The 285,900-nt window shown below is 48.3% G+C and overlaps 2 protein-coding genes, 2 long non-coding RNA genes, 1 other non-coding gene and 1 pseudogene across 15 annotated transcripts in view; 4 read left to right on the forward strand and 2 right to left on the reverse strand.

Moving 5' to 3' along the window:
• The first annotated feature begins 19,262 nt into the window (after positions 1–19,262).
• PCSK6 (proprotein convertase subtilisin/kexin type 6) lies at positions 19,263–189,160 on the forward strand. Of its 2 annotated transcripts, XM_070775279.1 has the most exons (22): positions 19,263–19,562; positions 69,466–69,570; positions 83,443–83,553; positions 84,010–84,153; positions 86,377–86,453; positions 88,251–88,339; positions 123,845–124,017; positions 129,224–129,436; positions 132,833–132,933; positions 137,318–137,421; positions 139,483–139,600; positions 146,997–147,185; positions 149,980–150,116; positions 169,495–169,674; positions 169,795–169,833; positions 174,735–174,837; positions 175,615–175,811; positions 177,943–178,030; positions 179,901–180,004; positions 183,620–183,749; positions 186,486–186,598; positions 187,836–189,160. In XM_070775279.1, exons 1-22 carry the CDS (start codon positions 19,278–19,280, stop codon positions 187,931–187,933), a joined length of 2,898 nt encoding a protein of 965 aa, XP_070631380.1. In that variant the 5' UTR covers positions 19,263–19,277; the 3' UTR covers positions 187,934–189,160. The 2 variants fall into 2 exon arrangements, with proteins under 2 accessions (XP_070631380.1, XP_070631381.1); XM_070775280.1 differs by lacking the exon at positions 169,795–169,833.
• On the reverse strand, positions 38,617–41,288 carry LOC139178202 (uncharacterized). Its single transcript, XR_011562608.1, has 3 exons — positions 41,196–41,288; positions 40,915–41,063; positions 38,617–39,988 (listed from the first exon to the last, which is right to left on the reverse strand). It is a non-coding gene; the product is annotated as an uncharacterized lncRNA (long non-coding RNA).
• On the forward strand, positions 42,508–42,579 carry TRNAC-GCA (transfer RNA cysteine (anticodon GCA)). The gene has a single exon. It is a non-coding gene; the product is annotated as a tRNA-Cys (tRNA).
• A 9,643-nt stretch (positions 189,161–198,803) lies between the features above and the next one.
• Positions 198,804–211,722, forward strand: SNRPA1 (small nuclear ribonucleoprotein polypeptide A'). The gene is made up of 9 exons (XM_019983836.2): positions 198,804–198,960; positions 200,412–200,559; positions 201,773–201,851; positions 205,389–205,435; positions 205,720–205,822; positions 206,411–206,490; positions 206,893–206,968; positions 208,833–208,926; positions 211,472–211,722. Exons 1-9 carry the CDS (start codon positions 198,879–198,881, stop codon positions 211,528–211,530), a joined length of 768 nt encoding a protein of 255 aa, XP_019839395.1. The 5' UTR covers positions 198,804–198,878; the 3' UTR covers positions 211,531–211,722.
• An 8,232-nt stretch (positions 211,723–219,954) lies between these two features.
• The window catches only part of LOC109575668 (uncharacterized), a 142,309-nt gene continuing 76,363 nt past the window's right edge, over positions 219,955–285,900 (forward strand). For 4 of the 10 annotated variants that reach the window (XR_011562609.1, XR_011562615.1, XR_011562618.1 and 1 more), the window contains exons 1-5: positions 219,955–220,452; positions 268,851–269,526; positions 269,884–270,325; positions 272,581–272,720; positions 279,111–285,900. The exon at positions 279,111–285,900 is cut by the window's right edge and continues 3,590 nt beyond it. This is a non-coding gene — a long non-coding RNA (uncharacterized lncRNA). Of the gene's footprint in view, positions 220,453–224,812; positions 225,364–268,850; positions 269,527–269,883; positions 270,326–272,580; positions 272,721–279,110 lie in introns of those variants that run through there. The other 6 variants (XR_011562614.1, XR_011562612.1, XR_011562611.1 and 3 more) reach the window with 6 other exon arrangements.
• Positions 276,508–277,313, reverse strand: LOC139178366 (histone-lysine N-methyltransferase PRDM9 pseudogene; annotated as a pseudogene).

Consider the following 285,900-nt stretch of genomic DNA (forward strand, 5'->3'; position numbering starts at 1 on the left):
CTAGAATGTCAACGTTCACTCTTGCCGTCTCTTGTTTGACCACTTCGAATTTGCCTTGATTCATGGACCTAACATTCCAGGTTCCTATGCAATATTGCTCTTTACAGCATCAGATCTTGCTTCTATCACCAGTCACATCCACAACTAGGTATTGTTTTTGCTTTGGCTCCATCCCTTCATTCTTTCTGGAGTTATTTCTCCACTGATCTCCAGTAGCATATTGGGCACCTACCGACCTGGGGAGTTCCTCTTTCAGTATCCTATCATTTTGTCTTTCATACTGTTCATGGGGTTCTCAAGGCAAGAATACTGAAGTGGTTTAGTGCACCGGCTGCGACGGACCGTGCGGCAGAAGCAGCTCATATCTATGCCTAAATGTGAAAGAAACAAGGTAACATGAATGTAACGATTGACCATCTGTGATTCTTGGAGTTAATGACACTGAACCCACAGAGAGGGAAAAAAGTCCTACCTGATTGACTTGAATAATATTTTCAAAGCCATCAGTTCAGTTCAGTTCAGTTCAGTCGCTCAGTCATGTCCGACTCTTTGCGACCCCATGAATTGCAGCACGCGAGGCCTCCCTGTCTATCACCAACTCCCGGAGTTCACCCAGACTCATGTCCATCGAGTCAGTGATGCCATCCAGCCATCTCATCCTCTGTCGTCCCCTTCTCCTCCTGCCCCCAATCCCTCCCAGCATCAGAGTCTTTTCCAATGAGTCAACTCTTCACATGAGGTGGCCAAAGTACTGGAGTTTCAGCTTCAGCATCATTCCTTCCAAAGAAATCCCAGGGCTGATCTCCTTCAGAATGGACTGGATGGATCTCCTTGCAGTCCAAGGGACTCTCAAGAGTCTTCTCCAACACCACAGTTCAAAAGCATCAATTTTTCGGCTCTCAGCTTTCTTCACAGTCCAGCTCTCACATCCATACATGACCACTGGAGCATACAAACAGTATTTGTTGTTTTTTTTAAGAATCAGCCTATGGACAGAACATGAAAGAATTATGTTCGTAAAATAGTATATAAAATTATCAACTCTGGCAAAGTAAAAATTGTTAGGGTATAATTTGTTGTTGTTGTTTAATCGCTAAGTTGTGTCCAACTGTTTGTGATCCCATGGACTGTAGCCAGCCAGGCTGTTCTGTCTGTGGGATTCTCCAGGCAAGAATACTAGGGTGGGTTGCCATTTCCTTCTCCAGGGGTCTTCCTGACCCAGGGATCGAACCCACATCTCCTGCTTGGAGGCGGATACTTTACTGCTGAGCCATCAGGGAAGCCCCTGTCAAAGTATCATTGAGAGAAATTAATAGATTAAAAACAATAGAACAAGAAGTAAGATTTAGGTGTGAGACTGAATGATTCAAAGGTAGCCAACAGAAAAATTTAAATAGTAACTGTCAAAATTTAGGAGAGGATGTAGTTTAAGTTAGCTAAAGCCTGTGTTTCATAGTAAGGGGTCAAGTTGAGTATCAAGATAGAGCCAGAGTATGCTAGAATTAGGATGCTAAGCACCAGAAGAGCCAAATGCAGAAATGGTTAAAGATGACAGCTTGTGGGCCTCTGGGTTGGGAAAGGAAAGGAAAGGGCGGTCTTTGCTTTTCATTACATGCCCTCTTCTGCTACACATATTCAGAAAAGCATTTTGAAATGCTTAAATGAATAAAATAAAATATTGATGTAGTACAAGCCCAAACAACTTTTTGTTGTTATTTTGTAATGCAAGTGCCTGACTGATGGCCTGATTGCTTAAGCATCCACCTCAGAAATGGCTGCCTGGTAAATACACCACTATCCATGGGACTAGAGAAAGACCCAGGCTGCCTCTCCCACTGGTGCTCCTCATTTTAGAGATCTTGTTTGATTTCAGTAACTGGCTGCTTGGGCTACTTGTTTTTTTCTCTTCCTGCTCTTACATTTTAAATTCACCAATAAAAAGTGAGCCTGTGAAACCCTAGACCCCCATACTCAGCCTCAGTAGAAACAGAAACCCTGGCCCAAGACCTCCCTGTGACTGTGTGGATTCTGGGTCCTGTAAGTAGTAAACCTTCATTTTCTCCAGGCTTCCTGATGGCTACTGCTGAAGGGTGTCTTGCAGTCATAATAAGAGCCACAAGGGCCTGTCCAACCACGTCACTGGTTATTGAGAGGAGGAGTCGGGTGCAGAATAGCTATACTGTGAATACACCCTTGTTCTGAGGTCTGGATGCGAAGGCTTGTTGATAGGGAAAAGCACTTTTTTTAACCATCAGGATACTAGGGTCTTTAGTGTTTATCGTCCATTTGTCATCAGGCTCCAGGATGCTGACTTTGCTGGGAATGAGAGAACAGTCCATTTTTAGTTAGGACTTGGTGACTCAGATGGTAAAGAAACTGCCTGCAATGCGGGAGACCTGGGTTCAGTCCCTGGCTTGGGAAGATCTCCTGGAGAAGGGAATGGCTACCCACTTGACTATTCTGGCCTGGAGAGTTCCATGGACAGAGGAGCCTGGCAGACAGTCCATGTGGTTGCAAAGAGTCGGACCAAGTGACTTTCACTTTCCTAAACCAAGAATAAGGATAAGCTTACAGCTTATTGAACATGGGGTATTGTTTTGAGGCCATATGTCCGTGTGTGTGTGTGCACGCCTAGTGAATGATAAGAAGAGTGAAATGTCTGAGTTATGAATCAAAACAGACAAGCAATTTTTGTAGAATGTGATTTAGAAGACCTAAAAATAAAACACTACTAAGTATAAGAGAAAGTCCATTATTATGATCTTTAGTGATAGAGCCAACTGCTGGTTGGGATCCTCCTCTGTGACAGATTTCCCCAGTGGCTTCTGCTCAGAGAGAGCCCCTTGTGTGCTTGTGTGGTTCAGCAGTCTTGGAGATTTTTGCATCCTGTCTGGGTCCTGGCAGACAGACCCTGGGGAGCTGGTAGTGACTTGCCGCCTGGCAGACACACAGGGCCTCCGTCCTCCCAACTCCCCTCCCATCTCATTGTGGGAGGCAGTTCCTGTTTGCCTGACCTCTTACCTGCCGAGCCAGGCCTCCCATGGACCATGTCTGACCATCCGGGTCACAGGCCTGGTGTCCCCAGGCCTCTCAGATGGCAGACCTATGGACACAGCCCCCGCGGGATTTCCTCCCTGGCTCATTCCCACCACCCCGAGGTGCATAAGGATGGCGTGGACTGCCTGGGGATGCTGAGTTTCAGCACCAGCGGATGCTCTGACCTTGAAATCCAATCTGGCATTCACGACACTGGTGGAAACTGTACATCACGTATTTCACAAGGAAAAAGTCTCACCTGGCCAAAAATGCAGGCTGTCTTGCCAACACCTTCAGGCCATTTCCAGTGCATTGCCTTTTCCACCAGCCCTTAGATGCTTACCGTGATTGCACTTGTTTGGTTTTAATGACCACTTGGTTATCTTTGCCTTTGGGGCTGTGTGTCTGACCCTTTGCCTGGCACCTGTGGGAAAAGCTTTGCATTATGTGTGTCTGCACGGAGGTAGTGTGCATCGCAGCCTCACTTAGAAGGGAAGGCTGAGAAGAGCAGAATCAGGGCTGTGGGAGAGGGTCTGGGGCCAAGGTGGGCTGTTAACGCTTGTTCAGAAAGGCACTGGGACACCCACTGAGAAGGCCCCTCCTGACTGCTCTGCTGACACGAGTGATGACCCCCCTCATCAGGGTTTGGTTCAGGTTCCCAGTGACTGTCAGCAAATAGCACCCCCCCGCACCCACCTTGCCTGACAGAGCTCTGGGAGGGGATGATGCCACTGTAGACGCGCTCAGCTGGAAAGTGTTCAGATGATGGGCTGGTGGCCAAAGTTTGACATTTCCGTAGCTTTTGCCTTTTAATGTGCTCACTTGAGGACAGCCTGTACCTGCTTTTCTTCTTCAATCCATCACATTTTTTCTGGGAAAAGCACAAAATAATACAGAATAAGGTTTCTGGGTCCAGCGATGGCAGGTACATCCAGGGCTCTCTGATCCTAAAGAAGTGTGTATTAGTCAGAGCTCATGGTTGGCACCCCGTTTCCATGTGTGGCAGACAAGGATGACCATTTTCAAATAACTAGGAAACAGTTCAGTAAATTACTGTATCATGGCTTCTCTTTAACCTGAGACTCAAACAACCCTAGGACTGCTTACAACCTTGATGCTCACTATTCTGCAGGCCTCCAGAAGGGCTGGTTATTGTAGAACTGAAGTCACCAACCCTTAACCCTGCCCCTGGCTTTGGACTAGAAGACAGAGCTGTAGACACTGCTGGACCCCTCCTTGCAGGGGGTGTTGTGTGTCCCCACGGCCTCCCACCTGGTGTCCAAGCCGCCCCATGTGCTGTCTCTCACCGTGGCTGCTCCAGCCAAGCAGAGTTCATGAAAAGGTTCCTGGGTATCTGGTCTTACGGGGCAGAAAAGACAACAGATGGAATTCACGTCGCATTGTAAAATGTGACAAGAGTCTTGCTCACGATCAGAAAAACATTTGGGGGAAGGGGGAAATAAGTAACAAAAAAATGGAGGAAAACAGAATTTAAAACTCAAGGAAGACAGGTAAGAGGTGAAAGGAAATGAAAGAAGAAACAGGAGTTGTTTGGGATGGAGCCTCTGATTTGGACAGTGGTCCATTTTGCTGGGGTGCTTGGTGAGTGGTGGGAGCCAGGAGGGATGCTCCAGGGGGATGTGCACAGGAAACCTTCACCTGCTCTGGCCTTGGTGTCTCACTCCACTCCTCACACCATAGAGCCCTCTGGGGCCAGGGATGGGCAGGTAACAGGATGCTTCTTGGGTCACCCAAACCCTTCCTGATACACCAGCTTGCAAAAGCTCCCTGACTTGAGCCAATTCCAAGCCCTGGATGCTGCTGCCAGAGGCTCCAAGCTTTATTGTGATGGCCTTCCTGTCTGTGTCTGTCTTTGTTTTTGTGTTATTTTAACCTGTCTAGATTCCTGATGGGCTGTAATTGAGCTCAGCAAGACACTGTTAATGGTTTTCATTGCCTTGATTCCTGGTCCCATCAGAAAGTGTTCGGAATTTTTAAGCTAAAACCTTCGCCTGGTACTTTTTTTTGGCTCTCCTGGGTCTTAGTTGTAGCATATGGGGTATTTAGTTGTGGCATGCAGAGTCTTTGGTTTCCCTGAATGCTCAGTGGGTAAAGAAATCTGCCTGAAATACAGGAGACCCAGGAAACGTGGTTTCAATCCCTACGTTGGGAAGATCCCCTGGAGGAAGAAAATGGCGACCCATTCCAGTATTCTTGCCTGAAGAATTTCATGGACAGAAGAGTCTAATGTGCTACAGTCCTTGGGGTCACACAGACTTGGATATGACTGAGTGACTAAGCAAACACATGTGGAATATTGAGCTGTGGCATGTGGGATCTAGCTCTCTGACCAGGGATGGAACTTGGGCCTCCTGCATTGTGAGCTCACCATCTTAGCCACTGGACCACCAAGGAAGTTCCTCTCCTGGCACTTCTTCTTAAAGTATTAGTGATACTCTGCCCTTCCCAATTCAGCTGAAGCATTTTTTACCCATCTAAGGCTGCCAGATTTAGCAAAGAAAAGTACAGGAGAGCCAGGTAAGTTGGGATTTCAGATAAATAACAAATTAATTTATTAGTATATCCTAACTATTATGTGGGATATACTTAAAAGTTTTCCCATTGTTTATCTGAAATTTAAATTAAACTCAGTATCCAGTTTTCAAACTGTGATGCTGGAGAAGACTCTTGAAAGTCCCTTGGACTGCAGGGAGATCAAACCAGTCAATCCTAAAGGAAATCAACCCTGAATATTCATTGGAAGGACTGATGCTGAAGCTGAAGCTCCAATCCTTTGCCCACCTGATGCGAAGAACTGACTCATTGGAAAAGACCCTGATATTGGGAAGGATTGAAGGCAAGAGGAGAAGGGGACAACAGAGGATGAGATGGTTGGATGGCATCACCAACTCAATGGACATGAGCTTGAGAAAACTCCAGGAGATAGTGGAGGACAGGGGAGCCTGGTGTGCTTCAGTCCATGAGGTTGCAAAGAATTGGGCACGACTTAGCAATTGAAAAACAACCCAGTTTTTGTCTGGCAACCCTGCCAACTAATCTTTTAGCCATTCTATGAAAGCATGTAAGCCCAGGCTCACTCACACTAGAGATATGTGGTTGTATTTGCTGCCTAGCGATCACCCGCGTTGCTTGCAGTGTGCACGTCTCTGGCTGGATGTGTCCAGGCACGCCTCAGCAGTGGGCTCCTGAGGAAGGGCTGACTGCACAGCTCACCTTTGGATGGTGTAAGGCCATCGGAGGGGATATGTGGGGTGCTCCCGAGCTCTGCCAGGGGTAGGCAGATGGGCTTTGAGGCTGTTTACACTGAATTCTAGACTCAGGGAGCAGGCTCTGGGAGTCTCCTTGAGCTCAGCTTCATGGAGGGTGAAGGAGGCCCCACCTCAGCATCTCCAGCAGGTGCTGCCCGGCTCTTCCTGAACCCCTCCCCTCTCAGGAGGCTCTTCACCTCACCTATGGTAACAGCGGTCCCTGTGGGTCTGCCCTTCAGCCCAGCTCCTTCATCTTCTGGCCAAGGGAAGCCTGGCTTAGGAGGGACAGGAGCACTCTCAGAGCAGGGTGTCTGTGAGGTCTTTTGAGCATGGGCCCTGCTCCTCCACAGTGAATTCTGCTTTCTACCCTCTTCATTCCTTCTCCCTTCCTTCCTTTCTTTCTCTTTTATTTGCCTATTAGAAGACCATAACTAGTCGCTATTTTTTCATCTCAAAAAGGACACATTTCCCAAAATTGTGACCAGAGATGGCGCAATGTTCTCATGAACAAGTCGGGGGCCCAAAGAGTGGAGGTGCTCTTCCCGGGCGGTGGGCATGTCGTTCCTGCCGCTCCACAGCCTGCCGGCCATCACAGGCAGCACAGTGACTGACGGGAGGATTTATTTCCGCCAACGAGAGAATGGCTCATAATTTACAGCCCACTGAGCCAGCTTCCACCATGTCATTAGAGCCTTCTTTTTGTAGACAGTAATAAATTGTCTTATCACCACTGCTGACATAACATGCTCCTTTTTAAGTGCACCATAATTTTTATTTTTAAGAGAATATTCATCCTTGATGGCCTAGCTCAGGGGCATGTGGCTGCTGCCCTGGAGAGAAGACCTTTTCTGTTCTTTTCTGTTTTGAAAAAGAAGGTATAATTCAGTTCCCACAAGCCACTGGCAGGGTAGGCTTGCAGACATTGGAGGGCAGAAAGATGTTTCTAGACATCGATAGAGGGCCTTGTCTTTCAGGAGGAACGCATCAGAAGGAGGAAGGCACCAGAAAGGTGAAGGCAAGACTTTGCTGCTGGTTTGTGTTGCCTCGATTCCTGGCCCCATCAGAAAGTGTTCTGAATTTCTACTCCAAAGCCTTTGCCTGACACTTCTCAAAGTATCAGTGATACCTGCCCTCCCCAGCTCTAGCTGAAACGTATGATACCATGTAAGGCTGCCAGATGTAGCAAAGAAAAATACATGGTAGCCAGGTTAAGTGGGAATTTCAGATAGACAGTATAAGTATATCCCAGTGATTGTGTGGGATACATTTATACTGAGATTTTTTCATTGTTTATCTGAAATTCAGATTTAACTGGGCGGCTAGTATTCATCCGCAACCCTCCCAGCTAGTCCTGCGTCTGCTCTAGGGACACATGCATTCCAGGCTGGTGTTCGGTGCCCACCCTTGGATGTGGCCTTGCTACCGCCCCTGGAGGAGGGCCATGGGCTATGGGTGTGTCCTTGGGCTTTCCATCCCAAAGGGCCAGTTTTCCACCACCCAGGGGCAGTGACTGACTGAGGGTGTCCCAGACCGGGAGTGGAGGCAGCTCTTGGGATGGTGGGCCCCCCAGCCAGGGGGTCCCCAGCTTGGAAAACCTGGTCTTCCTCCCCGCTTCACTAGGCTTGCAGTGTGGAGTGGCTTCCTCTCCTCTGTTTCCTTCAGGGGCAGCAGTATGGCCTGCTGACCCCAGGGGCAGTTCTGTAGGGACCCCAAGAGCCCAGGAGCACAGCCAGATGGGGATGCCAAAGACACCACGTCACTGATGGCAGGGACTTCCTGGGCCTGTCGCCCGTTCCTGCTGAGACACAGGTGGACCAGTCAGGGCTCTGCTTCCCTGCCCTTGCGGCCTGGTCTGGGACCCAGGGAGCTCCCTCACTGTGTGCAGGGAGGGACAAGCACCTCTGGGTGTGACTTGGCCTCCTCGTCCACCTTTCATCCTGTGCCCTCAGAGCTACCACCTCCATCCTGCCTAAAACACTCGTTCATTCACTCAACCTCAGGGGGGTCTGAGGCCTTAAGCAAGGCCCTTCTTCCCTCTGAGCCTCGACTCTCCTATCTGTGAAATGGGAGAAAAGATAGGTACTATTCAGGGCAGTTTCCAAAACCAACGAGACACAGACACGCAGGAGAGCCTGGCAGAGGCCTCAGGAGGGCTGGGTGTGTTTCTCTTCTTGGCCACCTTCCTCCCCCCTCCCTTGCCTGGCTCCCAGCTGCACGTGGTATGCTCTTTCTGGGTCTAGGATGTGGAGCATCTGTCTTCAAGGAGTGGCACCTCGGGGCCGGCCGGCCTGGAGCATGTTTGTGTTCACACAGTACACATACACTTCTACAGCGTCTGTGTTCACAGGTAGCGGTCAGATGCCTCCCAGCCTGTGGTGTCATAGTCACAGATCTTATATGCTGCTGTCTAGGCAAGGACACAAGTCTATACCTACCCTGTCTCATAGTCACAGCTCTTTTGTGATGCTGTCTAGACGAGGACACAAGTCTACATCTACCCTACCTCATAGTCACAGCTCTTATGTGATGCTGCCTAGGCAAGGGCACAAGTCTATATCTACCCTGATTCATTACTGGTGAACACACATATTATGCCCATTTTATCCTCAGTTGGGAAAACCCAGGCCCAGAGAAGTTAACTGACTTGCCTGAGGTCACACAGCTAGGAAGGGCAGGGCTGGGTACATGGTCAGTTCAGGTATCTGTGCTCTAAGCCCAGTGATACACTGCCTCTCGTCCTCCTGCCTGGGCATCTGCTCAGTCTGGACCCTCTCTTCCTGTTCTGGGGGCAGGACCTGAGCTCACTTCCTGCCATGCTGTCTTGTTTGTGCCCCAAGTCCCACATGAACTTTGACCTGAGAGGCAAAGCATCTTGGCCTAAGGGCGGAGACTGAGTGAACAACAGTGACATCTGTGACCCGTGATGGAGCACACTGCTCACTGTTGGTTTTATGAAGGATCAGCTCACAAGATGGAGGGAGAAGGAGCTCAGGAGAAAGACAAAGAATAAGGGATTGGCCCTGATCCAGATGAAGAGAGCAGGACACAAAATCGTATGGGCCACAGAAATATTATATGGTTACCAAAGTTTCCAAAATCACTGTGGATGGTGACTGCAGCCATGAGTTAAAAGACACTTTTTGGAAGGAAAGCTATGATAATGATAGACAACATATTAAAAAGCAAAGACATCACTTTGCTGACAAAGGTCTGTATAGTCAAGGCTATGGTTTTTCCGGTAGTCGTGTACAGATGTGAGTGTTGGACCATAAAGAAGGCTGAATGCTGAAGAATTGATGCTTTCGAACTGTGGTGTTGGAGAAGACTCTTGAGAGTCCTTTGGACAGCAAGGAGATCAAACCAGCCAATCCTAAAGGAAATCAGTCCTGAATACTCATTGGAAGAACTGATGCTGAACCTGAAGCTCCAATCCTTTGCCCACCTGATGTGAAGAACTGACTCATTGGAAAAGACCCTGATGCTGGGAAAGATTGAAGGCAAGAGGAGAAGGGGGATGACAGAGGATGAGATGGTTGGATGGCATCACTGATTCAATGGACATGAGTTTGAGCAAGCTCTGGAAGGTGGTGAAGGACACAGAAGCCTGGCGTGCTGCAGTCCATGGGGTCACAAAGAGTCGGACACAACTGAGCGACTGAATTACAGCAACCAGATTTTCCACCTTTTGGGAATGACCGTATGGAATGCCAGGAATGGATAGAGTTTCTGGAGTTCCTACGAGGGAGAGGGGATGGACGTGGTGACCAGCAACTCTCCAAGGAGCAGAGGAGTCCCTGGTTTCATCCCCAGGAGAAAGCGTGCTGGGCTGGCCAGGGCTGCAGATCCCGTAGCTCTGTTCTCCCAGGCTGGAGTGTCTGGGCGGAGGGAAAGAATAGCAGGGATGTGCTGGCTGGGCTGGGGATTTGGAAGAGTTTAGACTATAAATAGTGAGTATATAAAAAGCCTCAAGTGGATTTTTGGAAGCCCTAAATCCACCACATAGATCCAAGCAAGATAACAGAAACCATTTAGGTTTTAGTAACATCCAAATGTAACTCGGCACAGTGCCCACCGCTCCACGCTTCTGCTGTCACCACAACCCCTGCCAGCGTCTGCCAAACCAGACACGCGCCTCAGGAGCTCGGCTGTGGGCTACGGCGCGGTGCTGGTCCACTCTCCAGGGAGCGCCCGTTTCAAGTCCCATTCTGGAGGCTGAGTAGGCCAGGTGACCAGTCCAGAGTGACACAGCCGGCAGGTGCCGGGCTGGATTCCACCCTCCTCCCAGAGCCATACCCTGCCTGCTGCCTGCCCCGCCCAAGACCAGGCTCTGGTCGCGCCAGGGCAAGCCTGCCCGAAGCTGTGCTCATGTCAGCAGAAAATCAAAGCAGCGAGCACGTGGACAGGAAAGGGGATGTCCTTGTGTCTTGCTTCTCATGGCCTGCGGTCGCCAGGCTCCTTTCGTCTCTGCAGCCCTTGTTTCATGTGACCCATTGACGTCATGAAGCCCCACATGCCCTGGCTCGAGAAGCCCGACGCCCACCCTGGTCACTGGGCGGCTCGGCATGGATGGGACCTGGCTTTCCTGCCCTTGGCCCTTGACCCTTGACCGGTTGCTGCTCCTGGACATCTGTGGTTGGGTGTTCTGGTCTTAACTTTTTCAGCAAAGTCATTGTCACCTGTCACCAAAGGATAGCGAACCTTTGCAGAGTGACATTTAGGATGATCACTGTCACATTTACAGGGAAAACCCAAGGCTCCAATGAATCGTTCTTTAAACTTGGAGAATTCCCTTCACAGTCCTTCCCGCCCATGTCAGAGTAGCTCATCCTCCCCAGGGTTCTGGAAGACACTGCTGTAGGAAGCCCCAGAAGGAGGTTCCAGCTGGTTTGTGCAGGGGAGGGCCATCGGGCCTGAGAATTCATCTCGCAGGGACAAATGGGGGGCCCAGGGAGCCCCATGAGATGAAAAGTGCTTCTGAGACTCAGTCCCTTGCTGGCACCAAGCTGGGTGTGAGAGGTTCCAGGGCAGAAAAGAGCACCGAAGCAGTTCCTCCTGGGGACAGGAGGGAGGGACACTCTCAGTGAAGGAAGACTTCTTGGAGGAGGTGCGCCAAGGCAGGAGGAATCTGTGTGTGGGGGCGGAGAGGGGAGAAAGGCACGCCCAGGGAAGAGATGTCCAAAGCCAGGCAGCCTGGGCCTGAAGGGCTGGTCTATCTGGGAACGTGGCTCCCCATGACAGGGCAGGACGAACAAGAAAGACAGTGCCTGCCTGCTAAACGCACAAGGGCTGTGCCTTGTGGAGTCTGGGCTCCACCCTGGTGGCCACAGAGACTCATGGTGGTCTGAGAGGGCTCCCAGGAGCGTGTCAGGTGTAGTAGGGGTGGGTTTGAGGGGCAGTGAGCTAGAGCTGGAGACCACATGGGGAGTTACCCCTGGAGCCTGTGTTAGTGGTGAGGGCTCTTCCAGGATGGGGCTGGGAAGGAGGGGCTGGGGAGAGAGGCAGGGGAATGTCACAGGGAACCTTCCAGGCCAGGGTCTGGGTGGGGTTGAAGAGGCCAGAGGCAGTGAGGGTGTTAAGTAAAGGGCTGAAGGTGTGGATAGGGGGTGTGGCTTTCTGAAGATGAGGGTGGCTCAGATACTGGCTGGAGCAGGGCAGTGTCTCTCCTCCAGGGATCTAGTCCAGATTCTTGCCAGAGCTGATGAGGCTGCCCCAGCCTGGCCCCTGCCTCCTCTCAGGCTGCCCTCCTCTCACTGTCAGGACTCCTTCCCCTCTGCCTTCTTCTGCATCAGGCCCTTTGCATGTGCTGGTCCTACTGCAGGTGCAATGCCTAGAGCCGGTGACACCAGGCAGGGGTGGATGGGAGAGTTGGTGCAGATCTAGGGCTGCCCCTGTCTCCTCACTTCAGCTCCTCCCTCGCCCAGGCCACCAGTTCTTCCAATGTAAACACTTGGTGCAGTTTGTGTTTTCCTACTTAGACCTGACAGATGTCCACTCATCTGGGTATTTCCTGTTTATTTCTTTGAGCTCAGCTTAAAAGTCACTTCCTCCAGGAAGCTCAAACCATCCAGTTCAATATGCTTCCAATATCTGACCGGTCCACTGTGCATGGTGGGGGTGGAGGAGGGTGGGTCACACAGGACATCTGGGCTGCTCCGACTTCAGTTTTGCTCTATGTGAGCCTGGAAGCCAGGGGGACTCTGCACCAGGGAGTGGCCTGAGTGACTGTTGCACATGGTCCCCCATGCTGTGGGCTGATTCAAGGGGCATGGTCAGAGTAGGGGGGCATTTGGGAGACTGCCAAGTTACACCAGGGGGCACGTGTGAGTGGTAGCAGTGAGAGTGGTGAGAAGAACTCAAACTCAACGCATTTCCAAGGTAGAAAGGATCAGATCCCTGAGAGCCTAGAATGGGGAGGGGTCGAAGGGGCTGCCCTCTACTGTGATGGGAAGTCTGGGGCAGGATGGGGGCTAGGCAGACCAGAGCTGTTTGTGTGGGGGGCCTTGGGTGCAGAGGGGAAACACCCTCAGTGTTCACAGCTCAGCTGTCGGGCCACACGGGGTTAGGAGCCATTGGCTTGTAATGGGCGCCCACAGTGTGAGGATGGCAGACCTGTACCAGGGGCAGGGAAGAGGGAAGGAGCCCAAGAATGGAGGCCTGGGGCCCTTGATACCAAGAAGGACCAGGCTGTGGAGGCTGAGGAGCAGCTGTGCGGTAGGGAACCAGCAGGGTGAGGGGGGTGTCCCAGAGACCACGTTGGAGAGGCTTCAGGGCCAAGTGGTCACGAGCTGCAGGAAGGGCCTGAGGACCAGGGCTGAGAACCGGCCCCTGGACTTAGTGACGTGGGCAGTGGTGACAGAGCTGCTCTAAAAGGAGGGAGAGAGACGGAGGGCTGCCGGAGAGTTTGTTGTCATCTCTGTCTTAGAGACGATGGACCGCAGCAGCTTGTTTATGCACAAAGATCACTTGGCAGCTGGAGCAGGGAAGCCCCTGCATGACCATGGGGCGGGACGGGGGTCCTCAGGCCGCAGGGGTGGGGCAGCAGAGCCCTTGGGTGTGGTAGGAGAGGAGGGTCTCCCCTGAAAACGTGGTAGGAAAGGGTGAGGGCCTGGGAGAGAGAGGGTGGGGCTGGGGTGGGAGTGGAGAGGAGTATGGGGACTTGCATGACCCTGGAAGTGTGGATAGCAAGTGTCAGAGAGACCTGGTGGCTGGTTCTTCAACTGTGGTCGACTGTGGGCCCAGAGTGACCATCAGGCGAAGAGCCAGGAGCTCACAGGGTGGGGTGGGGCCACAAGTAGGAGTTCCCTGGGGACCGGGGCAACCGGGGACGGGTGGCTTGGAAAGCGGAGGAGGGCAGAGAGGGACTGCATTGCTGCCTTCTGGCCCTAGTAGCCAATTTATCCACCCACCCAGCTCGGCCACTCTGCTTGCATCCCCTGAGATGCATGTCCCCACTATCTCTGTGTACACTCCAGCCCCCGAGACCGTAATTGTCTAGAAAGGGCTCATTTGGAACGCTTCTCTACAGCTTGTGCCTACAGCCCCACTGCCACCCCATCCACTGCCTTGCTCCATTTGCAGAGACTGCGAAGGGGCCCAAGTTCCTAATTTACTCTCACTTGGAAAGAGTGCTCGGGCAGTGAAGCCGAAACTCGTCCTGGCATCAGAGTGATGGTGTCTTCACCCAGGACCCAGATGCAGGTCCCACTGCTCATCTGTTGAGCCTCCTAGAAGCCAAGGCAAGAAGGGAAACTGGAGAAACTGCAAGGCTTTTATTCTTAGTTGGGACAAGCTTCTGAGGGATTTTGTTTTGCTCACAAATTCCTCGCTTGACACTAAATTTCCACGTGGGAGTTTATGAAAGGAGCACTGAGATAGACAACTGCTAGATCCAGGATAACTGTTTTGTAGGAGAAGCAGTTTTCACAAGATTCTTCAGACATGGAAGATCTAGATATAAAAGGAGAGTCTAACCAGAAAGATAAGGAGGCGGGGAGTGGGAGCTGTTTATGGCCCCCCCATCCCAGATGGTCAGACATACCCTTAGAAAGGAGTAAAGTAGGAATTGGAGCCCACACTAAGGAGGTGATGAGATAAACAGGCAGCAACACAGAACGGAAGGGAGAGCACGGAACATGGGAAGGGCAAGCCCTCTGACCCGCCACAGCTAGAGGCAATGGCTCCAGGTGGGATTTGGGCTGAAAAGATTTGGGGTTGGTTGAGGGATCCCTGGTTTGTAGATTCCCTGGGCCTGGGTGAAGCTTTCTCTGGGACTGCGGGTGGGGTGAAGATGGAGGTGCATGAAGGGAGGCAGAGGTCTGCTCTTTCCCACCCCTCCCTCATCTCAGGTTCTCTCACTGGGTGCTGTATGCGGTGTCTGTGTCAGCATCTCCTGTCCCCCAGGCTGGGTACCGGTGTGCCATCCAGGCTGGGTGGCGAGGCTGTCAGCTCCATAGGATGCATTTGTGCGTCTCATCAGGCGTCACACCTCTGAAGGCTGCATAGCCTAAAGCATCCAGGGGTTCTCCCAACAGAAGGATAGGATTTGAAAATTCATGCTAACCAGGTAATGGAAGAGCCCTTGCTTTGCCAAAGGAATCACAGCAGATTTTCATTAAAAACACCGCACTCTCTACCTCTGCTGTAGGATGTCAATAGATGCTACAAGAAAAAAGGTCAGATAACATGTGAGAGGGTTAAACAGGTTATCTTTACTGCAGTATGCCTCAGAGGCACTAGTGCCACAGTCATCAAATCCAAGACATGCCCTTGAGTAGAAGATGATCAGCGTTTGACATGTTACTAAGAAAGGAAATGTGTCCAAGTTGGGGAGTGTCACGGGGACCCTTCCATGAAGCTGTGCCAGTAAAGGCTGCAGTCGGTGCAGAAGATGAGAAGTAAACCACCACCAGAGAGGGACCGCACAGTCCTGTGGCCTCTGTCCTGGCCATTGTGGAGTCAGGGAGGAATCCCGACCCTTTGAACGGCCAGCCGGTTCTCAACTGGGGCCACACCACCCACGTGGTCCCCAAGGGGTTTCAGGAGCTGTGCCCCAGATCACTGGTGGGAGCAAACAGAAACCTACTTGGGAAGATCTCAATTTCAGTCCAGGCCAGTGGTGATCACAAAACACCATCTGTGAGATTTCCGGGATGTTAAAATGCAAGGAAGTGTGCAACGAGGCCTGGTGGAGGATAGGACATTTCCATGCCCCCCTGGAGGCTCCTGGTGCCCGGCAGCAGTGGTCACCATTTGTTCAGTGCAAACTTGGTGCCAGATTGGGTGAGGGACTTGGCCTGCTTCAGCTTTGACTGGCCTTGCGGCTCTTGCGTGGAGACAGCATCACCACTGCCATTTCTGGCAGAGGGTACTGGAGAAACTCTGCCTGGAGCTGCACAGAGCAGGGGCGAAGGTCTGCTGAGGGCTTGCTCTTCCCTCACATCAGACACTCTGGGGGCCATCCTGACCTGCCAAATGGAGCACATGTCCAGAAATGCAATTTTTCAATCAAGTGCCTGTTGCCTAAATGGAGGCAGTTTCTGGATCAAATTCTGCTCCAGCACACCCCAGTAGCTATGTGAAGTCGTCTTCTGTTCAGTGGTCTGGGCAGTACTGGGCATCTCGTGGCCCCAGCTGTATAAGCCTGCACTTGGGTAAAGGGGTCAGCCTTTGTGTAAAGTAATATCCACCAGCAATGCTGCCGTCTCTGGTCTGATTTGAGAAGATGCTGGCATAAATATCATGTTGTCATATTAGCATTTGCTAAAACTTCTGAAGGGACTTCCCTGGTAGTCCACCACTGGTTATCCCAGTGCCACTGCAAGGGGTGCGTGTTCAGTCCCTGATGGGGGAACTAAGACACCCACATGCTGCATGGTGCAGTCAAAAAGTAATTAATAAAAAAAAAAAAAACAACTTCTGAAAAATGTCCTGGTTCCAGTCACCTTTCTGGTCCATGTCCTATCCACCTGTAGGTCTGTTGACCTCCCCCTCCCCGCAGAGCTGTGCGACCCCCAAGGGCAGTCTGGAGAGCTGAAGCTAGAGTGAGTGGGAAACCCCCTTCCTGCAGGAGGATGAGCCAAGTTGCATTCCAGGTCCCATTACAGAGCAGAGGGCTAGACTTCTGTTACTGAGCTGTCCTGTCACCATGAAATCAACAGGAAGCCACAGGAGGCACTATGATTTGGGATGTTCATTTTGGGAAGCTGGTCTGCTTACCACATTGAAGCCAAGATATTGTCCGGGCACATCCACAATAAATGGGAAGTTTAGCCCCAAATGAGCAGATGTTAATAAATTCGGATCCCTCCAAATAAAAATTCAGATGCATTTTAGTCTACTCTCAGCTCAGTGGGCTGAATCCCTTAATCTACTAAATTGTTATGGAAAAACCCTTATCTCTGTCTGTCAAAATCACTGCTGTCATGGGGTGCACTCTTGGGAGGCATGAGCTGCCTCATAATAACTTAGATTTTGTGCAGTGTAGCCTTAGCGTGAAGAGAGTCACACTTTTTTTTTTTTCATGTTTTCTTTTTTACTGTGGTAAATCACATAATATAAAACATACTGTTTTAACCATATATATGGTGAATGAACTCAGTGGTACTAATGACATACACATAGTTGTGCAACTCTCACCATCATCAATCTCCCAAATTTTCCACCTTCCTGAACTGAAACTCTGTCCCCATTAAACACTAATTCCCCCTCCCCCTCCCCACACCCACACCCCCACAACCCCCGATCCCTGGCATCTACCAGTGTACTTTCTGCCTCTATGAAATTGACTATTCTAAATACTTCATATAAATGGAATCAAATAGTATTTGTCTGCACCCAATGTATATTGGAATGCATTTTAAAGGTTAACTTAATAATGTCCTGCAAACAGATGGTGCCTTTTTTTCCCCTGTGCTGAACAGTAGCTTCTCATTAGTTACCTATTTTATATATGGAGGATTGTATATGTCAATTCTTATCTTCCAGTTCATCCCACTGCCTCCTGTCCCCCCTTGGTATCCATACATTGGTTCTCTACCCGTGTCTCTATTTCTGCTCTGGAAATAGGTTCACCGGTATTATTTTCTAGATTCCACATATATGTATTAACATATATTTGTTTTTCTCTTTCTGACTTACTTCACTCTGTTTGACAGCTTTTAGGTCCACCCTGAGGGTCACAGACTTGAAGGAGAACAACACAGGGTTCAGGCCAGGGCCTGGGGACAGTCTGGACAACAGGGGCCAGAAGGGGACAGGTAAATATTGCTGGTAAGTGACAGTGACCCTCCTCTGTGGGCAGCCAGGGTGGCATTGGGAGGAGGTGGGCTGCAGGTTCTGGCTTTGCCTGTGCCCCATTGGGCAGTATGATCTCCCATAGGGCAATCCCACCTGCCTTCAGGCCTCCTGCCTCATGGGTGGGCAGGGCGAGGCTGTCTGCAGGTGGGGAAGGAGGGGTCTGCATTCTGCCTGGTGGGGCAGGCCCAGGGACCTGAGCCCGCTTGGCAGGGGAGAAAAGGGAGGACAGACTGCATTTAGTGCAGAGAAGAGGAGAAGGTGTGGGGAATCAATTCCAGTTCCATAAGGGGCCTCTGGCAGGAGATCGTGTGTGCAGGAGTTCGGCTGGTCCCTGTTGGGCCTCCCATGCTCCCACCTCCACTGGGGTGACTCATGCCTGCATAAAGGGTGAATCATGTGGGTTACGAAACCAAAGGGCTCCTGAGAGGGAGGCTGGAGAGGCCCCAGGGAGGCCATCATCCTTGGGTCCTGCTCTGTCCCCACTGGCTCCTGCCCCTCATCACCTGCCTTCTACGTGCCAAGCCACAGAAGCACACCCTGAGCTCTCTACAGCCATCCAGAGGCAGATGGTCAGGTCACTGGTCCTCTTCCCACTTAAAGGCCTTCCTGGCCTAGTTTCTGCTTTGCTGCCAGTGTTAATCAGGGTAAAGCCTTGCTTCCCACGTGTTGCCAGTTGGGACCAACAGCCCTTGGGAGGAATGGCAGAAGAGACCCTGGCCAGTCACCTGTCCCATGTGTGACACTCCTGGAGCTCTCCAGGTGCACCAAGTGTGTCTCTACTGGACTCTAGGTTGCTGGAGGCAGCAGAGCCAGGAAGACCCCACTGACTGTCTCCCTGACTGGTCCCAGGGTCGGGCGGTGGGGGTCGGGTGGCGTTTAAGTCTGCACAACTAGTGATCTCCTACTGCGAGGCAGGCCAGAGCTCATACAAACACTCAACAAAAGCTGGTGCATGGCCAGCGCTCCTGTCATCCTCTGAACAGCGCCACCGGGGAGATGACTGTTGTCACTGCACTCACAGATAAAGGGGTGGCAGTTTGCCCACGGTCGCGCTGCTGGGAAATGGACAGTTGGGGACCCACAGCGCCGTCCTCCCTCAGGAAGGCTGTCCCCGAGGTTCTTCCCAAAGCCAAACGTCTCTGGCCCCCTTGCTGTGTCCCACTGTCAGGCCTGGTTTTCAGCGGGGCCGACCCGTCTTTCCTTGTGGTTTCTTCGCCCAATATTCAGGCGAGCCGCGCTCTCACGCGGGGACGAGTAAGGCTTTGCGCGCAGGAGGTCAAACACTGTTAGGCAAATGACGGAGGCCCCCAGGCACCCCGACGAGAGGGAGATGCGGGCAACCAGGCTGGGAGTGGGACTCACCTGAAATGCCCTGGCCCTTCCGGCCGCTGGGGGAACGCGTGTCCCGAGCGCCCCCTTAGTCTGCGGGAAGTTACGGGGTGAGGGGGGAGCTCTTTGCTCGGGGCGCGCGAGGGACGGGTGCCGGTCACCGAGCGCGGGCCAGGGCACTGCCGGGCCGCGCGGGCGGGAACGCGCGGCGGCCGCCGCCTCCTCCCCTCGCTCCCGCCCGCAGCGGCGGCGGCGGCGGCGCTTCCCCGGCGCGGAGCGGCTTTAAAAGGCGGCACCCCACCCCCCGGCGCACTCGCCGCTCCGGCGCCGCGCGAGCCTGCCACTGCCATGCCTCCGCGCGCGCCGCCCGCGCCCGGGCCCCGGCCGCCGCCCCGCGCCCCCGCCCGCGCCGGGGACGCGGGCCCCGACTCGAGGGCCGCCGGCGGGCCCGGGCTCCGGCCGCTCGCGCCGCGCCCTTGGCGCTGGCTGCTGCTACTCGCGCTGCCCGCCGCCTGCTCCGCGCCGCCGCCGCCGCGCCCCGTCTACACCAACCACTGGGCGGTGCAAGTGCTGGGCGGCCCGGCCGTGGCGGACCGCGTGGCCGCGGCGCACGGCTACCTCAACTTGGGCCAGGTGAGTGCGGATGGCCCCGCGCGCCCAAAACTTTGGCTGTCGCCGGCGGGCGCGGCGCGAGGGGGCGCCCTGTGAGGAATCTCCCGGAGCGCGGCGCGGGGTCCTCGGCGGCCAACGGGGCAGCACCCAGACGCGGACACCTGCCCAGCCGCGCGGGTGGGGAGCCCGTGAGAGCGCCGTCCTCCCGTGTTCCTCAGGTCCTCCCGCCGCCGACCCGGCCTATCGGCGCCGGCCCTCCAACTAGACGGGCGGCGCGGGGCTCCGGACCCTGTACGCGCGCAGGTGGGGACTGAGGTGCTCTCCCTCGGCGTCCGAGTCTCTCGGAGGGAGGGCGGCCGGAGTCAAGGGGGCTTTCCGGGCGGCCTGGACCCCGCAGCCAGAGGCGAGGGTCCAGCCTTTAATCCCCTCCAGGCCCCCGGCAGGGGTGGGGGGAATTGGCTTCGTCTCTGGGCCTCTGGTCGGCGGGTCTGATAGCAGTTCTCTGCGGACCGGTCGTGTAACCTTAGGCTGGTCTCTTCCTTCTTTTCCATCCGCCCGCGTGTCGGGACGTTGACCTTGTGTACTTAGGTGCGCGATGTTTGGGACGGGACGGTCCAGTGTTTCGGGCCGCAGAGCACCTGCCGGGGCCTGACCACTCCCGCGCCTGGTTCGCAGGAGGGCTGTCAGCGAGCAAGAGGGGACAAGCCTGGGGCAGGACCGCGGGTGGGGTAGCTCCATAGGACCTCAGAGGCAGGCTCCCTTTTCCTGTGCCAACCCAGCCCGGCGGGTTGATCCTGATCTATGGCGGGTGGGGGCCCACCGGGGGACCTCTCTGTGCGTTGAGCAAACCTCCAACAAACACTTAGAGGATCAAGTGGAGTGACAGGGACGCGCCTGCTCATAACTGAGACCCTGCCACCAGCCAGCGTTAAATTTAGTTTCATCATTATCCGTGGCAGAAGTGGGCCACCTCTGGTGTGGCTCTGATGTGAGTGACATTTCTTTGCATCCTAAGTCCGGTGCGAACGCTGCTAACGTGAGTTGTGCGGCCTTCTGGAAACGTAGATCCTGCTGTCTGAACTGTACTTCACACCGTGTGGGTCAGAGAGTGTCTGAAATAACCCATCATGTCCTTGGTGTGTCTTTTTGTTGTATATTGAACACTCAGGTCTCTGCAAACATCCTGTGATTTAAGATTTGCCTTTGGGCAGCACTGGCTTCAGTTCCTAAATCTGAGGTTCCTAAATCTCCTGGTCCACGGTCCAGATGAAGGAAGTACTTCTTGGTGCTCTTCTGGCGCCTGCTTCCCCTGTTGGCTCAGGCCCGGCTTCTGCCACAGTTCATTGCTCCGCCCAGGTGGCCCGGCAGTTTGTCTTCAACTAAAAGTGACTCTTTAATGGCACAGTAAATTACAAAGTGCCTGGGTTCCTGGCTTTTATAATTAAGTGAACAGAGGGGAACTGAAGTAGAGCAGGGAGCTCCGGGACATTGCAGTAGAGGCCTGGTGAGGCCCCTTACCACTCCTGCCCTCAGGCATCAGAACCGCCAGCCCCCTGACCACACCCCATCTTCAAACAACTTGCATCCCACTACTGAGGGGCTTGTGCTGTGAAGCCTGCTGTCTTTGCTTTGCCTGTGGGAGAGGTTTCGTTGGGGTGTGCACCCTTCCCCCCGGATCTCCTGGGGAGTGTCCAGAGCAGCCGAGGTGGGCTGCACACAGCCTGGCACTCAGCCTGGGAATGGGATGCTGCTGGGACTGATACAGGAGGCCGTCACACACCCAGGGCATAAGAGCTGTCTTGGAGGTGAGTGTGTGTGTGTTTGTGTACACGTGTGTGATTTCTCAAGGAGGGCCTGTTACCCTGTATTCCCAGTGCAGCTTTCCTCCCCACCTCCCCCAAGTGCACTGCTAATGTGGAAAAGGCCCGGAGCAGTCCGGCCTCTACCTACTCAATAAGAACTCTTTAAAAACCTTATTTGCCTTCTTCAGCCAGGAGAATTTGTGACTCATAAATAAGATGTATATATTATTAGCTTTGATTTATGGGTGAGTGAGCCATGGTGAAGCGAGGGCTGGGAGCGCTTTGTGTCCACACGGCAGAGTGTGTCACTTCTGATGGTTGTACTATGCTTTGTCTCCTTCCACGTTCCTGGCTCCCAGTTTTTCTGTGAGTGACCTTCCCTAGACCCTTAGTGGGCAGCTGGTGTTGTGCCCGGTGCCTGCCCTGACTCTTCATCCTGGTCTTTGCTGCACTCAAGCCCTGACTTTACCTTCATACAACCATGGACCTGATCCCATTTATCTTGTGTGGTGCAGGTCAAATGATACCAGTGGTTATTCACCTGTCTTGAATCATGGATCCCTTTCAGAGTCTGAGAGAGTCTCTGGATCCTCTCCATTTAAAAATATACATCATTGGGAACAGGACAAACATGTTTCTTTTTGCCCCTCAACTCATTATATTATAATGGGAATCCCAGATAATGCAACACAATTTCCAAAAAAATAAAGATTGGGAAGAGCCAAATGTCAGTCTTGACAGAGGACAAAATTAACCATATGGATAATCCAAGAGAACCCAGAGGCCAACTATTAGAACTAAGGAGAGAGAGAAGTGGGGGCTTGATTGACAAGAGACCCCTGACGATGGCCACAGCTGCGAGGACAGCATAAGAGCTGTTAGATACTTAGGAATCAATCCTAGAGACGTGTCAGACTCCCGTGAAGAGGATTATAAAACATTGTAAAAAAAGTGTTGGGAAAAAGAAGGCAAGAATGATGGAGAGAGAGATTACATTCATGATGGGAGAGGTGACTGTCACAGGTCCCCTCAACTAATGTGTAAATTCAGTATAAGCTAGTTTTAGTGCGTGTAGATTTTTATATTGAATATGAAATCACACAAATACCATAGATGACTCTGAGAAGGAAGATGGGGAGGACAGTGTCTGTCACCATGAGTTTCAGTGGTCATGGCAGTTCTGCCATGGCCTGGTGATGGTTGTGTCCGTCGGTGACATTGACTCCAGCCCAGGCATATGTGGGAGCTTGTGTGTGAGCCAAAGAGGTTCTTGTGGATGGGAGGGCTGGGCAGTCCAGGACATGGTGCTGAGAGACCCAGGTCTCCACAGGGAAGGGCAGCAGACCCTCACCCCCACTCTGTATGGGAACTCCAGATAGGATGAGAGCCTGAGTGTGTATCATTGGGGAAGACCTTCATCACATCAGCAAAGGAGAGGATTTCTGTTTATAACTTATTTTACTGAAGTATAGTTGAATTACATATTGGGTCAATTTCAGAGTGATTCAGTTGTACATACATAAATATTGTTTTTTATGTTCTTCATTTGCAGGATACTGAATGTAGTTCCTTGTGCTATATAGTAGGACCTTGTTGTTTATCCATCCTATAGATAACAATTGGCATCTGCTAACCCCAAACTCCCAGTCCATCCTTCCCCCACCATGCCTCCCCTTGGTAACCCCAAGTCTGTTCTCTGTGTCTGTGAGTCTGTTTTATTTCATAGATAAGTTGATTTGTGTCATATTTTAGATTGCCACTTCATTCTTTTTTGTGGCTGAGCAGTATTCCATTGTATGCTATTTCACTGCTAAGTCATATCCAACTCTTTGCGACCCTGTGGACAGTAGTGTGCCAAGCTCCTCTGTCCATGGGATTTCTCAGGTAAGAAGTTTGGAGTGGGGTGCCATTTCCTTCTCTATTGTATATATGTGCCACATTTTCTTTATTCAGTTGTTGATGGACATTTAGTTTGCTTCCATGACTTGGCTATTGTGAATAGTGCTGCCATGAACATAGGGCTGCATGTATATTTTTGAATTATAGTTTTGTTCAGATATATGCTCAGGAGTGGAATTGCAGGGTCATATGGTAGTTCTGTTTTTAGTTTTTTGAACACTCTCCATACTTTGCTCCATAGTGGCTACACCTATTTTCATTCTAACCAACAGTGTAGGAGAGTTGAGAAAGGAAAGGATTTCTTAAACAAGACACAAGAAGATCAAATAGAGAAGGGAAGAGATTGATCCATTAAATGTTCTATATAACAAAGGTGTCATGAAGGCAATGGCACCCCACTCCAGTACTCTTGCCTGGAAAATCCCATGGACGGAGGAGCCTGGTAGGCTGCAGTCCATGGGGCTGCTAAGAGTCGGACACGACTAAGCGACTTCACTTTCACTTTTCACTTTCATGCACTGGAGAAGGAAATGGCAACCCACTCCAGTGTTCTTGCCTGGAGAATCCCAGGGACGGCGCAGCCTGGTGGGCTGCCGTCTATGGGGTCACACAGAGTCGGACACGACTGAGGTGACTTAGCAGCAGCAGCAACATTAAAAAAGCAAATAAGAGAGTAGGAAGTATTTATAACATATAACAGTATTTTATAACATAACAGATTCATGTGTAGATTATTTAAAAGGCTATAAATGAATAATGGAGAGGGAAATAGCAACCCAGTCCAGTATTCTTGCTGGAGGATCCCATGGACAGAGGAGCCTGGTGGGCTACAGTCCATGGGGTTGCAAAGAGTCGGACACGACTGAGCAACTAACATACGTAAATGAATAAGAAAAAGGATAAGCTCCAGGTAGACAAGTGGGGAAGTATATATGAATAGGAAATTGAATGAAAGGGAAACCCAGGTAAGAAAAAGTGCCCAGCCTCCCCGGGAACTGATGGGCCTTAAGGTGGCCGTCCCACTTCACGCCTGTGGGGTTGGCAGACCGAGATGGTGTTAGCATCAAGGGCTGCCTGGGCTGCGGAGGAGCCAGGAATTGGCAGTGGGTACAGCTGCTTGGAGAGCGATAGGAGGTCGGTTATGTCAGCATGTCCGCATCCTGGCTTCAGCCTGGGAGACCCTCACTGCTGCCCCAGGAGACGTGTACAGGAGTGTCCACGGGGTCATCTCTAGATGAAGGGAGACACCACCTAAATACCACCAGGAGAAGAATGGAGGAGAAAAGTTGTCACACCACAGGGTACTCAACAGTACTTAGAAAAGAGGGAACTAGGTGTGTATCTACATAAATACATCCCAGAATTAATGTTGAGTGAAAACGGCAGGTTGCAGATGCACAGTGTAATAGTATTTATGTAAATTTTTAAAAAACACTAAGCCATTTTGTAGAACTTAGGAACGCTTACACAGGTAGTGAAAGTATAGAAGCTTGGGCTGGAAGGATCCACATCAAATTCTAGTTAGTAGAATTTCAAACTTAATCTGCAATGTTCTAATTCCTAATCTACTTTAGGAGCATATAGGTATTTGTTGTTGTTCAGTTGCTGAGTCATGTCCGACTCTTATGACTCCTTGGACTATAGCCCGTCAGGCTCCTCAGTCCATGGGATTCTCCAAGCAAGAATGCTGGATTTGGGTTGCCATTCCCTTCTCCAAGGGATCTTCCTGACCCAGGGATTGGACCTGCCTCTCCTGCAGTGGCAGGCAGATTCTTTACCACTGAGCCACCTGGAAAGGCCAGGCATATATATATATGTGTAATATATGTAAGTTATATACAAAATTATGTTTAAGCATTTTGCACTTTTTTGTGTGTCAGAACATATTATATACACCCACTTGCATACAGACATGCATATGTACATGGATATACACATGCACATTCATATGCATATACATGTATCCACATACACCTACATACATGCACACACAGATATACACGTGCAGTGTTAAAGGAGGGGGAGAAAAATGTACATCATACCCATGTATGACTGTTCTTGGGCCACCCTTGGGCCCAGGTGAGAAGGCCCTGCCTAAAGTCTCAGGCTGGTCACCCGTGGGCTCAGGTGAGAATGCCCTACCTAGACTAAAGTCCAGGCTGGGTTGGTCCACTTGTGTAGGAAGCGGTGACCTGGAGAAACAGAAGTCCTGGCTGCAGTCACAAGGTTCTTGGGACGGAGCTGTATCTGGAGCCCATGCACCCCTCTGCCAGTCATCTTTCTCCGTCAGGTCAGCTCTCAGCAGAGAGAGCCTCAGCCCAGCCTACATCATCACCTCTGACGTTGCTCACTCAGAGAAAAGACAGGTTGTTCATTCACATGAGAAGTATGGCAGCAAGCCATTGGCCCCCACTGGATACAGCAGCACGGCGTCGGCAGCTCTTAGAAGTGATGTTTATCTTAAGGGTGGCACTGAGGCGCTGTGCTTGCCCTTGCATTTCTGCTTTGCCTGGAGTATTGAGCTAATTTGTTGGTTCTGAGTCTGAGCATAAAACAGCAGGCTGGCTGCCAGGGCCCTGAAAGATCTAAGAGCCATAAATGGTTTTGAACTTTCCTTAAATAGTTTTACTTAAAATAGCTACTGAGCTGAGTGTACCTGGCCCAGAATTTCAGGTGGGCCTTTGTCATTCACTTGTCAACAGAGGAAAATTGTCTTGCTGCACACAGCTTGTTCTTACAACCAGGAGCAAGCTGAAGCTTTAGCCAGGTGTTAGAAGTGATGGGCCGGAACTTGTTCCAGTGAGTGTTGGGGACTTGGGAGGGACGAGGGGAGCCCAGAACAGCAGTCACTAGGTACTGGTTTTCACCTGGAGGCTATCTTGCTTTTATGTTCTCAACTGGGAGCCATATTCCTGGATGGTCTGTGAACAGCAAGGGCAAGTTTCTGGTGTGAGCTGGGGCGGGGGGCGCGGTTGGGGGGTGGGGATAGACAGAACTGGGACTGCGAAAGTCATGCAGTAAGTATTACATGTTCCTGTCTGCCCTCTTCATTCAGATGGTAATGGATTGAAGTGGACAGGGCTTTATTTGATGGGCAATATGGTGAGTCACTGGGGCTACAGTCGGGGGAGGTGAGAAAAGCTTGAGTTGCAATGCATGGCGCTGGGAGAGCCCCCAAGGCCAGGGTCCGAGGACTGAGAACCCGGCCAGGGGGCTAGCCAGCTCTATGGCCCATTGGGGAAGTTGTTTTAAACTTCTCCAAGCAGAGGCCAAGGGTGTTGGTCCTGGTGGAGCGGAAGAGCCTGTGGGTCGTCTGGACCCCTCCCTGGTCTTGAACTACACAGGACTGTCTACACTTTGGGGAACACTCCAGGCTCCTCAGGATCTCTGGGCTCCTGCACAGATCTGGCCTCTAGAAAGCAGTTCCTCTGGTCTTTTCTGGCACCTCTGGCACTGGTGCCCCTCTCTCCAGCCAGCACCCTGCCCATGGAGGCCTTCACGATCACGAGTTGTCCATGTCCTTTCAAGCTGGGACTGCAGCACGGCCTTGGCACTGACTGGAGACCCTGGTGTGTGCTTGGGCTTGGCCGGTGGTTCCCTGGGACTGCTGTCACCATGGAGCCTGGTACTGACCTGCAGGTGCTGCTGGGCCTGTTCACCATGAGGAGACCTCGGTCCAGTTAAGTGTGACTTGCTACACATTACAAACCAGCAGGCCAGGGCCCAAAGCCCTCCCTTCTGACTGTCCTGCCTGCTCACTCGCCTGGCAGAGGGCCGTCACCCTGCATCTCAGACTCGGGTAAGCCATTGGGCGAGGAGCCTTTCAGCTGGGTGCTGCCACTGACACATGGGCCCGTGTGGACCCACCAGCCTCGAGTGTGCATACAGTGCCGGCGCTGGTGTGATCCATGCTGCATGGTCTTTGCTGGCTCCTTCTGCTTCACACTGAGGCTTACTCCTGAGTCTCCATGGTGGAGGGAAAAACCCATCCCTCCCCAGGGGCCGCACACAGTCCTTCATAGTCTGAGGCTTTCCCCTAGATGGGCCCTCCTCCCCCTCCCCGTGGGTCCCGGTTCACCCAGAGCTGGAGGCCTGGAGGGTGCCGCCACCTTCTTGCTCCCGTGCCTCCTATGCTGTCTGTAACCACGCTTCTGTCTTTGGCCTCCTGTTCCCCCACTTCTCCCCGTCCAGGGCATGTAGACCCTCCTGCCCCTTCTACTGCCTTCTGCTCTGGCCAGACCCCTCACTCTGCACTTGCTTCCTCGTGGCATCCTTGGTGCTGTTCTTTCAAGCGAGAAAGGCTCTCTCCTACAGCCCTCCCGGTCAGTGCCTTGTCCTTCCTGGCTGGCTGCTGCTCTGCAGCCATGCCCCTGGGCTCCCAGGCCTCTGCAGTACTGTCTGCCGGCCACTGGGCTCTGTGCTTCGTGGGCACCTCAGTTCACACCCATGGTCTGGCTGCTCCTGGAGATGAGGTCCGATGGAGCTGTCTCTCTGGTGCAGAGCCGTCGGCCCAGGGCAACCTGTGCCTGGCAGACATGCCCACATTGATTCAGACTGTGTTTGTTAAGTGCTCCCCTGGGTGCTGGGCCCTCAGAGTCAAGGGGAAGGCGCCCCTGGAAGAGCCTCTCGTGGGGGGCAGGGTGCAGGCATTGTGACTGAGCACAATCAGGCTCCTCTCAGCATCTGGACAGAACCATCTCCCCTCCACCGCTTATCTGGATCCCTGCTTCTGGGAATCTCTCGGCGGGCCCTTCCCAGCTCCATGGTACGGGGGGAGGAGCTGCCCTGTGATGCTGTAGCTGCCCCCCAGTCTGGTCGGCTATATACCCCGGCCCCGCACCACCCTATAGGGTCCCGTCATCCTGCCGAGTCCTGGTCTCTGTGCGCTCCAGTGTCTCTGCTTGTGGAGTGTTGCAGACCTGGCGGCAGGCATGAGGCCCTGTCCAGCACCGCACAGAATGGGATGAGCAGCCATCAACTCTCGGGAGGGAGCCTTGTACTCATGGGATGGGACCGGATCTGCAGCTTGAGTTCCCATGGTAACCGGCCCATCAATGCCCTCAGTGTCAAGACGGTGGGACCGTGGAGAAGAAGAAACAGGCTCATTGTCTCTGCCTTGGCCGCTTGGGCCCAAACCAGACACACTCTGCAGGGCTGGACAGTCCTGGCCACTGTGGGGCACAACCTGGCCAGAGAGGGGCTGTGGGCTTCAGCTTCCTGACCTCCCTGGAGCCTCATGACTTCCTGCCCCTGGCGCCGTCTTCCTTGTTGGTCTGCTCAATGGGAGAAAGGGCCTGTCTGCCACAGGGGTGAATAAACCGTGTCCAGTGTCGTGGTTGGGTGCTTCCCATTTTGTTTGTGCTCTGGTTCTCAGAGATGACCTCCTGTATTCATTACACCAGAACCATCATTGCCTGTGAAAGGACCTGGCCCACCCTGTGATCCTTGTCAGATGCCCCAAGGTGGACAGTTGGGGCAGGAGGGAGCAAGGGGCAGGGTTGGGGAGCCCTCTCGTCAGATAAAGGCCTAAGGTCCCCTGGTCCGGAGAAGAGGCTGTTCTTCCACTCACCCATCATAATCCTCCAAGTCGGAAACCAGGGCATCACTGGGTTCCCCTTCCTCCCTGGTGCCCGTCTGCGACTCCTCTCTGCCTCCTGGTCGTGCCTGCAGCCTCCTCTCTGCGCCTGGGTTTCTGCCTCCCTGCGCCGTTCCCCACCCCAAGCTGTTCGTTCCCTGCTTTGAAATCACAGAGGCTCTTCTGTAGCGGAGCCTAACTGTGTGGCCCTTGGGAGTGAGCTGTCCCCCCTGCCCCCTGCCTCTCCATCCCCACCCAGAGCCCTCACAGTTGCCAGACACCCCAGCTGGTCCAGACCTTCACTGAGCTGGAAGTGTGCCACATGCCTTTTGTTTCTCTGCATCTGCTGTTTTGGGGCTGCTGCTTTAACCTGGGCACCCGTTCCCGTGGAGCCCACCTGGAGAGCCTGCCCCTCTTCAGGACTAACTGAAGTGCTGTTTCCTGCCCTGTCTGCTGCCTGGTGGGGCAGTGCTCTGGTCTTCAAGTTCCAGGGCCCCGGCCTGATAGGGAGCCTGTCTCCCTGCCACCCCGCAGCCTCTTGTGGTCTGGCCCCAGGCCCGCTGTCCACTCCCACACCACCTCCAGAAGCACCGGGGGACTGGGTCACTTGGCCACTGGGTCCCAGGACCTCTGTCACGACTGCCACCAGTTGGCTTTGAGCTGCCCTTCTTGTTCACCAGGCACTGCTCTGATCATCACCCCTGAGCCCTATTAACCCTGTTACACAGATGAGCAAGCTTAGGCACGGAGCAGTTGAGTAACTCATTGAGGCTCAGGCCCCTTAGAGCAAGGCTTTCCACGGAGGCAGCTTTCATTCCAGCATCCACTTTGGGAAAGGGTGCAGAGAGCAGGTGGCCATGGGGCTGCAGTTGGGGTTTCCTAACTGGTGAGGCAGAGGGTGCAGTCCAGGCAAAGGAAAGACTGAGATATAGCAGTGCCTCATGTCCAGAAGATGCTGGCACCCTCCCAATGAGGGGCAGGGCTGAGCTGCACGTTCAGACCCTCCCTTCTTACCAGCTCCCTGGGCTAGGGCCTCCCTTCAGAGGCTTAGGAGTGCTAGCGGTAAATAATCTGCCAGTGCAGGTTAGACCAAGAGACATGGGCTCAATCCCTGTGTCGGGAAGATCCCCAGGAGGAGGACATGGCAACCCACTCCAGGATTCTTGCCTGGAGAATCCCATAGATGGAGGAGCCTGGTGGGCTACAGTCCATGGGGTCACAGAGAGTCGGACATAACTGAAGTGACTAGGCCCACATTCATGTGCAGGAATGAAGGTGGCCCATAGCACTCCTGACCTCTAGAGTCTGAGAGTCTCAGGGCAGGGAGCTTCCCCTGGACGCCTCCCATGGCCCATTGAAGCCCCCGTGTTTTCCACCTTGGATGAGAGTAGAGAACTGTCCAGCAGACACCTAGCCAGAAACCAGAACCGCAGAGAGGGGCCTTTGTGACCCAGGGTGGCACCCAGAGTGGCCTGGCCTGGACATGAAACTGTATGGTTACTTGATTTTCTTTGTGCAATACCAAAGAATACAGTATGTAGAAAAGTTGGAAAATATGGAAAAGAGCAAAAAACTCTGAGAAAAGATCATTGATAATTCTACGCCTATCCCAGATAAACACTGTTAACATTTTGGGCTGTGCCCTCTTATCATTAAGCTTTTTAGACTGTGTGGGTATGTGCATGTGTGCATGCATGTTCGTTTGTATATCTGGGTATATGGGTGTACACACACATGTACAGACAGTTCTAGGCCGATGGTGTTGCACAGTTGTTGCAGCTATACCTCCTGGGTCTGTAACTGTTTTGTGGTGAAATTTTTAATAAATGTTCAGTGCCCTGGTGGTTCCTTACCTAATCTTGCCTGACATTTAGGTCAGAGGATTCTTTGTGAGGTCATATTGCTGCTGATGGAGAATGCCAGCACTGGGTGGGGTGATGCACAGGTTCCCCGCCCTCTCTTCCCCCGCACCTGCTGCCAAGCCTCTCCCACCTGGTTCCCATGCTGGTTACACCCCAGCCCCATCCTGCATCACCCACCTTGCACAGGGTCCCATACTTGATGGCATGTGTCAGTCTAGCTCACAAGGATTCTATGAAGCACTTTTTCCTTATTTGATAAAGCTACTGGTATGCTGTGTAAATATCCTCCCTTCAAAGAGAATTCAAACAGTGAAAGATAGATGAGGAGAAGGACCCCAGATCCCCTGCCTCTCCTCATCCATTCTCAACTGACCCCTCCCCCAACACCACCCGCCCACATGTTACTGTCCGTGTGTCCTGTTTTCACGGAGGGTGAATGGGCCATGCCAGATGTACCCAGCAGTACATTTTGGAAAGCTCTCTACTGAAGTACGTAGAGGTCTACCTCCCTCTTTTGAAGTAGTTTTAAGCTGTTGTATTGAAGCCACATATTTGGTTACGGCATTGCCTTGTTCATTCATGTTATTTTATTTTTCTCCAGGTTTTTTTTTTCCTGTATCATAAACAACATTGCAGTGATCATTCTTGTTCCTCTTCTCTGTATGAGAATTTCTGTAGGCTACATAATAGCAAAAACAAATACGAGTAGTGAATATGTAAGTCCCCTACATACAAACCTTCAAGTTGTTTTTTTCAAAGATGTGAATGTGCATTCACACGTCCACTTACGTGACTTAGTTCGTGCGTCTGGTGTATGCTGTCACGTGCATGCCTCCTCTACACGTGGTTGTGCTCTTGTGCGCTTGAGTGTACAGTCCTGTACAGAGGACAGCAGTGCAGCGTCTTTATTTCAAGCCCAGGATGTCCAGAAGCAAGTGTTAACGCAGTGGTGATACTGCTGGTACTACCGTACTTTCAAGGTACTGTAAGATTAAAATTGTTTTCTCTACTTTTGTGTTTGTTATCTGATATTTGTATGAAAAGTATTACAAACCTATTACAGTGCACTACTATATAGCCAAGTGTGTTAGTTGGGCACCTGGGCTTACTTTGTTGGACTCAGGAACAAATTGGACTTAATGATGGTCCTCTCAGAGTGGAACTCGTCTATATGTTGGGGACTTACTGTAATAATCACAGATACCTCTTGAGCCTTATTATGTGCTTTCCCTGAACTGACTCATTCAATCTTCTTAAGAACCCTGCAAGTAGGTATTGTCATTATCCCCTGTTTACAGAGAGGAAGCTGAGGCACAGGAAGGTTAAGTAACTTGTCTGTGATTGCAGCGCTTGCCCATACCAGAGCCAAAATCTGAGCTGAGGTGGTCTGGCTCCAGAGGCCAGGGAGCTGCTGAGGCAAAGCTGAGTCCGTGGGGTGGGGGTGAAGCGGGGCAGGGCTGGGAGGAGGGAGTAAGGGGTGGTCCAGGCAGGTGGGGCCGGGTGACACTGCCCACCCCTAGAAAGTAGGTGGGAGACCAGGCCCTCAGTGGTCCTCTGGGGGAGATTGTCAGTACTATTCTCACAGGTAAAAATCAGCTCTCATGGTTGTTTTAATATGCTTTTTTTTTTTTTCCTGATTACTGTTAAAATTAAATGCTTCTTCATAAACTTATCAATCATTTCAATTCCTCTCTGAAGGATTTGTTTATATTCTTTGCCCATTTTTCCAGTGGTTTATTTTTCTTTTCTCCTGATAATCTGTAGGTGCCGTCACTCTCTTGTGGTTATGAATCTTTTGTCTGTAAATAGATTCTCCTGTGTCACTTTTCTCTGAATGTTGTTCAGAGGGTGTGTTGGCTGCTTGTTTTTGGAGGTAAAATGCACAGTTGCCATTGTTTGCAGGGCTTTGGGCTTGTCACTCATGTGACTGAGTGAACAAGGCAGGGTCCCTGTCGACAACAGAAGAGAACTAAGTAACCATTGCCAGAGGAATAGTACAAGGAACACACAGGTGGGACCCGCCTGCTTTAGGATGACAGGAGAGTGGGGCTGGTTTTCCCTGGGAGGATCAGGGGTGGCTTTGTGACTAGTGGCTTTGGAGCCAGACCTTGAAGGTCCATGGTTGTCAAAAGCAAAGCAGGGAGAAGCAGGGAGCAGGCTGGCCTGAGGGGGAGTGTCATCCTGCATCCCATGGGGGAGAACCCAGCTGGCTGGCTCGGACAGAGGCATGGTCACGGCGGGGCTGCTTCCAGGCGTGTGTGCAGGGTAAGGAGAACCACTAGGGCTGTGGGCCAGCAGCGTGGGAGCCTCTGCCCATGCTGGGATGAGGGGATAGAGGGAGGGGGAGCAGGGTCAACAGAGCCTTGTGGGCGCCAAGGCAGCGAGGACGCGGCACCCTCCTGGCGCCTCCCACTGGCTGAGCCCTGAGAGGTGTGCTGTCAGGAGGGGTGCAGGGCTGGGCGAGGAGAGGGGGATAACCAGGGGAGCCTGGCGGGAAGGGGAGCATAACTTGAGGAGTAAGGGACGTCCTGGGTGTGGTGTCACCAGAGGTACAGCAGGCATTTGTCGGGTGCTAGTGTGAAGCCTGACACTGTGCAGGGGACTGGGTGGGAAGGTGCATCGGGCTGGCATCGCCCCTGGGACACTGCCTCGGTGCCATTGATAACTGTCCACGTGTCCTTTCGCATGCCTGCAGCCCTGTCAGACCCCATGTACCTGGATCTGTGCCTCCTTGCCCCAGTCAGAGTTTCTTTCGGTCTGTCCGACTGAGGACAGAGTTCACAATGGGAAACTAAGTCCGTTTCTGGCCACTTGGCACTTCGTCTAACACACAACTTGGTCTTTGGTTGTTTTCCTAAACACAAGCAAGTTTATATAAGAATCCCTCCTTGGGTTCTTCTTGGTTAAGCCTAATTTCTATAAAAAGGAAAGAAACCTTACTTCTGTCCTGCCCTCAAAGTAGCCATTCATGCCTGAGTTTGTTCACAGTCTTATGCACGTCTCCTAGTTTCTCTCTTGCAGGAATGTGATGCTGTCAGCCACAGGCCAGCAGCAGGACTTGCTTCCATGGCTTAAGCAAGTTTCTGTGCCACAACTTTCCCATCCCAGAGCCTCACACCCTGCATTTAAGCACGAGAGGCAGAAGCCCATTTATGGGAATGAACGCTCTTTTCCTGGAGTTTCATGTCCTTACACAACATGATCTCTCTGCTACTTTCTAGGTTTTTTTGTTTGTTTGTTTTGTTTTTAGTTTTCTTTTTCAAGGAATGTGGTTTTCTACCTTCCTCTGATACATGGACACACCAGGAAGATCAGAAAACCAAATTGTTCCTTTTCACACCAAATAGACCTGAAATCCAAAGGATTTCAGAGGTAGAATGGGTTCGCTGCCCCTAGAAGTTCATCTCTGAGACTCTTTTCCAGGCCCAGGACTAACCACCTTGCATGATGACAAGCTGTGTCACTCTTGTTCCAGCCAAGGAAGTGCATTTCCAAAACCTAACCAGGAGCATCTTTCCACTTCCCACCTTTACTTTTACTCTCAAAGGGTCTTGCATGTGTTGGTGTTTTCTTCTCATGTCAGAATTTCAATTATTCCATAGAAACGCCTGTCTTCAAGCCAACTGGTTTTAAAACCAGCTGTCACTTCAGTCGTGTCTGACTCTTTGTGACTCCATGGCCTGTAGCCTGCCAGGCTCCTCTGTCCATGGGATTCTCCAGGCAGGAATACTGGACTGGGTTGCTGTTTCCTTCTCCAGGGGATCTTCCTAATGCAGGGATTGAACCCGTGTCATTTCCATCTCCTGCATTGGCTGCTGCTGCTAAGTCATGTCAATCATGTCCGACTCTGTGCGACCCCATAGACAGCAGCCCACCAGGCTCCCATCCCTGGGATTCTCCAGGCAAGAATACTGGAGTGGGTTGCCATGTCCTTCCCCAGTGCATGAAAGTGAAAAGTGAAAGTGAAGTTGCTCAGTCATGTCCGACTCTTCGCGACCCCATGGACTGTAGCCCACCAGGCTCCTCCGTCCATGGGATTTCCCAGGCAAGAGTACTGGAGTGGGGTGCCATTGCCTTCTCCTCCTGCATCGGCAGGTGGATTCTTTACTGCTGACACCACCTGAGAAGCCTGAAAGTTGGTTTTACTTTCTAGCAATTGGTTCCTTTCCTGAAGTTCATCACTAATAGTCTTTGAGCATGGTCTGAGCTGATGGCTGTGCCAGCCTGGGCTTGTCTTGGGGCCAGGCAGTCGCTCAGCCTCCTCCTGGGGTTGCCCCTGCGCAATGAGAGTTCTTTTCTCCTGGCAAAGCCGAGGAAGTTGTTTGTGTGTTTGCCACTGCTTCCCTCCTGTCTGTGTCTGTGTTTCACTTGAACCGTGTGGTTGGGATGTGTGAGTTAGGCTCCAAGTCTCCAGACAGGGCTGCATTCCTGCATGCACCCTGGGCTTGGAAGAGATGCTCAAAGATTGTTACAGACAGTGCACGCAGGCCCCAGGGAATAGCCATCTCACCAGAACTGCCCAGTCCCTTCTAAATGATGCACCTTTCTTCCCAGGTCTTCTGGGGGAGGTTTGTGAACATTGAGCTCAGTTTGATTTCTGTATCCTAACAGAAATCTTCATAACAGAAGATGACATATTGGCTGCTGTGACCAGCCTTCCTGTGGCCAGCAGGAGCTGGTGCCGTGGTTTCCCTGGCAGGTCGTGGAGCTTTGCTGAGGGAACCAGACTAGTATGTGTAGCTGTCTGTCAGAGCAAGTCACCAGCTGCCTGACCCCTAGCTGGTTTCTCAGAAATCAGGAGTGGGGGAGCACTTCTGTTTTCTCCCCTAGAGGATTATGGAGTTCCCTGGGTTGTTCAGCTTGTTTATCCCAATTCTTTGAGTGTCTACTACGGTCCACCAGTAGAATGGATAAACAATGTGTCACGTTCCTACAGTGGGCATCTGTCCTCAGCAGTAAAGAGAAGACAGTTGGTATGTAACAGCAGGGTGGGCCCCACAGACTCTGCAGAATGTAAGAGAAGGCTTACACCAAAGAGTCATCTGATTTCATTTCTTGTTGTTCAGCCACTCAGTTGTGTCCAACTGTATGTGAGCCCGAGGACTGCAGCATGCCAGGCTTTCCTGTCCTTCACCATCTCCTGGAGTTTGCTCAAACTCATGTCCATTGAGTCAGTGATGCCATCCAACCATCTCATCCTCTGTCATCCTCTTCTCCTCCTACCCTCAATCTTTCCCAGCATCAGGATCTTTTCCACTGAGTTGGCTCTGCATCAGGTGGCCAAAGTATTGGAGATTCAGCTTCAACATCAGTCCTTCCAGTGAATATTCAGGGATTATTTCCTTTAGGTTTGACTGGTTTGATCTCCTTGCCGTCCAAGGGACTCTCAAGAGTCTTCTTTAGCACTGCAGTTCAAAAGCATCAATTTTTCAGCTCTTGGCTTTCTTTGTAGTCCAACTCTCACATCCATACGTGACTACTGGAAAAAACATAGCTTTGACTGTACGGACCTTTGCTGGCAAGTGATGTCTTTGCTTTGTCATACACTGTCTAGGTTTGTCATAGTTTTTCTTCCAAAGAGCAATCGCCTTTTCATTTCATGGCTGCAATCACCGTCTGCAGTGATTTAAAAATCAAGTTTGTCACTGTTTCCATTGTTTTCCCATCTATTTGCCATGAAGTGATGGGACTGGATGCTATGATCATAGTTCTTTGAATGTTTAGTTTTAAGCCAGGTTTTTCACTCTCCTCTTTCACTTTCATCAAGAGGCTCTTTAGTTCCTCTTCACTTTCTGCCATAAGGGTGGTGTCATCTATATATCTGAAGTTGTTGATATTTTTCCTGGCAATCTTGATTCCAGCCTGGGCTTCATCTAGCCCAACATTTCACATGATGTACTGTGCATATAACTTAAATAAGCAGAGTTCATTTCTAGAACAGGCAAAACCCACCTGTGGGAGTGGAATAGCAAGTAACATGTGGACTGCCTGGAGAGGGGCATGGGGAGGTATTCTGTGCTGATGGCGATGTTCTCTGTCATGAAGGGGATTTGGGGTCATACAGGTGCAAACATTTATCAAAACTAAACAAATTTATTTATCTCACCGTATGTAAATTTTACTTCAGAGGAGAAAAGTCTGTGAGCAAACGCTGAACTCTCCTGATGGTGTGGATGTTGAGATGTTTAGGGGAAGTGTACTGTTACTGTATTTTACTTTGGATGCACCAGAAGTAAGAGCGATTGACAGATAGACAGAGGCCTGGATACACAGAAACGTGAGTCACTTCCGTGATTATGTCAGTGGGGCAGTCAGAGTGGTGGGTGTGTGGGTGTTTGCAGTTCTTTCAGCTTTCTGTATGTTTGTAAATTTCCACAGTAAATGTTGGGGAGGAAAAGACTCTTAGGGGTGTGGTGGGCATAGGGCAGATTCAGGAGAAATCCCCTACTGTCCTGATAGGCTCGTCAGTTTGTGTTCAGAGATAAGGAGGAGAAGCCTAGTGGTTTAGTGGGGCAAAGAGGTCATCAGAGAAATCCCGTGGAATCTGTGCTTGGGGGACGGATGCTTTGGTAAGGTGAGCTCTAGGGTCATGCTCACATCTGGCAGGATTACTGTGGCTCTCTGAGCCCAGGGACAGAGAGATTCGGCCAGGAGAGAAGCACCCAGGGCACAGCGCTGTGCGGAGGCCTGCCGTCTGAGGGCCTTCCTGCAGAGGGGAGATAAGCCTTCCACAGACAGCCTGGCACCGTGGTGCGGGTCTGGGTTGCTGGCCTGCTGCTTATCTTCTCAGGCCTGTTCTGCGGTGCTTCTATAATTACAGGATTTGAATTATCGTACAGACTTTTTAGCCCCCTTTTTTAAATCATAGAAGTTATTATTTTTTTAATCACCTGCAATTTGAAAACAATCAGCAATTGCTAAAAAGCTTTCTGGAAAAGAAGGCAAAATGATACATTGATCTCAAAGATGTAGTGTGACCTTCAGGTAACAATGAACATTTGATGTTAATACGAACAGCCATTGAAATCGTTGTGAATGGGAAAGTTTGTTGTCATCAGCAGTAGTAGCTGTGAGAATGGAGTAACCATTGGTGCCATTGGTGGAAGCTCTTGCAGACCCAGGCAGTGTTGGATTGAACCAGACTAGTGGTGTTCTGGTGGGGGGCTGCCCTATGCTGGGGCCGTGCCCCTCCTTAGTGAGGGGCTGCCCTAGACCAGATGCGCCAGAGACCACCAACGTCAGGCTTCTCCCAGAGCCTCTGCCTAGGGAGGAAGCTCCCGGTCTGCTGGTAAGTAATTTAGGGCATGTGTGAGAAGCGGGGGTAGGGAGAGCAGAGAAGAATGAAAGCATTATTCTAAGAAGCTGATCTTATTTATAGATTCTCCTAATTCTATTAAAATGAAGGCCGGAGGGTTATAAAACTTGGAACACATAACACAGAATAGCCATGAAAGGACGTTAAGTGAAAATAGGGAACAATAGTAAAATGAGAAGACAGTGTCGACAGGAAGAGGTGACGGTTTTCTGAAATAAAATTGTCCTAGGGCACACTGTATGGGTAGAGTGAATTAAAATGAGGAGAGAACTTGGAAGGAAACAGAAAACATTTCATAATGAAAAGGGGAAAGTGTTAGCCGACTCAAGAGGAAAACAAAGATTACACTAATTACATTAAGCGACAAATAAATAAAATGCCATCGTTGTAAAGAGAAATAAAACTAATTAAATACTTAATGTGCTTTAAGAGGGCTTAGCAAAATAAAATGTATCAACTGTGATAAAATATGTAGACAGCCGTGATTTTCCTGCTTTGGCCCAGCAGCTAGGATAGTGCCCGACCTCCTGCATGTAAAACAAGGGATTTTTTATTCCTGACATAGCACATTAATGTTTGTATGTCATGAAACAAAATAATGAGCCCCTCGTATTATTAATAGAAAAGCTGGAATCAAACAAATGCTTTTAAATGAATGAGTTTATGAATGAATAAGGAGTTAAAAAATACACGCTCAAAATGGAAAGCAACAGAACCACCTTCTAAGATAAAAATCTGACAAATGAAGATGTGAAGGAGGTGTTTCTCTTTAGTGCCAGTAACTTAAGCTCTCTCTGCGTTTTCTGCTGGAAAGCAGAGTTACTGGTACCCCCGACAGTCAGATGCTTGGAAAATGCCAGGTCTGAAGTGAACATGGATGCGTGTTAATGCTGATAATCTTATCATCACCACCTTGATGTCTGTTAATACCAGAAGAGAGGGAAGTGGCATGTCTTTTCAGTGTTAGGCCCTGGAGTAGGAGAACACCGTCTGTAGGGCTTCAAAGCTAGCCAAAGGTGTCATGGAGAAGATTTCAGACATACTGCTCCTTTTACCTTTTGTCTTTTTTGAGGGGAAAAGATGAGCTGATGTGAAAAGTTTAGGATGGGAAAGGTAGAAAAAAGCCAGACCAAGAAAGAGCTGATGAGCCATTGGGTAGCCCGGACATCCGGGCCACAGAGCCTGCCCACCAGTTCCCAGGGAGACACCTGGTCAGTGGCCACTCCAGCCAGCCCACGTGGTATTCGCCCTCCTCAGCCATCCCCCTGCCAGACTCTTGTCCACCATCATGATGCTAAAGAGGACACTCCTGCTTGGAACTAATTGGTTAATGATCCTCTTTGGAGGATGAAAGAAGAGTTTAGATTCAGTAAAACTTATTGTCAATTAGCCAGTGTGGGCACCTGGGAGCCAGTGGACAAGCTCACGAAGGAATAGTTGTTGCCTGGACATGGCAGTTGGGGCGTGGAGTGGCTCTGTGACTTGGCACGGCTCTGTGATGCCCATTTGCCTGTTGACTATAACCAACAGGTCCACTTTCACCCCCATGGAGAACGGTGTGCCTGGAAGTGCTGAATTTTATCCTTTTCTCAAGCCATTCTCAGTCTGGGCATCACTCAGCAGGGCCTGCACAGAACCCGGACTCTCCTGATTCAGAGAACAAGAGTCAGACTGGGGCTCTGGGACAGGAGACACGAGGTGGGTGGTTTTCTCTTCTGCTGCTCCTCCCCACTACACCTGTTTTCCACTTTATTGAAATGTTGATCAATTTTGATCTATTTTGATCTGGTAGCTCTTGCCATCAGAGCCAGTGGCCAAAACAGGCTGCAGGATTGTTCTAATCCCAACACTTTGTCTGCAGTTGGTCAGCGGTCGATATCTCTGGGTCTCAGGTCACACACCGATCTGTAAAGTGTGGTTGTAATCATCACTTTCCAAACAGCATTCTCATCTGGCTGTTGTGAACATCGTAGCATGGACTTCTTCCTGTGTGACTGAGAGGGCAGACATTATCAGTGCAGCCGTTCGTGGGCTCGCTGGACTGACAGATGCTCTGCACAGGCCTCTCTTGTGGACACTGACCCTCCAGCCCAGGGCCCACCCCCATTTACCATTACCTGCTGTGGCCCCTCAGCTACATCTTGCCTGGGTGGGTTCCATACTGATTCTGGAGGAGCCACGGAACACTGGGTGTTTGTGGCATCCTGGGATCACCGTCTACCTTGGGCTGTGAGGGCTGAGCTATCAAAGGACCAGATTGCTTTAAGCAGTGGTCTGAAAGCTCCCCTGCTGATACTGGAGGGTTTTCATTCTGCCAGGGAATAGGACAGTGTGCCAGCAATTTCAGAGCATCACAAAACAGTAGCTAGGGATCATTGAGATACTAAATGAGAGGATGGTGCCTGAAACAAAGGGGGCTCTGACCTACCTTCTGTGGGAACTCAGAGGGGACCATGGAGGCAAACTGGTCTCAGGACTTGGTCTCTAGCCAACAAGACACCTGCATCAATAACTAACCAGTGGAATGTGCGAGGTTGTCTGAGAGGTGTGGAAGTGATACTGGAGGACTGGGCACTGGGGATCACTTCTACCTTATGAAGGAAAATAGTGAGGAGGATGAAGACAGGATGGGGAGAAGGATGAGGATGATGGTTAGGTTGATGTTGATGGAGAGGAGGAGGAGGAGCATGTGGAGGGTGATGGTGAGGATAATGGTAGGATGAGGATGTGGACGATGGTAAGAATGATGAGAATGGTGATGGGGAGGATGGAGAGGATGATGGTGATAGTGACGGTAAGGGGAATGAGAGGAGGAGGAGGATATGAGGAAGAGGATGATGATGGTGATTATAAGGGTGATGGTGACAATTATAAGAGTGGTTAACTCTTACCGGGCCAGAACCTACTCTAAGTGCTTTACCTCCGTGACTCCTTACAGCCGCCTCCTCACAACGGATGCCCCTCCGGCTCCCATGTGACGGATGAGGACACAGCACAGAGAGGTTCAGTGATGCATACAGTTCAGATGCGGCAGAACCAGAGCTGACTGCACACTCACTTCTTTGTTACCTTTGAAACATGTTATTCAGTGCATATAAAATATTTCCCACAACATATATGTTCATTATTAAAAAGCATAAAAATAGAACTATTGACACCACCACCCAGCCCAGAAAGTAGACGATTATCAACATTACTTACGTATTCCTTTTTCATCTTTCCACTGTTAAAAGGTAAACCAAGGCATATTAAAAATTTTAAGAATTTATGAGAGCAAAAATCGATTTGAATCAGGCAGCACCAAAGGGGAAGTGAATATTAGTGCCGTGTGAACACAGGAGCGAGACTTTTATAAAGGAGAAGCAGAAATAAAGTGAGGAAGTGATCTGATTGGCTGTTGCTTCGGCGGCTGCCTTATTTGGGAAAGCTTAGTTAGCTAATCCTGATTGGCTGCCCTTAGGTTTTGATTTCTTAACCTTGAAGCATTTACAGGCTTGGGTTTGGTTTGCTTACCTGGGCTGCTAAGGCAGTAGAGTCACCTCAGCCTAATGGCCTCCTTGTTTAACTAATTTAACCCCACCCTGCCCACACCTCTCCAGCCCCACAGGGTAACCACAGTCCAAACAGTACGTGTGTCACAGGTGTAGGTATGCTTAGACTGTACCTTGCTTAGTTTGGCTTTTGAGCTCTGTGAAAGTGAAGTTCTGTAAAAGCTGAAGCTCCAGTACTTTAGGCCAGCTGATGTGAAGAGCTGACTCATTGGAAAAGATGCTGATGCTGGGAAAGATTGAAGGCAGGAGGAGAAAGGGGAGACAGGATGAGATGGTTGGATGGCATCAGTGACACAATGGACATGAATTTGAGTAAATTCTGTGAGATGATGACGGATAGGAAAGCCAGGCATGCTGCAGTCCATGAGTTCACAGGACACTACTGAGCGACTAAACAATAACAGCAACAAAAAATGATATACTGTATGTGTGTGGTGTTCTGGGACTTTCTTTTTTTTTCACTTAACATCAAGTTTCTAAGGCTCAGCTACATTGTAGCCATAGCCCCAGCATAGCTGTGGTTCATTTCACTTCTCTACAATATTCTTCAGCCAGCAAATCATCATGCGCATGTCCTTCTCCCAGCAATAAATGAATGTGATTTCTACTAAGAACAGGGTTGCTACAACAGCTCTGTGCAGGCCCTCTGGTTTGCGTATGTCAGAGTTTCTCTGAAGCACGTGCCTAGAATTGGGATGACTGGATTTTTGTATACTGAATACCAGTGCTTTTTCAGTTACAAGTGTAGGAAATGACATTTCCAAGTTTGTGAATTTTTAAAAAAATCTTGTGTAGGTGTCTTCTGATTAAATAGGAAAATTAACTGTTACATAATTGTATGCATCAGTCTTTTCTCTTTTTTATAGCAGTTTTATGAAGGTATAATTTGTGAGCCATATGACCTGTTTAAAATGTACAGTTCATTTTGTTTTTGTTAGTGTATTCATATATTAGAGAGGGCTTCCCTGGTGGCTCAGAGGTTAAAGCATCTGCCTGCAATGCTGGAGACCCAGGTTCGATCCCTGGGTGGGGAAGATCCCCTGGAGAAGGAAATGGCAACCCACTCCAGTACTCTTGCCTGGAGAATCCCATGGAGGGAGGAGCCTGGTAGGTTACAGTCCACGGGGTTGCAAAGAGTTGGACACGACTGAGCAACTTCACTTCACTTCGTAGAGTTGTGCTACCATCACTACAATCAGGTCTAGAGCATTTCATCACCCCAGAAAGAAACCCCACACCCACTGGCTGCCACGCCCCATCGTGCCCTGGCTGCCCCAGCCCTAAGCATCAACTAATCTACTTTCTGTCTCTACAGAGTTGCTTACTCTGGACATTTCACATGATGGAATGATAGAGTGTGTGGTCTTTTTTGTGACTGACTTCTTTCCCTTAACACAATGGTCCCCAACCTTTTTGGCAGCAGGGACAGATTTCATGGAAGAGGAGGGGAGGGTGGTTTGGGGATGATTCCAGCACATCACATTTATTGTGCACTTTGTTTCTATTATTACTACATTATGATATATAATGAAATGATTATACCACTCACCATAGTGCAGAATCAGTGGGAGCCCTGAGCTTGTTCTCCTGCACCTGGATGGTCCCATCTGGGAGTGACAGGAAACAGTGACACCCCAAGTGTGTTGCTTATGTCTTCTCTGGAATCTTGTGTTGGTTGCTGTCATTGCAGAAAACCCTGATTCACAAAGATGGGATACTGGAAATGGAAGCAGGCTTTTCAGTGCTTTTGTGCAATCTCAGGATATTCTGCCTTGACTTTAATTCAGAATGTATGGAGATTTGAAGTTGTCTCAAACATACTCTTTAGGCCACCATCATTTGTGATCTCAAGCAGCTGATCTTCTAGCACAGATAAAGTCAGTTCATCTGGCTTATTCACAGGTGGGTGGCAGATCCATGCATTCTCAGTCTGGGGGTCTTTCATGGTTGGAAAATAAGGCTCAAACTCTTAGTCTCTTTAAAAATCTCTGCTACTGTTTGAAACATCAAAATCCCAATGTTCATTCATCGCCCCCATAATTCCAGTTTGACTTTGAATGCAGTCACTTCATCTGCCAGCTTGAGCACAGCTGTCATTCTTCCCTGGAGTGATAGATTGAGTTAGCTGAGCAGGTTGAATATGTCACAGAAGTAAGCAAGTTTTGTGACCCATTCTGTGTCACTGAAATGTGCTGCCATTGGGGGCTGCTTTTCTAAAAGAAATGTTTTCACAGTGTGGAGACCCACATTCAGAAGCAACCTCTTTGACGTGAGTAGTGAAACCCAGAAGCCATTCAGTCATGGCAGCTGCTCCATCCGAGCATATACAGACACAAAATGACCAGTTCAGTGTTCTGATATGTGATCATTTAGAGGCTTAAATAGTTCTGCAGCTGTGGTGTTGATTGGCAACAAAAGTGCACATAACACAGTCTCCTGCACATCCTCCTGAAAAACATCTCCCACAGAAACAGGCATTGTCTTGTCAACACAGGTGGACTCATCAGATCTCTCTGCTAATGATAATCTGTATTTGTAACTGCTCCCCAGCACTAGCCTCACTGCTTCAGCTCCATCTCAGATCATCAGGTGTTAAGATTCTCATAAGAAGCAAGCAACCTAGATGCTTCACACGTGCAGTTCATAGCAGGCTTCATACTCCTGTAAGAATCTACTGCCACCACCTCTGACAGGAGGCGGAGCTCAGGTGGTCATGCAAGTGTTGGGGAGTGGCTGTAAATACAGATGAGGCTTCACTCGCTTGCTCGCTGCTCACCTCCTCCTGTGCAGCCTGCTTCCTAACAGGCCACAGATGGGTACTAGTCCATGCCCTGAGAGTTGGAGACCCCTGCCATAGCATGCTTTTAAGATTCATTCATTTGAGTATGTTCCAGTACTTTATTCTTTTTATTTCCAAATAATATCCCAAATATTCCTCTGTTTGGATATACCAGTATCTGGATATTTTATTTGTTTGTCAGTTGATGGAAATTGAGGTTCTTTTTGCTCTGCTCTTTTGGCTCTTGCAAGTAATGCTGCTGTGGACATTGGTAAGTTTTGTGTGGAGCTATGCTTTTACTCCTTTAGGGTTATATGGAAGAGTGGAATTGCTGGGTCGTGTGGTAGCTCTCTTTGACCTGTTGAGAAGGCACTGGATTGCTTTCTAAAGTAGCTCCATCACTTTACAACCTCTCCAGCAGTGTATGAGTTTTCCAGTTTCTCCACATTCTCATCAACAACACTTGCTATCATCCATCTTTTGTGTTGTACCCATTCTAGTGCTGTTATAGTTGTGGTTTGCATTTTCCTGATGGCCGATACTGTTGAGCATCTTCCAGTGGGCTTTTGGCCTCTTGCATGTCTTCTCCAGAGAAATATCTGTTGAGATCCTTTGTCCATTTATAATTGTTTTGTCTTTTTATTATTGCATATTTTAGACACAAGTCCCTTACCAGGTATGTTATTTGCAAATACTTCCTCCCATTCTGTGGATTGTCTTTACATTTTCTTGGTGGTGCCCTTTGAAGTACAAAGATTTTTTTTTTAATCCGTTCTTTCATTCTCTGTCTTTTAATTGGTATATTTAGTCCATTCACATTTAAAATCATTGCTGATATCATTGGCTTAATATCATTTGTTCTTCTTCCTGCTTTTTATACTTCCTCTAATTATAATGGAGCGTCTTAATAATTCTGTTTTATTTACTGACATAACACATCAATTATACTTCTGTAAAATACTTTTTTTTAGAGATTTCCTTAGAGTTCACTGTATATATTGTAAACTAGTTTATGTCCACCATCAAATAGCCCTGTGCCACTTGAAAGGTAGTGTAGGCACCTTGTGATAGAGTCTTCCTGGTTTCTCCCTCTTGCCCTGGTGATGCCAGACTTCAGGGGGACTTCAAGAGCACTTCCTGTGCTCTTGTTGAAGAAGCCCCTCCGTACCTGAGGTCAACAGTCTCTCCCATGCTATCCATCAGTGTCGCAGAGGGCAGCAGACGGCACTGTGGCCTTTCCTTTAGAATAGCCCCATCCTAGCACCCCAGAGCAGGTCAGGGTGTGTCATCATTCCCTGGCACGTGTGCTAGGCTCTGTGTTCTGGAGCTGGGAAGTGAGCCAGGAGGTCCCTCGGGGGCACTGGACACACTGTCAGGCAGACCCAGTCCATAAACAGAATATAACAGAATGTTGCCATCCCATCACCCCAGAGAGGTCCCTCGGGGGCACTGGACACACTTTCAGGTGGACCCAGTCCTTGGACAGAATATAACAGAACACATGGAAGGTTGTGTCAGTTCAAGGCAGATCCTGTGGGCCAGGGTGGTATTTCAGGGATGTGGGACCAGTGTGGATGCAGAGCTTGAGTCTGATGTCCACCGGGAGGTCTGGGTGTCCCCAGTGTACCCCAACCTGAGAGGGGTCTGAGGGCGTGGGGGAAGGCCCTCACTCACGCCAGCTGCTCTTGCCCAGTCCTCCCCTGAAGGCAGCTTGTGTTCCTGTGGTCACCGAGGGGCTCTGGGTCTGGGCACTGAGATCCTGGGGACTCTATTGCACGGTGCACAGTGGCTCAGTGGGCTTCAGCTTCCACATGGCAAGGGGCTGCCCCTCTTTTCCTGGGTTCACGCCACCTCTGTCATCACCTCACCCCCTCCTGGCCTCCGTCAGCTGTGCCTGCCACTGGCCTTGACTTCAGAATCCTTGGTTCCCACTGAGAGGTGGTGGGGTGGAGCAGCCCTGTCACCTGCCAGACAGAGAAGACAGCTACCTGGAGCCTGTAAGGGACGCCACCTGGCTCCCAAGCATGCTCTTACCCCTTGGTGAGCAGTTTCCAGGAGACTGATCCCTTCACTTTTACCCACTGACACCAACCGCAGCAGGGACGACCCTTTTAGAGATGGAGATGAAAACCTCTGACACAGGCCTGGCTGTTGGATGTGTGAGCCCCTCCCCCACTCCCTGGGGACCCAGTGTCTGTGCGTCTTGAGAGCCACTGCCCCATGGGTGTCCTTAGTTCCAGCACCCTGACCTCCCCAGCCATCAGCTTTGGTTCTCTCTTGATGCTGATTGGCTGGTCTCGGCGACTGTAAACACGCCCTGCATGTCTGAGTTATGTGTTACAGGTCCTGGTGTGGGGAAAGCATTGGGTCAGTTTGTCTGGCCCTGTCTGCGTGGTTTACATCCCCTCAGCCTGCTCTCTCTGTGCAGGCTCTCCTGGTGCACAGTGACTCCCCCAGGGCAGCTCCATGACCTCTGGGGCCCATCTCATGGATGGGTGTGGAGCGGGGGTGTGGGCTGGGTCCAGAGGAGGAAAGGCCCTACTGTGAGGGACACAGGGACACACCTTTTGCTCACACTGGTGGGAGGGCTGCTTCAGTAGATAAATGAAGTCAGGTCTAATTGTGACCAGTGTGTCTGACGGGCCCACTTCTTCCCACCACCTTTCCCAGTTGTTATTTCAAAGTGCTGTGCATTGTGATTTTTTTTTTTTCTTTTTGACTCTGGAACCTTAAAGTTGCACTCTGGGGTGCAACAGTGGCCTGCTGGTTCCCCACATGTGTTCTTAGTTACTGATTTATGGATTTTAATTCCCCTCCTCCCTCCCTCCCCCACCGTGTGCTCTCTAAAGCCATAAGCAGAATCCACCCGACTTTACAGGCTTTGCAGTCACAGTTGTCAGGTTGCCAGGCACCTGTTCTCCCCAGGCCCCATGCACCTCCTGCACTTCATCTCATGTATCAGTATGTGTAATCACGGATGCTCTGGATTTGCGTGTCACCCAGTGCCGTGGATTACCCTGAGTCCTACACGTGCACACACCCAGTCCCAGCAAGGTGGTTGTCTCAGTACTCCAAGAATGTGTACATAGCCCAATCTCAGGATCCCCTTTTGAGGGACTATTTTAGGATCGCTTGCAGTAAGGATTGCTTTATGAGTCAGGATCTCAGCAGGAGAAATTAGGGTACTGGGAGGAGGGTAAATTGATGGACTCACTTTTCCCCAGGTGTGGATGGAGTTCAGAGAAACCACCCGAGACTGTTAACAACAGAATTGCTTTTATCCCACAGCCCCAAAGGGATAGAGTGAGAAGTAATGGAGCCTAGGAGGAGAGATGGCCTTGACCAGGTGCCTTGAGAAGAGCCACAACTTCCAGGGAGACACAGCAAGCTTAGGAGACCCTACAGGGAGAGCCAGGGGAGTAGCTCGGCCGTGTTTACTCTCCTCCATCCCCGCTCTGCTCCCTTCCCAGGGTTTTCCAGGACCAAACCGCACCCTCAGCCAGAGGGTGCAGAGCTTGCTGACACAGTCCTTGTTCCTGGAGCAGAGAGCCAGGTGGAAGAGGTTGGAAAGGAGATGTAGGGAGCTAAACAGAAGATATCTGGCCCATTCCTGTAAGTTCTAAAAGCTTTGGTTTGATGTCTCACACTTAAATACTTACTCTGGCTTGAACTTGTTTTTGATGTGAAGAAGGGATTTAACTCCCTCCACCCAGTCCTGTATAAATTTCCAAGCACCATCAGTTTCTAAGTCCCTCATTTTAATTGATGTTTCTGATAAATCAAGTTCAGTATTTGCGTGGGTCTGTCTCTTTTCTGTTCCCTGGGTTAATTTGTCCCTGACCCAGTGCCTCATCACCTTTCTTGCTGAAGCCTTATAATAAAACTTGATGTCTTGTCCTTTTCCAGGAATATCTAGGCTATTTTTGGGCTGTTGGGTCTAACATGTTGGCTTTGAATCAATTTGACAGGTTCCACAAAACAAATAAATCCTGTTTGAAATTTGCCAGAACTTTTATATAAATATATAAATCTGTTAGATGTGGTTGTTATATCTTTCTGATATGGGGTCTTCCTGTCTGTGAACATGGTATGTCTGTTTATTTAAGTCTCCTTTAATGTCTATTAGCAAAGTTTTGTAACTTTCTATATATAAGACTTACATTCTTTTGTTCAGTTCCTCAGTTGTGTCCGACTCTTTGCAACCCCATGGACTGCAGTACACCAGGCTTTGCTGTCCTTCAGCATCTCTTGGAGCTTGCTCAAACTCATGCGCATTGAGTCAGTGATGCCATCCAACCATCTCATTCTCTGTCATCCCTTTCTCCTCTTGTCTTCAGTCTTTCCCAGCATCATGGTCTTTTCTAATGAGTTGACTCTTCAGATCAGTTGGCCAAAGTATTGGAGCTTCAGCTTCAGCATCAGTCCTTCAGTGAATATTCAGGGTTGATTTCTTTTTGGATTGACTGGTTGGATCTCCTTCCAGTCCAAGGGACTCTCAAGAGTCTTCTCCAATACCACAGTTCAAAAGCATCAATTCTTTGGTGTTCAACCTTCTTTATGGTCCAACTTTCACATCCATATATGACTACTGGAAAAAAATGTAGCTTTAACTATATGGACCTTTGTTGGCAAAGTAACATCTCTGCTTTTTAAATACACTGTCTAGGTCTGTCATTGCTTTTCTTCCAAGGAGCAAGTGTCTTTTTAAATTTCATGGCTGCAGTCACTGTCTACAATGATTTTGGAGCCCGAGAAAATAAAGTCTGTTATTGTTTCCATTGTTTCTCATCTGTTTGCCATGAAGTGATGGAACTGGATGCCATGATCTTAGTTTTGTGAATGTTGAGTTTTAAGCCAGCTTTTTCACTCTCTTTCACCCTCATCAAGAGGCTCTTTGTTCCTCTTCACTTTCTGTCATAAGGGTGGTGTCATCTGCATATTTGAGATTATTGGTCTTTCTCCTGGCAATGTTGATTCCAGCTTGTGCTTCCTCCAGCCCAGCATTTCACATCATGTACTCTGCATGTACGTTAAATAAGCAGACAATATACAGCCTTGACGTACTCCTTTCCAATTTGGAACCAGTCTTTTGTTCCACGTCTGGTTCTAACTGTTGCTTCTTGACCTGCATACAGTTTTCTTAGGAGGCAGGTAAGGTGGTCTGGTATTCCCATCTCTTGAATAATTTTCCACAGTTTGTTGTGATCCACAGAGTCAAAAGCTTTAGCATACTCAATGAAGCAGAAGTAGATATTTTTTCTGGGATTCTCTTGCTTTTTCTATGATCCAACTGATGTTGGCAAATTGATCTCTGCTTCCTCTCCCTTTCCTAAATCCAGCTTGAACATCTGGAAGTTCTTGGTTCACATACTGTTGAAGCCTGGCTTGGAGAATTTTGAGCATTACTTTGCTAGCATGTGAGGTGAGTGTAGTTATGTGATAGTTTGAACATTCTTTGGCATTGCCCTTTTTGGGATTGAAATGAAAACTGAGCTTTTCCAGTCCTGTAGTCACTGCTCAGTTTTCTAAATTTGGTGGCATATTGAGTGCAGCAGTTAAACAGCATCGTCTTTTAGGATTTGAACAAGCTCAACTGGAATTCCATCACCTCCACGTACTTTGTTTGTAGTGTTGCTTCCTAAGGCCTACTTGACTTTGCACTCCAAGATGTCTGGCTCTAGGTAAGTGATCACACCATTGTTCAGTATATGGATACCTTAAATTTTTTATATATAGGAATTGCACATTTTTTGTAAATCACTGCAGATGGTGACTGCAGCCATGAAATTAAAAGACTCTTACTCCTTGGAAGGAAAGTTATGACCAACCTAGATAGCATATTCAAAAGCAGAGACATTACTTTGCCAACTAAGGTCCGTCTAGTCAAGACTATGGTTTTTCCTGTGGTAACGTATGGATGTGAGAATTGGACTGTGAAGAAGGCTGAGCGCCGAAGAATTGATGCTTTTGAACTGTGGTGTTGGAGAAGACTCTTGAGCGTCACTTGGACTGCAAGGAGATCCAACCAGTCCATTCTGAAGGAGATTAGTCCTGGGATTTCTTTGGAAGGAATGATGCTAAGGCTGAAACTCCAGTACTTTGGCCACCTCATGAGAAGAGTTGACTCATTGGAAAAGACTGATGCTGGGAGGGATTGGGGGCAGGAGGAGAAGGGGACGACAGAGGATGAGATGGCTTGATGGCATCACTGACTGGATGGATGTGAGTCTGAGTGAACTCTGGGAGTTGGTGATGGACAGGGAGGCCTGGCATGCTGCGATTCATGGGGTCGCAAAGTGTCGGACACGACTGAGCGACTAAACTGAACTGAACTGATGGTACCTTAAGTTTTCTAGCAGTTGTTGCTAAAAAAAATCACCCAGTTGACTTTTTAAAAATATTGTTCTTATATCCAACCACCTTGCTGTAAACTCCCTTATTCTTTCTAGTAATTGGGAATGCTTTCAATATTTCCCTGTTAAGATGGATACTTGCTGTTTGTTTTTATAGATAGCTTTTTACCAGGTTAAGGAATTTCCTTTCTCTTTATAACTTGCTAAGAGCTTCTTATCATATGGGTGTTGAATTTTAGCAAAAGTTCTCCTGCTTCTCCTTTAATCTTGTTCATGTAATGATTACGTTTATTGATTTTCTAATGTTAAAATACCCTTGCATTTCTCAGATAATCTAAACATGGTCACAGTGGATTATTTTGTTTTTGCTTTGCTCAATTTGGCTTTCTAATATTCTAGTTAAAAGTTTTCTTCTGTATTCATAAAAAAAATGAACCCATGATATATTCCTTTCTTGTACTGTCCTTGTTTGGTTTTAATATTAAAGATTTTCTGGGCTTAGAAAATTTTACTCTTTTTCTATTCTCTGGAAAAGTTTATGGCAGACTGAGATGATTCTCACCTTGATTTTGGTAGAACTTACCCATAAAACTGTGTAGGCCTGTTTGTGTAATAGAAAACATTTTTTTAACTACTGCTTCTGTTTCTTTAATGGAAAGTCTGACATCCAAGGACTTGCTTATATTATTTACATTTTCAAATTTGTTAGCTTAACATCATTCATAGTGCTTCTTTATTATTTTTAAATTCTCTGCTTTATTTGTAGTTGTATGTCTCCTTTCATTTACAACATAACTTCTTTGTGTCTTCTCTCAGTTTTTTTTGGTGATATTGCTGTGAGTTTGCCCTTCTTCCTAGATTTTGGCCTTGTTTATTCTCTATATTATAAATTTATTTTCTCTTTTTGCAGAATTCTGCTCCTAACTTTATTATTTTCTCCCATGGTTTATTTATTTAGTTAAACAATGGTTTTAGTTAGACTCTTAATCTCATGAATTTTCAGTGTGTCTACTTCTAATATGAGCACCTAAGGTAATACATTTCCCTCCCACTGCCTTATTCACTAGTGCTTATAAAGTTGTTGTATGTATACACATGTTCCCCATCCTGAACCCTCCTCCCTCCCCACTCCCCATACCATCCCCCTGGGCCGTCCCAGCGCACCAGCCCCAAGCATCCAGCATCGTGCACTGAACCTATATCTGAAATTAAAAAAAGAAAAAAAGAAAAATACTGAAAAAAAAAAAAAAAAACAAAAAAAACAAAGAACACCCAGGACCGATCAATAGGCAAATAAAATTCCCAAGTCAAATATGTCCAAAAAAAAAAAAAAAAAGAAAGTTGTTGTATGTAGTATATTCACTCATCCAGTTCTATGCATTTTTAAATCCCCATTATGATGTTTTCTTTGACCCATGAGTCATATGAACATGTTTGTTAATTTCTGAGTGTGTGCAGTTTTTGACTCCCTCTTCACCTTACTGATGTTGCTTTTAATTCCACTGCCATCAGACACTGTTGTCTTGGAGATCAGTTTTTGGATGCTGTGGGGGACCTGCTTCTAGCCCTGGTCCTGGATCAGGTTTTGATAAGGTCCTATGTGTCTGGAAAGAGTGCTGTCCTCTGTTGTTGGGGTGGAGTTCTGGGTCCTCTGGACCCTATGTCTCTGTTGCCTTTTTGTCCTATTCTCTGGGGATTTTGCTGTGCCTCACGGCCTCTGCAGTCTGGGGCATGTCCAGGAGGAACAGGTTTGGGCTGGCCCCAGAGGATGAGAAGGATCCTATCCGACGGAGGAGAAGGGCCTGGATGAGGGAGCAGCATGGATAGTGGTGGGACAAGGCTCCAGGGTGGTGTAGCCTCTGAGGGAGGGCAGAGGGGAGGGGCCAGCACCAGAGAGTTTGGGCAAGGGCCTTCACAGAAGAGGGCAGGGGAGAGTTGTCTGAGGGGTCAGAGGGGCCCACAGAAGGGAGGCAGCCGAGGGCTGAGTTGGGGGGGTCTGGCTCTGGGGCGTGTGCTCTGGTTACTGGGACGCCTGGTAGTGCTCAGGGTCTCCTTAGGTGACAGCCTGACCACTTGGTCAGGGGACTGGAAAGGCAGGAGTCGCTAGAGGTAGGGTTCTGAGGGCAGTGATTGAAACAGCAGGCCCAGAGGACCAGGTGGGGCAGGTGGGCCAGTGACCAGGAGCATCCAGGTTGTGGTGGATGGGTTGGGAGAGCTGTGGTGAAGGAGGGATTTGGGTGTGGGGGCCTGGCAGGGGCATGCCCACTGTGGCTGGAATTGCAGGGTGTCTGGGAGAGATGAGGGGACTTCTGAGGTCAGGGTGTCAGGAGGGTTGTTTATCAGGTCATCAAAGTCCTCTGTCAGTGGCACAGTGGTAAGGAAAGAGGAGGGGGAACCCTGTGACGGTGGCCACCCCTGGAGCACAGGGGTGGCGGGTGGGTGGACCTGGGTGGGGGGAAAGCTCCCAGGAGCGTCCTTTCCTGGGAGGCTGCCCATGATCACCCTGCTGACTGTCCAGCCTCAGTGTTTCTGAGGTCAGAAGGAGAGCCGTGAACACTTAGGCTAGACACCAGGACTGAGAAAACCAGGACACACTGCTGACTGGGGGCTCCCAGGCAAGTGGGAGCTTTCAGCTGAGACTAAGACATGGTATACAGATACACCACATGGATGGAGGAGTGTTTTGTTTGTTTGAGGCTTTTTTAAAAAGTGATCACTTATGGTAAAATACATGCAACATAAAACGCACCATTTTCACCATTTTCCAGTGGACATTTCAGTGGCATTGGGTATACTGACAGAGCTCCTCCTGTTGCAAAACTGAAAATCTGTGTCTGTTAAAACTAATGGACCACCAGGAAATTCCCTCGTTTAAAAACAATAATAGGGATTCCCAAGGGTTCAGTGAGAGGACTTAGTAGGGGCTGCATGAGACACTGTCCTTGTCACTGGGGACAAACACAGTAGAGCCTACGGGGGCTCACTCTAGGCTGCCGGGTCTGTTGCTCATGGGGAGATGCCCTGAGAGGAGTAGCACTGTGAGAACAGAACAGGGCAGGCCCTGGAAGTGGGAGATGGTCTCTAAGAGGGGCCCAGGGGTACATGCAGCCCCCTAGCTATATTTTATTTGATCTAGAATGGTTTCAGAAAATTGGAATAATTACTAACTAGTTCAGTTCAGTTCAGTCGCTCAGTCATGTCTGACTCTTTACCACCCCATGAACCGCAGCACGCCAGGCCTCCCTGTCCATCACCAACTCCCGGAGTTCACCCAAACCCATGTCCATTGAGTTGGTGATGCCATCCAGCCATCTCATCCTCTGTTGTCCCCTTCTCCTCCTGCCCCCAATCCCTCCAGCATCAGGGTCTTTTCAAATGAGTCAGCTTTTCGCATCAGGTGGCCAAAATATTGGAGTTTCAGCTTCAACATCAGTCCTTCCAATGAACACCCAGGACTGATCTCCTTTAGGATGGACTGGTTGGATCTCCTTGCAGTCCAAGGGACTCTCAAGAGTCTTCTCCAACACCACAGTTCAAAAACATCAATTCTTCGCACTCAGCTTTCTTTATAGTCCAACTCTCACATCCATACATGACCACCAGAAAAACCATAGCCTTGACTAGACAGACCTTTGTTGGCAAAATAATGTCTCTGCTTTTTAATATGCTGTCTAGGTTGGTTATTTAAACATTGGGAGGAACTCTGCTCAATATTCTGTAGTAACCTAAATGGGAAAAGAATTTGAAAAAGAATAGATATGTGTGTGTGTGTGTGTGTATGTGTGTGTGTGTGTGTGTGTATGGTTATATCTGAATCGCTTTGCAGTATACCTCAAACTAATTAATACAGCATATAAATCAACTGTACACCAATATAAAATAAAAATGTAAAAAAATTAAGTTTTGGGATATTTCAGATAGAAATTTGTTTCCAGCATCTCTTTTTTAATGAGTTTTATTATTACAAAGTTTATTATAAAATTAAAAAATTATTAAATAATTTTTAAAATTAGAAAGTTATTATAAAGTATTGTAAGAGTTGCATTTTAAAGTTGAACATTATACTTCAGCTTATTGATAGGAACGATAAATTCAGTGCTACCTACTTTTTTATAATTTTTAATTTTTTAGTTGAAGTATACGAGGTATAGTCCACGGGATCACAATGAGTCGGACATGACTGAATGACTAAAAGACAAGAACAATAGTTAATTTAAAATATTGTATTAGTTTCAGCTATACAGCAAGGTGATTCACTTTTAATGTTTATATTATATATGTATTACTTATAGCATATATAATAAATATATATATATATATTAGATTCTTTTCCTTTATAGTTTATTACAAGATATTGATATAGTTCCCTGTGCAATGGTGCAGGTCCTTGTTATTTATCTATTTTATATATAGTCGTTTGTATGTGTTGATCCCAAGGCCCTCCACCAGCTTCTCTTGAAAAATAGGAGAGCTGGTCCCTTCCCCACAGGGAGGCAAAGAGGGAGTGTGACCCAAAGGGTCATGTTAGATCCTTTCGGGTCTCAGGACAGATGTAGTCTGTGCCTCAACTTGGCTCTCTCTTCCCCCGTGGGGCTTGGCATCACCCTCCCAGAGGATTTGCCCATCATCCTCTGGGAAGGGCAGGTCCTCGCTGCTGATCTGGCTCTGGAAGAAAAGCTGCTGGGCCTGGGGGCACAAGGATTCAGTCTCTGGGTACCCTGTTCCCACTCAGGGGATGTGCCATCTGTCTGCCAATGAGAGTGTGGAGGTGCCAGTTTTCGGCTCCAGTGAGGAACCATAAATCAGACAGAACCGCACAGAACTAATGAGCGCACCTCACTCAGAGCTTGTCTTACAGATTTGGTCACATGAGTGATGACAGAGGCATGAATTCACCTCACAGAGCTGAAAAAAGTGACTCAGCCTAGAACCAATTGTATATTGCAACCTCATTCTCTACACATGGATGAAAAAGGAACAAGAAGGAAGTCTCTCTCAGGGACTTGAAACACCCTGAGGATGGCCAGATGGGGTGGGCAGTGTGGCCCTGGGGCAGGCCTGGCCAGTAGGCGGTGCACTGTTCACTCCGGCTTTGTTGGCTCTGTCGAGGTGGGAGTGTTTTTCCCACGGGGACCGCTGATAAAGAACTATGTGTGTGTTTTTAATTGAAATTAAAGAGCAAATGGGATTTGTTATCTGGCTTTGTGACTGACTTTGTTGCAATCCATTTTCCCTCCAAAGTGAGATACATATTACTTCCTATAGAAATGATAGGGAAAAAGCTACCTGAACAACAGCCTGCCCTGTGTCAGGCCCTGGGCAGGCATCTCACATGTGTCCTGCTTCATTTATCCTCCCAGCAACCATGGGGTGGGGTGGGGGGATTAGAGAGGGGTGCTGTCATCCCCGCTGCCTAGTAAGGGAAATGACAGCAAAGAGAAATTAAGGAACTTGCCTGCAGTCTCTTCAGTGAAATGGAGGACCTGGCACTTAGATCCAGGCAGTCTGGCTCCAAGGCTTCAGTCAGTGTGTGGAGTCTCCTCTGCCCTAAGTTCCATGCTAGGCAGTGACCAGAGTCCCTTTGCCATCACTTCCCTGCCCTGGCCCCATCTTGCCCTGTTTTTCCTCGGAATCCTGGTAAAGAAGTTCTCCCCACTAGCAGGATACCAGCTTCTCAAAGCATGGGCCCCCTTTCTCTGTAGGAGCAACGGGTCACCTGTTGCTCAGAGTCTGTGATCTGAGTGCCGGCCTTGCAGAAGAGCCTTCACCAGGCCTCCCTCACCTGTCCTGGGCTGCTCACTTCTGTGGATCTCCTCCCAGAGGCAGGTCCCAGACACTGTGACCCAGCTTGGGACCTGCCTGGAGCCTTGTGGAGAGAGTAGAGCTGTGAGCGGACAGGTACCGGCAGCTGCATGGTTGTCCCGGGCATAGTGAACACGGGGTGCTGTGTTGGGGGGCATCCTCGGCCCTGCTCACGAGTCTCTGGCAGACAGTCGTGTGTGTTGACTTTGTGAATCGTGGGCGGAGAGAGGGCAGACAGAACAGGGTGATCTGTTTCCTCTCTCTTTCCTTTTACACACTGACTTCTTGCCTATAAATGAGTACTTTTGAAGTTTTACTTTGAATATGAAAGTTCTGTTGGGATTTTTTTATGGCCACACACTCCATAAACCATCATGTTAGCATGAAAGGGACGGAGAGATGCTGGTTCAGCGTCTCCTCAGAGAGTAGAGTCCGACTAGGGCGGAGACGGGCAGCCCCCGCAGACCCCGACCTGAGATGCCGCAGCTGTGTGGACAGTCACAGCACCACAGCAAAAGGCCCGATGGGGAGAGCCGCACGAGGCCCTGCTCTAGTTTATAAACCAGGACATGCTGTGTGGCTGGGAAAGGGCCCTCCAGGTGAGTGTTGGTGGAGCTGGGCAGCTGCTGTCCCCCAGGGGACTCTTCACTGTGAGTCACAGGTGTGGGGTTGAGTCCTGAAGCCAAACAACAGTGCATGGCTCTCTTCCTGTGTGCTTGTAGTGCACACTGTGGAGTTTGGGCACTCATGTGCTTTTGCTGAAGGCTTCCCTGGTGATTCAGAGGTAAAGAACCCACCTGCAGTGCAGGAGACACAGGAGACACAGGTTTGATCCCTGGGTTGGGAAGATCCCCTGGAGGACGGCATGGCAACCCCCTCCAGTATTCTTACCTGGAGAATCGCATGGACAGAGGAGCCTGGCAGACTACACTACATGAGGTTGCAGAGTCAGACACGACTGAAGTGATTGAGCATGCACTCATGTGCTTGTACTGAAGGTTTCTTAGCTCTGTGAAATATAAGCCTCATGTCTGAGCAGGGTCAGCCCACATACCCCCCCACCTGCCAAGAGGCCAGCTTCCAGGATGGGCCTGGGCTGCATGGTCAGCAGACCCTCAAGGACAGGCATCAGGAGTTAAGGGATATTGGATCAGGTGAACGTGGGCTGTCTCCATGGGCATGGCTGTCCCCTCCCAGGTGTCTCTTTTCCCTTTAGGGGAAGCTACGTAACAGAGAGGGATGCAGGACTGGGATGAGCGGCCTGGAGCCCAGAGTAGTTGGTAATCACAGCCGGGCAGTGTTGCTGGGCTCTGTCCTGTCCTGGGCGGGCTGCACCTCCCCTCCTCGGGCCTCCAGTGCTGCTGTCAGTGGGGCTAGGGGTGCCCAGCACCCAGAGTGACCTCGGAGAGAAGTCAGTTTTAGGAAGAGTGGGACAGGAACGTAGAGACATTTTTTCTGTAATTGCAGTAAAATAGTGGGCTTCCCTAGTGGCTTAGACGGTAAAGCATCTGTCTGCGATGCAGGAGACCCGGGTTTGATCCCTGGGTTGGGGAGATCCCCTGGAGAAGGAAATGGCAGCCCACTCCAGTATTCTTGCCTGGAAAATCCCATGGGCCATGGAGCCTGGTAGGCTACTGTCCATGGGGTCGCAGAGTCGGACACGACTGAGCAACTTCACATACATAATAAAATTTACCATATTAACCATTTTTAAGTGAACTGTTCAGTGACATCAAGTACACTCACATTGTGGTGCACCCATCACCCCCATCATTTCCAGAACATTCTCACCTTCCAGAAATGAAACTCTGTCCCTCCCCGGCCCCTGACTCCCACTGTTGCTGTCTCTGTGACTGTGACTCGTCTCCTGCCTCCGTGGGGTCACACAGGATTGTCCTGTGTGTGTCTTGTCTCATTGAGTGTGAAGTCCTCAAGGTTCACCCATGCTGTCGCAGATGTCAGAGCTGCCTTCCTTTTTGAGACTGAGTGATAGTCCCTGTGGGCATGGACTGCACATTATAATCGCTCCATCCATCCATGGGCACTGGAGTTGCCGCCTTCTCTTGGCTACTGTGAACGTTAGTGTTCACATGTCTGTTGGAATCCCTGCTTTCTCTTCTTCAGGGTATTGAAGTGATGTATTTTTAAAGTGAGTATTTTAAAGATTAATTTCTTCAAAACACTTTTTAATTTCCCTTAGGATAATTCCTCTCAAGTGAGAGTTTCAGATATTAAACTTTGAGTCTTAAACATTTCTCTCACAAGGACAGAAATCTTCTTTATCAAATCTTGTAGCCTTCTCACCCGCCTCTGTCAGGTAACCCTAGGCTGCAGCTTGGTGCTGGCCCTTCTTTCTGGGGAGCCCGGGAGGGGGCCAGTAGGACCAGGTGGGCCTTCCCCTGTTTCTTTGCTCAGGGCATCCCAGCATTGACCATCTCCCAACCCCACACCACCCCGAGTGCTGTGTGGCCATTGTGCTAAAGGTCGCTGATAGCATCTTCTCCACTCACACGCCGCCGAGGTGCTCTCTGCTGAGAGCAGTGTGGGCGTGTCTGTCCCAGGCTCTCTTACCTGGAGATGGGACCCTCTGGGGTGAGGCTGTCCCCATATGTCTTCCATGCTCAGCAAAAAAAAAAAAGGCATGTGCTAGCGTGAGGAGAGCCCAGTCCCTGTCACGAGGACCGTGGGCTACCTGCAGCAGCAAGTAGGTTGCAGCAGGCCGCATGACGGGGCTCCTATTCAACAGTAGTTGCCAGTGAGGTGCTGGAAACTTACAGGAGCTGAGGTAGGATCGGGATGCTGGCCTCCTTGTAAGAGTTCCAGGTCCCTATTCTTGACCTGCCCACTGCTTCTCAGTCAGGGATCCCTCTGCCCTCTGGAGACCACGCACTGCAGAGCAGTTAGCAGGCAGCAGGGACATGGTGTGAACCCAGCCTCACCCTCACCATCAAGTCCGCTTCATGGAATTGAGGGGTGGTCAAGCTTAGAAATGGGATAAATGACTAATTCTGGAAGTCATAAAGATACCTTTAAAGAGTAAAGGATTTAAGATGAAAATCTTCAGAAAGGCCGTGCAGTTTTTCAGATGTCTCTCTGTGGATGTAAAAGGTGTAGCTTGATCTGTACATTAACCATCCTCATCTGAAACGGGACCATTCGGCTTGGTGACTTCAGGGAAGAGAAAATGAAGTCTGTTAAGTAAAAATTAATGGTTTTTCAGGAATTTGTAGGAAGTCGAGCAGCTTAATGACATGCTTTGGGTGGATGCGTTTTGAAGAAAGCAATTTGAGCAGACTAGGAAATTGTGCAATAACCTTAACTTGGGTCAGAATTTAATTACTGCAGTAACAGAGTGTCGCTGTGTGTCTCTGTGACCAAAATGGGAAGCAGGGTTTTTTAAAAAGGCTTTTAAAAGTAACAACAACTTGTCCATTCTCTCTCTCTGGACTTCCTTCATTATAAATACCAGGTAACCCAATGCTGGCTAAATATAGGTTCAGTGGCCATCTCTGTTTATGACTTTCTTTAGGCGGAAGTTACCAGCACAAGGCCAGATTAATTTGGTGTGTAGGTTTTTATAGGCTCTAATTAGTTATGTTTTTCTTGAGCAGACCAACTGGGATCAGTAACATTATATAACTGAACTCTGACGCCCAAGACTTTGAAACACAGACGCCTCTCTCAGAGCTGGGGCCCCTGGGAGATGCCGACCCGGCGGCCCGGCGGCCAGCCCACTGCAGCTGTGAGCAGCCGGGCTCAGAACATCTGTTTCCAGCCAGGAGCAGCTCCAGGAGTGATAAACTGAATACCTTCTTGCAAAGTCAGAAGCCTCATCTGCAGCCCATTGGTTTCTGCATCCTTGAGGTTTGACATGGCACGACTACTTATCAGCTGTCCCCGGAGGCAGATTCCACTGTGCTGGCCCAGGAGGAGGTGGGGCAGCCAGGGACAGAGCAGAGTGTGCACTTGACCAGCCTCCCTACCTCACTGCTTGACAGCCCTGCACCTGCGTCTGAGTGTCTGAGGTCACAGCCATTGGAGGCCTGAGTGGGTGGTGGACCTTTGGAGCCATGGAATGTCATCTGGGGTGGACCTAGCACGCTCATCAATGACTTTGCTGCACAGCAGACTTGACAAATGACTCGGGGCCCTCCTCTTCTGTTCTTGAAGCTCTGCAGAAACTGCCAAGTCATCTCCTTTTCCTCCAGGAGGGCAGGATGCGCCCCACTGGCAGCACCCCGGATCCCTCCCACCTCACACCTGCCCTGCATAAACAGGGAGGTGACATGAAGCTAGCTATGCTTACACTGATGGGAAAAGCAGGACAGGAGGGGCTCTTCCTGTAAACACCCCGGCCCAGGCCTCTCTCCCCATCACACTTGGCCCCTGCCCCTTCTTCACTGGACTTTACAAGCTGTTGCTGCCCCCCACCCCCTCAACCCGTGGTCCCCTGGATGCTTCCTCTCCATGGAGCACCACCACCTGCCTCCGAGCCCTGCAACCCTTGGAATGGACATTAGAGGGGCCAACATGGGCCTCACCCAGCCACTCAGCTGGTGGGTTGTCTTCCTGTATCCACAGCCTCAGGACTGTCCTGGGAAGGGGGCTAGAGAGCCCAAAGGCCAGACGACTGGGAGGCCCAAGGTCTTGGTCACCGCTACACTGGACAGCTCTGTGTGTGTGGACAAGAAGATGTGTGTCCTTCCAGTGTGACTCAAGGTCTGTTCACTTCACCAAACATTTCTTGGCCTCCTGCTGTGTACCAGATGCTGCCAGTGCCTGTGGGTTATTACAGATGACAGTTCATGCCTTCGAGGAGCTTATCTTGGAGGAAGGGACAGAAGATGGGCTATAATGGGCACATGTAGGCACACTAGGCTCTGGGAGGTCCAAGAGGGCTTCCTGGGGGCCATGACAGCTGAGGTGATGGTTAAAATCAGAGCAGGAGGTAGACTTGTTGTGAGATGGCTGGCGTTAGCAGGCTTGGGGGTGTGAAAGCAAGCAAGGGTCCCTCACACACAGCAACATCACTAGAGTACAGGGTGATGCTGGCGATGCCAGGCCTGTGCCAGAAGGAGAGCTGACCTGGCTTGGTCATGGAGACATGCATATGCCCTGTGAGGGGCCCATGGGCTTCTGCTCCTCCAGGAGGCAGGGATGGTGGTGTGGTGGAGACTGTAATGGAGGCTAGGAGGCAGTAGGGCCCTGCCCCATGATGGGGGCAACAGGGAGCCACCAGACTTGAGAACCCTTCAGGCTGTCTCTCTTGGAGGGCTTGGTGATGGATGCCTGGGAGGACAGTGGTACCTTCACCCAGAGGAGGGACTCCTCAGGAGGAGGGGGTCTGGTAAGGGTGAGGACAGCAAGATGGTGCTGAGTTCAGGGTGATGCTCTGATTGTGGGGGTCGGCACAGCCTTCCCAGCTCAGCATGCTGGGTGGGGGCTGGGGGTCTGGTAGGCCAGTGGGGAAGGGCCAGGCAAGAAGTGGAAGGGCCTTCTCCTAGGAAGAGCTGTCCTCGGGTTGGGGCACGACCCTCAGCTGTAGCTTGGTGCCTCTCGGAGGTGGTCCAGACCTCGACGACCAGGACCTCCATGTGGGGGCAGGCCCAGCCACAGCGAGTTCGCTCCTGTTTGCACACCAGGCCTCCCTGTCATTCACCATCTCCCAGAGTTTGCTCAAATTCATGTTCATTGAGTCGTTGATGCTATCTAACCATCTCATCCTCTCTTGTCCCCTTCTCCTGCCTTCAATCTTTCGCAACATCAGGGTCTTTCCCATTGAGTTGGCCCTTGCATCGGGTGGCCAAAGTATTGGAGCTTCAGCATCAGTCGTTCCAGTGAGTACTCAAGGTTGATTTCCTATAGGATTGACTGGTTTGCTCTCCCTGAAGTCCAAGGGACACTCAGAAATCTTCTCCTGTACCACAGTTGGAAAGCATCAATTTTTTGGCTCTCAGCCTTCTTTATGGTCCAACTTTCACATCCATACATGACTACTGGAAAAACCATAGCTTTGACTATATAGACCTTTGTTAGCAAAGTGATGTGATGACTTTGCTTTTTAGTATGCTGTCCAGGTTTGTCATAGCTTTCCTTGCAAGGAGCAAGCGTCTTCTGATTTCATGGCTGCAGTCACCAAATGTCGGTACACACAAATCTGAATGTACAACATGCGTGTATATATGCACATTCTCACATCTGTGCACACATGCAGTCATACATCTACATATGTATGTACATAAATACACAGGAACCCATTTCTATGCCTGTCCATCCACAGACACACCCATCAGAGGTGTGCATGGGCCACAATGGTCTCTCTCCAGGTTCCTGCACTGGTAGGAAGGAGAGAGAGCCCCACAAGGCCCTGGGCTGCTGTGAACAGTGTGTTGCGGGGGACCAGGTAGGGTGAGTGGGGTCACCATGACAACAGTGCTGGAGATATGTCCAGAGGCAGAAGGGTGATGGTTAGGGATGTGAACTCGGATTCACCTCCTGACTGTGCTGCGTGCAGTGAGGGGGCGGTTCTGAACCACTCAGAACCTCTGTCTCCCCATCTACACCATGAAAGTGAAGATGGCCCCTGCCTTGTAAGGCTGCTGTGAGGCTCAGGTTGTGTTGTCTCAGCTGGAGGCCTGGGACAGGGGGCTGCCGTGTTCTGAACCAGGAGCCCCAACAAAAATCAGGGGCCTTGGGAGCTGCACAGAGAAGGAGAAGACAGGACTTGCTGTTCCCTGCTCTTTTTGTGCCTGTTTTCCATCTGTATTTTGCACCAAGGGCATGTGGAACTAGGTTTCTAAAGTGCCTCATGGAGGGTCCCAGTTGGGAACCACATCCGGCTCTTCACTGTGGGTTCTTTGATCCCGTTTCTTCCAGTGTTCTGGCTTAGAATACTTAGCCAGGGTTTTGATGTTACCAATTTTATCAACTAATGTGTATAATTACATACCAGTGTTGAGTGAAGAGATGTGGACCTCGCACACTCAGCAGATTGTTCATTTTCTGGCGAGTGCAGTAGGCTAAGAGAACAGCTCTGATTAACCCATTGTGGAAATAACACAGATGAGAAAGAGAAAAGCATTTACAAAAATTTTATGTTGTGACCAACACCTACCCACCCCTGCCAGAATAAAAAAAACTTAAAAAACACCTCATAGACTGGAGATTGGATTCACTGAGGCAGAGTGGATTGAGGTTCTGGGGGCTCAGTGCCAGCAAGGGCTGGTCAGCAGCTGGAGAGAATGGGAGGAGAGGAAGAAGAGAAGACTGCCTGGGCACTTGGGCAGCAGGGTTCTGCAGCAGCCACTGCCCCCGGGTCAGTCGAGCAGGTGGCTCAGCCACCAGCCAGGGAGGTGGTGTGCAGAGCATGGGCAGGCATGGCGGCTGGGGCACAGTGTCCGGGACAGCGGGACTGTGGAGCTGGGACAAGTGCCCACGTTAATGTCAGTGCAGAAATCAAGTGAAAATAAGGGCCTCTTCTTACCCATGGGGTTGCCCTGCACTTATGATGTCTTTTGTGCCCCCTGCCCCCGCCACTTCTCTGTCTGCTCTTCTGACTCCACCTCTTGTTGGTCTGACCCTGAGGCTGTACCAGTAGTGCTGCAGTGATCCTGAGCCCTAACCCGTGTGCCTCTGTGTCATTCAGTGTGAGGTTGTCGCCTGTCTGGGCACAGTGGGGAGAGTCTGAACGTAATGCTGTGCTTAGCCCCCTTGGCTTCAATTTTCCCATCTGTGAAGTGGGGCCATCTCTGTGGCTCTTCCCTGACCCCTGCCTGTGAGGCCAGGGGCAGTCAAGTGTCCATATGTTTACCCCAGCCAGTGGCCACATCCCCAGTGTCTTGCTCTCCTGTCCTCCTATTTCATGAAGGCCCTGGTGAGCTTGAGGGACAGTGCCCTGAGCGGGAGGGCGTAATCTGGGTGGGGAAGGTCACTGAGTGGGGGGGGTGGGGTGCGAGTCAAGGGGCAGGAAACAGCCACGTGGTAAATGCCACATCATCCATGCTGGGCCACGTCCCACTTCAGGCAGGGACATGAAGGGAAGCAGAGCTTCCCGCTCTGCTAGCTCTTGATCCTTTCTGACCTTCTTCCCATCTTGGAAACCTCATACTCCCAACCAGTCCTGATGCTGGGGAGGGTGAGTCAGATGGGAGTGACCGGGTCACTGGACAAGGATGGTGCCTGGAGAGGAGGCAGCTCCTTGACTAGATAAGATGCTGAAGGCGCTGACCTCCTAAGCAGAACCTCTCGGTATGGGGACTGGTGGTCTGGCCTCAGACTGGTGGACCCCAACCCCAGACACGCCCTGCAGCAAATGCTAGAGTTGCAGGTTGGCAGGCCTTCTCTGTAAGGTCTGCACATGGCCTGTTTTAGGCGAGGGGGCAAAGGGTCCCTGTGGCAGCCACTGGGCTTGGCATCACAGTGTGGGGGCAGCTGTGGACAGGATCCCCAGGGAAGCTTTACTTACAGAAACAAGAGCTGTGTGTACATCCTAGGATGGAAAGCAGGGTCACCAACAGACACGGCACACTTCACTCAGCGCAGTCAGGAGGTGGAAGCAGCTCAAGTGCCCATCAGTGGGCTAATAGACAAGCGATGATGGCATATGCCCACCATAGAGTGTGGTTCAGCCTGAAAGACAGAGGGAGTTCTGACACCTGTGGCAACAGGGGTGAACGTGGACATCATGGTAGGGCAGCAAACCCGTCACAGAAGAGCCAGTGGCTCCCCTGAGACAGCCAGAGTTGTCAGGTTCACAGAGACAGAGCAGATATTCTGTGCCCTGTCTACTCTCTATTTGCCTGTTCGCAAACCTTTCATCTCGAGGAAGGACGGTTTCTGCTCCCCATGCCCGCACACTGCTCCAGGAGGGCCCAGAGGGTGGGAGTTCACATGTAATGGAGGCAGGGTTTCAGTTTGGGAAGATGAGAAGGTTCCCAAGATGATGATGGTGATGATTGCATGACAGTGTGAATGTGCCTGGTGTCCTGAACTATAGATACTTAAACACTGTGACAGTGGTAAACATTATGTCTGTTCTGTGTGCTGAGTCACTCAGTCATGTCCAACTCTTTGCAACCCCATGGACTGTGGCCCACCAGGCTCCTCTGTCCATGGGATTCTTCACACGAGAATACTGGAGTGGGTTGCCATTTCCTCCTCCAGGGGATCTTCCCGACCCAGGGATCGAACCTGTGTTTCTTACGTCTCCCGCATTGGCAGGTGGATTCTTTACCAGTAGCACCACCTGGAAAGCCCTCTGTCTGTTTTACCATAATTTAAAAAGCTAACACAATAAGCAGGAGATAGATCATTTGCCTGTTCTCCGTCCTCTGCCCGCTGCCGCCCTTGAGTGGGTCAAGACGTGGTTGACCACATGGCGCGTCCTTGGGCTTCAGGATGTCACGTCCATCCAGGTGAGGGTGGTGCCAGGGCCTCTCCCAGTGTCAGGACTCCCTCCTCAGCATCTGGCCCTGCCTCCTCCCTCTTCCCTCTTCCTGCCCTCACAGTCTCTCCAGGGTCAGACAGCCTTCTGTCCCATGCCCTGTCTGCCCTCTGTTTGCCTGTTCACAAATCTTTCATCTCAAGGAAGGACAGGTTCTGCTCCATTCACAAATCTTTCATCTCAAGGAAGGACAAGTTCTGCTCCCCATGCCTGCATCCTGCCCCAGGAGGGCCCAGAGGGTATACAGATGCACACAGAACCCTGGGAGGATCTGGGTGGCAACTGTCAGAGTTCCCAATAGCCAGTGACCTGACTCACTCCCCTTTTTCCTGAATCAGATTCCAGCTTCTGCACCTGGTGTTGTCAGGATGGGAGGGTGTCCTTGACTGGTGTCCCCTTCTCCCCTGCACCTTACCCAGACCTTTATCGTCCATACTGGGCTGCACATAAGTGCCCAAAATAGATGTGGCATTGCCCGTTGCTGCCCCCGGGGCAGTTTGTCTGGTCAGCATCATGGGAGCCATCTGTTCTTCCCTGGAATTGCTCAATGGAAATGACTCTCCTCAGTGCAGACCCTCTGAGCCCTGCTCAGGGTGGAGCTGGACAGGGGCAGCATCACGGGCCTGCACGGCCTGGGGACTGGCCTTTGCAGAGAGGCTGGGCTGCTCTAGGGCCAGATGCTGCCCTGAGTGGCGTCCAGGGCTACCCTGATGCGGGCCTACTTAGGATCTATGAGTGCATGCTCAGTCGTGTCTGCCTCTTTGTGACCCTGTGAACTTTGCGACCCCATGGACTATAGCTCACAAGGCTCCTCTGTCAATGGAATTTTCCAGGCAAGAATCCTGGAGTGGTTGCCATTTCCTCCTCCAGGGGATCTTCCCAAACCAGGGATTGAACCTGCGTCTCTTGTGTGTCCTACATTGACAGATGGATTCTTAACCACCTTTCTACCTAAGAAGCCCAGTGCTTATAGTTGGCAGCTCTGAAATTAATCCCTCCCCTTGTCAGCACATTGGATTCAGCTCTTAGTTTCTCCATGTCCTGAGTGGAAATTGATTTGAACACCTGGAGTTAAAAGACCCAAAGTTGTGATATATCTCCCAGGGATGGTGGCCACTTGTGGATTAAACATGGCTGTAAGTTAAAGCTGCATTGTTGTTAAATAACAGCTTGGCTTGCTCTAGGAGGAGCCCTTTGACAGACATAACAATTAACTTCAGTGAAAAAGTGAGCAGTTAACTGTAGGAGGAGAAATAAGAGTGCTTCTGTGCAAAACAGGGCAGAAATAATGAGGTTTATGATGGTTGAAAAGATGCTTGAAGTCGAAAATGAACCAAGAGTCATAATTGCAGAAAACCACGTATAGAGCACTTCCTGCCTGCCAGGTACTTTGCTGGCTCTTTGTATATGAAGAGCTGTGCCCGACTCTGTATATGTGTACGTGTGCGTGTATTGTTGTTGTTTAGTCGCTCAGTGGTGTCCAACTCTTTGTGACCCTACAGACTGTAGCCCGCCGGGCTCCTCTGTCCATGGGATTCTCCAGGCAAGAATGCTGAAGTAAGTTGCCATTTCCTTCTCCAGGGGATCTTTCTGACCCAGGGATTGAACCCAGATCTCCCGCACTGGCAGGCGGATGCTTCACCACTGAGCCTCCAGGGAAGTTCGCGTGTGGTGTGTGTGTGTGTATGTGTGGTATATGTGTGATGCGTGTGTATGTACAGTGTATGTGTGGTATGTGCATGCAGTGTATGTGTAGTGTGTGTGTGGTGTATGTGAGGTATGCATGTTTGGTGTGTGTGTATGTGTGTGAGTGTGTGTATAAGTGGTATGTGTATGTGTGTGTGGTGTGTGTATAGTGAGGGGAGAGGGGAGAGGGACTGTCTTGGAACAAACCTTGAAGATAGTAGTTACTGTTCTCAGAAGGAGACTAAGAGAGGGTCTGAAGCCCAGATTCCGCAGCAGGTAAAGCTGAGTCAGGGTGTATCCCAGGCCCAGGGAGGGTTTGGAGGAGCCAGGGTGAGAATTCCAGCTCCTAATACAGCCAGGATTTCCTGAACAGCAACTGTGTTCAAGGCACTAAATTAGGCAGACACCATATAGACTCTTAACTGGCTAACCTTTATAGCTGTCATGGTGTTCGCTGTTCTGTGCTTGAAAACAACTGAAACACCCTGGAGCAAGCTTGAGCAAACAAGGAGGTTCTTCATTTCAAGGACAAGCGGTGTCTCTGGAAACTGAAAAGCAGGATGCAGCCGGACTGCTGGGTTTTCTGGATATGAGGGTAAAGGGTACAGTCAAGCAGGCTCTCTCTGTAGACACCTGCGCAGTCTTCTTGTGGAAAGACGTGGAAATGGCTGCTCAGCATCTCCATGTCCTTTTAGGTCTCTGCCTGGTCCCGTCCACTGCACTGGACAGATGCAGTGTCTGTGAGCAGGAAGAGGGGCAGCGGAAGGTCATGGTGAATTGGGTGGACATTAGTCCTGCTTAAACAAGTTCTTGGGGTATGTAGTTTTATCCCCACTGTACATGTAAGGAGCTGAGGTTTGCAGGAGGGGAATCTTGCTCAGGATCACAGGATCATGCATGGTGAAGGGAGAGGACAAGGTTTGGATGAGGCCTGTCTGGCTGAAACCAGGCTTGTCACCATGACATCTGACTGCTGCAGAGGACAGTCTGTCTTAAATCCATCCTCTCCTCAGGAGCTGGAAGAGAAACTAGGATGGTTCCGCCTGAGGAGGGCAGCCTGAGAGTTTGTGTAGCATTTGCTCCATCTTCAGTGACAAGGCTCTGCTCAGGGCTCGTGCCCAGCCAGCTGTTTCCAGCAGCCAGTGGAATTTAGGAGAGGCAGGCCTCCTGAGCACAGTGTCCTGATGCTCCAGGGTTGTGAGACACGAGGCAGGTCGGGGCTGGGATGGCGGGAGGAGGTGCAGGAGCAGCCTACCACGTCCCCTCCAGCCCTCCAGCTGAAATCCACCCTGATAGACCGCTGCTGGCCGAGAGCCGGGACACCCTGGGACTCGGGTGTTCTCAGCTGACCTTTCCGCAGTCCCCAAGCAGATGGGGCTGCGTGTTTGCCTTGGCTCCTTGCTGCACTTGGGAACGGACATTCATTCTTAGATGTCTCAGTGTACCCTGGGGGGCAGAGAGCATGGAGTTTGTTTATAAATGAGTGTTTGGTGTAGACTTAGACCTGACTTGACACGAACTGAGCTGCTTCAGGGATGCTTAACCCAAAATGAACAGGAATTCTTGTCTAAAATAACTTGGCCATGGTAATACAAACTTTAAATGATACAAACTCACTGCAAGATCTGGGGAGCATGTACTTCATCGGAAATACCACCTAGTGTTTATCCAGAAAGGGGTCTCCGAGTTGACATTCACAGACCTAGAATCTGTGGCAGGGATGTGAGTGGGGGAGTGTCATGGAGGGTGATCTCACTCTGGGGGCAGAATGGGTCTCTCAGAGGAGGGGGAGGTGTTCTGAGAGGCAGGGTTTGGTGAGACCATACTGATTGGTGGTATCCTGCTTCTTGTTTTGCAGATTGGAAACCTGGACGATTACTACCACTTTTATCACAGCAAAACCTTTAAGAGGTCCACCTTGAGCAGCAGAGGCCCTCACACCTTCCTCAGGATGGACCCCCAGGTACAGCTCCGCTCCCTGGGCAGATGCTGTCTGAGGACCTAGAGTGTCGTGTGTGGGTTGTTTGTGTCTCTGGTTCTGAAAATGCCCAAGTCTGAATTTTAATGAGCTTCTCCATGACCCTAAGTTTTCCTCTCTGAACAAAACAAAACAGATGTGCAGCTACATATCAGAGCATTTCAAAACTCCAAATATTTGGGTCCTTAGTAAGACTTGAGAATTTAAATTCTTGACTTCTGTTTGAAACAACAATCAAATGACTATAGGGCTATCATTTTAAATCTTTAAAATTCAACAAAACACATAGTAATTAGCGGAGATAAATGTGTGCATCTTACCCATAAAGGCTATGGAATTCAAACTGTCGTTTTAATAATGAAATTAGAGTTTGGATAGGCAGGTGTTTTTGTGGTTGTCATAACACATATCTTAATGGTTACCATGAACTTGAAAACTTGGGCAGTGAACGTAGCTTTTTCTTTAAAAATCCCTGTGATCTTTGAGATGAAAACAGATGTAATTTGAAAAGAGGCTAATAACGTTTTTAGTATAATTCTTATTTATCAGTGGTTAATCATGCTTTCTACATAGATTTGAGATTAATATTTGACTCATGGGTCAGCAGATACTTGGTAAGATTAAAGATGTAAGATGGCCAAGTGAGCCTTTGATGGCCTCATTCATTCACCAGGTGATTTTGGAATACCTGCTGTGTGTCCCTGTATGTCCATATCAGGGCCATTGGAGTGGACGGTGGGGCTGACAGTCTATAGAAATGCACATGATATGTCACAGGGCATTGAGAGCTACAAGGGATGGTGAAGTGCAAGTGACAAGAAGTTACGGCCACAACAAACAAATGAGGCCATTGGTAAACTGTAGTTTTAGAACATGGAAATCACCCTCTCCTAAAAGCAGTGTGCAGAGTGTTCATTTAGACTCCCAAGCAGGTATGGGGTGTTCCTGCAGGGATCCCCAGAGAACGTGGATAGTAAAGTTTCTGCAGAGAAGCTGGCCGTGGTGGTGTCCCAAGCACCACCCCCCACCTCACCCCACCCCCACCACCCCGCCACCATCGTGGCTCCTCTTGTGTTGATGGGAGAGATGGTTTGTCCTGGGAATGCTTCTCTGGTTACAACTTTGTGATTTCTGGTTTCAAGAGCATGGGGAAGTCATCCTAGTGCATGAGCCAGCCCATCCACAAGCTGGGCTCTGATAAGGTGGACACACAGTGCATGGTTCTGAGTTCACTTTATGGGTGGGTACGAGGATGGTCGGATGCATGGTGGGTGGGTGGACAAACAGAAGGAGATAGAATCAAACACTGTGCTAATCCCATTCTTCCCTCACAGCTAAGAGGAAGTTTGTGTTTATGAAGGGCACCTTATGTGCCTCCTCCCACCCGGTGTGTGTGTTCACACCACAGAGCTGGAAGGACACTTTTCACAGGGGCTGGTGCATTTTTTTCCGTCTCAGAAGCGAAGCCAGGTGGTAGTGGCTAAGTCGCACAGGACGGGCCATTGGAGAAGAGTGAGCAGACCCCATGTCACCATAGGGCTGAGTGCAGAGTGCATGGCCACCACAAAGACACATGGGGGTCCTTGCAGCTGGTGGTGGGGGCGGTGCTGAGGTTCGCAGGGGCTCCTCACCTGTCTAAGCTCAGAAGGGAGTTGCTGCCGTGCCCTCCACAGTTTTTCTTAAGCACGCAGAGGTCTGCCTTGTGAGAACAGCATGCTTGTTTGGAGTTACTGTTCCCACAGGGAGAGTCAAAGCGAAGGGATGCTGTTTGCATGGGGGACATCCCCCCCCATAGAGATGTGCATGAGAACAGGATGGGATGGTAGGATTCTTTGTCATTTATTTATTTGGCTACATGTCTTTTATTTATTTTAAATAATTTATTTGGCTGCATCTGGTGTTAGTTGCAGCATGCAGACTCTCTAGTTGTGGTGAGTGGGCTCAGTAGTTGCAGCGTCTGGGCTCTCCAGTTACAGCACTTGGGCTCTGGAGCATGTGGAATCTTAGATCCCCAACATGGGATGGAAACCTTGTCTCTGGCATTGCAAGGCAGATTCTTGCAGGGCTGTCCCTGGTTGGGAAGTTTCTTGATTCCCTTTCTCCTGCCCAACAGGATGCTTGGCCTCCCCACCACCAATAGCAATGGATCAGAGGCCAGACAAGAGATTTAGGCGAGACTTTATTGGGGCCCCTGCTGCAGCAGAGAGAGCAGGAACAAACAACAGGCTCCCTTGCTTGCTTGCTTCCCGATGTGGGTGGGGTGGGGGGAGGTGGTTCCTTATATGGGGTGAGGGTCAGGGTGTGTTCAGGGTCAGGCTGGAGGGGTGGCTTAGGTGGTCCTCCCGCCCCTTTGGTGGTGTTGAGTGCGGGGGGCATGTGCAGTCCCCTGCTTCTGTTCCAGGCTCTTCAGAAGTGGCAGCTGGGTTTTTAGTCTTTTTGTATCTTGTCTGGAATTTCCCCCAACTGTGCATGCATGCAGTTACTTTTAGTCCCATACACTTTCTCTGTATCTTATTGCTGGAGGAGAGGTTTGTGCAGGTACAAGCACCTCAGTGAAGGGCCCCAGGCCTCTGCCTGTCTCATTTCCGAGGAATTTTGGAGAACTAAGTGGCTTCTCAATTGTTAAAACTATGGCAGAAGTGAAATAGGAGATGTAACCTGTGTTTTGGCATGGGGGTGGGTGGGTAGGGGGATTCACTCTTTTCTAGTGTCTAAATTGTAAACCTTTTAAAGGTATTCAACTCAACTGTTCCACCCTTCCTTTCAGAATTACTAACTGTGCACCTGCTGAGAGTGACCCTGTGTCCAGGAACGCAGAGATGCCCACCTGGTGGTCCTCTTGCCTGTGGCCCCAGCAGGGCCAGACATGGGGCCTGGCTGTGAGGCTGCAGGAGACAGCTGGGCAGGACTTGGGGCGGGCCCCAGCTGGCTCCTCTTTGGCATCTGTGGTGATGGGCTTGTGCCGTGTGGGTGGGTTCCAGGCACTGCATTCACTCTGGGTCTGCGGGCAGGGGCTCCCGGTGATCAGTTGTGGCCTCGAAGAAGAGGGGAGGAACTCCCACAGGCAGTGCCAGTTAACTTTTTTCAAATTAAAAATCCTTTTTATGCAGAGCTTCTTAATCAGCTCCTGGCAGAGCTGCTGTGGGAGCATCCTGCCAACAGAGGAGAGAAAAGGTAAACAGCCGCGCATTCCAGTGCCCGCAAGGCCCACGTGATTGCGATTGTTTCCCACAGTTCTCATTAAATATTTAGCCCCAGGGAGAGCATATAGACAATGGAACCAATGACAAATTCAGAATTGCAACTGAAACGCCTCCGTTGAAATCAGTCTAGTTTTAATGCAAACCAAATCAATTAGCTGTCAGTCTGACTAATATTTACTCTACCAAGTCATTGTAATGAAATATCAGGTAAAATTAGCTATTTACAGAGATGTTTAGTGTTATCTTTTCCTGCAGTGCACTAGGATGCTTTCCCAAATTAGCGAAGTGTTTTGTGACACCTTCGCGATCAGAGAGTTGTGTAATTAATATTAAAAAAAGGAAAAGATGATTTAATACTATCCAGCGTCATTGGAATGCAGTTGCCATCGTGTTTGAATGACCAAACTGGAGATGAATGTTATAGGGCTTAGAATAAAGTTCAATCGAATGCAGACGGTATTTTATTTTAATTAGCTCCAGTCCCTATTGTATACAATTGCTTTGATAAGTGATGGAATTTAAAGCTCACCCCTACTTCGCCTAAAAGCTGATACAGCGTACATTTGTTAAACAGAACCGAACAGAACACCAGCGGGAGGGAAGATTGAAGACTTCAGTCACATGCACGCACATTCTTTAGGCATCTCTGCCCTGACCCTGTACCAGCGTCGTGCAGTTGTTGTCCCTAATCACCTTTACTTGGTGTTTTAAACCGCCTTTGAAAAGGGTCATTTTGCTCGAAGAGCCTGGTGGGCCAGCCCTCTCTCTTCTTGGGAGAACAGCCAGCCTGCTCTCCGGGTGCGGTATCAGTCGCTGGGTTTCTCCAAAGGGCTGTCATTTAAGCCAACTGAAAGCATTTGTTTTTAACTTGTTCTTTCGCCAAGAGTCTGGAGCAGGGTGGATGTTACAGAAGCACCAGCCAATAGCTGTAAGGGCTCCCAAATGTTTTAAAAATTACTTGCTCTGACTAGGTTCCAAGCTGGCTGATAGTTGGATGTTGAGTCTTCCAAGCCTTACATTTTAGAGTGGTGACTCTGGCTCAGCCCTCCCACTGTGTGCTCAGCCAGATCAATGACGGAAATGGAAGGATAAAGATGTCAGGGGCCCTCAGTGGCTCCTCATGGAGTGGTGGGAGGCTTCGGGTTGACTCTCTGCTCCAGCCCTTCAGCGCCTGGGAGCTGGGAAGTGATTTCCAGGGCCAGGGTGGGCATGCTGTTTGTGGGACAGGACTTTGCCCCAGAGCTTCATCAGCTTCAGGTTCTCCTCCAGCAGTGATGCAACACTGAAGCTGATCTTTCCATTAACCACAGAGGGACTTTTATCTGAGTTTTGTGTGCTAGAGCCACTGGGTGTGCAAACAAACAGAAAGTTCCTGGCAAATACCAGCATGTGGACAGGAAGTGGCTGCATTGATTTGGGGGTTGATGAACTGTGGGATGGGATGGGTTGGACTGGGGAGTGGGGTGGACTGCCACACACAGCCCGATGGGTCCGCCCATGTGGGGTGGGGAGGCCTTCAGCTGTCTGCACACTTCAGCACAACCCCGCTGGGTCTAGTGGACTCTGGCTGCTATGAACTGGCAAACAGAATTTTCAAATAGGCTTTAAAAGATGGTGCTCTATGATTTCACCAGCAGGCTCACACTTCCACTTATATGCCTCAAAAAGTCCCACAGTCCCTCCAAGAGTCCTACAGTCACCGTGTCCCAAAGCTGAGTAATGTTCCAACCACAGCTCTGTCTCAGAGAGAAGCTGCGCCTCCCCCACTCTCGTTCCTCCACCTGGGCAGCCCCGTCCTGGCCTTGTCCTGCGTCCCCACCTGCACCCCTACCCCAGCCCTGTCCTCTGTTGCCTGGATGCCGCACAGCCCCTTTCACTGGCCAGCTGTGGGCATCCTTGCCCAGCCCTTGTTGTGGTGCTGCCGCCCCGGGACATCCTGCCCAGGCCCCCTGGTCTGGCCTCCCTGTAGCCAGGCTGGGCTTTGTAATCCTCATCGGATGACATCTTCACTTCCTCCACCAGCCTGTGCACACACTGCCTCCCCTGGTGTCTCCTCAGTCTTAGCCTGTGCGCCCTCCCACTGGGAGCTGGCTCAGGGCGCTGCTCTAAGTGGTGGGAGGTCCGCACTCTGGGTCTGTGAGGTCCCTGGGACTCCTGGAGCGGAGGGGTCCAGGCTGTCTAGATATTGTCCCAGCACGAAAGCCACAGGGCCAGAGCTCATCCGGCCACGTTTGGAGCTGCCCACTGCTGCAGGGCACGCGCTGTCTTACTGGGCTTGGGAACCCACGGGCATCCTCCTCCCTGGGGTTCCCAGCACTGCGAGCCCATCCAGAGCAGCAGACAGACCCTCAGCCCTAGGTCCTGCTCTTGTTCCTGTAAATCTGTTTCCAGCCACCCCAGAAACTGCCAGGACCAAGGGCCCAAGCTTGGCAGAGTTTGTGGGAGTGAAGAGGGAATCTTCGTTTGCTGGGAATCTGTTAGTGACCAGGACTGGCACAGGGCTGCTGGGAACTGCAGGTCATTCCCAGGAGGCCTGGGATTCCAGGCCCAGGAGCTGCAGAGAGGTGCGGGGAGAGATGGCTGGGTTCAGATGCAAGTAGCCCATCCTGTGCCTGGGCGGTTGGGGTTTGGGGAGGGTGAGTCACGTTCTCAGGGCCTGGCCACCCTCACTTGCTTTCACTCCCAAGTCCGATAGGCCACCCGGTGAATAGCAGATGGACCCTCAGTGTTTACTGAAGCAGATGTCAATTTTCACGGGGTAGGTTCACATAGCAAGTTGTATCTGTTACTGTTTTCTCATAGACTTCTTTTTATGTGATGACTTTTTTTTTTAACAAGAGTAACTTTACATATTATCCTATTTTTGTCTAATTTATGTTCCCTTGTGGTGGTGGCAATGAGGGAAAAAGGGAACCTTCTTCATGCTGCACAGAGGTTGTGATACTGACCCTGAGGTGAGGGTGGAAATTTCTTGATGTGCTTATGTCAGCTGAGATTGGCCTGCGGTCAGCCCTGGATGTGAGTTCTGGTGCCCAGACTGGCCCAGCACGGGGAGTGAGGACTCCAGACCCCCCCCATAGTCCATCACCCAGGGATGTTCGAGAAAGGTGTTTCTGGGTCCCCAGGCCTGTGGCTCTGAGGGAGAAATACCCACCAGGATGCTTGGGTCTGGCAGCGTCCCCACTGCCCAGTGATCCTGAGTCCCTGTCATTCGGCTGCCGAATGCCCAACTTCAGAAGTACCTTGTGGTCTTGGTTAAATTGTGACAAAAGCCCTAAAGAGGGCTTTAATTGACCAGACGGCAGAAGCACTGACGTGGGCCAGCTGGGCACCCCTGTCTGGCTGGTGATTCTGGAGTCAGCGCTCCAGCCCCCTGTCCATTTTGTGATCCTCTTTCCTTTCAGGAAAGGGAGAACTCATATAATCAAGGACTCTGACCTCCTGAGTCCGGTCTTGTCTCCTGCATTTGCAGGTGGGTGGTGCTGGCTCATACCAGCGATGAGCGGACACCTCTGGGCCCCTGTCCTTCAACTTTGACAGGGAGGATTTGAGAGGTGGCCTGTGCTCTGGCCAGCTGAAGGAGTAGAGATGTGCCTGGGTCCCCAGTGGCCTCTGTCCTGTGGGGGGATTGGGGGGGCGGGGAGTTGCGTCAAGGCTGCATTAGATCAGCTTTGAATTTTCTGGTTTGACTTCCTTCTCTTCTGTCTCTTCTACTGCCCAGGCTCTTGGGTTCGCATAGCAGCCTGGCATCTCCTCCCCACCCCACATGGTACCTCAGAGGGCTCAGGTGTCTCCCTGAGACTCTCTCTAAGGAGGCTGGTGCCCTCTGCCCCAGGAGGTCAGCTGGCGGGGGGGTGTCAGTCCTCTGTCTCCGATCACTCTCCACCTCTGCAAGCTGGCCTCTGTGCTTCTTCTTAACTGTGCCAGAATCACAGGCCTCTTGGAAAGGCTGATGAAGGCTGTGGACACCGTTTCTCTCAGAGGAGGAAAGACACCCTAAGCTCACATCTACACGGCTCTACACACAGCTTCTGGGGCTCCTGGGACTTGAGCCTGCCCCTCCACCCTCCAGGGACCCTGGATGCTGGGCAGGAAGCCCCCACTTGGCAACTGCTCATTTCCTACACATGCAATCCATGGCCTGTCCTCAGAAAAGGAGCACGTCACACACTAAGGTGATGTGCTCTGGTCAGGGAGCGTGGTTTCCTTTCTGTGGGTCCTCACGCCATGAGTTCACATCTCACTGCTTCTCAGCTGGTAGAAAGCTGGCCCAGCACGTGCTGCAACAGGTGTGTGGAGCACTCAGGATTGATGGGACTCGGGATGTGAGCATCCAGGCCTTCACACGCAGGGGCCCCAGACAGGCTGATCTGACCCTCACTACACAGGCTGGAGGCTGAGGCGCAGACGACAGGGTCACAGGTTTACTTTCCCAGCGTGCCTGCCGCTCGCCTCTCTCCTGGAAGAGGCCTTCGGATCTGGGCCCCAGACACTTGGAGTCTGGCCTCTCGTGACTTCCAGAGACTTGCCCTGGTCTGCAGGCATGGCTGGCTCTGTCACAACACACAGGAGAGGGAGTCTCCATCCTTCCCCGGTGACAGAAGGATGCATCCCTCACTTCGAGGACACCAAGGTGGGGAGAGAGGGGAAGGCGGACCAGAACTGTCTCTCTTGCTGTGCATGAACACGGGACCTGAATAGAACTCCATGTCACAGGCTGAGCGTGGGGGCTGTGAGGAGGCAGGCAGCTTGATTCAGTTCCTGCTCTTCCCCTTGAGTTGGTGGAGGTCTGGGAGAGTGGTCACAAGGGTCTCAGAGAAGGGCTATTGTCCTTCATTCTTTCTCCGAGCAGAGCCCCCAGGGCCCCTTCTGGGCCCCACCAGCTCCTGGTGATGGCTCAGAGCTTCCCTAGCAGGCAGGGCCTGTGGGTGGTGGAGGGCGGTAAGCAGAGCACAGGTGTGCAGTGGCTTTGGGTGGAGTGCAAGGGCTATTCTTGCTCTGGTGGCATTCTTTCATGGGACAAAGTTTCAGAACAGCCCCTTGTCACTTGTTGCACCCGGGACGACCTGCTGGCTGCCTTCTGGCCCAGCAGCCCAAGGGAAGAGGGTGTGGGCCTCCTGCCCACACAACACTTGGGCACTGCATGGCCTGATAACTCACAGTTTTCAAGGCCGTTCTAGGGTCCTGCTCATTTACATGACCTCTTTCTCAGCATCTTTTAAGTTTACCTCCTCTCAAGTGCAGAGTGACATTTAGCGGATGCCAGATTTTAACTTGACTTCTTAAGAAGAGAGCTGGAGGAGGTGTTGTCTCCCGAAGTACGCACTGCTCTTCACCTCATCTTGAGAAGATGGTAAAGTCTCATGATGAAAATGTTTAACAGGAAACATGCAGAAAATGGATAAAAGAAAAAGTCAGAGTGATGTTTCAGCTTCAAAATATGACTGAAGAAATGAAAATGCTTTACACGGGTTATGAAGGCTTGCCCAGACAAGATAACCTGTGCTGAGCTGGGCTCAAATGCGGCAAACCCAAAGCACCAGTCTTCCGCACAGAGTCCACACTGCTCCCCTGGTGGTCATGGAGACCCAGTCGCGCGCTCTGCTCCACAGTGATTTCGAAAGTCTGTCTATGGCTATATTTGAATCTAAAGCTTATTCATTTAATGTCATTCCTTCATTCAGAGAGCATTTAGTGAACTCCTACTGTATGCCTCACATCGCCTGGCACACACAAGTACAGTGGTGAGCGAAATGCCGCCCTGGCTTCACATAGGCCAGTGAGGAGCAGAGGGTGGTCATAAAGACCTGGACATGTCCAGCCAGAGCTGTGGGCGGTGCTGGACAAGCCAGATCAGGGGAGCCCCAGCCCCAGAAGACATGCTTCCCTTTTCAGCATCAGGGGTTGTTTTGCCATTTAAGGAAGACAGAGGACAAGGACCCTGTTACAGGCTGAGAGCTGGAGAGACTCGCATGACCAAGGCACATCCTTCCCTCCTGGGAAGCAGGGTGGTGGCTCCTGAAGAGTCCGTGTCCACATCCTCCATGTCAGCAGTGTCACTGCACAGACACGCTCAGGGCACAGGAGCCTGGTGGCCCACCCCGGCTGGCCCAGGTATCAGGGCACGGTTCCCTGGTGAGGACGGTAGAGAGGAACACAGTGAAGAGGCACCCACCATGCAACCAGGCCTGCGGGCTGGAGGCCAGGCCAGAGGGGCCCTGGGCAGGGGTCAGACTGTGCCAGGTGTCAGTCATGGAGCAGGGACCCTCCCAGAGTCATGTGACCTCCAGATGCTGGGGGCATGGCAGCCACGATGAGCTGTGGGTGATGGGGTCCTGACGCCTTTAGGAGACTCTTGTGTTGGAGAGGATCCCTGCTTTGTCCTGACTTGGGGGGTTGAGGGGAGACAGTGGGTTTTAGTGCCACTGACTTAGGAGAATCAGGCAGTGAGAGGGCCCTGGGTGAGCGGGCAGGACCCACTTTTGGGGCAGCTTTAGTTTGAGAGGACAGCAGGGGCAGGTGTCCAGGGCCCAGTGATGTGCAGGGAAGGGCGGTTAGGGTGGGGGCTCCAGCCAGAGCTGGTAGCAGTGGGCACCCTGGGATGGCCCCTCTGTTTTGGTGAAGTCCCCACGCCAGCGCCCCTGCTACAGCCCTCAGCCCCTCCTCTGGGGGCTCCAGGTCTGATGTTAGGTAGGACAGCCTCATGAATTCTCAGACATGTAACACCTCAGCCCTGATCAAGGCTGTGATCCCAGGATGGCCATAGCAAGTGACCACCAACTGGGGGCTTCAGACACCAGAAGCACATTGTCTCAGAGCTCCAGAGCTATGGTACTGGCAGATGTGGTCCCGCTGGGGGGTCCTGCCTTGCCACCTGCAGCTCCTGGCAGGTCAAGGTGCTCCTGGAGCTGTTTTCTTCCCAAGGCCTCACTTTCCTTGGTCTTAGTCTCCCCTTGCCTGTCCCTTGTCAGGATGCTTGTCGTGGGATTCAGGGCACAACCAGATAATCCAGCATGACCTCGTCTTCAGAGCCTTAGCTGATTACAGTTGCAGAGACCCTCTTCCTGAATCAGGCCACGTTCCCCCCATTCTGGGTGAGTGAAAGCACCTTTGGGAGGCCGCAATCAACTCCCTGTGAAACCTAATGAGAGTTATGGAGAGCCAACAGGGACTTTCTTGTCTCTTCCTTCCTTCACGGACCTGAAGGTTTTTCAGAGCGATCAGTTCTCTTCCTAAGAAGGCTGGGGCCCCACCCAACAGCTCAGCTCTCACCCTGCACACAATTGCCACATGTGTATCTTAATGTGACCCAGGCCGCGGATCTGCAGTCTTCCCTGAGTATATACCCTTGGCCTTGACAGGTAGCCAGAGTGCACCACAGTCTCTCTTGCCATCTTCACCAAAAGGTCTGAGCACCTAGAAGTTCTGAGGGCCCTAGTGAGCCAACCAGAAGTGAAACTGCCATGTAAAATGGGCAGGCTGCCAGCAGAACAGGACAACGTTCCCTGTGCTCCGGCCTCTCGGGGCAGGAAGAGCTCACGATCAGCCCCGACCCAGCCCGACTCGCCATCATCACCAGCTCACCGCCTGTGTTCCTTCCTCTTCAGTGGTTTGGGAAAGGTTTCAGAAGGCTCCCCTTATAGTTGGTAAAGAATCCGCCTGCAATGCAGGAGACCCTGGTTCGATTTCTGGATCAGGAAGATCCACTGGAGAAGGGATAGGTTACCCACTCCAGTATTCTTGGGCTTCCCTTGTGGCTCAGCTGGTAAAGAATCCACCCAAAATGCAGGAGACCTGGGTTCAATCCCTTGGTTGGGAAGATCCCCTGGAGAAGAGAAAGGCTACCCACTCCAGCATTCTGGCCTGGAGAATTCCAGGGACTGTATAGGAGAATTCCTATACAGTCCATGGGGTCACAAAGAGTCGGACATGACTGAGGGACTTTCACTTCAGAAGGATGTGTGTTATCTCTTAAGTGTTTGCTAGAACTCATCTGTGAAGCCATCTGGTCCTGGACCTTCAGATGTTGGCAGTTTTTTCATCATGGTTTCAGTCTCAGCAACTGTGGCTGGTCTGCTCTGGCTCACTTGTTTCCGAGCTCTGCGCAGGAATTGGTTCCACAGACAACATGTCCTTAGGGTCCTGAACTGTGTGTTCTTTTGTCATGAACAGCCTTACTGTTCACGATGAGGTGCCCCTTGGGAAAGCCACAGTTTCAGGCACTTGGCTGGGGATCACCGGCACCCCTGACCCTCCTGGAAAGGTTCACTGGTTCTGGGTTCCAGCCTGAGGGGCTCCTGAAGCAGAGCTCTGTGTCTGAGTGGAGGTGTATGTATGTGTGTGTGTGTGGGGGGGTGGGGTTGGTCCTGGGTGGGAATCAGTGGTGTTTACACTCATGCTCATGACCAGAACCAGCAGTGGACACACTGGAGACAGTGCAGCGTTATTGAGCAGGCCACTGAGTAAGGGGCCATGGGGCCATGCTCCCCAGAGACACAAGGGCCAATCTGGAAAATGGCAGGAGGATGGAATGCAGGAACCCTCTGCCCTTTCCTGGAGCCGGGTGAGAAGCAGGGCTGTGGCTGGGGCCTGGAGAAGGGAGATGCGGATTGGCCCTGACCAGGTGACCATGGGCTGAGTCAGCCTCTGTGCCTGGCATCTGGGAGTTCGTGTGTGCAGGCCTGGCGAGTGATTTGTTGTATCCAGGTCCATTGGCCTGACAGTGCCTGACAGCTGTCAGTGTCCTGCAGTGACCTGTCCCGGGGGAGAAAGCTGCCCCAGACCATGCCATAGGGACAGCCCCCAGCTGTCACCTCCACCCAAATTATGTGTCAACTGGGTTCTTAGCCAGAGTGCAGCAGCCACTGAGACCAGGAGCCCTTACTGTCTTATCCCACAGGGGGATTGTTCTGTGACTGGTGGCACTGTGCCCTCCATCACCTGCCTGATTTTCAGGAGCCACCCAGTTGGCCTTGGGAGAGGAAGGTCCCCCTCCTCTGTGATGGGAAGTGCAGCCTGGTGGGTAGTGAGTTGGCCGAGCTGGTGGGCCCAGAGCATCCCATCCCAGGAGCTTGAGCTGTCTGTGGGGTACGACCACTGTACTTACAGCACGCAGCCCAGCCAATTAGGTCATAGGGTCTTAGGCATTTTATACCGAGTTAAAGCTTCCTGGTTCAGGTAGTAATACTTTGGGAAGTCTCACAATGCCTTAAGAGGGTGTTATGAGCAGAATATTTCACTGTGCAATTTTACTTGCCATGCCCATGTCTCCTGCATCTCCTGAATTGGAATGCAGGTTCTTTACCGCTAAACCTTCCCTGGTGACATTTGCTTCTGAGCATGTTGTCCTTGGAGATCAGGGTCACCCTTAACTGTGGGGCTGTTGCACTCTCCTCGCTCAGGTGCCTGTGGGGAGGTCAAAGCTGAGGTCTGAGGGGAGCTGCTTGGCCCTTGACCTTTGTGCCTCCATCCCCCTGGGGTCACCAGCCTTGGCCTAACCTCCAAGTCACCCAGCCCCCCATGCCCAAGGCTCCATCCTTGTCTTCCTCCCCTACTTTCCCTGCCCTTGGCCACCTGTCTGCCTCACTCTGGGCTGCCTAGTGGGAGTCCTCGACTGGAACACCAACTTCTGAGAGCAGGGCTGGGTGTCCCCATTCTGCCCACTGCAGCCCCTGTGCAGAAGTGAGTCCCAGTGGCAGGAGAATGGGATTGGGAACCCATAGCAGCTGGACCGAGAAAACGTTTAGGTTCAGGGCATGGGAGTTCCAGCTCCCTTATCTTTTAAAAGTGAAAAAAAAAAACACCTCTTCCACTTTGAAACACACACACACAAACACACACGTGATGACGATACATCCTTGTGCCAGTCACTGATGGCACACTTTATATGCCATCCTTCCTTGTGGTGCCACAGTGATGCCCATTGCACAGGTGATATGAGCAAATTGAGGCCAGGGAGGCTCCCTGCTCGAAGTCACTCCACTGGTGAGTTTGGGCCCAGATTTGAATCCAAGCAGCCAGGCTCCAAGATTCCTGCTCTTAAGTAACATTTATCCTGCCTCTGAAGCTTTTTTCCCTTGGTTGTGACAGCAGGTCATGCCGATTGAAAGAAGTTTATAAAACCCTGAAAATAATTTTAAAATCTTGAACAAACAATAAAATCTTAAATGAATGCCATCCAGAAATTGCTATCAGTATTTTGCTGTGTGCCTCCCTAGGTTTTCTCTGCATGTCTGGTACCAGGTCTGCAGTAGTTGCTGTGCTTCCATTATAGGGATCATCATAATTAACCGTGTCCTCCCGATAAACCATTTGACACCTTTTATGCCTCTGCACTCTCCATTCCTGACGTGTATTTCCTTTTAACTAGGGACAAGGGTCACCAGAATACTGGCCATTTCACAAGGTCTCCTTTAGCAGGATGATTTTCCTACTGTTGCATAAGAGCGGTCCTCTTCCCTTCCATGTAGACTGGTTTTCATCTTTCAAATATGGTTGCTCTGAAGTGAAAATGTCTCCTTGGAATTAACCATCCGAGGCATCTGATAGACCTAGATGTTCATGGAGAAGGATGCCTGGAACACCTGCAAAGCGGCCTTGTGGAACCAGGACATGGCTGCTGAAACAGAGAGTAACTGCATTTCTCCCCTGCTAGGTGAAATGGATCCAGCAACAGGAAGTTAAACGGCGGGTGAAGAGACAGGTGCGAAACGACCCGCAGGCACTTTATTTCAACGATCCCATCTGGTCCAACATGTGGTACATGGTAAGTAGGCCATGGGCCTCTGTCCCCGCCCTGTGTTTCTGAGATGGGTCAGCTCCAGACAGACGGACTTCTTTTGCATGTAGAACCCCTATTTCAGTGCTGTCAGGCACATGCTCTCTTGTGAATCTGTCATTATGTGAGGGTCAGGGTGAAGGGCCCCCGGAGCAGGGGAGGGTAGGTGGCACCTTGAGCCGTGGATGGAGCCCCTGAAGGGCGGGAACACCAGGGAGAGCCGTGGGGACATGGCCTGGCTGGGGCAGGAGGGCCTTCCGTGTACACGTGGCCAGGTCAGGGCGGGAGAGCGATGCAGCCCTCCTCGATGACTCTTGCTAGGACCAGGAGGAGGAATGGAGGTCCTACCCTGTCCTCCCACTAGCACCACAGCACCTCTGTTGGGCTGGCAGGTCTGTGTCAGGCGTGTCTGTGCTGGGGGCTTTGTGTCTCGTGTGCCTGCAGCACTGTGGTGACAAGAACAGCCGCTGCCGGTCAGAAATGAACGTCCAGGCGGCATGGAAGCGGGGCTACACGGGAAAGAACGTGGTGGTCACCATCCTGGATGACGGCATAGAGAGAAACCACCCAGACCTGGCCCCGAACTACGTAAGTGGAGTCTTGGCGCTGGCTCCCTGAGACGCTCACCTGCGCTGGTCATTACCTGAGACGACGTACAGCATAACCTGCTTAAGCCCCCCCGCCCTGCCCCATTATGTTACAGTACGGAAACCGAGCTGGCAGTGCTGGTGAGCCCAGCTGCCCAGAGCCAGGGGTGTTTGAGAGGGTTCCCGGGCGCTGCTGGGGCCCTGAGGGGCTCAAATGTGTGTGCTTGGGTGTGTGTGTGGGGTGTCCCCTCTGCACACATGTCTGTGTGCCTGTTTACCTTCAGATCGGCGTGTGTGGGGGTTGTGTGTGTGTGTGTGATGGTTGTGTGTAGGGACCCTCTGCCTGTTACTCCTCCAATGGTGCAGAGAAAAGAACCTGGCACGTGGTAACTTTTGAGAACTGCCTTCGAGATTCTAAGGCACTTGGGTGCCTCGGTTACATCAGTCATCTCATGTTGGTTGGGTAGATGGTTATGCACCCTTAATGATGTCAGTTTTTTAATTTTATCTTCTTAAAACATTTATTAAAGTAAAGTTGATTTATAATGTATTAATTTTTGCTGTCTGGCAAAGTGACTCAGCTATATATGTGTAAAACATTTTTTCTGTTACAGTTTATCACAGGATATTCAATATAGTTCCCTGTGCTGTGTAGTAGGACCTTGTTATTTATCTACCCTATATATACTAGTTTGCGAAGGATGACAGTTTTGAAGTCAACAATCAGGAGAGCTTTTACAACATGTCTTAAAGGAAGATAGGAGATTATACAGATAATATATAAAGCAAAAACATACATATTAAAAATATAAGATGAAGGGAATTATGAGGCATAGCTAACGCATGGATGAACCGTGAAGACAGTACCTGGGTCACGAAACGACACACACTGATTGTTACTGAAATCGCAAGTCTGTGTGCCCAACACACAGTGAGGCCCATCATATACTAAACATTAGACTTTGGCGCAGAGAAAAGTTTATTATAGGTTCATACAAGCAGATGGGTGGCTCATGCCCTAAGAACCCCAAAGTTACTGAAAGCTTTCAGTGAGGCCCTTTAAAAGCAAAAGGTGAGGGAGGGCCAAGGTTGGTTGTTGCAGACTTCTGTGTGTCAGATCCTTTGTTCCTGAGGTCAGGTGGTCAGGTAATGGTGTTCCTGTAAATCTCTACCAGATGAATGTTATTCTCTGTCCTGTCAAGAAAGCAAGGTCCCAAGGCACAGCTTTCACCCTTCAAGGTCCCAGTCCTGGCTCAGAGGAGACAGGTCTCAGTTGGCAACTCCCTCAGGGCCATGAGGGAGCCAGGCATCCAACCCACTGATCCTCAGGCTGCTTAGGCCGCCCAAATGGGGAGACCAGGTCCCACAGACTGTGACCCAAACAGATGGGCACTGCTAGTTAGGTCGCAGAGACAGGGATGGGGGAGAGGTTCACGGCTGCTTCAAGGCCTGGGGTAAAGTTAGTGGGTGGCCTTGGCAAGGGCTCTGAGGGCCATAGTCTCCAGTCTGCTTCCTGGGCCTCCAGCTCACTGAAGGCTGGGTAAGCTGCAGGGCCTCCAGGAGAAGGCCTGAATCTGCCTCTTACCTCACTCTCCACCTGATGACCACCACGCCACTGACCCTTGACTCAGTCACTGCCACAGTGGTTCCTTGGTGTCAGGTGCTAGTGGTCAGGGCCCACTGTAGCACTGACCAATAGCTGAGCAGCACAAATAATGGTCACTCATTGACAGTCGGCTGCTTGTGGGGCCGGGCCCATTGAGGCACCAGAGTAGTGGCTGAGGAGCCCTGTTGCCTAGTAACAGGGAGCAGAGTAATGGCTGCCTGCTAATCCTTCTCTGTTACATGATCTCATGTAGGTGAGGTCCCTGGAGTAGTTGCATTCATAGAGATGGAAAGCAGACGGTGGCTGCCAGGGGCTCAGGAGGGAGGATTAGGAGTTAGTGTTTAAGAGGTGCAGAGTTTTGCAAGATGAATCCTGTGGATGGATGGTGCTGGCAGCCACACAGCTTGTGGATGTACTTAGCACCATTGAGCTGTAAAAATGGTTAGGGTGGTAAATTTTATGTGTATTCACCACATAATTATATATATGTATAATTGTTGTTACAGTAAGAGAGTGCCCGGCTTGTTTCTGTTTGCAGTCGAGGCCTAAAACCAGTTATAAACAGAGTTGTGATACACTGAGCCACTTCTCTTTGGTCACCAAGGTTTCATTTTTTAGGATTCGTACGCGAGCTATGACGTCAATGGCAATGATTACGATCCGTCTCCGCGGTACGATGCCAGCAACGAGAATAAGTACGTCCTGGGTCACCTGCCTGACCCCTACCTGCTTCCTTCTCTGTTGCTGTCCCCACAGATGGTGGAGCCAGCTCACATGGGGACCCTAGGCTGGAGATGGGCCGGGGGCAGCTCTCTGCCTCCTGGTGGGGTCTGGGGCTGACCACCAGGAGCAAACCCCACACCGCCTTCCAGGCTCGCAGGCTCAGTGGGTTTGGCCCCTTCCTGTGGGCTGTCACTCTGCTGGTCAGCTGCAGTGGGTGTTGGGCCAGCATTATTCCTGTTTGCAACATTGTCGGAATATCTCATGGTCTGCACAGCCAGCTTTGTCCAGATCACAATGTGTTCTCTCGGACCACTCAGTCAGCATCCAAGCCTTCTTGACCCTGTCTTTGACCTCACAAGGGCAGTGGTGGAGGCCCAAGTGATGCTGGGGCTGGCTGTGTGGCTCTGTGCAAGTGGGGTGACCTTGCTGAGTCTCGGTGTCTTAGAGATGCCTTGTGTCCTGATGCTTCCTCCTCCGAGGGCTGGGCGCAGGGGTGAGATGATGGGTGAGGGACACACCGTTACTGTTCGGTCATTGAGACTTGTGATAGGGGGAGTGGGGGTGGTCTGGAGAGACTGGGGGACTTGGCACCATTGGTAGCAGCCCTGGGGGTGATGTCTAGTTTCCCAAACCTGCCTGGGTGCTCCTGTCCAGTGTCCGGCCAGACCTTCCTCCATCAGCTGGCCCTGTGCATTGGCTCTTCCCCTTCTTCCAAACGTGTTTAGAGGATGGTGGAAGCCCTTTCTTTCTTTCCCCTGCCGACACGAGGCCTTCAAGGTGTGTCCTCCTCAGCGTTCCCTGTTTCAGTCCATTTGATGCTGAGGTTGGAGTCCCGGTGCCCCAGCGGAGCCCCGCAGGAAGGCTCAGCCAGTGGAGGCAGTTAGTGGGCTGGCCGCAGTGCTCCCAGCACCTGTGAAGGCCTGGCCTCACCTCCCAGGTGCCCTACCCACTCCATGGCCACCACGCTGGGGCTGCAGGGGTGCAGCGGGCAGGGAGGGACCACCCAGATGTGGCGTGGTGAGTCCCGAGTGGGACCCTGGGCCCATGACTCAGGGACAGCCCCAGCTGCAGGCACACATGGTCCAGAGTGTGGACGGAGGGAGGGCTGCCCCGGGGGCTGACCCTTGGGCTCAGGACTGGCTTTAAAGGTGGTTTTGATTCCAAATCAGTGATTCTCACCTCTGAAGGGCCTTCTCAGAGATGTGCCTGCTGTAGGTGGCAGAGTGGGGTCATTACTGAGGAGAGTGCTGACCTCAGGTCACCTCTTCCTATTCCACCTACTGCTGTTGAGTGTTCCGTGTCCAGCCGTCCTCCTTGCCCTCTGCTGGAATGGCTGTGGAGAGGTGTGTGGGGGGAGGGGTCTGCCCAGGGTGAGCACAGGGTAGGGAGAGGGCTCAGGGGACAGAACCTAAGCCTTTGTTTGTTCTTATTTCATCTTGCAGCCAGGCCAGCATCTGTACTGTGCTGTTAGTCAGGGGGACGCAGAGCCTGGGGGTGGGATGAGGAGGCTGTGGGTGCCCAGCACAGCCCAAATCTGATACAGGTGCATCACATCTGCAGGGCAGCCTGTGGGGCACATGGATGGCCCAGCAGTGATGGGGAGAAATGGGGGACGGCCTCAGTGTCCCCCAGCTTAGGGACAATGGCTCTTCTCACAGGAGGGTCCTGCCACGGGGGCGCACGGATGGCCCAGCAGTTATGGGGAGGATTGAGGGAGGACCTCGGCGTCCCCAGCTTAGGGTCCTGATTGCCTTCTCTCCTTCCCGCAGACATGGCACTCGCTGTGCAGGAGAAGTCGCCGCCTCCGCCAACAACTCCTACTGCATAGTAGGGGTTGCATACAATGCCAAGATTGGAGGTGAGGCCCAAGTGCACTGCCGAGGGGCTCAGGCTGTCCTGGGTGCAGGGTGCAGTCCCCTGAAGGTCTGGGCAGCTGCACTCCCCATGGCATTAGACCGAGTCGGATCCTGGGCCTCACCTCACACTGCCGGGGGCCTGTAAAGCCTCCGTGGGTGCTAGTGTCTGGCCCCTGAGTCACCGCTGTCAAGCTGACTGCTCCGTGAAGCCGCTGGGTCCTGCTGCTGGCCTTCCCAGGCTTGCCAATCACTCTCCCAGCAGAATTTATGGTTTTCACCTGAGAGGAAGCCTAACCTTGGCCCCAACTCTTGCTGTAGCCTCCTGGCCCACTGTACCTGCCCCTCAGCTTTAGCCAGAGAACATTTGTCACAGTGACCCACAGACTTGCCTGGTCTCCCCTGTTTGTCTTGGTGGACTTGTAGCATTCACATCACCCCAAAAGCCTCCCTGCCTCCCTTTTGGGTCAGTCCACCCATGACTTACAGTTGCCCATGCCCAAATGTGCTTCCGTGGAGGCTCTCGAAGCTGGATGCTCCCGCCTTGTTCTCCAGGGGGTCAGCCTTCCAGGGCCCTGTAGGGAACACTACCTGACCCAGGATATCTCTGGCTCTGTTGTTTATTTTCTCCATTGGAGAGTCAGGCTTCTCTTGTCAGCATGGGGCTTTAAGAGCAGAGAGTCACGCAACTTCCTCTTGCCTCCCCCGCCCAAGCCTGGCAGTTGGTCATTTCAGAATGGCAGAGGGTCATTCAGCATGTCCTCTGCAGTGTCTTGTAGGTGCATGAGGCTGAACTGGCACTGAGCAGGTGTGTGCCAGGCCTGAACGGTCCCCAACCATCCACTTGGCCTCGGGGCACTGCATGCTCACCTGTGGCTCTGGCCCTCAATTTGAAAATGCTCATGTGCACGCCAATGGCTGTGCTGGGTGCCTCCTTCCCATGGCATGGCCTTCTCGGCTGCTTTTCCTTTATGAAGGGGCCGTAGCTCCTTCAGCTCTGTGATGAGCAGTGAAGGGTGGGGAGGTTGGGCCAGGGGTTCTATGGGTCACTCAGTCCTTGGGGAGTTTCTTGAGTTTTGAGAAAAGGCTCCCCAGTTTTCAGTTACTGAGGACTCTCCACCTGCCCTGTCCCTGGAAACCTTTGAAGTGGCTGGGACTTGTCAGTCTGTGACATCATTAGCCACCAAGAGCATGTCCTGCAGAGAACAGATCAGAGGACTGTCACCTGATCTCACTCCATCATGGACAGTTCTTTTATGTTGAGATGTGTAAGGTCTCCCTGGAGCCTTTGGTGAGTGAAGACCCATGAAAATTCTCCCTGACTGATCTGGGTACCAGTTGAATTCCCACCACCCACTGCCTCTGTGTCCTGGGACAATGGGTGTAAACTCTCTGTGAACATGGGTGGGGTTGCCATGGAGAATGGGTGGGGGTATTGGCATTGACCCAGGGAACCTATGACAGCCGCGTCTCCAGAGCTGCTGCACACAGCATCAGCCTCTCCACCCTCTTCCTGACCCTCCCTCCAAGCCCACCTGGACAGGCAGCCTTCAGGCACCCTAACACAACCTCCCTCTCCACGTGCTGGCACAAAGCAGGGAACTTCTCTGAGACATTCTGATGTTTCCATGAGCTCTACCTTTTTATATCTTTTCTGTTTCTAAAGTTGTTCAAGAGATTAAAGTGTATATCCTAACTTAATTCCAATCTACATGGAGTTAATATTATACAACTTCATGTATAATATATGAACCTAAAACATTACTTGAGTTCACACTTAGTTTCACCTTTTATGCTGTTGTTTTTATGTTTTCATATTTTATAAACCCACTGTTTATTCTTGCTGTAAACAGTTGGCTTGTGAAAAGAAGTATACTTACCTACATGTTTACCCTTCCATATTTTCTAGCTTCAGATTCCTTCTGTCTGGTTTCAGTTTATCTCCAGCCTGAGAATTTCTTTTACTGCTTTAGTATTTCTTGAAGTGTAGGTATGCTGGTGAGAAATCATCTCAGCTTTTATCTGAATTTCATCTTCTTTGAAAGAAGTTTTGGTGAATCCTGGGGTGACATGGTTCTCTCTCAGCCCTTTAAAGATGCTCTTCCATTGTCACTGGCATTCATTGTTTCTGATGATGAGTTGGTTGTCATCCTTATTGTTGTTCCTCTGTATGTAATGTGAGTTGTTTCTTTGGCTACTTTTATTTAGCCACCTCATGCGAAGAGTTGACTCATTGGAAAAGACTCTGATGCTGGGAGGGATTGGGGGCAGGAGGAGAAGGGGACGACAGACGATGAGATGGCTGGATGGCATCACTGACTCAATGGACGTGAGTCTGAGTGAACTCCTGGAGTTGGTGATGGACAGGGAGACCTGGCGTGCTGTGATTCATGGGGTCGCAAAGAGTCGAACACAACTGAGCGACTGAACTGAACTGAACTGAACTGAAATATTTAGTAAATATTTCATTATTTACTTTTATTTATTTAGTATTTTTTCCTCTCTATGCTTTGTCTATGATGACTCTGATGGCCCTTGGTGTAATTTCTTTCATAGTTATCCACCTTGGGATTTGCTATGCTTCTTAGTGGGTTGTTTGTTTATTCTTTCTTTTTCTAAATGAAGTTTGGAAAAATTTCTGTCAATGTTTCTTTAAATATTTTTTGCAGTCCTGTTTTCTCTCTCTTCTCTTTGGGCACCAGTTATAGCTGTTATATTGCTTGATATATCTCACAGGTTAAAGCTGTATTCATTTTTTAAATCTTTTTTTGTGTGTGTGTGCTTCAGATTTGATAATTTCTTTCGCACTATTTTCTTCAAGTTCACCAATCCTCTCTTTTGTTGTGTTCAATCCATTGTTATTTCCACCCAATGATTTTTTTCCTTTTTCTTTCCTATTCAAATATTGTGCTTTTCTGTTCTTTGATGTCCATGTGGCTATTTTTTCACTATTTCCAAATCTTTTCTGACATTCTCTTTCTCATCATCCATTATACTTATATTTTATTTTGGATTCTTTAAAATATTTATGAGTTTTTTTTTTACAGTCTTTTGTACTGATTCCAATAGCTTGGTCATATATGATATGTTTCTATTTTTTAAATTGAAGTGTAGTTGATTTACAGTGTTTCAGGTGGACATCAAAGTGGTTCATATATATAATATATATACATATATCTTCAGATTTTTTCCATTATAGATTATTACAAAATATTGAAGATAGTGTTGTATAGTAGGTCCTTGTTATTTATCTGTTTCATATATAATATGTATCTGTTATTCCCAAATTTAGGTCAAACAAAAACAAGTATATGATATCACTTTATGTGGAGTTTATAAAACAGTGATACGCTTGAACTTACTTGCAAAACAGAAACAGACTCACAGACAGCCACAGACAAGCTTCTGGTTACCAAAGGGAAATGAGGGATAAACTGGGAATGTGGGTATGTTTCTAATCATTGATTTTTCTTTTTATAGTGTGCAACATACTCCTGTTTCTTTGCACATGTCTAGTAATTTTTTATTGTACACTGGACATTGTTCCATTATATTGTAGGGACTCTTGATTCTGTTATCCCTGAATACAATTGAGTGTTGTTCTTGCTGTCAGTTCAATTTTTCATTTTGTAATGACTCATCTGTTCTGATTTGCCCTTCGCCTTAGAGGAAATCCTTTAGCTCAAGAACAGTCTTTACTCTTAGATGTTGTTCAGTCGCTAAGGATAGTGTGACTCTTTTAGTATTTCAGTGGAAACACTGAAGCATTTAACCAGCATGTCTAAGTTGGCAAGGTTCAAGCTCCAAGTTGACCGCAGTGCCCCTGCAGTGGCAGCCCGCTGGAGTATCTGCTCACTCATTCAGCCTCCCCCTATTCCTCTCTACCTGGGCTTCTTAGAGACTTGCCCAGATGTGCTCCATGCAGGGCTTAGCTGAATATCTGAGGGAAGTTTATGTATGTCTTCTTCTCTAGCTCTCTGCTTTCTAGGATTTCTCTCAATTTCCAGCTTCTCTAACAGTTCCAGACTCAATCCCACAGCTCCCCAGCAGAATAAGATTGCATTTTCCTGATTGAGTTCTAGCTTCTCTGTATTAAAAGACATGAGGAGTGCCCTCAGAGGAAAAATGTTATGAACCTGCATCATACCTGGTATGGTTGCTCTTTTAAGAACTGAATCACCTGCTTCTGCCTTCTGGTTGCTTTCCAATGCCCTTAAAAAGTTTTTGTTTTCTTAAGTCTTTAGTCCAGAGTTTATAATTATTATTTTTAAAAGAGTTAGTGTAATAGAAGCTACTCTGCCTTTATTGGAACTAACACTTGTAGTTTCTATTTCTTTACCAAATAGATGGTGTATGTTCTGGTGGCTCAGATGGTAAAGAATCCACCTGCAATGCAGGAGACCTGGGTTCAATCCCTGGGTTGGGAAGATTCCTGGAGGAGGGCATGGCAACACATTCCAGTATTATTGCCTGGAGAATCCCCATGAACAGAGGAGCTTGGCAGGCTCCATGGGGTCACAAAGAGTCAGACACGACTGAGTGACTAAGCACAACACAGCACATTGCTGCATGGTAGTTACTCCAGCAAACATTTGTGATCTAGCACAGACAGTGGATTAACTAAGTGATTCCAGCTGAGGGTCATTCATGAGGTTGGCTGTGATTGTCATCTGAGGGCTTGCTGGTGGCTGGAGTATCCACTTTCAGGACAGGTCACTTATTTGGTTGTTGGCTAGAGTCCTCCATCCCCTCCTGACCGTTGGCAGGAGGCCTAGCTTCCTCTTCATGTGTACTCTCCGTGGGGTTACCAGAGTGCCTGTGGCATGGTACCTAGCTTCTCTCACTGCAGGTGATTCAGAGAACCAGCAGGAAGCAGCAGTGCTTTTTATGATATGGTCTTAGACGTCACACACAGTCAGTTCAGTCACACTCTGTTCTTTAGAAATGATCCCAACATATACTCAAGAGGAGAGACATTAGGCTGCATCTGTTGAATGAAAAAGTGTCAAAGAATTGTGGATATGGTTTAAAATCACTACAGATGGGCTCCTAAAAGTGTACTATATATTTATACAAATGGAGTAGTTCTTTTCTACCAACTTTCTTTGTAGAATTGCATGTTTCTTACATGTTTTATCACAGGAAAATAAATGGAATAAAAAGTGGCACTGTCCAAATTATGTCTTTAAAATAATATGCTTGCTTGTTAACAAGTCGAAATAACTCCACAATGTATGTAATGCTTTATCAAATTGCAGAGGAGGACAAGGAAGGTAAAATATCATCTGGAACCTGGTGAAAACAGAAATAACCAGTACTTACAGAGTTCTGTCTACATCGTAGGCACTGATGAGGTGTCTGTCTGTGTGATGAGGTGTCTGAAGTGTCTTATGTGTCTTACATAATCTCTACAGAGCACTCTGTCATTGATGCTGCTTTTGTCCTCATTTCACAGATGAGGGCCAGCCAGCTCTTAGCCTCTACTCTTTTACAAAATGCAATGCAGGAGACCTGGGTTTGATCCCTGGGTCAGGAAGATCCCCTGAGAAGGAAATGACAATCCACTCCAGTATTCTTGCCTGGAGAATCCCATGAGCAGAGAAGCATGGCGGGTTAGAGTGCATGGCATCACAAAGAGTCAGACACAACTTAGCGGCTGACACTAACCCTTTAAACCATATTTACTAAGTGTGGATAGATGGATGAATGGATGGATGGATGGACAATATAGTTTTTGTTTTTGTTTTTTTAACTTTTGATTGTACCATGCAGATGGTTCCTTAGACATGATGGTGTGACTTAAGATTTTTCAACTTAACCATGATGTGAAAGTGATACATCAAAGTAGAAACCCTAGTTTGAGTTTTGAATTTTGCTCTTTTTTGGAGCTAGCAATATTCCATATGGAATTCTCTCATGGTGCTGGGCAGTGGGAGCCTCGGCTTCTAGTCAGTCACAGAGCCACAAGGGTAAACAGCTGACTCGTGTACAACAGTTGTGTCTTCACTTTCGGTACAGTATTCAGTAAATTACAGAAGATATTCGATGCTTTATTATAAAGTAAGCTTTGCCGTAGGTGATTTTCCCGTAGGTGATTTGTAGGCTAATGTGAGTGTTCTGAAAATGTTCAGGGGAGGCTGGGTAAGCTATGATGTTTGTTGGGTAGGTATATTAAATGCATTTTTTACTTAAATCTGTCCTAAGTTGAGAATATTTTACGAGAATGTAACCCTATCATAAGTCAAGAAAGATCTGTACTTGTATTTAGTAAAATATACTAAGTTTAATTTTATGCAAACTTAATACGAGAGAAACTAAGTAAAACTTAATATTCCTGAACTTTAGATTTAATTTTATGTTTAATTGTGTTTGTTTAGTGTTTAACTTTATGCTTGCTTTATTTGATTTATGTGCATTGAATAGAAGAAAAAGAAATCAGCTTAAGGGAGAGAAATTGCTGAACTTCACATAAATATTTCCTTATGTGAAGAAATGACATATTTTCTCAAATATCTCTCTTTTATTAAAAAAAAAAAAAAGTCCCAAGATTGTGACAGCCTTTAAAGATGCCAGAGTTAATTTTTTGTTGTTACATATATTTCCCATACTGAGTAATTAACATTCATTTCAGCTTGTTCTCACTTCACCCCACACTTCAATTTTAGTTCTTTTTTTAAATATTGTTTTTACATTGTCAAGGTTCAGTATTAGTCACCTGTCATTATGATTCTCATAGTTTTTTAGTCTTGGGTCCCCACCATCATTTTCAGTACACCTTTTCACTCCTGAGTAATCTAATTTGATTCATCTCTTAATTCACTGGAGTTTGCCACCCATTAACTTTTTCGAGCTGGAGGAGGGCATAGCAGCCCCCTCCCGTAGTCTTGCCTGGAGAATCCCATGGACAGAGGAGCCTGGTGGGCTACAGTCCATAGGGTCACAAAGGGTTGGACATGACCAAAACAACTTAGCACACACGCAACTTTTTCAAGAAAGGCTAACAGGTGCTGTTTTCTTTCATCTTTGGGAAGTTCTGAAGGTGGCCTTTGCACCTGAGTTATACCTTTAATGTATACAGCCTTATGGAACTTGATAAACATCACCTGCTTGTCTTCTGGATCCACTGTTGCTTGGGAAAGTTTGAAGTCAGCCTAAATCCTTCTCCTTGTAGGTGACTTGACTTTGGGGCTTGGATTACTGTTGCTCTTCAGTCGCTAAGTCATGTCGAACTCCTTGTGACCCCATGGACTGCAGCACGCCAGGCTTCTCTGTCCTTCTCCTAGAGTTTGCTCAAACTCATGTCCACTGAGTCAATGATGCCATCCAACCATCTCATCCTCTGTCGTCCCCTTCTCCTTCTGTCCTCAATCTTTCCAGCATCAGGGTCTTTTCCAGTGAGTCAGCTCTTTGCATGAGGTTGCCAAAGTATTGGAGTCCCAGCCTCAGCACAGTCCCTCCAGTGAGTGCTCAGGGTGGGTGAGCCTTCTTTACTCTGGAAGTCCAGCCCCTGTGGCTACCTCTGGCTGAGGCTTCTGCAGCAGCTGTTCCAGGGATGCAGCATCCTCAAAAAGATCTGAGTGTTTTCAATTTTAGGCAAATTTTCTTCTGTTATGATTTTTGAATATTTTTAGCTATATATGTTCAGTTTTATGCTTCTTGTGAACCACTTACATGTGTATCAGATCTCTATTTCCTAGTTTCTATATCTCTTTCTGTTCATATTTAACTTAATTCTTTTCTGTTTTATTTTCCTCAGTTTTTATCCAGCTCTTCTATGTCTGACTGTTTAACTAGTGCCTTCTTTTCCCACACTTTTTCTAGTGTGGCTTTCATTTCTGAAGGTGTTGAGCTGTCTCCATCTGTGTCTTTCCTCAGGGTAACACACTTTGGTCTTCTTTCTTTTGTCTTGTTTTCTCTTCATTGAATTCTTGTGTCTCTTTGATCCCTTGCTTCATGGAGAAATCATGTTTTCTTTAAATTTTGGATATGATGGAACAATGCTTGCTTATACTTTTCATCATCTTCTTCCCTTGTCATGTTCCCTTTTCCCTTGTGTTTTTACAGCATTGTTGCAGAGGTGTCAGGCTAGTCACTTTCTGGTTTTAATTAGTGACTGGCTGGAGAAGATCGAGGTCTTTCTTCCTAGGCTGCTAAGATGCTAAAACAGAAAGGAAGAGAAGTGGGGCATTAGCTGGGCTGGAGGCACTGTGGACCTGCCAGTCCAGTGCCTCTTAGTGGCCCCTCCGCTCACCAGGGAAGTAACATCCATTCATCACATGCTGACTCAGCAGGAATGCGGCAGTGCTGATGATCACTTAGGCCACAGAAACTGCCTGTTCTTGGAAAGCTGCTGTGTCTGTCTGATTCCTGGTCAAACATCACTGTTTTCTGAAATAATGGACATTTAGATGGATTTTCATCTTGGCTGTAAAAGCAGTGCAGTGGCAAAGAAACAGACTCCCCCAGCCACATGTACCAGTCTTATGGCCCCCGAGAGCATCAGTACTTTGTGAGGAATTACGTACCCTTGGGAATCATGGAGGCAGGTGTCATCTTTTTTGTTTTCAGAGAGGAGAGTGGATCACTTCTGCTTGTTTAACTGAAAGTCCCAAACTTTCATTTTAGACACTTTTTAATTTTTTTAAAGTTGTGGAGCTATACATTGATGACTTTTACCGTTTTTTGTATGTAATGTTTCAGTTAAAATCTGTTTAAAAATTTTATGATGTATTTGTAATCTTCCCTTTCAACTCTTGGGTTTTGGACTTTGCTTAGAAAACCCAAGATAATAAATTTGTTTTATATTTTGTCTAGAAATTTCACTTCAGAATAGTTCATCTTGAAACCTTCATGGTTTTGTCTTTTCTGTTAAGCTTTTTAATCCATGTACAGTATATTTTTGTGAATGTTGTGGAGAACTCTGACTTGACTTTTCTCCAGTATTAATGTTTAGTGATCTCTGCATGCCACCCTTATCATATACTAAATTTCCAATGTATATTGGATCCTTCATCATGTTTCATTAGTCTGTTTGTTTTTAATCCCTAAATAATATTTCATTTTAAATTATAGTTTGAGAGGATTTTTTTTAGGATATATTTTTTATTAAAGTTTTTTTTAAAATCTCTTGGCTATTCTTACACATTTTCTCTTTCAGATGAACTTGAGAATCCACTTACCAAGTGTCATAAAAAATCCTGTTGGGATTTTGATTGGAATTACATGGAAATTATAGATTTATTGGGGGAGAATTGGCATCTTTACAATAATGAGTCTTCCCACCCAGAAACATGGTGTGTTTTTATTTATTCAGGTCTTCTTTGACATCATTTAAAATAGTTTTATCATAGTCCTCATTTTGATTCTATGCATTTCTTGTTAGGTTCATATCTAGGTTGATTTTTTTTAATTGCATTGCTAATTGGTTATTATTGAAATGGATATAGAAAAGCTATTGATTTTTGTGTGTCAATTTGTTAAATCTTGCCACCTTAATGAACTATATTGGTGCTATTATTTTTTATTCTCTTGGCTTTTCTAGACAGGTATAAATAAAAGCTGTCTATAAATGATGGTTTTTCTCTCTGTAATAGTTAACACTTTATCTCCTTAATAACTGTCATTTCTTTCCTATGTCTTATTTCAGTGTATCAGAACTTCCGATGAATAATAATTGTTTATAGGTTTTGTTGTTTGTTTCTGATGCATACAGGAATGTTCCTAGTGTTAACACCATTTGTGGGCGCCTTCTATAGCTTTCCTCCTGTTAACTCTTGATTAAATTAAGTAAATTTTCATATTTCTAGACTTCTAAGAGTATTGATCAGGACAGATGTTGAATTTTATTACATGTTTTTTAAGAAAGCATTTAGTAAGGTGATTTTATTGTTTTTCAACTTTACTGTTTAATCTGTTTAATGCAGTAATTGCAGTAATACATTTCTTAACACTGGAAATTTCATCCTTTCATTCTTGTGATGCGTTTTATTTGATTATGACTATTAGTCTTTTGGGCTTCCCTGGTGGCCCAGACAGTGAATAATCTCGCAGTGTGCGAGACCCAGGTTCTGTGCTGCATTCAATTGTTAATATTTTATGCATGGATTTTGCATCTTTATTTATAAGATAGATTGAGCTGAGTCATGCTGATTTCATAGAACGAGTTAGGAAGCTTTCTGCCTTTTACTGTACTCTGAAATATTTCATATACTGTGGATATTGCCTGTTCTCTGAAACGTTGGTGGACCTTGTTAATCAGTCTGAGCATTTATGGTGACTCTTTAAAGGGCTGGGTCTGTTCAGGCTTTCTGTTTGTCCTCGAGGGAATTTGGTAGTTATGCTTCCCTAGAAAATCATCAATCTCCAGATTTTCAAATATATGAGATAAATTTTATGTCGTATTTTCATAATTAACAAACATATTCTCCATATTTATAGTTAAAATTGTTCCTAATCTTATTTGTGGCATCTTGCCCTTTCCTTTGGTCAGACTGGTAAAAATTTGCTATTTCCTACAGAACAGGTTTTTTAGAGAACTAGATTTTTTAAATTGAAATTCAGCTGACATATAACATTATACTAGTTTCAGATGTACAACTTAATGGTTTGATATTTGTATACAGTGCAAAATGATCATAAGTCTAGTTACCATCTGTCACCCCACATGGTTATGAAATGATTTGATTTTTCTTGTCATGAGAACTTCTGAGATTCATTTTTTTTAGTAGTTTCATATTTGCAGTATAGTATTACTGACTGTATTCACCATGCTGTATGTTATATCCCAATAACTTATCTACTTTATACCCAGAAATTTGTATCTCTTAGTCCCCTTCACCCATTTACCCCCCATCAGACACCCTTCCCTCTGGGAACCACCAGTCTCTTTTCTGAGCAGTAGTGGCCCCGTTGTCCATGGTTTCGCTTTCTGTGGTTTCATTTACCCACAGTCAGCTATGGCCTGAAATACTAAGTGGAAAATTCCAGAAATAAACAATTCCTAAGTTTTAAATTACATCCATCTCAGTAGTGTGATGAAATCTTGAGCCAACCCGTTCTGCCTTGCCTGGGACATGAATCATTTCTTTGTGTAGTATGTCCCTGTGTTAGGCACTTAGTGGTCATCTCAGTTATCAAATGGACTGTCGCAGTAACACAGTGCTTGTGTTACTTAATAGTGGCCCAAGCCCGAGAATAGTAATGCTGGCAATTTGGATACGCCAAAGAGAGTCCATAAATTGGTTCCAGTAAGTGAAAAGGTGAAAGTTCTTTGCTTAGTAAGGGAAGAAAAAAACTCATATGCTGAAGTTATTGAAATCTATGGTAAGAACAAATCTATCCATGAAACTGTCACGAGGGAAAAATTTGTACTTTTGCTGTTGCATCTCATAGTGCAAAGGTTATGACCACAGTGTATGATGAGTGCTTATTTAAGGTGGAAAAGGCATTCAGTTTGTATAATAAGATATTTTGAGAGAGAGAACGAGCAAGAGAGACAGACCACCTTAACAAAAGTTTTATACTGTGCATTGTTATAATTGTTCTCTTTTATTCTTATTGTTGTTAATCTTGTTAAAATTGTTAATATTGTCGTAGGTAAGAATACGTATATAAAAGAAAAAGTGTAGGATACAGGTTTCATATTATCCATGGTATCAGGTTCACTTCAAGTCTTGAAATGTATTCCCCACAGATCCAGGGAGATTGTAGTATCTGTGAGGTTTTTTTTTTTAGATTCAGCATACAGGGTTTGTCTTTTCTCTACCTGGCTCATTTCACTTAGCACAGTACCTTCAAGGTCCATCCATATTGTTGCAAATGGCAAGATTTCTTTCTTTTTAATGGGTAATCATATGTGTCATATATATATATATACCTCACATCTTATTTATCCATTTATTCATCAATGGACTCCTAAGTTATTTCCATGTCTTGGTTATTGTAAGTTACACCACAATGAACATCATGGTTAATGTATCTTTTTGAATTAGGGTTTTCATTTTTGGATGTTATCCAGAAGTGGGATAGCTGGACCATATGATATATGTGTGCTAAGTCACTTCAGTTGTGTCCGACTCTTTGCAACCTCATGGACTGTAGCCTGCCAGGCTCCTTTGTGGAATTCTCCAGGCGAGAATTCTGGAGTGGGTTGCATGCTCTCCTCAGGGGATCATATGGTAGTTCTTTTTTCTTTTTTTTTAATTTTATTTTATTTTTAAACTTTACATAATTGTATTAGTTTTGCCAAATATCAAAATGAATCCATCACAGGTATACATGTGTTTGAGAAACTGCCATGCTGTTTCTCATAGTGACTGCACCAATTTACAGTCCCACAACAGTGCCCGAGGAATCCCTTTGCTCCACATCCTCACTAGCACTCGTCATTTCTTGTCCTTTGCATAATAGCCATTCTGACAGGTGTGAGGTGATAGCTCACTGTGACCTTAGTTTGCATTTCCCTGCTGTTTAGTGATGTTAAACATCTTTTCATATGCCTGTTGGCCATCTGTGTGTTTTTTTGGAAAAATGTCAGTTTATATCCTCCCCCCATTTTTCAAACAGATAGATGATTTTAAATGTTTTCTCCAATTCAGGAAGTTGCCCTTTTATTTTGTTGATGATTTGATTCACTGCACAGAGTTGGATGTGGTTCCATTTGTTTATTTTTACTTTTGTTGCTATTGCCTTTGGAGTCAGATTAAAAAAAAATACTACCGGGGGTGATGGCAAGGAGCTTGCCAGCTACGTTTCTTCTAGGAGTTTTGTAGTCTTAGGTCTTTACATTCATGTTTTTAATCCACTTTGAGTTATTTTTTGTGTATGGTGTGAGATATTTGCCCAGTTTTGTTCTTCAGCATGTGGCTGTCCAGTTTTCCCAGTTCCATTTATTGAAGAGATTGTCCTGTCTCTGTTGTATATTCTTGCCTCCTTTGTTGTGAATTAATTGACCATATATGTTTGGGCTTGCTATTTCTGGGCAAGCTATTTCTGGGCTTGCTGTTCCACTCTGTTGATATATTAATTTTTTTTTTTTTTTTTAGCAATTCCATACTATTTTGATTGCTAGAGCTTTGTAATATAGTTTCAAGTCAGGGCACATGATACCTCCAGCTTTATTCTTTCTTGTCATGATGGCTTTGGTTTTTACAGTTTCATACAAATTTTAGGATTATTTGTCCTAGTTCTGTGAAAAAAATGGCATTGGAATTTTGATAGGGATTGCAGTAAAACTGTAGATTGCTATAGATTGCTTTGGGTAGTATGGATATTTTTACAATATTAATTATTCTAGTCCATGAACATGAAATATCTTTCCTTTATTTCATTTTCAGTTTCTTTCATTATGTCTTATAAGTTTTCAGTGTACAGGTCTTTCACCCCCTTAGTTAAATTTATTCCTAGATATTTTATTCTTTTTGATGCAGTTATAAATGGTATTCTTAGTTTCTCTTCTGATAGTTGCTTGTTAGTGTATATAATACAACAGATATTTGTATATTAATTTTGTGTTCTGAAACTTTACTGAATTTATTAGTTCTACCAGTTTTTTATGAACTCTTTATGGTTTTCTATATATAAAATTACATCATCCAGAACTAGTGATAGTTTTACTTCTTCCTTTCAAATTTATATGCCTTTTATTTCTATTTCCTGCCCAGCTGCTGTGACTGGGACTTCTAGTACTATGTTGAATAAAAGTTGCAAGAGTGGACATCCTTGTCCTCTTCCTGATCTTAAGCAAAAGCTTTCAGCTTGTTACTGTTGAGTGTGGGTGGCTGTGGGCCTGTCGTATGTGGCCTTTTTTATGTTGAGTCATGGACCCTCTGTATCCACTTTGTTGAGAGTTTTTATTGTAAATGAATGTGGAATTTTGTCAAATGCTTTTTCTGGTATGTCAAGATCATCATATGATTTTTATCCTTCATGTTTTGTATCATGTTGACTGATTTGCAGATGTTGAGCCATCCTTGTGTATCTGGAATAAATCCCATTCAGTCAAGATGCATGATCCTTTTAATGTATTATTGAATTTGGTTTCCTAATATTTTACTGAGGAGTTTTATATCCAGGTTTGTCAGGAATATCGAACAGTATAATTTTCTTTTTTTGATGTCCTTGTCTAGATTTGGTATTAGAGTAGTGCTGGCCTCATAACGTGAGATTAGGAACATTCCTTCCTCTTCAGTTTTTTTGGAAGAGTTTTGAGAAGAGTGCGTATCAAATCTTCAACTGTTTGTTAGAATTAAACAGTGAAGCCATCTGGTCCTGGGCTTTTGTTTCTTGGGAGTTTTTTGATTACAGATTCAATCTTCCTAATAGTGATTGGTCTATTAGGGTTTTCTAGTTCTTCATGATTCAGTCTTAGAAAAGTTTATGTTTCTAGAAGTTATCCATTTCCTCTCGATTGGCCAATTTGTTTATGTATAATTATTCATGGTAGTCTCTTCTGTTATTTTCTGTTTCTTTGTTTGATATCAGTTGTAATGCCTCCTTTTTCATTTATGATTTCATTTAAGGCTTTTCTTTTTTTTCTTAGTGAGTCCAGGTAAACTTCAGTCAATTTTGTTTATGTTTTTAAAGAACCAGTTTTATAGATCTTTTCTGTTATTTTTCTATTTCATTTATTTCCACCCTGATCTTTGTTATTTCTCCCTTTTTACTAACTTTGAGCTTCATTTCTTGCTTTTGTAGTTTCTTCAAATATAAAGTTAGATTGTTATTTGAATGTTTTCTTGTTTCTTGAGGTAGCCTGTATTGCTATAAGTTTCTCTCTTAGAACTGCCTATGCTGCATCCCATAGATTTTGTTGTGCTGTATTTCCATTTATATTTGTTTCAAGTGATTTAAAAATTTCCCCTTTGATTTCTTCATCGATCCATTGGTTGTTCAGTACCATGTTTAATGTCTATATATTTGTGATTTTTTCAGTTTTCTTCTTGTGATTGATTTCTAGTTTCATACCATTACTTGATATGACTTCAGTTTTAACTTTATTTAGATTTGTTTTGTGGCCTAACATATATCCTGGAGAATGCTCCAAGTGCACTTGATAAGCATGTATATTCTGCTGTTTTTAGATGGACTGTCCTATATTTGTCTATTAGGTCCCTCATTTAAGCATCATTTAAGTCTGATATTACCTTATTAATTTTCTATCTGGATGATCTAACCATTGATGTAAGTGGGGTATTAAAGTCCCCTACTAGAATTGTATTGCTGTCAATTTCTCACTTGAGGTCTGTTAATATTTGCTTTATATAAGTAGGTGCTCCTATGTTGGATACATTCATACTTACAAATGTTACATCTTATTGTCAGTTTGCCCCCTTTGTCATTGCTTGATGCTCATCTTTATCTTTTATTAAAGACTTTATTTTAAAGTCTGTTTTCTCTGGTATCAATAGAGCTGCTAAGTTGCTTCAGTTGTGTCCGACTCTGTGCGACCCCGTAGACGGCAGCCTACCAGGCTCCCCCGTCCCTGGGATTCTCCAGGCAAGAACACTGGAGTGGGTTGCCATTTCCTTCTCCAATGCATGTAAGTGAAATCAATAGAGCTACCCCAGGTTTATTTTGATTTCCCTTTGTGTGAAGCACCCTTTTCTGTCTCTTCACTTTCAGTCAGTGTTTGTCCTTAGATCTGAGGTGAGATCTTACAGGGAGCATATAGTTGATTCTTGGTTGTTGTTGTGTATCCATCCAACTACTATGTCTTTTGATTGCAAAATTTAGTGTATTTAAAGTATTTACTGATAGGTATGTACTTACTGCCATTTTGTTCATTGTTTCCTGTTTTGGAGTTCTTCTTCTTATCTTGCTCTCTTCCCTGTTTTGATGACTTTCTGTGTTGTTATGCTTAGATTACTTTCTCATTACCTTTGTATATCTACTACAGGTTTTTTCTTTGTGATTACCAGGGGACTCATAACAGCCTATCTATATAATAGTCTGTTTTATGTTGATAGCAAGTTAAGTTCAGGTGCATCCTAAAACTGCATTTTCACTCCCCACTCCCCACACTGCCACAATGTATGCGTTTGCTGTCACTTTTTATATCCTTTTATTTTGTGTATCCCTTATCATAGCTATAGCTATTTTTTACTACTTTTGTATTTTCATCTTTATACTAGCTTTATAAGTGATTAATCTACTTCCTTTACGTTACCAGTGAGAATTTGACTTTCAGATGTTTTCTTATTATCAAATAGTTCCATTTCTTTTCAGCTTAAAGAAATCCCTTTAACATTTCTTGGCCTTCCCTAGTGGCTCAGATGGTAAAGAAATTGCCTGCAATGCAGGAGACCCGGGTTTGATCCTGGGTCGGGATGATGCCCTGGAGGAGGAAATGGGAACCCACTCCAGTATTCTTGCCTGGAGAATTCCATGGACAGAACAGCCTGGCGGGCTACAGTCCATGGGATCAGTTGGACATGACATAACATTTCTTATCAGGCCAATTTAGTGGTGATTAACTCCTTTAGCTTTTGCTTGTCTGGAGAATTCTTTTATCTCTCCTTCACTTTTGAATGATAAACTTACCCAGTAGAGTATTCTTGGTTGGAAACTTTTTTTTCTAGCACTTTAAATATATCATGTCACTCCCTTCTGGCCTGCAAAATTTCTGTTGATAGTCTCATGGGGGTCTCCTTGTATACAACACATTGTTTTTCTCTTGGTGTTTTTAAGATTCTATCTTTAACTTGACATTTTTAATTATACTGTGTCTTGGGGTGGGTCTCTTTGGGTGCATCTTGTTTAGAGTTCTCTGGGATTCCTGAAGGGATGTCTGCTTCCTCCTCAGGGTAAAGAAGTTTTCAAACATTATTTCTTCAGATAAATTTTCTTCCCCCTTTTTTCTCTTTTCTCCTTCTACGTATCCTTTAATTTGAATGTTATTCTGCTTGATGTTGCCCCATAGGTCCCTTAAGCTATCTTTCCTTTGTAAAAATATTCTTTTTTCTTTTGTTTCTCTGTTTGGATTCCACTGCCCTGTCTCCATACTCACAGATCCTTTCTCTGCTTCATCTAGTCTGCTATTGAATCCCTCAAGGGTATTTTTCAGTTAAGTTATTGTGTTCTTTGGCTTTGTGACTTGTTTGGTACTTTCTTATATATTCACTGTCTTTGTTGAAAGTCTCATTGTGTTTATCCATTCTTCTCCAAGTTTGGGGAGCACTTTTATGACCATAATTTTGAACTTTTAATTAGGTAAATTACTTTGTTTCATTACAGCTTTTTCTGGACTTTTGATCTTGTCCTTTCATTTGGAATTAATTCTTCTGTTGCCTCATTTTTCGTGACTCTCTGTGTTTGTGTCTATGTGTTAGGAGAAACAGCTATGTCTCCCAGTCTTGACAGGGTGGCCCTGTGTAGGTGATGAATTTTATAATTTAAACTTGTCCTCATTCTTAGTTGTCTTTTGAGCTATCTGTTTGATTGTTCTGGATGTGTTAGCCCCAGAAACACAATCCTCTCTGGCCAGCAGAGCCTACTCTCAAGCCCCCATGTGGGGGCTGCATGCGCACACTGGCTTTGGGGGACTGTGGGATGAGGGGTGCTTGTCTGCTGCCTCTGGTACAGCCATGGCAGCAGTGCAGGAGGACTGACACTTACCTGCCTTCTCTTTTGGGCCATAGCAGCAGCACAGGGGGGCAGGAGGACGGGTGCTAACAGGTGAAAGTCAGAGGGCAGAAATGGCACCTGCCAGCGTCAATCCCTGAGAGACTCCCAATAGGCTTTAGCTCCTTTGGCAGATTGTTTAAGATTTGCAGTTGAATCTTTTCACATGTGATCAAGGTTCTTTACATGCACCTGGGTCCTAGGGTGAATGAGTTTGCATGGGAGCCTTTAAGAGCTGACCCTCCATTCCCTCCAGCCCTGGGGGTCTCCTGGGGCATGAACCCCATTGGTTTTCAAAGCCAGACATTTGGGAAGCTTGTCTCTCTAGTGCAGATCCCCGAGGTGGGGCCTGACAAGGGGCAGCAAACCTCTGGCTTCTCAGAAGGAAGTTATGTGTTTGTGAGCTCCCTCCAGGCTGTGGGTCTCCAGGCCTGGAGTTGGGATGGGGAGAGGGTGTTGGCGAGACCGTGTCTCCACGTCTCCTACCTGCCTTGAGGTGGCCTTTTTAGCCATTGTTGAGTAGCTGCAGCTAGGTCTTGGGTCTCTCTCCAGAGGGCAGTTTTTCATATTAATATGTAGTTTAGATTATTAAGTCGGAGAAGGCAATGGCACCGCACTCCAGTACTCTTGCCTGGAAAATCCCATGGATGGAGGAGCCTGGTAGGCTGCAGTCCATGGGATCGCTAAGAGTCGGACATGACTGAGCGACTTCCCTTTCACTTTTCACTTTCATGCGTTGGAGAAGGCAATGGCAACCCACTCCAGTGTTCTTGCCTGGAGAATCCCAGGGACGGGGGAGCCTGGTGGGCTGCCGTCTATGGGGTCGCACAGAGTCGGACACAACTGAAGCGACTTAGCAGCAGTAGCAGCAGCAACATATAACCCAGGGACAGGGGAGCCTGGTGGGCTGCCATCTATGGGGTCGCGCAGAGTCGGACACGACTGAAGCGACTTAGCAGCAGCAGCAGCAGCAGATTATTAACTATCAACGAGAGGAGGTGAGCTCAGGGTCTTCCTGTGCCAGTGTCTGGAAGCATTCTCTTGTCTCCTCCTGGCAGGGTCCTTGCCTGAGTCAGCAACCCCCCTGTCGTCCCCCCATTCTTGATGCCTACCTGGTCCCCATGCCTCGCCCTACCAGTGTCCATGCCTGAGTCAGCATCCCATGTGCTCCCCCTTCCCTGGCTTCCCGGTGTCTAACTGGTCCTGTACCTCCTTCTAAACAACTCCGGCTCACTTGCCTTGCCCCTCTGGAGAGCCAGTGGAGGCAGCACAGCACACAACTCCTGGTGATCCAAGGCCGACTGCTCTTCCTTGGCTCTCGCCTCTTCCTCCCAGGATTGGCTGGTTTCAGGTTTCACCCGGGACCTGGACTGAGGCAGCTCCACCTTCCCAAGCTCCTTGATGCGGCCTCATCTCCCTCCCACAGCTGAGACTGATTTTTTTTATTGAGTTCTTTTATTTTCAACTCATGAATTTCTACTTTTGTTTGTTTATTAATTCCTCCAGCTTTTAAATTTTTATTATTTTTTCCTACCTCCTTGAATAGAATGTTTTGTTCTTTACTTTCAGGCTTTGATGTGCTTTAATAAGTAATAAACATTTTACTTGTTTTCCTCTCATTACCTATCTCTGGCTTAATTACACAGTGCTCTTATTATTCATTTCTGAACAATCTTTAATTTCAGCTTTGATTTTTTTCCCCTGTAGCTCAAAAATTATTTATAAGGGATTTAAATGTTTTTTTCCAACTTCATATAGAATTTTTTGGATGCTCCTTTTGTTGCTAATTTTTAACTTTATTGGAATCAGGGACTGTTCTCTGTATAATTTCTGCCTTTCTGAATTTGTAAAGTTCTCTGTGTGGTCTAGGACATGCTCGGTTTCTTATGAGCATTCCAGTGGGTATGTGACGAGTACTTGAGGAGTACTTTTCCTCCGGGCTTATGTGAACAAGTTTCTACAAATTAGACCAGAGGTGCACCCGTGCCCCCAGGCTCCCTTGGTTTGCAGATGTGTTTTGTGTGGCCCACACCAGTGTTGGTTTTTCTTAACTAGAGGCAACATTTATGGATCAAGAGATTTTATGTAGAAAATAGGAATTTGCCACTTCTTTTGAAAAAAATCAGAAGCTCTGGCTCCTCTGGCCCTCGTTCCTTTATGGCAACGCTCAGCTGGGGCTACACAGTGGCCACCCTGAGAGGGCAGTTTCCGAACCCCACTCAACACCTGGTCTTGTAGGGCTGTCCATGTCAGCCATCTGTCCTGCCTGCCTGGTGCCTGGAGAGGCCACATTTGTCACCTGGCTGCATTGAGCTCCTTCAGGTGTGTGGGCATCTTATATTTTGTCTGCCTAATCTCTTTCTGAGAAGGGATGTTAGTCTGCATATCAGTTGTGGATTTGTCGATTTCTCTGATTTTGGTGTATACATTTCATAGTTATGTTACAAGATGCATAAAAGTTATCATCTCTCTTTGTTGTAATGGCTCTTTCTTTAATCAGTATAATACATTACATAGTTACATTACAAGATGCATAAAAATTATCATCTTTTTTGTAATGGCTCTTTCATTAATCACTATAAAAATCCTCTGTCTTATTCTCTTTTTGCCTTTAATTGTTCTTTAGGTGATATTAATATTGCCACGCCTGGTAAATTATTTTATCATCACTTTCCTCATATATTTTTCATTTCTTTATTTTTAACCTTTTGTAAGTAGCATGTGGGCTGCCCTGGTGGCTCAGTGATTAAAAAAAAAAAATCACTTGCTAATGCAGGAGATGCAGGTTCGATCCCTGGGTTGGGAAGATCCCCTAGAGGAGGAAATGTCAACCTGCTTCAATATTCTTGCCTGAGAAATCCCATGGACAGAGGACCCTGGGAGGATACAGTCCACAAGATCTCAGAGTTGGACATGACTGAGCAACTAAACAACAAAGCAGCATGTATCTACTTTTTTTTAAAATTTTTGATACCATTTAAGAACCTAGAGCCAGACATCCTGTAATGTGAAGTCAAGTGGGTCTTAGGAAGCGTCACTACGAACAAAGCTAGTGGAGGTGATAGAATTCCAGTTGAGCTATTTCAATTCCTGAAAGATGATTCTGTGAAAATGCTGCACTCAATATGCCAGCAAATTTGGAAAACTCAGCAGTGGCCGCAGGACTGGAAAAGGTCAGTTTTCATTCTAATCCCAAAGAAAGGCAATGCCAAAAAATACTCAAACTACTGCACAATCGCACTCATCTCACACGCAAGTAGCTCAGCGGTTAAAGCGTCTGCCTGGAATGCGGGAGACCTGAGTTCGATCCCTGGGTCAGGAAGATCCCCTGGAGAAGAAAATGGCAACCCACTCCAGTACTCTTACCTGGAGAATCCCGTGGACAGAGAAGCCTGGTAGGCTACAGTCCATGGGGTCGCAAAGAGTCGGACATGACTGAGCGATTTCGCTTTCACTTTCACTTCACACGCAAGTAAAGTAATGCTCAAAATTCTCCAAGCCAGGCTTCAGCAATATGTGAACCGTCAACTTCCTGATGTTCAAGCTGGTTTTAGAAAAGGCAGAGGAACCAGAGATCAAATTGCCAGCATCCGCTGGATCATGGAAAAAGCAAGAGAGTTCCAGAAAAACATCTATTTCTGCTTTATTGACTATGCCAAAGCCTTTGACTGTGTGGATCATAATAAACTGGAAAATTCTGAAAGAGATGGGAATACCAGACCACCTGACCTGCTTCTTGAGAAATTTGTATGCAGGTCAGGAAGCAACAGTTAGAACTGGACATGGAACAACAGACTGGTTCCAAATAGGAAAAGGAGTATGTCAAGGCTGTATATTGTCACCCTGCTTATTTAATTTATATGCAGAGTACATCATGAGAAACGCTGGACTGGAAGAAGCACAAGCTGGAATCAAGATTGCCGGGAGAAATATCAATCACCTCAGATATGCAGATGACACCACCCTTATGGCAGAAAGTGAAAAGGAACTAAAAAGCCTCTTGATGAAAGTGAAAGAGGAGAGTGAAAAATTTGGCTTAAAGCTCAACATTCAGAAAACGAAGATCATGGCATCTGGTCCCATCACTTCATGGGAAATAGATGGGGAAACAATGTCAAACATTATTTTTGGGGGCTCCAAAATCACTGTAGATGGTGATTGCAGCCATGAAGTTATAAGACGCTTACTCCATGGAAGGAAAGTTATGTCCAACCTAGATAGCATATTCAAAAGCAGAGACATCACTTTGCCAACAAAGGTCCATCTAGTCAAGGCTGTTGTTTTTCCAGTAGTCATGTATGGATGTGAGAGTTGGACTGTGAAGAAAGCTGAGCGCCAAAGAATTGATGCTTTTGAACTGTGGTGTTGGAGAAGACTCTTGAGAGTCCCTTGGACTGCAAGGAGATCCAACCAGTCCATTCTAAAGGAGATCAGCCCTGGGATTTCTTTGAAAGGAATGATGCTAAAGCTGAAACTCCAGTACTTTGGCCACCTCATGCGAAGAGTTGACTCATTGTAAAAGACCCTGATACTGGGAGGGATTGGGGGCAGGAGGAGAAGGGGACGGCAGAGGATGAGATGGCTGGATGACATCACTGACTCGATGGTTTGAGTAAACTCATGAGTTTGAGTCAAACATGAGTTTGAGTAAACTCTGGGAGTTGGTGATGGACATGGAGGCCTGGTGTGCTGCGATTCATGGGGTTGCAAAGAGTCGGACACAACTGAGCGACTGAACTGAAGAGTCTCTTTTAAAGGGAATTTGATGTAGTCACCTTCCGATACCAGATATATTTGTTATTGTATTTTGATTTTTATTTTATTATTTACTAATGTATTAAATTATTTACTTATATTTTTTTACTGTTTTTCATTGTTTCTTTTACTTACTCCCTTTTGCTAGATTGATGTAAATTGTTGCTTCTTCTTTATTTTTTTTCATTGTAATGGCTTGAAATTTTTGCATTCCAGTTCTGTTTTTCTAACACCTTGAAACACACCTATCTGAATTTATCTTTCTGCAGTGTTGCACTTTGATCTGCACCTGCCCACTTCTCCCGAGCTAAGCAAGAACCCTCTGCCTTCTTCCTCTCTCCTGCGTTGCCCCCTACATTGGCGTTGCTTCCCACATTGGCATCATCCAGGATTTTCAGTCCATGTTGTTACTACATTTCTACATTACGTGGCAACAGTTATGAGGGCTTCACTGCAAAGATGGGCCAGTTTCTTTGGTTACCTTTTTTTCTTTGATCCTATGTCTGTCTTTTATGGTAATGTCATTCATTCTTTCAAAAGATATTTTTGAGTGCTTTGCTGTATATATGGGTAGCTATCTAGGTAGTAAATTTTCTGAGTTTTTGAAGTCTCTATTTTCTTCCAGCAGATTTGGCTGAGTTTAGATTTTAAGTTCAAAATAATTTTCACTGGGAATTTTAAAACCCATGTCCCCTGGTTTTTTTGGTATGAGGGGTCCGGTGCCAATGTTAAATTTTGTTCCTTTTCAGATACTTCCTTCTTCTTCCAGAATCTTTCAGAATTGTTTTTTCTTTTCCTCATTTTGGGATTCAACCTGTGTGTCGATATGAGTTTGTTTTCCTTTTCCTGTCTGGCCCTCCTGAGTTATTAATCATCTTACACTCCAGAAATCATGTGAGCTTAACTGCTAAGGGGGAGCCAGTTTCTTTGGTCATCACTGTTTAGATTTGAGATTGAAATTTAAAGACTTCTGTGCTTGGCTTCAGGGGATCCTTCTGTTATTTATTTGACTCTCTTGCTTGACTTTTCCTCATTCCATCCTCCCAGAACTCTTATTAATAAGACAGTGACTAAAACTCGGCCTCTTAACTTTCAAACTTTTAATCCCTTTGACCTTTTGTCTTGGGTCTTGGGAGAATCCCTAAGCTCAGTTGTTTAATTCTCTGATACTCTATCTTTGCAGTTTTGACATTTTGAAAATAATTTACCTTCTGGGATGTTTTCAATCAAGTGTCCAAATGAAATAATTATAGATTCACATGCAGTTGTAAGAAACAGTACATAAAGATCCAGTGTATCCTTTACCCAGTTCTCCATCATGGTGATCTTTGTGAAACTACAGCAACAGCATCACAATCAGGATACTAGCACTGATACAGTCAAGACAGAGAACAGGGTCACAGAGAGATCCTTCATGTAGCCCCTTTATTGACACAACCACTGCTGTCTAGCTCCTTCCTTAACCTCTGGCAACCATTGTTGTCTCATTTTAAAAATGATGTATAAATGGAGCCATAATTTGGGACTAGGAATATTTTGGGAATGTCTTCCTCTTGCAAAAGTGAATTAACTCTAGGGACCAATCTGTGTGTGTGTGTGTGTTTGTGTGTGTGTGCACATGCTTAGGTGCTCAGTCGTGTTGTACCCCGTATTAAGAAGTCACTCTACTTCCTATCCCAGAGTCAGTACCCGATCACATTGGCCAACAGAGATTGTCGAGTACTCTGTGGTGGGATTGAATCATGGTAATGATAAATATAAATATCCCAGTTACAATGTATACATGAAGATGTTCCATTAATATGTGTTATAGATTCTAAGAGGGCTAAATGTAAACTTTGCCCTCATTGTCCAAAAGAATTGATTTAAATAAAATTCTTTTTCTTTCATTTTTAAACATGTGAAGAAATGAAGTTCAAGAGTCTTCCTTCCCAGCTTTCTTACTTTTAACTAGAGGTTATAATCAATGTCTGGGTAGAGTATGGGACCACATTGATTTTTAAGTCATAGAAATATTAGCTTCTCCATTTTCAAACATTTTCTCTCCAACTTGTTAATAACTTATTTAATATTAATGTTAAAAAATTTATTTTTATCTGGTCAGAATAATTTTTATCTTCTAGTTTCTGACGTTAGTTTTATGATTATGATTATCTAATTGGTTTGTAATAAAGGTTGATAAAACTTGAAAAAAAGGAACCATATACTATGTAACTGTTGGGATTAATGTCTTGCACTCATTATGGTTCTTCCAAAATTCTTCCACGTTGTTGTGTACATCTGCAGTTTGATCCTCTTCATTGAGAAACAGTGTTCCATGGTATGGATGTAATGCAGTTTGTGTCACTGCTCTCCCACTGAAGGATATCTGTGTTGTTTCTAGTTTGAGGGGTATTACTAGTAAAGCTCCTGGAAACATTCTTGTATGAATGTGGGGGCATTCTTCCATTCTTGTGGGAGCAGTGTCTTCATTTCTTTGGGATAGACGTCCAGGAGTGCAGCTTGCTGGGTTCTATGGAAAGTTACATGTTCTTTTTTTTTTTTTTTTTAAGAAACTGGCAGTGTTTTTCTGAGACGCTGTGCCATTTGACATTCCCACTGACACTGTGCGAGTGATCCTGTTTCTCTGCTGCTTGCCAGTATTTGGTATTGTCACTGATTCTACATTAGCCATTCTGATGGGTATGTAGTGATATCTCATTAATTTGCATTTCTCTAAGGCTAGTGATGTGGGACATCCTTTCATGTCCTTATTTGCCATCTGTGTGTCCTCTCTGGTGGTATATCTCCTCATGTCTTTTTTCTCATTTTCTAATTTTTAACTATTAAGTGTTGAGAGATCTTTGTATGTTCTAGCTATTTGTGCTATGATGATGATGTTGTTCGTGAACGTTTTCTCCCATTTTGTGACTTGTCATTTCATCCTTCTCAACTATATCTTTTCCGGTGTAAAATTTTAAAATTTTGGTGAAATCCAGTTGATCAACTTTAGCTTTTATAGGTCATTTTCTTGGTATCAGTCTTATAGCTCTGCTTTATCTTACATTCTAAAGATAGTGTCTGTTTTTCTTTCTGAAAGCTTTATAGTTTCATAAAAGTTGTCCGTTCCACTTTGAGAGGCCCACTCTGAGCTGGTTCTGTACAATGTGTCAGACCTGTGCCTAGGTCTCTTGCTTTTGGTTCTGTCTGCCTGTGGACATTTAGTTGCTGTGGCGCTGTGTGTCGCAGTGCCTTGCTTCCATTGAGTTGCTTTTGCACTTTTGTCAAGAGTCATTTGAGTTGTTTGTATGAGTTTATATTTGAGCTTTCAGTCTGTTCCACTGATCTATGTGCCCGTGTCACTCTGCCAGTGCAGCAGAGTCTTGACTGTCGTAGCTACAGAAAGTTATGAAATAAGGTAGACTGATTGTTCCCACTTTATTTTTCCTAATTCTTTCGCCGTTCTGTACAAGTTTTACCAGTATTTTGTCAGTATCTAGCAAAAAATCTTGCTGGGGTTTTGGTAGGAATTGTGTTAAACCTGTATGTTAATTGGGAGAATTGACCTCTTTACTATGTTTATGAACACAATATGTCTCTTCATTTATTTATATCTTTGATTTCTTTCGTCAGCACCATGAAGCTTTCGCCATGCAAGTTCTATACATGTTTGGTTAGGTTTATATCTATTTCATTTTATTTAAATGATGATAAAAGTCATTGTTTTTCTTTGACATTCGTGTGTTCATTGTTAACATACAGAAATACAAATGTTTGTTGCATGTTAATCTTGTATCCTGCAACCTTTCTAAACTTTATTATTAGTTCTAGGTATAGATTATTTTTATACTTGATACTTTTATCTGCAAATTGGGGCAATTTTATTTCTTCTTTTTAATCCATGTGCCTTTTATTTCCTTCTCTTGGTTTATCACCATGGTTACAACTTCCGGCCAAGAGCAGACATCCTTGCCTTGTTCCTGACCTTAGGAACAAGGTCTGGACCTTTACATTAAGAATAATTTTTCTGTAAATGTTTTTTTAGGAAGTTCATTATGCTCCCTTCTATTCACAGTTTTTGAATTTTTTAAAGAATGCATGGGTGTAAAATTTTGTCACCACCTTTTCCTCATCGAGTGACATGTTTTATGTGATTTTTCTTTAGCTTGTTAGTATGGTGGGTTATCGGAGAAGGCAATGGCACCTCACTCCAGTACTCTTGCCTGGAAAATCCCATGGACGGAGGAGCCTGTTAGGCTGCAATCCATGGGGTCGCTAAGAGTCGGACATGACTGAGCGACTTCACTTTCACTTTTCACTTTCATGCATTGGAGAAGGCAATGGCAACCCACTCCAGTGCTCTTGCCTGGAGAATCCCAGGGATGGGGGAGCCTGGTGGGCTGCCGTCTATGGGGTCGCACAGAGTCGGACACGACTGAAGTGACTTAACATAGCATGGTGGGTTATATTGGTTTCTGAATATTGATCCAGTATTGTCTGTAGAGTAAGCCCCACTTGGCCATGATGTTTTCTTTTCCTTTTTGATACATTACTGAAACCCATTTGCTAATATTTTGTAAAGGGTTTTTATGTTCATGAGGAGTCTTGGTTTGTAATTTTTCTCTCTCTCTCTCTTTACACTGTGTTTGATCTTAGTATCAGGGCAGTCCTAGCTTCAGTAAGTGAATTGAGAATTGTTCCCTCCCTTTTATGTTCTGAAAGTGATTGTGTAGAATTGGTGTTAATTCTTTAACTACTAATAGATTCTTCTGACCTAAAAAATCTCTTTTGGGGGGAGATTTTTTTTTTTTAATTACAAACTAAATTTCTTGAAAAGTTACAGAGCTGTTCAAATTGTCTGTTTCATACTGAGTGCAGTGCACATATGCTCTATTGTGTCCGAGTTTTTGTGGACTGTAGCCCTCCAGGCTCCTCTGTCCATGCGATTTCCCGGGCAAGAATTGTGGTAATTTGTATGTTGTGAGGAGGTGGCCCGTTTCATCTCACTTGTCACATTTATTTGTGTAGAGTTGTTTGTAGTATTCTCTTATTGCACTTTTGGTGCAGTAGAGTCTGTGGTTATATTTTGTTTAATTCCTAATGTTGGTAATTTGTGTCTTCCCACCCCCCCTTTTTTTTAAGTCATTCATACTTGAAGTTTACCAAGTTTTAGTAATCTTTTTAGAAAACCGGCTCTTTGTTATGCTTATTTTCTCTAGTGTTTTTCTGTTTTCAACCTCATCATTTTCTGCTCCCGTCTTTATGCTTCCTCTCTTCCTCTTGCTTTGGGCTTCGCGAAGTCTTTTTCTAGGATCTTGAAGTGGATGCTTCCGTTATTGATTTGAGATGTTTTCCTCTTCTCTGATGTAAACAGTGGTGCCATAAATCCCTCTCATAGCAGAAAGTTTAGCCATGTCTCACAGATTTTGATATGTTGTATTTGCCTTTTCATTCAGTTCAATGTTTGGTTTTACCGTTGATACTTCCTTTTGGGCTCATAGATTATTTAAGAGCGTGTTGTTTTGTTTCCAGCTGTTTGGAGATGCTCTGTTCTCTTTCTGCCATTGGTTACTAGTTAGAGTCCAAGTTAGAGACCCTCGTGGTTGTGGAACACACTTGGATAGGAGTTCAGTTCTCCTAGATTCATTGAGGTCAGGGGTGAATCTATCTTGATAGTCTTATGCACACACTTGACAAGGATGTGTATTCTCTTGTTGGGTAGAATGTTCTAGAAGTGAGACCCTATTGATTGTTAGTAGTGATGAGTTCTTCCACATCCTTGCCAACTTTCTGTCTGGCTGTTCTGTTGACTATTGAGAGAAGATGCTGGAGTCTGGCAAGGTGGTACTGGCCCCCCGAATTGCCCACTTTGTTCTCCCCGTCCAGCCTTGGTGCCCTCGTCCTTGGTGTCAGACTCTGAATGAAGCCTGCTGCTGCCCACTGGCAGCCCAGAGGGGAGGTGGCTATCCCACCCACCTAACCCTAACCCCAACCCTAACCCTCTGACATGGCAGGACCTAACCCTAACCACCCCACCCCCTCGCCCACCCCGCTCCACCCCATCCCCTCACCACCACCACTGCCACTACACCCCCCGCCGCAGCCTCCCACCCCACCTCCTCCTCCTGTCCCTTGTTTTCCAGGGCTGTTACTGTTTTATTCGTTTCTTTTCTTGCTTCTGTTATTTCTAGGGCCCTGAGTAGAGGTGGACCAGGGGCTCAATTTCCCTTCGTCATCCGGCCAATCGGTATTTTTATTGTGATGGCGCTCAGTGCTGTCACTGGTTGCCATTAGTTACCAGATGCTGCACCAACACACATAGTCATCTGTGCATCTGGTCCTCAGAATGACGCTTGGAGCTGGGTGTTAGTACAGTTGCTTCACACCAGGCGAGACTGACAGTCAGAGAGGAGGCTTGCCTGCTACGTCTGGGTCCACACCACTGCTGCTGGCAGAGCCGACATGTGAGCTCAGGCCCCTGGTGTTAAGCCAAGGTCGGCCCTTTGCAGCTGTGGCTCCTGGTGCTGCAGTGGTGACCGGTGAGGACTGTTGCCACCATGCCCGTGAGGCGGCGCAGAGCAGATAGAAAGGGTCCGTGGTCCACAGTGGGCATGTGAATCCTTCTCCTTGGCTGCATTCACATTTCTTCCAAAGGTAACTGGGCCTTGCTTCTCTCTTCCAGCCTCATATGTTCTAAGCCGCGCTCTCCATCCTTCCTGGGATAACTGGGTCAACCTGGGAAGTCACAGAGAGAGGATGGCGAGCCCTCCACACCCCTTTCTCCTCGCTGTCTTTATTCTCTCACTGTCTTAACCTTTTTTTTTTTTTTTTAATTTTAGCCCTGTGCTCAGTGTTCCCCATCGCTCTGTCCCTGTCTGCTTCTGGTTGGCAGTGGTGGTGGGTGGGCTCAGACTTGCACCCACCAGCCTTCAGCTCATCGTAATCAGTGTCTCACCTGCCAGGTGAGTTCCGGACAGAGCCCTCCTGGCTGGTTCCTTGAGAGCCCCTCCCAGACATGGAGGGTGAGCCAGGCCACTGCATTGGGTCCTCCGGCCTCAGGGCCCCTCCCAATGTCCTGTAGGATGCCCACCCCACCCTGGCCTAAGGAGAACTTGCTGGGTGAGGTCACCTGTAGGGTGCGTGATGAAGCCCTTGCCTTTTTTACTTTCAGTTCAGTTCAGTCACTCAGTTGTGTCCGACTCTTTGCGACCCCATGAATCCCAGCACGCCAGGCCTCCCTGTCCATCACCAACTCCAGGAGTTCACTCAGACTCACGTCCATCGTAACTTTAGGGGGCATCTGGCTTTTGGTGAGTTGCTCCCCTGAGCTGATGCTTAGCAGGACTCAGACACTTCCCTGAGGCAGGATGGGGTCACCTGAAGCACAGCCTGCCCCTGGAGCTCAGCTCCAGCTCCAGCTCAGCAAAGCCCACCAGCCCGAGGGACAGATCCCCAGGCTGCTGGGGGGCAGGCGGTGCCCTGGAACTGAAAGGTGTCCTGCTCAGGCCTCGTGAAGGACAAAGGGCAGGAGCCTTTTCAGCCTGTTGACTGTTTCTGGGAAGTTCAAGTGCAGCAGCAGCAGCCACATTCCTGCTGGTGTTTTTGTTCCCTGTTTTGATGGGGGAACTGAATCATGCTTTTCCTTTCATAAACAGGAGAATGCTAAGTACATAACAGCTAAATTAATCCTTGCCCATAAATTAGTTCATTATGTTAATTCAGACTCACAGAACTCAGTCCCATTAGCATTTCCATTAAGCTGTTTAGGCTTACGAGTATTTTAAGAGTACAATTTAAGCTGCAGATTAATCTTCAAAGGCTCCAAGTGTGTTTTTAACTGCAGGAAAATTTAAAATCCATTGGGAGGTTTGGGGGGATTTAATGACTGTGGGTAGCACAGCCCCCACATTCTCATCAAAGGCCCCCACCTGCTGGGTATGGTACTCCGAGGCTGAGAGGAGCCTTAGGAAGGAGGAGATGGGCAGGTATGGACACCATCCTCCCCAGATGACAGGTGAGCCGATTCTAGGCTGCATGTGCGATTCTGAGGTTGTCTGCACAGACACTGAGTGGAAGCAGTTCCACTCCTGAGGGCTTGTGAGAAAGATAGGCAGGGAGAGAACACAGAGCCTGTCCGAGCTGCGTGACAAGCCCAATGGCCTTCTTGCTGGGTGGTGTGACTGTCTTCTTGTCACTGCCGTCTGGTCTTCATCAGAGGCCCGCTCAGGGCATCTTGTCATAGGACATACATCCTTCAGGGCTCCTCACATCCCTGCCTATGGGGCTAAGTCCCTGTCCTGCCTGCTGTCCCCTGTCCCATCCTGCCAGCCCTCATTGAACTACTTTGCTCTCTGGACCCTGCTCCCTGGTGCAGAAACCATGAAACTCAGTCAGGATTTCAAATCTCCAGCGCACTGCTGAGGTTCTTCCACTTTTTACTGTTCTCTGACAAATCAGCAGAACCTCATTATGAAAGAGTGACCTGTTTTGAAATAGAGTTTTCATTATTATTCAGATATGACAGGCCCACAGGTCAGGAGACAGTGGTCCCTGAGCAGAGTCTGTCACTCACAGTTCCCAAGAGGATGGGTCATGCTGCCATGGGGGACACATGGCAGGCTCCAGGGTCTCTCTGGAGGCAGAAGGAGCAAGGGAAGCAGTGATCTGCAGCCCTTATTGTGGTTTCTGCATAAAAGACAAGTGAGGAGGGGTGAGCAGGCTTAAGATGGACTAGTTTGAATCATTTCAGGGCTTGGGGCTTAGGGGCTGCCCCTGGTGGTCTGATTCCTGGCCCTGGGGTGACTGGGGCAGGTGGAGAGTAACCTGAAGGTAAGACCCCCACTCCCAATGAAAGACATGCTTGTGGGGTGGACTCTGGATTGTCTGGTTTGCCGAAGGAAGACATCCTAGGGGCCTCCTGTACCATCTCCAAGAACTGGCCAGCCTGGGAGTGTGGGGGTTCAGTCCCTGCAGGGTCAGCAAGGCCTGAAGCATCAGAATACAGAAAATAAGAGACAGGGTTCATGCAAGACCTACTGGGAGAGGCCTCCTCTCAGGGGCCCAAGACGGTGCAGGACCCCAAGAGTTTACTGGACACCACTGGCTCCTGCCTCATTTCCACCATGAGGGATATCGGACTGAACAGGAGCCCAGGGAGACCTGGTGTGGTGGTCAGCTGTGGTGTCTGGACACTTCCTGTAACCCTGTGGCAAGTTAACATGTGCCTCCCAGTCCCGCAGACACGCCCCAGGTCTTAGAAGGAGGCTGTTCAGTGCAGGCATGTTTACAGATCTGAGAATCTTATTTGTCTTGGGCCATAATGAGAGCAGAAGCCTTTCAGGTTTGCAGCATTTCTAAACAACTGTTGCAACCTCCCTCAGTCCAGAATGGCTGTTGGTAGGACAGAATATACTGTAGTTTTAGTGGAAAAAGAGAGAAAGATGAAATCAATTCTCTGTGGAAATTGCTAAAATAAACTCAGGATTAATGAACAAAATTTGTTGGGGAGGCCCATTTGTCACACTCAGGAAGCCACAATCTAATTTTACTTGCCGCTGTTCATTGCTCTTGCATTGCCATTCATTTGCTGAAGGCAAACACATTACTTCTCAATAGACAGGAGTGGGCCCACGTCAGGCTCCCCTTCCCTCCTCCAGACGGCCTGATGGCTGACTTCCTGTTGGGGAGAGGGAGGAGGGCAGGGGGTGTTCTTCCAATTGTCTTTTCCTTGGCTCACCAACAGAAACATTTTCTCTCGGCTCTAGAGGCTGAACGTCCAAGGTGAAGGTGTCGGCAGGCCTGGTTTCTTCCAAGGCCTGTCTCTAGACCAGCAGATAGCTGCTCATCTCTGTCTCCCCGTGGTCATCCCTTGGTCTGTGTTGTCTGTATTGGAATTTCCTCTTAGAAGGACACCAGGCCTGTCGGATGGGGGGTACACCCATGTGACCTCACTTCAGCTTAATTACTCCTTTAAGACCCTATCTGCAAGTCCAGCACCGCCTGCCTCCCACTGGCCTGTGAAAGTGGATGGATGCAGGGCACTTGTAGGGGCGATGCAGTGGCCCTGGGTGGGTTTGCCCATCACACACAAGCCTGTGATTTGCATGTGCTGTGTGCTCAGTTGCTTCATTTGAGTCCGACTCTGTGTAGCCCACCAGGCTCCTCTGTCCATGGGATTCTCCAGGCAAGAGTACTGGAGTGGGTTGTCATTCCCTTTTGTAAATTAGGAGCAGGGGAAGGGAGGAAGGATGGGTCACTATGAGAAAATTGTGGTGGTTTTTTTAACTTCCTCAGGAAACTTATAAAATCAGTGCTTTCGTCGGGTTCTTCAGGACAGTGAGGCTGCTGTGGGTGCAGGTCAGTCTGTGGAAAGGTGACTGCGGCAAGCCCAGCTGTGCAATCTTCCCAGATGTGACTCTGCCAGGGGCTGAGCTGCCCAGCAGGCCCTGCAAAGCCCCCTCCCCATCCTCCTCGTCACACTTCTCCCACCTCATTCGCTAAATGGGACCTCAGAGTGGACAGGTCAGCCCCGTGTGTCCCGTTTCCGGGAGCCCTGGACCCAGCCTGCTGCCCAGGTGTGGGCACACCAACAACCAGGACAAACCAAATCCAGATGGTTTGTCCACATTATTTTTGTACCTGACAGTTTATGAGTCTTTTTTTTTTTCATTAAAGAAATGATGACTGTTTTCTTCAGTTGGGCATTTCCAGAGAGCCATTAGCATTTAATGCTAATATCAGAACAGCAGGTCTCCACTGGAAATATTTACCTTTTCCTTGTTGGCAGCTTGTCAGTGTTGGGAAAACAGATGCTTAATTAAAATCTCAGTATGTCATGCTTTCTTCCTCACACATCAGTCACTCTTCTTCCAGGTTGGAGGAGGCATGTGAGAGGTGTCGGGAAGCATTCCGGTCTTCTGTTTTTATGTACTTGGGGGATGTCTCCTGGCATCTTGTTCCTGTTCAGACATTGGCATTCCACCACCCATCCCTGGCCTGGAGAGGCCTGAGGGTGGCAGGCTACTGTCACCACCTAGATGACAGAACTGGTTTGGTTTTGGCTGTGTGTATGGTCAGCGGGGTCTCTTGCCAGGAGAATCCATTGCCAAAGATAAGGACATGAAGAAAGCAGCTGCTTTTTTTCAGAAAGAAGAGGGCATCAGGGCCCCAATGTTATATTATCCTCCTGACTGCCCCAGCAGGTTTTGTGGAAAATATGGGCTCAGAGAGTGTGAGACCCTGGCCCAAGGCCAGATGCAGCTGGGATGTGATTCCACCCCTGGACTGTCGAGCCCCTGCTCTCTTCCCCCTGAAGCACTCTGCGCTTCATCTTGCCCCGGGGCTGCATCTTTGCCCCACGAAGCAGCCAGCATCCTGTACTGGTTGTGGCCCCTCCTCAGTGTTCATGGCTCCAAGAGCCCCAAGGTCCCATCTGTGACACAGCCATGGAGACACGGGCCCTGGACACACAGACCGGAGACCGGGAGGCATGGTTTTAGGGGCCATGCTGACTGCTGTCAACCCCCAGAAATCAGAAAGGAGAAAGTACAGCACGGAGGGTCCATCCTCCACAGATGCTGACAAGCCCAAAGAAGATTCGGCTCTTACTCTATTCAAACCGAGAACCTCTATTTATCAAAAGACATCGTAAACAAAGTGAGCAGACAAGGCACTAACTGGGAGAAGGTATTTATAACATAAGTAACTGACAAAGGATGAATTCCCAGTGCACGCTGTGTTATTTAAGCCTGCTTCCACTCATATTAAAGCGCCCACTGTTAAGGCAGTGGATAAACTAATGCACATTTCTGGGTCAAGGCCTGGGTCAAGGCCTCAAGTGTTCAAGTTCATATTTTCCCAAGATGGAGGTTCATGTGTGTCTGTTATTTATTTAGTAGGCTTTGTAACTAACATGTGTACCAGGCTTTATTTAATAGGCTTGTAACATGTGTACCAGGCAATCCTTCATGTGTCAAATAGTAAATGTTTTAAAAATAAAGGTAAAAAGTAGTTATTGTTAACAGCCCCTGGAGGTAGGTCTACTGCCCCGGTTTTTACTGATAGGGTCAGAACTAGCTGCTGACACAGTGGCCACTTACCATGTGCCAGGCACGTTATATGAACCATCTTTTTAGATGTTTTGGCGCCTCAGCAGATTTGACAGCTTTCATCACTGCACATTGCAGACGTCAGAAGCTTAGGGAGATGAGGTAGCCCTGTGGTCACTAACTGGTTACAACAGGTGGTTGGGCAGGGTCTCCCTGGTGGCCTGCACCATGTTCCCCCTACCTTCCATGGGTGAGGGGCCTCCTCCCCAGGCCTCCTCTCCGGAGCTGGTGACAAGGTGTCCACCCCGCCCCCACCCCCCGTCCTGTGCCGTCACATCCAGGCTTGAACAATGGTGGCAGCTCTGCATCTTGCTACCAGACACCTGAGGGTCCAAACCGCTCAGGCAGCCATGACAAAATCTCACAGACCAGGCGGCCCAGACCACAGGCCCTTGTGGCTCACAGCTCTGGAGGGCTGAAACCCAAGTTCAAGGTGCCAGCCCACTGCTTTCTCGTGAGGGCCCCATAGCGTGGCAGCTGGCAGATGACCGCCATCCGTGTTCTCACGTGGCAGAGAAGATGAGAGGCACGCTCTCACCATCAGTTCTCCTGAGTCTGCTAGTCCTGTCCTGGCCCCTCATGACCGCATCTGAACCTCCTGAAAGTCCTGCCTCCAGATATGCTGGCATGGGGTTAGGGGGTCAACCCTGAGCCTGGGAACACAAGCCTGTGGTCCATGGAGGGTGAAGGAGTGGGGAGCAGGTGGAGCCAGCAGGTAAAGCAGTTTGCGTTGGTGTCTGCTCACTCTTGAGGCCATCCAGCCACAAGGAGCCGGACGTCTGGTGACCTCAGCCTTCCCTCAGGCCTTAGCCAGGGCCCACGTGGCTGTGGGCGCCATCATTGAACCTGTGATGGTGCTCAGGTCTGAGTCCCTCTTGTTCTGCTGTGAATTTCTCTGACATTGTGTTCAAGCAGGGTTTCCAGGCTGTCAGGGCGGGAGTTGCTAGTGGCTGGGGTCCCAGCTGAGTGTGGGGCCCGATGTTGTACATGGGAACCCTGCCCACGAGGGGCCAGCATCCACACAGCTCTCACATCCGCCTGTGCTTTCAGGCATCCGAATGCTGGATGGAGATGTGACCGATGTGGTGGAGGCCAAGTCTCTGGGCACCAGACCCAATTACATCGACATCTACAGCGCCAGCTGGGGGCCGGACGATGATGGCAAGACGGTGGACGGGCCTGGCCGGCTGGCCAGACAGGCCTTCGAGCACGGCATCAGAAAGGTGTGGTGACCCAGAGCCGCGGTGGGAGGGCAGGGTGAGGGGCAAAGTGAGGGCTCTCAACAATTAAAAACCAGAAAGAATAAAGAAGCCAAAAACATAATATTAAAAGCAATTCTACAAACCCAAGACGATCTTCTCTGTGCATTGAAGGGCTCTACTTCTCACCCTTTAAGAGACGAGTAAGGGATCAGCTTCATGCTGGTTTGCAGTCTGTCATATTAAGTAACCAACATAGAAGTAAGGAGAAATCTTGTCATGTAGGTAGAAGTGAATAAATTTGAGGGACGTCACCGGAGGTCCAGTGGTTAAGACTTCACACTTGCAGTGTGAGGGCAGGGGTTCTGTCCCTGATCAGGGAAGCAAGACCCTACATACCGCTCCCCCCAGTTAAATAAATATATAAATAAATTTGAGGATCACACACACACAGTCGGAGTGACTCAGGGAGAGCCCCGACACAGGATGAGGTGGGACCAGGGCTAGAGTGAGGGAGAAGTCAAGTGGGGGCTCAGGGTAGCAGCTACCCACGAAACCAGAGCAGAGGGACGTCATTTCATTACAGAGTTGCTGCTCCCAAGGTGCCCGCAGCTTACCTGCCAGCCCCAGGACTCTGCCTCGCAGCCTGACAGCCCCCATCTTGGGGTGTGCAGCTGGGTGGTGGGGGTCCTAGACTGACCGCCTGGCCTGTTAATGGGGCTCTGCAGGTGGAAGGGTGTCTGGGACTCAGCCCACCTGCCCACAGGACCCCCATCCTGGAGCTCTGTGCGTCCATCACAGGCTGTGTGCTCACCTGGCAACCCCAAGGCATCAGGTCTCCATGGTGCTCCCTCCCCGCCAGTGTGCCACCCAGACATTTAGGACATCTTGGGTGGAGCCCACCAGGGGCTGTCAGAGCAAACACCTGAGCATGGGCCTTCAACCCATCAGCCAAGGGGGGCAGAGGAGGACACCCCAGTCACTCCATGGTTGTCAGTTCTGGGTCCTTGTGAGTTAGGAAAGCTGGGGCAGAGGGTCCTAGGTCTCACAAGGAGGGGGCACAGTGGATTTCTGGGCGAGGACAGCTTCCTGGAGTAGACACTGGCCTGTGGTCAGTGTCCCGGTGGCCCTGGGTGGCCAGGCAATGCCGGCGAGGTTAGAGCTGGAAGTCTAGGCCTCCCGAGGCAGGGTTTATGCCTCTGACTTCTCCTGTGGGAGATAGGACAGCGGGGCTGGGTCAACCACATCTTATTATTTATATACTTTTACCATATTATTAAAGTTATTATTTTATCATAAACTGTGCACCATGACTAAAGTGTGGTCAATACATAGTTAACAAGTCAGATGGTACCAGTGGTTGTCCTGAAAGCAAGGCTTTCCACCCTCTGCACCCCACCCCGCCCCCCTCCACAGGCCCTTGTTGATGATTTCCTTTGTCTGAATAATACAATCTGGTCACTTTTCTGGATGTGCTGAGTTTGGTCACTTTCTATCTATTAATTCCCTTCTATGGGGCTGGGGTGTTTGTCTCCTGAAACACCCCCAGCCCCAGACCCCATGGTCTGGTGGCTCCGGGCCACGTGATACTGTACACAAGTGTGAGGCTTCTTATTCTGCCCTCTCTCCTCCCCGGCCACTCAGGGCTTGAATGTCTGACAAGTGAGTGACCAGAGTGGGGCTCCGTTCTCACGTCCCTCACAGCTCTGTGCTTACCCTGACACTCATGAGACAAAAGAAGAGGGGAACAGGTAGACATCAGCACGTCCATAGCTACACAAAGGACACAGACGTCTTCCTCTATCCTCATGATCCCGAGGAGATGTGCAGGCTCTTCAGTCAGCTCGGCGAGTGGCCGAGCTCACAGGGTGCTGGGAGGTCAGGCGCGGGCACGTTAGCCGCTGCCAGATGCGCAGATCTCATTGCCCCAATTTCCAGCATCCCTCGTGTGCTGGGTCATGTGGCTCTCTTGACACCAAGGGGAACCTCCTAAAATTAGGTGTAAGTTAGAGACCACTTTTATTGAATGGAAGATGCTGCTTTTTAAAGATATTTTCTTTATTCACATACTTGGTCACACCGGGGCTAAGTTGTGGCACATGGGCAGTTTAGTTGCAGGTGTGAGCTCTTAGCTGTAGCATGTAGGATGTAGTTCCCCAACCAGGGGTCGAACCCGGGCCCCCTACATTGGGAGCGCGGAGTCAGAGCCACAGGACCTCCAGGGTCGTCCCTGAAGATGCTTTTTGAGAGATGTGAATCCTGAGTGTCGGCCATTTCTATGAGATGATTTCTAAAGATTCTGAGAGCTGAGGACGAGCTGTTTCCAGGAGACAGGCTGGTTGTCTGGGCCTGACCTCTCTCGGGTGTATAGGTGAGCTGTAGAGAGTGGAGTGTCGGGAGCTGTGAGGGCTCCGCATGCTGAGTTCTGAGCCACGCTGGCCTCATTCAGCCATCAGGAGTGCAGAAGCTGCAGAGGGACCGCGTGGTTCCTGCCACTCGTGTCAGTTTCCTGAGATACTGAGGTCACTGCATTGTTTTTTTTTTAGTCTTTCTGAATAAAATATGTCACATAGGAACCTTAAATTGCAACTGTCAGAAGCTGTCACTGAAAATCCTCCTAGAAATTTGATGGTCTCAAACCAAACCACATTCTTCCGTCTGTTTTCCTCCTTGATGCCCCACTTGTCACCTGCAGCCTCCCCTGTAAAACCCGACTGCATCTTTGGTAGATGGTGCAGGTTCTGGTAGGCACCATCAGATGCTGTACTTTAGCATAAAGAGGTGTTGGATATTGGTCCTCATGTGGCTGGTCACCCAGAATGGGAGAGTCTACCACACTGTGGCTGAAGGCACTGGCTGGGTCCAGTGCCTAGCATTCACTAGCATTCCATACCCACAGACGAGCCATCTGCTTCCCTGGCAAGATGCCGAAACACATTCTGAGGAGCGGAGGTGGTGTCTTCCTGAACAGAAGTGCAAGTTCACGGCTGGGGTTGACACGTCCTCACCCTAGAGCAGGGTCCCCATCTCCAGGATCTGATGCCTGATGATCTGAGGTGGAGCTGATGTAATGATAATAGAAATAAAGTGCACAATAAGTGTAAGGTGCTTGAACCATACCAAAACCACCCCCACCCCAATCTCTGGAAAAATCATCTTCCACAAAACTTGTCCCTAGTGCCAAAAATGTTGGGGACCACTGCCCTAGAGCCTCCACCCCGTGGCTTCCAGGTGAACAGAAGATGTGGAATGTGAACACACAGTCCTCAGAGACAGCTTGGACGTTCCTTACACCTCCGCCCTGGGTGTTTCCTCTGCCCCGTTCCTATGCTCTTTTCCAGGAGACTGTTCTCAGAAGGGAGAGAGGCTCTGGATGCTCTGACGCCTGTGAGAACTCAGGGGTCAGGGGTCCCTGCAAAGTACAGGGTGAGGAGAGGCAAGTTTTTGGTATTTAGGCCTCTGTTGTTCGCCAGCATCACTGGGGAGCTCATTAGAAACACAGACTCGGGCTTACCTGGACCAGCCAAGCACATACCTGCAACGTAGTGAGACCCAGGCATTGTCCTCTCACATGTGAGCTGTGTAGGTAGTGTGAGCAGTGTGGGCCATGTGAGTAGTGTGGGCGCTCATGAGTGTGAGCGGTGTGGACACTCACGAGTGTGAGCTGTGTGAGTGGAATGGGCGCTCACAAGTGTGAGTGGTGTGAACAGCATGGGCGCTCACGAGTGCAGGCCATGTGAGTGGTGTGGGCACTCACGAGTATGGGTGGTCATGAGTGTGGGCACTGTGGGCACTCATGAGTGTGGGCGGTGTGAGTAGTGTGGGTGCTTACAAATGTAAGCAGCACTCTACAAAGCAGGAGTAGGAATGTAGCTCCCACTGCCTTTGATCAGTAACCTGCAGTGTGGTGAGGACTGAAGGTGAAGGTGTCCAGAGATGATTCGCGTGAGAGAATCAGAGACAGGCTCTGATTGAATTTCATTCGGATTCTTCCTGCTTTGTATGACCTTTGTGTGTGTTACTTGCACAGACAAACCCGTGTCCTCAGTCCTTCTAGCAACTGCCCTTTGTGCTGGCCACCGGGATAGGACTCCCCAGAGATGTGTGAACAAGAGTGGATGAGGCAGCTTTGTGCGGGGGGCTGGGCTGTCTTTCAAGCCCCAGGTTAGAGCTGGCGGGAATGTTGGAGTGAAGACAAACCGGCACAAGAGGGCAGGCCCTGGGGTCCACTTGGTCCACATGTGGGGTGTCCTGGCGCCTCCGGGGAAGGTGGGTACCTTAACCCAGGTGGCCTTGGGTGCCAGGGTCACGTGTCTGCATCCCATCAGAAGCAGGGCTTCAAACAGCTACCAGGGTTGCAGGATTCCTTTGAAAGCTTCCTTTAAATTGGCCAGTAGTTGGGGAAAGCCTGGGTTTCCTCCTGCATATTTGGATGAGGGGGTAGGGGGTGAGGAGCCTGGGGCGCCTGCCCATCTGGAGACGGGTGTTGGCTCCACCCTCTGAGGCCAACTGCACCCACTAGCAGGTCCTGCCTTTGGACCAACGGGTCAGCTCCATCTGGCACTGGTGTGCTTGTTCAGCCGGTGTCTGTGGCTGGAGGAGCCTGGTTGGGCCCGTGGGTGAGGATGGAGCTTGGCCAAGCTGGCAGTCTGAGCGCTTCAGTGTTGGCCCTGTGGAGGCCCTGGGGCACTCTCCTAGGATGGCCCTGGGCATTCTGGCACCTGGCCCTTGACCCATAGGTCCTGGGCCACCTGCTTTTCGAGGATCTTGCTCCCCAGGAAGGGTGCATCTGCAGCTGGTTTTGCAGAACCTTCATCCCCTCCCTCCCAGGACTAGCTCTTGCAATTCAGAAAAGTTAGATTCATCCATCAGCTCCCATGTCAGCATACGTGGGGTGCAGTGTGGTGTTTATGACCATGGGTTGCCACAGAGGAAAGCACTGGCATGGCCCTGGGACAGGACAGGTCAGGTCACGGGAGGGCCTGCATCTTCCCCTGAAGAGCAGGGAGCGCTCCTCAGTACCGTCCAGTCATTCTGATAGATCCAGAGTTTTGCCAAGGACTCTGTTAACATCAAGAGGAAGCCCAGAAACTACACACTCGGGGCCCCCATCTGGTCCAAGTGGCATCCTTCTGAGTTTCCTCCTGGGGGAGGTGTGCTGGGCCAGGCTGAGACCAGCCAGCAGGGGCGTCCAGTGAGGGCTGACACCTGTCCCCACCCTCCCATCCAGGGCCGGCAAGGCCTGGGCTCCATTTTTGTCTGGGCATCGGGGAACGGCGGCCGTGAGGGGGACCACTGCTCCTGCGATGGCTACACCAATAGCGTCTACACCATCTCCGTGAGCAGCACAACCGAGAACGGCCACAGGCCCTGGTACCTGGAGGAGTGTGCGTCCACCCTGGCCACCACCTACAGCAGCGGGGCCTTCTACGAGCGCAGAATTGTGAGTCCGGAGAAGGGTCTCGGGGGTGGGAGGGGGATGCTCCTGCCCCTGGTCTCATGAGTCCTCAGGGGCCCCAGGGAGCGGTGACTCCTGCTCTTGTCCCACGAGGCCTCAGGGGGCCCTGCGGAGTGGGGTCTCCTGGTCATGGTCCCATGAGTCCAGAGGGGGTTCCCAGGGGGAACGGCTCCTTCTCCTGGTCCCATGAGTCCTCCCGGGGCTCGAGGAGGGCAGGGTTCCCGGCCAGGAGGCCGTTAGGGCAGTTCAGACTCAGCCGCATTCAGCCTCGCCATCAAGGAACTGGTTGTGCCTGGAGGTAAACCCCAGGCCCTTGGCAGCCTCCCTCGGACCCTGCCTTTCTAATTTTGGCACAGAATATCAATTAAAACCCTCTCTGGCTCGGGGGGTCTAAAAATACCCTGTAAGAATGGGGTGCATTCTCACCACAGTGTCTTTTTTTAGCTTTCTAAATTCTGCGGTCACATTGCTTGGGGTCCAACTGGCCCGTTCAATTTCCACGTGTAAAACAGAAGGAGAGAAAGTCTTGGCTCTACGCTGAAACATTTTAGAAATCCAAGAGTCTTGGGTGTTCCCTTCCTCACAAAAGGACTTTTCTACACCCTTTAGGTTGAGAGTGGTTTTGTCTGCTGCAGTGGCTTCAACGAACATAAATCAGTGTAGTTTATCTTTTAGAAATAGCTTTTAATTTAGTGTATGGGTAAAGTTCATGCTTGTTCCTTCCCCAGGTGCTTTCATACTTTAAAAAAGGTAGGAGGGGAGGGTTTCAAGTTGAAGTCAATGCAGAATTGAAGTGCACAGTCCTTAGGATGGTTTTTAGATGTCTAAAAAATGAGACCTTGGAGCTGGCCAGGCGTGGTTTAACCTGAAAACTCCCTGGCTTCTTTTCATTTCTCCTGCTGCCTGGCCACATCTGTAAATGTTATTTGCAGGCACATTTTTATACTTTCTTGTGGGAGCCTGAGGCTTCCCATTGCCCACTGTCCTCTGCAGTACCGGGAGGATCAACGGTCCTTCTGCTGCCAGCCTGGCATTGGCCTTGGCCAGCTCATGAAAGTACTCATTAAGTTGTTAACTTTCCTTTCTGCTGGAACAGGCACCCCTCGGATGGGGCTGAGATGCTGAATGGTGTCCTGTTGCTTTAAATATCTAGCTGGTTTGAGCTTGGACTTAGGACCTGTCAGAGGCCTGGGCTGGAGTAGAGGGATGGTGCAAGCAGGGCTTGCAGCTTTGTGTGCTTAATGAATCACATAGCCGGTGCATGCGTGTGTGTATGTGTGTGCGTGTGTGTGTGTGTGTACATGCATGAACACACACCTTAGCTACAGAATGCCTGTATTCCTCCGTCTCTTCATGAAGAATTCTCTGAGCCCTGACGTTCAGTAACTGTGTGTCACTGGGCAGAGGGCGGAGGAGAAAACAGTGGGCAGCTGCTGTCCAGGGCCCTTCCCTGGTAGCACGGGTGGCAGGTGATTTTGTTTCAACTCATCCAAGGCAAGGTGTTTGCTCTGAGTCCCTTAGAGACCCAGCCAGGGGGCGCGCCCTGTGCTGGATGCTCGGCAGCCCTTGTCTGTGTTCGGGCAGGCGTCCGATGGCAAGCATAGCTGGGGCCCCTGTCGCTCTCGTGCACTGAGTGCCGACGGCAATGACTGCCTGGTGCTGAGACGGCACCTGTCCCTCCTTCACACTCTCATTACCCCGGCCACGCCATGCCCCAGCAGCACAGAGGGTCTCAGGAAGGGGCAGCCCACCCTGGCTCCACTATCCCCTTCTGCCAGCCAGGGGAGGCTCCTCTGCTCACACCCTTTTCTCTGAGGCTGCAGAGCCAGCCCCAGGCCTGCCCTGCTCTTGGAAGCTCGGTCTTCTGCCCAGACACCCCCATTTCCCTCCTGCCAGTTTGGACTGAGCACAGGCATGTGCCAGGCACCGGTGTTGCTTCCCCAGCAGCCCTGGGAAGGGTGTGTCAGTAGCCCATTGGGAGGAGGATCCTGGAGTCACAGGGGGTGCATCCTCCTCGCGGTGCCCTGACCTCTCCAGGTTCGAAGAGGGGGAGTAGGCTGGTCCCTGCCAGCACCCCATGAGTCTTCCTATGTGTGTGACCCGCGCGGGCTCCCTCTCTCCGGGTGATGGTCGACCTCGCTGAGCCCTGACAAAGGAAAGACACTGTTTGTAAGAGGCTCTGGACTCTCCCCACAGGGGAAATTCTTTCTCAGGGATTTGCAGATGGGTGGCTGGAGCCTGGCAGTTACAGGTATGTTAGTCTCCTGTTGGCACCATAACAAATGATCCCAAGATTCCCAGCTGGAAACAGCACAGCTGGGCCATCTCACAGCTCTGGGGGCACAAGTGCAGCAGCCTCCATGGGCCTATTTTCTGGGCCTTACGAGGCTGAGTCCAGGTGTCAGCTGGGCTGCGTGTTTTCCATAGGCTCAACAGGAGGGCCTGTCCAGTACGCATCCTGCATGTTGGCAGACCTCAGTTGCTTGTGGTTTTAGGACTGAGCTCCCGTCTCCTCATGGGCTGGCTGCCGAGGCCAGTTCCTGGCTGCTGTGGGCCACCCACCTTCCTGGCTTGCATCCCCAGCATCCTCTCTAAAGCTAGCAGCACAGATCGAGTCCTTCTTGAGCCGCATCTCTCTGACAGATGTAAGGGCCTGTGATTACATCGGGCCTGCTGGATCATCCAGGATAAACCCCTGACTTAACAGCTGGCTGGGTGGCAGCCTTCGCTCCATCTGCACTAGCATGAGGGTCACTGCAGGGCCAGCCCCCCTCCTAGCATAGTAGATGTCTCCTGCCTGTGCCTCCATGAGGTCACCACCTCAGTTCAGGGGGGTGCAGTCGGGCCGTGCCATGGTGAGACTCAGAGTCCGTGCCCTGCCCAAGGGTGCTCTGCGTGTAGCTCTTGCAGCAGACAGGGTGGGGGCTTTGGGACACTGCCAGCTACGAGGAGGACATCCTGGTAGGGGTGGTCTGTGACCTCTGACCCATCCTCGGCCTCTGGCTCACAGCAGAGATGCTCTCTGGGCCACCTGGCGCCTGCGTGTCTTTTACACTGCTCTGAAGTTGGGGTGACTTTGGGGTCATTGATGGGGGCCCTGGCAAGCAGTCTTGCTGTGGAGGCCCCTCTGTTTCATTCTGTCTCTCCGTGGAGTCTCAGGGTACATCTGCAGAGGTGTGGGTGTGTGGCTGCGACCCCATCTCCCCACCCGACTGTCAGCCTGTTGCTCTGGGGGGTGCCAGACCCGTGGAAACCTCTGTCCCTGAGATGTGTCTGCGTAGCACCTCTTCCGTCCCTAGGTCAAAGTCAGCCTGCCTGGGGCAGTGTCCTGGGCAGCCTCTGACCTGGCTGCTTGCTTTCCCCACCTCCCCTCCCCGCCAGGTGACCACAGACCTGCGTCAGCGCTGCACAGACGGCCATACTGGAACCTCGGTCTCGGCCCCCATGGTTGCCGGTATCATTGCCTTGGCCTTGGAAGCAAAGTAAGTTCTTACCTGCCTTCCCTTCTTTACCTTTCTTCTTTTTTAAAAAGTGTTTAATGTATCAAAATACACATAATGTAAAATTTACCATTTAAGCCATTTTAAGTGTGTAGTTGATGAAGCATATTCACTGTTGTATGATTGTCTCCACCACCTCCTGCAGGACGTCCCTCTTTGTCCAAACAGCTCCTGTCCCCAAAAGACAGCTCTGCTGCAAAAAATCACACAGACAGAGCTTAGACAGGAGATGCTCCGTCTCACAGTCCCAGGGCCCGAGGTCTAACTGAGTGTCTCAGGGCTGGTTTCCTCTGAGGCTTCTCTCCTTGGTGCGTCATCTTCTCCCCATGTCCTCACGTGGCCTTCTTTGAATGTGTGTGTTTGTTGTTCAGTCACTTAGTTGTGTCTGACTCTTTATGACCCCATGGACTGTAGCACACCAGGCTTCCTTGTCATGTATGTGTTTAGATCCTTTCATAAGGACACCAGTTACCCTGGATCACGGCCTACCGTATGGACCCCATTTCACCTTAACAACCTCTTTATGATCCCATCTCCATAGGCAGTTACATCTGAGGTCCTGGGGGTCTGGTTTCCACGTGTGACTTTGGGGAAGGGACACAGCTGGCGACCACAGCTGTGTTCTCTGTCTTTGAGTCTGACTCTTCCGGGCTTTCAAATGAGTGGAGTCACAGAGTGTTTGTCCGTCACTCAGCACAGTGTCTTCCAGGTTTGCCCATGTCACAGCAGATGTCCAGATGTCTTCCTTTTTCAGGCCGTCCTTAATAGGAGTCAAGAGGCTCCTTCCTGTCTCTCCCTTTTTCAAGCTCACAGCCTCCTGCCTTCATAGGGGCACAGGGAGCTGGTGGGCGCAAACCTCAAGCCTGCACTACACCCCAGATCACACTTTAGGTCAATACAGCTGCCCTCTGTCAAGGGGGTTCGTGAGTGGTGATGCTTTATCTGCTTCAAGCCACATAAAAACCCCAAAATTGCCATGTGTTGGATGGGTCCACTTTACATACGGTCATAGAATCAAACAGGTTTTAGTTTAAACATCAACAGTGGCTCCCAGCAACAACCTGTGGCTTTGAAAGAGTCATTTGCTGCAGATGAGATTGTAAGAAGTTGTGTTTGGGTTGCTGAGTCCATCTAATTATGTGTGTTTTGTTTGTTGATTCACATCAGGAGAAAAAGCATAAAACTCAAATGCTACCCATTTTACAAAGAAACAGGTATGTTTGATTTTCAAGCCAAAATTTTAACTTCTGTGTCCTGGGGCTCATTTTAAAATACTAAATAGTTACTTGTGTGGAAAGTTGCATTCACATACTTAGTGATTCATTGTTTTATATTTTCTTTCCTCCCTTTTTGGAAACATGCAAGGAATTTTGTTAGCTGAGGATATATAGAAAACAAACCCTGTTTTGTGCCACTCGTTCCATTAAACCTGGCCTGTGGACTCACGAACTCCCTGATCGCTATCTCCTCATCATTGTAGCCCTCAGAATTTTACAGATGGCAGGCATCACTGGACACAGCGTCCACTTAGAGCGTGTAAGTGCAAGGGTTGGTCAAGGGAGGAAGGAGCTGTAACGGGCATGCTGCCAGCCTCAGCTGAGGGGCTTTGGAGGCTCCAGGGCCAAGACCGCTGCTCATGTGTGCAGTGTCTTCCTGGCAAAGCCAGGTCGCCCAGGAGAGGAGAGAAGCTCTCCAGCAGGAGGCTAGCAGGCAGCACATGACAAGATGAAGGAAGAGCCTAGTGTGCGAGAACAGCCCCGAGGGTCAGCCGGGAGTTCAGGGCCATTTTGGAATGTCACATCAGTCCCTTCTTCATGAGAAACCATGTCCAACACCATTTCTTAGATATGTTTCCATACAACTGTGAGTGCGACTTTATTTCTATCATCAGAAACGAGGTGGGTTTCCCCCTAGGAAAATAGTTTCTCACAGCCTCCCTTTCTGGACCCTCTGTCGTCAGCACTGAAGCCCAGGCTTCCTGGTGCCTTATGCTGAGCTTCCAGGGCGAGGGGAGGCATTCTGCATCTTTGTGGGCCCCACGGTCATGAGCAGCTGCTGCTGCTGCTGTGAAGTCACTTCAGTAGTGTCCAATTCTGTGCGATCCCATAGATGGCAGCCCACCAGGCTCCGCCATCCCTGGGATTCTCCAGGCAAGAACACCGGAGTGGGTTGCCATTTCCTTCTCCAGTGCTTGAAAGTGAAAAGTGAAAGGGAAATCGCTTAGTCATGTCCGACTCGTAGTGACCCCATGGACTGCAGCCTACCAGGCTCCTCCGTCCATGGGATTTTCCAGGCAAGAATACTGGAGTGGGTTGACATTGCCTTCTCCAGTCATGAGCAGGGACCAGCCCAAACAAGCAAGGATGAGCTGTGGCCACATCTGCCATCTGGACTGCAGAGCCTGTGCCAGGTCTTTCTGTCAGGGGGAGGAGTCTGCGCCCAACCTCACTGCCAGAGGGTGTGGTCTGTGCCCCCTCTCCACCAGAGGGCGTGGTCTGCCCCCTCTCCACCAGAGGATGTGGTCTATGCCTGGCCTCTCCACCAGGAGGTGCGGACTATGCCCCCTCTCCACCAGAGGGCATGGTCCGTGCCTGGCCTCTACGCCAGAGAGTGCGGCCTGTGGCCCCCTCTCTGCCAGAGGGCATGACCTTTGTCCCCTCTCCACCAGAGGGCATGGTCTGTGCCTGACCTCTCCTCCAGGGGGCGTGACCTGTCCCTAAACTCTCCAGCAGGGGTCATGTCCTGCACCTGGCCTCTCTGTCAGAGGTGTGGTCTATACCCACCTGTCTGCCAGAGGACGTGGCCCTGGGCATCTGGGGCCGCAGGTCCTCCTCTGACAGTGAGGCTGGCTGTGGTCCTCAGGTGGGGCTGTGGATGAGGGGATGGCAGGTCAGTTTGTGCCAAGGAAAATCTGGAAACTGGACCAATGGAAGCAGTTGCGATGAGGCAGCCAGGAGGCCAATATCTGGCCAGGGACAAGCACAGTGGAGAGAATGTGGTGAAGTCAGAGGAGGCCAGGGCTAGGACCGGGGAGTGAGAGCCCCCAGGGAGGAGGACACACCCCCCCAGGACCCAAGCTACAGATGAATGTCTCGCAGGTAAAGAGGGGACATTTGTTGGGAAAGTAAAACAGTGCAGCTACTGTTAAAAAACTGTAATGGCTCTTCAAAAAAATTAAAGAATTACCATGTGATCCAACAATTACACTTGTGGGTGTGCACCCACAGGGATCAAAGCAGGGGCTCAAATAAATGGTTTTATGGTCATGTTGTAGCATCGTTACTCAATAGCAAAAGGTGGAAGTGCCTCAGGCATCCATCAATAGGTTAGTGTGGTCTGTGCAGCCACAGAGAAGGAAGGAGACCTGACCCCTGCAGCAGCAAGGGCATCACACTGCATGAACTGAGTCAGTCACAGAGGGTCAAATCCCACATGCCTCCACTCATGTAAGGCACCTGGAGTCCTCGGATTCACAGATGGAAGGTGGTGGGAGTGGGGGCCAGGGATGGGAGGAGGAAGGGGGGTTAGTGCTTGATGGGTGTAGAGGTTCGGTGGCTTAAGATGATCAAGCTCTGGAGGTGAACGGTGGTGATGACTGCACAGCACAGGGAATGTATTTAATGGCACTGACTGTATGTCTAAGAACCATTAAGATGGTGCATTTCACGTTATATATGTTTTCAAACACACAAAGAGCAGGCAGTTGGAAGGATGTTTGTGAGGACTGGTCAGGCAGGTGCTGTTGAGGAGGAGACGTCGAAGACTGGGTCTGCTCTTGTCGGTGACGCAGTCCTAGCACTGTGGACAGAGGGGTCTTGAGAGCTTGTGTTGAGAAGTGTTGAAAAGGCAGGCAAGGATATCTTATCTGCATTTTTTGTAGTAGGCAAGTGTTCTTTAACAAAGTGCCTGTATTCCACACCAGAATGCATATATCGTAAAGGTAGAGTATCTAGAATCTCAAATTCTAATGTGTGGCCAGTAGTCCTGGGAGTGGGGTATGGACAGGAAATGGCTGGCGTGCCCCAGTACACGGAGCACTCCCTCACGGGGTGCAGACCAGCCCAGGTTTTCCCACCACATGCTAACACACAGTGCCGTCATCTCATGGATTCAGGGGGATTGTGGCCCAAGGCTGGACTTCCCCAGGTGTCAGGTCACCTGCTGCACCGTCTTATCTCAGGCTTCGAGGATCAAAATTGATTCTTGACCGAGAGGGTGTGACATCTACCCTTGCCAAGTGGTAGTGTCTTGGGGCCTCCTCAAGTACAGGAGCGAGGCCAGCCCCCAATGCCCCGCCTCCGATGGACCTGGCGGTCGGCATTGCTAACTGATGTGAGTGCAGCTGTCTGTCCTTGTGTCATTGCAGCAGCCAGCTGACCTGGAGGGACGTCCAGCACTTGCTGGTGAAGACGTCCAGGCCGGCCCACCTCAAAGCAAACGACTGGAAGGTGAACGGTGCCGGTCATAAAGGTGCGGCCGAGACTCGGGGGCTGGGCAGGGCCAGGTGCCATCCGGGCAGAGCCTGTGGGTGACCTTCCAGAGCCTGTATGGGGGAACATGGATTTCTCACCAAAAAAACCCCCAGACAACAGTAATTGTGTGTCACAAGAATGAGGAGTGCGAACTTAGTAGTTTAAGCAGAGTACCTACAGTCACTTGAGTATTGGGCTCCCTAAACCTCATGACCTTTGCCATGTCAGGGGCCCCAGTACCGATACTGACTTCATGGTTCTCTTTAAATTTTTGCCTATTTTTTTTTTACACAAAGGAATATATTCTAAAAGAAAACTGCATTACATCTAGTCAGTCATGTGTGTGTGTTATTGGCTCAGTCGTGTCCCACTCTTTGTGACCCCATGGACTGTGCTCCACTGGACTCCTCTGTCCATGGAATTCTCCAGGCAAGAATACTGGAGTGGGTTGTTATTCCCTTCTCCAGGGGATCTTCCCGACCCAGGGATCAAACCCAGGTCTCTTGTATTGCAGACAGATTCTTTACCACCTGAGCCACCAGGGAAGCCCCCCAGTCATTCATGAGCTTGATGCCAATCATAATAAATGAAGTTTGCTTACATGCCACCTGAGGGCAACTTGCACTGTTAGCCCTGAGTAGCTTTCCCTAAGTTTCCACATCTGTGCAGTGAAGACACTGAGACGGTTATGTGAATTCCTTTCTAACTGTAGAACTTCTGTCAGCAAGTCCTTGTGTTTTAAAAGGGCTGTCTGCCATCACAGCTTGGGGCTGACCCAGGTACCGTGAGCTCAGCCCATGGTCGGGCTTGCAGCCAGGTATGTGAAGGCCTCTTGAGCAGGTGGTGATAGGAGTATGCTCCTGGATTTGTCTGTCTTGCTTGTTACCAGAGACACTTGAAAATGATTTACATTTAGCCATGGTATATTAAGGAGAACATTTTCCCTTTTTTAGGGTCAGATCCAACTATTTTGACACCAAGCCTGACATTCCTCTCTGTAAAATATAGGTCAAGCATTGTCACCCCAAGTTCCAAGAGACATTCCTTTAATGAGGAGGTTGGCTGGACCTGATGCATCCTTGTCTTACAGGGATGTTGGTGGTGATGGTTCACTGTAACAGGAGCTGACCTACATTTCAGTTTTGGCCTAATTAGTAGGAACAGGGGTTGTATCTAGTTTTTAACCTTGCCTCCTAACTCTGAAACTCCCCTGCATGGCCAGATTAAACACTGACTCAGGCCAGCCTGTGTACTGGACAATGCTACTTTCCCCGGACGCCCTGGAAATTCCACAGGAAAAGCAAATGGAAAAAGAGAAGAGCGGAGCCTTGTTTGATTGTCTACTGCACGCATGTTTGCGTGAGCCACAGCATCTTGGGTCTTGTTTTTCTCATCTGGTTCAAGACTCAGGGAGCACAGTTCAGTTCAATCGCTCAGTCATGTCTGACTCTTTGCAACCCATGGACTGCAGTACTCCAGGCTTCCCTGTCCATCACCAACTCCCAGAGCTTGCTCAAACTCATGCCCATCAAGTTGATGCCATCCAGCCATCTCATCCTCTGTTGTCCCCTTCTCCTCCTGCCCTCAGTCTTTCCCAGCATCAGGGTCTTTTCCAGTGAGACAGTTCTTCCCATCAGGTGGCCAAAGTATTGGAGTTTCAGCTTCAGCATCAGTCCTTCCAATGAATTCAGGACTGATTTCCTTTCGGATGGACTGGTTTGATCTCCTTGCAGTCCAAGGGGCTCTTTTGGGAGCACAGATGCCAAGAATTCCCTTTAATCTAAAGAAACTGGTCCTCATCTAACAGAAAGAAAGTTCTAGGCCCTCCCAGCATTTCTTTCACTTTGCACCCAGACGGGACACATTTTCTGGCCCTCACTCCTGGTCTGAAAGAGTTCTGTCCAGAGAGTAAGGCTGCCGGGACCCTGGTGCATCCTTGTGGGGGCAGGGGCTGCAGCCAGGGCACTCTGGAGCTGGCTGTGGCCCCTGCAGCTATGAGGGGACAGAGGCAGCCATCCCTGGGCATGGGGGGCTGGGTCTGAAGGCCCTGTCTTTTCAGTTAGCCACCTCTATGGATTTGGCCTGGTGGATGCAGATGCCCTGGTCGTGGAGGCCAAGAAATGGATGGCAGTGCCCCCGCAGCACACCTGTGTCGCCATCACTGACAAGAGACCCAGGTGAGCTCGGCTCCTGCACGTACACTGGGCCCTGCTGGTGGGCATTTGGGGGGTGGGGGTGGGGGTAGATGTTCACACGTGCATTCCTGTGCTTGTCGATGGGGACACATGTGCGTGCGCCAGTGTGTGTGTGTGTATGTGTGTACGTGTGTGTGTATACTTTCATGCATACACGTGTGTGCATGTGTGTGCGCACACTTGTGGTGCATCTGGATATGTGTCTGCCTTTTTTTCCTGTGGATTATGAGACAGGTAGAGGAATCGCTTCTCACTCCAGAACTGTTTCGAGGCCTTTCACTGTTGATGTCGTTCCCTTTTATCTGTTGCTCCCTCAGCCTGAGCCCCTAACGAGGACTGGACATTCTTAGCGTGTATTTAGCGGAGCTCCCAGAGGAGGGCACTGCCCTGCCAGCGGGGGTGACGGGCAGCAATGGCACCTGCCCCAGGGTCCAGGATGGCAGCCCTGCTGCTCCTCTGTTGCAGGCAGGGTCTGGTGTCTAGGGAACACCAGTGTGTTGCTGTGTTTGGGCTCCGATGACTGGAAGGTTTAAGCGCTGGGGTTTAACCTGCCTTGAACCATGTTTCGCAGAGTCCTGACTTCACCTTCCTGCCAAGGTTGAGCACTGCCCTTTGTGTAAGTTATTCTCAGTCAGTTACATTTGTTCATTAAAATTTTTGTTTTAAAATTTTCAGCTGTCAAGTAATCAAAATGGCAAGAACCCTGTTCCATTAGGCTCAGATGATCCTCCTGAATTCTGCGTTGCCACTGTCCCTTTTACCCTTTTTTAGAGTGTTTCTCTAGGCCTTAAAATCTGATGAAGAATGGAAGAATGAGATGCATTCTTTTCTAGCATTTATAACCTTTGGAAAATGTGTGTTTTTTAAAAAAATGATGAGGTGATTGCTTTGTCAACAAATATAGATCACTCTCTGAGGTCGCCTTTTCCTTGAAGGCATCCACTTCTTATAATATGCCCTTTTGCGATAAAATTTTCAGAGAAGTACTTTTTGTTGATGCCTTGTGTGCAGTAGGAATTCAGAAAGTATTTGTTGGATGAATACCACACAGTGGGAGCTTTGGAAAAATTACATTTCCCTCCTGATGCTGATGGTGAAGACTGACTGTCAGCTCATCCCTCCAGGCCTGACCAGCTGGTCGGCCAGCAGATAGATCTCACTCTTGACGCTGGAAGGCATCGCTTTCTCTGGGGAGCCTTAGACTGTCCTATTCAGAAGAAAGTAGAAGGTTCCCTGAGCCTGAGGAGGCCTGTCGCATTCTTCCGCAGGGTTGGTTGGGAGATGCCTAGCTCACAGGTCCTCAGGCTCCAGGTTACGTGACGCCTGCCCGGGGCTGCGTCCGGGCTGCAGCCCTTCCCTCCCACTGGCCTCCCCGTCGGGCGGCTCCTGAATGAAGCATTCTTCTCCTGCCAGAAATAGTTTTAAGATGGGAGAGTGGTGCCTCGGTGGCGCAGGGTTGTTTTTATTTTTATTTTATTTTGTTTTTTAAGTGCTGGTCCATGGAGTCTAGACAGCACGGGTGGAGGGGCGCAGCCGTCACACACAGTGTGACATTGTTTCTGTCCTTTGAGGAGGGAAAGGCCACATACTCCAGCGGACAGGAGAGTCGCATATGTCTCTAAGGGAAAATCGTCTTTGCGTTCAGCAGCCTTAGCCTCGCAGGACTAGTCAGCCAACCAGCTGTCCGACACCACAGACTCAACTACAGGTTCGGTTGTCCCCAGGGACATGAGGGCCAGGACACAGACACACAGGCCACCAGGCGGGTGCTCCGCATGGAATCACATGCCCGCTTTGACCTGTGGTCACAGCCTGCCTGCCGGGGTCACTTGAGCCACATGCTCGGTGCCCCCTGTGCTTATGGCCGGTTTCCTTTGTCGGGTTCTTGTGTAGCTTTGACTAAGCTGCTCGGATGGTTTGGCTTAAAGATGAAAAGGAAGTCTTCCCACACACCTGCTTCTCCTCCCCTGCTTCTCCTTGCTCCCTCTCCACGGATGCTTCTTGGTCCAGGGGTCCCCCAGGATGGCTGTTCATTCTCTCAGCCTCTTTCTGGTTTCTTCTCATGGTGGAATCCAGGAATGCTGTGAGTGTCCTAGACCCAGCTTTAGTGCTTCCTGTGGAGAGCAGAGAGAGAGAGAGAAGAGAGAGACAGAGAGAAAAGGCGAGGGAGACAGGGAGGGAGAGAGAGACAGCGAGGGGGAAGAGGGGGCCTCCTTGGGCATCTTGTGCAGACCTTTGTACCCACATGGGACTCATTTCCCTGCCCTCCCTCCTGAGTGGAAGGACGAGTCTACCCCAGTGTGAACTTCAGAGAACCTTGTTCACTGGGATTAAGTGCAGGCGTCCTGGTAAGTCTGCAGTGATGTCGGTGAGGTCGTGTGGGGTTGTGGGCCAGAGGCTTGGGTGTCCCTGGTCATGTGCAGGGCAGGAATGAAGAGTACCAACACCTCTCCACCCTCCTTCCCCCCACAGTCCTCCCTGGGGTATGTCCTGTCCAGGGAGATGGTCCCCCTGACCGTGACCAGAGGAGTCCCGGGACTACCCTCTCTGCAGATCCAGCCTGTGCTCAGACATGGGTGTCATACCCACTGTGCCCTGGAGGACTGCTTAGGCCCCGCTGGTGTCCCTCTGCTGGCAGGCTCCAGCGCCACCCCGAACCTGAGTCAGGCTCGGGACAGAGGGGCAGAGGGCCAGCAGCACAGCAGAGAGGTGGTGATGGGGAGAGGGGGCAGGCTGCCATCAGGGACTGTCGGGGGAGCGGTCAGTCATTCTCTGCAGAAAGGCCATGCTGACCTCCTTGTCTGGACGCTGTGTATCCAGGGTCTGGCAGTGGAGGGACGGCAGCCTGTGCCTGTCGGCATCCCTGAAGTTCATGGAGTAGGCGGTGGAGCCACCAGGAGAGGCCGGGAGAGAGGCGCCCTTGGGAGTGGGGTGGTGAGGAAGGAGAGGGGCCAGGCACCCCCTGCTCACCAGGGGCCAGCCCTCCCCGCACCCCTCAGAGGCCAGCCCTTCCCCAACTCCTATTCGCAAACACTGATCTCCAGATCTCCCTGGGCCACCTGATTATAGCCTTCACCCACCCTACCCCGGAGCAGCCCCCGGCACCCACAGAACAGGCATCAGGGCCAAGCATGGCCGGGTGGCTGTCAGCGAGTGTGGAGTCTTGGCCCAGCAGGAGGGCAAGTCCCTTGACCTCACCGGGCACATTCATGTTTGAGAATGACTTGTCCAGGCCATAGAGGTGACACTGTGCAAGCATGAGTGGAGGCCCAGCCTCTGTTGTAACGTGCAGGCACACAAGGATGGCATTCTTGACTGGTTTTGGGTACAAATGGTTTAAACCTCCTTAGAAGTTTCTGTCCACTAATGGAAAGTAAATAGGGTCATGACCAGTGCCATCTACCTGTGCAAAATTATTTTAAAGTCTAGGGGTGTCAGATAGAAAAGGGTGAAATGACACTTCTATAACCTTTCTGAAAGTGAAAATCAACCTTAATATAACTCCCGTGAATGAAAAAGAGTCCCAGCTTTTAAAAATCTTATCTGACCCATAGGGTTTTCTAGCTAGCATGTCCCTACATCTTTAAAGACCCAGCTACATTGGACAGTTGATGACATCTGTGCCTCCCAACTCCATGCTGAAAGACAGCCAAGCAAGAGGAGTTGACCTGCTCGTCTTCGGTCTCAGCAGGTTTGGAAGGTTACCATCCAGACAGTGTGTAGTTTAGTGTGGCTCGTCTTTTATTAAAGAACTCACCCACCATGCAAAGATACTTCAAAACTAAAAGCTTTGACTCAGGGTTATCTCCAAAGCAGAACATCTATTTCTAGATGTTCAAGAATTAACTGTGCATTAACCACATGCTGTTTACTCTTCTGGTGTCTCGTTAAACCAGACCACATGTGATGGTCTTTTTATAACAGTTCTGCTTATAAATATGTAGTGGGTTGATGGGTGATGATTATCAGGAGCTTACTGTGTGCCAGCCTTTGTTCTAAGCACTGTGTGTATGGATTCACTCATTCAAAACCCCCAACACGGGTGTGAGGTTTGGAAATTATCATTATTTTTTTTTTAATTTGGCTGCAGCCTCATTGCTGCGCAGGCTTTTGTCTGGTTGTGGTACATGGGCTTCTCATTGCAGTGGCTTCTCTTGTTGCAGAACACGGGCTCCAGAGCACAAGCTCCTTAGTTGTGGCGCACAGGGTTAGTTGCTCCACAGCTTGTGGCATCTTCCCAGATCAGGGTTGAACCCGTGCTCCCTGCAGTAGAAGCATGGAGTGCTAACCAGTGGAATGCCAGGGAAGTCCAATGCTCCCTGCTTCTGAGATGAATATTGGAACTTGAATGATACAGTTGTCCTTGTTCTAGGAAGTCACCATAGACACTGGAGAGATACAGGCAAGGTTCCCAGGGGTTCTGAAACACTCTGGGCCAGGATGCAGGTCTGGGCTTGAAACTAAGCTGGGGAGGGGTCTTCCAGGTGGGAGTGCAAAGTGAGGCAGACTTGGGAGATGTTACAGGTTCAGTTCCAGGTCACTGCAATAAAACAAGTCACATGAACTTTTTGGTTTCCCGATGCATACAGAAGTTACGTTTCTAAAACACTGTAGTCTGTTGTGTGCAATAGCACTGTGTCTAAGAGGACAATGTACCTACCTTAGTAAGAAGTACTTTACTGCTAAAAAGAAAAAAAAAGAAGGACTTTTACTGCTAAAAAAAAAAAAAGGACTCACCATCATCTGAGCCTTCAGTGAGTTGTAATCTTTTTACAACTGTACATCAAACATCACCAGAACTTTATTAAAAGTGTGAAACCTTCAAAGATCATTGAAGAGTTTGAAATATTGTGAGAATTGCCAAAATGTGACAGAGATACACGAAGTGACCAAATGCTTTTGGAAAGGTGTGGCTGACAGACTTGGCTGCCGCAGGGTTACCACAATTTGTAAAGCACGGCAGTGGAGGGAGGTCCCTGTGCTGACTGCCGCGGCCCCCCAAGCAGAGCGGAGGGGGCGGGGGGCACCCATGCTGCCCAGCTTCTCCTGCTCTTCCCCAACACTTGGTTTACTCGAAAACAGTTCTGCCTCTGGTTCTGAACGTCACTTGGATGCCCTAAGATTATAAGCACTGTGACTAGGTGAGTGTCTTGAATTTAGTAAATTGGGAACTTGTCCCTACAGATATACGAGCAATTAGATGGTGTCATGTGCTAGAGAAAGCTGAATGCAAGATCTAGGAAGTGGCTATGAGCCTTCAGGCTGGTCGCTGTTCCCCACCTTCCCTGAGAGGGTTGCTGCTGAGGGGCGTAGGATGAAGGAACACCTGGAGGGTCCAGCATTGAGTCTGGCACAGCTCAGCAGGAAGTGACACATCTCTGTCCCCAGAGCCCTTTTCCAGGAGGGCAGCTCCCACAGCTTGAATATCACTGGGTCTGAAGGGACCTCTGAAGTCCTCAGGCTCTCTGGGGTCCTGGAGAGATGGCTTTGTGCACAGATGACAGTTTCAGAGTTTAGTAGCAGAAGAACATTCTGAGTCATCTTGGGAGCTTTACAATCTTTCTAGATCAGCTTTTGTGATTAATGTGCAGCTTACCTGTGTTTGTGTTTCTGTGCATGATTTGACTGAAACCCTGCAGCTTCTGTGCTCAGCCCAGCCAGTGTGTGTACCCTCAGGGAGGGCCAGCAGCTGGGGTCCCCAAGAGACGCTGCCAACCTCAGTGAGGACGCCACGTGTGCTCCCTAAAATGTGCTTTCCTCTTGGGGCATCAGCTCCAAGGCCAGGCTGGGGAGGCAGCTGTGGGGAGTGTGGGGGTCTTTACTTCTGTTCCTGTACCCTGAGGTCAGGCCCCTCATCACTGGTAGTGGGGTTTCCTGGGTGGGATGCATTTCTAGGGCAGAGTGATGGCTCCCCATCCCAGCTGGCAGATGGTTGAGGGTGGGAGCTTGGTTGTGACTTTTGTGTCTGTTTCACCCCTGTCTTGCTTTTTAGCTGAGGAGGGTGTAGGGTTGCTTAGTGAGTCTTCACAGGGGAGTGTCCACCACACCCTTCCCCAGCACCCACATTGCCTCCTCAATGCAGGAGGTAGGAATAGTTTACCTGAAGATGAGTGAATGCCCGTGGGGCTGGGCGGGGCTGCTGACCACCAAACACTGACAGTAAAACCTAGGAAAAGCACTGGGAGAAGTAAGCATCTCTGTCAGTTTACAACGTATACAAGTCATGTTTTCAAATATTTAGAGAGTCTCCAGAGGAATTACATCACTGTTTATAAGTGTTTTGATTGTTTTTTATGACTCAGGCCCTGTTGAGCCAAGCGATTTAATTCCGGAGACACTGAGCCCACACGGGAGCTCCCTCTGGGGGAAGCCCCCTCCCCAGAGGGAAGTCGGGCATAGTGGAAACAGCGCTCCCCGCAGTAGACTGAGTGCTGGCCCAGCGTCGCAGAGTTACTCCTGTGCTGCTGGGCAGAGCGTGGCCTTTCTTAAGCTCACAGGCCGTCAGAGTGAGCTGTGCAGGTGCAGCACTGGCGGGTGGCCTGGCCCGGCTCTGCAGCAGTGTTAGGGGAAGGCTTGTCTGCTCCATCTGGGGAGTCCTGAGGGATCAGGGTATGGTGCCTATCCCCAGAGACCACCCCAGATGGTAAACACCCTTGGGTTTGTTCAGAGCACAAACTCCCTTGTGGGGTGGGGGGGCGGCCAGCGTTCCATCAGGACCGTCCAGAGCAGACTTCCTGTCCAGCCTCCATGAAGAGTCCTCTGGTCCAGTCACCGTGACCTCCACCAGTGACCCCAGGTCCCTTGTCCCTCTCCTACTTCCTGGCTTCTTGAATGTGATTGTGGGTCCATGTAGACATCTGTGTCGGACAAGGTGGCTCAGGTGGACGCAGAGGACTCGGAGCCTCACATGTGTCCATGTGTCCCAGCTCTGCCCCTCCACAGCTCTGTGACCTCTCTGGGTTAAATGGGTCGGTCCTTGTCAGTATGCAGGCCAGGGGCCAGTGCCCGGCATGTAGTCAGCTCAGAAAGTGTTTGCTGTTGTTAGCATTCGGCATCATGACCTGTATCCTCAAGGCCAGTCTTTGAGACAGAGTGATGGGGTTTTAAAGCCTCTCATACCCCAGGATGCTCAGGAGACTAGCTGGCCACACTGAGGGGGCCGAATTCTGGGTGTGCAGGCTGAGTCTGCGCAGGAAGACACTAAGTCTCTCTGAGCAAATCCCAGAATGATCAACCCTTTCAGGGCAGGTGATGTGACTCTGACAAGCGTGTCTAAGAGGGAGACACAAGGGGCTTTGGCTGGGAGGCCTGTCCTGTCCCCTGGTGCACAACTTAGGGGTTTGGAGCCCCACACTAAGCCCACCCCCACCCCTGGCAGGAGCATCCCGGTGGTGCAGACGCTGTGGACCACCGCCCTGACCACTGCCTGTGCCGACCACTCAGACCAGCACGTGGGCTTCCTGGAGCACGTGGTGGCCCGCATCTCTATCTCCCACCCGCGCCGTGGCGACCTGCAGATCCACCTGACATCCCCCTCTGGGACCAGGTCTCAGCTGCTGGCGAAGAGGTGAGTCCAGGTGGGCAGGGGCCGGGGGCTAGGGGATGGGGTCCAGAGGGGTGGCTGGGTGAGAGGTAGGTAGGGGCTGGGCGCAGCTCAGTGTCACAGGACTCTGCAAGGTGCCAGCATATTGGGGGCTCTGGAGACACACACATGCAGCCCCCCAAACCTGAGAAATAGCCTCCTGCAGCCTAGCCTTCAGACATCCAGAACCTTTTCCACTTTTTCTATCACTACGGGCAGTGGTAGAGGCCGTGGCTGTCTGGTGGAGAGATGCGTGGCCCTGCTGGGCTCCCCCTCGTAGCACAAGGGTGACAGTGGTGTCTCCCCTCTGGAGGGGGCCTGGGCCACCTTCTGCACTTGGGGACTGGTGTGGGCACAAGCATTTGAGGATGCCAGCCAGCAAGCTGCAGCTTTGTGCTATTTTGCAACCAGAGTTGTTGTTAGAACTTTTAGACGTTTCCTTTAAAAATCCACAAGTCTAGTCTTCTTGAGAAATTGGAATCTGTCCAATTTTGTCCAGGCTTGCATGCTATGGGCAGACACTCACTAGAGCGGTCAGCGCCTGTCTCTGCGTCAGCTGAGGCTGGACGGGGCTGCTCATCTCCCGGCCCTCTTGAGGTCACTTCTTGGGCATGGGCTGTGGGACCGAGAGACCAGAGCTTGCAGCCTGCTCCTCCATGGGCCAGCAGGCGCGGGGGGCTGCTACTGCTTCTTGGCTCTCGAGGCGTCCTGAGGTTCCTCCATCTCAGCTAGCAGAGTTATGAGGACTAGATGTGATGACCCAATGGAAGTGTTGGCCTATGCTCTGTGCTCCTCCCCTCCTGACTCCCACTCCTTGCTCAGGCCCAGGGTGGGAACCCCAAAATGAGAGGGCTATGAACCTGGACTCACCTGGTTCCTAGCTGCCCATGCCCTGGGTCACACTGAGCCCAGGCTGTCATCTGAGTCTTGGGAGTTGGGTCTTTCCAGGGCAGGCTGTCGGAGAAGGCAATGGCACCCCAAAATCCCATGGACGGAGGAGCCTGGTAGGCTACAGTCCATGGGGTCGCTAGAGTCGGACACGACTGAGCGACTTCACTTTCACTTTTCACTTTCATGCATTGGAGAAGGCAATGGCAACCCACTCCAGTGTTCTTGCCTGGAGAATCCCAGGGACGGGGGAGCCTGGTGGACTTCCGTCTATGGGGTCGCACAGAGTCGGACACAACTGAAGCGACGCAGCAGCAGCAGCAGGGCAGGCTGTGGGATTACAGCAGGAGTCTTTGTTTCAGGATCCAGTCACTTTTTGACCTCTCAGCTAAGATCAAGTGTGGGATCAATCACCTACTTTATTTTTGATCTTGCTTAATTCAGCGGCTTTTTCGGGTTTCTAGGTTTCTTTTTGCTTTGAGTAAGCGGATATCTTATGTCCCTCAGTCCCAGAAAGAGCTTGTCTTTATTCCACATTCATTGGGGGTAATATGTGAAGATCAGCCTTGACCTTGGTGGTTTCTTAGAAGAAAGTATCAAGTTTTCCCCTCCCCGCACTGTTTGTGTAGAGCATGCTCCCTTTGTAAACATTTCTGGACGGTGGACGTTTAGAGAATCCCCAACTGGGAATTGAGTCTGACATCATATGAAACATCTGAGTTTCTGATGAACAGTAAAGAGCCCCTACACATTAGAGGTAGAGATAGACAGGTTGTGAAGGAAGAGTGAGATGAGGAGCCTGGAAACCTTTCTTCTCGGGGTCTGAGGGCTGGAGATAGAAGATGCCCATGAGCTGCTCCCTGTTTCTGCCTGAAGCAAGCTTGAGAAAGTGGACCCAGGCCGGAGGTCCAGCAGGAAGGCCCAAGGGGATCGGGCAGCTGTGGGGACCTGGAGCAGTGAGGCCAGTGCTCAGGGGTGTCTCATCTCCCCACGTGCAGCTGTGGGGACCTGGAGGGGTGAGGCCAGTGCTCAGGGTGTCTCATCTCCCCACGTGCAGCTGTGGGGACCTGGAGGGGTGAGGCCAGTGTTCAGGGTGTCTCATCTCCCCACATGCAGCTGTGGGGACCTGGAGGGGTGAGGCCAGTGCTCAGGGGTGTCTCATCTCCCCACGTGCAGCTGTGGGGACCTGGAGGGGTGAGGCCAGTGTTCAGGGTGTCTCATCTCCCCACATGCAGCTGTGGGGACCTGGAGGGGTAAGGCCAGTGCTCATGGTGTCTCCTCTCCCCACGTGCACCTGAGGGGACCTGCTAAGCCCTGGGGCCCAAGCGAGGGTATGTTCTCCCTGGGGCTGAGCAGTGGTTCACGTTCCTCATTCCTATCTTCTGGAGAACAATGCTGCTGTCAGACAACTTGAGCGTTTCCTTCACTCCACAAGACGGCATTTCGGAAGGGCCTTCTCCGTGACACCCTTGCGGCTTTGCAGGAAGGAATGATGTGGCCCTGCTGCCATCACTTTCCAGTGTCCAGGAACTGGGGTCACAGCTCTGTGGAACCCTCCTGGGGTGGAGCATAGGGGCGCTTGATGGTGATGGAGAGAACCCAGGACAGGAGAGGATATTTCAGTTCTGCCAGTCACTGGAGAGGGGCTTGCAGCAGATCCCTGGGCCTGAGTCTTCATGTGAGAGCTAGGATGGGGGAGGAGCCCACCACTGATGGAGCCCCATCTCATGCTGGGCGCCACCTGTGCCACTTGGCTGCCTTCCTCAGTGAGCGTTTGGGGACCCGCCGAGGTTGAGGGTGCAGGCACCTTGCCGGGTGGTGCTGCACAGCCAGGGTCTACCCACCATCCCTTCTGGGCCCCTCTGGACTGACCCCGCAACTCCGATTGCAGACTGCTGGATCATTCCAATGAAGGCTTTACAAACTGGGAGTTCATGACTGTGCACTGCTGGGGAGAGAAGGCCGAGGGGGAATGGACGCTGGAAATCCAAGACATGCCATCCCAGGTTCGCAACCGGGAGAAGCAAGGTCAGTGGCTCCTGGGATGGTCCCAGCACTTCCTGTGTTTCAGCCCTGTGGTTAGCCCTAGACTTGACTCAGCCACAGTACCTCAACCACTCTTTGCTTTTTCTTAGAGGTAAAGTTTACATAATATAAATTTCACAGCTTTAATCATTTTTAAGTGTACAGTTTAATGGATTTCAGTACATTCATGGTATTGTGCAGCTATCACAACATCTAATTCCAGAACTTGGTCATCATCCCATGTAGGAGTCCCTACATGTTCAACAGTCACCCCACTCCCCACACCTTGCAACCCTAGCAGCGCCTAACCTATGTTCTATGTCTGGACTTGCCGCTTTGGGACATTTCATATAAAGGGAATCACAGTGTTGGTGACCTTTTCTCACTGGCTTCTTCTGTGTAGCATCATGTTTCAGGGTTCATCAGTATTATAGCCAGCGTCAACACTTCATTCCTTATTACAACTAACTACTCTCCCGTTGTATTGATGAACTGCATTTTGCTTATTCATTCATCACTTGATGGACAACTGGGGGTTTTTTCTCTCTTCATAACTACTAATAATATTATGAATATCCATGTACAAGTTTTTGTGTGGACGTGTGTTTTTAGTTCTCTGGGCTATGTACCTAGGAGTGGGATTCCTGGGCCATATGGTAAATCTGTATTTAACTTTTTGAGGAATTGCTGGGAAATTTGACAGTGGCCAGACAGTGGCCAGACAGTGCCTGTCATCAAGATAGGAGGATTTTAAGTTCCCTACCAGCACCCTCTTTTGTTATAACCATCCTAGTGAGTGAAAAGTAGCGTCTCACTGTGGTTTTGATTTGCATTTCCCTAATGATTAGTGATGTAGAGCATGTTTTCATGTGCTTATTGGCCACTTTATCCCTTCTTTGGGGGAAATGTCTGTTCAAGTCATTTGTCTACCTTTAAACTGGCTTGTTTGTCTTCTATCATCAAATTAGAGGAACTCTAAATATTCTGGACACTAGACCCTTACCGAGGAGAAGGCAATGGCAACCCATTCCAGTACTCTTGCCTGGAAAAATCCCATGGACGGAGGAGCCTGGTGGGCTGCAGTCCATGGGGTCGCTTCCAGTCGGGCACGACTGAGCGACTTCACTTTCACTTTTCACTTTCCTGCATTGGGGAAGGAAATGGCAGTCCACTCCAGTGTTCTTGCCTGGAGAATCCCAGGGATGGAGGAGCCTGGTGGGCTTCCGTCTATGGGGTCGCACAGAGTCAGACACGACTGAAGCGACTTAGCAGCAGCAGCAGCCCCTTACCGAACAATGAGATTTGCAAACCTTTTTCCCCAGTATGTGGGTGGTTTACTTTATTAATAGTACCCTTTGATGCAGCCATTTTTTATTTTGAGGAAATTCAATTTATTTTTTCTAGTTTTCCTTCACTTTTAATATCATGTTGAAACTACTGCCTAACCTGAGATAACGAAGCTTGAAAACTGTTTTCTTCCAGGAGTTTTATAGTTTTAGCTCCTTGGTTTAGGACTTGGGTCTGGTTTTAGTCACTTTTTGTGTGTAGTGTGAGGTGAGAGTCCAAGTTCCTTTTTTTTGTGTATGGAGGTCCTGTTAGCCCAGCACCATTTTTTGGAAAGACTGTCCTTCCTCAGAGCAGTGTAAACACCTGCCTTCTAGCTCTGGACTTGTCTGACCTGCTGGACGTGGGGGACGGGGACACCCCCCTCAGTGTCCAGAGCGTCTGCCCAACCCTGCAGTGGCCCCTGGGGCGGGTTCATGTGTGTGAGCTCCACCTGTAGAGACACCACTCTTGAGGTGGCCTTTGTGGGAACAGGGTGTCCAGTGAGTGTTGACAAGCCACACACCCTGCTCCCCGTGCAGGACAGGAACAGGCCCCCCAGTCTGCCTTCCAGGTAGAGCTAGCATTGGTTCCACTGGCTCTCTGCACATAGAGGGGCCAGGAGGGGAAGAGTGAGGGCCAGGTCCTAAACCATGCAGGTCAGCGTCGTGGGGCCCCAGACAGTGACCTAGGACAACCAGGGGCTCCCCCGATGCTGACCCCAAAGCCCAGGAGAAACTCGGGCCTATGAGCCACCTCGAGGATGTGGTCGGTGCTGGGCATGCCATCAGGTCAGGGTGGCCCCTGGGCACCGGGTCTCCACTGGCCTCAGGGCCAGGAATGCAGCAGCAGCACAGAGCCACCCTGTCAGAATTTTTGGCCAGTCCTTCCTCTCCTGTAATCCCTAGAGCCAGTGCGTGGGGCACAAGACTGTGGGGCAGTACTGTGCATTTCAGTCCCCTCCATCCTCTGCATCTTAATTGCTTAAGAAAGAAAACAACCAATTAACTTCAGGGCTGTGCTGGATGACAACACTCCACGAGTGGGACCAGACCCGGGGCTGGTTGAGTAAACAAGTCCTCAGATGACTCCCTTTCTCAAACAGTGCTCACCTCCTGTCATTCTCAGCCTGGTATGTGTCGTGTTTTTAAACTTTTTTTCTTTCACCTGAGGAGGAGATTGTTTTCCTCCTCAGTTCCTAGGCCAAAGAAACGGTGCGTCTTCTCCCAGGGTCATTCCCTCTGCAGGCCAGGTTAGGAGTGCAATCGAGTACAAACCCCACTCACAGCTGGGTTGCCTCTGCCCTTGGCACTTCAGTTGATCCCCGTTCAGCACACCCTTATCAGTACCGACCCAGAGGTTTCCTTCATTATCCCTGTGGCCAGTCTTCACATATCTGGCTTTAGGATGTTTGTGGTTGGGTTTTTTTGCTTTTAAGTGTTGCAATTAGGAGATAAAAATCAAATGAAATAACAAAGGCTAATGGATGCCTGGAACCTGGAGCTTCACTGTGCACCAGGGTCGGGGCTCCATTCTTCTCCCCGGCCTGAGGCTCCAGGGGATACTTGACTTCTGAGACCTCACTATGACCCACAGTTGTGGACTTGGCCCTGTATTTTTTTAACTCACCGGAGCTCTTGAAACACAAAAGGCACTTAGAATAGATGGTTATCAATCTTTAAGAGTTTTTCTATATACTCTCTGCCTGGCTTCAGTATCATTGATAAATCCATTCTTAACAAATCTACCATTTTAACACACTCACAGCAAATATCACCTTGAAACTAAGGGATGGAGGGTTGCTCAACTGAATGATTATGAAGTTTTCTGAAAGAATAGACTAGGGAAAAAAATTCTGAAAGATTAAATGCAGATATTTAAACGTTTTCAAATTATAATAATTAAAAAGCTGTGGCACTCGTTATTAGATAAACGCAAATCAAAACTACACTGAGGTATCCCCTCTCACCAGTCAGAATGGCCATCATCAAAAAATTGACAATGAATGCTGGAGAGGAGATAGAAAGAAGGGAACTCTCCTGCACAGTTGGTGGGAATGAGAATTGATACAACCACTATGAAGAACAGCATGGAGATTTCTTTTAAAACTAAGAATAAAACTACCATATGATGGAGCAATCCCACCACTGGGCATACAACCCTAAGAAAATCATAATCAAAAAAGACACATATACTCCAGTGTTCATTGCAGCACTATTTACAATAGCTAGGACATGGAAGTAATCTACATGTCTATCGACAGATGGATGGATAAATTAGTTGTGGTACATATACACAGTGAAATATTACTCAGCCATAAAAAGGAATGCCTTTGAGTCAGTTCTAATGAGGTAGATGAACCTTGAGCCTGTTAAGAGTGAAGAAAATCAAATATCATATATTAACGCATATGTATGGAATCTAAAAGGTACTGATGAACCTGTTTGCAGGCCAGCAATAGAGATGCAGACAGAACAGACTTGTGGACACAACAGAGGAAGGAGTGGGAGGGACAAATTGAGAGAGTACGATTGAAACATATATACTGCCATATGTAAACAGATAGCCAGTGGGAAGCTGCTATATAGCACAGGGAGCTCAGCTCAGTGCTCTGTGATGACCTAGAGGGGTGGGATGGGGTGGGAGGTGGGAGGGCACTTCAGGAGGGAGGGGACATAGGTACACTTACGACTGATTCATGTTGTTGTATGGCAGAAGCCAACACAGTATTGTAATGCAGTTATCCTCCAATTAAAAATAAAATTTTTAAAAACTGTGGCATTGGTGCCAAAATAGACAGATGAGGCAAGGGGACCACAGCCGAGCCATGTAGACACACTGAGTGCAGTGTTTCTAACTGGTGGGGCAAAAACAAAGTGTTGGATAAAAGCTATTGACAGTTGGTGCACCATTTGGAAAGGAAATCATCTTGGTGGATTTATACACATACAAGTAGAAACGTCTGGCAAAAGATACCATAATATTAAAATCAGAAAAATATTTACAAAATATTCTGGATAAACTCAAATAATTCACAGATGGCCTTTTTCACTTCTCTGTAGCCCAAGGACTGCACACTGTTTCTGCGAGGGGCTTTCTGGTCTCTGTGCCAGCAACTCAGTTCTGCCGTTTGAGTGCAAAAACAGCCACAGGAAATACACAAATGAAGACCATACTTGTCCTAACAGAACTTTACAAAAGCAGATGGGATATACCTCCTGCCTTGTTCTTTTTTCTCAGGATGTTTTGGTAGTTCTGGGTCTTCACCAGTTCCATATACATTTTAGGATTATTTGTTCTAGTTCTGTGAAAAATATCATGGGTAATTTGATAGGGATCGCATTCAATTTGTAGATTGCTTTGGGTAGCATGGCCATTTTAATGTTGTTAACTCTTCCAATCCAAGAGCATGGGATATCTTTCCATTTCTTTGAATCATCTTCCATTTCCTTTATTAATGTTTATAGTTCTCAGCATGTAATTCCTTCACCTTCTTGGTCAGGTTTAGTCCCAAGTATTTTATTTTATTTTTTGATGTGATTTTGAAAGGAATTGTTTTATTTTTACATTTCCTCTCAATATTTTATTGTTAGTGTAAAGAAATGCGACCAATTTCTGTATGCTAACACTGCAATTCTACTACCTCACTGAACCCGTTTATCAGTTTTGATAGTTTTTGGATTTACTAAACTGAACCTTCAGGGTTTTCTATACATAGTTCCATGTCATCTGCATGTAATGGCAGATTTACCTCATTATGTCAAGGACTTGCTGTGAGAATGAGCAGACTCTAAGGGGGGGTGCGCTCAATTACAACCAGGACTCAGACCTTACAAACTGCTCTGCCTACCCACCCACACCCCAACTCCTTGTTATTCCAGTAGCCAGCCCCTCTGAGCAGAGCCTTGACTCTGCCCCAAGGACCAGACTTCACAATCAGGAGCTCTTATTTCAGTAGTTCATTTCTTTAATTCTCCACTTAGAGGGGTAAAAGTCTAATCACCATTGGTTTAATTGCTTATTTAATAAATCAAACTACATTTTTTTTTTTTTACTAAATCTTGCTCATCAGTAAACAGTCATCATTTGAGTTCTCAATATGCTAAAAATTGATTTTTCCAAGGAAGATAATTAAACAGTATTTGGTATAAAAAATTCCTATACATAGGCAGGAAGACACCTTCTTCATGTCTAACATCTCAACTCCCATGGTTAGATGACTGCAGACAGACAGTATATAATATTAATGTTTTTTATATTAATATAACCTAATATTAATATATAAATAATCACTAAGAAGTCTAGCAATCTCACAGATTGCTAAGAAAGATGCAAAGCTTCCCACTAGAAAAATAGGCAGAGAGCTTAAAAAAGCAATTCATAAGAAAAGTGACAACCAGTCAACAAAAGCTGTTTCCCTGGTGGCTCAGGGGTAAAGAATCTACCTGCAATGTAGGAGACCTGGGTTTGATCCCTAAGTCAGGAAGATCCCCTGGAGAAGGGCATGGCAACCCACTCCAGTCTTCTTGCCTGGATAATCTCATGGACAGAGGAGCCTGGCAGGCTGTAGTCCATGGGGTTGCAAAGAGTTGAACACAACTGAGCAACTAACACTTACTTAATCTTTGCAGTAATAAAAGAAAATATAAATTAAAACAGAGATGGACAGTTAAATACAGTAAGTCCCCTCCATATGAACAAGTGCCACTCTGAGAGTCCCATTGTAAGTCCAATTTGTTCCTGAGTCCAACAAAGTGAGCCCAGGTGTCCAACTAACATATGCGGCTATATAGTACCACACTGTGGTAGCTGTATAATACTTTTCACACAAATACCACATAAAAAACAAACACGAAAAAGAGAAAACAGTTTTAATCTTATAGCACAGTACCCTGAAAAGTACATTAGTACCAGCTGCATCACCGCTGCTTTTACACTTGCTTCTAGACATCCTGAGTTTGAAATAAAGTCACAGTCTATGCAGGATTGTACAGTAAAGTACACCTGAGCACAACCACGTGTAGAGGGCACGCTCATGTGATAGTGTACACCAGACACGTGAACTAACTCTCAAGAGTGGACTTGTGAACACACGTTCACATATTTGAAAGCCTACAACTTGAAGGTTCGCACGTAGGGTTTACTGTATCAGAGTAGCGAGCGAGTGGAAGTTACCAAGTGTGCCTGGCGTTCCACACTTGGGGCCACGGTGTGATTTGGTGCAAAGAGCCTGAACGCAGATGTCAAGAGGCCTGGGTCCCAGTTCCAGTTCCACAGAGTACAGCCTGGGGGACCCTGTGAGTGACAGGAACTCCGTTGTGCCTGTTTGGGCACCTGATGGGTGTGAGTGTTTCCAGCATGACGTGGCACACCGTGGGTTCCCCTGGACGCTCGGCCGCTTTTCACCTTGTCCCACAAGTGCACATGCTGACCGCAGCCTTTGGGAACTGGCCCACGTGCCCCTGGGGAGGCTTCTACCCAGAGGACACAGGTGGAGACCTGCCTGGTGCCTGTGGGGAGAGTTAACCTGCCTGTGAGAGTAGAGAGCTGGGGGGCTTGGGAACACCAGAATCTGGGGTGGGGTGGGGTGGGGTGTGGGTAGTGCCAAGGCCCTGCTCGCTAGGTTACCATCCAGTCCATTCTTTCAAGCTTGCAGCTCAGCAGATCCATTCCATATCCGTTCTTCTTCTTAAGCAACATTTTTTTCATACAAAAGAAGCAAAAATTTGCTCACAGCTTGATTCTGAAACTGCTGGGAAGACATAACCCACAGCTTGCCTTCCCAGCTCTGAGTGACTGTATGAGCTTGGGGTGTGCTGGGGCTGAGCCTTGAGCAAAGGTCCTACATTTCTTGGCTTTCTCTGGAGCCCACCCAGCACACCAACTCCACCAGCTCACTTCCTTGGAATCCCAGCTTTGAGTTTCTCCTTTCCCTAAACCTGAAAGTCGGAGCCAGGGCGCGATCAAAGAGACCCAGCCGTGTTTGGTTGGTGTGTTTGCCAAGTCATGCGGAATAAAGCTGCAGGGCTGGGTAAGTTATGCAGCTGGAACCTGCTCCATGCTCACGCTGACCTAATGGAGAAGAGGCAGAGTCTGTGAGGAGGCAGGGGTGAGAGGGAACCCGGGCCTGCAGACCCCAGAACCCTGCTGCCTTCAGGCCCAAGGACTCTGTGTGCGGTGAGCGTGGAGCAGAGTGTCTGCGGGTGTAACCTGATCCTGGAAGCTCCCAGTCCCCTGCCCTGTGGTGTCGGGGGATCATGGCCCCTGTGTTGCAGGCCGGGGAGGTTCCAGGTCATGATGGTGCAGATGGTGAGCGGAGATGTCCGCAGTGGGCATCCCTGGACCTGTCGTGTGTTTCTTTTCTTTGTCAAGCTCAGTGATTCTTTGGCCTGCTGTTCTGTCTGCCTTACCAAGCTGTGGTGCTCTCTCATTTTTAAGGAAATTGCAAGTCTTTTTTTTTTTAAGATTTAAAAAGAATCTTTATTTGGCTGCCCCTGGTCTTAGTTGTGGCATGTGGAATCTTTAGTTGTGGCATGTGGGATCCAGTTCGCTGACCAGGGATCTAAACAGCACACCCTCCACTGGGAGCATGGAGTCTTAGCCATGGGGCCACCAGGCACATCCCTGTGGCGTTCCCTTGGATAGAAAGGAAGGGACCAAAGAAAGCCCAGGGAAGTCGTTCTTTCTGGACTTTACGCTTTGCTCTGTCCATCTCGCACCACACCCTCTGTGTCCTCCCAGGTTTGCTCAGCCCGGCTGCCTAGGGACCTTGCTTCTGGCCCAGTGGGGAGGTCCTGCCCTATGTCAGCTCCCTGGGTCTCCTGGAAGCTGAAGGTGTGTCTGGCGGACAGCTGCCCTGTCGTACAGGTTGTTGAGCTGGTCCTCGTGGAGAGGGGGAGAGGGGGCCAGTCAGGCTCAAGAGGACATGGGAAGGCTGCTGCTTTCTCTCCACCTCCAGGTCATGTGTAAATCCCAGCTTTCCAGTGGCAACTGAAAAAATGCACACCTGGTGAGTTGAGAGTTAGGTTTTATTCAGTGGACACACTGAGGGCTAAAGCCTGAGGAACTGCCTCTCAGATAGCTCTGAGGGACACCTCCAAAGAGGCAAGCAGGGAGCCAGGGCATTTTAGAGCTTTTGCAACAAAATCCAGGTAGTCCAAATATCAAAAAATTAGTATTAATTCAAGAAAACCAGTCATTTCAAGTTAAGGAACTTGGCGTGTTTTTGTGTGTGGGAAGAGACAGGCCCTGGGCTCCCTGAAGGTGCTCCTCTGACACAGGCGCCCACCAGCCGAGGCCAGCGCCCTGCTCCTCTTCATCCTGCAGCCCTCCAGGGTGCATGCTTGTGTGGGAGGGTGGGGGCGCTGCAGCAGCTGAGGGCGCCATGGGCAACTGTTCTCTCCATCCTGAGCTCCTGCAGCGCTCTGGTCCAGCTGACTCCATGGTGGCAGCATCCTTTGTTTACTAATACGGAGGTGAGGTCTTAGTTCACGCCAGCACCTAGCTACCTGGAGGGGCAGGTAACATACCTGGAGTGCACCAGAGGTTTGCCCAGGGAGAGGGCGCACACCCTTCCCAGCCCTACAAGGCCCATGGGGAGGAGCTCCTCAGCCTAGAACCTGCAACTTTGCAGGGAACACACAGCCAGCTCGGTATCTGTTGCCCCCTGCCTGCCCAGCCTCCCGTACCCCCGTGATTGCCTCTCCCGGTAAAGCCCCAGCCCATAGACTTTGCCACAGACTCTGGCTTTCTAGAGAACATGGCCTCAGCACAAGGTCATTGGCAGATTGGGTGTGTGCTCCAGTGGTCCCTGTGAAGTGCTGGGAGGGTGGTCATCATGGGCATCCTCAGGACTGGTCTAGTGTGATGCCTGTGCGCTGAGATAGAGTGGAATGCTCTCTCTCCTCTCCAGCACCTGCAATGCGGCTAACATGCAGTTGTTGGATGGGGGAGTGAGTGAAGGTGCCTGTGGCTGTAAACCTTGTTTAAATCAAAAGCCCATATAATTTGAATCATCTGTTTTAAGCCATGCATACTCATCTGTTCATTTCAGTCGCTCAGTCACAGTCGTATCTGACTCTTTGTGACCCCATGGCTTCCCTGTCCTTCACCAACTCCTGGAGCTTGCTCAAACTCATGTCCATCGAGTCAGTGATGCCATCCAACCATCTCATCCTCTGTCGTTCCCTTCTCCTCCTGCCTTCAATCTTTCCTAGCATCAGAGTCTTCTCCAGTGAGTCAGTTTTTTGCATCAGGTGGCCAAAGTATTAGAGCTTGAGCTTCAGCATCCGTCCTTCCAATGAAGATTCAGGACTAATTTCCTTTAGGATTGGCTGGTTTGATCTCCTTGCAGTCCAAAGGCCCCTCAAGAGTCTTCTCTAGCACCACAGTTCAAAAGCACCAATGATTCAGCATTCAGCTATCTTTATGGTCCAATTCTCACATCTGTACATGACTACTGGAAAAACCATAGCTTTGACTAGATGGACATTTGTCAGCAAAGTAGTATTTCTGCTTTTTGCTATGCTGTCTAGGTTGGTCATAGTATTTCTTCCAAGGAGCAAGCGTCTTTTAATTTCATGGCTGCAGTCACCATCTGCAGTGATTTTGGAGCCCAAGAAAATAAAGTCTGACACTGTTTCCATTGTTTCCCCATCTATTTGCAATGCAGTGATAGGACCGGATGCCATGATCTTCAGTTTTTGAATGTTGAGTTTTAAGCCAGCTTTTTCAGTCTCCTCTTCACTTTCTGCCATAAGGGTGGTATCATCTGCATATCTGAGGTTATACTTATAACCCATATAATAATCAGTTAAAAGAGGAAGAAATTAGTCTCTCCCATGTGACTGTTCTTTCCCTTTTTTCATCATAAAAAGTTCCATGGTTTCTTGATTTCAGTTCAGTAACTTTCATACGTTTCTTTCTTACTGAGAGCATAGCTGTTCTCACTCTCTTGTTGGTTTTATTGACTGTTGAATTGACATCTGCTTTGAGCTAATCTTCACTTCGAGAAGAAGAATGGAGCTTTTGCAATCTGGGTTTGATGGCCCGATTTATCTTGTACTGGCAGCTAGAAAGAAAGTCAGGTTTCCAGCAATGCCTTCTGTGCTGGCTTCCAGGTTTGTCACTAACATGCCTTTTCTGGGAGATTGCTCCTGCTGCCTGGAGAGAACTCAGCACGTCGGGAGGCCACACACACCGATGTCCAGAAGCCCCACTTTAACCCCATTAGCTTTGAGAGTACTTGGTGGGTCTCAGAGGGTCTCTGCCTCCCTTCAGCTGTTTCAGGGGCCCGTTGTAGACATTGTTCCCCTGAGTCTCCTAGTTCAGGAGGGAGAGGGAGGGCGACACTCTGCTTGTCCAAGTTGTGCAAGCTTGTGCACGTTCTCAAGTCATGGCTTCATTCATCATTCTGTGTCTCCTGGTCTCGGGTGGAACAAAGAGATGAGATTTTTCTTGAATACTTCGTTTTTACAAATAATACACTAGACATTGATGAAAATGAACAATGAAACATATGGGAAGAGGAAGAGCTCTCCTGAAAACCCCATCCCCAGGTTCCCCACCGTCGCATCAGCCACAGAGGTGCTGCCACCCTGGTCAGCATTCTGGCAGCCAGATCCCCTCCCCCCAGCCCCCCACCCTCAAGTGCACTTAATGTTTGAAACACTTAACTTTATCCTTTTTCAGAAACACGTCATGTTCAATATGTCCATATTTCCACTTAGTGTTTTTTGGACTTGACATTTTACAGCGTTTTCTAACCGTGCTGCATGTCTAACTTTGTATTTCCTTTTGTTACTTGCACATCTGTGTAGGCAGCATTTTATATGTATTTTTAGTACCTTGCCAAGTAGAAGTATCATCACTTATTTAGAAAGTTTAGTCACTCAGTCTTGTCCAACCCTTTGCGACCCCACGGACTGTAGCCTACCAGGCTCCTCCGTCCATGGAATTTTCCAGGCAAGAGTACTGGAGTGGGTTGCCATTTCCTTCTCTAGAGGATCTTCCCGACCCAGGGATCGAACCTGGGTCTCCCACATTGTAGGCAGACGCTTTATTGTCTGAGCCACTAGGGAAGTCATTTATTTAAGCATCCCATTATTGTAGGTGCTTCATGTAAAATACAGATGTAATAACCCTTTCTGGGTCATAGCTCCTATAAATATTTTTGTGATCTGTTATTTGACTTAAATAGTCTTAAGACTTATATATAGCCTTAAGATAATCCTAAATTTCTTTTCTAGAGTTTTGCTCATTCTCTTTTTATTCCCACTTTGTGATTTGATTTTCTTCATAGTATGATTTGAGGTTTTGTTATTGTTTTTTTTTTTTAGTATAAGGTAAACATCTTTCATAAATTGCTAATGAATTACCCCCAACAAAGACAAAATTGTAATGTTAGGAGATGTTGTGGGCTTCTGTGTCTGGCACCAGAAAGACCAAGAACAGAACAACTAGCGAAACAACTAGAATACACAAAACAAGCTGTGAAGTCCAGCTGTGTTGATAGTTCCAATTAAGGTAAATAGACAGACTGCTTCATTTAGAAGACAAAGATTGTCAGATTAGATTTTTGAGTGTGTTTGCTATTGCATCTGCCCCACTCTGCCTTGAGGCTGGCTTGTGCAAAGACCCTCTGCCCATGGCTTGTGGTGGAGTTCAGCCAAGAGAACTTCAGCAGGAGAATAGAAGGAGGAAAGTGGTACTTCTGTGTGACCTCCAGCATCCCTTGGGGTCACGCCCTCCCTTCCCCTTGCCTGTAGGCTATAGTACACCTGTGGGCTTAGCACCACTTCTGTTTCTAGCCCTGGGGAACCCCATCATCCCTTGCCTCTGCTCATTGTTGTTAAGCCGCTTCAATCGTGTCCGACTCTGGGACCCCATGGACTATAGCCTGCCAGGCTGCTCTGTCCATGGGATTCTCCAGGCAAGAATACTGAAATGGGTAGCCATTTCCTTCTGCAGGGGATTTTCCCAGCCCTGGGGATCGAACCCACATCTCTTGCGTCTCCTGCATTGGCAGGCAGATTCTTTACCACTGAACCACCTAGGAAGCCATTGGATTATCTGAGTTTAATTATGCTATCTGCTTCATGCTGCGCCTGACTGAGAGAGCTATATGTAAGAACAATATCTAAACTACAAGAAAACTGCAAAGTTAAGAATCAGTGGATGGTAAAAGGTAGCCCAAGAAAATGCTAACCAAAGAAAGCCGATGTAGTTCCGTTAACATTGGAGAAACAAACGTTAAGGTGGAAAGCCTTCCTGAAGCTGGAAGGAGGATCACAGATGTTGATAAAAGATTTGGTTCAGTCCTGATGTGGCCTCGAAATATATAAAGCAAAAATTTGTTAAAACTCCAAAGAGAAAAAGACTAACACACAAGGTGGGAGGTTTAGTGTACCTCAAGTACATTTGATAGGAAAAACAGCAAGTCAGTAGGGAGAGAATTCTGAACATCACAGTTGAAAATTAGGTCCAACCAGTGGACCTACACACAATGACCGAAGAACACACTCGCCTTTCCAGCGCAAGGTGGATTGTTTATGAGAACTGGGCACATCGTGGGCCATTTGGCAAGCTTCAGGCTATTTCCAAGGACTGGTAGTATATAAACCCTGTCCTCTGAGAGTACACGTAAGAAATCAAAACTTAAGAGGTTACTAGAAAAAGCCTATACATTTGATAGTGGAGCAACACTACTAAATGATTCGTGCCAAAGGAAAATACCATAATTTAAAATAGGAGATCGTTGGAACTGGATGATTATAAAAATACTGCCAATCCAAACAGGTAGTGCGGGTTAAATAGAGGTGACAGAGGGAGGCCTAGCCCTGAGTGAAAGAAAAAAAAAGCTGCTCTTCCCCATGCTCTCCCTGTGGATCCGGATTTTACGTGTGACCATCTTCCTTCTGCCTGAAGAGCTGCTTCTCCATTTCTTAGCCTGCTGGCCATGACTCTTCCCTGCTTGGGTTTATCTCAAAATATCTTTATTTCAGCCCATCTTTTGGTTTGTTTTTAAGGATAGGTTTACTTATTGACACGCTGATTTTGACTCTGCTGACAGGAATGAAGGCGAGGGTGCCATGGCTCCACCTATTTCTCAACAGTTATTTTCACTGGATCCTGGGTCAGCCCTGTTTCTTTTTTATTATTTCAGCACTTTAAAAATCGTACATTTTCTTCCCGTCTCCACTGTTTCTGATGCGAAGTGCTTGCATTTACTATGAAAACAAGCATTGTTTACATCTGAGCTAGCTGGCATGCTATGATAACATTTCCGTTCTCGTTTTGTTCTGGCTAGCAAGTTTGCTGAATACGAAATCAATAAACAAAAAGTGTGTTTTCACATTCCAGCATGCAGAACCTCTAACCATTCTTAGTGCCTCACTGATAAATAGAAAAGGACCCCCACACATGTGAGAAGTTTATGCAACATCAAAACAGACACAGACTTTATAGAAAACAAACCCCAGGGGGAAGAAGCAACTCAGGCAGCAAAAGCAAACAAGAGCAGGACCAGAAAATTTCAAGAAAACTGCAGCTGGTGTTGTAAAATAGAAACATGGAGTAGGGAAAAACCCACTTCTTCCTCCCTTCTGTGTTTCTCTCTCTGCCTCTGTTGTTCACTCAGAGGTCTTCACTTCAGGTCCCAAATGTGTGGGGTTTTCCCCAGGACAGGCAATTCTCTGCAGCTTCACCTGGGTGTGCTACAATGTAACTCCCTTCTGGCACCACCTGCCACGGAACAGCATCAGCCCTGCAGACTGAGGGTTCAGTCCCACAAGACTATCTGCCCCCTCTTCCCCACCCCACTGTACTTGGTACACCAGTTGTAAGCCTGGGTTATCACCTGTGCTTTTGACCGACTGCCTGTAGATCTGAAGACCCCCTCCTTGAGTTCAGTTCAGTCAGTTCAGTCACTCAGTAGTGTCCAACTCTTTGTGGCCCTGTGGACTACAGCACACCAGGCTTCCCTGTCCTTCACCAACTCATGAGCTTGCTCAAACTTATGTCCATCGAGTCAGTGATGCCATCCAACCATCTCTTCTCTGTCATCCTCTTCTCCTCCTGCTTTCAATCTTTTCCAGCATCAGGGTCTTTTCCAGTGAGTCAGTTCTTTGCGTCAGGTGGCCAAAGTATTAGAGCTTAAGCTTCAGCATCAGTTCTTCCAGTGAATATTCAGGACTTGGATTTCTTTGGAAGGAATGATGTTAAAGCTGAAACTCCAGTACTTTGGCCACCTCATGCGAAGAGTTGACTCATTGGAAAAGACTCTGATGCTGGGAGGGATTGGGGTCAGGAGGAGAAGGGGACGACAGAGGATGAGATGGCTGGCTGACATCACTGACTCGATGGACATGGGTCTGAGTGAACTCCGGGAGTTGGTGATGGACAGGGAGGCCTGGAGTGCTGTGATTCATGGGGTCACAAAAAGTCGGACACGACTGAGTGACTGAACTGAACTAAACTGAACTGAACTGAATTTCCTTTAGGATTGACTGATTTGATCTCCCTGCAGTCCAAAGGACTCTCAAGAGTCTTATCCAGCAGCACAGTTCAAAAGCATCAATTCTTTGGCACTCAGCCTTCTTTATGGTCCAACTCTCACATCCATACATGACTACTGGAAAAACCATAGCTTTGATTAGACGGACCTTTGTCAGCAAAGTAATGTCTCTGCATTTTAAAATGCTATCTAGGTTTGTCATAGCTTTTCTTCCAAGGAGCAAGCGTCTTTTAATTTCATGGCTGCAGTCACCATCTGCAGTGATTTTGGAGCCCAAGAAAATAAAGTCTGTCACTGTTTCCATTGTTTTCCCATCTATTTGCCATGCAGTGATGGGACTGGATGCCATGATCTTAGTTTTCTGAATGTTGAGTTTTAAGCCAGCTTTTTCACTCTCATCTTTCAGCTTCATCAAGAGGTACTTTAGTTCCTCTTCGCTTTCTGCCATAAGAGTGTGAGGATGGCGGAGATTTAGTAAATTCTTTGTTGTTCATAACTTTGCTTATGGCTGAAGAAAAGCCAGGAATTCAAAAGGATTAGTTCAGAGCCCTTAATCTAACAGAATCTTTCCCCCACATCTAGCTTGTTTGGATTAGCGCTTAATTCAAAATGCTGGAAAAGAAAAGCGATACCATTGGTGGTACTTTCCCATTGGCAAACTCTGCCTTAGTCTTGCCTTAATTCTTGTTCTCTCTTTGAATAGGAATAACCCTGTTTGTTTATTAGGAGCTCAGTTCATTGAGAGGAAATGCACTGAAGACAGTGAATGAAGACAAGGCCATTTGTCGGCAGCCTCGGGCATCAGCTTGGATTGTCCTCTCCTCTCCCAGCAGTGCTGCCCAAGCATTTGAGCAGGCAAATGTGCCCTTCCTTCTTCTAGGGGCTCAGGAATCTGATGAAGAGACAGCCAAGGCATTGGGATCAGGGCATCTTTTAAGAACCCTTTCCTGGAAACTAAGGAGTGAATGGTACTGGTTGGGTTTTTGTAAGCACACCTTGTGCAGATTTGACCAATAAGCAGTACATTCTTGTTAAAAGGTCCTACTGCTCTGGATGAAGGTCCTGTTGAGTGTTGGCTGGCTGGGTCTCTGGTCTAACCCTGGATGGAGTCCTGTGGAGTATGGACTGGGTCTTTGTTGCCCTGGATGCAGTTCTGTGGAGTGTGGACTGGGTCTTTGCTCTAAACCTGGATGGAGTCCTATGGAATGTGGGCTGGGTCTCTGCTCTAAACCTGGATGGAGTCCTATGGAATGTGGGCTGGGTCTCTGCTCTAAACCTGGATGGAGTCCTATGGAGTGTGGGCTGGGTCTCTGCTCTAAACCTGGATGGAGTCCTGTGGAGTGTGGGCTGGGTCTCTGCTATAAACCTGGATGGTGGGTCTTCTGCTTCCTGCTTGGTTTTTCCCTCTGCGTCTCCTCTCCTCACAGCAAGGGCGGACTCTGGGCATGGTAAGAGTGCTGGGAGCTGGCACGGCTATGGGCTAAATCCTCAGGGTTGTTGATGGGTGTGGAGTCGGGGGAGGGGGCGCAGGGACCACCCTGCAGCTAAGAGCACAGAGCTGCACTTCCACATGAGTCACTTTTCTGAATCTCTACCATCGTTAAAGTCATTTCATTCCCCAGGCCGATCTGTGAAGTAGGTGTTGTTAATGTGATCCCACTTCACAGATGAGGACGCTGAAGAACAGGGAGAGTGAGTACTTTGCCTGAGGCCTCACAGCTAGCAGGTGGCCGAATCAGGATTCAAAGCCGGGTCCTTGCTCTGCCAGCCTCGCCTGGCGCCTCCTCCTGTGACCCAGGCTATAGGCTGTCTGTGACTGCAGACATTCGAAAACAACTTCGATGCCTGTCAAGGGCATTGTTAGTAAGTGATGCCACATCTCTCTGAGGCAGTGATGGAAAGATCAGCAGGATGTGTTTTAATGGAAAATCCCAAGTGCAGAATATGCTGCCAGGTGTGTTGATAAAAGGGACGGGGCAGAATATGTATTCATGTTTGCTTGGATAAGAATAAAACACCTCCAGAAGGATGCTCAAGAAACAGGTAGCCGAGTAGCCGTGGACAGAGATGGTGGCTCGGGCAGGCAGGTTGGGGGGACTTCCACTCTGCTCCCTCTGTACTTGTAGATTTTGAGCCTTCACATTTATTTCAGAAATGTAAATCAAAAGCACTGGGCCTCAGCTTTTTCACGTTTGCTTCCTTGACTGTATAACCAGTTTGTTTCTTTGTTGTTGTTCAGTCACTAAGTCATGTTTGACTCTTTTTGACCCCGTGGACTGCAGCGTGCCAGGCTTCCCTGTCCTTCACCATCTCCTGGAGCTTGCTCAAATTCATGTCCAAGGAGTCGGTGATACCATTCAACCATCTCATCCTCTGTCGTCCCCTTCTCCTCCTGCCTTCAATCTTTCCCAGCATCAGGGTCTTTTCCAGTGAGTTGGCTCTTCATGTCAGGTGGCCAGAGTGTTGGAGCTTCAGCTTCAGCATCAGTCCTTCCAATGAATATTCAGGGTTGATTTCCTTTAGGATTAACTGGTTTGATCTCGTTTAAAAAAAAAAATTATTTATTTGGCTGCACCTGGTCTTAGTTGCGGCACACAGGATCTTTAGTTATGGCATATAGGATTTAGTTCCCCGACCAGGGATCAAACCTGGGCCCCCTTCAGGGGGAGCAGAGAGTGTGGAGTCCCTGTTTATAGATTTTTAAACTAAACTTAATGATTTAATATTTATATATATGAAAGGTAATATATGCCATGTTTGTTTGTTTGTTTTTAAATCAAACCATCCACAAGGGAAAACAATAAAAATGAAGTCTCTCTTCCATTCCTGAACCCCAGCCTCCCCTCTCGGCCTCCCTTCCAGGCCTCCCTGCAAGACAGGTCCTCCTGCTGGTTTCTTGGAATTATTTTTCTTGTCAGCTTTATCGAGATATAATTGGCATGTGGCCCTGAGAAGCATAAGGTTACAGCACAATGACTTATGCATAGGGAGAAGTGATTGCTGCAGTCAGTCTCCCTAATGTCCTACCCATCATGTCCTACAGACACACAAGGAAGGAAAGAAGCTGGTTTCTCCTCTTGACAAGAACTCTTAGGAGCTGTTCCCATGGTTTTTTGGTATTGGTTCTGCTCTCCCCGCTCACACACAGGCTGTTCTGATCCCAAGCTTGGAGCAGCCTCCCTTCTCTTGTTTGTCCTACCAAACCTCTGCCTAAAATAAGCATCTAACTTTAGTGACAAGGCCTTTGGTGGGGTTTCTAGAGACATAATACAAAGTTGAAATAAATCTCAACTCTGATTACAGCTCGTAGAGCCCTCGTTGCTGCCTGTGGTCATATACTCCCCTATGCAGTCACTATGCAGTGTTCCTCACTCAGCACCTCACAAAGCCCAGAGCTTTGTGGTTGCGAGGTGTAGCTGTCATTTGATCCCTGGGGCTTGAGAATGCACGGTGCTTCCTAGCCTGGCTGTGTTTGCTGCACCTGGGCCCACATGAAGCATTTCCCTGTCAGTGTCACTTGCTGTGTTGGGGACTTGGCCACGGAAAGAGCCACACCCTCTGGAGACATGTCCCAGGGGACAGTCAGCCCAGGACAGGTCCCTTACCTGCTTTAATCCTGGTCGGGCCGGGAGGGCCTGAGCCTGACTTGGGGGCTTTGGTGGCTGCAGCTCTCAGGGGCTGGGACCTTATCTGGCCAGGATGCTGGGTAAAAGAAACCAGTCCTGATCTGTCCCCCACTGCATGACAGAACCAGTTCCTGTGGAGTCAGCCCTCTTCTCAATAAACCCTGTGCAGCTGGGGTGACCGGAGCACGTTAGCGCAAGCCTAGGCTTGTCCTTAGGCCAATCACACTGGCCCTCGGCCCCTCACCTGCACGATGATGACGTCAGTGACCCTCCCGACACAGTCCCATGGCCCCGAATGCTGGCCACACATGTTGAGAGAGGGAGGCAGCCTGCAGTCGTGTCTACCCCCGCCCTTGTGGGCTGTATTACATCAGTGATCCCACCTGCACGGTGCAGGCCAGGTTCCCCTTCTCCTCACACCTGATCATATCCAGCTACCTGAGCCTCGTTCTCTCATAGAGGCAGCAGGGTGGTCCCTGCTGCTCCCTGTCCCCCTCCCTACACATGCAGACCAGCGAGGGTACCAGTCATCTTTCTGTTTCCAAGACCCGCCATCCTGTGACCCAGGGTGGAGACCCTAGCTAGTATGTCGGAACACACAGGACGAGGCTAAGGGCCCGCCTGACCCAGATCCATCCCCTGGATTTTCCCAGACAGGGAGGGAGCTACCCATTGTTGGGGTGGGAGTCGTTTGGTGGGGAGGGGCTGCACCACCACCCAAGGAGGGAGAGGTGGCTGGGCATGGGGTGACAAGCGGGGAATGGCACTGGGCTGGGAGCCTTGCTGTCAGAGGAGGGCTGGGAACCTGAGCCGGCTGCACTAGGCACTTCTGGGGAGTGGAGGCCCCTGGCCGGAGCACGTCCTGGGCCTCCTGAGGGCTGTCTGGACTCTGGGTGAGTCTGGATCCTGTGCCTTCCAGGGAAGCTGAGGGAGTGGACCCTCATCCTGTACGGCACCGCCGAGCACCCCTACACCACCTTCAGCACCCACCAGTCCCGCTCTCGGATGCTGGAGCTCTCCACCTCAGAGCTGGAGCCCCCGAGGACTGCCGTGTCACCGTCCCAGGCTGAGGTTCCGGAGGACGAAGAGGACTACACAGGTACTGAGCCTGCGGCCGGAGGACACGCCTGCTTGTCCACTCCCCGGCGGCAGGCGGGTTAGGGCTGCTGGTCTCCTCTCGCTTGGGAGTCGTAGTAATGGTGGTCGTTTGCACTCACAGCTCCTTCCTCCCCTGGCTCTCCTAGTCTTTTACAGACCAGTAAGTATGCTGCAAACCAGTAAGTACTCTACAACCTTTCTAGGACAGGAATACAGGTTCCCTGTCCCCCACCAGAACATGGACCTGCCCCCGGCTAGTGGCACTCCTCTGGGGCACCCCCTTTCCTTCAGGGGACCCAGCTCCCGGCTCAGCCTCCAGACCCTCTCTCTCATCTGTCTGTTCTCTGTCCTCGTGGCCAGGATGTGGGAAGGCCGGGGGCACTGACAGGAGCCAGGATGTGTGGGCATGGCCAGGGGGAGTGACTGGCGTGGAGACTGTGGAGGACCAGGGGATAGGGTGGGGGGACTGGAGGAGGACGCGTGACAGGGTCAAGGCCTGATGTCGGGGGAACACTCACAAGCAGCAGGGGTGCCTCCTTGCCAGTGGTCTTCCTGCAGCACCCCCATGGGCAGCCCTGGCTCAGCCTGCAATGCTCCGTGCCAGGGGCCTGGCAGCCTAGGCAGCCATGGACGCTCCCGGCACTGGGCCAGGCATGATCTTGTGGGCATACCTGGCCGAAAGCTTTCCTTTGCCTCAGAACCACCCCAGTGATTGTGAAATGTGGAATCTTTCTGGTTGGGCGTATTTTCCTTGGCTAAATATTTCAGCTGCTTGATAAATGATGAGTGAGATCTAAGAATATTGATGCTTTGAGTTATCTAATAGCTTCTGGAAAAAAAAAATAACAAAATGGAGAATTCCACAAATAAAGATCAAGCATAAATTATGGGTGATTCAATTTTAAATTTCTCCTACCATGCCTTTAAAATGGAGCATTGAATTATGTATGGACTAATCTGCTCTGTTTCCCCCTGTGATTTATAAACAGTGGCAAGATTCAGTAATTATTAATAAAGGACTGATTCCCTCCCCGCTAAAATCTGCTATGGCTCTAACCTCACACTGTCCTGGAATGTCACTCTAATTCTTATGCAGCCCAGGCCACTTAGGAGCCCGACCACGGGGATTGGAGGGGTCTCTGAGGGACTGAGGGGTGTTCCTAACCCTCAGGGAGATTCCCTGGGGTCTTGGGCAAGTACGGCGGGCACACCAGTAACAGCAGAAGAACAGGAAAGGGGCCAGGGCAGGAGGGGCATGGAAGGAGGGGTGAGGACTTGGGGGATGGGGGCCTCTTCTGGGTGCCTGGGGATCCCCTCTGTCACAGACAGACAAGCCCAGGTACAGAAGCTGAGGGAGGAGAGGGACCGAGTGGGGAAGACTGTGAGGTGCAGCTGTGACTGTGGACTTTGTGGAGTTTCTCACACAGCTGAGGGGTGAGCTTGAGAGGTTGCCGAGAACTGGGGAGCCTTCTCAGATGCTAAGCTGGTCATGCCGATGGTGCCTGGGGGGCACTGGGCCCTGTTCATTCCTGGTTCTGGCAGCGGGGGCACTGGGCAGTGCTGTGATGGGGGGTGGACAGGTGCCGGGCCAGCCCTCCTGGAGCCAAGAAGTAAATAAAGGGGAGGAGGTAAGTAGGGGGACAGAGAGGAGGTCCAGCCGCCTGCAGGCAGTAAGGGTCTCTGCAGACGGATCCGCCGGTGCTCACCTCAAGCCTCGTGGTGACATGGAGGCTAGGCTTCTGGGTGGTGAGAAGGGCAAGGACTGTGAGACTCACTGAATATACCTGGTCCTTCAGGCCTAAGCCCGTAAGGACAGAGCCACTGAGAACCCCCAGCTGCTTTCTAATGTTTGCTCACGTATGATTTTATCCTGGATTCACTGCACACAGGAGTCAGGAAAGAGTTTTTAAATAAGCCAGTGTCAGTCCAGCACCTGCAGAGGGGTGTCAACTTAAAAAATAGTCTCAACCAAGAAGGTGAGTTATGTTTTATTCGAGGGAAGCTTTTAGGACTTAAGCCTGGGAGGCAGCATCTCAAGTGACCCTGAGATAACTGCTCTGAGGAGGTGAGAGGGGTAGGAGCCAGGTTATATAGAAGTTTGCAACTAAGGGCAGGCAGTCTGAACATCAAAAATATTTTTGTGAGTTAAAGAAAACCAGATATCCCAAGTCAAGGAAGTTAGCACTTTTCTGTATGAATGAAAATGAATGTGAAAGCGTTAGTTGCTCAGTCATGTCTGACTCTTCAAAACCCTATGGACTATAGCCCGCCAGGCTCCTCTGTCCCTGGGATTCTCTAGGCAAGAATACTGGAGAGGGTTGCCATTCTCTTCTCCAGGGGATCTTCCTGACTCAGGGATTGAATCCAGGTCCCCTGTGTCTCCTGCACTGCAGGCAGATTCTTTACTGTGTGAACCACCAGGTGAGCCCAGACTCTCGCATCTGCCTTTTGTGTATGGGACGATACAGGAGTCTGTGCTCGCTGAAATCTCTCCTTCCATGTGCACCTCAGCTGTCTGGGATCTCTGTCCTGTGCAGTCACATCCTGAGTTCCTCAGGGCTCCCTGTAGGGAGTGGCTGCAGCCCTATGGCTGCCGGATGGCCCAGGTTCTCCTCCTTCCTGGCTGCCCTGGAAGGCCAGAGTCACTGATGCCTGTGACCTCCTTGTGTACTGATAGCGCAGGAAACGCTCCATTTTCTCAGGGGGTGGCCGCCATCCTGCTGGCTGCAGAGCTGGGGGGAGAGTGTCATGCTGCCCTGTGGCTGAAGCCCTGGGAGGTGAGACAGAAAGTGAGGGGTCTGTGAGGAACGTTCGGGCTCCTGGATAGAAGAGGGAAAGGGGGCATAAGCACACCCACCCAGAAGATGGGTATAGCTGAGCCAAAGGGAACCCAGGTGCATCTGAGGAACAGTGGGGGTGGGACCAGGTAGCCCAGCTGGCAGACAGAGTTCAGGAATGATTCCTGGTAGGGATGACCCTCCTGTTGGGCTATTCAGGGTGATCCAGGAAGAGATTTGCACAGGGAGGGGGCTCACAGATGCAGACCGGAGGACCCTGCTTGGGAGAGTCTCACCGCGCTCCCTGGCACAAGGCTATCCACCCCCCGCCCCTGTGCGGGACTGGACTTGCCGTCCCTGGGTGCCCTATCAGGCTTCTGCAACCCCCACCTAGCGTGGGGCTCCCCACTGGGTCCCTGACTAATCTCTCACCAGCAGAGAGGCCCCAGGGAGAGGGGACTGAGTGCACCAGGCCTCCCCCAAGGCTTCCCCATTCTGGGACATCTGAGGACATTCTGTGTGTGGACAGGAGGATGCCGGGCTGCCCCAGTATCCCAGTGCCTTGCTCTTTCGTCCCTTCTCTCACCCTCAGCCATTCAGCAGGTATTTACTGAGCACCTGCTTTGAGCCGTCCTAACACCTTTCAGGCGCCAGAAAGTTGGCATCCAACATGGTTACTAGACCAGGTCCTGCCCTGTGGAGCTCCATCTCCCAGGCTGGGAAAGAGTGGGGAGTGTGGGCTATCTCCTCCCATCCCTACACTTCTCCTTAGGGTTAAGAAAGTTATTCTCAACTTCTCACAGGAGATTCTCCTGCCTTGGGGGGAGGTGACCCCAGGCCACAGGTTGTCAGGCCGCTGCAGGGAGGGCTGGATGCCACAAAAGGATGAGCAGACAAGAGTCAGCTCAAATGCAAATTGACGCCCAAATCCAACAGCTTCCTGTAGCTGAGGGAGGGATAGGGGAGCCTCATGCCCCCAGACCCTGAGGAGCCGTCTAGCTCACCCCCAGGGATGAGCACAGCTTTGAAAGGGGTTCCCGGTGGGACCCACAGTGAAAACTTTGGAAATGCTGACAACGGTAAACCTTGGGGGAGGAAAGCCAAATACAGCGAGTCTAACACTAGGAAGGTCTGGAGGCCCTTTAAAGAGGAATGAAGGGGACTTTGTGCCCTCAGCAAAGACCCATTGTGGCTGCACAGAGTAAGCCCTTGTGTCTTTCCCTTCTGGCTGTGAAATGCTGGTGACCGGCTAGTCACCTCCTCTTTGCTTCTGAACTTACTCCCCACCCTCTCCGACAACTGAAACCTTGTAGAAGTTGGTTGTTTTCTCTTCCAGGGACTCAAAAGCCTTCAAATGCCCCACCAGGCCCCTCCCGACATGGGGAGGCTTTCTGGAGCCACTTCCCAGTGGAGACGATGGGGGAGGTGGGGAGGAGACGGGAGGAGGGGTTCCACCATAGCTCAGCCCAGTGGCCAGGTGAGGAGGACCCCTGTGGAGGGGCCCCCAGTGCTAGGGCCAGAACCAAAGAGCTGGTCTCTTTCCCAAAGCACAGGTGGAGGGGAGACCAGGTCAGGCCCTGCGGGGTTGCCCCAGTTCCAGCAACACACAAGCTCTCAGAGTTAGAATTTGGGGATGGAGAAGAGGTGGGGGGGCCACCTCTGAGGTCAAGATGGGGGAGCCAAGCAGGGCTCAGCCCAGACCCACTCGGGCCATAGAGACCTGCCCAGCTCCATCACTGCGTGAGGCAGCATGGTGCACCCCTCTTCTTTCCTTCATTCCTCATCAGAAAGTGGCTGCCTGGTCACAGCTGTCCCGCATGACTCTGCACTGCCCTTCATGGTGGAGATGGGGGTGGTGACTGGTGCCCATGTGACTCTGCACTGCCCTTCATGGTGGAGATGAGGGTGGTGATTGGTCCCCATGTGACTCTGCACTGCCCTTCATGGTGGAGATGGGGGTGGTGACTGGTGCCCATGTGGCCCTGCCCATGTGGTCCTTCATGGTGGAGATGGGGGTGGTGGCCAGCCCAGCATCATGACCTTGCCGCAGGAAGGATACTAGAATGTCACAGTCCTGGATCCCTGCCCACCGCTCTCCTGCTTGTCCTCAGGCAGCCCCCATCTCAGGTCATCAAACCCTCTGTTCTCAGCTGAGGCGGGTCCCCTACAGGATGGGTGTGTTGGCCCAGCAGGGGCCTGTGGGACCCAGACACAGGTTTCTTGGGGGTTCAACATGACTGAGACAGCATCTCTGTGGGTGAAAGGAAACGGTTGTTTCTTTAAGGTGTGTGCCATCCGGAGTGTGGGGACAAAGGCTGTGATGGCCCCGGTGCAGACCAGTGCTTGAACTGCGTCCACTTCAGCCTGGGGAGTGTCAAGACCAGCAGGTAAAGGGCTAGGCTGCAGCTGTGTGTCCGGCTCCTACATAGGGATTAGCGACACCACCTGGAAGGGAAAGGTCACATATAGGGTCACAGCCATACACCCTGGAGGGAAGTCACTTTGAGGGTCACAGCCACATACCCTGAAGGGAGGTCACCTGGAGGGTCACTGCTTGAAAAGTTTATGCTTCGCAGCCTTCTGTTCTCATCACGTGAATAGCTCGTGACTGAGACAGAACTCAGAGGCCATGGGTGGCATTGTGCTATGTTCATAAGCTTTTTCTCTCCATTGTGTTAAACAAAAGTGGGTCGTACTGAGCATGGCATTCGCTTGGAAACTGCAAACAAACATCGTCTCTGGGGCCAGTACTGCTGTAAACATCAGCAAAGTCTGCCAAGAATGAGGGGTCCCCACCCCTGCGTGCCCAGGCAGGGGTGCAGCCCCCCTGGGGTGCACTCACGGCCAGGGCTCTGGCAGGGGCGCTGCTGAGCCCTCATGGTGACCTTGGAGACCCACTTGCTGCCTATCAGGGGGCTTCTGCTGGCGCTGGGAGTTCTGCCCAAGGAAGCCACGTGCCCTTCAAGTGCCCCCACCCCTTGGGGAAGCCTTGACAGGGAAGGGCTCTGGGCTTCCCATGCAAGCCTTCCCCACTCAACTGCATCAGGAACCTCCAGGGGCAGCTGAGGGGTCCCTCTGCCCGCCCTGGCCCACCTCTCCCTGTGCCCCTGTGCAGGTGGGGACTGGGCCCAGCGATATGGTCTTCTCCGTGTCTGCCTCCACAGGAAGTGTGTGAGTGCGTGCCCTCTGGGCTACTTTGGGGACACCGCAGCCCGCCGCTGCCGCCGGTGCCACAAGGGGTGCGAGACTTGCTCTGGCCGGGGCTCCACGCAGTGCCTGACCTGCCGCCGTGGCTTCTACCACCATCAGGAGGTGAACTCCTGTGTGACCCTCTGTCCCGCCGGATTTTATGCTGACGAAAGTAAGTGCGTGTGTTCCTGGGCCTGGACCCTGACCCTTCGGAGCAGGGTCCCCTCTCCTGAGGGAACTGTCCACTCGAGGCTGGGGTCCCCTCCTGGGAAAGCTGTCCCCTCGGGGCTGGGGTTCCCTGTCCTGAGAAAACTGTCCCCTGGGGTCCCCTCTCCTGTGAGAACTGCCCACTTGGGGCTAGGGTCCCCTCCTGGGAGAGCTATCCACTTGGGGCTGGCTCCCCTCTCCTGAGAGAACTGTCCCCTTGGGGCTGGCTCTCCTCTTCTGGGAGAACTGTCCCCTCAGCTCCCTTCTCCTGAGAGAGCTGTCCCCTCAGGGCTGGCTTTCCTCTTCTGGGAGAACTGTACCCTGGGCTCCCTTGTCCTGAGAGAATTGTCCCCTCAGGGCTGGCTCTTCTCTTCTGGGAGAACTGTCCCCTTGGCTCCCTTCTCCTTCTCCTGAGAGAATTGTCCCCTCAGGGCTGGCTCTCCTTTTCTGGGAGAACTGTCCCCTCAGGTCCACTCCCCTCTTCTGGGAAAACTGCCCTGGCCCTCTGCTTCCTGTGTGCAAGGACCCTTCACAGGAGGGAGTGGGAAGGAAGGGGGAAGTCACAGCCCTCGGACCCTGGTAGTGGACAGCAGTTCACTCGGAGCCTGGCCAAGATGGTTCAATGTGACGCAGAGATGGAGCCCCTGGAGCCAGGCCTGTCATGCGTGTGCGGGTCAGTGTCCACTGTGGAGGTTGAACAAGAGGTGACTTGAGTCGGGGGCCTTTAGGCTCACTGATTTCAGACACCCGGATGGAAAGGCCTCTGAGGACCCTACCACTTGTCCTGGAGCCGCGGGTATGAGTGTGGGGGCTGGGGGGCTGGGGGGCTGGGGATCACAGACCCCACCATCACCCCCACCACCATCCCCATCCCCATCAGTGGCTCACGGCTTTGGTGGTTTCACCGCTGTGCTGAAGTTGTGGTTGCAGACAGGGAGGTTTTGGGCCTCCGTGAATGAGGAGAGCCTGCTGTTGGGTGTGACTTGGCTCAGGAAGACGGCGTGGGGGAGGGGGGGGCGGGGGGGCAAGGTTGGGCCATGCACCTCACAGTGACCAGGCTCCCATGAGCTAGGCGACCCTGTCCTCACCCTGCCAAGGGGAGGAAGCTGAGCAAGGCAAGAGGGCCCAGCTGCAATGACCCAGAAGGGCGTGAGCTCAGAGCAGCACCAGCATCCTGGGGAACAGGGTGGACGGCCCCAGGGCCAACGGTTCACCATCCACCCCCCCACACCCTGGAGGAGAGCGCAGAGAGGGTCTGGGTTAAACTGATGGAGACAGTTCTCAGATGGCATGTTGACTGTGGTGCAGATGACAGGCCTTACCGGAGCTGGTGTCTGGCCCAGGCCTATAGGAGGCCCTGTCACGCCCCGCTGTCACTGCTGTGGGGAGGAGCCAGGCAGTCTTTAAGGATGTTTACAGCTGTGGAATAACCACCCTCTTGAGAGGAGCCACAGAGTCAGGCAAGACAGGCTTCACAGGCTTTGCAGACTCCTGTCCGGGGGCCAGGTTGGACACATCTCCATCCCCACTCCCCACTCCACCCCGATGCCTTGTCCCTCCAGACATGCTCTCTGAGCCCCTGCAGCATATATGATGCTGCCTGCGGGCCCTGGGGAGGACGCCCCGAGGTATAGACGCCAAGATGCCAGGATGAGTGACCTGGATGATCTCCAAGACCCAGGGCTTCCTCTTCAAGGTGTGGCAGATGTTGAGCTTTGTGTCTGACCTCTGTGAAGACCCTGTGTGGGGGTGGGAGGGTCAGGGGCTCCTGTGGCCCCACCCATCTCACTCAGGAAGACCGGCCGCTCAGGAAATTGCTCGGCTGCCTCCAGTCCCCGAGAAGAGAGCTAAGGGACCCCTACAGGCCTTAAGGTGACCTGAGGACTTCAGTTTACTCCAGAAAAAGGGTGCAAGGCCTGTGACCCGACCCCCAGGCACGTGGTCGCCACGTGGCTCTGGTGGTTCTGTCAGCACGTCACCCGTGACTGCTGTTCCATCCATCAGCCCCTCTTGAAACTCTTCAGTCCTCTTGGCCCAAGCTTGACCTACATCCACTCTTCTCACCCTTCTCTTTACCTCCTCTCACTTTTCTCCAGGTCAGAAAAATTGCCTTAAATGCCACCCAAGCTGTAAGAAGTGCATTGATGAGCCAGAGAAGTGTACTGTCTGTAAAGAAGGATTCAGGTAAGACCCTCCTGCTGGGCGTGGCCGCAGTGTACGCTGGTTTTAGTGTCTGTTGTGAATTTACACTTTTTCCTAAAAGCTAAAACTTCAGAGGCCCAAAGACTTTCAGGATAAAGATTCCAAGTCAAAATCAGATCTGCACTTAGAGCTTGTTTAGGATAGAAAGTCGGAGGATGAGGAAGGTCTCTAGTCTGAGGCAGCATTTGGGGAATCGGTCAAAGCTGATCTGCTGATGGAAAGTGGGGCTGGATGCTGGAGGGTGGGAGTCCAGCTCCTTTCTCAGGCCCCAAACCCCACCCACCTGTCTCCCTCCTGGTCTGGACACGGGGTTCCTCCCTCTGCCCCATGGCCTGGCCTTCTCTGTCTCCCAGCCCTCGTGTCTCCTTCCAGGGAGCTCTCGTGTAAACATCTTACTGTTTCCTGTAAAACATCTTACTGGATTAAAGGTTTTTATGGGAATATGTTGAAGTGTTGGTTTAGCCCATTTCATGCCATCAAATTACACACCATTTGTTCCTTAAGTCACGGTCTAGAAGCTTAGAAGTCATTCTGTTAGGAATTGTGCTGAGGCCCTTCCGCAGTCCAGTCTCTCAGACCGGGGTCTGCACTTGAAGAAAGCAAGAGACAAGAGGTGGTCCTTGAGGGTAGTGCCTCCCGCCTCACCCTGCTGCAAGGGGACAGGGCGGGGCAAGGGGTCTTGTTAAAATGCAGGTGCTGACCCAGCCGCTCTGTGACTCTCAGCATGTCTCACCAGGCCAGGGGACAAGGTTACTGGTCCTGCGGCCCACCTCCCCCCGCCCACCTTCCACCACCCGAATGCCACTGTGAGGGGAAAACACCCACAGGGTTGAGTTCTTGTGCAGCAAGGAGTGAAGGAAGGAAGTGTAAAGAGCATTTTATTCCAGCAGCTCTCACCATTTAATCTTTTTTTTTTTTCCATGAAATGACATTTTTTATTTTTTTTAATTTTTTTTAATTTTATTTTTTATTTTTAAACTTTACATAATTGTATTAGTTTTGCCAAATATCAAAATGAATCCACCACAGGTATACATGTGTTCCCCATCCTGAACCCTCCTCCCTCCTCCCTCCCCATACCATCCCTCTGGGTCCTCCCAGTGCACTAGCCCCAAGCATCCAGTATCGTGCATCGAACCTGGACTGGCATCTCGTTTCATACATGATATTTTACATGTTTCAATGCCATTCTCCCAAATCTTCCCACCCTCTCCCTCTCCCACAGAGTCATCGCAGCTACTAACAGGGAGAGGAACAATCTTCCCGGCAGCACAGCTGAGCTTGCCTGAGCCCTGAGCTTCCTCTAATCACTTCCAGATCAGGGGATTGGAGGGAAGAGGGTCCAGGGAGCCAGGAAGGGAAGGGAACCAGGACCCCATGAGTCACAGGTTCTCATCTGAGCCTGGGAGTCACAGCTTGCAGGCCTGCCAGGTCCCAGGAGCAGATTTTATTTCAAATTCATTATGAAACATGGAAGGTTTCAGGCAAGGGCAAGGCTGGAACCCATCTAGTGTCAAGGTGATTGTTGCTGCTGGCTCCTCTCCCGCATTACAAACGCTGCGCCCTGGGAGACAAGCCAGCAGCCTGACCCCACCACCCCCTCGGGCCTCGGATTCCATAGTGGCTGGTGTTAGAAAGTACACAGGACGTGGCACCCCGCATGGGAACAAGGCCACCAGAAGGCCTGAGCATCCCTCCCAGCCACTTTTCCTGAGCTCAGAACCTGAAATGACACCAACAGCTGTGTTCTAGCACCTCTCATCTCCTCTCAGGAAAGACGTTGAGGGCAAATCCTAATACAATCAGAGTTTCAGAAAGGATGTGAAAACCTGCCTTTTTCCCTGTTCACCAGCCTTGCCCGGGGAAGCTGCATTCCAGACTGTGAGCCAGGCACCTACTTTGACTCTGAGCTCATCCAATGTGGGGAGTGCCATCACACCTGCCGGACCTGTGTGGGTGAGTTCATGCCTGCTCCCCAAGCCGGCGGGTGGGCAGAGGACCTGAAACCCAGAAAGCCCTGGAACTTAGGGCTCTGTGGGTGGATGTTGCAGCGTTGAGTCCGGGAGGAGGGAGAGTGATTAATAGGCACAGAGGTTCAGTTTGGGAAGATGAAAACATTCGGGGCATGGATGGTGGTGGTAATGGCTCCACAATGCTGTGAATCTCCTTATTTTTTTATGGTGTACTCTACCCTAGTTTTTCTGAGCATGCCCAAGGCAACATATGAAAGACACAGGTGTACTGTAATATTGTGTTGCTACTCACTCAGTCGTGTCCGACTCTTTGCGACCCTGTGGACCGTAGCCCGCCAGGCTCCTCCGTCCATGGGGTTCTCCAGGCAGGAATACTAGAGTGAGTTGTCATTCCCGTCTCCAGGGAATCTTCCCAACCCAGGGATCAAACCCACGCCTCCTGCATCTCCTGCATTGGCAGGTAGACTCTTTACCATCTGAGCCACCAGGGAAGCCCTAAGGCCACTGAACTATGTTAAGTGGTCAATATGGTAAATTTTACATTGTGTACATTTGACCACAATTTTTAAAAATTAAAAAAAGAAAACCCACAAGGGCCCACATCCTGGCGTTAGGAGCCTGGCCGGGCAGGGGTTGCTTTCAGGCCAGGCTGGGCTGCTCACTGCTCTCGAGCTCTTGCCAGGGCAAGCGCCTGAGGTTCAAGTCCTAAAGATTCAAGAGTCATCGGAGAGAGACAGGGTAAGTTCTGAGTGTGAAGGAATGAGAAGGCTTCTTAAGACATAGCCTTAGCTCCTGGGCCTGTCTTAGCTTAAACACTCACTCACAGGGGAAAGGCTTCCGTAAGGGGGGTGTGTGTACTATAGTCCCCACAGGATGATGGCAGAGCTGCCGTCCAGGCGCAGATTCTGTGTAGAATCTGAGAGTGATTGTTTTGTCGGCTCGTGCTGCAGAGCTGTGTGCAGCGGACGATGCCACACATCAGAGTTTGTGGCCCACATACATTTCTGGTTGAATCTTCTCCTCTGACCCTCCTTCCCAACCCAGCGCTGGGGTCCTTGTTCTAGGAAACCCATGTCGGGTGCAGCTTTTGCTGCAGAAAGGTTGTAAGGATGAGATCTCCATTAAGGATGTAATGTGGGTCCTGGCAGGATGGGGTAGCCTCCCAGGGTAGACGTGCCATGGCCAAGGCCATAACCTCAAGGCCCCTGGAGCAAGCCATGCCTCCCCGGGGCCACTCTGGGACAGCACCACCCCCCCCCCACCCCCAGAAGGCCAGGGCTTGTCGGGCAGCCCTCCTGTTTTTTGCCTTGATGCCTGTCAACGTTGGTTCTATATCTTTGACTCGTTGTTTAGCCCAGCTTGATAAAGGAACATCACTGGCATCACTTATTCAAATGTCACAGTCTGTTGAGTCCATAACACCCAGCCAGGCGTGTGTCTTTATAGCACTTTTGCTCATTCAATGCAGTTTTCTTTCTTGGCACCCCCACACTGCCTGCTGGTGGATGGCTTTATAGTCGCTTGTGGGTTCTCTCACCCAGTCCAGCCACCTGTCACTTTAGGGGCCCGGCAGTCCCAGGGCTGCCCTGCCCCCACGCCCACCTGCCCAGGTGCCCTCTATGCTCTGGGATGTGTGCACCCACCCCGGCTGATGTGGGTAGAGGGACCCTGCCTCCAGCTCTGAGTCTCAGAAGGCCCCTCACTGCTGGTCAGGGTCCCTGTCCAGAGCCCCTGGAGGCCCAAGCCACCTGGCCTTCCCCTTCTGCTCTCAATCAGGGGCCTCTGCTGACCGTCTGTGAGGGCCCTGGGCACCGTGTGGGGAGGTTCGAATACACAGGAGCTTAGGGGCATCTGTCCCCACCCCAGGTGGTGGGGACCCTGGGATGGTCAGTCTGTGTCCCAGAGCCTCTGAGTCAGGAGGCTGGGATCCCTGGGGTGCCCATCTGCCTTGGTGGGTGCAGGAGACCCGGCTCTGTCTCTGGCTCTTGTTCTCATGGTAAAAGATCCAGAATGGAGAAGGTACGTCTTAACTGTGCTGAGGCGCACACCTTGGCGGGGCCTCCGCCCATCCAGGGCTTTCTTGGCTTCCAGCCACAGCTGAACGTATCTCACCCACTTTGTGTTTAGTAAATTGAACATTAAAGTAGGAGTAGACCACTGCAGATGCTGGTAGGATGGGGGGCGGCGTTCAGTGGGGAGCCAACAACGTGCCAACAACGCACACACTCCCTGGAGATAAGTGGGGGCGGAAGGAGGGGGCACAGGAGCAGCCTTCAGTCCAGAAGAACGTGTGCGAGGCTCCCCCACCACACCCCAGCTGCAGGGGGACAGCGTGCCATGCAGACCCGGGCGGTGGGCACCTGTCCTTCACGAAGGCCCGTCACGCACGGGTTCCCACTTCCGCCTTACCCCCATCCCCCCAGATGCTCAGAACCCCATCCAGGCCAGCAACTGTGGTTCTGAGACACAAGACCAACCGTTGGAGCATGGAGCCATCTGCAGGGATTCTCCCTTGATGCAGGCACGAGGCCCTCAAGTCCACAAGGTCCACAAGTCACTCCTTGAAGACGACTGGACACCTCAGCCTAAGCTGCCAGGCCTCCAGCTGAGGCCAGACCACAATCAAAGTGGGGGGAGGTCCAGTGAGGGGCACATCCAAGACAACTGCTCCCCACGCTTGACCCTCTGCGCCGTCAACCTGCAGCCTCCTGGCCACCTCTGACACCCTGTAAGGTGCTTTCAGGGAGATTTGGCACAGAGTGGATGCCTGGCACTCACTTGCTATTCATGTGAATGGTGAGGAGGTGGGCAGACAGACAGACAGCACAGTGTCTTCAGTCTGGGCCACGCCTGCCCCACGCTGACAAGCCCTGTTGACTGAGCTGCAGGTTTTCCTTCATGACTCTTGATCCTTCATTCAGAGTCTTTGCCTCTTCTGTCCCCACACCCCACCCCATGAGCCCGAGTGGCTTTTTTTCTGTTGAAATTGTCCCGATCCTTCACACCACATCTCTGTCAGCCCCAGGCCCCCACACCTCCTCTTTCCATTCTCCATGTTGTCTCACACGACATTCGGTCCCCTCGAAACACCACGTGGGCTGCAGATGCGGGTACAAGTTACCCTGAGAAGCAGGTGGAAATCAATAGAACATCATGTTTAACCGCATATATGTAAATATTACTATTTCTCCGTGTAATTGATATTTAAAGATCAGTGAGCTATTTTACTTTTTTTTTTTTTTACTACATCTCTGAAATCTAGTGAGTAAGTTTGTGTGGTCAGGCCCCATTTTGAGTTTAAGGCTACACCAGCTGCCCTGGCCCAAACCGGTCCAGGCTTGTTGGGAAAGAAGGCCCTTAGAATCAGGCTGATGGACATGGCTGGGGCCGGGGGAGTGCAGTAAGCCTGGCGTGTAAGGTCTACTTCCTAGGAGTGGGCGAGGGGGCCAGTGCAGACATGTGGTGGGCAACAGTTGGGGGTGGTCTTGCTGTTGGGGGCAGCCTTTTAGGACCTGGATCTCAGGCGAGGCCACAGATCTGTGACATGCAGCAGATGGTGGGTGGTCACTGACCTCTGCTCTCTTCCTGTGCCCCTCAGGGCCCAGCAAAGAGGAGTGCATTCACTGTGCCCCGGGCTTCCACTTCCAAGACTGGAGATGCGTGCCGGCCTGTGGTGAGGGCTTCTACGCAGAGGACATGCCAGGGCTGCCCCACAAGGTGTGCCGCAGGTAGGTGCCTCCTCCAGGCAGTCCTCCCGGCCCAGCCCCAGATGGCCAGTGCCCGCAGACAAGGGGCCAGGTCTGCTGCCCCCTCCAAGTAGTCCTCCCGGCCCACCCCCAGATGGCTGAGCATAGCGCCTGTGGAGGAGGGAGCAGGTCTGGAGGCCCCTGTCTCAGGGACTGGGGTGGGGTTCACTTTCTGAGTAATCTGTTGAGACCTACTGCCACAGACCACAGTGTGCTCACTCTGTCGTTAGGAAACCACCTGTTGGGTTTGCTTAGATTCTAAATTAGATAACTTAGAGAAAAAGAGAAGGTCCCGACAGCCTCCTCATTCCAAAGCCGTTTCCAGCCATTGCAGCAATGCCATAAGCCTCCCCAGTCTCCTTTTCCGCTCCTCCTTTGTATCTGCACGGCTCCTTGTCCTTGTCTGGGGACTCTGGTCATCGTGGGTCACGGGCAGTAATGAGAGGCCATTTGCTTGGTGTCCTCTTCATGTCCTGCTGCGTGCTGCCTCACTCCAGGCTTCGTGACCTAAGCCCAGGAGCAGGGCAGAGCAGCCCGCCTAGTCCAGGGTGAGAGTGACCATGAGGAGTCTGCAGGTAACCTTGAAGACCTTGACAGTGAGCCTGAAATAGACTCGAAACAAGGGAGCCCAGGGCCCACATCAAAGCAGTGTGGAGAGACCATACCCCATCTTCCAGCTCACAGCTAAGGACCCACAGGGCATCTTCGAGGCCCCCAGGATATATTTGAGAACTGTTACAGATTGTAACCTAAACAAGTTAAACAAGTTCCGGATTGTAACCTAAACAACCTAAAACAAAAACCCAGCAACCAAACATAAAACAGGAACACCAACCACTCTGTGGTAAGCCAGTGAGATACCACCCGGTCCTTGCATTTGTAGGACCCACACAGGAGGGTTGGGGTTTCAGCCCTTCCGCCCAGCTGCCTTCACCTGGTCTGGACAAGTCCGTACAGGCCCCTTGACACCAGCATCTGAAGTCAACCTTGATTTTAACTCACCAGCTCTTTCTAGGGCAGCAGCCCAGGGACTACACGTTCTGTAGTGATAACAGTCTCATTTGTCAGACACCCTGGACCCCTGGGGTGCAGGGTGCTTCCACACTGTGAGGTCTCCCAGCTCCAGGAAAGCTCCTCCTGGGCTGCGGAGGCCAGAGCTCCTTGGGTGCTCTCCCCCATGGGAGATGAGGCTTTCGGCCTGGAGCGGGGTCCAGCACTGGGGCCAACACAGCAGGTCTCAGAGGCGCATCCCAGGAAGAGGCCTGCATGGGGCACCACGGTAGTGGATGTGGCATTGCAGAGAATTTCTTCCTCCTCACCCCCTGGCTCTGAAGACCCCTCCACATGGCTCCTCTCGGGGGATGGATGGCCTTGGTCCCTGGCTCTGAAGACCCCTCTGTGTGGCTCCCCAAGGTGGATGGACTGACTTGGTCCCCTGGCTCTTCAGGGCCTCTTCCCACTTGGGCAGCAGCAGCTCCCAGGGAACTTGGCTCTCCAAGACCCACAGTCCAGTGCCAGCCAGGCCCATTCCCAGAGAGGATGATGGGCAGGTTCAGGGGGCAGGGCCCAGCCAGCTGGGCTGGAGCCTGAGCACTGAGGAGATCCATGAAACCGGGAGACAGGGCTGAGAGTGAGAACAGTCCACACTGAGTACCTCAGACAAGGTCTGGACACCCCGAGACTTAGGAATAAGACCTGGAAGAGGAGTAAGAATCTCTTTGAAGACAGAGCAACTCAGGGGGCATGGGGTACTTGCCTGAGGGGGTGCTACCCTCGCCTTCCCACCACACTCCCGCCCCAGCCCGGCCTCTCTGGGTTCACTGTTGGGGCAGGATGCGGGCAGGCCTCTGCCGTCTGAGTGTTACCAGAGCAGCCTGAAGACGCAGGTGGGTGGTGGTCCCAGCAGTGGGGGGGAGGCGATGGGGCTGCAGTGGGTGCCACCCTGTGGAGGTGGAGGACGTAGTCGCAGGGATCTTTGGGGGTGAGGTAGTGGGTGGGGGACTGACTGGAAGTGGCCCCTGTCCCATACAAGGAGCTGCTCTGTGGGGCAGGCCCAGGCCTGGCTGAGCCGCCTCCTGCCCGCCACCCTACCTGCCTATCTGAGCCCGCTCCCGGGCCTGCTGGGCCTGCAGCAAGGTGGGTCTGGGGAGACCTGGTGCCTGGAGTAGAGCTAGACTGGAGAGGCAGCGGGCAGGCAAGGTCCATGCATGGCCCAGAGCAAGTTGGTGTCGACCGGCTCTCCTGAGGAGCCCAACGGTGAGCCCTGTAGGTTGGGCCAGCCGTCCAGTCTCCAGAGCAGCTGCTTGTCCCCAGCGCTGCAGCCCAGCCACAGCTGGATGCAGATGGACAAGACAGGTCCCAGAAAAGCTGCTGGTGTGGCCCGAGGCCAGAGTGTGCCGACCCCCAAGGTCACGGCGCTCCGATGGTAGTAGTCCTGGGTCCCGTCTCTGGGACAGGACTGAGAGGGCACCCTCAGCCCTGTCCCCAGGGGTGAGGCCGACCTCATAGCAAAGGAGGCTGAAGACTGATGGGTGGTGCCCCAGCGGCTCCTGGGTCCTGTTTGTCACACAGGTGACAGACGTCAGACATGAGGAGAGACCACTGTGGGGCAGGGTTACTGCCAGGGGCACTGTGGGAGGGCAGGCAGGCTGGCTGGAGGGCCCTGGGAAGGGCTGGAGTGGTGGGGCCCCTCCTTATCAGGAACCCGTGTCCTCACAGGTGTGACGAGAGCTGCCTGAGCTGTGAAGGCTCCAGCAGGAACTGCAGCCGGTGTAAAGCGGGCTTCACACAGCTGGGGACTTCGTGCATCACCAATCACACATGCAGCAATGGTGAGTGGGCATGGGCTGGACCCAAACCCCTTGGCTGTCCGGCCAAAGAGGGAGAGAGGGGCAGGGACCACAGGCTGTCCCTGGGGTGGCCCTTCCCTCCAGGCCCCTCACACTGACCAGAGAGGATCCAGCCGCCACCCTGCTACTGTGGGTCTATCCAACGAGTGACTCTTAGGAATGATTCGGACGTTGTCCCCACTCTCACTCCAGTAGCCCCAGGTGGCTTGGGTGTGGTGGCACGGGTTAGGAGAGGCCCACGTGTTCTGCAGGAAGGATCCATGTGTGTGCTGTGGGAGAGCTCTGGGGCTCTGGTCAACTGGGAGGTGAGGATAGGTTGTGAGGGGGGAAACTCAGAGACCAGGTTGGGGATTCCAGGCAAGAGGAAGGGTTGACACAGAACTCTGGGCTGGAGACCAGGGCAGAGGCCATGGGCAGACGTGCCGTGGTAAGGAACCGCCGTGGCTCAGGAAGCATAGGGATGAGCAGCCCGAAGCTGTCTCTGGGTGCTGAGAGCCTGCTGGTGTGCTGGAGGGAGAGCTGCCAGCACCATGAGGTCCCTGAGCATGGAGCTGGCAGCGGCCTGGGCCTAGCAGAGTGTGAAGCCCCCAGAGAGAGCCCGGGCATGCCCTGCAGACCATGAGGTGGCCTCCTTGCCTTGGAGCTCTGTGGTTTCCTTGGCTTGGAGAATCATGTTCCTTTAAGGCCAGGAAGCGCTTACTTCAGGAAGCCACCTTCTCGGGTGAGGTCCCAGCCCCATAAAGTGAGGCTGTCCCGGCCCCATGCGTGCAGGTCCCCAGAGGCCAGCTGCCAGGGGAAGGGCTGGCCTTAGGGGATTGGCTCTTCCCCTCCCTCAGCCATTCCCAGTGCCCTGATGAACCCCTTCCTCTCATCATCCCTCCTCCCCACTGGGGCATCCCCGGCATCACGCAGCAGCCCCCACCCTGCCCCCAAGTCTGACCCCTCTTCTTCCCACGTCCAGAAAGAGGAACAGTGACCACGGAGGGCTCCCCACACAGCCCAGCGTCCCCAGACCCTGCCCACCCCCACCCCCCAACCCGTCTCCTCCCCCACCCACACTCGTCTCCAGGCTCAGCTCCAGCCCTGGCCTCACTGAGCTGGCCACCTGTCACCACGGGGGTGACGGAAGATGGCTGCCTTCCGGAGTGGGGAGCTGGGAGCAGCCATGTCTGGCCCCCACGTCTGACCTGTCCCTCCTTTCTCCTTTGGGGGAACCCAGCTGATGAGACGTTCTGCGAGATGGTCAAATCCAACCGGCTCTGTGAACGGAAGCTCTTCATCCAGTTCTGCTGCCGCACGTGCCTCCTGGCCGGGTAGGGGCACCTGGCCCCCGCGCAGGGCAGGGCCCCTCCCGTCATCCGTCTGTCCGTCCACCTTTCTCCAGGCTGTCGGCCAGAGCCTGTTTCAGGGATGGTGCCCCCATCTGACAGCTTCGTCTCCCTAGGAGTAAGGTCCTTCCTGGCGACTCTGGGCACCCAGGCCAGGGTGGGGCAGGGGTTGCCTGGAGGAGATGTCCCGGGAGCGGTGACACCCGCTCACAACCCCTCGCTGGCTGCGTTCTGGCCAAGTCACAGCAGGAGCAGCATGAACTCTGGGGATCCACAGCTCCTGGGACCATGCATTCACTGAATCTCCAAGACCAAAGCAGAAAGGCCAGCCACATGGCCCTAAGCAGAACCCTCCTCCCTGTGCTTCCATGCCCCCTGAAGAGCCCTGGCTGTGCCCCACGAGGAAGGGCCTGGGGCACACCTGCTTCTCTGCCAGCCGCCATTTGGGAGGTGGTTTGGTCAGACTCAACAGAACAGATCCGGGAGCGTAAAACCTGTGACCTCTGGGGATGGAGCGTCTGTTTCTACATGGTCGGTGACTTCTGAAACTACACCCACGGCTTAGAAAGTCACATCCCAGTGGGACGAGATGGAGAGACCCTCCTTCATCTACAGCCCTCATCTCTGAGTGGGCTGAGGGCCCCGGGTCGCTGCGTCCCATCCGCGCCTCTACGAGTCTCATGGCCCGAACGGTCACCTCTACCTGATGGAAGGTAGCCCCAACAAGCAAGATGTAAGCCTGTCCGTGAATTGCTGGTTGTCAGTCACTTCCCTTCTGTGGAGCTGCTCTGAAAGCCCGTGGGCCCTGCTTTTCAGGATACTTGTCTTAAGGTGGGCTCGCCTGTGTCTGAGTTTGCTGTGAGCCTATCAACACAGTTGGATTTACTTCTGCCAAACCTGTGTGGGCATTTTATAAGCTACATGTTCTAATTTTTACCAATGTTAATTATTTTGACAAATATTTCATATATTTTCATTGATATGCACAGATCTGCTTGATGAAGTCCCTTTAATATGGGAATTAACATTTGCCTTAAATTTTCACAAGCTCGTTCTCCATTTTCGTCCTGCTTCCCTCTGTGACTATAATGCCTTTGACGAGCCACCGGTCAGCTGGGGGGAACCCAGCTGTTGTTGATTGAATCCACAACTCCGAAAAAGAAATTCACAAGGCAGACACGGTGTTAACCCTAAATTAATAAAAGAGTTAACATTCCATGGCAGAGGAGCCTGTGTTTCTTTCCAAGGCACAACATTTAAATGTGGGCACTGGCCAGAGTATGAGATGGATTTACATGTGGTTTTATTGCAAGGTCTTGGAGCCTTAACAAATGATGCTGCAGCTGAGCTGAAAGAGAATCACACAGCCCCAGCTCCAGGGTGTCATCAGGCAAACAGACCCAGTTCGGGCAGGGGAGGGGGGCCTGGATGTAGAGAGGCCTCTTTTCTGTCCCTGGGGAGCCCAGACAGCAAGTGTCTTCAGCTGGATCTACAAGCATTGTTTAGTTAGGTTGCAGTGCGTCTTCCGCATGGTGGCCGGAAGCCCCAGGCCCGTGAGCTCCACGCTGTTGGGGTTTCACCCTGGCCTCTCTGTGAGGTAGGGGTTGTCCTTACCAGGAGTCCTTCGGCTGCAGATAAAGGAAATCCACCACCTGGAACTGACTCAGGAAGAAACAAGTGGGTGAGGGGTGTTGTTCTGGGATTCCAGGGTTGTCTCGGGATTTCAGGAGAGCTGCTGCTGGCCCTCGGGAGCCCATGTCCTCTGGACCCTCTCTGGGGACCACGGCATCTCCTCTCGCTGCACGTGATGGGACAAATGACAAGCAGGACCACCCACAGCTCCCGAGAAAACTGGTGCCAGGCCTGCCCCTTGGGTTCTGAGTGTGCTGTGGGCCTGGGTCACCTGCCCCTCACCTGGGTTTTCTGGGTGCCCCCTGCTCTGCCCACAAAGGCAGGCTTTCCAGTGGTGACTGTGTGGGTGGAGGCAGCCGCAGCTCTGGGAAAATGGGAAAGCGGCGAGGGGCTGGCAGGGGGAGTGGGCATGCAAACTGCCAGCAGCCACCATGAGCCAGAATTGACTGGAGTCATCAGTGTGAGGCAGAGGGACGGACGAAGTGAGGTGTCTGCTTGGGAGACAGTAGCCAGGACTTGGGAGGATATCTGTGATTGAATTAAAATCAGAAGCTTGCTGGGGACCTCCAGGGCGAGGTGCCATTACAGTCCCAAGAGCTGTTTGTCCACAGAGAGCATATGGTTTAACACGTTCAGTTGCAACTAAACCAGAAACAAGTCCTGTTAGTCTCAAAGGACACCACCTACAAGAAGCCCACCAGGCAACCTTGGAGCATATGTACCCTCCTGGCCGTGGCTAGGCCAGCCTGTCCTGGGGTCGGCACTTGTGGTGCGGAGTTGAGAAGCTGCTCCCCAAATCCTAAGGACCCAGCAGCCCCTTGTTAAAAGGGCTTGAAAACTGACCACATAGAATGCCTGTGTGCAGATGGCCCGATGTGAGGGTTGTCGGGGCCCTGCTGGGACAGGACATATCTGAGGATTTTGCTTCTTGCGATAGACTCATGCGGCACATCCTCTGAACCCATCCTGTCATAGACTGCAGCTTGTAGAGCTGATGGGACTGGCTCAGGCTGACTTGGGCAGGGCTGTTCCATCATGTGCCCAGGAGGGAGGCTGGCTCTTGCAGGGAGATGGTCACTTCAACAGCTGGCCAGATGCAGCTACGGTGCCTTCACTTTAAACTGTCTTCATTCCTGGTGGGTGACATTTTTCTGACTTTGTCCCCCAATTTAAGGCTCCTTGGTGGTCCCCAGATACAGGTCCCCATCCTCCCAGGCCACAGCTGACAGCATACCTCGTATCTCTTCACAGGACTGGGAAGAACTGCACTTCCTGTAGGAAATGCACTGATAACAAATGGGGGCTGGACGGACCCTTAAGAACAAAGAGGGCAACATATAGGCATGGCCAATATAGGATGCTCTTGAAACTGGGAAACTGACACTCATTACATTTAGATCATTGATCATATGACTGGAGGGGGCCCTAACCCTGCCAGCTCAGACCCGGGGCCCTGGGAGTAGGTGAGGGAGGGTTTAGATCATAGGATGGACAAGGGGAGGAGTTGGAAAAGTGAAGTAAAAGGAAGGATTTTTTTTTTTAATTTTAATTGGAAGCTAATTACTTCACAATATTGTGGTGGTTTTTGCCATACATTCACATGAATCAGCCATGGGTGTACATGTGTTCCCCATCCTGACCCTCCCTCCCACCTCCCTCCCCATCCCATCCCTCAGGGTCATCCCAGTGCACCAGCCCTGAGCACCCTGTCTCATGCATTGAACCTGGACTGGTAATCTATTTCACGTATGATAATATACATGTTTCAATGCTATTCTCTCAAATCATCCCACCCTCACCTTCTCCCACAGAGTCTAAAAGTCTGTTCTTTACATCTGTGTCTCTTTTGCTATCTCTCATATAGGGTCATCATTACCATCTTTCTAAATTCCATATATATGCATTAATGTACTATATTGATGTTTTTCTTTCTGACTTACTCTACTCTGTATAATAGGCTCCAGTTTCATCCACCTCATTAGAAGTGATTCAAATGCATTCTTTTAAATAGCTGAGTAATATTCCATTGTGTATATGTACCACAGCTTTCTTATCCATTCGTCTGCCAGTGGACATCTAGGTTGCTTCCATGTCCTGGCTATTGTAAACAGTGCTGCGATGAGGGGTACACGTGTCTCTTCCAATTCTGGTTTCCTTGGTGTGTATGCCCAGCAGTGGGATTGCTGGGTCGTATGGCAGTTCTATTTCCAGTTTTTTAAGGAGTCTCCACACTGTTCTCCATAGTGGCTCTACTAATTTGCATTCCCACCAACAGTGTAAGAGGGTTCCCTTTTCTCCGCACCCTCTCCAGCATTTATTGTTTGTAGACTTTTTGATAGCAGCCATTCTGACTGGTGTGAGATGGTACCTCATTGTGGTTTTGATTTGCATTTCTCTGATAATGAGTGATGTTGAGCATTTTTTCATGTGTTTGGTAGCCATCTGTATGTCTTCTTTGGAGAAATGTCTGTTTAGTTCTTTGGCCCATTTTTTGATTGGGTTGTTTATTTTTCTGGAATTGAGCTTCAGGAGTTGCTTGTACATTTTTGAGATAAATTCTTTGTCCATTGCTTCATTTGCTATTATTTTCTCCCATTCTGAAGGCTGTCTTTTCACCTTGCTTATAGTTTCCTTTGTTGTGCAAAAGCTTTTAAGTTTAATTAGATCCCATTTGTTTATTTTTTCTTTTATTTCCATTACTCTGGAGGTGGGTCATAGAGGATCCTGCTATGATGTACATCAGAGTGTTTTTCCTATGTTTTCCTCTAGCAGTTTTATAGTTTCTGGTCTTACATTTAGATCTTTAATCCATTTTGAGTTAATTTTTGTGTATGTTGTTAGAAAGTGTTCCAGTTTCATTCTTTTACAAGTGGTTGATCAGTTTTCCCAGCACCACTTGTTAAAGATTGTCTTTTTCTCCATTGTATATTATATTCTTGCCTCCTTTGTCAAAGATAAGGTGTCCATAGGTGCATCGATTTATCTCTGGGCTTTCTATTTTGTTCCATTGATCTATGTTTCTGTCTTTGTGCCAGTACCATACTGTCTTGATGACTGTGGCTTTGTAGTAGAGCCTGAAGTCAGGCAGGTTGATTCCTCCAGTAGGAAGGATGTTTTCATAGGAACATGCAGGGGCTGTGGAAAGTAGCGTCCTAGGTGGTGCTAATGATAAAGAACCTGCCTACCAATGCAGAAGATGCAAGGGACACGGTTTGATCCCTGGATCAGGAAGATCCCCTAGAGGAGGAAATGGCAACCCACTCCAGTATTCTTGTCTGGAGAATCCCATGGACAGAGAAGCCTGGTGAGCGCTAGTCCATAGGGTCGCAAAGTGTCAGACATGACTGAAGTGACTTGGCACACACATAGCACACATGAGGAGTATACATTTCAAAGCCAAGTCGTTCTCATGCATCGTGAGGTTCAGCCCAGCAGGCGGACAGGCGGCTGGGCTGATAGTCCTGAGAAAGGAGGAGTTTACATCCTGTCCAGGCCTTTTTCTGCTGCTTTCCTTCTTGAGCTCAGGCTTTGTCCTTCCTGCTGGTTGCCTCAGGCCGGTCCTGACCCTTCTCAGAGGCTTGTCTATGCACAGAACAACACCAACACCGCCACGTGGTACAGCAGCTCCTACCACCAAAAGCTACCCCCACGACGTACCAGGGGCGCTAAGCGTGGTCAGAGATCTTCTGAACTTTCTGTCCAGCAGACAGCAACCAGAGTGCCCAGAGCAGAGAATGTCTTTTTGCAAGCACAGTGGTTCTACCCTGGGGGTGATTTCTGTCTCCCTCGGGATACCTGGAAATCTCTGGAGACAACTGGAGTCATGACTGGAGGGATGTATTGACATCCAGTGGGCAGAGGCCAGGGATGCTGCTTCTGGTTTATGTTTTGGTGTTTTGGCTACAAACCATGTGGGATCCTAGCTACCCAACCAGGGACTCAGCCTGCACCCCCTGCATTGGAAAGCAGTCTTAGCCATTGGACCCCAGATGCCGCTAAACATTGTGCAATGCACAAGACAGTCCTCACAACAAAGAATTATCCAGTCCCCAAAGGTCAACAGTGCCAAGGTTGAAAAAACCGTAGTCAAGAGAAGTGAGATCAAGAAAATCTATTCTCAACCTTCTGCATGTGTGCTCACTCAGTCGTGTCCAACTCTTTGCGACCCCATAGACTGTAACCCACCAGGCTCCTCTGTCCATGGGATTTCCCAGGCAAGAATGCTGGAGCGGGTTACCGTTTCCTACTCCAAGGGATCTTCCTGACCCAGGGATCAAACCCATGTCTCCTGTGTCTCCTACCTTGGCAGGCAGATTCTTTACCACTGAGCTACCTGGGAAGCCCTTGAATCAAACCAGCTATAGTTGGATTTATGTCTCTGTTCATGTGCTGAAGCAAGGGAAACCCATGCCACTTTACTATTTTAAAGTACAGAAATAAACCCTTTTGTTTTTAGTTCAATAGGAGAAAGGCTTGTTTAGCTGAGCAATTCCAGCTGAGCTATTTAAAATCCTAAAAGATGATGCTATTAAAATGCTACACACAATATGCCAGCAAATTTGGGAAACTCAACAGCGGCCACAGGACTGGAAAAGGTCAGTTTTCATTCTAATCCCAAAGAAAGGCAATTCCAAAGAATATTCAGACTACCGCACAATTGCACTCATTTCACATGCTAGCAAGGTTATGCTCAAAATCCTTCAAGGTAGGCTTCGAAGTACCTGAACTGAGAACTTCCAGATGTTCAAGCTGGATTTAGAAAGAGGAACCAGAAATTAAATTGCTAGCATCTGTCGGATCATAGAGGAAGAAAGGGAGTTCCAGAAAAACATCTGCTTCATTGAGTGTGCCAAAGCCTTTGACTGTGTGGATCACAATAAACTGTGGAAAATTCTGAAAGAGATGGGAATACCAGACCACCTGACCTGCCTCTTGAGAAACCTATATGCAGGTCAGGAAGCAATAGTTAGAACTGGACATGGAACAACAAACTGGTTCCAAATTGGGAAAGGAGTACGTCAAGGCTGTATATTGTCACCCTGCTTATTTAACTTATATTCAGAGTACATCATGCAAAATGCCAGCCTGGATGAAGCACAAGCTGGAATCAAGATTGCCAGGAGAAATATCAACAACCTCAAATATACAGATGACACCACCCTCACGGCAGAAAGTAAAGAGGAACTAAAGTGCCTCTTGAGGAAAACGAAAGAGAAGAGTGAAAAAGCAGGCTTAAAACTCAACATTCAGAAAATGAAGATCATGGTATCTGGTCCCATCACTTCATGGCAAATAGATGGGGAAACAATGGAAACAGTGACAGACTTTATTTTCTTGGGCTCCAAAATCATTGCAGATGGTGACTGCAGCCATGAAATTAAAATACGCTTGCTTTTTGGAAGAAAAGTTATGACAAACCTAGACTGTATTAAAAAACAGACTACACTTTACCAACAAAGGTCAGTATAATCAAAGCTATGGTTTTTCTAGTAGTCATGGATGGATATGAGAGGTGGACCATAAAGAAAGCTGAGCACTGAAGAATTGATGATTTTGAACTGTGGTGCTGGAGAAGGCTCTTGAGAGTCCCTTGGACTGCAAGGAGGTCAAACCAATCAATCCTAAAGGAAATCAACCCTGAATATTCATTGAAAGGACTGATGCTACAGTTGAAGCTACTATATACTGTCCACCAGATGCAAAGAGCCAACTCATTGGAAAATACCCTGATGCTGGGAAAGACTGGAGGCAAAAGGAGATGGGGGAGGCAGAGGATAACATGGTTAGATTGCATCACAGACTCAATGGACATGAGTTTGAGGGAACTTTGGGAGATAGTGAAGGACAGGGAAATGTGCTTGCTGTTCATGGGGTCACACAGAGTCAGATAGAACTTAGCAAAGTGAAAGTGAAGTCGCTCAGTTGTGTCCGACCCTCAGTGACTCCATGGACTGCAGCCTTCCAGGCTCCTCCACCCATGGGATTTTCCAGGCAGGAGTACTGGAGTGGGGTGCCATTGCCTTCTCCAAACTGAACAGGGCTTGTCAAATCAACTCTCTGACCTAAGGACTCCACCTGGTGGTTCTCTCTGGAATGAAGTGAAGTTTACATTGGTTCTTTTTTATTTTGAAAAAACCACAAAGCAAAATTACAGAACAGTTGAACAATTTGAAAACAAATTACTGACATACTACCCTCAGTTCAGTTCAGTCGCTCAGTCGTGTCCGACTCTGTGACCCCATGAACCGCAGCATGCCAGGCCTCCCTGTCTATCACCAACTCCCGGAGTCCACCCAAACCCATGTGCATTGAGTCGGTGATGCCATCCAACCATCCCATCCTCTGTCGTCCCCTTCTCCTCCTGCCCCCCATCCCTCCCAACATCAGGGTCTTTTCCAATGAGTCAGCTCTTCGCATCAGGTGGCCAAAGTATTGGAGCTTCAACTTCATCAGTCCTTCCAATGAACACCCAGGACTGATCTTCTTTAGGATGGACTGGTTGGATCTCCTCACAGTCCAAGGGACTCTCAAGAGTCTTCTCCAACACCATAGTTCAAAAGCATCAATTCTTCAGCACTCAGCTTTCTTTATAGTCCAACTCTCACATCTATACATGACCACTGGAAAAACCATAGCCTTAACTAGACGGACATTTGTTGGCAAAGTAATGTCTCTGCTTTTTAATATGCTGTCTAGTTTGGTCATAACTTTCCTTCCAAGGAGTAAGCGTCTTTTAATTTCATGGCTGCAATCACCATCCTCAGTGATTTTGGAGCCCAGAAAAATAAAGTCAGCCACTGTTTCCATTGTTTCCCCATCTATTTGCCATGAAGTGATGGGACCGGATGCCATGATCTTAGTTTTCTGAATGTTGAGCTTTAAGCCAACTTTTTCACTCTCCTCTTTCACTTTCATCAAAAGGCTCTTTAGTTGTTCTTCACTTTCTGCCATAAGTGTGGTGTCATCTGCATATCTGAGGTTACCCTATCACTCCCTAAATACTTTAGATCATTTCCTATAAATAGGTATCTTCTCCTACATAAACACGGGAATCAGGAAGTTGACATTGATACATTTCTACTGTCTGTCCTCTGACTGGATTCACCTCTTGCTAGCTGTCCTGATAATGCCCTTAGCACAAGGGTCCAGTTTACATCATACTCTGCACATACTCATCATGGCTCTCATCTCCTTCAGTTTAGAATAGTTCCTCAGTTCTTTGACTTTCATGACCCTGAATATTTTCAAGATGACCAGCCCTCAGCCTAAGTCCTGAAGGACTTACAGGCTGTCCCTCCGTGTGTGCTTGTCTGAGGTTTCCTCACATTTCCATTCTGGTCAAGCATCTTTGACATTAATCTGTCAGAAGCAATGCTGTGTTCTTCTTATTGCATCCTAGTAGGTGATACAGGACTTTGATTTATTTCATTATGGGTGACGTTATCTTTAATCACGTGAAGAGGATTCCCCCTCCCTGGGCTATGAAGCAGAAAATGTTTTCCTGTCCCAGACCTACATGACCATAGTAAAACTGCCCTCACCCCCTGCCCAAAGGAGAGCAAAAGATGCTGTCAATGGGTAGAGCTTCCTGAGGTAAGAACTTCTGCTGATGTCTCTTCTTGAATTGGACCTTTTGGAAGCTCGTTTCTTCTGCAAAATGCAAGAGGCAGTCACATTTCCTATCCATGTGATTCAAATTACAGCCCAAATTATGATTTGGTGATTTGGGGAATAAGATGTTTTCTTAGACCAAACTGGATTACAGGGAGGATGTTCTGTGTGTTAGTTGCTCAGTCATGTCTCACTCTTTGTGACCCCATGGACTGTAGCTCCACTAGGCTCCTCTGTCCATGGACTTCTCCAGGCATGAATACTGGAGTGGGTTGTCATTTCCTTCTCCAGGGGATCTTCCTAACCCAGAGATTGAACCTGGGTAGTCCTGCATTGTAGGCATAAGGACAGTATTCCTGCTACCTGTGAGGTTTTTGTATTTAAGCAGTTTAAACCCCCCTCCCCAAGAGTGAAAGGTAAGCCACAGAATATACTTACACCTAGAATATATATAATAAATTCCATAATGAACTGTTTAAAAAGCAGAGAACCCAATAGAAACAAACGGGTGAAAGACTTGAATGGGCACTTTGCAAAAATTATCAGAAGGCAGCACAGGAGAAAATCCTCAACTTCATGGTAGCTCAGTAGTAAAGAATCTGCCTGCAATGCAGGGGACAAGGGTTCGACTATGGACGATGCCACATCCCGTGTCCAGTTAGCTCCACTCCTGGGGAATCCAGGCGCAGCTGCATCAAGTCCATGCACACGAAGATTCACAGCAGCGTTTCAGAGAATCGCTGGAACTGGAGCAACCGGCGCAACCAGAGGGTAAGGTGAGAAGCAAAATGGGTATGTTATGGTATGAGAGGTACAATGGAATTGCATACAGCAGCAAGTAAACAAAGCACTGCTGCCTCCAACCTGGATGGATTCCAGGCAGGACACAAAGCCGAAGAAACCAGGTCCAGAAGCGGACTGCACCAGTCTCTATGAAAAGCAAGCAAAACGAATCTGTGATGTGGGATTCGCGGCTGCCTTTAGGGGCGGGTTGGGAAGGCGGGTGTGGGAGGTGGTTTCCGAATAGTGTTTCTTCAGGTGTGCTCTCGCTGCTGCAGACCTCTGATCTGCGCACTTTCCTGCGTGTCAGGCGTCAGCAAGAACATTTTAACTCTCCAGCGGCAGCGGTGGTGGTTTAGTCGCTCAGTAGTGTCCGACTCTGCGACCCTATGGACTGTAGACTGCCAGGTTCCTCTGTCCGTGGGATTCTCCAGGCAGGAAAACTGGAGTCGTTGCCATTTCCTCCTCCAAACTGTCCAGCGAGCACAAGCCTAACCGCAAACTGGACCTTGAGGGGTGACCCAGCCCCAGTCTGCACAGGGGGCCAAAATCCGGGACCCATCACTGGATCCCACGAGGACAGTCACAGCCTCCCTTTCACCTTACGGCGCATTGATGCTCGAGGAAGTTACCCTCGGGGGTTTTCATACTTTGTTAGCTTGCTGACACAACGCTCCGGATGCGCGAGAGGAACGGAGACACAACCAGAGGTGCTGCAAAGCGCGCGAGACATCGGAGGCGGAGCCCGAGCCCGAGCCCGTGGGGCGTGACTCCTCGATTGATACAGCCTGGATGCCCCGCTGCGCGCGCACGCGAAAGGCGATTGGTGCTGCCTGGCGGCGCACGCGGGGAACGCCGGGACGTCGGTGCGGCGGGACAAGCAGGAGGAGCGGCGGGCGGGAGGCTGCAGGATGGTGAAGCTGACGGCGGAGCTGATCGAGCAGGCGGCGCAGTACACCAACGCGGTGCGGGACCGAGAGCTGGACCTGCGGGGTGAGTCGGGTGGTGGCAGGCGGTCCGGCCTCCCCGCCCGCCTGGTGGCTTGGCCCGGCCCAGCCGCGTGTGCTAGGACCGCCGGAGCGTGGCCGGCAGCCTGCGTCCAGCGCCCATTGCCGGACTGGATCCCGCCGTCGGCGGCGGAAGGCCCTCCCTGGGCCTTTCGAGGCGCGCTCAGCCCGTCTCCTCCCTGCACACGGGGCCACCGCGATGGTCCGGTCACACAGCGGGCGTCTTCCGGGCCGCCGGGCGGTCTGAGCCGCTGAGGGGCAGCGGATAAACGCACGGGTGCTTGCGGCCCTCGTGCGGAACTAACAGGACGTCCTGAGGGGGTGGACGGGGTGCGGAGTGAGGGAGCGGTGTACGGGCCGGAAGCTGTCGTTTCCCCTGCGTTTCCTCGCGTTGGCTTCTGCTGTCTTTTTCCCTCTACCGGAGCGTTTTTGGGAGCGGACTGTGGGCGCTAAGCCGGCGCTGCCGCCTGCCGGCAGCGGTGCGGAAGCCCCCAAACCGTTCGAGTCCTTAGGAGGAGGCTTCTCTGGCGGTACGGCCATCGGTCTTGTCCTGAGATCCGCTCCCGGGGAGAAACGCCGGCTGCGGGCTCTGCCTTCTGCTGGCTTTCTTGTCCGCTGAAAGCTCAGGACTTTGGTTTTTGTTGAAATCGAGTTTCTCAGAGAAAGGTTGAACTCGGGAGTAAACAGGCAGACTTCACTGCCTTCTCTCCGACTCCGAAGTGCGCCCAGCGTTGAGGATTCTCGTTTGAGTGCAGCGATTCCTTTGTTGTAGCCCTTACATCTGCTTGGCTCCATTAACTTCTTCGAGTAGCTGGCACAGTCTTTATGCCCGTGTTGGACGCATCGAGGTGTTTGAGTGAGCTGTCCGCAGGGTGACTTACCGTTGTGTATCAACCACTGACTTTCAGCTCTAGGTTTGAGCTGGGGGAGGTGAAGTAAGGGGGAAGTGTTTTAATACTAAGACGATATCCCAGAGAGTTCTAGGAATCTGGCCTGTGGGATGCAGACGACTGTTGTCCACCCCGGGTGGACAGTGCTTGGACGCTGACAGCCGCTCACAGTGTGAAGTCCTGTTAGGCCGTCTCTCTAGCTCCGAGACCTTGCTTAGAGCAGTGTGAGGCACTTGTAAGTAATCTTGAAATGGTTAGCCGCTGGTTCCTGCTGATGAGTACTGTCATCCTTATGGCCCTCATCACCATCACCTTGCTCACATCCACAGCTGGACCGGAAGCTTCCCGGCAGCTGAGATTTGTGACTGTGTTCTTCCTTGTGTTGTGTGCCAGTATTTTGGCAGGGTCTGGTGGTTGCATAGGTGCCACGTAAACACTTTGGGAAGGAACGTTAAGCTGTGAGTCAAGTTACCATGAAATGCTATTAAAGTTTTAAAGTGCCTTTTATTTATGTTAATACTTGTCTGGGTTTTTCTCCTTTTTACAGGGTATAAAATTCCTGTCATTGAAAATCTCGGTGCCACCTTAGACCAATTTGATGCCATTGATTTTTCCGACAATGAAATCAGGAAACTGGATGGTTTTCCTTTGTTGAGAAGACTAAAAACATTATTAGTGAACAACAATAGAATATGGTAAGCGTGTGCTAGTGGAAAGTAGCTTTCTCCCCTAGAGCAGAAGCTGCAGAGTTCCCTGAAGAAGCTGCAGTGTATATGCCAGTTAAACAAGATTTCTATTTTTTTTACCTGCCTATTTCTCAAATGGTAAATGAGCAATTTCCCCATACAGATTCAGAGTTTTAATTTGTCATTGGTCAAGTCTTATTTGCATCTATTCAGAAACCTGGTATATTTATATATTCATAGTAAGTTTCTAATTTAAATTAAAAATCTGGTGCTTTGTACCAGATTATAATTATTCTGTATAATTATTTCATTTCTAAAATAATTATAATTATTAGAGGAGTCATACTAAAGACATACATAAAATGCAACAATTACAGTTTTAACGGAATATCTCATTTTGCCTCAAATCCTCAGGTATTTGTTTTTCTTTAACTGCAGCTGATTTGTAGAATATTGTTTATAGAAATTAAGATTTTTTTTTTTAACCCACTTTCATCATCTCTGCGGGCTTTCCAGATGGCTCAGTGGTAAAGAATCTGCCTACAGTGCAGGAGACATGGGTTCAATCCCTGAGTTGGGATGATCCCCTGGAGGAGGAAATGGCAACCCACTCCAGTATTCTTGCTGGGAAATCACATGGACAGAGGAGGCTGGCAGGCTATAGTCCTTAAGGTCCCAAAGAGTTGGACACAACTGAGCACACGTGCGCGCACACACACATCATCTCTAAATTTTGTTGGAAAAAAGTTATTGAAGGTGTGTTGATAGGGTCTTTTAAGACGTTCTGGGTGGTGAGCTGCTTTTTTTAAATAGGCACATTCCTCCTGAGTTAAACTGTTGACTGTGGTTTGGTTATTGTGTATCCTGTGGTTCTGAGCTGTGACTGCAGAAGCAGGTGTATTTCTGTGCTTCCTGCTGACCAGTCCTGAGATGAGTGAGGTCTTTTGTGTCCACAACACTTTCTCCTTGTCTTGGGGCTGTTATGGTGGTTGGCGGGAAGAGGCCATTGGCAGTATTCTGGAGGCGTGGGTTCTCAAATCATCCCGCTTGTGTGACCTCAGACACGCCTGCTCTTTGTGCCTAAATTTCCTTCTGTCAGATAGTGTTGGAAGGAGGATCTACAAGGTTCTTCCCACTTTGAAGTCCTCTGGGCAAGTGTTTAGGTCAAGTTTTTAGCTTACTGCATTTTGACTTTTATTAAGATTTTGTCTTTTCCTTTTAGCCGTATAGGTGAGGGGCTTGATCAGGCTCTGCCTTGTCTGACAGAACTCATTCTCACCAATAACAGTCTTGTGGAACTGGTAAGTCAAACGGGGAAAGTGTATTTACAAGGAGGAGTTAAAGGCACTGCCTGTCTTTAATAGAAAACTTGGAGAGTCCAGAAGATTATCTCATTACCTTTTTTCTTTTTCTTCATTATTAGGACATGGGGTTTTTTTGGTTGTGTGTTAAACACATCTTCCACTCTTGGTCACTCACCTTTGGACTCCTGGGGGCTTGATGGAGCAGTTCCTAATTCCAGCTTAATCTGTGTCACCAGTCTGTTGTCCTTGGTGCTTTGAGTTCTGTTCAGCTTCTAAAGAGACTCACCCATTCTTTTTTTCTAGAATTTCTGTGTCCAGTATGCTAGCCACCAGCCACAAGTGGTTACTGTAAGATATACCAGAAGTATAAAAAACACTACAGATTCCAGAGATTTAGTGCAAAAGAAAAATATACACTATCAATAATTTTTTATATTGACATTAAAATGGTAATATTTTGGAAAATAGGTAAAACAATATATTAAAACTAGTTTGTTCTGTTTTAATGTCACTACTAGACAATTACATATGTGACATACATTAAATTTTGTTGGGGAGTTTTATTCAAGAAATTATTGTTTTACTCCACATTTAGATCAACAATCATTTGAGATTGGTGTTCTTTTAAGATAAGGGGCAAGTTTCATTTTCTCTATTTGGATATGACTATTTTGATCCACTTCTGCTTTTTAAATTTCTACTCTGTATGTATAATTTTTAACAGCGTTGAGCTTAGGCTATATATTGTTTGTAACCTAAATTTTTCACTTAAATACTAGATACTGACTCTTATGGTATGACTTGATTTTTAGGTTGTTATGCCCTTGACCCCTCCCTTCCTTGCTCCCTGACTGTTCCTTTCCTGAAGGACGAGGTCCCTGACTGTCCTTTAGATTCCCAAGGGAGTGCTTGGCTCCAAAAGTCAGAAAGCCCCCGATCTGAGGCCGTATCCTTTCTAAACTCCGTGAGGTATTTAACCCCAAATGTGTGTCCATGCGGAATGTGTGGCGTATCGGGGCAGTGCATTCTGTGTGTTGTGGTTGTGCTTAAAGCTGTTCGCACAGATGAAGGCTGTCCTGTCAGTACCGAAAGAGGCATATTAAAATTGTGTGCTAGTGGATTTCCCTGGAGTTCTGTCAGTTTTACTTGTATATATTTTCAGGTTACTTCATTTGATATATCCAGATTTTATGTATCTTACTGATGAAATGAACCTTTTATCATTGATATTTTATTAGTGGATAAGGAAATGGCACCCCACTCCAGTACTCTTGGCCTGGAAAATCCCATGGATGGAGGAGCCTGGTAGGCTACAGTCCATGGGGTCTCGAAGAGTCGGGCACGACTGAGCGACTTGACTTTCGCTTTTCACTCTCATGCATTGGAGAAGGAAATGGCAACCCACTCCAGTATTCATGCCTGGAGAATCCCAGGGACAAAGGAGCCTGGTGTCTGCTGTCTATGGGGTCGCACAGAGTTGGACACGACTGAAGCGACTTAGCAGTAGCAGCAGCAGCAGTGCAGTTTTACCTTGGCGTCTGTTTTATCCACTGCAGTATAACAAAATAAGCTTTCTTTCTTTCAGTTCGTATTTGCGTGATCATTGTTTTCCATCCAAAATTTAATTTTTTTCCTCTGCATTTATATTTTAAATTTGTGTCTTGAGAACAGGATTTAATAGGATCCTTTTTTAAAATCCAGTGTAAAGTCTGTCTTTAAATGGAATAGTCTGTTTATGTTTAATGTAATTACCAGTATATTTAAGTTTATCTTGTCTCTTTTCTAGAATTTTTTTACTTGTCTCATCCATCTGCAAATATTTTTCCTCTCCTTTATTGCTCTCTCTTTCTCTTTTTGGTATTCCACTTCTTCTGATAGTTTAGAAATTAACTGATTAGTAAATAGACTCTGTTTCTTTTCTTAGCATACTGGGAATTAGCATCCAAGTGTAAAGTTAACCATAACCTTTACCTCCTGAACAGAACAGCACCATAAGCATCTCACCACCCCTGCACCGAAACATCACTGTGTCGTGCACAGTCTGTGTGTGGGTCTGTGTGTGTAAAGTTACCATTCTTTCTTTTGTGTCTTGCAGCTTTATTGAGCTATGATGGACAAATGAAGATTATAAATATTTAAGGTGTATAATGTGAAATTTGATATCTGTACCCTGACACCCACCCCTTCATGTAACCAGTCTATGTGTGTGTGCAGTGAGAACACTTGAGTTCTATTTTTTTATCGTATTGGGTACACCTTATGTTATTTTTAATGATAGTCACCACATTGTACATTAAATCTCCAGAATTTATTTATTTATAACTGAAAGTTTATCCTCTTTAATCAGTAGCTTCACCCCCCCTTTCCTTCACCTCCCAGCCTTTGGTAACCACCATTCAACTCTCTGTTGCTATGAGTTCCGTTTTTTGAGATTTCACTTAAAAGTGAGGTCCTGCAACATTTGTCTGTCTTTGCTCCATTTCACATTGTTCTGTAGATCTCCTTTAGTGATGGTACTCCAGTTGCAAGCATCAGTGCTCCCTCCAGTGTCGTCATGAAGAGTGGCAGCTCTCTGAGCTTGTGGCTCTGTTCCCCTCCCCTGTGTTACTTGTGTTTTTCCTCATCATCCCTTTTGGCACTGTCCCACTCAGTTTAGATCTGTTATGGCAGTTTCTCATTCGTGTGGGGCTTTGTTTCGGGAGGCCCTCCAGGCCTTGTCACACACCTGGTGTGCTTGGAACATGCCTGTCTTTGGCTGCTGTTCTTAGGCTGGATGCCTCTTGCCCTGTTTGCCTTTCCCCCGCTTCTTCCTGTGTGGTGTCGTCACCGCGCAAGTCTTACAGCTTTCACAATAGTTGGTCCTTACTGGTCCCAAGTTCAGGTTCTTGCCAGAATACATTTTCATCTGGTTTGGCTGTAGCTGTTGACCATATCTTTTTGGTTTTCCTATCCTTGTTGCACTGTATTTTATAGGACAGTTTGGGAAGATTAAAAAACTAACTCGTGTTCTTCCTATATATTTTTTTTTTTCCCTCCCTTATAACTATACTCCTTGTCCTTGGAAAATGTATTTGAAGAGATTTAGGGGAACCTAGAATAAAGGTAACAAAGGTGACATGCCTGCATTGCTCCTAGGCAGCGGCAGCAAGAACCACCTCACACCAGGTTCCCTGTACGAATAACCTTCCCTGGAGATACATCACTTTTCACATTGCTTTTTTTTCTCAATCATTACTCAGTAGCTCTTTTGAAGTTGCTACAGGAAATGATACATATTTTTTCTTTTTGTCTCTTCTGCTGTTGAGACAGAAGCTGTTGTGTCCGGGATATTAAAAAGTTCAAATTTATGAACCAGTTATTCAGTAGAATACACCAAGCGTCTGTGATGTGCTAGGGCTGTGCTGGGTGCTGGGGCAGGAAAGACAAATTAATGTATGAAAGACAAAGTGTATCCTTCTGCAGAGCTGTCAGCATGTAATGGGATCATGGTGGGCTGTGGTGTTTGTGTTCTTACCTGTGGCTGTTATTTCACAGGGTGATCTGGACCCTCTGGCATCTCTCAAGTCACTGACTTATCTGAGGTATGGAAACTGTTTGTGGTGGTGACAGTAAAGTCTTTTAAAATAACAGCATTGCTGGCCTTGATGGTAAAGTTATAGTAAAAAGTACTTTTAAAAAAACAAATATTGAAAATGTTTCCTTTGGGCTCTATTAAATTTCCCTAGCATTAAGTTCTTATGACATTGAAATGTGAAGAATAGTGAACTTTTCCTTACTTCCTGGACTCATTAGACTTCATTAAAATGGACCTCTTGAATGCTGTGCTAGGAACAACACTGGCATCAAACTGTTCCTTTTCTTGTAGTATTCTAAGGAACCCTGTAACCAATAAGAAGCATTACAGACTCTATGTGATTTATAAAGTTCCACAAGTCAGAGTACTGGATTTCCAGAAAGTGAAACTAAAAGTAAGTGTTACTCTGTTGTAAGTCGTTATTGGTTGGTGCTTTTCCTTAATACTTTTGTTACTGACTTTTATTATTAGTTTGTAATAGGAATGTGGCGGGGGGTGGCGGGGGTGGGTGGGCAGGGAGTGTTAAGTCGATTTTTTTTCCATAGCAGTGTTTATGGTGGGACTTATAGATAAGGTGTGTGTGTGGGGCTGGTCATTCCAGAGGTGGCCTGGCTTCAAAGCCACCATGGGCTTTGTCACAGCAGACGGCCTGCCTAGATACATGCTCTTGGGGAGCTTCATATCGTTCACTTTGCACTAGCTGTAATTGTCAGGATGATTCTCCCGTTGTTGGGGATTTTTTTTACCTTCCTTATTTCCCAGAGAGCCCCTCCTGGAAATTTCGGAGAGGGGGCTCTGCTCTCTCCAGGGACCTTCACAGAGCAGGGGACTGCTGTATCTCTTCTTATTTTGAAATGGGCTTTGTGGTATTTTACCAGCCCAGAGTATTCCAGGAGAGTTTTCTTCCATGTTTTCTGAGGAATGCATCTAAATGCATGTGGTATTCCTATTTCCATTAACTCTGTGTGTGGTGTCGCTGTAGGAGCGTCAGGAAGCAGAGAAAATGTTCAAGGGCAAACGGGGTGCACAACTTGCAAAGGATATTGCCAGGAGAAGCAAAACGTAAGATCCAGATATCCAACTTCACTCCACTTCACCTTCAGAAACATTATCTGTCTGGCATTTTGCCTCTTGCAAAATGAAATGAAACACCTGTGACTAATACAGTCCTAAATTTGCACAGTGATGATCCATGGCCCACAGTGGCCCCTATATCACGTGAGATTTCTAGCAGATGAGAGCAGACGCTCCAGTATTCAGTCTGCTGTGATAGTACTGCACCCTCTTCCTCTGTGGCAAGATGAACTGGGTGGTGTTTCTGAAGGAGAGAGTTTCTTGTATCAGTTTGTTAACAAAGATAAGATACTACACTGGTTGAATTACTTTCAAAGCTTTTGAAAGTAAAAGAGAAGCAATTTCTGTCAGTTTGGATTTGACAGTTTTGTTCTTCCCTCCCCTCCCAAGTTTCAATCCAGGTGCTGGTTTGCCAACTGACAAAAAGAAAGGTGGGCCATCCCCAGGGGACGTGGAAGCCATCAAGGTGAGCACGAGTCAGGATTCTCAGACTGGAGTGAGCTGTTCAATCATGTAGTAACTCAAGTAATGAGTTAGACACCGCAGGTTTCTCCCACGGTTGTTAGAATCCAGCTACATTTTTGTAAGGAAAAACTAGCTTTCAGTTCAGTCGCTCAGTCGTGTCCGACTCTTTGCGAGCCCATGAATCACAGCACGCCAGGCCTCCCTGTCCATCACCAACTCCCAGAGTTCACTCAGACTCACGTCCATCGAGTCAATGATGCCATCCAGCCATTTCATCCTCTGTTGTCCCCTTCTCCTCCTGCCCTCAGTCCCTCCCAGCATCAGAGTCTTTTCCAGTGAGTCAACTCTTCGAATGCGGTGGCCAAAGTACTGGAGTTTCAGCTTTAGCATCATTCCTTCCAAAGAAATCCCAGGGCGGATCATTGGTAGGATCTCCTTGCAGTCCAAGGGACTCTCAAAAGTCTTCTCCAACACCACAATTCAAGAGCATCAATTCTTCTGCGCAGGCGCTCAGCCTTCTTCATAGTCCAACTCTCACATCCATACATGACCACAGGAAAAACCATAGCCTTGACTAGACAAACCTTTTTGGCAAAGTAATGTCTCTGCTTTTGAATCTGCTATCTAGGTTGGTCATAACTTTCCTTCCAAGGAGTAAGTGTCTTTTAATTTCATGGCTGCAGTCACCATCTGTAGTGATTTTGGAGCCCAGAAAAATAAAGTCTGACACTGTTTCCACTGTTTGCCCATCTATTTCCCATGAAGTGATGGGACCAGATGCCATGATCTTCGTTTTCTGAATGTTGAGCTTTAAGCCAACTTTTTCACTCTCCACTTTCACTTTCATCAAGAGGCTTTGTAGTTCCTCTTCACTTTCTGCCATAAGGGTGGTGTCTGCATATCTGAGGTTATTGATATTTCTCCCGGCAATCTTGATTCCAGCTTGTGTTTCTTCCAGTCCAGCATTTCTCATGATGTACTCTTCATGTAAGTTAAATAAGCAGGGTGACAATATACAGCCTTGACATACTCCTTTCCCGTTTTGGAACCAGTCTGTTATTCCATGTCCAGTTCTAACTGTTGCTTCCTGACCTGCATACAGATTTCTCAAGAGGCAGATCAGGTGGTCTGGTATTCCCATCTCTTTCAGAATTTCCCACAGTTTACTGTGATCCACACAGTCAAAGGCTTTGGCACACTCAATGAAGCAGAAATAGATGTTTTTCTGGAACTCTCTTCCTTTTTCCATGATCCAGCGGATGTTGGCAATTTGATCTCTGGTTCCTCTGCCTTTTCTAAAACCAGCTTGAACATCAGGAAGTTCACGGTTCACATATTGCTGAAGCCTGGCTTGGAGAATTTGAGCATTACTTTACTTGCATGTGAGCTTAAATATATTATTTGACCAGATTTTGACTTGAATTAATTATATGAGCTGGTCAAAGTGGAGGCAACTCTGGTCTTCTCATTTTCTCAGGATGCATTTATCTGAACAGTTAGTTACCTTTGCTTGCTGTCTTGATTTTTACTTTGAAGGACTTGCTGCCTGAAAGATCCTGCTTGATGAGAAATCCTAATTTGGTAATGCTGCCTCCTAAATCATCCAGTGACATAATTCCAATTAACTAGAATTTTAGGGCATATGCACTGATTATTTGCTCTCCTGTAAAAGGGTCTGCAGCTCTTTACCAATTTGGGAACTTCATAATTTGGTTTTGGGGTTGATTTCACTGTGCCAGCAAAATTCTTCCTGCGAGAGAGACTATTTAATATTCGAGTTCAGAAAGGTGGCATGAGTTTGTGTGAGTGTTTTCTGTTAACTGGATGAAAATAACTGTCCATCTCTCTTGTTTCCTGGTATCCAGAATGCTATAGCAAATGCGTCAACTTTGGCTGAAGTGGAGCGGCTGAAGGGCTTGCTGCAGTCCGGTCAGATACCTGGCAGAGAACGCAGAGCAGGTCAGGAACCATGTTCTGACTTCCTTTCCAGATTAATGATACACTCCTAGTGATCGCAAATTGCTTTAGATGTTACGATCCAAGGATGCTCGAATAGTGCCTCCTTACCATTATAATCTACACAAAATGCCTTTAAATGCTCTTTGAAAAGAAATCATTTGATAAAAAAGCTTATGTCCTAGGACTCTGGGGTTTTTGTGAAATTTGAGACAAATGTTAGTTCACAGCCATGGAGTGAAAGCGAACAGTGGAAGTGACCATGATGCCTTTGACCCCTGTCCGTGTGGGCCCACTTAGCAGTGGGGAGCATGGGCTCTGGAGCCAGACAGACTGAGGCTCAGAGCATAGCTTCACCAGCTTTGTCCTTGGATGAGTTTCTTAACCCCACTTGATCTTAAATCTGTTTGCTCATCTTTAACCAAATAGTAGTAGTGGTGACCTCAGAAGGTTGTTGGGAGGATTAAGTAAGAGGCTTCCTAGGCCCTGAGCACCGGGTGTGAGCTGTTGTGATTGTGGACACCGGCTCTGTGTTGGGCAGCGTGATGGACACTGACTGGGGTATAAAGTGAAAACTGCTAAAGATGGTGCCTGTTACAAGTTTGACATGAATGTAACTGGGGGCTCTGTCTAGACCAGTGGCTCAGGGCAAGTTCCCTTGAGGAAATAATGTTTGAACTGAAGCTAAAAGTGAGTAAGACATTCATTAGAGCAGCAGTTCTCACTGTGTGGTCCTTGGGCCCCTGGGGCTCCATGAGGAAAACTCATAAACACCGAGGCATTATTTGCTTTTTAAGTGGTGTGACCATTTGTGCCTGATAGTGCCAGAGCAACGGCAGGTAGAGTTGCTGGTGCCTCAGCCCAGGTACATGGGTTCACAGGACCAATGATACTAGGTGTCATTCTGAGCTGCCGGGTACCCAATGAGGTCCTTTGTGAAGCAGTGAGGATCATTGGCATTCCTGGATATCACCCCAGGGACACATCATTTGATGTGAAGAAATGGGCCAACATTTGCGATCTAACCTTTAAGAAACTACCATTTTGGGGAATTCCTGGTGATCCAGTGATTAAGACTCAGCTTTCATTGCCCAGGTTTGATCCCTGGTCAGGGAACCAAGATCCTACAAGCTAAGTGGGGAGACCAAAAGAACAAAAGCAAAAAACTACCACTTTTGTCAAGTTTTGGCATAGTATCAAAAAAATATCCACAGCTGCCTGCACAGGCTGTTAAAATACTCCTCCTCTTTCTCACTGCATGTCTTTGTGGGCCTGGCTTTCTTCACACCCTTTAGTCAAAACAACATATTTTGGCGAGTAAAGTGATGAAGGCAGAACAAGGGCCCGTCTACCATTGGGCAGACATTGCAGAGATGGGCAAAAGTGGAAAACTGCACCAACTTTCTCATTATATATTTTTATTTTAGAAAATATTGATACTGTATTTTATAAAAATACAAACATTAATGGTACTAGGTTTATTGTTTTAAGGAATTACTGTTTTTTTAATGCTTTCAGTTTCCAGCATAGTATCGATAAATGTAGTATACTTGAAGAAAAGTTCTTTGGGTGCTAAAACTAAAGTATTTGAGAACCTGTGACCTAGACAGAGCAGAATGACATTCTCAGGGGAAGGAACACTCTGTGGTGAGAGAGCCTTGCACCTTGGGCCTGAAGGAGGACTGTGAGCCAAGGTCCAGGGCTGGCGGGGGGTATGGGTGAAACAGGCTGGCAGGGAGAGCTCTGAGTCCAGCCAGAGGGCCCTGTTGGCCGTGAAATGAGGGACCTGTGACCCTGAGAACAGCACAGGCTGCCAAGACCCACGGGGCTAATGACAGGCAGGGAGGAGGCTGTGACACGTGGCTCACTTTGGCTGCAGCGTGGCAGAATTTCTGTTACTGTGCCTCCCCTTGAGCATGTTATGTGGGCCTGGGACTCATATGGGGCTTTTCAGTGTCGTCTGAACACAATGTGGGGCACCTTGAGGAGAGAAAGGTGGGAATTGTTTGTGGTTCTCTTAGGTTTCAGTGGGCCCAGGCGTCTGAACGGCAGTTCCTGGTGACATTCTCGCTTTCTTTAGTTTTGTGTCTAGAAATGTAACGTTTGGGTCTAACTGGAAACATAATTTAGACAGAATCACTGGCTGACTGTCTGCAGCATGTAGTAGGTATCCTCTCCCATCTTTCTTTGGAAGGTTCCTAGTTTCTTTGCCGATGGCAAAGTAAAGTAAACTTTATGTTTACTTTAAACATAAAGTATAGGCTTTTTATCTTGATAAAACATGAGTTACAGGCTTGACCAGAGTGGGTTAGAACAGCAGGCATAGAGTTGACTTTCATGAAGCAGCTTTGTGACCCATTCCCTAGAAGCTGACCATCCTTCCAGGGCCTGCCAAAGACAGGTGGTCCCTGGACCTAAGTTCCTCTAGGCTGAGGCTGCTGTCGGGCGTCTGCACCTGGTCTAGGGTCTGGCAGGCAACAGCAGCATCGTGGGTGGACGCCCACACATGCTCTAACCTAGGTGTGACTTGGCTTTGTGTGTTTTCTAGGCCCCACTGATGATGGTGAAGAGGAGATGGAAGAAGACACTGTTGCAAATGGGTCCTGAGCAGGGCAGCCTCAGCACCTCAGGACGTGTAACAGTCCACCTCGGACAGGTCCTGCCTTGTGTCAGCAAAGTAGAGTTCATCAACATTGTTGAAATGCTCAAAACTGCTGCTTGTAATTTTGTAATACAGATTTTGAAATCTAAAACCCAGTTTTCTACCAGTAGTACAAATAAAGGACACTCTCTGTGCTGCGGGTTGTGTGTCACTGGGGCGTGTGCAGTGAGGTATGGATATGGGGAGTTGGAAATGCAGCCGGGCGGCTCTGTGGGCAGGCTTCCCAGTCCTCTTGAAATGTTTAGATTTTTAAATTCATAATAAAACTTAGATTATCTGTGTGCTGCTACTGGTTGTTAGAATTTGCGATATTGGCTGCATTTTTTTCTTCATGAAGGCTCACAGACATCATTAAAGACAGCCAGGCCCCAGGGCTTTGCAAGAATCAGTGTCCTTTGAAGTTTTTGTTTAACACTCTGCACCAGCATGTGACGATAAATTGCTGATTTGGACAGTTAGAGGGAATGTGACATCTGCCTGTCAGTCAGTGGGATTCAAGAGATTGGGACCACCTTGGACCAGCGCTTCCCCAGCTCAGTGCACTGTGAGCCTCGGAGGGCTTGTCAGAGCGCAGGGTCTGTTGTGGGCCCTGAGGCTCTGTGCCTCTTGTGGGCTCCCAGGAGCTGTCCCCCAGAGGGGACACTAAGGATCTCCAGCCTTCTGCCCACCCTGGCCTCACCCACCTTACACCTTTAGCTTCTCCAGGGACTCGTTACAGAAAGCACTTCCCTTGCTCTTTGCAAGTAGAGTGTGATATGGGGTCTTACTTCCTGTTCTGTGAGCAGATCATATTCCTGGGTGACTGCCATGTCAGAAACCAAGATGTGTACTCAGCTCCTGGCTGCACCAAGAGGACTGCCCTGCAGGGGCCAGGCTGCTGGGGCCTGAGTGATACTTGCATCTTCTGATGGAAAGTAGAATTCAGGCCTGACAAGCAGTTTGTGTGCAGCTTGCTTTCAAAGGGTGTTTCAAGGGATGAAGTTCAAAACCCCAGGTGGTATCCCTTTAGCTCCTGATAGTGAGCTTAGACCCTGTCTGGTTTTCACTCAGCTCGGAAGGATTTCAGTACTGTGATTGCTAGTGCTGTGTTCATCATCAATTTGGGCACATTTCCCTGAGGGACCTCCTACACACACCCCCACCAGCCCGCCTCCATCTCCCCTCACCCCTCCCTCCCTCCTCTGCTGTGCTTTGTCTTTGAAAGCTCCCACAAGGAAGGGTTGACAATCTTGTTACTTGACCAAAGCACAGGACTGCGGAAAAGCCACAGCCATTCCAGAGGGCTACAAGCTCCTGAGCTGCCTCTTCCCCTACCAACTGGCTGCTATCCCCTCAACCAGCAACTGAGAGGGGGTTGAGAAAAGGAGAGAGGATGAAAAGTGTCCTGTGAGAGCCCTGCTCCATTCCAGGGACCACCCCAGCACACTAACCTGGCCTCGCTCCCCTCTCCTGTCTGCACTCACCACAGAAATACCATTTTATAGAGGATATGATGCTGTATGGAGAAAATCCTAAAGACATGGAAAACTACTGGAGCTTGTTAATTGATTTGGTAAAGTTGCTGGATACAAAATTAATACACAGAAATCTGTTGCATTTTGAGACATAAACCACCAATGGAATATCAGAGAAATTAAGGAAACATTCGCATTTACCACTGCATCAAAAAGAATAAAATACCTTGGAATAAACCTACCTAAGAGGAGACAAAAGGCCCATATTCCAAAAACTAAGATGCTGATGAAAGAAACTGACAACCATAGAAATAGATGGAAAGAATGGGAGCTGGAAGAATCAGGCTCCCTGACTTCAGACCATGCTACAGAGCTACAGTATTCAAAACAGTATGGTACTGGCACAGAAGTAGACGTACTGATAAAACTGCATAAAAGTCCAGAAATAAGCCCATTTATGGTCCATGGGGCTGCAAAGAGTCAGACACGACGGAACACACACACGCAGTCAATCTACAACAAAGGAGACAAGGGTACAATGGAGAAAAAAGTAAGTGGTGTTGGGAAAGGTGAACAGGTTCATGTAAAAGAATGAAATTAGAACATTCTCTAACACCATGTACAAAAAAACTCAAAGTGGATTAAAGACGTAAATGTAAGGCTGGCTACTATAAAACTCCTAAAGGAGAATAGGCAGAAAAAACACTGACACAAATCGCAGAGTTGGGATCTGTCTCCTAGAGTAATGGAAATGAAGATAAATAGGACCTAATTAAACTTAAATGTTTTTGCAAAGGAAACCATAAATACAATGAAAAGACAATCTACAGAGTGGGAGAAAATATTTCCAAATGATGCAACCAACAAAAGATTAATTTCCAAAATAAACTGCTCATACAGCTTAATATCAAACAAATCAAAGAACCCAGATCAAAACCAAATTTCCATGGCTGCTTTTCTTTGAAGGAGCATGATATTCTTCCACACTTCTAGAATCCCGATTAAAAGATAAATTCATCAGATAAATAGAAACTTTTTAAAATAGAGGGATAGAAATTTCATCTGTAAACACTGTGTATAAAGAGTACTTTTTTTTCTTTTAAAAATCAGAGTTTTGTAAATTTTATGGATAGTAAAAATTGTTCCAGGGACTTCCCTGGTGATCCATCGGCTAAGAATCTGCCTTCCAACGCAGAGAACTCAGTTTGATCCCTGGCCTGGGAACTAAGATCCTTCATGTCATGGGGCAACAGAGCCCATGCTATCTAGAATCTGAGCACCTCAAGTAGAGAAGCCCACACACTGCAATGAAAGATTCTGCATTTCGCAACTAAGACTCAACACAGCCAAATGAATAAATATTTTAATAAATTCTTCCATCAAACTTAGTACAATCAGCATTTCCAGCATTGCGCTGTTTTAAATTCTTAATTTCCCATGGTCGGTGACCAACAGCAGAGGTCATCAGGAGGTCAACTCTAGCCCACCCATGGACATGGCAGCCTTAACTACTGATGTTCAAGCCATACATCGTCAGCAGAACCATATCTCCACAATCATGAGTGAGTTTCTTCAGTAATCATGGAGTCCTGGGGAAGTCAAAGGATACTCTTTATTGAGAATCAAACTTTATCAATCCCTCTCTTGGGTTCATCACTTTGAATATTTGACCCAAAACCCAGATGCACCATGTTCAATTCTACAAGCTTTATACCTGGCAGCTTTGCAGTGGAAGAGCAGCAGGTGTAACAGTGATATCTCATCCTCTCTGACACCCCTGGAGTCAGAAGTTTTAAAGGCAAAAGAAAGTGATACTTTTCCTGAGCAAAAAGAACAGAGGCATTTAAATTTAACTTAGAGTCTGTCCTATCCCTTAACTGTCACATATGCTCCACCCCATAAGCCTGAGTTCAGGGTGAGTTTTTCAGAGATTGTATTATGATGCATAACGTATTTTTTATTCTTTAAAAAGAATGTTACTAATTTGTTAAGTGATGCAGTGAGCCATCTGCATATGTGTTTAGTTGCTCAGTAGTGTCTGACTCTTTGGCCCCATGGACTATAGCCCACCAGGCTCCTCTGTCCATGGGATTCTCTAGCCAAGAATACTGGAGTGGGTTGCCACTTTCTATTTCATGGGATCTCCCCCACCCAGGGATCGAACCTGTGTCTCTTGCCTTGGCAGGTGGATTCTTTACCACTAGTGACACCTGGGAAGACCAGAGTAAGCATAATACTTCTGAAATTTCATGATTTTTTTCCCCAGAATACTGAAATGGACACCTTGAAGTCCAGTTTCTTCATAAGAGTCTTTATCCAAGGACAGCATTAACTTCACTATAAAGCATACAATCCCCACAAAAGAAGTGTTAAAAATTGCTTGCTATCTAAGAGAAAGCAAGACAAACTGAGCAGTTAGCTATCAGTGTAAAAAGTTCTTATGTGAATCTTACTGCAGCAGTGTCTATGATAAATAGTGAAGCTGGATGTCATCAAATTTCTATCAAAGGAAGAATAATTAGACAAACCGTAGTATAACAGATAATTGGGAATTAAGAATGAAATGAAAGATTCATTGATAAATGATTCATTGATAATCATTGAAAAAAGCAAAGCTTTCACAGGGAAATAAAGGAATAAAAAGGACAATTCAGCCTTTTTGTTTCTGGTTTGGCATGTGAAGAGTTTGGAAGCTACCATTCTAACAAGTGAAAAACTATACCGAAAATCAGTAATTTCAATAATGGCTCTATTAGAGCCATCAGAGAAGTGAGGTGGGTCAGAGGGCCAACTGCAGGCCCGAGGTCTCAGAGACAGGTGGGCTCTGATGCACCGGAGCAGAAATGCACATGGACACCAGGGAGGAAACCTGGATCATGATCGACAGATGCTGGAGGCTCAGTGCAGCCAGTCTGAGACTTAAAATCTTTGGGGAGGCCCAGTATGAGAAGGGTTCCCCCCAACTTTCTGAATCTTACCTTCAGAATTCAAATCGGTTCTTGCACTGAAAAAGGAGACAATGTGCTCCACTTCCAGCAGGGGAGAAAGAAACTGTCCTGAAGTAGGCCCAACAACATTTTATTTTTCATGAGGCCTGCCCTCAAGAGATCCTAAACAACTGGGATTTAACACAACACAGCTAAGCTGTATTAACTAGACAGTGTATTAAAAAGCAAAGACATCAGTTTGCTGACAAAGGTCCATCTAGTCAAAGCTATGGTTTTTCCAGTAGTCATGTACGGATGTGGGAGTTGGACCATAAAGAAGGCTAAACGCCGAAGAATTGATGCTTTCAAACTGTGATGCTGCAGAAGACTCTTGAGAGTCCCTGGGAGAGCAAGGAGATCAAAAGAGTCGATCCTAAAGGAATTCAACCCTGAATATTCATTGGAAGGACTGATGCTGAAGCTCCAATACTTTGGCCACTGGATGTGAAGACCCCACTCATAGGAAAAGAGCCTGATGCTGGGAAAGATTGAAGGTGGGAGGAAAAGGGGCCAACAGAGGATGAGATGGTTGGATGGCATCACCAACTCAATGGACATGAGTCTGAGCAAGCTCCAGGAGATGGTGAAGGACAGGGCCTGGTGTGCTTCAGTCTATGGGTTTGCAAAGAGCTGGATGTGACTTAGTGACTGAACAACAACTGACCCGAAGAAAGAAAAATACCAAAATGCAGCACTATCTATAGAAATCATAGGAATTTATGAATGTAAGAAAAGCATCAGAGAATTAGCCTTCATCCAGACCAAAGAAGCTGTGCTGTATATACATGCTACATACTACATGCTGCATAGTACACACTACATGATTCATGTATAGTACATACTACATGCTAGATAGTACACACTACATACCACATGATATATATATATATGCTCACATGGCTCTGCTCCATGGCATTTTCCCTCTCGTCTTGGGCTGACAGAGCAGTCTATATACTTATCATCTTTGCCAGAGAAAAAGAAAAAGAAGAGGTGAGTTATGCACTGGTTCTTAAGTGTGTGCTCACATTTCTCTCCCTGTTCATCAGCACCTTTGCAATGATAGACAAGGGACAGGGCTGTATAATCTCCAAAAAGGGACACCACAGCAAAGGCCACCGAATGTGGGCAGATCATAATCTGGCTCCACTCCAGGCTTAAGGTTTTGACGTTTATCTCACGAGCAGTGGAAAACCACTGAGTACATTTTCAATTTTTAATAAATCACCCTGGCTGTAGTGAGGAGAACAGGAGAGTGGATGTGGGAGAAACATGAGGAGGCCACTTCAGTTTTCTGAGGACAAAGGATAGACTTTAAACCAGGGTTCTGGCAGTGGAACTGGATAGAAACCAATAGACTCAAAGAGGGGAGGACCTAGTGCTGGACAAAGAGAAGCAGCGGTGAGTGAGTATGTGGCCCCAGGAGGTGGAAGACTTCCCTAGTGGCTCAGACGGTAAAGCATCTGCCTACAGTGTGGGAGACCTGGGTTCAATCCCTGAGTCAGGAAGATCTCCTGGAGAAAGAAATGGCAACCCACTCCAGTATTCTTGCCTGGAAAATCCCATGGACAGAGGAGCCTGGTAGGCTACAGTCCATGGGGTTGCAAAGAGTCAGACATGACTGAGTGACCTCACTCACTCACGCACATGTCTTACCAGCTGCTGCTCCTGTCTTTTGGAAGGACAGCTAATCCAGTCTCTGTTCTTAGGTTCTCTGTTTTCTAATGTCTTCCTTATTTGAAAAAAAAAGGATGAGCTAAATAAAAGGAAATAGATGAATTAATGAGGTGAACTGACACAAAGTGACAGACTGACCAGGGGAGTTAATTAGAGTCCCCAAATGTTCAGAGTGAAGAGAAACTAGACTCCTTCAGAAGAAAATGTTCTCTGCACTGAGCCTGCTTCACAGAGGTTCCTCCACCAACACATCAAGAGTTTCTGTTTCAAGAATCCATGACCGAAAAAAAAAAAAAAAGAAAGAAAGAAAATATGATAGAATATTCAGTAATAGACATTCAACTACACGTTAGGATAAAATTCTGCAATGTAGTGGAATGCAATGGGAACTCAAAAAAGGACAGGGATGATTAAACTTTTTTCCCAAAATTTAAAGAACATTTCCTTATATTTCTTAGAACGATGAAGAAGATTATTAAGTTGCTGTGGTATTTAGATTTAATTGAAGAGATTTGAGTGATGTAATAACATATAAAAATGTAAATTTTTGCAATATATCAGCAATTACAGTTTTTGAACTAGTTTATTTTTTAGTAAAAAACTTTAGATGCCAACCCAAAAATGTGTTGAGGGAACATATTTTTTTTTAAAACTTCATTTTTTGGGGTAAACAAGCAAAATTCAAAGGTCACTAAGGTAGAGAATATTCATTTTCTTATTCTCAACCTATAAAATGATTGCTTGTATGGAAGGGAGAAATCAAGAAGGAAAAAAGACTCTAGAGCTACTATCTTTCTTAGATCTTCCAGGGAGTTATTCTCCTATTGTGAAGCAATTCCCCCAAAGAAAGGGAAGAGTATTAGAGAAAGGAAGACACCGATGTAACCCTCATTAAAGAAATAACATATGTGGAAACATTTGCCAAATGCTTCAGATGTAGTTTTTGTTGTTCAGTCTCTCAGTTGTGTCTGGCTCTTTGTGACCCCATGGACTGCAGCACACCAGGCTTCCCTGTCCTTCACTATCTCCCAGAGTTTGCTCAAACTCATGTCCTATTTAGTTGATAAAAAAAGAAAGAAAAAAAAAAAAAGAATCCATGACCGATTTCATCTGTGAGAAAGACAGGGAGAAAGTGGGGGTGGGGGAGGAAGGGGAGGTGGATGGTGGACAGGCTGCATGGGACTTCCACCTCACCCTCTCCTCCCATCCTGTGTGCTCCCTCTACTTCCTTTCAGAGCCCCAAAGCTGACCTTCTGTTGGGAGGGCTTGGGAATCACAAATGCCCCAGAAGAGATTTTTCTGGAGCAGCAACAGGCAACCTCATGGGGACCTAGAGCCAGGGTCCTCACAGGCACGGGAAGTCCTGATCCTCCTCTGCCCTGGTGCCACCACCAGCTGGGAGGGAGAGGGATTAAGGTACACAGCTGTGTGATCTTGGACTCATCTCAGCCCAGCCCTTTCCTGGAGTATTGTGGTCACTGTCCATAGAGCTCACAGGCTGACTCACAGCTGGAGAAACAGGTTTTAAGACCCAACCACAGTATGTCAGAGTTGAGGGGGTTCCAGGACCTCATTTTCCCTAGCGCTTCATTTTGCAGATAACAAAGGAGGGGCCCGAGAGAGGGAACACTTCCTCAAGCCCACACAGTGGGTGGCAGAGTGGGACTGGAAGCTCACCTCCAGTCTCTTCCTCAAACAAAAACTGGATCCCTTTGGGAGGCCCCTGGCTGGCGCCCAGTACCACGAACTAACGGTCCTGCAAACCTATTCCAGCGTGTAGCAGGTGCTCAGTGGAGGTTTGTTGACTGAATGAATCCGTGTAAAAGGACACAAAGAGCAAGACTGGGGGCTGGGGGGCGACCCCCACCGTGTCTTCAAACAGGTGGTCTTGCTCCTTTGTGGTATGAGTGGGTGAAATGGGGTTTAGGAGGGAGGAGATGAATCAGGAATTCTTTTGTAAACAAAGGACGGCTAGGTATGGGAAGAGGTTGCCAGCAGGTACATCCCAGGAAACAAAGAACACAGAAACTGGATCCTGGCCTCCACGCATGGAACCAACACAGTGCCCGACACAGATTCAGGGCGAACAGTTGGCAAGTTTCCTAGAGAGGACGGTCACGTGACCTCCACCTGGCCAATGAGCATGTTCCATCCACCTTGGCCAAAATGATTGGCTCAAGATTGAGAGAGTGGCCAATCAGAACTCAGGGCTGAGCTTCCGGTGAAGAGAAGCTCTATTTCCGTTGGGAGCAGTTGCGAAGTGAGGTTGGCCTGCGCGGGTGGAAGCAGACATGACGTCAGCTTGTGGCCTTTGCTGCTAAGTCACTTCAGTCATGTCCGACTCTGTGTGACCCCATAGACGGCAGCCCACCAGGCTCCCCCGTCCCTGGGATTCTCCAGGCAAGAATACTGGAGTGGGTTGCCATTTCCTTCTCCAACGCATGAAAGTGGAAAGTGAAAGTGAAGTCGCTCAGTCGTGTCCGACCCTTAGCGACCCCATGGACTGCAGCCTACCAGGCTCCTCCGTTCATGGGATTTTCCAGGCAAGAGTACTGGAGTAGGGTGTCATTGCCTTCTCCTTGTGGCGTTTGGTAAAGGCCAAACTTTACCAAAAGTTTGTCACTTCTGTAAAGGCAGAGCCACCTGTGTGAGGAGGACATCAGCAAGCAGAGCTGAGAGTTCAGGAGAGATGGTTCCGGCTGACGTCCTAAAACTCCCGAGTGCAGCCCTGGCGGACGCTTGTGGACTTAGGGTAAGTCATTCGCTCCAGCTTGTTTGTTAACTGGTTTCTGCAACTTTGGGTTTTCTGTGAACCACAACTGTGTCGGTTTAGGCTAGCTTCAGGGAAGACTTTCAAGATAACACCGTGAAACTCCAGTTTAATTTGGAGATCCAAATGGATTTGAGCATTGTTGTTGTTGTTGTTGTTGTTGTTCAGTCTCTAAGTCAGCTCTGACTCTGCGACCCATGAACTGCAGCACAGCAGGCTTCCCTATCCTTCACCATCTCTTGGAGCTTGCTCAAACTTACGTCCATTGAGACAGTGATGTCATCCAACCATCTTGTCCTCTCTCGTCCCCTTATCCTCCTGACCTCTGTCTTTCCCAGCATCACCGTCTTTTCCAGAGTCAGCTCTTCACATCAGGTGGACTTTGAGCTTCAGCATCAGTCCGTCCAATGAATTTTCAGGGTTGATTTCTTTTAGGATTGATTTGCTTGATCTCCTTGCAGTCCAAGGGATTCTCAAGAGACTTCTCCAACATCACAGTTCAAAAGCACCAATTCTTCGAAGCTTAAGCTTCTTTATGGTCCACCGCTCACATCCATACATGACTACTGGAAAAACCATAGCTTTGACTATATGGACCTTTGTCAGCAAAGGGATGTTTCTGCTTTTTAATACATTAGCTGTCTAGGTTCATCATAGCTTTTCTTCCAAGGAACAAGTGTCTTTTAATTTCACGGCTGCAGTCACTGTCCAAAGTGATTTTGAAGCCCAAGGAAATAATGTCTCTCTGTTTCCATTGTTTCCCCATCTACTTGCCACGAAGTGATGGGACAAGGTGATCTTAGTTTTTTGAATATTAAGTTTTAAGACAGCTCTTTCACTCTCCTCTTTCACCTTCATCAAGAGACTCTTTAGTTCTTCACTTTCTGCCATAAGGGTGGTGGTGGTGTCATCTGCATATTTAAGGTTATTGATATTTCTCCCAGCAGTCTTGATTCCAGCCTGTGCTTCATCCAGCCCAGCATTTCACATAATGTACTCTGCATGTAAGTTAAATAAGCAGCATCACAATATACAGCCTTGACGTACTCCTTTCCCAGTTTTGAATCAGTCTGTTTTTCTCTGTCCAGTTCTAACTGTTGCTTCTTGACTTCCATACAGATTTCTCAGGAGACAGGCAAGGTGGTCTGGTATTCCTATCTCTTTAAGAGTTTTCCAGTTTGTTATTATCCACACAGTCAAAGGCTTTAGTGTAGTCAATGAAGCAAATGTTCATCTGAAATTCCCTTGCTTTTCTATGATCCATGAGATATTGGCAATTTGATCTCCAATTCATCTCCCTTTTCTAAATCCTATTTTACATCTGGAAGTTCTCGGGTCACATACTCTTGAAGCCTTGCTTGGAGAAGTTTGAGCATCACTAGGGTAATGTGAAATGAATGCGATTGTGCGGTAGTTTGAGCATTCCTTGGCATTGCCCTTCTTTGGGATTGGAATGAAAACCTACCTTTTTGCAGTCCTGTAGCCACTGTTGAGTTTTCCAAATTTGCTGGCATATTGAGTGCAGCACTTTAACTGCATCATCTTTTCAGATTTGAAATAGCTCAGCTAGAATTCCATCACCTCCACTAGCTTTGTTTGTGGTGATGCTTCCTAAGGCCGACTTTAGTTCATACTCCAGGATGTCTGACTCTAGGTAAGTGATCAAACCATCGTGGTTATCTGGGTCATTTCTACTGGTAACTACTAATTTATTCTCTATATCTGTAAGTCTGCTTCTTTTTTGTTATATTCAGTCGTTTCTCATATTTTTTAGATTTCATATACAAGAGATATCATGCAGTATTTTCCTTGTCAAGCTGATTACTTTCACTTAGCATATGCAGGGTATTTTGTTACCTGGACTTTTTTTTTTTTTTTTTTTAATTAGAGGCTAATTACTTTACAATATTGTGGTGGTTTTCGCCATATATTCACATGAATCAGCCATGGGTGTACATGTGTTCCCCATCATGACCCTCCCTCCCACTTCCCTCCCCATCCCATCCCTCAGGGTCATCCCAGTGCACCAGCCCTTGAGCACCCTGTCTCATGCATTCAACCTAGACTGGTGATCTATTTCACATATGATAATATACATGTTTCAATGCTATTCTCTCAAATCAACCCACCCTCACCTTCTCCCACAGAGTCCAGAAGTCTGTTCTTTACATCTGTGTCTCTTTTGCTGTCTCGCATATAGGGTCATCGTTACCATCTTTCTAAATTCCGTATATATGTGTTAATATACTGTATTGGTGTTTTTCTTTCTGACTTACTTCTCTGTGTATAATAGGCTCCAGTTTCATCCACCTCATTGGAACTGATTCAAATGCATTCTTTTTAATAGCTGAGTAATATTCCATTGTGTATATGTACCACAGCTTTCTTATCCATTCGTCTGCCAGTGGACATCTAGGTTGCTTCCATGTCCTGGCTATTGTAAACAGTGCTGTGATGAGCATTGGGGTACACCTATCTCTTTCATGCCCAGCAGTGGGATTGCTGGGTCCTATGGCAGTTCTATTTCCAGTTTTTTAAGGAATCTCCACACTGTTCTCCATAGTGGCTCTACTAGTTCACATTCCTACCAACAGTGTAAGAGGCTTCCTTTTTTCCTCCCCCTCTCTGGCATTTATTGTTTGTAGACTTTTTGATAGCAGCCATTCTGACTGGCATGAAATGGTACCTCATAGTGGTTTTGATTTGCATTTCTCTGATAATGAGTGATGTTGAGCATCTTTTCATGTGTTTGTTAGCCATCTGTATGTCTTCTTTGGAGAAATGTCTGTTTAGTTCTTTGGCCCATTTTTTGATTGGGTTGCTTATTTTTCTGGAATTGAGCTGCAGGAGTCGCTTGTATATTTTTGAGATTAATACTTTGTCCATTGCTTCATTTGCTATTATTTTCTCCCATTCTGAAGGCTGTCTTTTCACCTTGCTTATAGTTTCCTTTGTTGTGTAAAAAGCTCTAAGTTTAATTAGATCCCATTTGTTTATTTTTTCTTTTGTTTCCATTACTCTGGGAGGTGAGTCATAGAGGATCCTGGTATGATTTATGTCAAAGAGTGTTTTACCTATGTTTTCCTCTAGGAGTTTTATAGTTCCTGGTCTTACATTTAGATGTTTAATCCATTTTGAGTTTATTTTTGTGTATGGTGTTAGAAAGTGTTCCAGTTTCATTCTTTTACAAGTGGTTGACCAGTTTTCCCAGCACCACTTGTTAATGAGATTGTCTTTTCTCCATTGTATATTCTTGCCTCCTTTGTCAAAGATAAGGTGTCCATAGGTTCATGGATTTATCACTGGGCTTTCTATTTTGTTCCATTGATCTATATTTCTGTCTTTGTGCCAGTACCATACTGTCTTGATGACTGTTGCTTTGTAGTATAGCCTGAAGTCAGGCAGGTTGATTCCTCCTGTTCTATTCGTCTTTCTCAAGATTGTTTTGGCTATATGAGGTTTTTTGTAATTCCATACAAATTGTGAAATCATTTGTTCTAATTCTCTGAAAAATACCATTGGTAGCTTGATAGGGATTGCACTGAATCTATAGTTTGCTTTGTTACCTGGACTTTTAAAAACTAGGACTTTAAGAAGCAATGTTGTGTAGGTAAGCTGAATATATATTTTTCCTTGTGAGCAAAAGTAAGGCTAAATTTATAAGTCTTTCATGAAGCAGCTGGTTCTGCCCTTTTTCTATTTTAATAACCTAAAGTAGTTGTCAGGGAGTGAAAGTTGTTCCATGCTGCCACAACGACAGGGGTTCCCAAGACACTGCTGCTAAGTCGCTTCAGTCGCGTCTGACTCTGTGCGACCCAGTAGAGTGCGGTAGCCCACCAGGCTCCCCCATCTCTGGGATTCTCCAGGCAAGAATACTGGAGTGGGTTGCCATTTCCTTCTCCAATGCATGAAAGTGGAAAGTGCAAGTGAAGTCCTCAGTCGTGTTCGACTCTTAGCGACCCCATGGACTGCAGCCCACCAGGCTCCTCCGCCCATGGGATTTTCCAGGCAAGAGTACTGGAGTGGGGTGCCATTGCCTTCTCCTCCCAAGACATTGACACTCTCCATTTGCAATCAGTTAGGTGAGTCCTGTAGATGACACAGGGGACCCCAGTCTTCTGATGCCTCCAGCTTCTGGGCGGGCATCACCCGTTCCCCAGGAGCCCAGGTGCGGGTTGTTGGGGGGGGGGTGGGTGGGTGAGGGGGTTGCTGCCTGGTGGGGTAGGTTGGGGAGGGGGGGGCTTGTCCAGGTACAGGAGGAGTGCAGGGACGTGGAAGCCTTGGCATGGGGTGGAGGGCGGGGTGTCTGGGGCTGCGGTGGGGCGGGGCAGGGCGAGCCCAGTTTGAGTGCTCCCATCTAGCCTTCAGCGACAGGCTTGGGAGAAGGAAGAAGTACTGGTCCAAAGCGAGCAAGCGGAAGGCTGGCGCTGCTTAAGTCCAGCGCCTCCAGGCGCGTCCAATAAACTCGAGGGAGTCGCGCTTCCTAGGCCCCACCTCCGCACGCTTCCTCGGCCCCGCCTCCGCACGCTTCCTCCGCCATCTTACTCTGGGGTCTTCCGCTGTTGGAGCTGTGGTGCGGAAATGCGGCTGCGGCAGCCCCTGCCTAACCTTGGCCTGGGACCCCTCCCCAGGCTCCTGCGTGCTTCGAGGCCCCCCAGCCATATCTCTCTCGGCTGAGCCAGGAGGCGAGCACAGAGGAGAGAGTGAGTCATGGTGGCATCACTTGGCACCTCCCTGGGAAGGACGTCCCAGGGTGCCACGCCTCGGTTCTTTTTTGGGGAGTCGAAGGCCAGCGGCGGTGAAACCCGTCCCCTCCCAGCCATCAGCTGACCGGAGACGGGAGCTGCAGAGAGAGGGGAATGCACGCTGTTCGAGTATTTTTAAGTGTGCGTGGTAAGTCGCTCAGTCGTGTCCGACTCTTTGTGACCCTATGGACCGTAGCCCGCTAGGCTCCTCTGTCCAGTGAATATCTCAACTGTTTGCAAAGCTCTTAGATGCTGTTGCTACCCGCCGAGTCGAAGGAAGTGAATGCACTTCCAGCAAGACATTAATTAAATCTGTTCTCTGTGTCAATGAGCTTATTTTGTTGTTGTTGTTGTTAAAGGTTTTAATTTTGGCCGTGAAGCACAGCTTGTGGTATAGTTCCCCAAGTGAAAGACGCTCAGTTGTGTCCGACTCTTTGCTATCCAGTGGACTGTAGCCCTTCAGGCTTCTCTGTCCATGGAATTCTTCAGGGAATAACAGTGGAGTGGGTTGCCATTTCCTTCTTCTCCAGGGATCCTCCCAACCCAGGAATCCAACCCAGGTCTCCTGCATTGCAGGCAGATTCTTTACCATCCGAGCCACCAGGAAAGCCACTTAGCTCCTCAACCAGGGATTGAACCCTAGCCTTTGGCAATGAGAGAACTCAGTCCTAACCACTGGACTACAAGGGAATTCCTCTCCACTCCCCCCCCCCCTTTTTTATTTTTAGATTTAGATCATTTTAGTGATGCTTTGGACTTCGCTGGTGGCTCAGACAGTAAAGTGTCCACCTACAATTCGGGAGACCAGGTTCTATCCCTGGGTTGGGAAGATCCCCTGGAGAAGGAAATGGCAACCCACTCCAGTACTCTTGCCTGGAAAATCCCATGGATGTAGAATCCTGGTACGCTACAGACAATGGGGTCACAAAGAGTCAGACACGACTGAGCAATTTCACTTCACTTTTTAGTTATTGAATTAGGGTGGAATTAGTGATGGTGGAAAGAGTTTGCAGGGTAAAAAATATTAATAATAATAATAGTAGGAAAAGAGGAGGAGAAGGAAAAACAGCTTTTCTTGGGTGTTTAATACTTGGGAGGCACATTTTTAAGCTCTTCTATTGATTCATTCCAATAGAATGAATAGATTCATTCCAATAGGTCAGTTTTCATTCCAATCCTAGAGAAAGGCAATGCCAAAGAATGCTCAAACTACTGCACAATTGCACTCATCTCACACGCTAGTAAAGTAATGCTCAAAATTGTTCAAGCCAGGCTTCAACAGTATGTGAACCATGAACTTCCTGATGTTCAAGCTGGTTTTAGAAAAGGCAGAGGAACCAAAGATCAAATTGCCAACATCCGCTGGATCATGGAAAAAGCAAGAGAGTTCCAGAAAAACATCTATTTCTGCTTTATTGACTATGCCAAAGCCTTTGACTGTGTGGATCACAATCAACTGTGGAAAATTCTGAAAGAGATGGGCATACCAGACCACCTGATCTGCCTCTTGAGAAATCTGTATGCAGGTCAGGAAGCAACAGTTAGAACTGGACATGGAACAACAGACTGGTTCCAAAACGGGAAAGGAGTATGTCAAGGCTGTATATTGTCACCCTGCTTATTTAACTTACATGCAGAGTACATCATGAGAAATGCTGGACTGGAAGAAGCACAAGCTGGAATCAAGATTGCTGGGAGAAATATCAATAACCTCAGATATGCAGATGCCACCACCCTTATGGCAGAAAGTGAAGAGGAACTTTTTAAAAGCCTCTTCATGAAAGTGAAAGTGGAGAGTGAAAAAGTTGGCTTCAAGTTCAACATTCAGAAAACGAAGATCATGGCATCCGTTCCCATCACTTCATCAGAAATAGATGTTGTAGTAGAAACAGTGTCAGACTTTATTTTTTTGAGCTCCAAAATCACTGCAGGTGGTGACTGCAGCCATGAAATTAAAAGACACTTACTCCTTGGAAGGAAAGTTATGACCAACCTAGACAGCATATTCAAAAGCAGAGACATTACTTTGCCAACAAAGGTTCGTCTAGTCAAGGCTATGGTTTTTCCTGTGGTCATGTATGGATGTGAGAGTTGGACTGTGAAGAAGGCTGAGCGCCGAAGAATTGATGCTTTTGAACTGTGGTGTTGGAGAAGACTCTTGAGAGTCCCTTGGACTACAAGGAGATCCAACCAGTCCATTCTGAAGGAGATCAGCCCTGGGATTTCTTTGGAGGAGAGAGTACTGGAGCTGAAACTCCAGTACTTTGGCCACCTCATTTGAAGAGTTGACTCATTGGAGAAGACTGTGATGCTGGGAGGGATTGGGGGCAGGAGGAGAAGGGGACAACAGAGGATGAGATGGCTGGATGGCATCACTGACTCGATGGACGTGAGTCTGAGTGAACTCTGGGAGTTGGTGATGGACAGGGAGGCCTGGCATGCTGCGATTCATGGGGTCGCAAAGAGTCGGACACGACTAAGCGACTGAACTGAACTGATTGATTCATTTACTTGGATGGTAAGGATGGTGGTTTACTGAGCTCCAAGATGGGCTGAAACACAAGCTGCAAGAGCTGAGACGTCTGGGAGGATGGATGATGAGTCATAGTGAAACAAGGGGGATAAAGGGCAAACCAGGGAAAAGAGGGAAATGAGGAGAGAGTGGAAATTTGACAAAAGTCCGAGGAGTTGGGAATGGGTATAGAGTTCAGAATACCTGGAGTGGCTGATTTGAACTTTGAGATTTCTGTTGTCAGGTAGGGGTAATTGGAGGATGAGAAAAAAAAGATGTGAAGGGATTGTTCTCAGTGATAGTGAAGCTGGAGAACTGCAGGCGAGCAAGTGCTACAATGCAGAGGAGAGAGGAAGATGGATCAGGCAGTGTAGATAGGTTGTAAGGGAATGTCACTAATGGAAAACAAATTCAGAACATGGGCTCTGTAGCGGACGAGCTGGGCAGGCTTCATGAACACTGTATCTCCTAACCCGGCATGGATGGAGCTCTGGCAGGACCACTGTATGTGTTCCTAAACCAGGGTAGAGTTGAACTGTCATTGATTGGTGGGTAGGAGAGTAAGTTGACAATCAGACAGGGAAGAGGCCTATACCTGGACGTGGGTTTGATTTATCTGCTTGACCAGTTGTAAATGAGAGATCAGCTTTTTATATGTGAAGTACGTCAATATTAATTAGCAGCGAGTAGCTCTGACTCTTATTTTCTTAAACTGAGAGCATCAAAATTCCTTTTGCAATGACCTGCATTATCCCCAGGAAGCTACATAACTCATGTCCCCGTGCCTTGCTCCTTGTTCAAGGAGATTTAGTGGGGCTGACTGGCAGGCCTCTCAGGAAAGCCTGTGGAGTTCATCACTGACACTGCATTTGGTGCCACTGTTTAAGCCATTTCACTGTGTGTAAAGTTCCATTCATTTACTCTAATGTGTACTTTGCAAAGCATTTACGAGGTGGTCTCTTGAGATTTCTTATTCTCCCAGGGGTTGATGCAATGTAGCTTGGAATAGATCCAACAATCAGTAAGAGGAAGGTACTCTATAGCTGTCTTTTTTTTTTTTAAACAGAGTTTTATTTCATTTTTAATTAGAGGATAATTACTTTTGATGGTTTCTGCCATACATCAACATGAATCAGCCATAGGTTTACATATGTCCCCTCCCTCTTGAACCTCCTTCCCACCTCTCATCCCATCCCACTCCTCTAGGTTGTCGCAGAGCCCCAGTTTGAGTTCCCTGAGTCATACAGCAAATTCCCACTGACTCTCTAATTTACATATGGTAGCACATATGTTTCCATGCCACTCTCACCCATTCCTTCCTCCTCCACCATCTCCGTAAGTCTGTTCTCTGTTTGCGTCTCCATTGCTGCCCTGCAGATAGGTTCAGCAGTGCCATCTTTCTAGATTCCCTACATGTGTGTTAATATACAATATTTGTTTTTCTCTTTCTAACTTGTTCACTCTGTGTAATTGGCTCTAGGTTCATCTACCTCATTACCATTGACTCAGATGCATTCCTTTTTATGGCTGAGTAATATTCCGCTGTATATACGTAGCACCACAGCTTCTTTATTCATTCATCTGTCGATGGACATCTAGGTTGCTTTCATGTCCTAACTGTTGTAAATAGTGCTGCAGTGAACATTGGGGTACGTGTGTCTTTTTCAATTATGGTTTCTCCAGTGACTTTTAATCTCAGTTATTCCATTGTTCATTGTTGATTGTTTATTCTTCAATTCTTCAAGGTCCTTGTTAAACATTTCTTGTATCTTCTCAATCTGTGCCTCTAGTCCATTTATCTGAGCCTCCATTTTATTTCCAAAATTCTGGATCAAGTCTACTATCATTCCTCTGAATTCTTTTTCAAGTAGACTGCCTATTTCCTCTTCATTTGTTTGGTCTTGTCAGTTTTAACCATGGTCCTTCAACTGCTGGATGTTCCTTTGTCATTTCATTTTGTTTATTTACTGTGTTTGAGGTCTGCTTTCTGCATAGTGGAGTATTGTAATTTCTCTTAACCTAGGAGTCTGCCTCCATGTGTGGGTGGGATCAGTGCCTTGTGAAGGTTTCCTACTTGGGGGGATTTGTGTCTGTGTTCTGGTGGGTGGAGTTAGACCTCGTCTTTCTGAAGAGCAGTGGCTGGGTCCAATAGAGTGCTTTGGGGTGTCCATGGATTCAGTATGGCTTTGGGCACCCTGTCTGCCACCATGCGGGGTTGTGCTTCTGTTTGGTTGAAAGGTCTGGGGTGTTCGGCACTACAGCCTTCTGGCTTTGGGGTGTGGCTTAGTCAAGTGTTGAGATGGAGGCCTTTGGGAGGGTGCTAACCTATCAGTGTTCTATGGGCCCGGGAGTTCTCTAGTGATCTAATGTCCTGGAGTCATTCAGTTGAGTTCAGTTCAGTTGCTTAGTCATGTCTGACTTTCTGACTCCATGGACTGTGACATACCAGGCTTCCCTGTCCATCACCCATTGAGTCAGTGATGCCATCCAACCATCTCATCCTCTGTCGTCCCCTTCTCATCCTGCCTTTAATCTTTCCCAGCATCAGGGTCTTTGCCAGTGAGTCAGTTCTTCACATCAAGTGGCCAAAGTATTGGAGCTTCAGCTTCAGCATTAGTCCTTCCAGTTAGACATTAGCCATTTCCTTCTCCAGGGGATCTTCCCAACCCAGGGATTGAACCCAGGTCCCTTGCATTGCAGGCAGATTCTTTACTGTCTAAGCCACAAGGGAAGCCCCTAGCGAATGCCTAGCACTGATTAAATTTTCAACAAATACACATTGAAAATGTCTTAAAAGTATGGTCATGAATAGCAGAGGTTGATTAACATGATTATTGTTATTATTTCACAAGTCTTTGCTATCACATTATGGGCAGGAATGTGTGTGGTAGAATGTGGGAACATGGTACAGTTTCCAACTGTGTATATTCATCTGAAAGTGTCCAGGGTGACAGCTGGTTCTCAGTTACCTTCTAAAGACAGTGACAGGATTTTTCATTGCTTTGTATTCTTTTTTTTAAACATTCCTTTGGTTTCTCATCTTGACTTCCCTGGTGGCTCAGACGGTAAAGCGTCTTGCTGACAATGCCGGAGACCTGGGTTCGATCCCTGGGTTGGGAAGATACTCTGGAGAAGGAAATGGCAACCCACTCCAGTACTCTTGCCTGGAAAATCCCATGGACAGAGGAGCCTGGTAGGCTACAGTCCATGGGGTCGCAAAGAGTCGGACATGACTGAGCAACTTCACTTTCATGTTTCTTTTTGTTTCTCATCTACTCGTTGCTGTTTAGTGGCTAAGTCCTGTCAGACTCTTTGTGAACCCATGGACTATGACCCACAAGCTCCCCTATCCATGGGATTTCCCATGCTAAAAAAGCCAGGTTTGGGGGAAGAGGATATGGGCAGAGGTCTCTGAGGACACAGGAACAGAAAAGCCTGACGGGAGGGGCCAAGGGTCAGGGAGCTTGGGTTTTAGGTGAGGTCTAGGCAGGGCTGCGGGAGAAGGCAATGGCACCCCACTCCAGTACTGTTGCCCAGAAAATCTCATGGATGGAGGATCCTGGTAGGCTGCAGTCCATGGGTTCGCTAAGAGTCAAACATGACTGAGCAACTTCACTTTCACTTTCCACCTTCATGCATTGGAGAAGGAAATGGCAGTCCACTCCAGTGTTCTTGCCTGGAGAATCCCATGGACGGAGACGCCTGGTAGGCTGCAGTCCATGGGGTCGCACAGAATTGGACATGAATGAAGCGACTTAGCAGCAGCAGGCAGGGCTGGAACTGCTGCTCCCAGGCCTGGCCATGGACACTGCCCAGCACCCCTTCTCCCTGTCATCTATCTGTCCTGCCCCATGTACTCCACATCTCTGGTTCCCAGGGGCTCTGGGGTCTAGCCTATGATACTTGCTGGGCTCCAGACACGGCTGTCTGCTTGCAGGTGTGTGGTAGCAACTGGAGTGCTCTTAATGACTCATTACAACTCTGGCAAGCAGGACAGAGATCTGGCTTTGAGGAGCTGAGGGACCTACATTGGTCCCAGGGGCAGAGGTCAGACCAGAGCTATTGAAGAAGGAACCAGAGGAGTTCTTGAAAACCTTATGAAATTGGTTATTAGGAAGCAGTACCAAAAAGCTATAAATGAAAATCTGATAAAGTGTGACACAAACATAAGGTATTGTTCTTACTGGTGTTTTGTAGAAAGCTGGATTACATGTGTTCTATAATCAGCACGTTTATCCCAGAACTTTCAGTTTTATTTCTGCCACAAAGCCTCACAGCTTCATGCAAGGTATTTTCCATATTCAGAAAAATGAGTGGTGACACTGCTGAGAAGGAAGCTTGAACTGGAATGCCCAGCACGAGGGCACGTGCAAGGTTCGTAATATTGCCCCCCAGTCCCTGGAGGCCTGGATCCTGCTGGGGAGTCTGGTCTGAGCCAGAAGAAAGCAGACAGTAGACGTTTCAGAAGGGCTCAGTGAAGGGAACCCTGCCAGGCTATATCGAACCCACCTCAGTCCAGCAGTGGGACCCAAGCCTTCTTAGGCTCCAGGGATGAGGTAGCATCCCCAGTCAGGGAGGTGGAGGGGAATAAAGTAGGCACTGACTTTCTTTCCTTCTCTTTAATGTCATGCCTGTGTTATGTTGCAGTGCAGTTGATGTGCAATGCTGTGACTGTTGTCAGCACACAACCACCTGATTCAGATATGATGTATCTATGGGTAATCTGTGTTCTTTCCTGGATTTTTTGCCATATAAGTTGAGCTGATTGCTGAGCATTAGGTCCTTGTGGATTGTGCATCTCAGATTCAGTTTTCTGTGTATACAATGAAGGAAGGTAGGGGATAAATTCTGTGGATACTCTCCTAGAGATAGATTTCTGTGTTTATGTGGAAGGAAGGAAGGAAGGGATGAAGAGGATAATCCTTGTGGTTTATCTACTACAGATACAGAATCCCATGTCTAAGGTAGTTGGGACCTCTCAGTTCATTCCTTGTTTTTCACTTTTTTTTTTCCCCCCTTGGGGACCCTTTGTTGGGCTTCCAATTCTCCTGTGCTTTTCTGGTTGTAAATTTGTTACTCTGTATGTCAGTTTCTCTTTTGCCTGGAAGGTACATCATATACATACTACTGTCTTCTTCTGCCTGATTGATTTCCCTTTGTGTGATTCTTCAAAGTCCATCCCTGTGGCTGCCAGGGGCATAGCTTCCTCACTTCAGTGGCATATTTTTATGGCTGAGCAGTAGTCCATAATATATATGTACATTTTGTTTAAGCTTTAATCTCTCAGTGGAGATTTTGTTGGTTGTCTGTCTTGGTTACTGGAGTCAGTACTGCAGTCGGAGGGCTCTAACAAAACCTTGTGCACACTGGGACCCAGAGACTCCCCAGAGACTGAGCCAGACCTGCCTTTGAATGTTTGAGTGTCTCCTGCAGAGGTACGTTGGGTCAGCAGTGGCCTGCAGTGGGGACAGGGGCTCTGGCTGCAGCAGACCTGGGAGGCATGGCATGTGGCATAAGTCCTCTTGGAGGAGGTCACCATTAGCACCTCCATAGAGCCACTGAGAAGACAACCCACAAACTGGAGATCAACTATACCAAAGAAGTTCTTGCACTGTTAGAAAAGTTCTAGGACTCACAACAGATTTCCCAATCTGCAGATCTGGTAAGGGACTGAGAACCCCCAGAGAATTGGACTTTGAAGGCCAGTGGGATTTGATTACAGAACTTCCACAGGATTGGCAAAACAGACTCTTGCAGGGCACAAACAAAACATTATGTGCGCCAGGACCCAGGAGAAAGGAGCAAAGGAGCAGTGACCCCACAAGAGACTGAGCCAGAGTTACCTGAGTGTCCAGTCTCTGGCGGAGGGGTGGGTTGACTGGCTTGCTGCAGGGTCAGGGGCACAGAATACAGCAGTGCTGGCATACGTCCTTTTGAAGGAAGTTGCCATCAGTGCCATCACCCCTATGTAGTTTACCCTGACACCAAACAAAAGGAGGTAACACAACCCCTGTCTATCAACAGAAAATAGATACAAATTTCACTGAGCATGACCTGCCAGTCGGAACAAAACCCAGATTCCCCTACAGCCAGTGCCTCCCATCAGGAAACTTCCACAAGCCTCGTATCCTTATCCATCAAGGGCAGACAGAATGAAAACCACAATCACAGAAAACTAACCAATCTGATCACATGGATAATAGCCTTGTCTAACTCAATGCAACTATGAGCCATGCCGTGTAGGGCCACCCAAGACGGACAGGTCACAGTGGAGAGTTCTGACAAAATGTGGTCCACTGGAGACGGGGATGGCAAACCACCTCAGTATTCTTGCATTGAGAACCCTATGAACAGGCAAAAAGTTATGACACTGAAAGATGAACTCCCCAGATCAGTAGATGCCCAATATGCTACTGGAGAAGAGTGGAGAAATAACTCCAGAAAGAATGAAGAGACAGAGCCAAAGCAAAAACAACTGAGTTGTGTATGTGACTGGTGATGCAAGTAAAGTCCAATGCCGTAAAGAACAGTGTTGCATAGGAACCTGGAATGTTAGGTCCGTGAGTCAGTAAACTGGAAGTGGTCAAACAGGAGATGGCAAGAGTGAACATCAACATTTTAGGAATCAGTGAACTAAAATGGACCAGAATGGGCAAACTTAATTCATATGACCATTATATCTACTACTGTGGGCAAGAATCCCTTAGAAGAAATGGAGTAGCCCTCACAGTGAACAAGAGAGTCTGAAATACAGTACTTGGGTGTGCTATCGAAAATGACAGAATGATCCCTGTTCGGTTCCAAAGCAAACCATTCAGTATCACAGTAATCCAAGTCTGTGCCCCAACTGCTAATGCTGAAGAAGCTGAACAGTTCTGTGGTGACCTATAAGACCTTCTAGAACTAACACCAATAAGAGATGTCCTTTTCATTATGCTGCTACTGCTAAGTCGTTTCAGTCGTGTCCAACTCTGTGCAACCCCATAGACGGCAGCCCACCAGGCTTCCCCGTCCCTGGGATTCTCCAGGCAAGAACACTGGAGTGGGTTGCCATTTCCTTCTCCAATGCATGAAAGTGAAAAGTGAAAGTGGAGTCGCTCAATCGTGTCCGACTCCTAGCGACCCCATGGACTGCGGCCCACCAGGGTCCTCCATCCATGGGATTTTCCAGGCAAGAGTACTGGAGTGGGGTGCCTTTTCATTATAGGGAACTGGAATGCAAAAATAGGAAGTCAGGAGATACCTGGAATAACAGGCATGTTTGGCCTTGGAGTACAAAATGAAGCAGGGAAAAGGATAACAGAGTTTAGCCAAGAGAATGCACTAGTCATAGCAAACACCCTCTTCCAACAACACAAGAGATGACTCTACACACTGCACATGGACATCACCAGATGGTTGATACCGAAATCAGATTGATTATACTATTTGCATTTGAGAAGCTCTATTACAGTCAGCAAAAACAAGACCAAGAGCTGCTCAGATCATGGAACTGCTTATTGCCAGATTCAGACTTAAATTGAAGAAAGTAGGGAAAACCACTAAACCATTCCAAGTATGACCTAAATCAAATCCCTTATGATTATACAGTGGAAGTGCCAAATAGATTCAGGGGATTAGATCTTATTGAGTGCTTGAAGAATTATGGATAGAGGTTCGTGACTTGTATAGGAGGCAGTGATCAAACGCATCCCCAAGAAAAAGAAATGCAAAAAGGCAAACTGGTTGTCTGAGGAGACCTTACAAATAACTGAGAAAAGAAGAGAAGCAAAAGGCAATGGAGAAAAGAAAAGATATACCCATTTGAATGCAGAGTCCCAAAAAATAGCAAGGAGAGATTCGAAAGCCTTCCTAAGTGATCAGTGCGAAGAAATAGAGGAAATCAATAGAATGGGCAAGACTAGAGATCTCTTCAAGAAAATTCGAGATACCAAGGGAACATTTCATGCAAAGATGGGCACAATAAAGGACAGAAATGGTATGGACCTAACAGAAGCAGAAGATATTAAGAAGAGGTGACAAGAATACACAGAAGAACTATACAAAAATGATCTTATGACCCAGATAACCACAATGGTGTGAGCACTCACCTAGAGCCAGACATCCTGAAGTGCAAAGTCAAGTATGCCTTAGGAAGCATCACTAAGAACAAAGCTAGTGGAGGTGATGGAATTCCAGCTGAGCTATTTCAAGTTCTAAAAGATGATGCTGTGAAAGTGCTGCACTCAATATGCCAGCAAATGTGGAAAACTCAGCAGTGGCCATAGGACTGGAAAAGATCAGTTTTCATTCTAATCCCAAAGAAAGAATATGCCAAAGAATGCTCAAACTACCACACAATTGCCCTCATCTCACACACTAGCAAAGTAATGCTCAAAATTCTCCAAGCCAGGCTTCAACAGTACATGAGCTTAGAACTTCCAGATGTTGAAGCTGGATTTAGAAAAGGCAGAGGAACCAGAGATCAAATTGCCAACATCCATTGGATCATAGAAAAAGCAAGAGAGTTCCAAAAAACATCTATTTCTGCTTTATTGACTATGCCAAAGCCTTTGACTATGTGGATCACGACAAACTATGGAAAATTCTGAAAGAGATGGGCATACCAGACTACCTGACCTGCCTCTTGAGAAATCTGTATGCAGGTCAAAAAGCAGTAGTTAGAACCAGACATGGACAATGGACTGATTCCAAATTGGGAAAGGACTGGGTCAAGGCTGTGATTGTCACTCTGTTTATTTAAGATATATGCAGAGTATATCATGCAAAATGCCGGGCTGGAAGAAGCACAAGCTGGAATCAAGATTGAAGGGATAAATACCAATAACCTCAGATATGCAGATGACACTATCCTTATGGAAGAAAGTAAAGAGGAACTAAAGAGCCTCTTGATGAAGGAAAGAGGAGAGTGAAAAAGCAGGCTTAAAACTCAACATTAAAAAAACTAAGATCATGGTATCCCATCAGTTCAGTTCAGTTGCTCAGTCATGTCCAACTCTTTGCAACTCCATGGACTGCAGCACACCAGGCCTCCCTGTCCATCACCAACTCCTGGAGTTTACTTAAACTCATGTCCATTGAGTCGGTGATGCCATCCAACCATCTCACCCTCTGTCGTCCCCTTCTCCTCCTGCCTTCAATCTTTCCCAGTATCAGGGTCTTTTCATATGAGTCAGGTGGCCAAAGTATTGGAGTTTCAGCTTCAGTCCTTCCAATGAATATTCAGGACTGATTTCCTTTAGGATGGAATGATCGGATCTCCTTGCAGTCCAAGGGAATCTCAATAGTCTTCTCCAACACCACAGTTCAGAAGCATCAATTCTTCCATGCTCAGCTTTCTTTATAGTCCTGCTGCAGGGTTGGGGGCACTGAGATCTTTTGAAGGAGGTCGCCATTATCTTCATTACCTCCACCACAGTCTGGCCTCAAGTCAAGTAACAGGGAGGGAACACAGCCTTGCCTTTCAAGAGAAAATTGGATTAAAGATTTACTGAGTATGGCCCAGCCCATCAGAACAAGACTCAGTTTCCCCCTTAGTCAGTCTTTCCCATCAGGAAGCTTCTATAAGCCTCTTATCCTTCTCCATCAGAGGGCAGAGAGACTGAAAACCACAATCACAGAAAACTAACCAATCTAATCACATGGACCACAGCCTTGTCTAACTCAGTGAAACTATGAGCCCCGTGTAGGGCCACCCCAGACAGACAGGTCATGGTGGAGAGTTCTGAAAAAATGTGGTCCAGTGGAGAAGGGAATGGCAAACCATTTCATTATTCTTGCCTTGAGAACCCTATGAACAGTATGAAAAGGCATCCCATCACTTCACGGCAAATAGATGGGGAAACAATGGAAACAGTGAGAGAGTTTATTTTCTTGGGCTCCAAAATCACTGTAGATGGTGACTGCAGCCATGAAATTAAAAACACTGGCTCATTGGAAGAAAAGCTACAACAAACCTAGACAGCATATTAAAAAGCAGAGACTACTTTGCCAACAAAGATCCATATAGTCAAGACTGTGGTTTTTCTAGTAGTCGTGTATGGATGTGAGAGTTGGACCATAAAGAAAGCTGAGTCCTGAAGGCTTGATGCTTTTGAACTGTGGTGGTGGAGAAGACTCTTGAGAGTCCTTTGGTCTACAAGGAGATCAAACCAGTCAATCTTAAAGGACATCAGTCCTCAATATTCATTGGAAGTACTGATGCTGAAGCTCCAATACTTTGGCCACCTGATGCGAAGAACTGACTCATTAGAAAAGGCCCTGATGCTGGGAAAGGAGGAGAAGGGAATGACAGAGGATGAGATGGTAGGATGGCATCACCAACTCAATGGACATGAGTCTGAGCAAGCTCCGGGAATTGGTGATGGACAGGGAAGCCTGGTGTGCTGTAATCCATGGGATCGCAAAGAGTCGGGTATGACTGAGCGACTTAACTGAACTGAACGGCAGTCTTGGTCGGGGTGCAGGTTCCTTTTGATCTGTGGTTTTCTTAGGAGATAGGCCCAGGTGTGGGAATTCCAAATCCTAGGATTAGCCCCTCTTTAGAGTTTGTTTCAGGGTTTGAGAGAATGTCCATTGTACTGACCGTTGCCAGTTTTTTCCTTCATGGACAGTGTAGGGGAATCTTTTTTCCTCTAGGTTCTCACCTGTGTGTATTCTTTGTAGACCTGTCAGGATGAACATTGTGACTGATGGATTTGATTTCCCATTGTCGTTCTCTTCGGCATTTCTGCAGCAATTAGGGATGCTAAGCATCTTGTCTTGTGGTGGAGGTTTGGGTGTGGTTTTTCCTTAAGGGGTGTGAGGTAAATTGACCGGTGGCAGTTGGCTTCCTAAAAGAAGGTTGTGTTTGGAATTTATTTCTGCAATACCAGCCCCAGAGCATTTCCTGAGGGCAGCTGTCAATCACATAACCCCAAGTTTTGTGAGTTTGAGTTGCCATTGAGGGTTTGTGGTCAAGTTGTAGTTACAGGAAATGTCCACAAGGCAGCAGCACTTTTTCATGCATACCTCTGAATGGTGGGGGCGGGGCGGGGGGGGGGGGTGGCCAACCAGAGCCTAAGGCAAATTAGGCTTCCTGGGCTGTTAATTGGAGTGGAATGTGCCTGAGCAAACACTGAAGGTCTTGGATTGGTCAGCAGGAAAACAGTAGGACTCTATATCACCAAAACTACTGTGGAATAGAAAAACCTTTTGAAAGAAAAACCTCTAATTGCGTTTGAAATCCACAGGCATATCAGAATTATCTTGGAATTTTTTGAAAAATACATATGCCCAGGTTTTTCTCTTTTGGGCCAGAGATCCTGATAGGTTTCTATTGAGCAGAAATGTTTTAAAACAGCTGAACTCTATGATGACCTTCTACTTATACCTAGTTTGTTTCAGTTTTTCTATTTCATGTTCAGAGCCCCCATGTCAGTTAGTTGATGTTCTCCAATTTCTACATCTCTCCTTTCCTCTGGATGTTCTTTGTTAGCCCTCATCATGTGTAGTAGAGAAGCTTCTCTATGCATATATGTATATGTGTGCGTGTGTGTATGTGTGTGTGTGTGTATATATATATATATAAATATGTAGAATGTATAAATTTTAGAAAACTTACGAATCTTTGCCCTACTAAAATTTTTTTGATGTTTGATTCTACTTGTTTGACTTAGTAGGAACAGAATGCTACGTTTCTAATTTAAAAAAAAAATAGGCAACAAGCAACAAAGGTCTACTGTATATCACAGGGAACTATAGTCAATATCTTATAATAACCTCTACTGGAAATTAATTTCAAAAATAATTTGTGTGTATACATATACCTGAGTCCAGTTGCTGTGCACATGAAATACTGTGTCAACTATGCTTCTATCAAACGTATATATATGTGTGTGTGTATATATATATATGTATATATATAATTTAACAAAAGACACCTAAGGGCTTCTTTCTCACTACTTTGTCCCCCTAAAGCATCACATACACAGCCCTCACTGGACTAATAACTACCTGGCTACAGCACCCTGCTGAGGGTGCTTGGATGGAAATAGGACAAGGAGTTGGTCAAGGCTGTATATTGTCACCCTGCTTAGTTAATTTACATGCAGAGTACATAATGAGAAATGCTGGGCTGGAAGATGCACAAGCTGGAATCAAGATTGCTGGGAGAAATATCAATAACCTCAGATATGCAGATGACACCACCCTTATGGCAGAAAGTGAAGAAGAACTAAAAAGCCTCTTGATGAAAGTGGAAGAGAGTGAAAAAGCTGGTTTAAAGCTCAACATTCAGAAAATGAAGATCATGGCATCCGGTCCCATCACTTCATGGGAAATAGATGGGGAAACTCTTGGTGTCCTTTAATGGACCGGGACCTGGACATCCGGAGGCGATGATAAGAAAGTTAAAGAGAGAAAGAGGCTGATACTCCCTGGTTTATGCAGAAAATCAGTAAAGTCCTTGACACAGGACTTGAGTTTCTCACTAAGGCACCGGGTGCCCTCTCTAGTGGGGGTGAAGGCACAGGGTGCCTTCTCGAGAGAGTCTTAGAAGCCCGGGCAGGAGAGTGAGCAAGACGGGTCTCTGCGCTCCGAGGAATCAGCCGAAGAGAGAGAGAGAAAGAAAGAAAGAAAGACACGGGGACCCAAGCTCTGATGGAGCAAAGGTACTTTAATGATTTTTCTGTGAGTATATATAGGCTGTAGTACAAGAATCTTTCGTCGATGATAAAAATCAGAAAACCAAATATACAGTAACCGTTACCAAGGGAACAAGGGATGATCATGGTCACAAGGTCAGGAGACAATCCATATCTCAAGAAGGGGGATCGAGACTAAGCAGTTTTGTCAAAAAGAGAATGTTTACTAAAGGAGATTCAAGCCTGTCTCACACAATGACCCCAGTTCCTGGGAGCAGAATGCTGTTCCGCTTAAAAAGAAACAAAGGATTTGCGAGAAACAGCACACAGGAATCCTCCTTTTAAACATTCCCTGACAATTCCCCCTTATTTATTTATAATATTTGTAAAAAGAGCTCTGACCATTAGAGTTTGTTTAGTTTTAACAATCTTTGCATGAAGGCAACGGTAGATGAGAAATAATAATTATCAAGACAGTCATTAAAATTACAGTTCTAGACCCAATGTTGTGAGTAATGCTTTGAAACCATCCGCGTGGGTCTAGCCTAGATAATAATTAGCTAGTTGTTCAGCTAAAGTTTTCAAATTAGTGGAAGCGGGCAGATTATTAGAAAAGGTTTCAAATATTTCTATTTGTAATAATTGTACATTCAGAGAGACATTATCATGTATGTTTTGTAAATGAAATTTGATTTGTTCCCAGTTGTAGGCATTATTGTTGGAATGAACAGGAATAACACAAAATAGAGTAGAATTCCAGTCACATTTTAACATTGCCTGTTTTTGTACATCTGTTAATTGATCTCCAACCCATTTGATGGCTGTTTTTAGTTCCTGTATTTCCTCTTGAATATCCTCATCTATCTGAGATTGAGTGGCCCACATAGTATGGGTGTTGTCGCCATTTGTTGCAGGAAGGAGGACCCCTTCCAGGGCCCAAAACTGGGCTCTTGTCTAACCCTCGGAAATGAATTGTCCAAGGAGACACGTGTGCTGACAAAGCAAGAGATTTTATTGGGAAAGGGCACCCAGGTGGAGAGCAGTAGGGTAAGGGAACCCAGGAGAACTGCTCTGCTGGGTGGCTCACAGTGTCGGGTTTTATGGTGATGGGATTAGTTTCCGGGTCTTTGGCCAATCATTCTAATTCAGAGTCTTTCCTGGTGGTGCACTCATCGCTCAGCCAAGATGTATGCTAGCAAGAGGGATTCTGGGAAGTGGACGGACATGCAGTGTCTCCTTTAGACCTTTCCCAAACTCTTCCGATTGGTGGTGGCTTATTAGTTCCGTATTCCTTATCAGGATCTCCTGTCATAAAACAACTCACGCAGATGGTTACTCTGGTGCCTGTGGGCGGTTTCAATCAGTGTGCTTCCCCTAACATGGGCATGTTTAGTCCAATTTTTAATAAAATTACGTGTTTGAATTGAGGTTTGTAAAGCAACACCAGTGACAGCAGCAGTGGTGCAAATAGCTATTAATCTCAAAATGCCAAAAATCAGCCATCCAATGAATCGTTTAGATCGTCGGAGCAATTTAGTAAGTAACTGGGTAGCAAGACCAGCCATGGGACCTTCTTCCTAGGGCTGTTGGAGATTTATTGGTAACCATAGATGATGTTGAAATCGAAAAATCAAAAGGGAGTCATTTCTCAAGGAAATAGAGGAGTTAAGTATATAGTTTACAATTTATGCAAGTTACAGAACATAAAGTCTTATTGAATTGTAAGTTTCCTATAGCTACAACAAAAGGAAGTGGAACACAGGCTTGTATAAAATATGATTGATTATAGCAAAAGAAATAATTGCTATGGCTATGATTAGCCCCTGTGAAATGTCCAGTCCAAGTCCCAAGTTCCTCGATGCTTGTAGCAAGTTTCCAGATGTCCCATTGCTCAGGCCCAGTCTGTCTATCAAGAACGACTCAAGGACGAGGTGGGGGCCACTCCACTGTCAAGCCATCCAAGAAGTCCTCTGTCATGGTAATGCTTCATTGTAGTATTAGTAACCTTCTATGTTATTTAAATAATATAATCATATATAGTGTTGTTAATATCATCTGAGCAGTTAGATAACCATATACCATGGGGTCCCCAATCAACAATTGTATGATTAGCCATAAACATTAATTTTCCTGATTTGGCCTGATATTTGTCCCAATGAACAGGAATATATTTAAAGTTCTTGTTAGTAAACCCTTTGCATAGTGTTCTTTGTTCTTGCCTTAACTCTTTCCCTAAAGTTTTAGTAGTATAAACATGGTTCATGGACAAAGAAAGAGTAGTAAATAATTCAAGCAGTGTCCAAAAGTCCTCTTTTAGAGGCAGGGCGGAAGCCCAAGTTTGTCAGCTAACATTTATGCATAATTCTGTTGGGCCTATATACAAAGAAAGGACTTCATAACCTAGAGAGATTAATTAGTTTTTCTTCTTCTTCAGGATGAGAGGGCCCCTCCAGGTTCCAAGGAGGGGGCATATGTGTTGAGTCATTAGTGGATATGATTGGTCTTATATCTGTCCATTTTATAACCTACAGTAAAAAACGGGGGGTTAGGTATATAAGCCCGTTAAGTGTGATCAATCAAGTCAGCCTGAGCAGGGGAAGCAAAAGCATGCAAAGCAAGCATAGCAAAGAAAAATATTTTCAGGATTCCAAGACATTCCCTTTTGAGAAATCAGATTTGCAGCTTGATTAGTAAGGGTATTTATCTGTCCCCAAGTAGGGAGATCATAAGGTTGGTGACGTCCAGTGTGGTGTTTTTTTGGAAATTTTTAAAGTTGACATGGCTTGTATCAGAATTCCTTCTTCCTGAAGTTTTTGTTGTATCATCTCTAGTCTGAATGTTGGGGGCCCCCTTAGGTTGAATCTTCTGAAGAGGAAGTCATATGAGTTCGTTGGATCCATCTGGAGAAATAGAAGCATATCCCTTTCCCTGTAAGATTAGTTTCTTAGATTTCCATAGATTAGTTAACCCGTCTTGATATCAAATGGGCAAAGGAAGGGAGGTGTCCTTTAGTGTTTCAAAAATGTTTTTCTGCTTTTGTCAAAATATCTTCTTGCGGTAAGTAAAAAAATAAATAAATAAAACAAATCTATATTAACAATAGTTATAGAAAGAAAGGAAAGTGATAATGATGAAAACATTCCTAGGAAATATTTAAGTCCAAAAATAATCATATAGAGATCTGTTTGGGGATTGGTAGATAATGTCCCCCAAAAGGACATTGAGAAGCTTTTATTTTAAATAGACCTTGGCTCTTGACTACTTAAACCTTTCTTCTTGAATGTTGTTTCCATGAATTTGTTTATTTCTCTGTCAAAGGTATGAGTCGTCATCTTGTTCAGCCAATGCTATTGTTCTTCCTTTTCGTATATGTAAATCAAATAGACCCAATTTTGGTTTTAAGTTAACTTCTTGGTCTTTGGGTATTTTGGAATTGACAACATTGATGTTGTTAGAGGTAGGTTTTTCTGGTTTTTAGAGTTTATGCCTCATGTTTAACAGATGGGACAGTCAGTGGCTTAAAGCAAGCCTTTGTAGATATATGTACCCATTTAAAAAATATTTTTGCATTAGGCCCAGGTATTGGTGGCATAGTCTGTCTAATGTTATCAGTTCCAACCAAGCAACATGTCAGTAAGTAAGTAAATTTGCCTTAAGTACATGAGGTACTATAGTCTTGTTGTCATCATGAATTAACCATGAAAATTTGGCTGTGGTTTTGAAATAATGGGTTGATTTCTTTCTCATTTAGCATATATATTTTTTCTGATATAAAAAGAAATGGGATCTGTGTTTTAAATGGTTTGTGTTATTTGGGGCAAAGGATTAGGAGCAAACATTCAAATATTTTTTCTTAAGTGAAATTATTGAAAAGATGATGCAGAACAACTTGATAAATGAAATGTTGCTCATATCCAAATATATTTGACCTTGTCCTTGGAAAAGAAATGCAGCCTGGCAGTTGTTGAATCTCTTTGTTCAGTGTGTCAAGGAAGATGATTATACTTTCAAGACAGACCTAAAAAGAAGGTGAATATTTTGCACTTTTGATACCCTTAGGAATAAATAACTTATTTGGCAAATGGTGTCCTTTTTATGTTGTTTTTGTTTTGTATTGTGAAACAGACATTGAAGTTGGTGTTCTTTTGTTTTAAGAATCTTATAGACTGGAAATAGAAATAAAGCTATATTAACAGTAGTTATAGGCTTAAAAAATATATTGCGCCAGAATCTAGTAAAGTCTGTTCTGGATAAGGAAGATAAAAGTGTTCCTGTGTATTTTTCTTTATTTAATTTTCTATTTGTAGTTACAGTGTGTAATGTGTTTGTTTAATTTTGTCTTGTGTTTGTGGATTATAAGGAATGTCTGTATTCTGTTTAATAGAGAATGAATGTAAAAATTGTTTGAATTTGCTTAGAAATATAGGTAGGACCAATGTCTGTTTTTATAGAATTAGGTATTCTCATTATTGTAAAGTAAGCTAATAGGTGGGTTATCACATATTGTGTAGTTTTACCTTGGAGAGGTGTGGTCCATATAAAAGAATTTGTATTGATTGAGACATGTAAGAAGGAAGAGGAAGAAAGTTCAGGGCAGTGAGTTATATCCATTTGTCATAAGATTTTCTTTCATTTGTGATAAACTCTTTTTTATATTTTTGTATTCATCATTTTATTTGCCATTTCTTATATCTTTTTATCAAAAGCATATTTTTTTCTTTAGCAACTATGAAGTGTCTTGTATGTTAGTATTTTATAGATTGGTGAATATCTTTATTATATCATGTTATATAATATATTTTAATATAAATATATATATTTATTAATAGTTTAAAATCTCTTTAGTTTTTCTATAAGAAAAATTTTTTGTAAGAGGAAGTTAACATTCATTGATTAATGTTTTAAAATCTTATTTCATTTGGAAATGACCTAGCTATTTAATAAACTTTTATTATTTAGTTTAGTATAACTCCAGAAACTTCAGTTACCCCAATCCTAAGAGATTATTTTAGATTATAATAATAGATTATTTTATTAAAAATATAATTACTTAAAATAGAGTTTATCTAAAAGTTTTCATCTTATTTATATATATATATATATGAAGTTAACCTTTTGTTGACAAATTTAGTTTACCTTAAACCTAGGCATAATAAAACTATTATATAATGTTGATGACTTAAGACATGTCTTAATTAGATTAGCAAACAAGTGAATTTAAATAGAGCTCATTAACTTCACATTATTCAAAAACAAAGACATATATTGAGACATAGATAATTTTAGATAGATAGGCATAGTTTTCCTCTTGAAATTTAAAATATCTTTTTGTTTTATTTTTTAATTTTTAATTTTTTAATTTTTTTTTAGTTCCACCAATTCATTTATGGCTGGAGTCCTAGATAGAGTGGGCTGTGTATCCCAAGGACATGCATGATAAGAGTTAACTTTAGGTTTTTTCTTAGGTCTGTTTTTGTTTGCCAGGCAGAATTGGAGCTCCAGAAAAGTATTTTAGAAGTTAACCTTACCTATACAGTATTGTAAAGGACTTAACCTCTAATTAAAATAAATAAATTAAAAAAAAAAGAAGTTAACCTTTTCCTAACTGCACGTGTAAAAAGAACTGGTTTTGCAATTTCAAAAAAGATTTTATTTTAATCAGTATTCTCTGGAGTCTAAAGAATATCATGGCCATTCAGTGTCAAAAATATCATTTCTCCTTTTTGTAGTTACAGTATATTATTAATGATATATGCATGAGAGAATTGCTGTCACATAGGAAGTAAAGCCTTGGCTATAAAATTTTGACAAATATTAGGATTCTTAAGCATATCTTGAGGTAACATAGTCTATTGAAATCTCTTATGAGTCCCGATATGATTAGGATAAGGGAGACAGAAAGTGAATCTTTCCCAGTCTAAAGGATGTAGTTCAGTTCAGTCGCTCAGTCGTGTCTGACTCTTTGCCACCTTGCCACCCCATGAATCACAGCACGCCAGGCCTCCCTGTCTATCACCAATTCCCAGAGTTCACCCAAACTCACGTCCATTGAGTCAGTGATGCCGTCCAGCCATCTCATCCTCTGTCGTCCCTTTCTCCTTCTGCCCCCAATCCCTCCCAGCATCAGAGTCTTTTCTAATGAGTCACCTCTTCTCATGAGGTGGCCAAAGTACTGGAGTTTCAGCTTTAGCATCATTCCTTCCAAAGAAATGCCAGGGCTGATCTCCTTCAGAATGGACTGGTTGGATCTCCTTGCAGTCCAAGGGACTCTCAACAGTCTTCTCCAACACCACAGTTCAAAAGCATCAGTTCTTCAACGCTCAGCCTTCTTCACAGTCCAACTCTCACATCCATACATGACCACAGGAAAAACCATAGCCTTGACTAGACAAACCTTTTTGGCAAAGTAATGTCTCTGCTTTTGAATATGCTATCTAGGTTGGTCATAACTTTCCTTCCAAGGAGTAAGCGTCTTTTAATTTCATGGCTGCAGTCACCATCTGCAGTGATTTTGGAGCCCAAAAAAATGAAGTCTGACACTGTTTCCACTGCTTCCCCGTCTATTTCCCATGAAGTGATGGGACCAGATGCCATGATCTTAGTTTTCTGAATGTTGAGCTTTAAGCCAACTTTTTCACTCTCCACTTTCGCTTTCATCAAGAGGCTTTTTAGTTCCTCTTCACTTTCTGCCATAAGGGTGGTGTCATCTGCATATCTGAGGTTATTGATATTTCTCCCGGAGATCTTGATTCCAGCTTGTGCTTCTTCCAGTCCAGCGTTTCTCATGATGTACTCTGCATATAAGTTAAATAAGCAGGGTGACAATATACAGCCTTGACGTACTCCTTTTCCTATTTGGAACCAGTCTGTTGTTCCATGTCCAGTTCTAACTGTTGCTTCCTGACCTGCATACAGATTTCTCAAGAGGCAGGTCAGGTGGTCTGGTATTCCTATCTCTTTCAGAGTTTTCCACAGTTGATTGTGATCCACACAGTCAAAAGCTTTGGCATAGTCAATAAAGCAGAAATAGATGTTTTTCTGGAACTCTCTTGCTTTTTCCATGATCCAGCGGATGTTGGCAATTTGATCTCTGGTTCCTCTGCCTTTTCTAAAACCAGCTTGAACATCAGGAAGTTCACGGTTCACATATTGCTGAAGCCTGGTTTGGAGAATTTTGAGCATTACTTTACTAGCGTGTGAGATGAGTGCAATTGTGCGGTAGTTTGAGCATTCTTTGGTATTGCCTTTCTTTGGGATTGGAATGAAAACTGACCTTTTCCAGTCCTGTGGCCACTGCTGAGTTTCCACATTTGCTGGCATATTGAGTGCAGCACTTTCACAGCATCATCTTCCAGGATTTGAAATAGCTCAACTGGAATTCCATCACCTCCACTAGCTTTGTTCGTAGTGATGCTTTCTAAGGCCCACTTGACTTCACATTCCAGGATGTCTGGCTCTAGGTCAGTGATCATACCATCATGATTATCTGGGTCGTGAAGATCTTTTTTGTACAGTTCTTCTGTGTATTCTTGCCACTTCTTCTTAATATCTTCTGCTTCTGTTAGGTCCATACCATTTCTGTCCTTTATCGAGCCCATCTTTGCATGAAATGTTCCCTTGGTATCTCTAATTTTCTTGAAGAGATCTCTAGTCTTTCCCATTCTGTTGTTTTCCTCTATTTCTTTGCATTGATTGCTGAAGAAGGCTTTCTTATCTCTTCTTGCTATTCTTTGGAACTCTGCTTTCAGATGTTTATATCTTTCCTTTTCTCCTTTGCTTTTTGCTTCTCTTCTTTTCACAGCTATTTGTAAGGCCTCCCCAGACAGCCATTTTGCTTTTTTGCATTTCTTTTCCACGGGGATGGTCTTGATCCCTGTCTCCTGTAGAGGTATATTAAAAAAGCAATCTTGTAAATCAGTAAGAATAATGTGCTAATCTTGAGGAATAGTAGTAAGTGATGGGATCCCTGGTTATAATGTGTCCATAGGTTTCATAGATGCATTAACTTTTCTAAGGTATGTTAAGAGACACCATTTGTTAGATTTCTTTTTTATAACAAAAGTAAGAGAGTTCCGAGAACAGCAAGATTCCTCAATATGTTTCAATTGTAATTATGTGTCTATAAGTTCTTTAGTAGCTTGTAATTTTTCTTTCGTAAGGGGCAATTGCTCTGTCCAAATAGGCTCGTCATTCTTCTCAGTTATTTTAAAAATTGCTTTGTTTGTCAAATGAACAGTGGTCCCTAGGAAAAATGTGGAATATATATCTTTGCCATTGCATAAGTAAGTCTCTTTCTATTAGATTCAGGGGTGCATTTATCACATAAGGTCTTAATGTTGTAGGTTGGCCTTTTGGTCTTTCATATGGGTAGATCAAAACATTTTGATAAATTTCTTGTACTTTGGTTTGAGAAATTCCCACAATTTGGCAAGAGACCTTTTGTATAGGCCAGGATTTGGGCCATAAGTGTTTGGAAATAATAGTAATAGTAGATCCAGTGTTGAGGAGACCAGAAAATCTTTTATTATTAATTTTGATATTTATATTTGGTTGGGCATATTCAGATACCAATGATGTCCATAAGGATTGTTTTTGATCTGTACTGCCAAACCCATCTGTCCATACATTATTAGAGGAGTTAATAGAAATATAAGGCAAAAGAAGTAATAGAGCAATTTTGTTCCTCTTTTTGAATTGCCATAGAATCTGAGATGACATCATAATTTGAATCTCTTCTTTATAATTTAAATCAGTTATTCCAGGGTGAACAGTAAATCCTTTAGAAGCCAAACTAGATTGGGCAAATAAAAGACTGAAGGTTTGTGGGGGCAGGGGTCCAAAGAGTCTGGTAGATATTCTAGAAGGGACTGCTTGAGGGTAAAGGAAAAAATCATTTAGGACTGGTATATTGAAGGCAACACTGCCAGATGTTGAGGGTTTGAGGGAAAAGATAGAATTTACCCCTGGTTTTTGTTGTAGGGGACTTGGGGGGGGGGTCCCCTGTTTGGAGTTCCCTGGAATAGGTTTTCCTTCAATATCAAATTTAGATTTACAGTCTTTGGCCCAATGCATTCCTCTACGGCAGTGAGGGCAAATTCTTGGAGGTTTTTTTATTAGCCTTCTTCGGGCAGTCCCTTTTTAAATGGTTTTTATCTCCACATGTAAAGCATCCTTTATTTTCCTTTTTAAAGCCATTGTTTCAGCTAGTATTTTCGTCTTTTGAGTTTCTGACCCTAGATTGTGAGAAGCCTTCAAATAATCAGTAATAGTCCCAGTCTCACGAATTGCAGCGATAGCTCTTTGGTATTCCTGATTTGCATTCTCACAAGCAAGTAATTTCTCTAGCTGTTTCTTGGTTTCTTCTCTGATTACAGTATGGGAAATAGCAGTTTCTAATATAGCTAACAAATTAGTATAACTTTCATTAGGTCCTTGTAATATTTTGGTGTAACTACCTGTAGGTGCTCCTTGAGGAGTAATTCGATCCCAAGCTCTAAGGGCCACTGTTTTTAATTGTTGATGCAACAAAGGAGGGCATTGTATTTGAGTTTCTGTGGTATCAAATTGTCAGGAGCCAGTTAACATTTCATAAGTAGTCTGGTTTTGGGGAGTGCCAGCTCAAGCATTCTTGTTAGCATGATCTCTGGCTATATCAGGAAACCACATTGTCCATTGAAGATATTCTCCCAGTTTAAGGAGAGCTTTTATTAAAGTTTGCCAATCATAGGGAATAAAGTTTCCAATAGAAGATGCCGCAACATTTAGAAGCTCTCTAGTAAAAGGAGAATGTGGGCCATACATAATTATAGCCTTTTTCATTTGTTGCATGTGAAAAAGATTAATACCATCATATTGAGGTATTATGTGCCCTTGAGTGTCAGAATTTCTTAAAACTGGAAAAACGGAAAAACCATCAGTGTCAGAAACTTGTGATTGCAAAGCCAATAATTCAGAGAGCCTCTGCTGTGGAGGAGAGTGAATAAGTGCTGATTTTTTGCAAATATGAGTCTGTATCAAGGACTTACCATAATTGTCTGTAAGAGCATTACCAGTTTTAGTGTCAAAAAACGCCTAAGGAGAGTCGTTGTCAGAATCATTAAGTCCTAACAAAGGAGAGACTTCTGGATTCATGCCTGCTGGCAGAGGAGGAACAATTGGAGCAGCCGGGGCAGGGCTAGTAGGAAAATTTTGAAATATTTTATGTTGTTCTAATTGGGCCTTTTGTAAAGTTTTATCATCTAATTCATATTCATGCGATAGGTGTTCTGTCTGTTGTCGAATATTAGGAGGGTTGGAATATACCTTGAAATGGCCAGAAATCAATTAGAATATTTTTTCCTTGCTTGGTGCCTCGTTCAACATTTTCTTTGACCTGGTGCCAAATTTCTAAATCAAAACTGAATTTATCAGAGAACCAAGGATTACATTTAACCAGTGTTTGAAAGTAAGCCTCTCTTCATTGGCACGAAACCAAAAGACCCTGAGCTTTAAACAAATGGTGAAATAAAGTAGAGAAATGATGGGGCTTTCCAGCTGTATAACCCGTGTCTTAGTACTTACCGACCTCAATAGGTCCTGACCTCAATAGGTCCTGAGTCCCTCTGACTGAAATGCCTGTACACCAGTGTCCCTGTTCAGGCGCCACTTGGGGTCCTTTAATGGACTGGGATCTGGTGGTCCGGAGGTGACGATGAGAAAGTGAGAGAAAGAGGCTGATACTCCCTGGTTTATGCAGAAAACCAATAACGTCCTTGACACAGGACTTGCGTCTCTCACAAAGGCACAGGGGGCCTTCTTGAGAGCGTCTTCGAAGCCCGGGCAGGAGAGTGAGCAATGCAGGTCTCTACGCTCCAAGGAATCAGCCAAAGAGAGAGAAAGAAAGAAAGACAGACATGGGGACCCAAGCTCTGATGGAGCAAAGGTGCTTTAATGATTTTTCTGTGAGTATATATAGGCTGTAGTTTCTTTCGTTGATAAAGATCAGAAAACCAAACGTACAGTAACTGTTCCCAAGAGAACAAGGGATGATGATGGTCACAAGGTCAGGAGGCAGTCCATATCTCAAGAAAGGGGATTGAGACTAAGCAGTTTGGTTGTAAAGAAAATGTTTACTAAAGGAGATTCAAGCCTGTCTCACACAATGACCCCAGTTCCTGGGAGTGGCATGCTGTTCTGCTTAAAAAGAAACAAAGGACTTGTGAGAAACAGCATGTAGGAATCCTCCTGTTAAACATTCCATGACAGGAAACAGTGGCTGACTTTATTTTTGGGGGCTCCAAAATCACTGCAGATGGTGATTGCAACCATGAAATTAAAAGACGCTTACTCCTTGGAAGGAAAGTTATGACCAACCTAGACAGCATATTAAAAACCAGAGACACTACTTTGTCAACAAGTCTAGTCAAGGCTATGATTTTTCCAGTGGTCATGTATGGATGTGAGAGTTGGACTATAAAGAAAGCTCAGCGCCAAAGAATTGATGCTTTTGAACTGTGGTGTTGGAGAAGACTCTTGAGAGTCTCTTGGACTGCAAGGAGATCGAACCAGTCCATCCTAAAGGAGATCAGTCGTGGGTGTTCATTGAAAGGACTGATGTTGAAGCTGAAACTCCAATACTTTGGCCACCTGATGTGAAGCGCTGACTCATTTGAAAAGACCCTAATGCTGGGAAAGATTGAGGGCAGGAGGAGAAGGGGACGACAGAGGATGAGATGGTCGGATGGCATCACCGACTCAATGGACATGAGTTTGGGTGAACTCTGGAAGTTGGTGATGGACAGGGAGGCATGGCATGCTGCTGTTTATGGGGTCTCAAAGAGTTGAACATGACTGAGCATCTGTACTGAACTGAACTTGAAGCCCCACGTGAAGGCAGTGCCATCATGGGTGCTGTGCTCCGTGGTGACCAAATCCCCTGGCCTTTCCTGCCCATTGGGCCCTCCCTGGGTGCTCTGACCACCCTGATACGTATGCACACAAAATTAGGGCCATGCATTGGTGTGTGCAGCTCTTGGGGGAACTTCCATAATATACACGTGATTGTCAGGGAGTCTGAACCCCAGAGAAGGAGGAGAGCTGGGGCCCAGCCCCTGAGTTCTCCTGGAGCCTGGCCCTTTCTTGCCCTTCCCTCTCAGCTCCCAGTATCTTGTCTTGATGGTGCTGAGAACAAGGGGTCCTTCTGGGCTTTCATCCTGAGTCAGGCCAGGCTCTCAGCGTATAACATGCTCTGCTCTTCAAACCCTTACCACCACCTTGTGATATTGTACCCTTTGAAAAACATCGACTTTCCAGAGACGGGGGACAGAGAGCTGCCTACACTGGTCATGCCAGTGCTGTGGTCCAGACCTTAGCTTTTCTCAGAAGAAGGAAGGGAATAGATAGTGACAGACATGGTGGGGAGGGTGGTCCCCAGGAAGGCAGGGATGGTGGGCCTGAGTGAGAAATGCCTGATGGAACCAGGAACGCTGAGTTCACCCCCTCTTCCGGCTTCCCAGTCATGACTCAGGGACACTGAGGTCCCTCATGTGAAGTGGTTGGGTAGCACCTGATGATGACCTTAGTCTCAGGCCAAAGTTATCCTGGACAGTAGGGAAGTCCCTGGTTATCTTCCAGACACATTTTCTCTATGTGTCTGTGAATGGCCATCACCACCTGCTTTATACACCTGCCCCTGTGACATGAGGCCGGAATGTCCCAGGGAAAGTGTAACCCTGGTGCCCATGAGGAACTTGCCAGCCCTGCCGCTCGGGGGCTGCTCGGTCTGCCGTGGCACTGTGTCCATGCTCACAGGCTGGCTACCGGTCAGCTGTTAGCTCCCTCAGTATGTGGTATAAGACGGGCTCAGCAGCAGTGGCATGTGGAACTTGTGGCTCTCGTTTGTGACAGTGAAAGCAACCTGCGGGCAGAAGGGGCACTGGGAGAGCAAGCAGCCTGGCCCAGTGCTGCCTTGGACCCCGTAATCCAGGGCTGGAGTTGGGGGGAGAGGAGCCCCAGGGTCAACTGGGGGACTGTGGGTGGGGCTGGGGCCTCCCCAAAGGAAGCATTTGGTCTGAGGGTCCCCTGGGCCTGTGGTTCCCAAGGGTTAGAACCATCCTGAACAGGTCAGGTGATGGGGACAGAGAGCTAGAGGTGCTTGGGTGAACCTCTGTCTGGAGGGGCTGAGTCAGCCTGATAGCAGGATGGAGTGGCATGGGCGTGGTGTGGTCAAGGCCAGGAGCTCGGTTGTGGGGGTGGGGCAAGACCAGCCTGCGGGTCACAGTGCATCTCAGGCCTCTACCCTTCTGGCCCTCACCTCCATGTACGGATAGATGCTCTCTCCTGGTCCTTCTTCTACCAGTAGCCCTTGATGTCGAAGGACAGCTTGTCAGTGCCCACCTTCATCTGGCCTGGCAGCAGGAGCCCAGGTCTGTGGGATGGGATGCACAGCCCATCCGGGTCTCTGCAGCTGTGGAGAGGAGGGGTCACTGCAGAGGGCTCCCCAGCCTGGGTCTCCCAGGGCACACGGACCGGGCGTGGCCTGACTCAGACCTGGGTGAGCAGGGTCTGAACACCTCTGCAGCAGGGCAGCATCCAGGACCTCAGGCTATGTCGCCTCACTGTCCTGAGGGAATTCCAGAGAAGAGAAGGGAGAGAACCTTCCCGTCCCCCATGGGCAGTAATCACTTCATAGCTGGCACAAGGACTTTTCACATTTTCTCTATGTGTAAGTGTGCTTACTTGCAAACTTAAAAAACTGGGTTGTATTAGCCATACTGTTTTATAACGTATGTGTGCGTGCTGAGTTGCTTCAGTCGTAACCAACTCTCTGTGACCCAGTGGACTGTAGCCCACCAGGCTCCTCTGTGCATGGGATTCTCCAGGCAAGAATACTGGTGTTGGTTGCCATTCTCTCCTTCATGGGATCTTACCAACCCAGGGATCAAAGCCATGTCTCTTTTAAGTCTCCTGCATTGGCAGGCGGGTTCTTTACTGGTAGTGCCACCTGGGAAGCCCTTGTAATGTGTACTTACTGTTTACTACATTGCATTGGCTTTCTGGGTCAGTAACTGTGCCCAGGCTGCCATCCACATGGCGGGCTGTTTGCAGCTGCAGTGCTGGAGGCTCTGAGGGCCTCTGCTCACTACAACCATGCTCTCAAGTGTCCATGCTCTAATGAGCATCGGCAGCATTTACCAGCACAGTTTGGGGGCTGGGAGTGGCTCTGTGTGAACCCCCCTCCCCCGGGCTCCATGTGTTCCTCCAAGCTTAGCTGTAACCTGGAAGCCCCTTTTCGTGAAGGGCTCCATAGCCTCAGGCCCTGAGCCTTTGGGGTCCAGCAGGGGCAGGGGCCTCCTGCCTCACCCTCTGTCTCCTCATATGTGAAAGGGGTGCGTGTAGGGTCTGCACACCAGATGCAGTGAGAACCTAACAAACGTCCAGTGCTTGAGAGCTACCCAGAACAGGTCACCTGCCAGTCATGGTGACGACCAGCCCTTCTGATTCCTCCTCAGGCCTCAAGTGGCCACAGGACAGGGAGAGATGGACCCCTGTCCCACTGCAGTGGGCACTCAGGTTGTGAGCTCTGCCAGCTCGGCTGTGGCCCAATCAGAACTGCTCAATCTGCTGAAACAGAGGCTCCCAGAGTCTGCAGGGGGACCATCCAGCCAGGTCAGCCCTGCCCTGCCACCTGCTGGCCCGATGCAGGGCCCCTTGCAGGGGTTGTGTGGGGGGTGTTCTGGACTCGAGCCTGGCCCCAGACCACCTTACTACTTTTTCTTCAGCTCGGTCCACTGCTGGCCACCGTCTTGGAGCCTGGACAGACAGAGGCACAGGCCCTGGGCTGGCCGCCCTGAGGCAGTGTCCAGCACATGTGTGGTCAGTGGCTTGCTGCCTGGCTCCATGCCTCTGCTCTGGGCCACCAGAGGGACAGGGATGTGTGCCTAGGGGTCCTTCTTGTGTCCACATCCCCTGGTAGGAGGCAGCGCCTTGGAGTAAACAGGCCCCACCAGGGTGGGTGGGGGGCTGGGGGTGGAAGTGGAGTTGGGTAACACACTGCCTACACAACGCTGATCTCTCCACCTCTTCCCAGCCCCAGAGGGGTCTCTACACCCAGAGCACCCCCCAGCACCATGTCCTCAGTGCCTGGGTGGCCACAGAGGGTTCTTCTCCCCGAACCCAGCTCTGTCCTCTGATCTGCGGGCCACCTCGGATCTTAGCCTCAGGTGCAGGAGAGGTCAGGTTTGTCGCCCACCTCTGGGGAGCCCAGGCGTTGCTGGAGTGTCCGCAGCCACCGGAGAGCCTCAGAGCTCAAGCCTGGCCAGCCTGGGAACTAGTGAGGAGACCAGAGGTCACACCACATGTTACCCTCCCCACCCAACTTCCCTGGGAAGCCCTGCCCTGATACCTCCCACGATCCATGGCCAATCCCAAGGCAGAGAGGAAAGTGCTCACCCAGGGTGCTTCTTGGTGAGGGTAGGGGTGGATAGCTGAGCAATCAGTGAGCAGAACTGGGGCCGGAGGCTTGTCCCTGGCGGAAGTGGAGTGGCCCCGCAGCGTTGGGGTGGGGCGCAGGGGCGGGGTTCGGGGATGTGGGGGTGGAGTGCTGGGCAGGACTGGATAGGGAGGGCCGCAGGAGGGGATGGGGGCGGTGGGGGAAAGATTGGGGCAGGGCCGCTGGCAGCACAGGGAGATCCTGACTGCCCCCGGTATCCTTGGAACCAGTGCAGTTTGTTTTGCTTCCCTGGATGGTCAGCATTTGGTAGAAGCCCCAACAGGCCATGTGGAGGTACCCAGGCAGGACTGACCCCTGCCTGGGTTGAGAGGGCAGTGCGACATAACAGCCTTGTGGTCACCTTTACCGCCCCCCACCCCCCTGCTCTGGCCCTCGATCCCCAAGGTGCAGGAACACCGCACACTGACAGCATAGGGTTTGGGCTCTGCAGAAATGATGGAGGAGACAAGGCTGAGCACACAGGCGTGAATCCCGTCATTGTATTAAAATATCACGTGATATGCGCTCGGAACAGATTTTATGTAACAGATAGATAAAAATAAGGACATTCCGTGCTTGCAGTCTGTATGATGTTGCCTGACCGATTGTGTTGCTCAGCGTGTGGGGTCCTTTTTCTTCTCCTTAAACTACATGTTCAAATGATTAGATAGTTAGCCTGGTCAGTTTGAGCCTTAAAGATCAGGACTCTCTGAGGTGGGGAAGGATACCTCTCAACAAAGTTTGTGAGTTGGTTACAACTGCTTTGGAGGTAACCAAGAAGTGTGTATTTGAGACTTAAATGCAGTGAGCTTTGGCAGGGCTTATGTTTTTAGGAGGTGACCCCATGGAGACACACACCTGTTTTGGCAAAGGGCCACTGGACTGGAAAAGGTGAGTTTTCATTCTAATGGCAAAGAATGTTCAAACTATCTCATAAGTGCACTCATTTCACATGCTAGCAAAGTTATACTCAAAATTCTCCAAGCTAGGCTTCAACAACAGTAGGTGAACTGAGAAGTCCCAGATGTTCAAGCTGGATTTAGAAGAGGCAGGTGAACCAGAGATCAAATTGCCAACAGCCCTTGGATCATAGAAAAAGCAAGAAAATTTCAGATGAACATCTACCTTTGCTTCATTGACTACGCTAAAGCCTTTGAGTGTGGATCACAACAAACTGAAAAATTGTTAAAAGAGATGGGAATACCAGACCATCTTACCTGCCTCCTGAGAAAACTGTATGCAGGTCAAGACGCAATAGTTAGAACCAGACATGGAGCAATGGACTGGTTCCAAATTGCAAAAGGAGTACATCAAGGCTGTATATTGTCACCCTGCTTATTTAACTTATATGCAGAGTAGTACATCATGCGAAATGCTGGGCTGGATGAAGCACAAGCTGGAATCAAGATTGCAGGGAGAAATGTCAGTAACCTCAGATATGCAGATGACACCTCCCTTATGACAGAAATCGTAGAGGAACTAAAAAGACTCCCAATGAAAGTGAAAGACAAGAGTGAAAAAGCTGGCTTGAAACTCAACATTCAAAGAAACTTTAAGATCATGGCATCCAGTTCCATCACTTCATGGCAAATAGATGGAGAAACAGTGTAAACAGTGAGCAGAGCTGGTCTGCCTCCTGATGTGATAAAGTCTTATTTTCTTGGGCTCCAAAATCACCACAGATAGTGACTACAGCCATGAAATTAAAAGATGCTTGCTTCTTGGAAGAAAAGCTATGACCAACCTAGACAGCATATTAAAAACTAGAGACATTACTTTGCCAACAACTATCCGTATGGTCAAAACTATGGTTTTTCCAGTAGTCATGTATAGATGTGAAAGTTGGACCATAAAGAAGGCTGAGCCCCAAAGAATTGGTGCTTTTGAACTGTGGTGCTGGAGAAGACTCTTGAGAGTCCCTTGGACTGCAAGGAGATCAAACGAGTCAATCCTAAAGGAAATCAGTCCTGAATATTCATTGGAAGAACTGATGCTGAAGCTGAAGCTCCAGTACTTTGGCCACATTATGTGAAGAGCTAGCTCGTTAGATGAGACCGTGATGCTGGGAAAGACAGAGGGCAGGAAGAGAAGGGGATGGCATGACGAGATGGTTGGATGGCATCACAGACTGAATGGACATGAGTTTGAGCATACTCTAGGAGATGGTGAAGGATAGGGAAGCCTGGCATACTGCTGTCCATGGGGTTGCAAAGAGTCAGACATGACTGAGTGACTGAACAACACAGGGACAGGACCAAAAACAAGCATACTTCCCCCACAAGGGACAATTAAATAAATGAACTTCTCCACACACCGGCAGCTGAGTAGCCCAGTACAGACAGTGAGGCTGTTGGTGGGTGAGGTGAGCGGTAAGTAGCAGCTGTGACTAGGAGAGTGAGTCAGCTCTAGCTTCCTGGTTTGAATCTGCAGCTGTTTCCACTCCATTACAAGGATTTGCTCACCTCATCACCATCACAAGCTCTGTGCGGCTCTCAGAGTCCCCATGTCACAGAGAACGAACCTGAGGTGTGGAGGGGCTGTGTGCTGGAAAACTTTCTGATGTGGGACACAGAAGAGTGATGCCAGGACCACATCTGGGACTAGCAGTGTTGACGGGCTGCTATTTTCACTCTGTAACCTTTCCTTGTACACTTACCATCTCAAATGTCAGAAGCAAGCTAACAAAAACAACAGTCAAACATTTTTTGCTGGCTGCCCTGTCACCCTCTCCATCTACAGCCCTGATGCCCTCTCTGCCCCAAGAGAGACCCTAGTCCTGGGAGAGCACAGGCCAGGGCAGGGCATTGTCAGAACTGATTCTGCAGGTTCACCAGGGCCCTAGCCCAGCCTGCAGGCTTACCCTGGAACCTGAGAGGGCAGCAGGCTGATTAAGAGCAGGCAAGGGGGGTCCAGCCTAAGAGGGCCAGAGCCAGCCATGCCGTGCTCACCACATGACCCCCAAGCTGTAGCTGCCTGACCGACCCCAGCCAGTAGTAGTCACACAGCACCTTCAGGCTCCTGGGAACAAAGTGCAGCTCTGCTGGTGGGCCTGCCCTCTTCCTCCCACTCCCTTCTGACTGTGATGTGATGCTCGAGGCACAGCAGCCCCCCAGCACCAGAGGGCACGACTTGTGCTAAGGAAGACTTGAGACGCCAAGGAGGAAATAACCATCTCCCTTCCTGGTGGTGGTCCTGAACCTCCTGTCAAGTGCATGGGCCTTTTGTGTCTGGATTCTGAAGCGCGGCAGCTACGACGGACCACGCAAGAGCGCGGCCAAGAGGAGCTACCCCACGCCCAAGGCAACTGAGAGTGCCAGGCTGCAACGGCACGGGAGCGACCAAGAGGAGCTAGCCCACGTCTGAGGTCAGGGGCGGCGGCCAAGATGAGCTAGCCCGCGTCCGAGGTCACGGGCGGCGGCGGAGAGGAGCAACCCCACATCCAAGGAGTGGCGGCTCTGCGGCTGCAGGAGGGCCAAGAGGAGCTATTCCACGTTCAAGGTCAGGAGGGGCAACCTTGTCCAAGGTAAGGAGCAGCCATGAGGAGATACCCCACGTCCAAGATAAGAGAAACCCAAGTAAGAGGGTACGTGTTGCAAGAGGGCAGCAGAGGGCAGACACACTGAAACCATAATCACAGAAAACTAGCCAGTCTGATCACACGGACCACAGCCTTGTCTAACTCAGTGAAACTAAGCCATGCCATGTGGGGCCACCCAAGACAGACAGGTCATGGTGGAGAGGTCTGACAGAATGTGGTCCACTGGAGATGGCAAACCACTTCCATATTCTTGCCTTTAGAACCCCATGAACAGTATGAAAAGGCAAATTGGTAGGATACTGAAAGAACTCCCCAGGTCGGTAGGTCCCCAGTATGCTACCGGAGATCAGTGGAGAAATAAGTCCAGAAAGAATGAAGGGATGGAGGCAAAGCAAAAACAATACCCAGTTGTGGATGTGACTGGTGATAGAAGCAAGGTCCAATGCTGTAAAGAGCAATATTGCATAGGAACCTGGAATGTCAGGTCCATGAATCAAGGCAAATTGGAAGTGGTCAAACAGGAGATGGTAAGAGTGAACATGGACATTCTAGGAATCAACGAACTAAAATGGATTGGAATGGGTGAATTTAACTCAGATGAGCCATTATATCTACTACTGTGGGCAGGAATCCCATAGAAGAAATGCAGTAGCCATCATGGTCAACAAAAGAGTCCAAAATGCAGTACTTGGATGCAATCTCAAAAACGACAGAATGATCTCTGTTCGTTTCCAAGGCAAACCATTCAGTATCACGGTAATCCAAGCATATGCCCCAATCAGTAATGCTGAAGCAGCTGAAGTTGAACGGTTCTATGAAGACCTACAAGACCTTTTAGAACTAACACCCAAAAAAGATGTCCTTTTAATTATAGGGGACTTTAATGCAAAAGTAGAAAGTCAAGAAATACCTGGAGTAACAGGCAAATTTGGCCTTGGAATACAGAATGAAGCAGGGAAAAGGATAATAGAATTTTGCCAAGAGAACACACTGGTCATAGCAAACACCCTCTTCCAACAACAAAAGAGAAGACTCTACACATGGACATCACCAGATGGTCAATACCATCTGAAATCAGATTGATTATATTCTTTTCAGCCAAAGACAGAGAAGCTCTATACAGTCTGCAAAAACAAGACCGGGAGCTGAGGGTGGCTCAGATCATGAACTCCTTATTGCCAAATTCAGACTTAAATTGAAGAAAGTACGGAATACCACTAGACAATTCAGGTATGACATAAATCCTTTATGATTATACAGTGGAAGTGACAAATAGATTCAAGGGACTAGATCTGATAGATAGAGTGCCTGATGAACTATGGATGGACGTTTGTAACATTGTACAGGAGACAGGGAGCAAGGCCATCCCCAAGAAAAAGAAATGCAAAAAAGCAAAATGGCTGTCTGAGGAGGCCTTACAAATAGCTGTGAAAACAAGAGAAGCAAAAAGCAAAGGAGAAAAGGAAAGATATTCCCATTTGAATGTAGAGTTCCAAAGAAGAGCAAGGAAAGATAAGAAAGCCTTCCTCAGCAATCAATGGAAAGAAATAGAGGAAAACAACAGAATGGGAAAGACTAGAGATCTCTTCAAAAAAATTAGAGATACCAAGGGAACATTTCATGCAAAGATGGGCTCGATAAAGGACAGAAATGGTATGGACCTAACAGAAGCAGAAGATACTAAGAAGAGGAGGCAAGAATAAACAGAACTGTACAAAAAAGATCTTCATGACCCAGATAATCACGATGGTATGATCACTGACCTAGAGCCAGACATCCTGGAATGTGAAGTCAAGTGGGCCTTAGAAAGCATCACTACGAACAAAGCTAGTGGAGGTGATGGAATTCCAGTTGAGCTCTTTCAAATCCTGGAAGATGATGCTGTGAAAGTGCTGCACTCAATATGCCAGCAAATGTGGAAACTCAGCAGTGGCCACAGGACTGGAAAAGGTCAGTTTTCATTCCAATCCCAAAGAAAGGCAATGCTAAAGAATGCTCAAACTACTGCACAATTGCACTCATCTCACACGCTAGTAAAGTAATGTTCAAAATTCTCCAAACCAGGCTTCCGCAATATGTGAACCGTGAACTTCCACATGTTCAAGCTGGTTTTAGAAAAGGCAGAGGAACCAGAGATCAAATTGCCAACATCAGCTGGATCATCAAAAAAGCAAGAGAGTTCCAGAAAAGCATCTGTTTCTGTTTTATTGACTATGCCAAAGCTTTTGACTGTGTGGATCACAATCAACTGTGGAAAATTCTGAAAGAGATGGGAATACCAGACCACCTGACCTACCTCTTAAGAAACCTATATGCAGGTCAGGAAGCAACAGTTAGAACTGGACATGGACCAACAGACTGGTTCCACATAGGGAAAGGAGTCTCTCAATATTGTCACCCTGCTTATTTAACTTATATGCAGAGTATATCATGAGAAATGCTGGGCTGGAAGAAGCACAAGCTGGAATCAAGATAGCAGGGAGAAATACCAATAACCTCAGACATGCAGATGCCACCACCCTTATGGCAGAAAGTGAAGAGGAACTAAAAAGGAGAGTGAAAAAGTTGGCTTAAAGCTCAACATTCAGAAAACGAAGATCATGGCATCTGGTCCCACCACTTCATGGGAAATAGATGGGGAAACAGTGGAAACAGTGTCAGACTTTTTCTGGGCTCCAAAATCATTGCAGATGGGGATTGCAGCCATGAAATTAAGATGCTTACTCCTTGGAAGGAGAGTTATGACCAACCTAGATAGCATATTAAAAAGCAGAGACATCACTCTGCCAACAAAGTTCCGTCTCGTCACGGGTATGGTTTTTCCAGTGGTCATGTATAGATGTGAGATTTGGACTATAAAGAAAGCTCAGTGCCAAAGAATTGATGCTTTTGTACTGTGGTGTTGGAGAAGACTGTTGAGAGTCCCTTGGACTGCAAGGAGATCCAACCAGTCCATCCTAAAGGAGATCAGTCCTGAGTGTTCATTGGAAGGACTGATGTTGAAGCTGAAACTCCAATCCTTAGGCCACCTCATGCGAAGAGTTGACTCATTGGAAAAGACCCTGATGTTGGGAGGGATTGGGGGCAGGAGGAGAAGGGGATGACAGAGGATGAGATGGCTGGATGGCATCATCGACTCGATGCATGTGAGTTTGAACTCCGGGAGTTGGTAATGGAGAGGGAAGCCTCACATGCTGTGATTCATGGGGTTGCAAAGAGTTGGACATGACTGAGCGACTGAACTGAAATGTTACCTCAAGTGATTTTAAACCATTCCTGTTGATTGTTCCAAGCATATAGCCCAAGCACTCTGCCTGAGAGAGTTGAGATCACACAGGTAAAATGCATAACACCACACAGGGTACTCAGTATTATGGAACTGAGAGCCCTTCCTGTGTAGTCGTGACCCTGAGCAGCGATAAGAGACTCATCCCCTCATGGTCCCAGGGAGAAGGAAGCTGCTCTGCCTGTCGTCCGAGTTGGAGCCAGAGCTGCAAGGTCCTTGTCCTACCCTGACCACTCTAGGTCCACCTGCTCAGGCACCACCCAGCCCCTGCTCCATACCTGTCCAGGGAGTCCTTCCAGGCCACTGTGACAGGAATTTGTGGTAAGAACTCAACAGAAAGGGTGTGAAGGCAGCTGGGAACTTCCTTCAAAGCAAACATAACTTTGCCAGGTACACTGAGGTGATGCAGATGACAGGGAGGCCATTTCAGATTGTGGTATGCTCTGAGAACGACACAGGGCACAGGGTGCCAGAGCCGACGGGCAGTGAGTCCAGAGAGTGGCCTCCTTGGAGGAGGGGAGATGCTCAGATGGAACCGTGTCTGCAGGCTGGAGCTCTGGGAGGGCTGGCCGATGGTTTGAGGAGGGTGAGGCAGGAGGCAATGGCCATAGGAGGGGTGCATTTGTCCCCTGGTAGAATTTCTGCTCCCCAAGGACTGGGGTTATTGTCAGTCTCCTCATGGTTGTCCCCATACCTGGAACACAACCTGGCTAGAGGCAGGTGCTAAACAAATATCCTTTGAATGAATGGACAGTCTTGAATGTGGAGATGCACAGGACAGATGGCGTCAGGCTGCCGCGTGGGGTTTAAGTAGATTAGGAGGTAGAGATGAGAGAATGGCATACAGGGTTTCTAAGCCCAGCCTCCCAGCCCCCATATGGCTTAGCTCCACCCAAGCCTGTCTGTTCCCCCAGACACCCTGTTTTTACGGTAAATTCCCTCTGATCTTCACTTACCTGTGTGTCTTGCCCTGCATGACTTAAATAGCAGCTCTGAATCTGTTCCCACCACCTGAGCCTGAAGCCTCTTTATTCTTAAGCTGGGGGATCCCGAAGGCTTTGGCCAGAGAAGGGGCCCCTTCCCTGCTGGGGGACAGCTGGACCTTGTCTGTGCTGTGGACTCTGCTCTCTGCACTTATCTGCCCCTTTCAGTCACTGCCTAGCCCAGGATCGGTAGTGTTCATGGGTCAGTGTTTTCCTGTTGATTCAAGCAGTCTGCCAGGCTGAGTACCGCTGGCCTGCATCTTGACACTGCTGCTTACTAGTGACAAAGGGGCCACGGAAGAGCATAGCTCATGGGATGTCTGCTGGCCTCAGCTGGACTTGGCAGTCAGGCCAAGAGCCAGAGGGTTGGTGCTGTTGGTGCCTGTGGGAACAGCCGCGATCACAAGCCTTCACCTTGGGGCTTGGCAGCTGAGCCGTTAGGATGTGTGTGAAATGCTCTGCAGATGGGCACATGGGGGTCAACACTGGGTATCAGCCAGAGGGCAGAGGCACCAAACTTGGGGGCCTCCCCTCCAATAGAACAGTGACTGTCCTCCTGGGTGCTATTGTGTCCGATCTTTGAGGAAAGGGACAAGCTGCTGCACTCTTCATTGCTTATCCTGGCCCACCACACTCCGGAACTGCCCTCATAGACTTCCCCTGTATTGGGATCTGACCAGTATATTCCTGGTCCCAGCACCAAGCCAGAGCATCCTGGGGTCCCTTGAGTTATGTGATCGGGGGAAGCAGAGCCACTTCGTTTTGCAGCTAGAGGAGGAGTTTTTTGGGTACAGTTCTCATTTCCTCCAGCGACACTTCCTGCTTATGGTGCCCAGGGCTCACAGCCAGCCTGGGGGCAGCTGTGGGGCCCCGTCTGCAGTAGACCCCTCTTCTGACTGGTTGGTCCATGTTCTAACTGTTGGGAAGTCTGTTCTCGTGGATTGAGTATCTGTTGTAACTGGCTAGCATCTGTTCTTTTTTAATCAGTATTTTTAAAAATTGAAGTATGATTGGTTTACAGTGTGTTAATTTCTGCTGCATAGCTCAGTGATACAGTTATACACATATATACATTCTTTTTAAAAAATATTATTTCATGGTTTATCATAGGATACTGAATATAGTTCTCTGTGGTATACAGTATGACCTTGTTTATCCATTCTATTTATAAAAGCTACACCTGCTAACCCCAGCCTCCCACTCCATCCCTACACCAACCTCTTCTGCCTCAGCCACCACCAGTCTATTCTCTATGTCCGTGAGTCTGTTTCTGTTTCATAGATAGGTTCGCTTGTGTCATATTTTAGATCTCATATATAACTGATATCATATGGTATTTGTCTTTCTCTTTCTGACTTACTTAGTATGATAATATCTGGTTATATCCATTTTACTGCAATTTCCTTTTTTATTGATTAGTAGGGGTCGCAAAGAGTCGGACACAACTGAGCAACTGAACTGAACTGATTCCATTGTATCTGTACTCCATCTTTATTCATTCATCTCTTGATGGACATTTAGATTGTTTCCGTGCGTTGGCTATTATAAATAGTTCTGCAGTGAATACTGGGGTAGGTGTATCTTTTCAAATTACAGTTTTCTCCAAGTATGCTCAGGAGTGGGATTGCTAGATCATGTGACAATTCTGTTTTTAGTTTTCTGAGGAATTTCAGTACTGTTCTCCATAGTGGTTGCACCAACTTACATTCCCACCAACAGTGGGAATCCACTTACCTCCACATCATCTCCAGCATTTATTATTTTTAGACTTTTTAATGATGTCCATTCTGACGGGTATGAGGTGATACCTCATTGTAGTTTTGATTTGCATTGCTCTAATAATTAGTGATGTTGAACATCTTCATGTGTCTGTTTGCCATCTGTATTTCTTGTTTGGAGACATGTGCTTAGTTCTTCTGTCCTTTTTCTGATTGGGTTGTTTTGTGTTATATGAGCTGTTTGGTCAGTTTGTATGTTTTGGAAATTAAGTCCTTGTTGGTCACATCATTTGGAAATATTTTCTCCCGTTCTGTAGGTTGTCATCTTGTTTGTGATTTCCTCTGCTATGCTTGTAAGTTTGATTAGGTCTCCTTTGTTTATTTTTGTTTTTACTTCTATTGCCTTGGGAGACTGACCTGAGGAAACAGTGGAATGATTTATGTCACAGAATGTTTTGCCTGTGTTCTCTTCTAGGAGTTTTACGGTGTCACATCTTATGTTTACATCTTTATCGCTGGTGCCTGTTCTGATTGGCTGGTGTGTCCTGTGCCTCGCCGGCTGGGACAAATGTAGATTTGGTTGCAGCACTGTGTGGTCCCTAGCTAACCCCTGAGCTGTGTGTCCAGTTGGCAGTGGCATGCTGGTGGTATCCATGTGCTAATTGACGTGACATGGCATAGAGGGGTCTTGTTCATTATTGCCATTTGCTTCCACTGCTGAGACTCGCATCACAGAGGTTCCTGCATGGGCAAAGGGGAGGGGAGTTGATAGTCTCAGCCAGTGTGACAAAGCAAACTGACATAAAATCTAAGATTAAATGTATCCCCTTTTACTCATGATGAAGATGATAAAACAGCATAAAGTGATGCAAGTTCCAGTTCAAATACTTCACCACAGTATTGGCATAGTTTCCACATGGTTTGTTTACTCTTCCAGAAATCTTTAGGGCATCCTTTGATGTGACTGTCACTATAGGGCAACAGGTTTCCCTTTGATGTGATTAACTTCAGGGACTGGGAAACTGTTAAGTGCCGAAGGGGAGGGCGATGTTCCATACTCCCACCTTCCCATCATGCACTGCTCCCAGGCCCCTCCTGTCCTCCCTTCTCCCCTACCCTTGTCAGGGGAGTCCTGCCTGGACAGTGGCCACAGAGCAGGAGCTAGGCTGAGCACATGAACCAGAGGGAGAGAAGTGGCTGGTGGGGGCTGGGTGGAGGGGTTGGGGGCATGTATCCTGGCTGTTAGAACCAAGTCTCTCATGTTTGGTCCACTGACAGGGCCTGAGACGGCCTTGGCCTCATGTAGGTGATCAGATAGCTCATCTGCCCGCTGAGCAGTGTGGGAGCAGAGGAGGCAGCATTAGTGGCTGTTGGTCGCAGGCCTGGAGGGGAAGAACACCCTCTCCCGGCTTCCTTTCCTATGAAACACCTGGTACTTTTCAGTCCCAGGTGTCAGTCAGAGACTCTGGATGTTTGGACATGGCACCAACAGAAGCTTCCTGAGAAGCTGTGTCTCAGGGGCCTGAGTCTGTGAACAGGATGGTGCCCTGGGAGGGAGAGTTTGGCCATGGGATTGGAGTGGCCAGTCTGATTCCTGTTTTCAGGGGCAGGAATTGGGATCATGAAAGGACAGCTGGCAGCTGAGCAGGGATGGGGTAGGAGCAGCTGTGGGGAGGAGGGATGCATGGGGCGGGGCCACCAGTGGTGACCCTGGTCAGTGAGTGACCCTGGTCAGTGGGTGACCCTGGATAGCAGATATGGTAGCCTCACAATCACAGAAGGGCTGGCCCCCTTGCTATGAGATGCTGCCTTCCCCACTCCCAGCCCTGCCCCCGCCTGGCTCTGGACCAGCATCTTTACTGCTTGAAACCACAAAAGGCCTTTGCAGTCCTGGAGCTGCCCCTGCTCATCTCAAGGGGAACCTTAAGTGGAGTAAGATTTTCTTTGATATCCATACTTTAGTTTCTCAGACTCTTCATATTTTTCCTGGTTTTGTGGCCATGTGTTATTAAAATCCTCCATTATCTGATGATGGGCTTCCTCTGTCACAGATGTCTCAGACGCCATCCGCTGGGTGAATGAGGGCTTGTGGTCACTCTGGCCACACAGTCTCCATAGACTGTCAAGGGGCACTGTATGGCTGCCCCAGCTGGGGGCCCCTTTGTCCTACTCTTGCTGCCCCCAAGCTAGGTCTAGAGAAGGCCAACCCAGTGAGAAGCTACTTTCCAACTTTGTCTCACATCTGAGGAACTAGTCTTCCAGCCTAGGCAGGTCACTCAGTGTTTCCAGTGCTAGTGCTCATGGCTCACATCCTCATGAGAGAGTATTTGAGCTGGGGACACAGGTCCCCTGCCACTGGAAGTGACATGATACCATGCTCCCAAGGATGGACACAAGGGCCATTGGGTGAACTTCTGCCCTCCTTGCTTGGAGGCACTGTTCCTCCAGCCCGTGCCTTCTCCCCACTCAGGTGTGGGATGTGGGAGAGCAGGAGAGGGACCTTTTTCATAGTGAGACCCTCTCAGCAAAGCAAGTCTTTAACAAAGCTGGGCCTTGTTCAGGTTTGGAGGATGTGGCTGAGAGTCTGCTGGACAGGAAGCACATTTAAAGGGCTTCCTGCAGTGTCAGGCCTACATAGCAATTAAATGTGGAGCACGGACCTGACTGAGCTGGCGACTCCGGATCCTGCAGGCTGAATGCCGAATCCCGAACATTGGAAGATTGTCTGGAACCATAGGACATGCCTGTTCCCTCAGCTGAGACAGTCCCCCTCAAGACTCAGGTTCCTCCTCCTGCTCTCTAGCAGCTATCAGACTGCAGCCACTCCCCATGATGAGCCCTGAGGAAACTTGGGAAGGAGAATAGCTGCCCTCTGGCAGCTATAATACTGTAGCCACTCCCCATGGTGAGCTCTGAGGAAACTCAGGAAGGAGGAGAATACTTGCCCTCTACCAGCCACTAGACTGCAGTCACTCCCCATTATGAACCCTGAGGAAACTCAGGAAGGAGAAGGCAGGATGCTGGTCCCAGATGGTGAGGTGTGTATCAGAGGGAATGATTTCAATGAGGTGACTCTTGCATCTTTCCATAAATACAAAAGTGCTTAATTCGTTAACTTTAGATGCTGCTTCCTGGGTCTGAAGCCCTAAAAGATTATCTCTGAATAAAACATAACTCTCAACACTTAGATTGTAAATATTTTTATGTCTACACATGTAGACACTTTACAAAGAACAACAAAAGACAAATCTCAACATTCGAAACACTGGCACTGATGATGGACATTCCCCAAAAGATGCAACTGATGGAGCAATTAGAATGCTCATCACCCCTTTTTCCATAAGATTGTGGAATTCCATAAGACAGTGGGGAATTATAGGGAAGAATAAACCTGACTCCATGTTGGATCTTTTAATCTTTGCTTCCTGTTGATTTGTTTACTAAAAGGATACTGTCCATACATAATGGCCTGCCTCAGGTAACCCTGCCCTTCTGCTTTTGTTCAGGACCTGTCCACCTGTGGATGGCTACAGAAAGGAAGAAATTAACACTTCTTGGTCTGCCAGCTCTCCAAGTAAAGTCATATTCTTTGCCTCAAGACCTTGCCTTTGATTTATTGGCCTGTCGTGGGGTAAGCAGAGTGAGCTTGGACTCCATGATAATCCCACATGCCTTGCAGTCAAAAAACCAAAACATAAACAGAAGCAATATTGTAACAAATTCAATAAAGACTTTGAAAATGGATCATATCAAAAAGATCTGAAACCAAAAACTGAAAAGAACTCGGTGGTCGTCTGAAATATTTAGAAAAGAAAATGGTGCCCCTCATGCCAGTACCCCCTGAAGTCACACAGGGGACACAACCTAGGGGAGGTCCCTTCTCTCGTCCAGGGGACTGTCATACCAGCCACCATTTCTCCCTGCCCATGATAAACACACTGTAACGAGGGTCATTGGCACCTGGGCCAGTAATGCTGTGAACACCTGGATTCCTTGTCCTTGTGAGATTTGATGTGAAGATAACACAGAAAGAGAACCAGCCAAGAAGGATCTGGTCAGGAGTAAACTCCTCTTCACTGGGACCCTGTGAGACCCAAGCACTTGCTCTGCTCACCCTGCACCGACTTTGGGGAACTGGCCTTTGTCATTCTCTGGGCAGAAGGTCTACCTCCTGAAACCCAGGTGAGCACTGGGGACAGCAGCACCTCCACCTGAGGTCCAGAGAGGGTGTCCTGAACAGGGCCTAACCGTTCAGTGAGGCCAGCCCTTGTCCACACTGCACTGACCTGATGCAGGATCTTGGGTTCCCTGGCATCCAGCATGCCCATTGTCCACCCCAGCTTGAGGCGTCTTGAGAGCCCCTCACTGGCAGGCAACCAGAAGTAGAAAACTGCACACCCAGCAAGAAGGAGAAGCAGGCGGGGCAGGGTTCCAGCTTGGAGTGTCCAAGGTCTCTTTGGTTCTCTGAGAACACCCAGCCCTGCCTGCCATGGCTTTTCTCCTCTTTAGTATGTGTCTCTTTGTGGTTAATGTTGCCAGATACCTTCCTCTGGAAGAGAAGGCTCTGTGACCATGAGGAGGCGCCGTAGTCCGGAACACAGGAAGCTTGAGAAGTAACTGCCCTGAGCCCTGAATATACTGCAAGTTAAATCTGCACCAACCTAGGCCAAGATTCCAACAGATTCTCTGTGGAAACGCTTTTCACGTCCAACAAGAGAAGGCTTGTTAACCCATAGCCCAACCCCAAGACATGAAACAGGTTGTAACCACAGAAACTGCAGGGAAGGTGTTTGAGAGGCTTTTTCTTAGGCATCTTCCCTGAGGTCCCCTGAAGTTACTGGACCTGGAGTAGGGCACTCAGCACTTCTCTCCTCACTGCAGGCTGGACAGCAACCCCCCAACCTCACAGCCTCCACTCCTTCACCTCCCTCTGAGTTGAGTGGAAACTTCTCATTCATGAGGCCAAAGCGCAGTCTTCTTGGTGAGCAGAGCAGAGGCTGGTGGGAATGTGGGTGGAGGCTCAAAGCTCTTGTGGAAGAAAAACATGTATGCGTATATGGTGGCCTTATGCTGTAGTAGTTGGTATTGCCTACACATTTATGGGTGGCTTTTAGTTTCCCTATTTTCTAAGTTTCTTTTTTTATGACCAACTGCATATTATTAGAAAATTTTTGCTATCAAGCATGAGAAGTTGCCAAATAAGATGTTTAAGTTTACTGAAATGTTGTAGGAGTTTTCTTTTGGTGACAGAAGAACAGCCTCCTACTTTTAAATGTTTATTTAATTGACTGCACTAAGTCTTAGTTCTGGAGAAGGAAATGGCAACCCACTCCAGTGTTCTTGCTTGGAGAATCTCAGGGATGGAGGAGCCTGGTGGGCTGCCGTCTATGGGGTCGCATGGAGTCCGACACGACTGAAGCGACTTAGCAGCAGCAGCAGCAGCAGATCTTAGTTCTGGCATGCAGGATCTTCATTTGCAGCATAAGAGGATCTAGTTCTCTGACCAGGGATTGAGCCTGGGTTCCCCTGCACTGGGAGGTAAGAGTCTTAGCCACTGGAGCATCAGGGAATGCAGCAACCTTCTAAATTTTTTCTTTTTAAGATTTATTTATTTATTTTTGGCTATGCTGGGTCTTTGTTGCTGTGTGGGCTTTTCTCTAGTTGCGGCAAATGAGGGCTACTCTCTAGTTTATGTGTGCTCGAACTTCTCATTGTGGTAGCTTCTTGTTGCAGAGCATGGGCTCTAGGGCACATGGGCTTCAGTAGTTGTGCACAGGCTTAGTTGCTCCATGGCATGTGGGATCTTCCCAGATTAGGGGTTGAACCTGTGTCTCCTGCATTGGCAGGTGGATTCTTAACCACTGCACCACCAAGGAAATTGCCCACCTCACGCCCCACCCGCCAACCTCCTACTTTAAAAGAGGACTAAAAACAGCCTGTTTAGTAAGTTTTCAGGAGTCTGAGCTTTGAGGTGAGCGTCTGTGGTGTCATTCTCCCAAAGGCAGCTCAGCTTCAGATATCGGCTGGGTTCATGGGCGCGGTGATCAGGACAGATCTGGTGGCTGAAGACAGGCTTACCCTCTGGTGCTTCGCCCTCACCTGCTCAGCTAGGGTCCCTGAGCCATGGCAGCGAAGCAGAGCAGCAAGCAGGTGGGGCTGGTACAGCTGTGGGACCGCTGTGGTCAGAATGGATCATACGGTGGAGGCAGGACTGCTGCAGTCAAGAATGGAGTGTGCAGTGGAGGCAGCTGGCCATCCTGTCCCATGACTGCTGGTGTCCTGTGTGCCCATGCAGGGCAGTCACGGTGTCAGGTGGAGTTCGGGCTAGTGTTGTGGGGACCGGAAAGGGCCTTAGGCAGCTCACATCCCCATTCTCTGCCCCCCGCCCCCGCCTCGCTCCCCCTGGCTCCTCTTCAGATCATGGTTCATGGCTGCTAGCTGCTCCCTGGGCCTGGGATGGTGTGTAGACCACCAAGCCCCTTGCTCGAGGTGAGCTGAGACCCCAAGCTCTGGGGTCACACACCATTGTTGCCACCATGCAGGTCATCCCACTTCTGTGAGGGAGGGCCTATGCAGGGCTGTGGGTGATGGGGGATTTGGGGATGTTGTGGGCTGGCCCAGGAGTGGGGAGAGGAAAGGAGGAGAGAGAGAACCCTTGAACTGCTCAGCCTTCCAGGAAATCCCAGGCCCAGCTCTGGTGAGAGGTGCAGTTGAGGAGCCCTTTCAAGTTTCTGGGTCCCCCTTCCCACCATATTTCAGTTGAAGCCCCTCTGCCTGCTCCATCCCTAACTCTCCCTCCTGTGGCTCCTGCTGAAAGCCGCAGGAGATGAGAGTTTATGCTGCTTTCACAGACAAACGTGTTCCTTTAAGAAAGCATGAAAGAAATGCGAAAATAATAGCGGGAGGTTATTATTGACAGGTTCATGTAGAGATGCTTCACAAGTCTGGCACAAGGAAGGGACTAAGAGCTGTTGCCCCTGGTCCTGGGGTTTGCCCCCGCCCACCCTAGCCTATGCTCCCCTTGGTGTCTTCTGGCAACTAGGCAGACTTAAACCTCCTGAACACATCCTGAAAGGATCAGGTCAGGGAAGAACTCGTTTCACAGATGGGAGGGTGTGGTCCACTCTTTACAAACACCTTCGCTTCCTCTCTGTATTGGAACTCAGTTCTGGGTCTAAGCAAGCATGGCTTCCTGTCTGGGTCAGCACCCTCACTTACCTCTTGCCTTACTCACAGGTGAGAGGCTTTGTGTCCACTTCTTCCCCACGTGCATCCTGCTCACTTCCATTGCTGGGGCCCCGGGACCTGTACTGTGCACATCTGCTCTGCTCTGCTCACAGCGCACCCCATGGGCCATAAGATTTCACTCTTAAAAGGTAAGTGTAAGGGTAAAATACTCCATAGTTAAGAATTTCAAGGTGGCAACAGCGTTGACAGAAGCACGAGAGCTCAGGTACAAGGCTCATGTGTTAGACAAGCTGCTGTGTGGGCTTCAAGACACTCCATGTAGAGGGTGGGGTGGGGGTGGTCAGGGAGGTTCTGAGACACTCAGCTCACCCGGTTCCTGCACAGCCAACTCCAGGCTCTATTCTTGGCAGGGTGGGTGACAGTCGGCACTGCCTGCCTGTGTGGAGGGGCTCAGAGGCTGCCCAGCTCAGCAGGAATGGCAGTGAGGGGAAGGAAGGGCACCCTCCCTTAGCATTCCTGACTTCACACCTCCTTGTTAGGGCAGCTGAGTGCCTGAATGGCCCCTCCTGTGTCTAGCTCTGAAGATATAGAAGAAGTGGGCATGAAGGACATGCAGGATGTAACAGAGGACAGCAAAGGCGAGGCTTGCATTCTCAGCCAGCCTCTGCCAGATTCTGCCTGTGCTTATGCATCAGACCAAGACGCTGGCTGTGGCTCAGATCATGAACTCCTTATTGCAAAATTCAGACTTAAATTGAAGAAAATAGGGAAAACCACTAGACCATTCAAATATGACCTAACCCCTTACGATTATACAGTGGAAGTGACAAATAGATTCAAGGGATTAGATCTGATAGAGTGCCTGAAGAACCGTTAGATGGAGGTTCATGACATTGTGCAGGAGGCAGTGATCAAGATCATCCCCAAGAAAAAGAAATGCAAAAAGGCAAAGTGGTTGTCTGAGGAGGCCTTACAAATAGCTGAGAAAAGAAGAGAAGCTAAAGTCAAAGGAGAAAAGGAAAGATATACCCATCTAAATGAAGAGTTCCAAAGAATAGCAAGGAGAGATAAGAAAGCCTTCCTAAGTGATCAATGCAGAGAAATAAAGGGAAACAACAGAATGGGAAAGACTAGAGATCTCTTCAAGAAAATTAGAGATACTAAGGGAACATTTCATGCAAAGATGGGCACAGTAAAGGACAGAAATGGTATGGACCTAACAGAAGCAGAAGATATTAAGAAGACGTGGCAAGAATACACAGAAGGACTATACAAAAAATAATCACGATGGTGTGATCACTCACCTAGAGCCAGACATCCTGGAATATGAAGTGAAGTGAGCCTTAGGAAGCATCACTAAGAACGCTAGTGGAGGTGATGGGATTCCAGCTGAGCTATTTCAAGTTCTAAAAGATGATGCTGTGAAAGTGCTGCAGTCAGTATGCCAGCAAATTTTGAAAACTCACCAGTGGCCACAGGACCGGAAGAGGTCAGTTTTCATTCCAATCCCAAAGAAAGGCAATGCCAAAGAATGCTCAAACCACTGCACAATTGCACTCATCTCACACGCTAGCAAAGTAATGCTCAAAATTCTCCAAACGAGGCTTCAACAATACATGAACTGAGAACTTTCAGATGTTCAAGCTGGATTTAGAAAAGGCAGAGGAACCAGAGATCAAATTGCCAACATCTGTTGGATCTTTGAAAAAGCAAGAGAGTTCCAGAAAAACATCTACTTCTGCTTTATTGACTACGTGGACCACAACAAACTGTGGAAAATACTTAAGAGATGAGAATACCAGAGAATACCTGCCTCCTGAGAAATCTGTATGTAAATCAAGAAGCAACAGTTAGAACCGGACATGGAACAATGGACTGGTTCAAAATTGGGAAACGAGTACGTAAAGGCTGTATATTGTGACCCTGCCTATTTAACTTATATGCAGAGTGAAAGTGAAAGTCACTCAGTTGTGTCCAACTATTTGCGACCCCATGGACTATACAGTCCATGGAATTTTCCAGGCTAGAATACTGGAGTGGGTAGCTGTTCCGTACCTTCTCCAGGGAATCATCCCAACCCAGGGATTGAACCTAGGTCTCCTGCATTGCATGCAGATTCTTTACCAGCTGAGCCACTAGGGAAGCCCTATATATGCAGAATACATCATGCGAAATGCTGAGCTGGATGAAGCACAAGTTGGAATCAAGATTGCCAGGAGAAATATCAATAATCTCAGATATACAGATGACACCACCCTTAAGGCAGAAAGCGAAGAAGAACTGAAAAGTGTCTTGATGAAAGTGAAAGTAGAGAGTGAAAAAGCTGGCTTGAAACTCAGCATTCGGAAAACTAAGATCATAGCATCTGGTCCCAGCACTTCATGGCAAATAGATGGGGAAATAATGGAAACAGTGACTTTATTTTCTTGGGCTCCAAAATCACTGCAGATCGTGACTGCAGCTATGAAATTAAAAGACACTTGCTTCTTGGAAGAGAAGCTATGACCAACCCAGACAGCATATTAAAATGCAGAGACATTGCCAACAAAGGTCCATCTAGTGAAAGCTATGGTTTTTCCAGTAGTCAGGTATGGATGTGAGAGTTGGGACTGGAAAGAAGGCTGAGTGCCAAAGAATTTACACTTTTGAACTGTGGTGTTTGAGAGAACTCTTGAGAGTCCCTTGGACTGCAAGGAGATCAAACCAGTCCATCCTAAAGGAAATCAGTCCTGAATATTCATTGGAAGGACAGATGCTGAAGCTGGAAACTCCAATACTTTGGCCACCTGATACGAAGAACTAACTCATTGGAAAAGACCCTGATGCTGGGAAAGACTGAGGCAGGAGAAGGGGACAACAGGGGGTGAGATGATTGGATAGCATCACTGACTCAATGTATATGAGTTTGAGCAAGCTCTGGGAGTTGGTGATGTACAAGGGAGCCTGGTGTGCTGCAGTCCATAGGGTCACAAAGAGTTGGACATGACTGAGCGACTGAACTGAACTGAAGACGCTGGTGCTACCATCCTATATCACACATGAGACTAGAGGCACAGAGAGGCTGAGCACCTTGCCCCAGGTCACACAGCTGGTGATAGCAGAGCTGAGAACTGGCCCACTGTGGTTGAATCTGGAGTCTAGATGCTGTTATGACCTGAGGGAGCAGCAAAGACAGAGTAAGGGAGAAACAGATGGCCCAGACTTAGCCAGGCATACATGTATGCACACACATACACACATGTGCACATGACCTTCGCCTTTGAGGCTACAAGGAGTCAGAGGAAACCAGAGGGCAACCAGGAGAGGCCAAAGGAGGGTGGAGGTCTATTAGGAGGAAGACCATACTTCCCAGGAGACCAGGGAAGTCCCTTCTTTGGTGAGTCTGTCTCAAACCCTAGATTCCTCTCGCTGGACCCAGGAACTGACTGTGCAGTGACCTAACTGAGTTGACTCCAGACTTATGCTTTCCCAGTGGTTCAGCTCCCACTGGACCCCACTGCTCTCAGTAATGGGGGGAATGAGATATATAGTCTGGGCTTCAGATTTGTTTGGAGACAAAATTTATTAAAACAGGAGTACAAAAAACCCATGAAGGGAATTGGCATGAACATCTCCGGAACACTTAAGAAATCATCTGCTGTTTATCTACCTCCTCTCCTGTCATGAAAGTGGAAGGTCTATTTAATCAATTCTGTGCTCATCACACTCTTTATTTTAAAAAAAATGTATTTATTTATTTGGCTGCACTGGGTCTTAATTGCAGCATGTGGGATCTAGTTCCCCAGTCAGGTATTGAACATGGGTGTTTGCATTGGCAGCATTATGTCTTAGCCACTGGACCACCAGGGAAGTCTCTCATCACAGTCTTGGGGAGTGTAACGGATCACAGACCTCCTCTGAGGCCCCCTCAGAGTTGAAGTATGTGATGGCTACAGTAATCCTCCTCTGGCTAAGATGTGGTTTATTGGTAATGACTTACTCAACTTCCCCGCAAACATAGGGCTTCTCCCCTGTGTGTGTCGTCTGGTGTCTGATGAGAGTTGACTTCTCACTGAAGCTTTGCTCACACTCCCTGCAAACATAGGGCTTCTCCCCTGTGTGTGTCCTCTGGTGCTTGATGTGACTGAAGCCTCACTCACACTCCCTGCAAACAAAGGGCTTCTCCCCTATGTGTGTCCTCTGGGGTCTGATGAGAGGTGACTTCTCACTGAAGTTTCGCCCACACTCCCTGCAAGCATAGGGTTTTTCCCCAGTGTGTATCCTCTGGTGTGTGATGAGACTTGACCTATCCTTGGAGTCTTGCCCACACTCTTAACTCTCATAATTGTTAAAACTCCTGCCCCCATACATAATTTGCCTGTGTCCTCTGTATTCACTTTCTGGCCTGTGCTGGGCTCTTGCATCATTCTCTCGCTTACCCAGGTATCCCCCATTTGTCCTTTGGGTGAGTAGGAAGAGGCCCTTGAAACTCTCCTCAGCCTTACGCTTTTCAGCAAAGGTTGGGGCCTTTCCTTGACCTCTCCATCCTCAGGTTTGTCTCTCCAGCTGTGTGGATCAGAATATTGCTGATGATGATTTTGATTGCCTGGGCAGGAATCCTTTGTTTGGAGGCGGTCTCTTCCAGATGTTCTCAGGAGGATATGAGAGGGGTGATTACGTTCAGCATGTTGGCTGAGGAATTTCTGACTGGAGAAGGCCAGGGAGCAGGAGGCACATGGGTGGATTTTGGGCTTTGGTTCTGCTGAAAGAGGAAGCTTTTGGTCAGGTAGCTGGTTTGTCATGGTAAAGCCTGCCTCACTAATCATCTTAGTGCTGACAGTGCAAGATCTGTCTCCCACCAAGTGTTCCTTTACAGTCCGCTTTTCCATTCCATTCTTATTCTCTGCATCTTCTACAGAAATCCAGGAAGCCTGTGTCAAGGACCTTTTCTACAAATCCCCAGACTAGGGACCTTCCAGTAGCATCAGAGGCAGTGTCTCTCCTGATAGAGGTGGATCTGCAGGGACCTTTCCCTACGTATAAGTATCTGAAAATTCATGTCACAGTGGTCACAGGTATTTTATCGTACTGAGAGAGAAGACTTTTGATGACTTAGGTGGAATCATCCTGAGTGGCTCCCTGTGAGGGGAAAAGGTCTATTTAAGTTAGGAGTGCCCAGCCTAGAGCTCTCTGAATATGGGAGGCAGCATAGGGGGTGATGCTTTAGCATGTGCAAGTAAAGCTGAATTTGAGGGTCCTCATTCAAAAAGCATCTTTTGTGTCTGGGTCTCTACATGAAGTGGGATTCAGACTGGATGAGACCGAGTGGCCCAGGTCCCATGGACTAGAGGTCTCTGGTTCCTGCTGCCCCCATTGGTTCATGAATTGCTTCTCTCTCAGTTTTCCATAAATCATAAAATGAAGATGTGTTCTTTCTCAAGCCTCATGAGTATTCATACCTCATCTATTTAATTCAGTCTAGTCCATTTAACGGAGAAGACAGTGGCACCCCACTCCAGTACTCTTGCCTGGAAAATTCCATGGATGGAGGAGCCTTGTAGGCTGCAGTCCATGGGGTCGCTAGGAGTCGGATACGACTGAGTGACTTCACTTTATTTTTTCAGTTTCCTGCATTGGAGAAGGAAATGGCAACCCACTCCAGTGTTCTTGCCTGGAGAATCCCAGGGACGGGGGAGCCTGGTGGGCTGCCTTCTATGGGGTCGCACAGAGTAGGACACAACTGAAGCGGCTTAGCAGCAGCAGCAGTCCATTTAAAATGCACTAGGAAGTCCTGTTTAAAAATACATCTCCATCCAGACTCTTCACATCCTGCTGCTGCTGCTGCTAAGTCACTTCAGTCGTGTCCGACTCTGTGCGACCCCATAGACAGCAGCCCACCAGGCTCCCCCGTCCCTGGGATTCTCCAGGCAAGAACACAGGAGTGGGTTGCCATTTTCTTCTCCAATGAGTGAAAGTGAAGACTCTCAGTCATGTCTGACTCTTAGCAACCCCATGGACTGTAGCCTACCAGGCTCCTCCGTCCATGGGATTTTCCAGGCAAGAGTACTGGAATGGGTTGCCATTCTTCACGCCCTGACTCCCATGCTTCTTTAGCCAGCCCACTGTCCCCTCTCGTCTGGCAATGAACTGACCTCTGAAGGGATTCCCCACTGCTGTCTCTTCCCAAAAATGAACCGAAGCATCGTCTTAGAACAGAGAACATGCCACTTGAAGCTGAAAGCTGCATGGTTGTTCGATGTTACCCTGGAAGATTCCAGGTGCCTGCAAATGGACATGGGCCCTGAGGCTTCCATGTTCCATCCATCCTCCTTCGTCTCCCTCTGTACTTCCTCCTACAACCACTGGCATGGCCTCTCTTCCCAGCCCTGGGGCTATGGCACTGGCTGCTCCCCTGCCTTGAATCCATTCCCACAAGTGTTACCTCTGGAGAGACCCTGCCCCACCATCCTCTGCCACACCCCACCCGCTGCTCACACTGATCCGAGGTCCTTTTCCTGGACTGGTTTTTCTTATAGCAACCAGCAGCCTGTCTGGTATTAAGCATATATTGCCCCAGAAGGTGGTTCTGTCTATTTCAGGGCATGGAGCCTAGTCTGGCACAGAGTATGAACTCACATGACAATGAACTGAAACAGTGACTGAATGCATATCAGTGTACACATGTCACTTAGAAGTGTGGAGGAAATGAGGAAGAAACAGCTAAAGGTGAGAGAGCTGGTAGGTGCTAGAAAATTTGCTTTCTGCCTCTAAGCCTTTCAGCAAAATGTGATGTCATGTATTTTTTGCATGAAATATTAGAAATGAGAACAAAAAGTTTTAATATAATTTTTTCCTAAAAGTCATATGAAATGAATCAATTTCTGAGGCATTTTAATTGAGACTTGACTGACTTTACACTGGATTGTACTCTGCTTCAGAGCCAGACCAGGGAAGCTCCCTAGGATGGGGTGGGGTGCTTGAAGAGTAGCCCTCACCTCTGCTGGCCATGAGCTCACTCTTCCACCTGCTGCCGCACTTGATGCTGAGCTCTTGGCTGTACTTGTCCCCATACCAGACCAGCAGCTCACAGCCTGGCCTGACCACCGGGCAGGTTTGGTAGAAGATCTGCCGGTGACTCAGGAAGGCTACCAGGTTCTGCTCCTTGTTGTCCCGGGCACAGTTCACATACCTGGGGTTGAGGCTGGGAAAGAGAAACCACAAGTGATGAGTCCCTTCCACCTGTCAGACCTGATCCCGGCTCCTGGCCTTCAGTCTCTGAGGCCGCCACAGCCCCCACCACCCCTCCTGGGGACTTTCTGTTCACACTTTTGACCGCACCATGTGAATTTCTATCTCCAAATCCTATTTCCGGTCCTATTCCTGGCTGGAATGCTTTTCTCTCCTTACCTAATTAGCCATTTTCCAGAGCCCAGTTCCACGTTTGTCTTCACCTGGACTGACCATAAGACTGGTGACCGCTAGCTCCTCTAAACTCAAAGTTCTCTTTCATTCCACAGAACTTGTTACTTCTAGGCTAGCATGCAATCCTTAGCACTCACCCCAGCCTGCCTTCTTTTCCGAGGCCCTCCAGTCTCCCCACATGTATACAGGGTCCCATTCACTTGCCAACCCTTTCCTGTGGAAACTTGGAGCGTGCTCTGACTTAGCTCGAGACACAGAACAGTAATACTCACTTTCTGCCTCCCCTGATGAAAGGTCCTCAGAGAAAGGTCCTGACCCCCATTCCTTCCCAGGCCTCAGGGCCCACTTCTCACTAGAGCTTAGCCTGGGGAGGTTGCTTCCCTCATGGGCTCAAGGTCCCTCATGTTAGGTTATCCTGGCACTGTACAGTTCTTCAAAAGTAGAAAAGTTAAGGTTACATATTCCTAAAATCAATTGGTTAATTTCCATCTGAAGTGTATCCTCCAAAAGACATGGGTTGTGTGATCTGCTTCAATAATGAACTCTACTGTTTTGGAACACAGAAAGTGGTTGGTAAGGGTCAGTTAGGTGAGTTAAAGTGTCCTTGGTGAATCTAGACTCCTCAGGTTGTTTTCAAGTACCCCAGTTTTGTTGAGCATAGAGACTTATATTTTGAGGGCATATACTACATTTTTATTTCTTTCATTCTATTGTCTTTTGAAAGGAAATAACACAGTATGGTGGAAAAAGAGGAAAGATGTGAAAGCTATTGAAGGAGGCTAGTTGAGAAGGAAGGGGGTGTGGGCTTGAAGGAGGAGCGATCTTCATACCTGCAGGCTCACTGTACTCACCTCATCCATTTGGCCCAAGACGTGTCCTTTCCATCCACATACTCATAGCAGTTTCTCCCTTTGGTGATCTGAGTGTCAGAAAAAGGATTAAAAACTTTCTTCTCTTTTTCTTTTTTGGTGGGAGGTAACAGAAGAATTATTTCCCTTTGCTATCATTAGTGCACTTCAGCCTGCATGAATTCAGTTGTCAGTCGTGACCATGTGGTAAGCTCCTTAATCATCACCTCCATGTCTGAGTCTGTTGGTGCACTCAGGGCAAGGACTCCACATGGGAGAAGCCACTTCTGTGTGCCTGTACCACTGTGCTCCCACCTCTCTTCTGATCTGTAGATAGAAGTCCCGTGTTCACACACAGTGCACACAGTACACAGGGCTGGCCATGTTATCCTCATCCATGTCCTCACATGTAGACATGAGCTCCCCCACCACATGCAGCAGTGATTGGAGGTCAGAGGACAGGGGATGAGGGGTGTTCTCACCAGCCAGGAGTAACCACTGTTGGCAGCCTCTTCATCGTCTATGATCTGGCCCTTGTAGGAGCCAAAGTGCAGGCCCAGTGGCAGATCAGACACCTCGTTCCACACTCCAGGTACAGCCTCAGGGATGCCTGATGGTCTGATACTTAACCCAGCAGGCAGACTGAGGGCTAAGCGATTGACATGCCCCTTTTCCACTGCACAGTCTTTTACAAAGGTCGGGAGCCCGTGAACAGCACAGCTTTTGATGAAGTTCTGACACTTCTCACAATCTGGAGGCGAGAGCAACGGAGATGAGGGGAGGTATAGTGATGTTGCTGGTCATAAAGAACTTCAGAATGAACCGGGGCGCTCATGGCATTTGGCCTTGATCCTGTACCCCAAGTCATAAGAGGAAAGGGATGATTGGGGGACCAAATGGTGAGGTTTTATTATTGTGCCAAGGCCTCATAACTGCTTCTCTGTGAATGGGCCCGTGGTGTCACTCACAGAGTAGTCGTCATCCTGGGGCTCGCTGACCTCTTGGAACATGTGGCTCACTCTTTCTCGTAGACTGTACATCTTCACTTCATGCTCCTTTCAGATGGACCCATGGGGTCACTCACAGAGGTAGTCATCGTCCTGGGGCTCGCTGACCTCTTGGGACACATGGCTTGCTCTTTCTCGTAGACTGTACATCTTCTCTTCAGTCTCCTTTCAAATAGGCCCATGGGGTCACTCACAGAGGTAGTCGTCGTCCTGGGGCTCGCTGACCTCTTGGTACACATGGCTCGCTCTTTCTCGTAGACTGTACATCTTCACTTCAGTCTCCTTTTGAATGGGCCCATGGGGTGGGTCACAGAGGTAGTTGTCGTCCTGGGGCTCGCTGACCTCTTGGTACACATAGCTCACTCTTTCTCATAGGCTGTGCATCTTCACTTCAGTCTCCTTTCTTCTGAGTTCTGAGTTGGAGAAGAGAAGCTGAGCAAGGCTGGTGGGGTCTGGAGAGTTAGATCCTGTTTGATCAGAAACTGTGGTATCACCCACCTGTTCCTCTGTATACTTTGTTAAAAATTTTTTTACATTTATTTAAAATTTTTTTATGTATGGATTTTTATTTGTTAATGTTATTTATTTATTGGCCGCACTGCATGGCATGTGGGATCTTAGTTCCCTGACCTGGAATGGAACCCAGCCTCCTGCAGTGGAAGCACGGAGTCTTAACCACCAGGAAAGTCCCTTCTCTATACTTTGTTTTTTCTCCCTTTAACTACTGGTTCAGAGAAACTGAGGCTACACACTGACTAAAAGATGCCCAGTTTAATGTTAGCATCCTGTACTTACTGTTAGTAGGTTTAATTTCCCAACGTCCTTACTTAGAAAATAGTTCACAGACACATCTACTCAGAAAATATATGTTGAGGGCACATTACAGATAAGGCATTGTGCAGAGGCCTGGGCATAAACACTAACAAAGCATGGCCCTATTGTCACAGCTGGATTTATTGAACAACTTCAATGTGTCAACACTTCTATATTTAATTTAATGCTTTTGAACACTTTTCAGTGTGTTTGAAAGCAATAAGAAGATTGCTTATCTTCACTTTACAGATAAGCAGTCAGAACCTCAGAAAATTTGTAAGATTTTCCTTTCCAAAGGCCACAGTGCTACCTTTAGGTCTCAGATCAGTCCAGCTTAAACCCACACCTACCCAAAGTCTACCCTACATACCTGGGCCATAGTTATTAGCCTTTCTAGAGGAATTAGAGGAAGTGAAGTACCCAAATTATTTCCTCTTACCCACTTTTTGTCTAGGGTGCTGTTCAGAGGTACTTGCTTCTCTGGGAGGGGGCACTGTATCTGGGCCTGCTTGGGGCCACTTGTCTTCAGCAATTTTGATGCTCCTGGCAATTCCTTCAAACTAGATTTGTTACTTACTAGTGCCCTGGACATTCCCTTCTGTGTGAGAGTCACATAGTAAAAGACAACATACATTTCTTTAGTTCTTTAGAACTTTATGAAATGTTTTCCCAAGCATGATTTTAGTTAATACTTTGACAATTCTTGGAAATATCCAGTTTTGGGAGGGGAGGAGGAGTGGAGAGGGAGTCTGAACACTGGAGTGTAAATAAAGGACCTAAGTGGGTAGTGAATCAAAACTAGAACTCATATCTTAAAGTTCTTTCCCTTCAACTTTCTCCATAAAAGTGAGAGCAAGGCAGGGGGAATAGCTGGAGAATCAACAAGGTCAGGAAAGAAGAGGGTAAGGGCTCAGAGAAAACTGGGGTGGGGGGTGGGGTTTCTTTTAAATAGTGCCCCTTTGATGAATGAGGAAGTGTGGAAAAGTAGAGGGGACAAAAAACATCTGGAAAATGAGGTAATGAAGCAGTGAGATTGGGAAGAGAAAAGATGATTGGCAGAAACATATATAGACAATAAAGAAAATAAGCTGAAAGTTGCAGATTGCCATGTCCTAGAGACAGTGTTTGGAATTAAAGTAGCTGGTCCCATCAATTCTGCTTGAATAAGGTTGTACAACTAGCTGGTTTTCCTCAGTTTCCTGATCCATAAATTGGTATACATGCTAATTCTTGATGTTATAGTGGACATGAAGTTTAATAACATTCAACAAAATATTCTGTGAGCTATTTGATACAGTATGAATGTGAGAGTCCATCCCTGCTATCAGTTTACCCCCTCAGCTGTCTCCGTATTTGAAGTCCTGCTCACAGATACTATCTTCAGCATTTCTTCACCTTCTTCCTCCTAGATGAATGTTTAAATGTGGAGTCACTCATTCAGAAAACATTCAGGGGGCCCTCAGGGGCTTTTAGCTGGGCATGAACTTCTAAGAATTAACAGATATGGGCTAGGCTCTCAAAGCTTATGACACAGGGGCAGGCTAAACAAATGATTCTGTTCTGTAGTTAGAATAGGAAAAAGGAGTCCAGAATGGTGATGGCTAAAAGACAAGGAAGGGAAAAGCCCAGAAAACAGAACAAAGGAGGGTCCGAGGACCAGAGTGAGGACCTCAGGTAGAACAAACAACATTCCTGGCTAGCCCAATTTACATAGGGCAGGCCCAGGGAGAGGAAAAAAAACATATAAAAAGAGGAGCCAAAGAGCTGGAGGGTCTCTCCCCGCCCTGCGCTCGTTCTCTCTCTCTCTCTTCTCTTCGCATCTTTGGGTCGGCCTGCCCTCACGCCTCAAGGATGTATTTTCCTATTATTTTCTAAATAAAACTGAGCTGAAACACAGAGCTGTAACACTGATCTGTCCAAGAGCTATAACATGGTCTGTTCGAGACCCAAGAGCTATAACACGGTCTGTCTGAGAACTGTGACATGCGGAGGGCCTTAACGTCCATCGCTTCAAATTTTTGTTGAGATGAGACAGAAACAAGTTTCCTTGGTAATCTCTTACACTCCCCTGACATCTATGGTGCCGTGACTTGGGTTTAACCTGGCTGAAACAACCTCAGCACAGTCCCCCGCAAGAAGGAGGCCAAGCACAACAGGAGCCCAACTTGGTGAAAGCTCCTGAGGTAGAAGCGGAATGCGAAGAAAACCCAGCGCAGGGGAAAGTGACAAGAGGCCCATTGTACTGGAAACCGGGACAGCAAAAAACAAACTCAGCAGAAAGCTCACGCGACTCAGTCTCAGATTCCAGAAGACCTCCAGTTAAGGTAGGAGATCCTCGCTCCTATGGCTAGAGGGACATATGCCTAACAAACTCTTTAATTCCTTTATAGTCTCTTGTTTCTTGTTTCCTCACTCCCCACCCCCCCACCCCCACCTCCGCGAACAGGTGGGTGGCAGTGGGCGCAACTGACGGACTCTGGAGAGGCTACTCCTCAGCATGTCCCAAAGGCACTACCTGCTGAGCCCCAGTAGCTATTACCCAAGCCAGTGGGGGTTCTTCTGTCCTTAATCTTCTTTGTGCCAAGGATCAGGCCAGTGAAAGCTGTGAGCACAGGTCAGCTATTTAGCAGATTTTCCAGCAGGCTATAAACGGGATTCCTTGGCACATTTTCCCCACTGCTTTTTCCTCCTGTCCTTTAGCTCTCTTTTCCCAGGACTTGGAGCCCAGTCAAAACCCAGGATGCCTGGCTTCAGGTCCTAATGAAGCTCAGGCTCTGATGTCTCATTGCAAAAATTCAGTGAGAGACAAAGTGATAGGTAAGAGGTGGATTTGTTAAGGTTTAGAGAGAAGCACACTCTGCAGGGTGTGGGCTATTGCAGAGGGCTCTGGACGTGGAATGGGGCCTGGCTAGGTTTTGTCAGCTGAGTGAATTAAAATGCTAATGAGTGGGAGGATCATCCCAGCCATTGGGGAACCACCCACTCCTCTGTCTTTTGACAGTGCCTTGGAGCTGTCCTGTCACCTCTGGGTGTGTCATTTAGTTTACAGATTGGGGATTAAGGTTTGCTTGAATTTGACTTGTCATCTTGGACCCAGTTGATTTTAATCGGTTTATGTTATGCCCTTGTGCTGTGTCATTCTTTCAAAGGTTGTGCTCTGTCCCCTTCCCTTCTGTTTCATGCTTTTTTCCTGAGCCCCATCCAGGCCCACAATGTTGCCTCTACAGTCTTCTGGAGGGACAACTAGAAAATAGCTAGCCCTTGGGAGGGAAATACTGTATAATATCCAATCCTTCTGG

This window comes from Bos indicus, chromosome 21 (genome assembly GCF_029378745.1).
Source record: "Bos indicus isolate NIAB-ARS_2022 breed Sahiwal x Tharparkar chromosome 21, NIAB-ARS_B.indTharparkar_mat_pri_1.0, whole genome shotgun sequence".
NCBI classification, from domain to species: Eukaryota; Metazoa; Chordata; class Mammalia; order Artiodactyla; family Bovidae; genus Bos; species Bos indicus.

Excerpts from the sequence above, each read along its gene's own strand:
- PCSK6 (XM_070775279.1), top strand. The coding sequence starts at position 19,278 with ATGCCTCCGCGCGCGCCGCCCGCGCCCGGGCCCCGGCCGCCGCCCCGC. Across the intron at positions 83,554-84,009 it reads GGTCCAACATGTGGTACATG|CACTGTGGTGACAAGAACAG; the intron begins GTAAGTAGGCCA and ends GTGTGCCTGCAG. Across the intron at positions 139,601-146,996 it reads ATCACTGACAAGAGACCCAG|GAGCATCCCGGTGGTGCAGA; the intron begins GTGAGCTCGGCT and ends CACCCCTGGCAG.
- SNRPA1 (XM_019983836.2), top strand. The coding sequence starts at position 198,879 with ATGGTGAAGCTGACGGCGGAGCTGATCGAGCAGGCGGCGCAGTACACC. Across the intron at positions 198,961-200,411 it reads CCGAGAGCTGGACCTGCGGG|GGTATAAAATTCCTGTCATT; the intron begins GTGAGTCGGGTG and ends TCCTTTTTACAG. Across the intron at positions 205,436-205,719 it reads AAGTCACTGACTTATCTGAG|TATTCTAAGGAACCCTGTAA; the intron begins GTATGGAAACTG and ends CTTTTCTTGTAG.